The following is a 288358-nucleotide window of genomic DNA, read 5'->3' on the forward strand; positions in this document are numbered from 1 at the left end:
AGAGCCAGGTTTTGGCCGGGCGCGGTAGCTCACGCTTGTAATCCTAGCATGTTGGAAGGCTGAGGTGAGTGGATCACCTGAGGTGAGGAGTTCGAGATCAGCCTGGCCAACATGGCGAAACCCTCGTCTCTACCCAAAATGCAAAAATTAGCCAGGCATGGCAGTGGGGCCTGTAATCCCAGCTACTCAGGAGGCTGAGGCAGGAGAACTGCTTAAACCCAGGAGGCAGAGGTTGCAGTGAACGGAGATTGCGCCATTGCACTCCAGCCTGGGTGACAAAGGGAGACTCTGTCTCTAAATAAATAAATAAATAAATAGCCAGATTGTATGCAGTGAGGTATGTGCTGTAACAGTGGTAAATACGAGGCACTGTAGAAATTCCAAGGAAGGCTATATTGGGTGTGTTTGTATTGTGCATGTGTGTGGTGATCAGGAAGGTTTTCCTGAAAGTGATGTCTGAGCTGAATCTGTAAAGATGCAGCGGGAGTTTAATGTCAGAGGTGTGAGAAAGCATGGTTGTTCTGGAAAATGGGTAATTCAATATGGCCAGAGAATGGAATCAAAAGTAAGGATTATTACAAGATGCTTGGCATGTCACTTTCTTTTTTTTTGTTGTTGTTTTTTTTTTATTATACTTTTAAGTTCTAGGGTACACGTGCATAACGTGCAGGTTTGTTACATATGTATACTTGTGCCATGTTGGTGTGCTGCACCCATCAACTCGTCAGCACCCATCAATTCATTATTTATATCATGTATAACTCCCAATGCAATCCCTCCCCCCTCCCCCCTCCCCATGATAGGCCCCAGTGTGTGATGTTCCCCTTCCCGAGTCCAAGTGATCTCATTGTTCAATTCCCACCTATGAGTGAGAACATGCGGTGTTTGGTTTTCAGTTCTTGTGATAGTTTGTTAAGAATGATGGTTTCCAGCTGCATCCATGTCCCTACAAAGGACGCAAACTCATCCTTTTTTATAGCTGCATAGTATTCCATGGTGTATATGTGCCACATTTTCTTAATCCAGTCTGTCACTGATGGACATTTGGGTTGATTCCAAGTCTTTGCTATTGTGAATAGTGCTGCAATAAACATACGTGTGCATGTGTCTTTGTAGTAGAATAATTTATAATCCTTTGGGTATATACCCAGTAGTGGGATGGCTGGGTCATATGGTACATCTAGTTCTAGATCCTTGAGGAATTGCCATACTGTTTTCCATAATGGTTGAACTAGTTTACAATGCCACCAACAGTGTAAAAGTGTTCCTATTTCTCCACATCCTCTCCAACAACTGTTGTTTCCTGACTTTTTAATGATTGCCATTCTAACTGGTGTGAGATGGTATCTCATTGTGGTTTTGATTTGCATTTTTCTGATGGCCAGTGATGATGAGCATTTTTTCATGTGTCTGTTGGCTGTATGAATGTCTTCTTTTGAGAAATGTCTGTTCATATCCTCTGCCCACTTTTTGATGGGGTTGTTTTTTTCTTGTATATTTGTTTGAGTTCTTTGTAGATTCTGGATAATAGCCCTTTGTCAGATGAGTACATTGCAAAAATTTTCTCCCATTCTATAGGTTGCCTGTTCACTCTGATGGTAGTTTCTTTAGCTGTGAAGAAGCTCTTTAGTTTAATTAGATCCCATTTGTCAATTTTGGCTTTTGCTGCCATTGCTTTTGGTGTTTTAGACATGAAGTCCTTGCCCATGCCTATGTCCTGAATGGTACTACCTAGATTTTCTTCTAGGGTTTTTATGGTATTAGGTCTAACATTTAAGTCTCTAATCCATCTTGAATTAATCTTCGTATAAGGGGTAAGGAAAGGATCCAGTTTCAGCTTTCTACTTATGGCTAGCCAATTTTCCCAGCACCATTTATTAAATAGGGAATCCTTTCCCCATTTCTTGTTTCTCTCAGGTTTGTCAAAGATCAGATGGCTGTAGATGTGTGGTATTATTTCTGAGGACTCTGTTCTGTTCCATTGGTCTATATCTCTGTTTTGGTACCAGTACCATGCTGTTTTGGTTACTGTAGCCTTGTAGTATAGTTTGAAGTCAGGTAGCGTGACGCCTCCAGCTTTGTCCTTTTGACTTAGGATTGTCTTGGCAATGCGGGCTCTTTTTTGGTTCCATATGAACTTTAAAGCAGTTTTTTCCAATTCTGTGAAGAAACTCATTGGTAGCTTGATGGGGATGGCATTGAATCTATAAATAACCTTGGACAGTATGGCCATTTTCACGATATTGATTCTTCCTATCCATGAGCATGGAATGTTCTTCCATTTGTTTGTGTCCTCTTGTATTTCACTGAGCACTGGTTTGTAGTTCTCCTTGAAGAGGTCCTTTACATCCCTTGTAAGTTGGATTCCTAGGTATTTTGTTCTCTTTGAAGCAATTGTGAATGGAAGTTCATTCCTGATTTGGCTCTCTGTTTGTCTGTTACTGGTGTATAAGAATGCTTGTGATTTTTGCACATCAATTTTGTATCCTGAGACTTTGCTGAAGTTGCTTATCAGCTTAAGGAGATTTTGGGCTGAGACAATGGGGTTTTCTAAATATACAATCATGTCATCTGCAAACAGCGACAATTTGACTTCTTCTTTTCCTAACTGGATACCCTTGATTTCTTTCTCTTGCCTGATTGCCCTAGCCAGAACTTCCAACACTATGTTGAATAGGAGTGGTGAGAGAGGGCATCCCTGTCTTGTGCCAGTTTTCAAAGGGAATTTTTCCAGTTTTTGCCCATTCAGTATGATATTAGCTGTGGGTTTGTCATAAAGAGCTCTTACTATTTTGAGGTACGTTCCATCAATACCGAATTTATTGAACGTTTTTAGCATGAAGGGCTGTTGAATTTTGTCAAAAGCCTTTTCTGCATCTATTGAGATAATCATGTGGTTCTTGCCTTTGGTTCTGTTTACATGCTGGATTACGTTTATTGATTTGCGAATGTTGAACCAGCCTTGCATCACAGGGATAAAGCCCACTTGATCATGGTGGATAAGCTTTTTGATGTGCTGCTGAATCTGCTTTGCCAGTATTTTATTGAGGATTTTTGCATCGATGTTCATCAGAGATATTGGTCTAAAATTCTCTTTTTTTGTTGTGTCTCTGCCAGGCTTTGGTATCAGGATGATGTTGGCCTCATAAAATGAGTTAGGGAGGATTCCCTCTTTTTCTATTGATTGGAATAGTTTCAGAAGGAATGGTACCAGCTCCTCCTTGTACCTCTGGTAGAATTCAGCTGTGAATCCATCTGGTCCTGGACTTTTTTTGGTGGGTAGGCTATTAATTGTTGCCTCAATTTCAGAGCCTGCTATTGGTCTATTCAGGGATTCAACTTCTTCCTGGTTTAGTCTTGGGAGAGTGTAAGTGTCCAGGAAATTATCCATTTCTTCTAGATTTTCTAGTTGATTTGCATAGAGGTGTTTATAGTATTCTCTGATGGTAGTTTGTATTTCTGCGGGGTTGGTGGTGATATCCCCTTTATCATTTTTTATTGCATCTATTTGATTCCTCTCTCTTTTCTTCTTTATTAGTCTTGCTAGCGGTCTGTCAATTTTGTTGATCTTTTCAAAAAACCAACTCCTGGATTCATTGATTTTTTGGAGGGTTTTTTGTGTCTCTATCTCCTTCAGTTCTGCTCTGATCTTAGTTATTTCTTGCCTTCTGCTAGCTTTTGATTGTGTTTGCTCTTGCCTCTCTAGTTCTTTTAATTGTGATGTTAGAGTGTCAATTTTAGATCTTTCCTGCTTTCTCTTGTGGGCATTTAGTGCTATAAATTTCCCTCTACACACTGCTTTAAATGTGTCCCAGAGATTCTGGTATGTTGTATCTTTGTTCTCATTGGTTTCAAAGAACATCTTTATTTCTGCCTTCATTTCGTTATGTACCCAGTAGTCATTCAGGAGCAGGTTGTTCAGTTTCCATGTAGTTGAGCAGTTTTGATTGAGTTTCTTAGTCCTGAGTTCTAGTTTGATTGCACTGTGGTCTGAGAGACAGTTTGTTATAATTTCTGTTCTCTTACATTTGCTGAGGAGTGCTTTACTTCCAATGATGTGGTCAATTTTGGAATAAGTGCGATGTGGTGCTGAGAAGAATGTATATTCTGTTGATTTGGGGTGGAGAGTTCTATAGATGTCTATTAGGTCCGCTTGGTGCAGAGATGAGTTCAATTCCTGGATATCCTTGTTAACTTTCTGTCTCGTTGATCTGTCTAATGTTGACAGTGGAGTGTTGAAGTCTCCCATTATTATTGTATGGGAGTCTAAGTCTCTTTGTAAGTCTCTAAGCACTTGCTTTATGAATCTGGGTGCTCCTGTATTGGGTGCATATATATTTAGGATAGTTAGCTCTTCCTGTTGAATTGATCCCTTTACCATTATGTAATGGCCTTCTTTGTCTCTTTTGATCTTTGATGGTTTAAAGTCTGTTTTATCAGAGACTAGGATTGCAACCCCTGCTTTTTTTTGTTCTCCATTTGCTTGGTAGATCTTCCTCCATCCCTTTATTTTGAGTATGTCTCTGCATGTGAGATGGGTCTCCTGAATAGAGCAGACTGATGGGTCTTGACTCTTTATCCAGTTTGCCAGTCTGTGTCTTTTAATTGGACCATTTAGTCCATTTACATTTAAGGTTAATATTGTTATGTGTGAACTTGATCCTGCCATTATAATATTAACTGGTTATTTTGCTCGTTAGTTGATGCAGTTTCTTCCTAGCCTCGATGGTCTTTACATTTTGGCATGTTTTTGCAATGGCTGGTACTGGTTGTTCCTTTCCATGTTTAGTGCTTCCTTCAGGGTCTCTTGTATGGCAGGCCTGGTGGTGACAAAATCTCTAAGCATTTGCTTATCTGTAAAGGATTTTATTTCTCCTTCACTTATGAAACTTAGTTTGGCTGGATATGAAATTCTGGGTTTAAAATTCTTTTCTTTAAGAACGTTGAATATTGGCCCCCACTCTCTTCTGGCTTGTAGAGTTTCTGCTGAGAGATCTGCTGTTAGTCTGATGGGCTTCCCTTTGTGGGTAACCCAACCTTTCTCTCTGGCTGCCCTTAAGATTTTTTCCTTCATTTCAACTTTGGTGAATCTGGCAATTATGTGTCTTGGAGCTGCTCTTCTCGAGGAGTATCTTTGTGGCATTCTCTGTATTTCCTGAATTTGAATGTTGGCCTGCCCTACTAGGTTGGGGAAGTTCTCCTGGATGATATCCTGAAGAGTGTTTTCCAACTTGGTTCCATTTTCCCCCTCACTTTCAGGCACCCCAATCAGACGTAGATTTGGTCTTTTTACATAATCCCATACTTCTTGCAGGCTTTGTTCACTTCTTTTTCTTATTTTTTCTTTTGGTTTCTCTTCTCGCTTCATTTCATTCATTTGATCCTCAATCGCTGATACTCTTTCTTCCAGTTGATCGAGTCAGTTACTGAAGCTTGTGCATTTGTCACGTATTTCTCGTTTCATGGTTTTCATCTCTGTCATTTCGTTTATGACCTTCTCTGCATTAATTAGTCTAGCTGTCAATTCTTCCACTCTTTTTTCAAGATTTTTAGTTTCTTTGCGCTGGGTACGTAATTCCTCCTTTAGCTCTGAGAAGTTTGATGGACTGAAGCCTTCTTCTCTCATCTCGTCAAAGTCATTCTCTGACCAGCTTTGATCCGTTGCTGGCGATGGGCTGCGCTCCTTTGCAGGGGGAGATGCACTCTTATTTTTTGAATTTCCAGCTTTTCTGCCCTGCTTTTTCCCCATCTTTGTGGTTTTATCTGTCTCTGGTCTTTGATGATGGTGACGTACTGATGGGGTTTTGGTATAGGTGTCCTTCCTGTTTGATAGTTTTCCTTCTGACAGTCAGGACCCTCAGCTGTAGGTCTGTTGGAGATTGCTTGAGGTCCACTCCAGACCCTGTTTGCCTGGGTATCAGCAGCAGAAGTTGCAGAAGATAGAATATTGCTGAGCAGCGAGTGTACCTGTCTGATTCTTACTTTGGAAGCTTCCTTTCAGGGGTGTACTCCACCCGTGAGGTGTGGGGTGTCAGACTGCCCCTAGTGGGGAATGTCTCCCAGTTAGGCTACTCAGGGGTCAGGGACCCGCTTGAGCAGGCAGTCTGTCCCTTCTCAGATCTCAACCTCCGTGTTGGGAGATCCACTGCTCTCTTCAAAGCTGTCAGAGTCGTTTGCGTCTGCAGAGGTTCTGCTGCTTTTTTGTTGTTGTTTTTTATCTGTGCCCTGTCCCCAGAGTTGGAGTCTACAGAGACAGGCAGGTTTCCTTGAGCTGCTGTGAGCTCCACCCAGTTCGAGCTTCCCAGCGGCTTTGTTTACCTACTTAAGCCTCAGCAATGGCGGGCGCCCCTCCCCCAGCCTCGCTGCTGCCGTTTCGGTTAGATCGCAGACTGCTGTGTTAGCAATGAGGGAGGCTCCGTGGGCGTGGGACCCTCCCGGCCAGGTGTGGGATATATTCTCCTGGTGTGCCCCTTTGCTTAAAGCGCAGTATTGGGGTGGGAGTTACCCGATTTTCCAGGTGTTGCGTGTCTCAGTTCCCCTGGCTAGGAAAAGGGATTCCCTTCCCCCTTGCGCTTCCCAGGTGAGGCGATGCCTCGCCCTGCTTCAGCTCTCGTTGGTCGGGCTGTAGCAGCTGACCAGCACTGATTGTCCGGCACTCCCTAGTGAGATGACCCCAGTACCTCAGTTGAAAATGCAGAAATCACCAGTCTTCTGTGTCGCTCGCGCTGGGAGTTGGAGACTGGAGCTGTTCTTATTCGGCCATCTTGCTCCGCCCCCCGGCATGTCACTTTCAACTGGTAAAAATGGTCCACTTCACCTTCCTACTGAGCAAACAGAAGTTTAGGGAGATTAAGCCATTCTCCCAAGAGTGCCAAAGATATCAAGCACCAAACCAGGATTAGTTCAGATCTTCATTTTTCAAATGCCTTTTATACTATAAACTCCGAAGAAAATATTTAAAGAAAATTATCTCCAGGACTTCCTCAACTTAGAGAAGAAGCAGTACTTTGGAACCAAAGTCCCATTTTCTTATGGAAACCATGGCATATATGTTGGTTGAGGATCCAGGTTTGTCCTGCACAAAGCTACTCAGTCCATGAAATACCTATAATACTTTACAAAAATAATTAGTAACTGGCTGTCAAATATAACCAAGTTTGTATGAGAAAATGTGCTTCAATTTGGAATGCTTGAAAAGTCTCACCCTCCCAAAATGGGAGATGGACACTTGCAGATCCTGATTGACAGGGCCCAGGAGGCCAGGCAGGATGAATGTGCATGAAGAACATGACCATGGGATCCTGAGGACCTGAAAAGTGTGGGGCCAAACATCTTTTCTAGGACAAATTCCCCAGGGACACCTTGCAGCCTGCAGTCTTTTGTCTTCTTATCCTTTCCTTTCTTCAGGAAACCCTTCCATGATGCCATCCAAGACGTGTGACTATGTTTTTCTCCTCTCTGATGTCCCACAGATCCTTCCTGCCTGCCTGACACAAGCACCAAAAAATCTGGAAGTTCCACTAAGTACTAGAAACTTCTGAAAAGTTAAGGAATAAAAAGATATCCGGCCAGGTGCAGTGGCTCACGACTGTAATCCCAACACTCTGGGAGGCGGATCACCTGAGGTCAGGAGTTTGAGACCAGCCTGGTCAACATGGTGAACCCCCATCTCTACTAAAAATACAAAAATTAGCCAGGCGTGGTAGTGGCACCTGTGGTCCCAGTTACTCACAAGTCTGAGGCAGGAGAATTGCTTGAACCCAGGAGGCGGAAAATGAAAAACGGTATGAGGGAAAGCTGGCGTGAAGGTGCTTTTCTGTGTCTGAATCCCTGAGGCCTCCTGTAACCACACTCCTGGGTACTCAGAAGCAGAAAAGGAGATCGTGGAGAGAAAATATAATTAAAAAACACATGGCAGACCCTGCTATTTCTGTCCTTTCACTAACTTTATCTTCCTGCTCTTACAATAACAACAAATACATATCTTGTTCTTTAGCATTTCCCCCCAAATGTTTAGCCACTTAAACATTTTAAAATACAATTCATTAAATGTGAATCATGGATTACTTCAGTGTAAATACTGGAAGGAATCTCAGAGGTGATTAGTGAAATCTTTTCATTTTACTCATGAGGTAACTGAGGCACACAGAGAGACCTGAACTTTTTTGGGGTTCACAAAGGGAGTGAGAGGCACATGCAGAACCAGAACTTTTCACTTGCCTGACCCCAGACAGCGGCACTCTGCTGCTCTGCGCTGCTATTGAAATTGACAGTCAACAGAGCATTTTCAAATTTATTATTCAAAAAACTCTGGGTTTGCCACAAATCAGATGGGTTAAAGTGATTTGCCTGAAGCCACACAGTTACTGAGCCAGCTGTAAACAGACCCCACTTTTCTTAGATTCCAAATCCAATGCCCATAAGACTGTTAAGACGGCCATGTGGAGTTTCCCACAAAAATGTTTGACCCATGGAATAAGTTGAGAACTTAAAAACAAATGATCATGGCAGACAGTTTCTCTTTTGGGTAATCCCAGATAGCGAAAACAAAATCCCCCTGAAAAATCAAAGTTTTAAATAGTACTCTTCACAGAATGAATGTTAAATGAATCCTCTTGTTTTCATTTTTTAAATAGGTGATAGTTTACATGGCCCATGGCGTAGCAACTCAGAACACTTTCAAATGTGTGCATTCTTTACTAACACACATGGCCTGTGAGTCAAGGATGGAGAATTATTCCCTCTGTTTTATACGTGAAACTGGTTTCATAATGTTTACTTTTTCATTTACTATTAATTTGGGGTCATACCACTAAAAATTAATTAATGTGGATTTCTATGTTTTTTTAACATAGAAATGAGTTAATGTACATGAGAATTTTATTAATTTTTTAATTAGAAAACACTCTCATGTACATTAACTCATTTGATGTTATCATTCCTTGAAATAAATTTGCTATTGTTATTATTATGATGATGATGATCTCTTTTCACATAAGAAACTGAAGTCCAAAACCTCAAAGTTAATAAACAATAGCAGAAATCTATGTTTTCCGATTCTAAATTTAATAGGTTAAACACTGATTCTGGCACATTTCTAACTTTTTTTGTTGTATCTGTTTCAATCTCAAGGATAAAAACATTTCACAACCACATTCCCACATAATACTTGTATATTTAATTACCTACTTGCTTCTAGGTAGCCCTGTAGCTTTCAGGCTGTTGGATCATTGTGTGTTGTATAATGATTGGTTTTGCTATAAACACTGCCACTGAAAAGGTTGTCAAAATGTATTCAGAAAGATTCAGCTGCCAAATACAGTAGTCGCCCCTTATGCATGGGAGATATATTTTAAGACCACCAGTGGATGATTGAACCATGGATAGTACCAAAGCTCACATATACTATGGATTTTTTTTTTTTAATCTGTTAACCCAGACAACTACTAAGTGACTGATGGGCAGCTAATGTAAACAGCATGGATACACTGGACAAAGGAATGATTCATATGCTGAGCAAGATGGAGCAAGATTTTATTATGCTTTTCGGAATGGTGCACAATTAAAAACTTATGGATTTCTGGAATATTCCATTTAATGCTTTTGGACTGTGGTTAACCACTAGTAACTGAAACTATGGAAAGTGAAGCCATGGATGAGAAGTAGGTACTAGTGAACAGGTTTCCAGTTAAATGTTCAAATTCAATCTTTTCCTCGGTTAAACATATGAATTATTTTTTAAATGTAAAACTTTGTATATATGCCTCTGGACAATGAAGATTAAACAGAAGAAAGATGGTAAAAAATAATTTTAAACTCATGGAGTACTTTAGTATCCATTTTTTATCTTTTTAAATAAATTTATTATTCTTTTATACTTGGTCAACGTAAAGTTTTGTTAAATCTGATTTGATTCAATTAGGTCCATACTTAACCTACTTTTAGTACAAAATAAGATTTTTTTCCAGGTTCCAAGCAAGTAGGTTTATTTTCAGTTGCTTGAGTAGATATATCTATGGCAAGTATATGTAATAGATAGAAGCTCAAAGTCAGAGAAGTTTCATTCTCCCGGGTCCATGTGATGTGTTTGATTCAACTGATTATAAAGTACCCTGAAAAAAATACCTTGTCAATGTTGTATGCTGTAGTTTATTTCAAAGTAAGATACACACAAACACTGGGACTGAGAGTTAGGCTGGGTTGTTTTGTCAAGGTCAACATTTAACTCTATTCTGGAACTGTTCTCAGAATTATGAAAACCAGAATTGCACTCAGAACTCTTTTTTTTTTTTTTTTTTTTTTGAGATGAAGTCTTGCTCTGTCCCTAGACTGGAGTACAGTGGCACCATCTAGGCTCCCTGCAACCTCCGCCTCCCAGGTTCAAGCAATTCTCCTGCCTCAACCTCCCAAGTAGCTGACACAACAGGCATGTGCCATCACGCCCAGCTAATATTTGTATTTTTAGTAGAGACGGGGTTTCACCATGTTGGTCAAGCTGGTCTTGAACTCCTGACCATGTGATCCGCCCGCCTTGGCCTCCCAAAGTGTTGGGATTACAGGCGTGAGCCACTGCACCTGGCCAGAACTCATTTTTAACCATCGACAAGCAGTAATTTAAAAACAAGTATGAATAAAATTTAACTTTTATATAAAACAAAATCAACATAAGGTTTTTACATCTTAAATTACAAAGGAAGATTGCATTTTGATCAAGAACTTTTCTAAACAAATTCTTTTTTCTTTTTAGGAAGCTTTCTTTTGCAAACAGTAAGCCCATCTAAATTGATTCACATAATAAGGGGATTCCTATCTCTATAAATCCTGAGGTCAGTTAATTCTAGGAAAATATAGCTGCCTATGGGGTTAAATTCATGATAATTTCATAGCATTGACAACACCACCATTAAAGAGAGAGCCAGAAAAGTAGTTAATGGAATATGCTCAAGAACATGGTTTATTATAGACAATTTAATATTTTCATGGTAAAATGTAACTGTGATAAGACATTAGCTATTTATATCTTTCCTAATGTACATGCCATAAAATATTTATGAAATGCCAGTAATGCATTAGACTTCTAAAATTAAACACTGGACTTAAGTTAAAAACACATAAGTCTAATTTCAATTATTCTAATACTGATATACTTATAGTCTTTCTTTCTATTAAGTGTATCCTATATGAAGTGCAACTAAAAAAAAAAAAAAAGAAAGTGATTATAATCTCAGCTTAAAGAGATAGAGAGTAAGAATAAATCAAAGGGTGAACTGAAGATGTATATCTACTTCCTTCTCACGTTTTACACATTTAGAAATCACTATAGGCCGGGTGTGGTGGTTCATGCCTGTAATCCTAGCACTTTGAGAGGCAGAGGCGGGCAGATTGCTTGAGGTCAATAGTTCGAGACCACCCTGGCCAACATGGTGAAACCCCGTCCCTATTAAAAATACAAAAAATTAGCCAGGAGGGGTGGCGCACACTTGTAGTTCTAGCTACTCAGGAGAATCTGAGCAGGAGAATCTCTTGAACCAGGAGGCGGAGGTTGCAGGGAGCCAAGATCGTGCCACTGCATTCCAGCCTGGGTGACCCAGCGAGATTCTGTCTCAAAAAAAAGAAATCGCTATATATCTGTATGCATGTATGTACACATATATGTAAAATTATAAGCATATGATATATAAGGTACTTATCTTTATTACATGTATAAAGTTTTAATCAATATGAATGAGTTACACTGCTGAAAAACAGGGAAACTTCACTTCTGTTGAGAAGTTAAAATAGATCATAATTGTAATATATACATATATTACAAAACAGGATTTGGTTATTGCGATCATAGCTCTATAATTATAAAAGGAAGCACAGTTGTAAAAGGAAGAAATGACTCTGTAGGTGTGTTTGCCAAGTTCAAATGTAAGACAGCCTTAAGCAGGGAAGTGTCCTAGGGCAACCTTTAGGGTAATTTGTAGAGAGATCTTCTCTCCACATGTCTTACTCTGTTGTCAGACAATGAACCGTCGGGTAAAACGGGCTTCTTTTCCAAGAAAAAAGCAGTAACTGACTGCTAAGTCCTGAGACACAGGGTGGGCTTTGGATAACTGGTTACATTTAAAAGGATAAAGAAACCCTCATATTTGCAATGCTATTAGGATAATCCGACATATATCACATTTCTTTCTCTTTTACAAATTTAAAGATACTCCGAGGAAGACAAAAATGATACTGTTCAAAAGGGTAATCATTCTTAAATACAGAGATAAAAAGACAAGTTGGATTCATCAAACACTTGAAGAAAACCAGTAACATGCAAGAGAGAGAGAGAATCACCAACTTCAATAAACATATGAACTATCATCCTAGGAACTAGAGTTCCTAATGTGAAAAGATACTTTGAAATGTATTAGTATCTTCAGAGTAATAAGAGAGTTTAACATATTCATGAATCAATAACTCGGTTGTAAAAATTATTACCAACTAGAGATCTTGAAAACGATTGCCAAAAGTAAAATCACAATAAATGAATGGGATAGTAGAATAGCTGCAGCTGAAGATGAATCTGATCAATTTTTCCAAAATGCAGGGGAAAGGTACAAAATAAAGTACATAAGAAAAATTAAAAGACAAAATCGATCCAAATTTTAATACTCATTTCAAAGGAAGAAAAATAATGTAATAGAGGCAATAACCCAATAATGATACTACTATTGCTACTACAACTAACAACATAAATACACAGAACTGATGATATCATTCTTTACATTGAAAAGTCTACCAATTATGGGCCAGGCACAATGGCTCACACCTGTAATCTCAGCACTTTCAGAGGCCAAAGCAGGCGAATTGCTTGAGCTTAGGAATTCAATACCATCCTGGGGAACACGGTGAAACTCCCTCTCTTCAAAACACAAAAAAAATCAGCCAGGCATGGTGGCACATGTCTACAGTTCCAGGTACACAGGAAGCTGAGGTGGGAGAATCGCTTAAACCTGGGAGGTCGAGGCTGCAGTGAGCCAGCCCTGTTTGTGCCACTGCACTGCAGTTTGGGTGACAAAGTAAGATTCTATCTCAAAAAAAAAAAAAAGAAAAAGAAAAAAGTCAACTGATTATCAAGCAAGATGGAGAAGGTAGTCTCCAATCTAAATGCATCAAAAGCCAGAGTAAGAGAAACAATCTTAAAATCTTTCAGAGAGAAGCAATGAGCAAAGATGCAGGAACAAGGAATATTGAGCACAGACAGCAATCAATTTAGAACCTAAGTAATTATGTATTATAGAAAGGATTAATACATATTTAAAAGTAAAACCTGAGATCTTTTCAATAAGAGATGTTAGGAAGTTGGGGGAAGAAAAAGTGGTAGGAAATTAAAGTTATTGACTAGTTCAAGGGGACAACAGAGATACTGATTAATTTCTTAATAGAAACAATAATATTGTTTCTATAATATTAATGGTGTTTTATTTTTATTATTACTCAGTAAAATAGAATAATAATAAAATAATTACCTTAGATCCTATGACATCACATCATGATCGAAGAAAATAACTTTAGAGGGCAGGTGCGGTGGCTCTTGCCTGTAATCCCAGCTCTTTGGGAGGCCTTGGGGGGCGGATCACGAGGTCAGGAGTTGGAGATCAGCCCTAGCCAACATGGTGAAACCCTGTCTCTACTAAAAAAAAAAAAAAAAAAATACAAAAATTAGCCAGGCATGGTGGCGGGCGCCTATAATCCCAGCTCCTTGGGAGGCTGAGGCAGGAGAATTGCTTGAACCTGAGAGGTGGAGGTTGCGGTGAGCCAAGATCACACCATTGCACTCCAGCCTGGGCAACAAGAGCAAGACTCTGTCTCAAAAAAAAAAAAAAAAAAAAAAGAAGGAAAAAAGAAAAAAAACTTCAGACATCATTTTACTTATATATCTTGACCAAAATAGAGAGCTAGAGGTATATAACACAGAGAAATAGAAGAGCATTTTTAAGAAAAAAAAATGTAGTTTATACCTCTGTATCTATTGATATATATAAATTATTTTAAGTAACAAACTGTACTTTAGCAGCAGCAACACAAAGTAAAATAAACCCAAAGTTGCTGATATTTTTAGAAAATGCTTCTTTGGTACAAAAAATATTTTCATAAAAGTTTCTGTGGGTGTAAAAATCAGTTATGAAGAAAAGTGGTGCACTTCCAGTTTCTTGTCCAGCATGTTAGGAGCTTAGCAGTCTTTACTCCATCCCAGCAAGTAAAAAGTTAAACAAACTGAAAAATTAATAACTCTTCTTAGAGTATGAGAAAAATGAAGTCACTGAATATGTCACTGCCCCCAAAACTGGAGACAGAGAATGGCAGAGAATCACAACTTTACCCAAACAGAAATCCAGGAACAGAAACTTCCATAGAAACCAGTAACACGGTAGGAAAACCTAAATTGTAATTGATGAATCACTGAAGGCTGATTATGGACAAGCCTGAGAGAGAAAAACTCCAGGGGAACTGAGCCATAGCGCAGGGCATGTAGCAGGGGACCTTTGTGAGTTTTACCACCAGAAATTCTACTGAGTTCTCACAGTGAATAATAGAGAAAATTTTTCTCATGCTCCCAGCAGGAGGAGGACAAACAGAATTATTTTGTAATACTCTAGAGCATTTTGTTCTAACAAGGCTTGTCTTCAGGAGAAATTATTTTACTAGAGCCTCACCTGCTAGGTTATATCCAGGTCTAATCTACCTGGGGGAAGGGAAATAGTCAACTCCAGCTCTCTCTAGACTCACCTGGGCAAATGGAAACATAATTTCAGCGCCCCCCAGTCGTTCTATCCCATCTGCTGGGGGAGAAACCAAAAACAAAATAAAACAGACTTACTTGTGACGTTCACAGTCCAGGATTGCAGGCTCACCAAAAGACTGAGGCTTGATCATAGAACTATAGAATATTTCTCCTCTTCCAACACTTAACCACTGCATTACTAAAGGCCTACTGACCACAGTTACTTTTACCCAGTCTATCATTGGCCTCCCCGCAAAAAATTACAAGACACACCAAAACACAAAAAGCATGGTTTGAAGAGACTGAACAAGCATCAGAACCAGAGTCAAATATGGCAGGAGTGTTGGAATTATCAGATAAGAAATTTAAAAATTAACTATAATTAATATGCTAACGGATTTATTGAAAAAGAAAGGAGACAATATTGTTAGAGTAGGTAGTTAGGCAGACACAAGCAGGACAGGTGAGGCCCCTCTCCAACCAGGAAGGTCAGGCAACCATTAGGTGATGGGCAGGTGGTTGTTAAACTGTCTCTCTAAAGCAGTAATTCGTTGCAGCCAGCACCAGGGAAGGGCAGTCTCCCAATAGATAGGAAACACCTGAAGCTGGGGTCAGCAACTTCCTGATAATATCTCAGGGGTTGGGCAAGTGGGCTAAAGCATGCACCCTAAGAGGCAAAATGACAAAGTTTAACTGGTATATGACCTTCCTCTAGGAACACTTGACAGGTAAGGGAAAAATGACTCAAATGAGCATGTGTGCAACTTCGTAAATACGCTGCCCCTTCCAAGTGCTGGCAGGCCACTGTGCATGCAGACAGCCCACCCCAAGGGAAGAATCAGGGGAGAAGAGATGCAAAACCCAGAAGCATGCTAACAAAACCCCAAGTCAAAAGTCAAACTGTGCACTTAGATGTCTCAAGTTACCCCCTCAGCCCTCTTCTAAGTAAATGTAAAATAACAACTTAACTTCCTTTTGTTCCTGCTCTAAAACTTTTTAATAAACTTTCACACCTGCTCTAAAATTTGCTTCAGTCTCTGCCTCTGCCTTGTGCTCCTCAGCCAAATTCATTTTTCTTAGGGGGCAAGTATTGAGGTTGTTGCAGACCCATTCAGATTCGCTGCTGCTAACAATATGAAATAACAGATGGATAATGTAAGCAGAAAGATGTAAATTCTTAGAAAGAATAAAAAGATGATTAAGATAAAAAAATTCTAAAACACATGAGGAATCCCATTGCTGGGCTCGTTAGTGGGATTAACATAGCTGGGGAAACAATCTCTGAGCTTGAGGATGTGACAATAGAAACATCTAAAACTGAAAAGAAGAATGAAAAACTAAAATACAAAACCAAAACACAACAGAATATCCAAGAACTGTGGGAAAACCACAAAAGATGTGACATACACAAACAAAAATACCAGGAGAGAAAACGGAGAAAGAAACAGAAGCAATACATATTTGCAGCAACAATGCCTGATAATTTTCATGAATTAATGTCAGACACCAAACCACAGATGCAGGAGATCAGAAAATTCCAAGCAAAATAAATGCCCAAAGAAAGCAAAACTACACCTAGGCATGTCATATTCAGATTTTAGAAAATCAGAGATAAAGAAAAAAATATTTAAAGAAGCCAGAGACCTTATCTATAGAGAAATGAGGACAAGAATTACATTAAACTTCTTCTCAGAAACTACGAAAACATAAAGTTGAGTTAAATATTTGAACAGTTGATATATTTGAAAAACAAAAACGCCAACCAGCCAACCAGAATTCTGTCTGTTAAATTATTCTTCAAAAGTGAAGGAGACATATACATTTTCTTAGCCAAAAATTGATGGGATTTGTTACCAGTGTATCTGCCTTGCAAGAAATGTTAAAAGACTTTTTTTTTAACATCGAGGAGAGGAAGAAGAAGAAAGGTTCCAAACTCAGATCTATAGAAAGAAAGGAAGAGCATTTAAGAATAACTAAGTGAAGGTAAAATTACAACTTTTATTTTTTAAATTCTTGATTGATTTAATAATAGTGTTCAAAATAATATCAACAATGTATTCAATTACATATACATATTTGTATATGTATATGCAGATGTATATAGTATTAGTCTGTTCTCACACTGGTAATAAAGACATACCCAAGACTGAGTAATTTATAAAGGGAAGAGGTTTAATTGACTCATGGTTCAGCATAGCTGGGGAGGCCTCAGGAAATTTACAATCATGGTGGAAGGGGAAGCAAACACATCTTTCTTCACAGAACAGCAGGATGGAGAAGTGTCAAGCAATAGGGGGTTATGAAACGGTCAGATCTTGTGAGAATTCGCTCACGATCACAAGAACAGCATGGAGGTAAGTACCCCCATGATTCAATTACCTCCCACTGGATTCCTCCCATGACATGTGGGGATTATGAGAAATACAATTCAAGGTGAGATTGGTTGGGACATAGCCAAACCATATCATATATGTGTATGCACATATATACATATGTATCATATAAGCATGAAATGAATGACACCAATGATATAAAGAACAGTAAGGAAGAATTAAAGATAGTTTTTTTTATTATAAGATTCTTGTACAACCACTTATAGTGGTATAGTGTTACTGAAAGTGTATGTAGATTACTTTTTAATGTATATTGCAAAATCCAAGGAAACCACTGAACACAGTAAAAAAAATTATAATTGATATTGTAAAAAAGAAAAATAGAATCATATAAACTGTTCAATTAAAACAATAACATGCAGACAAAGTATGTACAAAAAAGAAAAAACATAGAACAAAGGCAAGAAATAAAAACCAGTAACAAATATGGTGGATATTAATCCAACTATGTCAATAATCACCTTTAATTTTTGATCTAAGTACACAAATTAAAAGACAGATTTTGTTAGAGTGGATTATAAAACAAGATGTTGCCCACAAGAAACCCACTTTAAATTTAAAAACGTGTATAGATTAAAAGTGAAGAGATGTTTTGCTGTGAACCTAAAATTGCTCTTAAAATATAGTTTATTATTTATTTTAAAAGAATAAATGGATGGAGAAAGTATTATACATTCTAACAGTAACCTATTAAAAAGCACAAAATAAGACATTAGATCAGGAAACATTATTTGGGATACAAAATACTCTTACATAATGATAAAAGGTTCAATACTCCAAAGAGACATATTCTTTAATATATACACACCCAACAAGAGAACATGAAAATATGTGAGGGGCAAATTGATTTTATGCCTGTTGAATCTGTTCTTTCAAAATCAGTAAGGACATGGCCATACTCAACAGCATCATTGATGGACTAAATATTATCAACAGCTATAGCCCAGTTCATCTAATACCAGCAGAATACACGTTCTTCTCAAGTTTACCTAAAACATTCATAAAGATAGACCACACTTTGGGTCACCAAATACAGCATAACAAAATTAAAACAATACAAATTATTCAATGTCTGCTCTGACTACCGTGGAATTAAACTAGAAATTAATAACAAAAAATAGCTGGAAAATTCTAAAATACTTGGGGATTAAACAACACACTTCTAAGTAACACATGGGTGGAAAACAAAATTTAAAGAACATTTAGAAAATATTTAGAATTACATAAAAATTAAAAATACTTTATCAAAATTTGTGTGATATGGTAAGAGCAGTGCTGTGGAGAAAATTTATAGCATTGAATGCATATATTAGAAAGGAAGAAATTTACAAAATCAGTAATTCAAGCTTCTACACTAGGAAATTAGAAAAATAAGTGCAAGTTAAATCCAATGCAGGCAGAATAAAATGAATACTAAAAATTCGTGTAGAAATCAATACAATTGCAAACAGGGAATCAATAGAGGACATCAACAAAACCAAAAGCTAGTTCTTTGAAGAGATCAGTGAGGTGAATACATTTCTAGCAAAGCCAACAAAATAATAATAAATAAAAAGAGAGAGAGAAGACACAAAATACTAATGTCAGAAATGGTAGTAGGGACATCGCTACAGATTCCATGGACATTGAAATGAAAATAAATACTATGAATAATTGTATGACCACAAATTTGACAATCTAAATGAAATGGACCAAATTTCTTGAAAGACAGAATCTGCCAAAACTCACACCAGACAAAATAGATCATCTGAACTGGTTCATATCTATTAAAGAAACTGAATCAAAAATTAATAATTCTCAATCACTGAAACCATCAGTAATAGGTGAGTTCACTGGTGAATTCCACCAAACATTTAAAGAATAAATTATATAGATGATCTACAATCTCTTTCAGAAGACAGAATCAGAGAAACACTTCCTAACTCATTCCATGAGGCCAGTATTTCTCTAGAATCAAAACCAGACAAAATATACTGGAAGAAAATAAAACTACAAACCAGTATCTCTCAGGAACATAAACGCAAAAACCCTCAAAAATATTATCAAATCAAATTAGACAATGTATAAAAAGAATTCTATAACACAACCAAGTGGGATTTATCCCAGGTATGCAAGGCAAGTTTATTGTTTGAAAATCAGTAAATGTAATCAATTTCATCAACAAGCTAAAGAAGAAAAATCACGTTATAGCAATAGGTGCAGATAAATTATTTGGCAAAATCAAACACCAATTTATGATAAAAATTCTTTTCAAGCTAGGAGTAGAGTAGAACTTCCCCGATTTGATTTTTAAAAATCTACAAAATCCTATAGCTAACTTTGTATTTAATGGTGAGAAACTTTCTGTTAACATCAGGAATGAAGCAAGGGTGTTCTCTCTCACTATTGCTTTTCTTTCTTTCTTCTTTTCTTTAAGACAGAATCTCACTTTGTCACCCAGGCTAGAGTGCAGTGGTGTGATCTCAGCTCACTGCAACCTGCAACTTCCAGATCTCAGGTTCAAGTAATTCTTCTGCCTCAGCCTCCCAAGTATCTGGGATGACAGGCAGGTACCACCATGCTGTGCTAACTTTTCTATTTTTAGTAGAGACGAAGTTTCACTATGTTGGCCAAGCTGGTCTCGAACTCCTGACCTCAAGTGATCCACCCGCTTTGGCCTCCCAAAGTGCTGGGATTACAGACGTGAGCCACCATGCTCAGCCCTTCACCGCTGCTTTTCAACATCTTACTAGAAATGCATAATGCAATAAGACAAGATAAAGAAATAAAGAGTATATAAATTGGAAGAGATCAAATTTTCTTTATTCACAGATGACATAATTAGCTATGTAGAAAATCTGAAAAACCTGACAAAAAATTGCTTGCACAAATAAGTAATTCTATCAAGGCTACAGGATACAAAGCTAGAATACAAAAGTCAATCACTTTCTTATATACAAGCCATAAAAAAGTGGAATTTGAAATTAAAAACACATTACCGTTTACATTAGCACTTAAAAATGAAAAACTTAGGTATAAATCTAACAAGATGTATATAATATCTATATAAGGAAAATTACAAAACTCTGATAAAAGAAATCAAAGAAGAACGAAATAAACAAAGAAACAGTCCATGTTTATGTGTAGGAAAACTCAATATTGTCAAGACATCAGTTCTTCCCAACTTAATATATGGATTCAACACAAACTTAACCAAAATCCTAGCGAGTTATTTTGTGGATATAAAAAGCTGATTCTAAAACTGATTCTAAAGTTTATATGGAGAGGCAGAAACTCAGAAGAGCCAACTCAGTAATAAAAGAGAAGAAGAATACAGGATAGCTGACACTACCTAACTACAAGTCTTGCTATAGAACTACAGTAATCAAGATACTATGGTATTGGTGAAAGAACAAACAAATAGATCAATGGAACAGAATACAGAGCCCAGAAACAGACCCATATAAATGTAGTCAAACTGATCTTTGGCATACTAGCAATCTTTTCAACAAATGGGGCTGGAAAAATTGTCCATCCATATGCAAAAAAAGAAATAAAAGAATTTATATACAGACTTTATGCCCGTCACAAAAATTAACTCAAAATGGATCAGAAAACTAAATGTAAAACACAAAAACATAAAATTTACAGAACATAACATAAGGGAAAGCTTAGCTGACCTTGAGGGTGTCAATGACTTTTTGAAAACAACATCAAAAGCATGATCTGAGAATGACATAATCAATAAGACGTACTTCATTAAAATTAAAAACCTCTGCTCTGAGAAAGACAATGTCAAGAGAATGAGAAGACAAGTCATGGACAGAAGAAACATTTGCAAAAGACACATCAGATAAATAACTTTTATCCAAAGCACACAAATAACTCATGAAGCTAAGCAGTAAGAAAATGAAAAACCCAATGAAAAAATAAACCAAAAAAACTTAATAGACACCTCACAAAGAAGATAAGGAGATGGCAAGTAAGCATATAAAAATGTTCAGCATCATATGTCATTAGGGAATTTCAAATTAACACAATGAGATACCACTACATATTGTTTACAATGCTCACAATCCAAACCATGGATGATACCAAAAATTTGGCAGGATGTGGAGCAACAGGAACTCATTCGTTGCTGGTGGGAGTGCAAAATGGTACAGCCACTTTGGAAGACAGTGTGGCGGTTTTTTATAAAACTAAACATATTTCTATGATATGCAATCACATTCCTTGGTACTCACTAAAGGAACTGAAAACTTATGGCCACACACACACAATTGTGCACATGGATGTTTAAAGAAGGTTTATTCCTAATTGTCAAAACTTAGAAGCAACTAAGAGGTCCTTCAGGAGGTGAGTGCCTAAATAAACAGTGGTAAATCTAAACACAAAAATAAAATATTCAGTTCTAGAAAGAAATGAGCGATCAAGGCAAGTAAAGAACTTAAAAATATACCACTCTGTCATATTGATGATTTAAGTTAAAGCCACTTGAAAAACAGCAGGTGCAAAAAGATCACTCTGACTTTAGTGCTTTCTTTAAAGCAGAAGATGAAATTTTTATGTGGCAGATGTCCTCCCTATACTAGAGGAAAAGAAACATTCTTATCGTCACAGATGAGGAAATTGATGAGGAAGTCATAGGAATTCTGTACGAACAAGCCGTGTTAAACTAACTCTTACCTTCCTAGATACATCTCTACTCAATTAACTACCCTAGCCTAATCTCCTTTGCCTTATCATATTTCCACACTTTGCTATTCTTTGTCTAATTAAATAAATATGTATCTGACTCTAATGCTTCGTTGGATCTTCATTTTCTTATGCCATGTAAAACCTGTGTTAAATTAATCTGTATGTTTTTCTCCCATTAATCTACTAAATCCTATGTTTAAAAATCTACAAAATCCTATAGCTAACTTTGTATTTAATGATAAGAAACCTTCTGTTAACATCAGGAATTAAGCAAGGTTGTTCTGTCTCACTACATCACTACTGCTTTTCTTTCTACTAATCTACTAATTCTCAGACACAGCCAGGACCCTAAGATGGTGAAGGTAGAATTTTGCCTCCCCTATACATGAAAAGACATAGAGGAATCTTGAATCATATTACTAAGTGGAAAAAGCTGATCTTAAAAGGCTACATACTTATGATTTCGATGCTATAACATTTTGGAAAAGGCAAAACTCTCGAGATAGTAAACATATCAGTGGTTGCCAAGAGGTAGAAGAGAGAAAGGGATGAATAGATGGAGCAAAGAGGGTTTTTAGGACAGTGAAACTGTTCTGTATAACACTGCAATAGTGAATGCATGTCATTATACATTTGTCAAAACCCAAAGATTTTACACCAAAAATGAACCCTAATGTAAACCATGGACTTTTGGTGAAAATGTGTCAATGTAGGTTCATTAACTATAACAAATGTGCTCCTCTGGTGAGATACGTTGACAGTGGGAGATTATGTATGGAGGTAGTGGGTACATGGAAATTCAGTATTTTGTGCTTAATTTTGCTGTAAACTCAAACCTGCTCCAAAAAATGAAGTTTATAATAAAAAATGAGGTGAAATAATTGTTTTAACTACATTTTTTTGAATGTAGATAGAATTGTGAAACACTTGGCCGAAAAAGATGAATATATGACTACGCTAGCAATTACACATCACCCCTACTCCTAGCTTTTAGTTTTTATTCATTTTATGTTGATTACACTTATAAAATGTACATTTTGTTCTGTTATCATAATTAACAAAATTGTCTAATATTTGTTCTCTTCTTAAGTGAAGTTACCAGTTATCAGCCTTCTTTTGCTATGCTTTATTTTAATATTTCTTAATTCCTGAGTTCTCTATTTTGATTCATCCTTTAATTGGTTAGATTTTCTTGACAGAAAATGCTTTGCAAAGGGTCAGTGTGTGATATATTCCCCTACTTTTTCATGTGTGAGAATGTCTGCCTGATGCTGTCTTTATACGTGAATGGTATCTTGGCTTGTACGATATTCTTGAGTCACAGATTCTTTCCTTAGAAACCTAGAAAAGACACTTGTATTAGTCCAGTCTCACATCGCTATAAAGAAATACCTGAGACTGGGTAATTTATAAAGAAAAGAGGTTTAATTAGTTCACAATTCTGCAGGCTGTACAAGAAACATGGTAGGATGAGCTTCTAGGGAGGCCTCAGAGAACATACAACCATGATGGAAGGCAAAGTGGGGGCAGCACTTCACATAGCTGGGGCAGGAAGAAGAGAGGGCAGCGGAAGGTGCTACACACTTTCAAATGACCAGATCGCATGAGAACTCTATAATTAGAACAGCACCAAGGGGATGGTACTATACAATTAAGGAAGGATTTACCCCCACGATTCAATTACCTCCCACCAGGTCCTACCTATGACACTGGGGATTACAATAAAACATGAGATTTGGGTGGGGACACAGATCTAAGCCGTATCAATACTGGTCCATTATAATTCACAATTGAATGTTACTGAAGCAATGGCTGATACTGACCCTTGTAGGTTTGCTTTCTCTACCTGGATGCTGGGACAATTTCTATATTATTTTTCTTCAGTTTTTTTTGGTCTTTATTTTTTCAGGTGATAAAACATCACAGATATGATTCAAGCTACTTATGGCTTTCTTCCAAATTCTAATCTACCCCCTTCCTCCACAGAACCTCTACATTGACTTTTTATTCATCAATTTTCTACCAGCTGCCGTACTTTTAATTCACAAATTCCACATTCTATTTTTGAGATGAGTCCATATTTATATATGCAGCTTTTGTTTATAAGTATTAACTGTATATTCTTTTGGTAGCTATTAGTTTGTTTCCAACTTTACATTGATATGGTTTTGCAATGAACACTCCAGTACTTGTTTCTTAGGGCACAAATACAAAAGCATCTCTTGTTGAGGAACTGATGGTTCCAGGAATTTTATGTTCAGCTTTATTAGATATATCTAAAATGGTTATATAATATTATTTTTCTATCAGCAGTGTAAAAGAATTCTCATTTTGCAACTTACTCTTAAATATGTGACACACAACAAAGTGCCATACAAAATTAACTGTTATTGAAGTTGAGGTAATATCTACCTCATGAGTTAAGTGGTTTTCTTTAAATATACTAGTTAATATATTTATGACATACTCCTTAAAGTTTTAATAGAAATAAAAATAAAAACACCTGGATTCTATATATCCTAGAGGGTACATTGAATTATTAACTAAATTTTTATAATTGTTATTCATTTAATTCAAGGTTTTTATTAAAATTTATAATTCTCTCTGGGAAACAGTCATCTAATTCCTAGTATTTATTAATAACAGTATTACTTATTAAACATTTAATATTTATTATTAATATTTAGAACATTTTTCATGCCATTTCTTTTCTTGATTAGATAGTGTGTCTTTTATACAAGTTCTCTGCATTTTTTTAAAGAGTCAGTTTTTGATTTTACTGTTTAGCTCCTTGTTTTAAATTATTATTGGTGCCTGTATTTGTGTTTACTTCCTCCAGATTTCTTTGGTTTTGTGTAATTTTTTAATAATTTCTTGAGTTGAATGTGGTTTGCTTGTTAACTCATGGCTTATCTCAAAATATATTTTTTCATTTGCAAATATATATTATCTATCATTGAGTGAGGGGTGTACTTTTTCTTATGTAGATGATTTCTAAATTAATCCTACTTTGGTTCACAATTTCATGTTATTCATTATTTCCAAAACTTGGAATTGACAAAAGCATGTTCTATGTGATACTCATTTTTTGAAACTTAGTTCAACTTTTTTGTGACTAACTGCCTTCTTAGTTGCAAAAGGTAGATTAACCTAGTTAATTTTGTTTTCAAATCTTTTATATTTATAGCTAAATTTTGTCTGATAGATGATACATGTGTGTTAAAAATCTCCCACCGTGATTATAAATTTGTTCAATTCGCCTAGAGAATTGTTTATTTTCAGTCAATATTGTTTAGTAACTACAAGCTTACGATTGCAATCTGTCTTTGCTAGGTTATTGCACTTATCATTATAATTTTTATTATGGTATGCCTGTGTGTTTCTTAATTCCATTGAACTAAAATAATTGCTAATTGGCATTTTTATAGAGTATATATCTACAAAATTATCTAACATATTTTAGGTTGTATATTCATCTGCATTTTATGTATTCCCAAGGGTGTTAAGAAAATGTTTTATGTTGCTCAGCAATCTTGAATCCGTGAAAATGGTTAACTGAGAAAATTAATGAGATGTTGCATTGCATTCGTGGGAAAGCGACAGTGGTGTTGATGTGTGTAACCATGTGTGTGAGTGTAAATATAGGACTGTGTAAAGGGCTTGAGACTAGATAAACAATACTTGTTAGGCTAAAAGCTTTTGAAGTATGGTGAGAATATCATGCTATAAATCTTCATAATTTTAGAAAAACTTAATTGTGACAGTTGTGGAGGAAACCATGAAATAATTATTTTCATACTCAACAAAAATGTATTGGCACTAATAACCATACAAGTAACACTTATTCTTGAAACATCTCTTCTTATCAAAGCTAAACCTTTCTGTTACAATCCTGAATGCTTATTAATTTACTGAAATTCTTGTTTTTATACAGCGGGGCAAACTTCAGTGCTATCTTTATTGGAATTCTCATAATTTTTCATAGTTTTTCTTTTTCTGGCATCACTATACACAGTGACCATATAATTAATTAATTCCATAAATACAAATATGCTGTTTATTTGGAACAAGATCCTATCTAAATCTGTGGAAAGAGAGAGACCAAGGGGCAACATTTTGTGCATTCAAGAAGCTCACATTTTTAGTGGTGAAGACCAACAAATAATATTGATGTAATATTGAAAACGTTATGGGAGCACAGAAGAGAATTTAGTTCACTCTGTCAAAGGTTTCTGGAAGAGGGCTTGGTGTAAGAATACTGTACAAATGACATATCACAAGATCCAAATTTTAAAGCATAAAACAATTTTAATAAGAGGTTTAGTAAGGGAAGCTCATTTCATCAGAATGAACTATGTGAGCAGGAGTGGGAATGCACCTTGCTTAACTGGGAAGAACAGGTAGTCTAGTGTAGCTGGAATAGGGGCAGGGCAAAAACAGTGGCTGGTGCAAATAAGTTAATTAATGAACAAGAATAATTATTATTGTGATTATAATTATAGCCAACCCTTTCATGACGCTTATGATCTGCCAGGCACCATTCTGTGTCCGTCCGTCCTTCCTTCCTTCCTTCCTTCCTTCCTTCCTTCCTTCCTTCCTTCCTTCCTTCCTCCCTCCCTCCCTCCCTCCCTCTCTCTCTTTCTTTCTTCTCTTTTTCTTTCTGACAGAGTCTTGCTCTGTCACCCAGGCCAGAATGCAGTGGCACGATCTTGGCTCACTGCAACCTCCACCTCCCAGGTTCAAGCAATTTTTCTGCCTTGGCCTCCCAAGTAGCTGGGATTACAGGCACATACCACCACGCCTGGCTACTTTTTTGTATTCTTAGTAGAGATGGAGTTTTGCCACGTTGGCCAGGCTGATCTCGAACTCCTGACCTCAGGTGATCCACCTGCCTCGGCCTCCCAAAGTTCTAGGATTACAAGCATGAGAGCCATCGCACCGGCCCATTCTATGTTCTTTATACATGATAACTCATTTAAGCCTCAAAACATCTTTGTGAGATAACTAGTATTATTACCTCCATATTATAGACAAAGAAACTACAGTACAGAGAAGTTAAAAGTTTGCCAAAATCTCAGAAAGTAGTAGAACTGGAATTAAAATTTAGGTGTTGGATTCCAGAGCCAAAGCTCTTAAAAACTTACACAGTATTTCAAGTAACTACATACAGAAGAAATTTTTACAAGATCAGTTGCTCTCATGGAAAGGCATATACATTTCATCTGTTTTTCTATTTCCTTGGCGTAAATGATTCCCCCAGGAAAATAGTTATTTGTAAGTACCATCCCAACACAAAGGCAGAGGCAACACAGATGGAAACTGACAAAAGCCCTGAAACTTGATGAACTTGTTGTCCTTTTATTCTTTTTAGAATTGGTTATTGGTTTTCATTACAAGAAGCTGTAACTCACATGCTGTGAAAGTAAGACAATGTTAAACTAAGCCCTCTGTTGGGTGTTGCGGGGTGGGGAGAAACATAGTTGACAATGTCAGCTGCTCCTGTCACTGTGAAAATGCAAAATTGTGAATATTTCAGGCTTCTACACAACCATAAAGCTCTCAAGGGCAAATAGTTTTATTTAAAACTATTTAAACCACTTTAAGTTCAGTTACCAATGTATTTCTGAGCTCTGGCCTGAAGCCAGTATCTTCTGGTCCTAATTTAGTCCCTAGTAGAATACAAACTTTAAATTTAATGTTCTCAATTAAGCTAACCCCAACTTCATCTGCCTCCTTAGGGACTTAAAGAAAGTGCTTCTCCTATTTTTTTTTTTTTTTTTTACTTCACAGCTAGGTGTGCTGTACTGAGACGTGAACATGTGTCTTTCCAAACAGGGACGTAGCTAACCTTGCCAACCTAAAGCCTCTTCAAAACTCTGAAATTGAGTTTAACAGACTGTATTCACAACACTTTCATCGTTGCTTGTGTCCTTTAGCTACTTGCATAATTATTTAACTATTCCTTCTTGCCTGAGAAAGTCCAAACCTGAGGTCTAAATTTCTAGCCTTACCATGACTTTATGCACATCAGTCTAATGGAGGTTTCCCTCGAACACTATACATTATCTTTTTATCGGGTTTCATTTATGCTGTTCTTTTTATCTGTAATATCGTTCCTCATTTCTCCCACCGCAAGTTTGACAAAATTGTAAACAAATTGCAGGGCCCAGCTCAAATAACACTCTTCTCCCAGAAGGCTCTTTCTCTACTTTATACTCAAAGCATTTTTTTAAAAACCTGAAGAAAGCCCTCATCGAAGCCCAGTTGGAATTACATCACCTGGTACAATTAATTAGCATCGGCACTTCTTCCCTCTCAACTGTTACCCAGCCTCTGTGGTGACTCACGTTGCTTGTACAGAAGCTTTCTCTGTGCTCTGTATACAGCAGATGCTTCATAATGGTATTCGGTATTGAATAACAATAATAGATATATTGAAATCTACTGCTTTATATTTGAGGCCGGAAGGAATAAGGAAAAGATAACAGAACCCTAAGTCAAAAAACACTCAAGTTCAGAGCGTGGCTCTACCACTAATACCGTGTAATGTCAGACAAATACTATTGTCTCTGGGTCACAGGAGAATACACTAGGTAATCTTTAGGATTCCTCATGAATTTAGCATTTGTCATTTTAGGATTTCCCCAGCAATATCATGTACAGAGAGTACTGATTACTTCAATCCTCAGCTCCAAATCCAGCTTGAGAAAATTCCATTCTAGATGATGATCAATGAAGCCTCATATATGGGGTCAACTAGTACATCTACACAATATAGCCTGACATTTTCTGATACTCCTGGAACCACATATGTACACAAAAACTCATTCTACAAAAGAATTTGAGTGGAGATTGGGAATAAAACTTTATTTCACTGACAAAGAAACTGATGTCCAAAGAGTTCCATTATTTTCTCAAGTCATGCAAATAGCTACTAGCAGAATCCAGGCACTTACCCAGAGTTTTCATCTCCCAGGAAGAGCTTTTCTAAATGAACTCAGAATTTAAATATTTAACTGAGTTAAAAAGCTGAGATAAAGGTAATGAAGAGGAAAAATAAAGGGAGAAAGACTGTGTTTAGAGCTTTAGCTAGGATATTTAAATGTAGTGGAAGTAATCACTGGGTTTTTTGAGAGGCATTGTAATTGTGTAAGAATTGCAGTTCAAACACACAGGTGGGAAAACATTTTAAATTTTTGTATTTGTATATGATTCAACCTAATGTATATGTTGGAATCCCATTTCAGTAAGTAGTGGAAACTTAATCTTGATCACTTCAGGGTTCTTCTCCTTTCCCAGGATTTTTTGCAAGCTCCAAAGGCTTTATTTCGTGCCAAGACACCAGTGAGCATCTGAGTCTCTATTGCTATCTAATTATGCACCGAAATATCCACCACGACTTTGACTGATGACGGTAGGTTCATGCAAATCACTGCTCAGTCATCCCTTATTCTCATAGTCAGTGAGTCCTTTCTCTGCGTCTCCTTTGTTTCCTTCTGCATCTCCTGGCCCACACGGGGCCATAGGAGACTCTGAGCTAAGTCCTGATTTGCATAAACCACGCAGTTATTTCTGAACTGGGTTTTGCTTCCTGCTCAGGCTTTCCTGGAAAGCAAGGCACAGGCCTCTCAGCTCCCTCATTTTTAAATCTTATATGAGGATTTGATTGTCTTCCCCAAAATTTTGGTCTACAGTGGAGAAAGCATCAGAGAAACTTCTCCATTGCTCTGGGACTCAGTACTCTTCTCAACCCAGGAATTTTTTTAAAATTTTAACTATAGAAAATTTCAAACATGCACAAATATAGAGAAAGAATACTATAATAAACCCCGTGTACCGATCTCCCAGCTTCAGCAATCATCTACTCAACGCTAATCTTGTTTTAATTACACTCCCACCCATTCCCTGCCAATGTACTTTTGAAACAAATCTCAGACATTATTTCTTTCAATTTGAAAGCATTAAATAATCTATAAATGATAGGGTTTAAAAAAATTACACAGTACTGTTATCAGAAAAAACAACATTAATTCCTTAATATCATCAAATGGCTACTTAGTATTCACATATTTCACACTTCTTTGAGTGTCTAATAAATATTTTGCTTTTAAAACAATGTGTTTGCTTGAATTAGGATCCAAATAAGAATGATTTATTGCTATTAATTGATATATCTTTTAAGTCTGTTTTCAGTAGGTAAGGTTCTTATCAATCTTTGTGCTCCACCCTAACCCCTAAGATCTTTCCTTGAAGAGACCAGGTCATTTGTCTGGTAGATTTTCAGGAAATCCTCATCTGGACTGTGGACTCTTATATAAACATACCTGTCAGATATCCTCCCAGATTTTTCAAATTCCTTTTTGTTTGGGTGAGGGACAAAGGACAAGATGGAGGAAGGTGAACAAGAAAGCACAATCCATGTTGCTTCCGGCTTCTTCCTCACCAACTTTCCCGCAGGCCGGAAAATGCAGCCGGCGCCAGGGAAGATGCAGATCAACCGAGCATGCGCCAGGTGACGTCAATCCGAAGCGCTCGAAACTTACCCGGCCACGCCTATGGAGACGCCCCTATCATGCCCTTATCCCGCCCACTGCCCTCCCCCTTCCAGTACCAATGCATAAAAGTCCGCTGCAGGCAGGAGCCGGCGTGACTTCTTCCGACCCTGCGTTCGTGGACCGGAGAACATCACCGGAGCGCAGGCGGGACTTCCCTGCCCCCCTCCCCCCCACCCCCCCACACCTGAGGACCAGAGAACCTCCCGGGAGAGTGTATGCATATTTGCAATAAAAGAATGCTGCTTTCTTATGTACTTTGGCATCATGTTTAATTACTTAGCTCTCCTAAATTAAGTTACATTAAATTAAATTAAGACACTTTTCATTGTCATCTATGATAGTGTGTGACACAAAACCTCAACTCGGACTGTCTTAACGCAATAGAAACATATTTCTTCACAGGAAAGTTTAAAACCAGTGTTACGGATCCTCTGAACAGTGACTGCCCTCCATACAATGATCCAGGGACCCAGGATCTTTACCTTTGTTGATTCCCCTGTGTCTAATATATGCCTTTTAGTGATTACCTAGCAGGTCCTCTCATTCCAGTCAGCCAGCAGGGGAAGAGAAAGGATAATTCATAATTATCCCATGTGGGAGGTGTTTATTTTCTTTAATACACAAGAGCTGGATAGGGATCTGAATAGGGAGGGAGCATATCACTTCTACACATATTCCTGGGCCACACTCCACTGCAAAGGAACCTGGAAAGTAACATTTAGCTGTGTGCCAAGAGGAGGAAGAAATGGGGTTCGTGTAAAATCGGCCAGTCTCTGACCCTCTCCAAGGGTTACGTTTTTGAAACTCAAAAGCCAAAAATAAAAAGTAGAAAGTTAAAACTCATCCTGCTCTATTACGTCTTTTCTTAATTAATAAATCTACGTTTACCTAATTTGTCAGGGCAACATAGTAGGTTTAAAAAAGAAAAATGTCAGTTACAATTTCAATTGTTTTTTTCTGCCATGTAATGTAGTAGTTTATAAAACAGGCCTATAGTTAAGTGGATTGAGTTTGGATCATTCATCTACCACTGTCTAGTTGTATAAACTAGGTTAATACGTTTCTCTGAACTTTGCATCCTACATTTATATGACACTAATAATCTCTTACTCCAAAATGTTACAGTAAGGATTAAATGAAATAATATCACAATGCCTTATAAAATGCAGAGTCTCAATAAGTGTTAAGTAATAATATCAAGCACATATGACTTCTCTAACTGCTAAGTCATTTGCCATTACTTTAATCCTGGTGTTACATACCAAGCCTCTACACAGAATTAGCTCATTTTCTTAATGTAGTTGTCGAAATCTATCTGCAAAGTTTTGGATACCTGTCTCCTCATCCTGAATCTTGAAAAACTAATATATTCAGAAGCAGTTAAGAAAACTATAGAAAGATATAAAATGTGTGTCACTGAAAATAGTACAGAATACTGTGTGTATTATTCACACTTTTAAATGGATTATTTCCTTTAAAAAAATTAGGTTGAAATACTTTTTATTATTGTTTTGATTCTTGTTTTCTGTTTTGTTCTGCTTTGAACTTGTCAGCCTTTTGCCTTAAGCAATATGTACAGTTGATCTCCAGATGCCTGGAAATGAGAATCTGTCAAGGTAACTCTCGCCTTCATTGCCAAGCTGAGGGATCCAGCTGGAAGTAAGAGCAGCTGCTCTTGGTGCCCTAGTTTGGGTCACTTCAAACACAGCTTTAACTTTATCCTGTTTTAAATGCAGACATTTCAAGATCCCATGGAATGGAACACGACCCATCTATTTTATATTTGGATGCTACTTTTACTGAGGATACACTGCAGGGGTGGGGGTGGGAGGAAGGGAAAGATAGGATAAGAGCCTATTGGTGCCAGGTCAATGATATCTATATTTTTAGAGTACCTTTCCACATCCAAGAATGTGTCTGCTATATCTCAGTATTCTTAGTCATAGAAGGCCCTCAAAAGTTAGGTGGCTTAAAAAAAAAAAAAAGTTGGATGGTGCTTCCCTTGTGTTGAAAAAAGGTGAGCCTGGTTGGGAATTGGACCCGTCCACCTTACCGAAAAAAAAACCTTTCTTCCTAGGGTGGAAGAGAGCCACCATTTCTCTGCTCTGCTTACAGCCTATTTTTACATTCAGGAAGTAGAGTTATTGCAGAATCATGAGAATTGGAGATGGAAAGAATTTACAAAGCAATTCATTCCAACTAGATGCCACTTGAGAATTTTTAGTCTGCTCTCCAGTGGTGGTTTGGGCCACTACATTCCTCTCATTGTGTGCTGATTTCACCCAAAGCTAAAATTCTATCAATTTCATAAACAAAACCAAATAGGTATTTAAGAGTCTATTCACAGTTAGATTTAAATGAATTACTTCCCATGAATTAAACTACATTTCTACAGTTATTTTCTTTTACAGGACAAAAACGTTTTGGTAAACAAGGTCCAAAACCACTATATATTGATAAGGCTATATAAACGTTCAAAATTAAAACAAAAATTTGATATGAAGTGAATAATAAATAATGAGACAAATCAAAATTTCTGTCACACAGATTACTCACCCTTTAAGACAATGGGATTCATCTTGTCATTATCATTCTGAATATCTGTAAAATAACCAAATTTGAGTCATGCTGTCTCAAAGTCAGAAAAAAAAATGAAATCTCGAAAAAGGTCTCATAATTTTACTAATGATAAAATAAAGATCCAGAGAAATTAAGGGACTTGCTTAAGGACTGCCAGAAAATTATTGGTAAAAGTTTATTCCTCACTGACTCCTAAACCAAAGCTCTCTGCACTTGAGGATACTATTGTCAATGAATTGCTTAGGAACTCGACAAATATCTGATTAAAATTTTGAAGCATTATTGTTACCAAGTTGCTTCAGTAGGATTTGGTACAATATCTGGTGAATTATAAGTCTCTAAAGAATCTATGATTGAGTTGTTTATGGTGAAATAGTTGAGATCAAGAAAATTACATGCTTGAAAATACCATTGACCTTACATGAGTTACAGCGAGATAGCGTCTGAAGGTAGAAACCAGCACTGTAATGTTTTAGTGCAATCCTCTGACTGAATTGTTGGGTGAATTACGGTCATTACTGGACTTCTCTAAGATAAAGAAATTCAATTAAATCATTTCTAAGGTCCCTCCGAGAGCTCCACTAGTTTACCTAGCATAGCTATTGTTGCTCAAGAAGCACTTACTGAAGGAATTTTGCACATATGTTCACTGAAAGATTTTTTCATATTAAATTTAGAGCACATCTTTTATTGGAAGAAATTAATGAGGAAATGGTAACCAGGCATATTGATTTATTTTACAAATGACTATTTTCTATATAACTTTTGTGAGGTTGTGTCCTCATGCTCTAGAATAATAAATGCACATATTTAGCTTTAAATAAGAGTTGAAGACTTGAAAAAGAATATAACAAATAAGTAAATTCTCTGCATTTGCTACAGTTCTCATGTGAAACAGAACCAAGAGGATATGTGTGCATGTGTGTGTGTGTGTGTGTGTTTGTGTGTATAAATAATAAAGAAATGTATTATAAGAAATTTGCCCACACAATTGTAGAAGCTAGCAAGTCAAAGGACCTGCAGGGTAAGTCAGCAAGCTGGAGACCAGGAGCGTCAGTGGTGTAGTTTCAATTCAAAAGTTGGCAGACTCAAACCCAGAAGAGCTAATGTTTCCGTTTTAGTCTGAAGACAGAAAAAAAAGCCAAAAGCCAATATCCCAGTTCCAGGGCCCCCAGGTAGAAAGAATTCTGTCTCACCTGGGAGGGGTGGCGGGGGGGTCAGCCTTTATGTTCTATGCAGACCTTCAATTGATTGGACGAGGCCCACCCACGTTAGAGAAGGCAGTTTGCTTTATTCACTCTACCAATTTAAATGTTAATCTCATCCAAAAACGTCCTCACAGAAACACCCAATGTTTGACTAAATATCTGGGCTCCCCATGACCGAGGCTTCTGACTCCCCAAAAACGTAAGTAATAATGAAGCCTTATTGATAACACAATAAACACATATTTTGTCTGTTATGTGTATTATTTACCGTATTCTTAAAATAAGCTAGATAAAAGAAAATGTTCTTAAGAAAATAGATCTACTATTCATTAAGTGGAAGTGAATTATCATAAAGTTTGTCATGTAGAGTAGGCTGAGGAGGAGGCGGAAGAGAAGGGCTCCATCTTGCTGTCTCGGGGGCAGAGATGGAACAGGTAGAGGAGATGGAAGAGGAAGCAGAAGAGGAAGGCACACTTTGTGTAAGTTTTATTGAAAAACATCCACATGTAAGTGGTCCTGTGCAGTTCAAGCCTGTGTTGTTCAATGACCAACTGTAATTAATAAAAATTAAAATCTGTGTTTTGGTGACATTACCACACAGTATCTGTGTGAGCTTAGCAAATAACTTAGCAAACTTCATATTTTCATATGAAGAATGGAAATAACAATGATTACTTGGCCACCTCATAGAGTTATTGTTTTAAACAAATGAAATGACATAAATTAGGCTTACGGTTGTGGAGTAAATAAATAAAAACAGAGTATTTTGATCCTGATGGCGGGGTGAGGGGGCAGTGGGGTGAGAGATTAGGGACAAGAAGAGAGAGAGAGGCAGACAAATGAAATAAAGGGTATGACTATGTATTATAAACTGTAATTGGCTCTAAAAAGTGAATTGTTATCTAATGCAATTTTTTATCTTTTTTTTTCTTTTGGTAGTTACCACTTGGTAAGAGAAGATATTAGGGCTCTACAAAGAAAAAATAAATTAGGCTTACAGGAGTGCACTTCAGGCATTAAGAAGGAATTTTTCTTTAACAAAATATGACACTAACCACTTCCCAGAAAGATTATCTAGTAATGTGAGAAATCAGTATGATTGAATGGAAACTTTCACCAAGCAGTTCATTAATTTCACACATTCTGTCATTTCCCCACTACTGTCTGCATGACTCTGCTATTTATACTGAAGGTTGATTTTGCTCAGAACATGGATATGAAGGAAAGAAGACAGCATAGGGTCTAGTTGCTTTCATTCTGTTTCACATTAATTCTTCTTTCATACTGATTCTCTTTCCTGTACCAGTTCCCAGTTGAGTGTCTTTTCCACCGCTGGTGAAATTAATTCTGTTTCAGGCTGCCTCCCTCAAATCTCCTTTAGACATGTTCCCTGCTGAATACATCCTCATTGGTTGATGTATTAATGTATATTGCTTTCATTATCCTAGTTTCTGACTCAAAATCCTACACTTCCTGTTTTTACAGTTATTGCAGTGAAAACTCCCTAGAACCCAACCTGAGATCACCATGTGTATGTGAAACTACCATATAGGAATCAAACATTCAATGACATTTTCACATATCTATAACTTAGATCCACTGAAAATAGGACATTGGGAATCATCAAGTCTACTATTTTCAATTTAAAGATAAGTGAGAAAGGAGAAAGAGAGTGAGTGAGAAGAGAGAGAGAAGGGAAAAGACAAGGATAAATATTGAGAGAAAGGATGTTCTTCAAGGTCATTCAGCTTATTAGTGGCAATGCTGAAATTAGAACTTCAGTTTCTTGACTCTGAATTTAGAGTTCTTTCCACTGAACTATTCTGTCTCCTTTGCTAGTGCTAACGTTTTAAATACTCAGAATTGTTCAATACCTTTAAATGGCTTGGTGCAAATTCCGAGGACCATTAGGCTTCTTCATTCCTCCTGGGGTCACCCTGACACACAGCCCTAAGCCGCCCATTTTCAGACAAACCCAGGGACCAAGGAAGGTGTCTGTGTTATTGACTATGTGTCCATTGGTTACTACAAGTATCTGAGTTTTAAGGACTCACCATGGATCGCATTTCCCTGCAAGCTGCACTGCAGTAACCCAGACACAACACTGACAGCTGTAGAGTAAATAAATAAAAACAGAGTATTTTGATCCTAATGGAGGGGTTGGTGGGGGCAGTGGGGTGAGAGGTTGGGGACAAGAAGAGAGAGAGGCAGACAGAATGAAACAGCCACAGCTGTGAAAAGAACAGATGCCAGCCAGAAGAGAGGCAAAGAGTGAGAAGGGGAGGGGAGAAAAGATCAGGGTTCCACCAATGTCAGAAATGTTGAAGCTCTTGGAAAGGGATACACATACTTGGGACAGGTGGGAAGTGTTTACATTAAAACCAGAATATCAAATGCCTTCCTAAATGCTGGCCAGATCATTCAAGACCTAAGTTGACCCAAAGGAAAAAGCTGAATTCCTTGCCCAGAAAGCCCATTACAGAGAGAGCTTCCAGAATTCTTTATATTCCATTCAAATTACTGGATATCAGCTGTGTGTTGCTGGCTATCAGCTGTGTGCATCAACACATCATGCTGTATTCCAGTGGCTCTTAAAGTGCAATCGCCTGACCAGTAGTGTCAGCATCATCAAGGAAATTTTGACAGAAATGCAAATTTTCACGCCCCATTCAGATGTACCGAACCAGAAACCCTGAGGGTGGGACCTGAATTCTGTTTTAACAAACCTTTCAGGAGCCTCTGATGCATGTTTAAGATGGAGGCCCTCAGCTTTCTGTGCATGATACTGCTTAGGTTCCTCAGGATTCTCCATAAACCTGTCACCCCCAGTCCAACAGGCCTCCATTTGACTTTATACCTTGGTCTGCCAGGGTTCTGTGGTATCCATTCCCTGATATTACTAAGCATCAGTCTCCAAACAGGGGCAACAGAGGCAAGAGAGACTGTGCAGTGTCTCCAATAGCTGGGGCAACAGAGCAGCTGAGCCTACAGTACAAAAGTCCATGAGCCCAACACATAACGCTGACCAAAGATTGACCTCATGTAAGGGTAATGGCCTCAGTCTCAAGGCCATTTAAAATAGCCTTCTGCAGTGCCTTTTATTTAAGGAATGCAAAACACTTTCCAAACCATTAAGTTACTGAACTCGAGCACATCAGTGTCTAGAGAAGATTTGGAAAATTTGGCTTGAAGGAAATTCAGTTTAATGTGAAGAAACACTTATTCTCTCTCCCTTGACGTTATTTTTAGGCATTGGTCATACAAGAGCTAGGCATCCGGAGACCCAGCTTCCAATCACACCTCTTCTACTGATCCTTGGCTCCTGGATAGTTACTTTTACTGTCTCATATCTTCATAAAATGAAGAACTTGATTAGAGAGGATACTTAAGGTCCTTTTTTTTTTTTTTTTTTCTTAGCTCTAACAGATAATATCTTTGTAGGGGAGCTGGCTTGTTAGTAGAGCCAATTTGAGCAATGAATTGCATGAGAGTGCTAAATTCAATTCTCTGTGTGGTCTGCAGAGCTTTGTTCAGTAGTCTCCTTTTACAAACATGCACGCTGGTTTCCGGAGGGCTCTGGTGGCTCACTCTGCACGACATGGCACCAACATATCAATCACCACCTTGAGGAAAAACTACTCAGTCCTTACTGCTTTGTACCCAATAGTGTTATGACTCCAACTGCAAAAAAAAAGTCACAACATTATTATTAAGGAAGTTGTTTTAGAGGTCGACTAGAAAAGAGTTTCCAAGTTCAGTAAACCATCTTTTGATTTCCTGGTACTTTTCCCACTAGATTCTGCCCTTATGTTAAATATCTCAACACATCTAAATCAAGTCTTACTTTGCCAACGGATGCAACTCTTAAATTACAGAACATCATATGGGAGAAAGAGAATAATTATTTAGTTAGTAATAACTCTGTGCCAGAATCTGTATTAGATGCTTTACTATGACTATTATTTTATTTCAGTTTTTTACATTGAGGAAATCTAGTCATGCTCCTCTCATTTCATCAATGGAAAACCAGAATTCTCAGGAAAGAGACCTAAGGTGACAGATTACGTCTTGAGTTCAGAGCATATGTAGGACCAGACATCCAGTCTAGTGATCTTTCCAATCTGCTTTTCTCCTTTTCCTGATATATGTTTATTCTCTTAAAGCCTCATTATACTCCCTGAAAAGTTTAAAGATAATGCATAAATAGGAAAACATTTGAAAGGAAAAAAGTTCTTTGGATTTTTTTATTTCTACTGCCCACTATAAAAATAACTGCATTTTAAACCTTGGGAACAATGAAATTCCCCAAGATAATTAAGATGTAGCTCAGAAAATTACCAAAGCAATTACTCCACTGTAAGGAATTCCTGCTTGAACTTCCAGAAAGGCCATGCTGTTTCAGACTTTCAGAATCACAGCGGCCAGTTGGTAGATACAGAGTAATAGCATGAGTAAAATGTGTCCATTGCTTACTGCATCTCAGCCACTGTGACATTGCTTAATTTAACCCCCAAAATAATCCACTGTGAGAAGGTGGGAACTATTATTATTGCCATTGAAGAATAAAGAAACTGAGACATAGCAAGGTCACACAACACACCTGAATTCAAACAGCTTATAAGTGGAAAACGTAGCCTCAGTAGAGTAAGCTTAGTTTAATTGTGGATCTTGAGTTTCTAATCTTCGTTCTTTACTCCCTCTGGGAACAGAAGGTGATAATTAATACCTACACTGTCCTTCAGAGTTTGTCAATCTTAGTGCCCGCTATCTTATTTAATCCTCATAAAAATGTGAGAAGGTGTCATGGTAAGAACTGTTACACCCCATGTGAGGGATGAAAAAAGTGAGGCCACGTGAGGCTAGGGAACTGGTCTGGATCTTACAGGTGGAAAGTACAGAAACAGAACTCAGTTATAGTACGTTGCATTTTGGGTTACAGCACAATAACAGACCATAGCTACTAGGTTGGGCATAGAGATGTGTCATAAAGCCTCAGTCCATGTCATGGAACAGGAGGCTATGGGAGATTTTTCAGCTTGCTCTGGGAAAGATGAAAAGGGGATGGGACAGTTCCTCAGGTCATAGCAGTAGTATAATACTCATGCACTCTCCTCTTACCCCTGAGTCCTAGGTGGATCGGAACAAGTAGTGGGACCCCAGTCACTCTTCCAAATAAGGGAGGAGGGGAGAACAAAACACAGAAGACAGTAGTTTATCCTGGTATCTGAAATTCTTTTTTCTTCTTTGGCTCCTTTTTTTCCTGTTTATAAGTGGACCACGGAATCGCTAAGCACTGACTGCTGCTCATTCCACTGGCCCTGGGCAGTCCATTTTAAAGGAGGAGTCACGGCTCTCCCCTTCACCTTTATTACAGCCTCCTCAGTGACAGGGGCCATCGCTGCCTTCCCTACTCATTCCGTACCACCAAGTGCCATACCATCCTTCTAGCTGTCTATACTAACTAAGTTCTCATCACGTTCTTCTGTCAAAGTATAACTCATGGTCTCATAAGTACACACCACTTTTTTCTCATGGTCTAATGAGTCCACATCGCTTTCTTTTTCTTTTTTGAGACAGGGTCTTACTCTGTTGCCCAAGCTGGAGTGCAGTGGCACGATCGCTACTCACCGTAATCTCAACTTCCCTGGGTCAGGTGATTCTTCCACCTCAACCACCCAGGTAGCTGGGACTACAGGCACATGCCACCATGGCAGGATAATTTTTTGTATTTTTGTGGACACAGGGTTTAGCCATGTTGCATAGGCTGATCTTGAACTCTTGGGCTCAAGTGATCCACCTGCCTCAGCCTTCCAAAATGCTAGGATTACATCCATGTCACCTTTTAAAATACATTTCAAAAATACAATATAAATAACTATGTTAAATTTAACCCTTAATGGACACTGATTTTTCCATAATGACAAAAGTCCTCTTTTTATAAGCAAATTTTACAAATGCTGGGACTTCATATTCTTAATAATGAAACAAACAAAACATTTTTAAATAGTCAAAAGAGAAAGGAAGAATTTATAGTAACACAGTTCTTGAATTATTCAAATGCTAGTTGAATTGAAAAGTTTGCATTGATTTTCAATAGAAAGCAAAATTATTTTGCAATTATTCCACTGGTGCCTTAAGATGTCAAAGATCCATTATTTTCCTTTTTTTCATATGTCCATATTTATTGGCCATCAAAACTCTATATTTCATGTGTTTATACACATGCACACACAGACACACATGCCCTTGGACATGCATGCTATCATAAAATGCCAAGATACAAATGCACAAGCACTAATCAAAAGCTAAAAATGCAGGAGCTGATTATCAACTTCTCTTTTCTATTTATATAACTTTGGGCTTTTAACTTTTAACTCTTAACACATCTGGTGCTTGGTTTCCATGCCAATACAATGGATACAATAATCTCAACCCTGCTTCCTTTACTACATCACAGAATTTTTGAAAAGATGAAAAGGCATCATTTATATTGAATAGCTTTGAAAACTATATGGCATTTTACATCAGCGTTTTTATTACGGTTATGGTTATTTCTCTTTTTGATATTTTCCTGTTTCATATAATGTGAATCTGCCATCGTATTAGAGATGTTGCTCTCTTTAACTGTTTTTATGACTAATAAATCTATGACTATTTAACTTCAATGAATACAAAAAATTTTGTTATTATTATTTATTTTCTCAGTTTCTTGTACTTTGTTACTTATGTGTCATTGTTTCAACAATTAAGCATGCCAAGCAATAATCTTGTTAAGAAGATTCAGTTACAATTGTCTATTAATTTATTAATGATTTAAAAAGTCCATTTTTCTTTTTGTTCATTTTTCTATTATGCTGTGAATTTTTGTTTTTCATTGAAAACATTATATCCAATATTTTAATCTGTATTTTTTTGTTCCAGTTATCCCATGCTGCAGCTTTCAGCACCTGATAGTAAACGTAACACAGATACACACACACACACACACACACACACATATATATATATATGTATATATAGAGAGAGAGAGTAAAGGAAGCAGGAACCACTAGGGGCCATCTTAGATGTCAGCCTGACACTCATCTTAACCCACTAAATTAGTAATCAGACATATACACATACAGAGGGTGAACTAATACCCAATGCCAAAAAAAATTAAAATTGTTTACTTATACAGCGGTAGCAACTGGGGAAGTCATTTCATCTCTCTGAGCCTCAGTTTCTTCTTAAAATGAGATTCATCTTATCATTTATATATGTAAAATATCATTTATCTTATTAAAATAGCTCCTTTGTATGCCTTACAGGTTGCTGTGGGGAATGATTATGACAGAAACTATGAATGCAATTGACAAACTGTAAAAAATGAGAGAATTTGTTTCATGAATTTGTTGGCCCTGATGGTGTTCACAGGTAGACCTAAGCCAGGGACTGGGGCTGGCATTCACAGTCCATGAATCATCATTCAAACCCTCAGCCATAAAGCAAAAGACAAGCCTGAGCTACTCTTTGATTTGTTGTGGTTTTGTGCTCTTTAAAGCCACACCCACCACATAAAGAAGCCAACAACTTACGAGAAATTTATTTAAAATGCTTGTTCTATTGAGTATAGCAACCTTAGGTCCAACCCTTTGATGATTAGCCCAGGTTGATTTTGTTAACAGCTTGCCTTGGGTTTGCAAAATTGCCCTTACATGACCCCAGTGAGTCTTAATTCAGCCTCAAACTTTAATGAAGACAGAAACCTTACACATTAGGGCAAAGAGCCCTTGTTCTCACCACCTCCAATCAGCACAGCTTGGGCTTCCAAAGCTACACAAAAGATGTTAGTGTTTCATCAGTTTAACAACCAGGCAGAGGCACCCAGATCTCACCCTGGATTCATTACCATAACCCAGCTTAAGAGCACAGAGACCACAAAGCTAATGCTGTGTGTGCTGCAGCAGGTACTGCAGTAATCCTCAGCTCCTGGATCACTGTAGGGCCAGGGAAATGTTAAAAAGCACAAGGCCTTGGGTAGCTCTAGGGGAACTGCTGGAATGTTGTTTATCTTCAGAGGGCAACAACTGGTCCAGTATTTCACAACAGGAAGGTCTGTCCTGGAGCTCAGACATTGAAGGCTTAGAGAAGCAAGGCCTGAAATAACCCCCCTTCCCCTCTAACTTCTATCTCCCCACCCTGCTGAACCCCCTCTCCTCCCAACACTTCAGATTTAAAAAAATAAAAGGTACAGCCAAGGCTACAACCTTGAAATAGATGTAGCTTTCTGAGTAGCTTGCAGTTAACTTAGTACTCTAGCTGAGATGGGAGACTGCCTGATGCAGCAGGACTTTAGGTGATAGGAAAGCCAGAAACGATGGCCTTCTTTTGTTAACTTAACCCCTGGCTTCATAAAAATTATCCATTCTTATTCCTCTGTGTTTTTAGTTCCAAAATTTTCTCTCTGAGCTCTTGTATGAAAGAAGGAACTGATTATGATTTAAATTCTAAAATAAGAGGCAATGCCTAGTAGCTTTAATTTAGCTCCATGTGATTTGAGGGCATTCATTCTACAAAGTCCTAATAAATAGCCCTATGATCTTGCACAATCAATTTACCTCCCCAAGACTCTCTGCAAACAGTCAGAGAAATGACAATAGCCTATATTTGGGCCCATAAAATGAGGCAGTTCTATGATCTCTGGGGATCCTCTCAATCTCCTTGGCAGAGAGCACAGAACAGGGAAAAATCTCAATAGTTGTATTCCTTAATGTGGTGGAATAAAATTGTTGTTGAGAAAGAAATATTTTATACCAGACTATGGGGACATTTCTGGGCTTCTGGGAGGTTATAATAGGGAAACAGGCTGGGCTCACGCCTATAATCTCAGCAGTTTGGAAGGCAGAAGTGGGAGGATTACTTAAGACCAGCCTGGACAACACAGGGAGACCCCATCTCTACAAAAAATAAAAAATTAGCCAGGTGTGGTACCACGCACCTATAGTCCCAGCTACTCAGGAGGCTGAGGTGGAAGGATCACTTGAGTCCAGGAGGTTGAGGCTGCAGTGAGCTATGATTCTGCCACGGCACTCCAACATGGGTCACAGAGTGAGACCCTGTCTCAAAAAAAAGAAATAGGTAAACATTGGTCTATAACATTTATGATCAGTTCTCGTCATCTCAACTGCTTTTGTGCAACCGCCCTCAAGCTGGCTCTTTTTTCCTATAAAGAAGGGAGAAGGAAGAAAACTGGAACCAATGAAAAATTTCTTTTTTCAGGACATGTCAGGATGAGAAAGCAGTTTACCTGAAGATAATGATTCTTCAAGAAAAATGTAACTCCTTCATTCCAGACTCTGTCTTGGAAATATTTAACCCTTAGTGAGCACTCTAGCAGGTCATAGTATACCTACTTCTGCACAAACTGACAAATGAGGTTATTCACTTACTCAGCAAGCAACTACCATGCCCTGTATTCATAAGAGATGAACAATACTCAGTTTGCACTCAGAAAGGCACAGAAGAATAAATGTGTAAAAAGTCAACTCTAATATTTGGCAAAATAAACTGTGGCTACAAGTAACTGGTGATACTGATCGAATGCAGAGAAAAAACAAACAATTCTGACTGTAGGTTTCAAGAAGAATTTCATGAAATCAACACCATTTGACCTCCACTTTAATGGACAAGTAGAATTTGATAAGGAGACTACAGATGTGAACTCATTTCAGCTAAAGTTGACGCAGCAAAAGCAGAAAAGTGTGAAAGAATTTGTGATACATGTGGAAAACAATGAGTAATCATTTGAGACCACACTGGATTGCTGGCAACACCCTTACCGAAGCCTCTAGAAAGACTTCTACTTTCAAACTGCCCAGCACACCTATGAAATTCCAACATTCTTTTCAGGAACAGCAGAGTGGGAAGGTTAAAAACCTTGGTCCTTGGGTCCATTTGTCTGGGTTTAAATCCTAGCTCTGCCTCTTACTGGTTGTGTTACTTTGAGCAAGTTGACTAACTTCTCTAGATCTCAGGTTTCTCTTCTATAAAATAGTGAGAATCATATTACCTGCTGTGCGGATTAAATCATAAAAGTAATATGAAATACTTGGCATGATTCCCAATACATAATAAGGATTCAGTATTACCGTTGTTATTACTCGCCTATTTTATTTCTCTTATTAGACAGGTGATTCCTAAAGGTCAAAGAATGATCCATTCCTATTTTACCCTTATGGCCCAGAATCTAGAAGTCCTTTTGCATAAAAGTAGAACTTATAAACACATGAATGAATGTATGTATGTATGAATGAATGAATAAGTAGAATACCGAATTTCAGATCTAAACTTCCCTAATGGTAGGGTTTGGCTTTGATTCATCTCATTGAGCTGGGCATCTGCCTTAAAGCTTTTGTGTTTTATAGGTTCAGCCAACATTGTGATTCTGGCCACGTGAGCTCCAGTGGACATCTGGAGAGTGTAAACACCAATACATAGACAGAGCACCCTTGGACCCAGTGCTCTGCTATTGCTTAGCCTTTCTCTGTGAAGGATATTTGCTTGGCCTATGACTAAATTCCATCAAATATGAAACAAAAATGACTTCAATGACCACTTAATTGTCATTAATAGTGAACTCATTAGATGTCTCCAAAACCCTTTCTGAGAGGGCATTTGGCTAAAGCCCTGCTTGACAATGAGGTGTCCAGGATGCCCAAGAGAATTGCAAGAAACAATGGCATTTTAAATGAGTCATCAAGTGATTTCTTACATTCTGTTCAAGCTCAGAATTATAAATGGAAAAGAAAGGCCGAAGGTAGCAACTCTGAACTAATCAAAACATTCAGATAAATTCAAATACATATATAAATAACTGGTTTTTTTGGATAATAAATGGGGATTATTCAATTTATTATATTGAAAACATGCACTCCTTCCTAAATTTTCATACAAGACAGCTAATAAAGTCTATCACCAGAAAAGAATAAAAGATAAGGACACAGAAGATCAACCCTGTATAGAATAAACGAAACTTTTCAGAGGAAAAATACAGATAATTATAAAAATATGTTGACGCAAATACATTTGTACCAATGGCCTTACGTACTTGTTGGAATATTTCGTATGATAGATTCTAAAGGGTAGAATAACTAAGTAAAGAGAGAATAGGTCGGGCACGGTGGCTCACACCTGTAATCCCAGCACTTTGGGAGGTCAAGGTGGGAGGATCACGAAGTCAAGAGGTAGAGACCATCCTGGCCTACATGGTGAAACCCCTTCTCTACTAAAAATACAAACATTAGCCGGGCATGGTAGCATGTGCCTGTAGTCCCAGCTACTCGGGATTCAAGTCAGGAGACTCACTTGAACCCGGGAGGCAGAGGTTGTAGTGAGCTAAGATCACGCTACTGCACTCCAGCCTGGCAACAGAGTGAGACTCCATCTCAAAAAAAAAAAAAAAAAAAAAAAAAAAGAGCGAGAGAGAGAGAGAGAGAGAATAAACATTTTAAAGATTTAATAGGAATTGCCAAATTGTCCTTCAAAAGTGCAGTAAGTTACACTTACTACTTTGTGTATAAGGGACCTGACACTCAACTCAACAGAGTCTACTAGATTTTAAAGAATTCCCTTAAAATAATAAAGAATGTGACACAAATTGGAAATAATCTACCTTCATCAGCAGGTTATGGATCAACAAATTTCAGTATAACTGTGTGATGGACTATCACTCCTCAATATAACAGAAAAAAACGCTGATACACAAAACAATATGGATACACCTCAAAAAAATATACAGAGCAAAAGAATCCAGACAAAAAGATAATATATGCTATATGATTCCATTCATAGGAAATTCTGGAAGAGACAAAACTATTCATGGTGACAGAAATCTTGGGCTGGAAATGAGTACAGACTGTCTACAAAGGATTATGGGGAAATGTTTTACAGGGATAAAAATGTTCTAGATCTTGACTGGGGAGGTGGTTACATGAACAAATGTGTTTTTTTCAAAACTCCAATTGTATCTACATAAAGTCAGCTGGAGCAAAGTGGAACAAAACGAGAGAGGGGAGGACACAATCACCAGGATTCAAATGTGGTTTGGATTGTAGCTGACCCTGGATTCTAGTGTTTTGTTTTGTTTTGTTTCTCATTGCAGCAATTTCTTCTAGATTATTTTTATTTCTCACTTTTCTAAAAGCTGAAGTCTGTGTGATCACTTCCATACTTTAAAATATTTTAATATCTCTCCCAACTTTCAGGATAGAATTCTATCTCTTGGGTTAGCACACAAGATTTCTTGTGCCCTGACTCAATCCTACCTATCTAGCCCCATCTATAACCCCTGACCCCCTAGATCCAACCAATCTTTCCCCCAGCCAGCCTGAAACACTAACTCTTCCTACTATTTCATGTTTTAGACCTTAATACGTGTGTCTTTTTCTGCCAGACACAGTCTTCCAGCTTTACTTCTTTGTCTAATACCTCATTGCCTCTGAAATTTGGCCTATGTCAACTCTCTGAAATCTACCGTTACCAGCATATCCTATCACACATCTATTCTAGCATGTAACATACAACATCCTTATTGTTGGAGTCTTAGACTTTCCCTCCTACTAGGAGCTCCTTGAAAATAGGACACTGTCCTCATTAACTTATTATCCCATAGTGACTAATATAGCACCTGATATATAGTGAAGAGTAAAAAAGCATTTGCTACGTGAATGGGTATGAAATATTAAATTTCTGGGAGAAAAAAAATGACTGTGCAAATTGTAAACTCTGAGCTGCAAACTCAAAAGAGGACGATATGCAACCAAGGTAAGATCCTGTTTCTAAGTCCCGTATAGACCTTCATGGCATGACTGTAGTTTTTTAGTTTGTCCAAAAGTGTCTGAGGCCAACTTAAGGGCACAGAGACTGTAATTGTGCTGTGTGGATCTCAGCTGAAATCCCGATACATTTGCATGAGACAGTAATCACCGCACTGTCTTGCTGGTAAGAGCACTGATATTTTGGTCCTTCCAGACAGACTCAGCAATGTGATTAGGAGCCATTTGAAAAATGACACCCCACAGTAAAATGAAGCTTTGTGGCCTCTTCTTTAATCCCAGCTTCTGATCCTTTAAAACTTCCTTTAAGAACATTTATTTTCTTCCCTTTAGTATGTTTATAAAAAGTAAGAATAAGAACTCTCTTCTGAAACTACCCCTAGCTGCCAAATTATTCATTATTTATTTAGGCAATATTCAAGTCCCTGCATCTAGAAAAAAAATAAAAAATCTTTCGATCAAGTCAGCCAATGAAAGTCTATACTAAGTGATGTGGGCAGTCATTATTCTTCTTTGCCAAATGCAGAAAATGACTTCATAGTTTTGTCTTCATTTTTGGTCTTCGCCATTTCCTATGGAGCCTTTATACGTGGCATTTGTCTCAATCAGTGTTTTCAGTCTGCCATTTTTGCCTAATAGAATCCCAGGTTTGGGCAGGAGCCAGACACCGAACCCTTTTTATATAGTTCCCTGCCAAATGGCTATGGGATTTCTGTTTCAACACTCCCTTGACAGAGAGCTCACTAACTCCGAGGGGCAGCTCATCCTATCTTTGAACCATGCTGGCTATTTCACCTTGTGAAATCATTTTTACTAGAGCTTCCGTAACACTGGTCTGAATCTATCCTTTAGGACCACAGAACAGAAGTAGAACCTCTCCTCCATGCCAGGTCTTCAGTTATATACAGATGATAAAGATATGCTCCAAGATACTACCTTATAGAGTATCTCTATAAGGTTAATTGAGTATGCTCCAAGATACTCCCTTATGGAAAGTGGTTTGGGCCTTGGTTCTCTGCAGATTTCTTTGATCATCAATATCACTCAAAAGTCTGGTCCCTGGATGCAAGAGTTGCTATCCAGATGCATTCTGATGCAACAAAAAAGGGCAGGATCATTATATACCTCCCCTCTCCATTGAAATGAGCTCCATATCTCTTTCTTTTATCTCACATTTTCCATTCTGCTTTCAAATTTATCTTTCCGTATATTCTTTCATTAAACTCATACACTCATTTTACTGTCTTTCCATTACTCATACCATTAAAAAGTATACCACATATGATATTTCCAGTACACGACACACAGATATAAAAAGAAAATCGTAATATATTTGCATATAATATTTATTTAAGCCTCATTCTGTGTGTAGGCAGAAAAATAACTTAATTTTTGCATTTCTTGGTAAACTTAGTCATTTTAAAATTTAAGTCTGCCAGTTTATGATTTCCCTTCTGTCTTCTTTGCAAGAGCACATGTAAGCTCTGAGAGACTTACGTTACATTGCAGGGAAAACATCTGGGCCCTAGCTGCATCAATACAAGCTGATACTCACCAATGTGTTTGCCTTTCTACTTACCAAAATCAATGCCCATGTGCTCCATTGCCTTCTTTCCTCTCCAGTGCCTTCAGTTATATATAAGATCCCACCTCCTCTTGAAAATAAAATAGACATCCAACTCTCAACATGTCTCAGATCAATTCCTGATATCCCATAACACCAAACCTTCACCTTTCTTAGTCTTCCAAACTTTGTAAACGGCAACTCTATTCTTCCAGTTGCTCAGGCCTAGATTGTCAAGTTATCTTTGATTTTTCTCTTTTTTGTCATAACCTTTATTTATTCTCTCATAAAGTGATGTTCATTCTAGCTTCCAAAATCATCCAGAGTCCAAGCATGTATATTAACCTACACTGTAGCACACTGATCCAAGCCACCATTGTATCTCACCTGGATTATTGCAATAGCCTCTTGACTACTGTCTCTGCTTCTCCCTTGACTCCTACATGCTATTTTACTCAGAGTGTTTAAAATGACCCTGCTGAAAAATAAGTCAGACTGTGTTACTCTTCTGTTCAAAATAGTTAAAGGCTTCCCATCTCATTGTAACAAGAGCCAAAGCCTGCAATGACTGGCATGTCTCTGCATGGTCTAGATGCATATGACCTGTCTGACTTCAACTGCCTCTACTCACTCCTAATTCACCACATTGCAGCTATACTAGCCTCTTTGGTTTATCCAACACTTTAAGCACACACCTGCCTCAGGGTCTTTGCACTGGTTGTTCCCAGGGATTCCCATGGTTCTTTCTTTCACTCTCTTCAGTCTTTGCTCAGTGAGACCTTCCCTGATTACCATATTTAAAATTGACCACCTTCCTCCAGCAGTCTCCTCCCAATCTCTGTTTTTTCCATGCCACTTATCAGCTTCTTGAGTACTCCTTGATTGTGTATATTTTTCATTCCTCTCCCTCCACTCTCCATCAGCAAAATGCTTCATGAAGGCAGATTTTTTAATCTCTTTTCTTCCCATTACTGTATCTCATATGACTAGAATTGTGACTGACTAGTGTCATGTATCTGGCACATAGTCAGCACTAAATATTTTTTGTTCTTTGAAATCCCACGAGTCTTTTGTCATATGTTCCACATCATTTTCTGCCTTGACATTGCCTTTTCCTGACTGCGAGACTTTTCCTGGCTCACAAACTGCCATCTCTGAGCCTTCTAAAGAGATTCATAGACAATTTCTGGACACCTTCCATGCTACTCTGGGGCTGCAGTCACTTCTGAGACAAGTCTTTGGTCTTCTTGGCCCAGACATGATGCAGCAGCATTTGTTGTTCAGTGCTGTTCCCCTGTGACATGGGGTACCTTAGGACCCTAGCGGAATCCACTCAAGATTCTGGGACCAGCTCAGCGATAGTCTCAGACCACCTATGGTAGGGATATGTAATTAGGATTGGATTTACTTCTTTCTCATTACAGTAAAACAACACCTCGCTCTCTAGAAACTGTACACTTTGACCCACAATGTCATCATTTGAAGGTGTAACAATCATAACGACGATAATAACAGCCAGCAGTGTTGTGTTAACATGTTACTGGCACTATGTTAAGCACCATGCCTAGATTGTATCATCAAATCCTTAATGCTATCCTTAACCACTCACCCCATCACTCCTGTAAATCAGTCACTGAGTGAGAAGAGCCACTTTCTCTAAAGTCTTCAGCAGCTCTTCACAAGCTCATCCGCCCTTGTTTCCCAACTCCATATTTTTACCTAGTCATGGTCAATATGAAAATCATTCTATGTCTATCCCTTCTATGCCAAATTCAATCTATGTCAGACAGATGCACAGAACTATTTCTACAGTATTAATTTTATATCTTAATAAATAGAATTCTGTATTATTAATCTCCTGTGCAGGTGAAATCACAGGACTCATTATTCCAGTATGACTTATTGCCTAAGATAATCGTGTGTAAGTTATAAGAACTCCTTTATGCCCCTAGGATCTCACACAGTGGCTAGTTGCCACTTGGGAAACATGAGGGAGGTCTCAGGAGCTAAGGATTCGAGATCAGAATGGGAAAGACAATATCATGTGCATACGAGAGGGTTCAATGATGCAACTGGTGACAAGGAAAATTCCCAGGGTCTGGAAGAGACAAGAGGCATCAAGGAGAAAACTTTAACCTGATGTGTTTCTCTTATTGCATTTCCAGCACATCTCTGCGTCCCAATTCTACCATAATCCACTGTGAGCTCAGGTAATGCAAACTCATTTCCATATCAGCAAAAGGGATTAGGAAGGTAAATCTTCAGAGGAAAAAAATTATCCATGCTGTATTTTAAAGCTGAATGCAGGATAAATGATTTTTTATCCTCTCTTTTGTATTATTCATGCCTCAACTCTCTGCCATGGCCATGAATAAATAAAATTTAACAAATGTTGTTTGGTCCATGGTGGCCTAGAGTCACCCTAGAAGCTGAAGGTGAGCTGCAGGGTATTCCGGGGGCTGGTAAAGTATAAATGTGACGACCTTGGAGATAATAATAATTTTAAAAATTCCTAAATGTTTTAAAATTCCTTTTGATAAACAAAAAATCACATGCCCAATTTAAATTGCATTTGAAATTCAAAGTGAATTAACTATTGTGACCAGATGGAAAAGCAGATCAATGGAGCAAAGCGTGTTGCTCCAAGGTCTATAGACCTTCCTTTGAGAACCACTGTGTAGATTAGGGATTGGCAAAATAGGGCATGCCACCTATTTTTTGATGGCTCGGGAGCTAAGAATGGTTTTTATGTGTTTAAATAGTTGGAAAAAAATCCAAAGAAGACATGACATGTAAAACCTACATGAAATTTTAAATTTGTGTCCATAAATAAAGTTTCATTAAAACACAGCCATGCTTACCCATACTATCTGGGGTTGCTTTTGTGCTATAGCAGCAGAACAAAGTAAGTGTGGCAAATAGCATTTTGCTGGCAAAGCCTGAAATATTTACTATTTGACTCTTTACAGGAAAAAAAAATCATCAATACCTGTTGAAAATTAATGCCCTCTTTAAAGATGAGCAAATTAAAATCCAAGAAGTAATAGCTCAAGATCTCACAGGCAGTATGCATCAGAGACAGCTCTAGAACCCAGTCATCATGATTCTATGTAGGGTCTTTTCTCATTGTGCTATATCACCTGAGGGTCCCAGGGATTGTAGACAGGGTGGGAGGCAGTTACTAAGCACTGACTCTGGCTGTAAGAACCAGAGCCACTGTTCAAAGGGCATCAGGAATATCAATAAATAATGCATTTTATTTCCTAAGGAGAGATGAGTTTAAAAAAAAAAAAAAAAAAAAGAAAGGCCGGGCGCGGTGGCTCAAGCCTGTAATCCCAGCACTTTGGGAGGCCGAGACGGGCGGATCACGAGGTCAGGAGATCGAGACCATCCTGGCTAATACGGTGAAACCCCGTCTCTACTAAAAAATACAAAAAACTAGCCGGGCGAGGTGGCAGGCGCCTGTAGTCCCAGCTACACGGAGGCTGAGGCAGGAGAATGGCGTAAACCCGGGAGGCGGAGCTTGCAGTGAGCTGAGATCTGGCCACTGCACTCCAGCCTGGGCGACAGCAAGACTCCGTCTCAAAAAAAAAAAAAAAAAAAAAAAAAAAAAAACAAAAACAAAAACCACTGAAACTAATTATGAAGTTGTGTCTGGCAAATTCATTTCATCCTAGCACACGCCCTACTGTGTGATGGGATGCTGTACTCTTCTGGTCTGAACTGAAGGCTGCACACATTTTGATAAGGGTGCTCATCTGCCGTTTGTACTTCTTATTTTGCCACTGCAATTTTTGAAAGCCCACAGAAACAGGAATGTGGAACATTTTATGTGATCAAGGGCATTAGGAAAAATAAAATAAAAAATAAAAATAAGAAAACAGAAAAAGGGAATCTGAGGGTGCAGGAGGTAGTTTAGCTCCATTTTCTGCTAGAGGCTACATTTTTATTTTTGTTTTTTTTTTTCCACTGGCACGCGTCTCCTTTGTTTTGAATAATGGAGATAATTATACATTCAAGGGATCATACTCTAAACCCTCTGAACAATTAAGAAATCTTATTGCAGGCAATCATGAGAAAATGTAAGGGAGGATTATCCAGTGAGACAATGGAAATCATACTTCTGCAAGTCCCTTGCTGAGTATAGAGACCTAATCACCATTCTCCTCTCTTTCCCATGGTTTAATTGCTGATTTTCCAAGCCTCTTTCAGGGCAACGCAATGTATTCTCCTAAATCCTGATCATGTGAAGTCAGATGTTTGGATGTGTCCCTCTTGGGAAATTGCTGCTTCAGTGATTTTGACACCGACCTGTAGGTGCAGCTCTGGGTGTAGAGGCTCCCATTTACCAGCAATTAGGAGTGGGAAAAAAAAAAAGCAAAAAAAAAAACAAACTTTTACTCTCTTAGGAGTAAAAGAGTGGGAAGAGTCACTTTCTCAGAAGTCTTCAGCAGCTTCTCACAAGCTTATCAAGATTCCTTCTATAGGGAGAAAGTTACTCCATGGATCATTCGCTCAATTCACCAAATATTTGTTTAGCAGCTACCACGCGGCAATCATTATTCCAGAACTAGAAATAGAGCAGTGAACAGAATATAGGCCCTGACTTTAAAGGTGTATGTCTAGTCAAGCCAGGAAATACACAAGAAAATACGAAACTCAAATTTGTGTCTTATGGGACGTTGAAAAAGTAAGTACAGATTTTCAGGCGACTGCATAGGCAGAGCTATGTGACTTAAAGAATAAGTGGAATTAACCAGAAGAAGAGGTTAGAGAAGGCATTTGTCAGGCAGAGGGAATGCATATGAAGCCTTAGAGGCAAGGAAGAACATGGGTTGTTCAGAAAACTAAGATGAGGCTAATCAAACCTTGGAGAGGGTAGTAGCAGGCAGGTAAGTCAGAAGGGAAAATGACAAAGAATGAGGCTAGAAATGTCTGTTAGCACCAATCAAGGAGCATCTTTTAAGCCATATCCTGAAGACAAGGAATGTAGTCTTAATCTGAGTGCAATGCACAACCTCAAAAGGTTCTCAATCATGACAGTGTGTGATAGGATTGAATTTATTTCTTGCTTACTACTCTAAAACAATATGCCCCTCTCTAGAAACTGTACATTTTGACCTATGATGCTATAATTTCCAAGGCGTAATGACAATAATAGCCAGCAGTATTGTGTTAACATGTTACTGGCACTATGTTAAGCATTATGCCTATATTATATCACTGAATCTTTAACACTACCCTATTAAGTAGATATTAGCATCTCTGACAGATGAGGAAACTGAGGTACAGAGGTTAAGTAGCATGCCCAAGAATGTACAAGCCTTACAAAGAAGAGCTAAAATTTAAATCCACTGTAGATTGAATCTGAAGGTCAAACTGAGCATGAGCTTTGTGGAAAAATCAAATTTAGCTTCCAAATCTGATTCTCAATGAATGGGTGATCATGGGCTTTCACAGGCTCAATTTTTCCTTGTATTTAAACAATACAGATGGGCTACATAATTCCCTTTATCAAGAAATAAAATACAACGTATTTTATTTCTCAAAGATGTCAACAGAAATATAGTTCATTTTATTCATTTAACGCATAGTATTTGAAAGGCAAGAGATAGAGTTACATGAAATCAAGCCTTATAGAAGATGTGATCTCTTTCAGAGACCATTCCAAATGTCTCCTCTTCTCTCCTTACCATCTCAATCTTCTTTTCCAAGACTTGAGATGGAAATCCAGCAATAGAAGATGATTTCCATAAACACGTATTGACTGTCAATGGATCAGAAAATACACTATCACTGGAACCTCTCTCCCACATATTGCTGTCATCGGTTTTTTCTTCTTTATGGTCCATCTACAGTGACAATAATCCAGGCTCTGTTTTCTCCCCATCAATTATACTTTAAGCTGATCAGGCTGAGATGTTTTATTAAAGAAAAACAAACAAATCTAAAAAGATAGCTGCTTAAAGCTAACAAAAAGATTCAATGTGGAAAGTGGCTAAATTGCATTTGCTAGATTTCAAGTAGCCAAAAGGTGCCTTTTTGTGTATTTTACACCACTATCCATAAGAAAGAATGAAAGTCATTACACAAAACAGCTAAAGAAGGGTAGAGAGCCATCACATTTTACTCCCTTCAGGTTGGCTTTTGATACTGGAAACATCATTCAGTGGTCTCAGCTTCAGAATTTTTAGACTTCCTGGAACCACAGGTTTAAAGACTTGGCAAGCTCGAGTCGTGGCTTCAGTCTGTGTCTCCTTAGAGAGAAAAATATGAAGACCAAGTGATTTATGGTATGTTCTTCTCAAAAAAACTCCCCAACCCCTGACCACTAAATGGACTTGGAAATATGCCCACGGGGTTTCTTTACGGAAGGACAATCTCTGAGTGCTTCTTATTCACTTTACTAGTATGGAATCTCTTTAATCATTGTCTCTATATTTGCTTTAATCTAGAAACTGTCAATTTATTAGTCCATAATGTGCCTAAAGCTTCTCACCATATTACCGGGAGAAAAGCTAGTATAAATTTAGAGGATGAGGCTGGATGAGTTAAATTGGTGTGGGATGGGAATATGAAGAGACAAAGAAGATAATCATAATTCAGAATTAAAGTTTATTTATAAAAATAGGCATTTCATATTTTGCTTTTAGTGTAACCTAAGACTTAATTCCAGCCCATAATAACAATTGGTGAGTGAGTAAAAGGGTTACTTATTATAAACCTGAAGTTATCTAGTCCCGCTTTCCTCTTAATGTGGAAATGCTGTAGGTGATTCTCAAATACTAAATTTTAAAATTAGCATTTGGAAACTATGTATCTATGTGGAATTACTAGAAATTGGGAGAAAGACAAAACCAACACACTTATTTTGAAGAGGGTCTCAACGCAATCTTCCAGCCTGCTGACTTACAATAATAGATCCTGCCTTCCCTGTCAACCAACCATTCCTGTTTTTATTTTCTTACCAGAAATAGAATTCGGGAATTCAAAGAAACTTAGATGTAATCTATACCTACCTTCTTATGAATGAGAAAGCTGAGGTTCAAAAACGGTATCTTACAAAATCATAAAATATCAGAATTTGAAGGGGCAATGAACGTTTAGTCAACTTTATTATAAATTAAGAGGAAGAGAAGTACAAAAAGTACTTAACTGTTATCACACCTATTTCCCACCACCCATAACTGAAAAGCTGTTTACATTTTGTCATATTTACTTCCATACATTTTTATATAAGAAATTAAATTATGCAGATACAATTGAACTTCTTTCAATCTCTAGCCTCCCTTATCAACCCAGGGACAGTCACTATTACATATTTTCTGAATCTTTGCAGTCCATTTTGTATCATTTCATATATACACATATATATCGATGGATAATAAATGTTCTTTACTAGTTCCAGTCGTTAGGGACCCTTCAACCAACAGTATTCTGATTTTGTGTGATTGTATATTACTTTTCCTAGAAAGATGCAGTACAAAACCAGTGGAAGACAACACAATGGTAAACAATTTCAATATAACACACTCATTTAACAGATGGATCAGAGAAGTTAAGTGACCCCCCTGAGTGACATGTTGTCACCACCTGGTGATAACTCAGATATCTTGCCCCAAATCCATCCTCACATTACTTTTTCACTGGAAAACCCCACCTGATTATCTTGTTCCTCCTATTTTAAGTGCTGACCTGTTTAAGAACTGAGATTTTAAGTGGATGTTTTCCTACTTCATTTTTAGAAAGGCTCCTTTTTTCCTCCCCCACACCTTCATTCAGAAAAGAAACAATTCTGGGGTTGAGAAATTTCATACCAGAAACAATATACTCTTTAACTTCACACTTTGTTCTGAACAGCAGGGCCAGCCAGGCAGACACCAAGCCTTACACACCATTATGAATCTGTCAGCAATTACAATTCTAAACCCTATTCGGTTTTTACTTGCTTCAATCAACTTGTCACTGCAGTGAGGATTATCTACTTTCTCAACATAAACATCAACACAAGTGAGTGCAATGGCTTGCGTCCTTCGCGAAGGCACTGCCAGGGACAATGTTAAATAGCACATTCTGCAGACAGGAGGGATCTGAGGCCTTAATGGGCCGTAATTAGAGGGAGCGGAGCCTAAACAACCCTTTGTGTGATACTTCAGAATTCTCGTTAGGATTGTAAAAAAATTTGGGGAGATGTAAGGAGACTGCTTCTGCTTCTCTCTTCTGCATTTCTTGAGCTAGAGAGAAACACGAAAATGTGTCTGGTGCGATGTTTCCACCCAGAATCAAAGGGCCATGGGGTATCTTGTTGCACAACCCCCACATTTTAAAGGATTAGGAAACTGAGATCCAGAGACAGAGAGGCCATGGCCAAGGTCAATGAGACAGAGCTGTGTCCTCTCAGTCCATGCTCTTCCTACACTGCCCCCTGCAGGAGGGGTGGAAAGGACTTGAGTAAGAAACCACATTTCCCTCCACGTTCTCACACAGGTTTCCACCACACCCAATGGTGCAAAGATCAGGCAGCACACAGAATTTGAGGACAGGGAAAGCCCAGGGTTCCAGGGGCACTCGAAGGAGAGTTTCATTCCACCTCAAGTCCCTTGTAAAGATAAGAGAATGTGTAAGCACACAGGTAGAAATTAATTTAATTCCTTCTAATAAGTTATTTTTTAAATAATTGGCTAAGGAAGTAGTGGTAGGTGAGTGAAGACAAAGCTTGGAATCTTGTACTGCTACTGACAGCTAACATTACATATATTACTTTATGTAATCCTCATATAACTTTACAAGGTTGGCACTATTATTATCATCTTTATTTTTTGGAAGAAGGAACTGAGGCACAGGGTGTTAGGTAACTTGCTCAAGGTTATACCCATGGTAATGGCAAAACTCAGATCTGAACCTGGATGGTCTGGCTGTAGAGGCTCCACTCTTAACCACATAAGCAGGCTGACAATCATCCTGGGTCCCTGGGACTGTCCCAGTTTTCATAATGAAAGTCTCAAATCCCAGGAAAGCCTTCAGTCCTAGAAATACCGGGACAATTGATTACCCTCACATAGCCATACTGACTCTTATTTGCCAACAATTAAACCCAAGCCTCAAGAAGTGATCCGGCTAATGAAGTCGACGTGCCTTTTTTCATGCCTTTGGAAGACAGTAGCTGTGGGGAATAACTTAAATATTTACAGGTGCCAAGTGCTGTAACTGAGAAATTTTCATGCTTTACATCATTTTGATTTTCACATGCACCTTAGATGAGCTGTATAGACACAAAAAGGGAGGCTTGGAGAGGATCAGGTCAGTTGTCTAACGTCCCAGAGTTATCAAGTGGCAAAGCCAGGATTTAAAACTCAACAAGCAGAAAGATCTTCAGATTTCTTGATAGGGATATGGCTAAAGTGAGGAAGTCTCTGATTTTGAAGATCTTACCTGTTTGGTGTGTTTGCCTCTATTATGGAAATTCATATCTGGAAATGCAGGTATAACTCTTTGAGAGTGTCCTCTGAGTAGAGTTTTATGCTCTGAGTAGAGTTTTATGCTTTCACCATCACACTCTCAATGCCCCCCTCATCTTCAGGCTATTTCACACTGATCTCTCTGTGTAGATTATTACTCTCCTGCCTTGTGTACATATAAAATTCCTTCCCATTCTTTAAGACTAGTTCAAATGCTATCTCCCCTTAAAGACGTCCCTATACATCCCAGTTTAAATTAACCATTCTCTCTTCTTCCTTCCCTCTACAAGCTTATACCTTTTTAAAACAGGTATTCTAATCTGCCTTATCTTAGAGTTATAGCATGCAGAGGTGGGGAGGGGGCTTGCTTGACCCTCTCAGTATGCTGGGAACCCCATCTGGGCAGAGTATTTGTCATATTTTTTTTCTTGGTACTCCTCTGTGCCAGAGATTGCACCTGCACAAGTGTGTATGTGTCGATGTATTTAGATATGGACTTTGATGTTTGTACATGGATATTTGGGTTATAAAAACAAATGTATAAGATATTTGAGTATATCAGGGAATAATTTCTTTGGCACTTCTAGCCAGGCTGTACTCTAAAATGAAAGCAAAAGATAAGGTCAATAAGCTAGATGACTGTATTAGATGCCTATTTCTACAAATCTTAAGTATACTCACAAAGCTATTTGATGTTAGAATAATAATTTTTAAATAACTTAGTAGAAATAAAAACAGGGGAGAAAATCAGTTTCTATTTTTTTGGCTATGAGCCAGCTCACCATATAACCTTTGGTCCTCTTTTTACCCAAACTGTAGGATGATGGTGGTAAAACTACATGATTTTTAGTAACCTATCCAGTTCTACATGCCTATAATTCAGTAATTCTAATAATCAGAGCAATTCTTCCCTCCATAGGAACATTCTGTTCCCCACTGGTAAAGTCATGGCATTTAGAAAATTTTGGATAAATACTAATATCAATAAGAAATTGGTAAAGAACCAATTAAGCCACCTGAGGAAGAAAAGAGTATTCTATTTGAATGAAGGAAGCCAGAAATTCTGGAAGGATGTGATGTGTGAAATGCAGGCTGGGGGTTTAATGAGTTTGAGGCGTGAAAAACCCAAGCTTCAGGGCTGCATTCCCTGGCAGCCTTGAGCACGGCATGTTTCCATGCCCTCTGCGGCTGAGTTCTATTTTAGAATGTACTCCATGCCTGAATCCTCTAACACAGCTGTGACTGTCTGTTAACTTTTAGGCACAGCCCTCCATTCAAGCAAATGGCTCTTGTTTTTATATTGACAAGCCTGGAGAAAAGGCAACATGAGAACAGACCCAGAAACAGACAGACAATTGATTGGCGGCAGAGACGCGGCAGTTATTGAGATTGAGGTATAGTAAACTTAGCCCAAGGGGCCAGCGAAGATAAAAGATTACTCTATAAAGATCAGAAGCAAATGGCATTGGGAAGTCTCACTGGACAGCCCTATCCACTAAGAAATAGTTCATTCAGTATCCAAGAGCTCTTCAAGACTCCTTTGCTATCAAGGTTCCTTTCTAGCTGGGGCATAGTGTTTGAGACTTTAACCTGTGGAAAAAAATGAGAGCATAGATGAGTGGTTTCACCATGCTCCCACCCTTCTTTCTTCTGGAATCCTATCCATGGCCCAGAGTTCAGAGCTGTCAAGTCCTGCCCTTGAATGCTTTGGTTAAGTGGATGCCCAGCCCAACTGAGGAAGCTGTGTCAGGGTTGGGTTAAGCTCTCCAGCTGCTAGATAGGACAGAAGTGGTCACTATGGAAACAAGCCCCCCATCAATCATTTAGTGACTCACAAAATCACTGGGAAGCAAAGGGGACTAAAGTCCCTAGAAAGACTACACCTTTTTCTTTAAAAAAAAAAAAAAAAAAAAAAAAAAAAAAAAAAAAGCTGTCTGACTGCATTCTTGAAAGACAAGGCAGCTGCTTCCAAAACGGAGTGGAAATGGCTAGGGTTGCCTCTATCTCCTGAATTTAGGCCTAGAAGCTCTGTCCTGAGCCTATGAAGGTGGGGAGGCCCCCATCTGTGCGTATTTTGCTATTGCAGCCAGTTCTGTCTGCTATGACAATGTCAGAGACAGAAGAGATTTTTTTTCCAGGAGGTGGGGTGTGGGTGTTATCTATTCAAAACTCTCATTTGTAAAAGAATAAGTGAGGGCTAGGGTGTGAATAACTTGCCCAACGTCCACAAGGGTAATCCGTGGAAGAGCCAAAACTAGATTCAAGGTCCTACACCACAAATTTGTTGCTCCTTCCACAATCCTAGAGTCCGAGTGGATTTTATTCTGAAGTTAATGATTCATACAATAAAGGATTAATATCCAGAATATACATGGAACTCAAACATCTCAACAGCAAAAAATAAAAAATAAAATGAAATAAACGATCGATGAGAAAATGGGCAACTGATCTGAACAGATATTTTTTGAAAGAAGACATACAAATGGCCAACAAATATATTCCAAAATTCTCATCATCACTAATGATCAGAAAAATGCAAATCAAAAGGACAAAGAGATATCATCTTCACCCCAGTTAGGATAGCTGTTATCAAAAAGACAAAAAACATCAAATGCTAGTGAAGATATAAAGGAAAGGGAACACACTGTTGCTGAGAATGTAAACTAGTACAGCCATGATGGAAACCAGTATGGAGATTTCTGGAAAAAAACAAAAAACAACAACAACAAAAAACACATAAAATTAGACGTGCCATATGATCCAGCAATCCCATTACCGGGCTTTTATCCAAAGGAAAGAAAGTCAGTGTAAAGAAAAGACATCTGCACTCCCTGTTTATTGCAGCATTATTTACAATAACCAAGATACAGAACGAACCCAGGTGTCCAACAATAGACAATTAGATAAAGAAAATGTGGTATATACACCCAATAGAATACTATTTGACCATAAAGAATGAAATCCTGTCATCTACGGCAATATGGATGAAACTGGAAGACATTATGTTCAGTGAAATAAGCCAGGAACAGAAAGTTGAACCCTGTATGTGCTCACTCATATGAGGGAGCTAGAAAAAAGTTGACTCATCAAAGTAAAACATACAACAGAGGATACACTACAGACTGAGAAGGGCAGGGGGAAGGAAGGGCTGGGGAGAGATTCATTAAAGGAAATGGAATTACAGTTAGGTAGGAAGAATAGTGTTCTATAGCACTGCAGGATGACTACAATTAACAATAATGTATTACATAGCTTCAAACAGCTAGAAGGAGGATATTGCATGTTCCCAACATAAATAATAAATATTTGAGATGATAGATATGCTAATTACCCTGATCTGATCACTTACATTACATATATGACCATATCATGATGAACCCTGCAGATATGTATAACTGTTTTGTGTCCATTTAAAACATTTTTAAAGTTTTCAGAATATCTCTGTTTGACTGTCCCTTCTAAGGTCCTGGGAAAAGCCTTAGCAATGTGTTTCCATGGCCATTTTTCTTTCTGTTTTTTTTTTTTTTTGGTTTTTTTTTTCCAGTTTTTAAAAAGTAATTATTTTAACTGCAATCAGTTAAGAATCCTGTTTCTTTCCATTCTGTTTTCCCTTCCATGACTGTTCCTCTCCTGTTGGGCATTAAAATGGACATCGGCATTTGTGAGATCGGATTTAGAAGCAGCTAAGGTTGGTTTACGTTCAGTTGGGGTTTAGTAGGGTGTACTTCTGTGGTTTACAGTCACTTTCATGATGAATTAAATTATTGCTTACACTATGTAAGACTGGCCTCTAAGAATACTACAACCAGCTAATACCATGATTCAAAGGAGGGGCAGGGCCAAAGTTCAGCTCCTGTGGAAACAATGAATGCGCCCCAAGGTAGACAGCACAGGAAGCATGAAGGTAACAAAATAAAATGAGATTAAAAATATACAAACCAGGAGGTAGTCTGTGAAAATTTTTCCAAATCTCAAATCTCATGTGTGAAAGAAACTTCATAAATATTTTCCTAAATTTGAAAAGCATGTTTAAAATGTATAAAATCATTATCAGTTATGAAGCTGAATAAAACTTTTCTAAACTATCAATAATTTTATAAAAATACATTTCAATCAACTGAAATAACATGAAATTATCTTTCTATTCCTTTTACAGAAAAAGAAAATTTTAAAACTCTATTTTTATATGAAGAGGTGACCCAGCAATATGTAGCCAAGAATGAGTATGAATAATGAATTACAGAGATTCGTTCATTAATAAAGGTATCAAGGTTTTTAGATGTTTGATTTTTTTTAAATATCTATCAGGTTTGTAATGTCTATAATAAGTTGAGATTTATTTTTCTTTCAAAATACGCATTTTTGTGTCTGATTTTGATTTTGTATTTATAATGTTGTATTCTTTTTTCTTTAAAAAAAAAAAAAAAAAAAAAAAGAGTGTACTCTCAGCCAGGCCCAGTGGCTCACGCCTGTAATCCCAACCCTTTGGAACACTGAGGCAGGAGGAATGCTTGAGCCCAGGAGTTCAAGACCAGCCTAGGCAACATAGTGAGACCTTGCCTCAACAAAAAATAGATAAACATTAGCTGGGTATGGTGGTATGCACCTGTAGTCCTAGGTGCTCAGGAGGCTGAGGTGGAAGGATCACCTGAACCCAGGAGTTCTGGGCTTCAGTGAGCTATGATTGTGCCACTACATTCCAGACAGGGCAACAGAACAAGAGTTGAGAGTCTTTTCTTTCAAGGAATTTTAGAATTGCATCTTTAAATACACACACACACACACACACACACACACACACACACAGCCCCCTTCAAATTAATAAAAGCTTCAGTTTCTGTGAAATTATAATCTGTCCTTTGCCTGGAATACCTCTTTAGTGGTTTTATATTAATCACAGGATTACTGAGAATAACAGGAAGCTTCCTAGTTGTTTTTGGTGGCCAGGAACCATCCTTGTTGTATAGTCACTCCAGCACCATCTTCACTGGAATTTAGAAATTTACAAGAGTGTTTGGAGTCTTTCGCTTTGTATCCAGAAACCGTTCCCTAATGCCAATCCCTTTGGGTCAATTGCATTACGGGTAACAAGAACAAAGCCCTATAATACTTCACTATTACTCATCAGTGTTATGTTTGTATACTGCTTATCTCCCAAGCAACCAAACCACTTAGTCTCATTTAATTTTATCAAATTCAATTTGTCTTTTGAAAATCTGAGGCACAGATTATTCTACCACATTTTAAAGATGGAGAGGACTAAATATACAGTGCTAAATTATTGAAATTCAAACTTTTCAATTACACCTCTATTTACTTACAGAGGTTGCTGCAGGAATTAAATAAGATAATGTATATGAAATATCCTAGCTTAGATGCCAACACCTAAGTGCTTGGTAAATGTTAGTTTAATGTTAGATGATTCTTTACCCATAGGTAAGCGTTTGTCGACTTGGGCTCATGAAGCACCTGGATGCCTGGAGACATTTCTAGAGTTCCTTGAAAGAAAATTTGGTCACAGCACACAAGCTTCAAATGTCTTTGCTCCAGCCTGCACTATGGATTGCAAATCTAAATAAAAAATCCCAACCCATAATTTTTTTGCAAACTATTCGTTAGGAAATGTTAGTGAGAACAGATTTGTGAGGTGATGTGTCATCAGAACTGATCTCAACTTTCCAACCCCGAGTAATATGGCCTTAGTCAAGTCATTCTATTTCTCTGTGTTTTGACTGGAAGCAGAGAGAACTAGAATGATTTGACTAAGTCACTGGAAAACCAAAGATATTAATAATGTGTAGGCTTGAAAGAGAATCTCAAAAAAGTATGATAGATCTTTGAAACTGAAGACATATAGACCATGAGTTATGCTTTTGCACCAGTAAAATAGGATGGGGAACTAAAGCTACCTGGTAGCTAATTGATACTTCATCTGCCTCCTTCCAGCAGCCCACCACCAACTCCCTCAGAACCACTAGATATAGACAAGCATGAATCATTTAATATGGTCACAGAACAAAATGTAAAAGCTTACACCCTGAACCATGCAGAAGTAAATGCATATTTGAAAGAAGGCAAAAAATAAAATTTGCTGGAAAAAAAAGCTTGGGTTATCTCACTAATATTTTTATTTTCATAGAGGAAAGGTGAGATAGAAACTAAAGGTGATAAAGAAACAGAAGTAAACCATATTATTTAAGTAACAAGTGTACTCAGTGGTGAAAATAATAAGTGTTTAAGGAAAAAGGGGAAGAAGATGTGGAATATAGTGTACATAAACTAAGTCTGTCACCAAACATAAGGGGCTCACTGCCGTATATGCTAGAAGCCAATTCTATAACACGGGGTTTGGAGAAAAGAAAAGTTTTTTTTTTTTTTTTTTTTTTTTGAGACATAGTTTGGCTCTGTTACCCAGCCTGGAGTGCAGTGGCATGATCTCGGCTCACTGCAACCTCTGCCTCCTGGGTTCAAGTGATTCTCCTGCCTCAGCCTCTTGAGTAGCTGAGATTACAGGCACCCGCTATCATGCACAGCTAATTTTTGTGTTTTTATTAGAGATGGGTTTCACCTGTTGTCTAAGCTGGTCTTGAACTCCTGACCTCGTGATCTGCCCACCTCAGCCTCCCAAAGTTCTGGGATTACAAGCATGAGCCACTGCACCCGGCCAAGAGAAGCTTTTTATTGCTAGTCGACGAACAAGGACACCGGAGTCCAGCTCAAATCTGTCTCCCTGAGCTGGCTTTAAGACAGTAATTTTATTAGAAAAGTTCTAGGGGTGGATTCTGAGATGAGTAGGTGATTGATGGAAAGAAAGGGGAGGTCTGGAAGTTCCTAGGGCATGTGCAGTTATCTTTTCATGCTACTTCATTGATTGCATGTGCAAATTATTGGGGAACTGGTATGAAACATTAGGTGGACATTCAAGCTGTAACGTCAGCAGGCTTCTGCACAAACTCCAGTCAGCCATATTGGTTCTAGCTGATTTCAGTCAGTTTAGTTATCTTACAAGGGGAGTTTCAGCTCTTAAGAAGTTTTGGCCGGACGCAGTGGCTCAGGTCTGTAATCCCAGCACTTTGGGAGGCCGAGGCGGGTGGATCACCTGAGGTCAGGCGTTCGAGATCAGCCTGGCCAACATGGCAAAACCCCATCTCTACTAAAAATACAAAAATTAGCCGGGGGTGGTGGTGGGTGCCTATAATCCCAGCTACTCGGGAGGCTGAGGCAGGGAGAATCGCTTGAACCTGGGAGGCGGAGGTTGCAGTGAGCCGAGATCGCGCCATTGCACTCCAGCGAGACTCTGCCTCAAAAAAAAAAAAAAAAAGAAAAAGTTGTTTAATTTTTTATCTACCCTCCTGCAAACTCAAGAATTTCGGTTAGTCATTGGTATCTTTAACAATTTGGGGCATGGTTTCGAGTTTTGTTCTTTCATAGATGGAAATTAATAGATAATATTTGAAGTTGATTAATTAATACATAGAAATATGAACTTTTTAAAAGAGTTTTGGATTTATAGCAGCAGAACTAGAAAGAAAGGTCCTCAGAATGAATTATTACTAAGTTGGAAGTAGGAAGAGGTGGGTTGGGAAGCTGCTGGTTTTCAACATAAGCTCATCTATATAATTTTAATGTATTTACCATTTGATTAAACATAAAAGAAAATAAACCACTCATAAGGCATGTGTTATTTCCTATCTTTGGTAGCATCAAAATAACATCAGATATGCGATATTGCTATTATTAAGGATTTTATTCTCAGTCATCTCTGTTCTTCATTCTACACCTGTGCGGTCCAATAGGATAGCCTCTAGATACACGCAGCAATACACATTTAATTAATTAATTTCAGTTCCTAATATTCACCTCTCTTATTTCATGGCTAGTGGTTACTGTGCCAGATAGTATAGAATGAATTATGATTCTATAACGAATTATGGAATTTTCCATTATTGCAGAAAGTTTTTGAATAGTTATACTTTCACACTGAGCAATTTCATCCAGTCTTACAGTTTTAACTACCACTCATTCTTGGATGAATCCCTGACCTTTATATCCAAGCAAAGACCCTGTCTCCTGAGCAACTTGCCTTCATATGGACCTGCTAATTGTTTTCACTTGATCTCCCCTACCCTTTCAAACTCAACTTATCCAAATCTGAACACATTATATTTTCCATGAAAGTCATTATTTTTTCTTTTTACGTTCCCCACTTCTATTGTTGATGCGTCATCTTAAAAATCTCTAGAGTCAGATGCCTGGTCTCTACTGCTTGCAGTTCACTCTTCTTCAAGCTGTTAGCAGGCCAGGAGAGCCTCGACTTATTACTTCTTCCTGATCTTCCTACTCTTCTTGCCAGAGTATCTATCAGGTCATCATATGCTGCTTACTTTAGGTGTGGCCAATGGTTCTGCTAACTGAGCTCTGCTCTGAAACTGACAGGCTTATGCCAGGCACTCTGTATATCACTCAGCTCGTTGTCTACATGTTTTTCCCCCATAGTAAAATGTCATTCCACACTTTCTTTAGCTATGCACATTCTGATTGTTGCTAGGTGCTGTTGATGTAACCACAACAAAGTATTTGAGGAATAAAAAGGCGTTTGGTAAAAACAAAAAAAAAAATTTCTTTCTAAAGTTAGGGAGAAGTCCTAACCTGGGCTGCTGCTCTGTAAAACCAGACCACAAAACAGGCAGTGGTTTCACAGAAGTTTAAGCATGTGCTACCGAAATGGGTTGAAACCAAAACATCTGGGGGCATCCACATCATAAGACCCATTTATTGATTGCCTAATATAAGTACAAGGCTGTGCTAGAGAACAAACTGAGATATCTTCAAGGGGCTCACAGTCAATCAGGGGAGAAAGAGTTTAATAATTATCTTTAATATAAGTCAGCTTGTGAATCTAGTGGAATGGAATGACAAGCTCAATCTGTTCCAACCTGATTCTAGCAGGTCTTCCGTACTACAGAGGTCAGAAAGCTAAATATTAAAACTTTCAGATTCCTTTGTAGCTAGGCTCTGGATAGGAGTAAGTTCTAATTTAACGCAGATCTTCTTCCAAGGAGTACACAACGCTTGCCAGGTTTCTTAGCCTCTTCTTACTTCACTTTCCTCATCTCAAAATTGAAGTGGTGATATTAATATTATATCCTTGAGAAAGTTATTTGAAAATTCATTGGTGTAATTAATGTAAAGATCATAGCACGCTGTCTGGGACACATTAAACACTCAATAATATTTTTGCAATTATTATTAAAAGATAGAAATGAAATGCTCTCCCCAGGTGCTGCTTCAGGATACATAAGGAGGAAGGGGGCAGAATGTGTCACATCCATTTTGCTGGGGCAAATCTAGCAGACACAATGTGGTTCTGAAACCAGCAGTTATTAGATTGTATCTAAGGTGATGAGATCTTGCTGTTAGAATAGCAGGTTCTGGCTGGGTCCTTCTTCCTGATCTTCCTACTATTCTGGCCAGAGAATCTATCAGGTCATCAAATTCTGCTTACTTTAGATGTGGCCTATGATTCTGCTAACTGAGCTCTGTGCTGAAACTGACAAGCTTATGCCAGGCACTCTGTACATCACTCAGCTCTTTGTCTACATGTTTTTTCCCCCATAGTAAAATGTCATTCCACATTTCTTTAGCAGCTGAAAGTGTGCTGTGGCTCATGCCTATAATCCCAACACTTTGGGAGGCCATGGCAGGAGGATCAACTGAGATCAGGAGTTCAAGACCAGCCTGGTGAAACCCCATCTCTACAAAAAATACAAAACTTAGCTGGGCATGGTGGCGTGCGCCTATAACCCCAGCTACTAGGATGGCTGAGACAGGAAACAAGCTTGAACCCAGGAGGTGGAGGTTGCAGTGAGCCAAGATTGTGCCCCTGAACTCCAGCCTGGGCAACAGAGCAAGACTCCATAATAAATAAATAAATAAATAAATAAATAAATAAATAAATAAGAATAGCAGTTTCCTGGTTGTGTAGCTTTCTGTATATGGCAGAGAAAACCAATAGCTTGGTAAGTCAAATTTTCTGTGTTGTTCTGGAGTCACTTCTGGAATCCCAGCCCTAGAGCTTGTGTCTCCAGCTTTTCTAATGATATTGTAAGTACTTTATTCCATACTTTAAAGGATTTTCTGTTTAAAATAGTGAAATTGTTTATGTTACGTGAAACTGAATCCAGTTTGAAATAGGCAAAATGGAAGAAGCAGTATCATGTCTCTGCCACTAGCAAGCTGTGGTGGCTTTCTTGGGTATGTCTGACAATAACTGGGTCACATTATTATTTCAGAACTCTGTTTCTTCACTTATAAAATGGAAGGCAGTCCCGAGGCAGAACATGGAAATGGTAGCTAATTTATTTGGTCCACTAAGAGAAATTTCTCTCACTACTGTCTTCTGGGATCACCATGGAGTACAATACTGTAGATGTTCATTTTCAGATGATATAGCAGAAGTATCTGTAAATCAAGTTCATTTTGTTTTCCTCAGTCCATTGGTCACAAGGAGCTTCCCAGAAAGCCGTAAGTGTGGATTAGGTGGGAGAAGAATCAGCTTAACAATAACTCACAACACTCACATGCATGTTTATTGCAGCACTATTTACAATAGCAAAGACATGGAACCAACCCAAATGCCCATCAATGATAGACCGTATGAAGGAAATGTGGTACATATACACCATGGAATACTATGCAGCCATAAAAAGGAATGAGATCATGTCCTTTGCAGGAACATGGATGAAGCTGAAAACCATCATCCTCGTCTAACTAACACAGGAACAGAAAACCAAATACCACATGTTCTCACTCATAGTGGGAGTTGAACATTGAGAACACATGGACACAGAGAGGGGAACAACACACATCATGGCCTATTGTGGGGTGAGGGGTGAGGGGAGGGAACTTACAGGAGGGGTCAATAGGTGCAGCAAACCATCATGGCACACGCATACCTATTTAACAAACCTGCACATTCTGCACATGTATTCCATTTGGTTTTCAGAAGAAATAAAGAGAAAAAAAATAGAAAAAAAGTGAGAAGAAAATTTAGTAGGAACAGGCGTTACGGTCCTCTGGGACACTTGCTCATGCAACTTATTTGTGCCTTCAGGACCTGCTTAAGCCTTACCTTGTCTGTATCATCTCTAATATAATATAATGCCATTGTGCATGCCCAGCTTTATGGTTTGATGGGTCAGACAACACCTAGTACATTCTTAGGCTGCATGGCAACTTGACAGTGTATGGCCAAATGGCCAACTATTAAGTTTCTTGCTTTCTTTCCTTTTTTTTTTTTTTTTGATACAGAGTCTTGCTCTGTCGTCCAGGTTGGAGTACAGTGGTGTGATCTAGGTTCACCACAACCTCTGCCTCCCAGATTCAAGCAATTATCTTGTCTCAACCTGCCTAGTAGCTGGGATTACAGATGCCCACCACTACACTCAGATAATTTTTGTATTTTTAGTAGAGACGGGGTTTGGCCACGTTGTCTAGGCTGGTCTCGAACTCCTGACTTCAGGTGATCCACCTGCCTCAGCCTCCCAAAGAGTCTTAAGTTTCTAATGGAGCTCAGTCACAGGCCAACAGCTGTTTCTCAAAAAAAAAAAAAAAAAAAAAAAATTATCTGGGAGGATGGCATATCTGTGCTTAAAATTCTGAGGTCTACCCAGTGATTCACCCAGAGGGACTGAACAAAGGATCCATACATCATCTGTATCTGCCGCAGATACTTTGAGCCCCTTTAGATCTGCTGGGGTATACAGCCCAAGTGGTAAGGCAGATTGCATGGTAGCCTGGACCTGTTTCAGATTCTTCTCTTATTCGGTGCCCCACTCAAAACTGGCAACTTTTTGGATTACTTGGTCAATATATTCAAGTAGCAGACCCAAATGAGGCATATGTTACCTTCACATCTAAAGAACCCCATTAAGTATTGAGGGGTTAACTAAGAAATTTAGTCACATGGGGCAGCAATTTACCATTTACCTTACGATGCATATATTGACATGCCCCAGACCACTGATCCTTTACAAAGGTTACTGATGTGACTTTTTGGTGACAAAGAAAAGAATTTTGAGGTGATACGTTTTCATGCATATGTTTTATATATGTGTTAGAACAGTTACTACTTCCTGCTTTCCTGGTTTAATCAACATGATATCATCAATGAAATGGACCAGCATGATGTCTGGTAGAACAGAGAGGTGATCAAGATCCCTGTTGACTAGAATATGACATAAGGTGAGAAGGTTGATATAATAACCCTGAGTATATTGCTGGCTCTACCAGCTGAAAGCAAACTACTTTTCATAATCTTAATAATAGATTAGAAAAGAAAAGAAAAAGAAAAAGAAATCCCAGATCAATAACTGCATACCAGGTGCCAAGGAATGTATTGTTTGGCTCAAGCAACAAAACTACATCTAGATCAATAGCTGTAGTTGGAGTCAGCATCTGATTAAATGTATGATAATTCATTCTCATTCTGCATTGTTTCTAAACCTATAAACAGATATGACTCCTAAAAAGTAAGTGAACAAGTGTAATTCATGAGACAGTAAAATAAATTCCAAAATAATTGTAAGGTTTTGCCAACTTATATCTATAGAGGGAGAACATGTATGGGCACTGATTCCAAGGTTATCAGATCCGAAGCATAATGTTGGAACATGAAGAATTTATGGATTAGAGTAGACCAGGCCAAGATTCTTGATCCAATGTATTTGAGACACTAAGAGTGGCTCTAATAGTTTGCTTTGTTAACTAAACCATCAACCTAAAGAAAGTATACATTAATGAACTTGAAATGCCAGAGGAAGGCATCTAAAGGTTTGGGGAGCTTGGGATGTGAAAGCGGTTTTATTATGTACAATCTTTTCACTTAGCCTCTATGTCCCCTAAGAAGTTCCAAAGATACTTTCAACCCCAAAGCCAGAAATACATTTCTGAGGGAAATCCTACCATTCTTGAATAGTTGCATGGTGGCCATTCTCTGTGGGCAAGCATGACAGTGGAAACTGCTGCCATTTAATTGGGATCCTTGAATTCAGTCAGGATGGTGGTATCCTGGAGTGGCAGCTGCTGATTCAAGTCAGACTTCAAATCACTTCTGTTTCCACAGGTTAAATAAGACTTAAGTAGGCTGTCCATCTATTTTTGTTCTAGGGACACCATGATCAACTAACTAATTCCAGAGAACTCTGTGGATCAAAACATCTGTTTACTGCTTTGACTCTGCTGTCCATCACAATAATCATGCCCACCTTGTCCTCTAGACTGAAGACAGAAAAAAACTCATTTAAAAACAATGGTGGTTGCCAGATGCTAGACAGGAGTAAGTTTAACAGTGACTTAGGCAAAATTTATAGGATAAAGTGTTAAACAAATAATTTAGAAAATAAATTAAAAAGTTAGAAAACAGTAATTACTCAGAACTAACACAATTTCAGTAAAAGTAATCTATGCTAAAGTGGTCTCATTTGTGCCTTCAATGAATTTACCCAATCAGGAAAATAGTTATATATTATATTATAGTATGAAGTTATTCATACATTTCATGTGAACAAACAGCGTGATAGAAGAAACCTGGATTTTATTAATAACAGTATAGTGGCAAATAAAGAACAACTCCATTCTAATTTGCACTGATTAATCTATACATGAACTGCCAAGACAAGTGTTGAATATAATATTTTAAAAGAAGTGTTAACCAAACAGAATAGTCTACAAGCAAAAGACAAGCTCGATAAGGACTCTGGATAATGCATCATATTTAAAAATGATTGTGGTCACTGGAGTTTTGTCTCTAAATACAAAATAATGCAAAAATAAAACTACCACCTTTTAGGAGAACACCTGCCTTTATTTGAAGTGTGAATATGTGAACTAGAAAATTAATTTATTTGGGATTCCTTGAAAGGAAGATCTAGCACCAAATCCATAAATTTCTAAGGAGAGAGGTTTCGGTGCAATGTCCAGAAAAACCTTCTACTTGCTGTTGCTCAGTGGTAGAATTAACTGCTTTAGAAAGCAAGGAGTTCTGGGCTCTTGGAATGTTCACACAGAAGCTGATTTTCCATCTGCTGTGCATGTTTTGGTTGAGGGCATTCCTGCTACCTCAACCAAAGGAGGCTAAACTACATGACCTTTAAGATCCTTTCTAATCTCAGATTCCATGAAGAGTGAGCAGAGAATATTAAAGAAAGGAAAAGGAATTTCTGAGATGCATGGGGTAAGCATTGTGGGCAGGACACCACAGACAAGTTGGTGGTTCAGAAAAGTTGATCTCAACGCATCCATAATATATCATGATCTGTCATATCTACCATAAAAACATAGGAGTTAATTAAACTGGGCTTGCAAATTCCATTTGGCTTCACTGAAAAGGGGACTGAGATGTTTACTAAGAATTTTTTAAAATTGAGTGTAAAATAGCGCACGAGATATGAGATCTAGGTTGAGACGCAGTCTCATAACTTTATTCCTCATATTTCACATTGGCTGCAGGCCTGCAATGAAATATGGCTCTCTTTTTTTGGTTTTGGGCTTTGAGGCTAAAGAGAGAGTTTAGCAGAGGATATCATAATTCCTTTTTGTGGATACAGAATTATCCTAAGCAGTTGCCAAAATCAGGTAGAATAAGGCAAGTATTGGTCAACTCTCAGTAACTCCAAGGCCTCAAACAGAGTTTTTCCTTAGCTTCTGGGGAACTGGTATCTACAAGGAAATCAAGAGGCCTAGTCCCCTAACTGCTTTCGGAGCACGTTGTGGGAGGTGCAGACCAAAGGTGAGTTTACACATCAGTGACTAAAGTTTCCTGCCACTAAGCATAAGAAGTCACTCATGAGCAGCGTCCCTAAACCACAGCTACAGGATGTGGGCACAAGCCCTTGTATAATTGTTGGCCAAGAGCCAATGAGCATTCATCCCTGTGCAAATACCTTGGCTTCTTTATGCTGTTGTTAACCTTTGAAAACCACAGGCATTAGTCTCTCTCTTTCTTCCCCTTGGCACAAGTCATCTTCTTTTCTCCAACTTGGTCTCTTGTGTGTAAAGAATTTCTGAGGAGCTTTTAAGCCTAAATTTAATACTTTTGCCCTCCCCCTCTCCTGCCCCACAAAATGCCAGCAGAGGTGAAGCTGCCTTACAAAATATCTGCTGGCTCTGCCAGCTTCCGCAGCTTTGTTTGGGCTTTTTTTTTTTTTTTTTTTTTTTTTTTATCAGACAGGAAACCAGAGAGCTCTGTGAGTGTCCTTAGCCTTTAAGAAAATGATGGCAATTTCTGGAAATTTGTCCCTAACGACTGTGCCCTGTTGTTTTCTCCCTTCAAAATTATCTCCACAACTACAACACATCAATTCAGATGGCAAGTCTTTCCCAGGGAATACAGATATTATATTAGAAAGAGCAGTGGGCTAGGGATAGAAATTGGAAGATGTAGTCTAATCTCAGTATTTCCAAAAATTCACCATCTTCTTTTTGAGAAATAACTTTCTAGTTTCTAGGCCTTTGCTTCATGTTCTGTGAAATAAAAGCACTGAATTTACATGGTTTTTCTGTCTTATCACCAGAACTCTATAAATTGGCTTCCTCAGGATGTTTCAACAAAGGCTCAATAAAAAATGGACCTCAAGGCAAATGATTCAAAAGTAGCCAACCTATAAGTGAGCTTCTCTTTTCTGCCTTAGATGACCGTAAGATGACCAAAGGTCAGGCCTGCAAAGAGGCCAAATTGACCACCAAGGAGTGAGTCCTGGTGATTGTTTAAAACTCCTCCTGTTGTGTTAAAATATCTATCTCCTTTGAACTTTCTCACCCTCAGACCTGCCCGCGATATATCAGAAGACAGTGAGGCATTTGTCAACGGAGCTGTTCAAGCAGTTTCTGAAATAAAGCTTATCAGAGGTTTTTCTAGTGGAAATTCCTGAATGAGATAAAGATCAAATAATGAAGACCTCCACCATGACATTTTGGTTATGAAATGCTTTGTACTGTACTTAACATATCTTGTGTCTACTCCTATTATCAATCAAATTCATGATGCCATTTGCTAAACTGTAGTGGTAAGTTCAAATGATAGTCTGATAAAAACTCCAAGTGTACATATAGGTCCCCTGGGTTGTGGCTCCCTGTTGAGCTTAAAGACAAAGAGCCCAAGTAAGAACACCAAGTGCAAAATGAGAAAACCATGATCAGTAGGTCCATGGTAATGAAGAAACAATTTCTGGAGGAAATTTAGTTCCCTTAGATGTTTTCCCACCTTCTCCTGCAAAAGTCACATCACTGTCTAGGCAAATACTCAAAATTTTCTGTTTAATAAAAGAATTTAACCTCATTTCACTGAATCCTCATGAAATAAGCAAAAGTAATATATTTGTCTCCATTTTGCAGAAGAAGACATTAAACCTGAGGAAAGTTAAGGAAATTTTTCAGGGTCTCCCATGATTGATCCAACTCTTTCCTAAGAAAAAAAATGGGTCTAATTAACTAAGTACTAGCAACAATTATTTGGAAAATGATAGGGTCACTGGCCTTAAAAGATTATGTCAATCATTTCTCCAAATGGTATCACACAGCACTTCCTCTCACAATATCTACTTTATCTAGTCTTTCCTTGAACATACCAAGTGATGGTGGGCTCACTGTATAAAGCAACCCATTCCATCATTGAAAAGGTATAACTGTAAGAAGTCCTTTCTTATATTGAACTGCTATCCAAATTCCTAAATCTTCTCACCCTCTGGTCATAATACTGATTTCTAGATCCCCTTTTTCCATTAATGGGATATCCTATATATGACAGTTTTTACAAAATGTGAAGGGAATTCATAAAGACCCTTATGTCATCTCTCAGTTCACTCCTTATGCAAAACAGCTTTGATTCCATTAAATGCTTATCCCATTGTTACAGACTGGCTCTCAGAACTAAGAAACATCTCCCTCCTGTCATCCTTTCTGAACTGTTTCCATTGATGATGGTGCACTGTGTCCTTTAGAAGGTCATTTGGGAACAGTCTGGCTTAGGTTACAAAGGGGACAAATGTGCAAAGAGAAGTCGATTGTCAGGCTGATCCTTAAATGGTAACTCAAAAGAATGTGTTGGACATTTCAGAGGCTTCTGCCAATAAATGCCACTATCTTGAGGCAAATGGGGAATTTCGGGCAGCAGTATTATAATAATTTGCCAATTACGCCTGCTTCAGAACCAGTGCCAAAACAATCCAACGACTTTTCATTCCACTACTGTTGACAGGACAGCTATGGATTTCAACATTTCCTTTTACAGTCTGAATAGAAGTTCCCTGCCTTGGGGACTATAACAATATTTGCCATCATGGGGGGAAGAAAAAGTGGGTGCTGTAAAGGCGGAAGAGAGGGAAATAAAAAAATATTAATGGAAGTAAACGAAGACAAAATAAAATGAGAGTTATTCAAGGTTTGGGGTTGAATGCCTGCATTAAATTGATGTTTATAAATATATCAGAGGACAAATCTTCTTTGAAAAGCAAGCTTTTCAACTTCACATAAAAGTCAAAAAAAAAGTTGGCTGGAATTTTCTACTTAAATATAAACCAAGATGTGTCAATTTTGAGTCTTGGGAAAGGCAAAAAGCTTATTGTAGTAATGTCTATGTAGTCAACATTCAAAGCTTTTTTTTCTAAATAAATTTAGATAAAATAAGATTCTGAAATAAAAAAGAAAAGAAACTTGAGAGATGCAAACATATGAGATAATTTCCTGGGTTGTTGAAAATTAGATCTAAGTTGGGAAGGGACAAAGAGGAAATAAGAGGGAAAAGAGCAATGAGAATAGAGTGTTAGGACAGTGTTTTTGGAAACATGGTCTTCAAAACCGATCCATGGACATTCCATATGGAGCACCTCTGAGGCCTACAAAGAAAGATGCCTGTGGCATTCTCATCTTCATTCCAACCACAGTGATCCTACTTTTATCTGCTTTGTATATACTGCTTCTACAAAAGATTTCATTAGAAGAAAAAGGTCTGCTATTAAGAAAATATATTTGAACAAAAGATGGCAAAAGTAAATGAGCTAGAAACCAAATGTAGGATAGATTGAAACAGTTAGCCTTGGAGTAGGGATTTCATTTAACAGGCTGTGGTAATAATTTGTTGAGCAGAATTAAAAACCTGATCTAATAATACAGCTATAAGCATGGAAAGGAGGAATAGATGAACAATTTTGATAAAAGAATGAGCTTCCAGTTTGACATCTGGGCATCGGAATACAATGCAGCCATATAGAGATGGGATCGTATATAGGATGTCATTGGCAAGGAATCTAGAGAAATCAAAATTGACGGACTTCAGGAATGGATAACTGGGACCATATAAATACCACAGAGAAATCCAGGATTTTGATGATGCTCAATGTAAGAGGCCACTGGGACACTGATATTTAGATGATTAGCAGACAGAAATGCAAAACTGAATCTTGGAATAAATATTGGGAATGGGAATATACATTTGGAAGTCATCCGTATAAAGTGGTAGCTAAAATACTAGAGACAGTGAGACCCCAATGAGAGAATAAATCAGGATAAGAGGGCTAAAGACCAAGACCTCAAAAAAACAAAAAATGCCTACATTTAGAGAGCTGAAGCAACAGGACTTAAAGAGTCTTCTTTCCTAAGCTGATGATCAGGCACTCATTTGATAACAGTACTTGATAGGCTCAGCAGAATTTATTTTCTAGTTTTAAGAAAATTTGGTTATTCTGTATGAGGTCTAAAGTGTGTATCTATCAGTCCAATCAAGCTTTTAAATTTTCGGAAATACTAAATATTCAAAATCATAAAGTATTACTTAAAAAAATTGGTTCAGTCTAAAAATAGGGTGGGTCAAAATGAAATTTTCAAGTGGCATATCTTTGGATGATATACTGATGGTACCAAAAAGACTCTCAAAAACCTATACTCCCACGGGCGAGGGAATAGCCAAGTTTGTTGCGGTTTCCAATGAATGACATCAGCCCTGTGTAGGTCTCAATCAAAATGGGTTCGGTTAACACCATCAGTTTCTTTCTGCTTCCAGATCCAGTTGAATTCTTGTGGGCATTCTGGATAGCGGGAACAAGCTTAGACATGAACCCAGACAACTGAAGAAGAAAAAAAGAAGGCACAAAGTTAGTTACTGTAGATTAAGTTGAGAGATACTCACCTCCCCAGTCAGTCTTCACAGAAGTTGACTCCTGTCCTGGGGCTGCAGTTATTCTTACTTCTCAAACAGAAATGGTTAAACGTATCTCTATTAAGTTAATACAGTCAATAACTGTGCTTAACTCTATGAAGACTAACTTTCCTCAGGCCCAATTTTACTTCTTAATGTCAGAAATAATATGTGATTTTTCAGTTTGTTTATCATCCATGTAAGTCTACCAAGTACCATGTTAGTTTTAGCTGATTTAAGATTTTGTTAGTATACAAATAATTTGCGTCGGTATTAGTACTGTAAACTAACTCTCTTTGTCATTGATATATGAAAGGGCATCTGAAATTACTTAAGAAATATCAATGAAGCGCCTACAACACGTTCCAGAGACATTTTAAGTTGAACAGACAGGCAAAAAACACTCACTGTCATGGAGCTCACATTCTCGTGATTGCAGACAAAAAATATTAATAAAAATTTGGAGGGTGATACATTCTAGAAGGAAAATAGAATGTGGCAAAGGGATAAAAAGTAAGGAAAGTTAGAGTTACTTCACCTACTGTATTCAGGGCAAGTCTTTCTGGGAAGGTAAAACTTCAACTGAGACCCACATAATGAAAAAGAGCTAGCTATGGGAAGAAGAAATTCCAAGCAGAAAACACAGCACCTGCAAAAGCTGTAAGGGAGGCATGAATTTAGCTTCTTCAAGGGACACAGAAAAGACCTGTTAGACAGAAGTCTAGGGATCAAAGTAAAGAGATTGCAGCACTAGGGCATGAAGAGTCTTCAGGACCACATTAAGGGCTTTGGATTGATGTGATTTTAAGAAGGAGTTCAATGTTGTATAATGTTACTTTAAAAATAATAATAATTCCAGCTACTATGTGGAGTCAAAAATAGAATGCTGTTAGGGCTAAGAATGGAAGCAGGAAGGCAAGATGAGTTTGGAATTCACTTTGGGAGTCCAGACAAGATATGATGGTGGCTTGGACAGTGTAGCAGTGGAGACCATCAGAACTGGTTAAATTAGGGATTTCGGGGGCAGTGGGGTCGAGCCAAAGAATTTGTTGGTGTGACTGAATTTAGGGATGAAGAGAAGAGAAGGATAAAAAACGACACCCAGATTTTTGACCTGATCAACTGGGTAGATGGTGATATTATTACTGAGTTGAGAAAGCCTAGGAGAGGTACAGATTGGAAATAGTAAGATACAGGGATGGAGGATTTTGTTGCAGACATGTGGTTTGAGTTATCTTACCAGAAATCCTCTTAGAGACTTTCAATAGGCAACTGGATGTAGAATCTGGGACCATGAAGAAAAATCAGATAAAAAGGTCCATGCATGTAAATTTTTCATAGTAATCATCGCAGACCCAGAAGTCAAGAATGATATTCATAAAGTGAAGCTAATAGCCTAAATGCGTTAGGTTATGGGACAGAGAGTAGGAATTAAATTCAGGAAATTCTTACTGGATAAGATACTAGGCATTGTGGGCAAAGTAGAGGGGATCTGGTAGGTAAACTGAGGATCTAAATGTTACAGGGATCTGCCCAGTACCAAATAACTAGTAAATGATTGAGCAAGGGCTTGGACTCAGGTTGTTCTCTGGGGGGTAGGGGTGGGGGTCACAAGGTGCTCAGTAGGGGAGCTTTTGAGCCAGGATGAGCCAGGAAAAGGAATCTCACAAGGTAATGTCATCAGTTAAGGCAGGAACAGACCATTTTCACTTCTTTTGTGGTGGAATGTCATCAGTTAAGGCAGGAACTGGACATCTGGATGTGTACGTGCAGGTCACAGGGGATACAATGGCTTAGCTTTGGCTCAGAGGCCTGACACAGGTTTCCTGACTTAACTCCTGAAGTCCTGTCTTTATAACATTGCTGTTATGAGCAGGATTATAAAATTCTAATTTTTAGAAAATTTAGTTTTAAAATTCTGATATTTAGGGAAGAATTCTTGTTCCTCACTTGCAAAATGGAGATAATATTACATTCATTAATTTTTAAACCATGTTCTTTAGAACACTAGATCTCCTCATAGATTGGGTGACTACATATAATTTATCATCCAGATCTAAATTCTTTTGAAAAGAAAGGAAGTGCTATTGTGAATAATGTTGGGACAACAGGTACCTGAGGGTTTGGGGAGAGGATGTCAACAAAAAGTCAAAAGTCAACCAGGTAACTTGTTTTAGTCTCTTCAATCACATCAGAGCTGCTCTATTTTTATCATCAGTTTTATATATTTGAGTTCCAAGTAAGATTTTATTTCCAAAAGGCTTCTTTTTAAATGAAAATCACTTGCCTAGGAAACTTTTGCTCTGGCAATCAATGATTTAATTCAAAAAGATCTATAGTGCCCACTCTCCAACACGTCTCTCAAAACCAGGCTTAAATCCTGTATCTTCCACAATGTCTTCCCACAGACTCAAGGGAAAAGTCAACCTTTTTTTTCTCTTATGTTTTTCCTTTACCTATACCTTCATTCAAATATCTCACCTGGTTTTCTATGAAGTAGAGTCACACATGTGGCTGTCTGTACAGCTAAAACAAAGTTTCTTCACCTTGGGACTATTGCTATTTTAGGCCAGACAATTTTTTGCTATGGGAGAGAATGTCTTCTGCATGTTAGGATGTTAATCAGCCTCCCTATCCTTCACCCCCCAGATACTAGACAGGCTTCCACCCCAGACGTGACAACCAGTAATATCTCACTGGGACACTGGGACATTGTTAAATGTCCCCCATGGGCAAAATCACCCTCTCTTGAAAACCACTGAGCTAAAGGAAGTATAGGATCAGGCCGAGCTGGTCTTAAGTTGGAACTATGGCACTCGCATAGCTGTGTGACTTCAGGCAAGTTATTCAACTTTGCTGAATTTTATAGTTCCTTTGCCATAAAATAAGAATATTAATAGCATCAAATTTATCAGGTAGTTGAAAAGATTAAGCGAAATAAAGGGTTTGTATACATGCTGTGAATAGAGGTGTGCACACACATGCACTTGTGTGCTCATATATTATATAAAGGATTAGGAAAGCAGAATGAGATGAGCCTGAAATTTGGAGTTATATTGCAAAGGCCATAAAGGAAGCTTGTTGCCAGGAATCAATAAATAATAACTGCTTAATCATCACTGACATCATCCTCATCATCCTTATCAAACCATGATCTCTTAAAAATCAAAGTATAATTCATCTCAACAATTCTATTGCAACACTCTGGATTATCAGGATCCCTTTTCATAGATCAGTAAATCTTGTCCAGTTGGATTATTGAATGCTTCCTCAGGCTTCATCATAAACTTCATTTCTTGAGAATCCTCTGTGGAACTCAAAATCAAAGTGCTAGAAAGTAAAAGTTGGCACTATTTCATGCTCAGTGGATCTGGCATTTCATTGGAGTCAGATGGACTTCATTTCCAGTCATTTCTAGTATCCCCTTCAAAGCCAGGGGAGGACATGGTTACAGAGAGACAAGCAGGGTGACAAGCAGTGCACTGAAGGAGGGGCAGACAAAAGGCCAAGTCCCCGAGCTGGCTCTTGAGCATTTCAAGCACCTGAACTAAATCTATGTGACAGGAACGCTGTGTCATCTGATATGAATACCACCAGCCACATACTTTTCCCTAAAAGCTTTTATGCACCCACCTCTGGCTCTCTCTTTTATTTAAGTCCCAAATACAGAGGCTCAGATTTTAATAACTCCAGTTACACAGGGGTTGTGTGTTGGTTAGGATAAAGTATAGCAGTTATAGCAGTGTGCGTGGTGGGGGCAGGGGGAACGCGGTATTATTCTTGACTTTCCACCAATTATTTACCAGCTGAGCGCCTGGTCCACAGGTTTGCTTTAGGTGCTGCCTGCCAACAGTTCATTGCCTAGAGTCTCAGTTTTCCTTATGACAACCATCACTTGCTTCCTGTTTACACTGGGTAAAGAGACCAGGTTTCATGCCTGTAGGCCCACATTCCTCAGTTGAGCTGGTTTTCCGAGCCTGCAGGCTACAGGTTTCAGCCTCCCTGTGTGTGGAAGGAAGTCTCCTGTCATAGAGGGCACACCCGTCCAATACCCAGTACTTGAAATCACTTGAGAAGTCACACTGCTGGACAGACTGTATATATCATCCTTGCACATTTTTTTCTGGAATTATCCTTACAGAGACCCTGTGACTATAAATTCAAGTGTGTAGAGAGAAATAAGAAGAGGCAGTAGCTTCTTTTTTCTTACACAGGAGAGGTTTTACTCATCGTAATTTCCATTCTCATCCTATCCCATCCCCCAACCCTCCTCTCTGAACACATGCACATATGTGCACACACACAAGTGCACTTTAAACTTAGCTAAACTGAATTAGTCTTTATTGGAGAACATTTTGTATACGTTTGTAATTTGCAGCTTTTAAACATGTTTCCTCTACTTAAAATGTCTTTTCCCACCTTCTTTGATGTTTAAATCACCCATACCTTGAGTTTCATATCAAATGTCATCAGACTTGTAACTTTTGGACTTACCTGTTCCCACTTTTGGGCTCCTATAACACCCTGTGAATCCCCCTATTTACAATCTTAGCACTTTAAATTATAATTTGTGAAAGTCTTTCCTGCCTCCTCCCACTATGCCATAAGTATCTGTAGGGCAAAATCAGTTTTAGTCTTCTTGGTAATCCAGAATATTTCTCATCATGTGATAGTCACTGCCAGGTAGGTACTCAATGAATATTTGTTGAATTGATGTAAAAGGCAAACAAAGGGCTAAGAATATAAAGTTAAATTTGATTGGTAAAACATTGGTTCATTTGCATGATCCCCTTGAAAAGATGGATAGAAATACAAGAAAAGAGTACAAAGGGTTGGTCTGTAGATCATTAGGGTTACAGAGTACTCATAATGCGTTCACTGCTATTCATCAGTTCTGGGTTCAGTACTAGTCCTTCCCAGGAGTACTCTCTGCATACTCCAGGAACCCAGCAAAACGATGGTTAAAAAAGAAAAGATAAGGCTACAAGTTACAAATACAAAGTAGATGAAATAATTGAGGATAATTGAGCCAGGTTATGAGATATAATATTATACCATATCACATCAATTAATACAAATGTACACACAATCTCTCTCCTTCTCTCTCACTCACTTTCTCTCTCTCTCTCTCTCTCTCATGCACACACACACACACACACACACACACACACACACACAATTCTTTCAGGCTTATACCCATTTCCCTGAATATTAGGAAACCGGGTATGACATAGAACTATTACTATATGACCTCAGTCACTTAATCCCTCTGAATAAGTATCCTCATTTTCTTTAAAGAGACAAAATCTTGCTCTATCATCCAGGTTGGAGTGCAGTGGTATAATCATAGTTCACTGCAGACTCGAACTCCTGGGCTTAAGCAATCCTCTTGCCTCAGCCTTCCAAGTAGCTGGGATTATAGGTAACCAGAATGGGAACACAGGTACATGCCACCATGTCTCATTAATTTATTTTATTAAATTTTTTTAAAGACATGGTCTTACTATGTTGCCTAGGCTGGTCTTGAACTTCTGACCTCAAGCAATCCTCCCACCTTAGCCTCCTGAGTCACTGGGATTACTGGCATAGGCCACCACCACACATGGCTCAAGTGTTCTCATTTTTAAAACAAAGACGCCTATCCTTATCTTACAGGGGTTTTATTGGTTGAATTACATGAAAATATTATTCCAACTGTAATCAATAGATATAAAGTACAATTATGTAATAGTGCACTAGATACTTTTTATATCTCATATTAAAAGCAGTGCCAAAAGCTATTTTATTTTATATTTTCACAATTGTTTTATATGAGTAACACAAAGTATGTACATGAACAGATTGGAAACATTTGGTGAAGCAGGGAGATAAGCAAGACTGTCTGGGAAGAGGCCACTTGACCACCATATTTGCCAGATGTGGAAGTGGTATAGAGTTAGTGAGATGGGAATAGTATATTTTGACATAGCATTGTATAAACTTTACAGCAATTTAATCAATAAATGCTAACAGACTTAGACATAGAGTAAATTTGAATTTGAACGTCATTATGTCCATTAATGCTCTTTCTTTGGGTACCTTCCCGAACCACCAGCCCCATGACTACTCAGCTTTGGCCCAATGTTGTGTAATCTCAAACCTATATCACCAGTGCAGCTTTCTCTACTAAGCTTCAGACCTAAATTTCTAACTGCCTGACAACCAACCTGACGCCAAGTTCTATAGAAATGCAACATGTTTCAAACTCCACATGTCATAAGCTGAGTCCCCAAACCTACTTTTTCCAGTTTTCTGCAATCAAATTAATGGAATCACCATCTACCCAATCCTGAAATCTTGTCATCTTTGACTTCTTCATTGTCTTCAATATCCTGTCAGTTACTTCTTGAATAACTCAAAATCTCCTCATCTTCTCTCCCTTCCTACTGCTCCTAACTTAGTTTAGGCTCTTATAACTGTTAGCTAAGCCATTATAACTATAGTGGGGACTACGTAACATTAAACTCCAGTTAAACCAAATTACTCTTGATCTAAGAACCTTCTGTATACTTTTACATACCTCCTTTCCTTGTTGCTTGATCCAAACTTCAGTTTCAGTTAATTAGAACTCTTAAAAATATTTGCATTTTCATCTGCCTCCTCTGTTAAGCACCGCCTTCCCCAAAGGCAGGAACCTTGTCTCATTTCTGTTTGTATCCTCAACAACAGTCATAATACCTGCACTTTGTTGGTGTTAGAAAAATCTCTTGAATAAAGAGATTCTAGATACAGTAGAAGAAATGACACTGTATAAGAATAAGTTTGAATATTTTCATGTATTTTAAAATAATAATTTGTTCCATTAGATTGTAAATAATTTGAAAGTTTTGATTGTATAACTCAGCTCTACAGTATTCCCTCCCCGTGAGAACAATAGTTTTCTTAAACTGAATTAAATTGCTTCAGGTATTTGATTTAGTTATGCATTTTCCCCATATTCTACTTTTTAATTCATTCATCAGAGAGATGGAAAAACCAGTTTATTAAACCCTTTTAAAATCTCATGTTTTTGCCAAAATATTCACATAAAAAAATTCTAGATCCCCCAAATTATCTTTCCTCTTATTTATTCTTTTACATTAATATGACTGGGTCTTAATCAAAGCCAGTCTTGGAAAATGTCCTAAACAGAAATAATTTTGTGACATAAAAACCAACAACAAAAGAGAAACTAAGACACAAAAACCTGGATCAAAGTACTCATCCTCTTACATTCCAGATGGAAATCATTTGTTTTCCTAGAGAGCTGGGACTTTGGGTGGCCTTTGAATAAGAAATGGCTTGGCAAATGAAAGTGCCAGACTATTGCTAAAGGAAAAAAAAAAAAGATTAAAAACTTTAGAATAATAATTTAAGGAGAAAAACCTTAAAGAAAATACACTTAACAGATCCACGAAGTAGTTTGATTGGTTAAAAGTCAACCAACCAACTGTCTATCAAGTTCATGTGTGTGTGCACGTGCGTCCCACCTGCTATTCTTACTTCCATCCAGCAAGAGCTACATGAACATCAATTTCCTATTCAGCCTTTGCCACTGGGAAGGCTGGGGCAAAACCCAATGCTCTAGTCTACTAATTCCATTCATGGGTATTTGGAAAATAATATTCCATACCCTCTTTGATATTTTACTTTTCATCTTTCTTTTTGCACTATTTGATTGTATTTATATATAGCAGAATAAGATAAAGCACAAACAGATGTTAGAATGTGACAGTGTTATTTATCTGCAGTTTATAGAACTTGCTCTTTAATTCCTTACGCTGAACTTCTTCCCACAAAGGGCATTCAGGGAATAACCATCTAATGTACCAGGTATGGGGAATAAGAGAAGACTTGGCCCAGGAAATGATGGATGTACCAACTAAGGCAGTTAGTATTGATTTTGATTTACAATAAAGTACAATTACTATTCATTCAAAAATACATATTATTTTAATGGTCGGAACCAGATGACCTTTAAAGCAGGAAAATGTCTTTGGGAAAATAGGTTATTAAGCTCTTTATCTTGGATTAACAGATGTTTTTAAAAAGAAACATAAAGTGTTCTGCATTGTTAATAATAATTTTTGAAACAGACTTTGAAGATTATGGAACAATGTATTAATGTGTTATTATTAATAAGAACTAGAAACAGAGAAGTCTGATATTGCATTTGAAGTTCGGGGCAAGAGCAGGATGAAAATTCCCACTCTACCTCCCTGAAGCCCTCGATGAGTCTATTCTCATATTCTTGCCTTCAAGTAGGTGTTAGGTTGTTCTTATTGATTGTTTTTTTTTTTTTTTTTTTTTTTTTTTTTTTTGAGACGGAGTCTCGCTCTGCCGCCTGGGCTGGAGTGCAGTGGCCGGATCTCAGCTCACTGCAAGCTCCGCATCCCGGGTTTACGCCATTCTCCTGCCTCAGCCTCCCAAGTAGCTGGGACTACAGGCGCCGCCACCTCGCCCGGCTAGTTTTTTGTATTTTTTTTGGTAGAGACAGGGTTTCACCAGGATAGCCAGGATGGTCTCGATCTCCTGACCTCGTGATCCACCCATCTCGGCCTCCCAAAGTGCTGGGATTACAGGCTTGAGCTACCGCGCCCGGCCTGATTGTTTGGTTTTTTGGCTTTCGGTGGTAAAGAGTCAGGCTAGGGGCTGATGTTGATGCTTGGGTTGAGAAACTGTGACATAGGAGCGCTCCACAGAGTGGCAACATGATCCATATGCCAAGCTGGTTTAGTGTCAATAACAGCTTGAAGCCTGAGGGAAACCAGGACATTATAAATCCCTGAGGACATCTGCATAATTCTTGAGAGGAACATTGACTTTCCATGGGAGAATAATGTGATTCAAGGTCATTTCATCTATGAATTAGGGGGGAATGAAGACTCCATCTAGACTGTAATCAAATATACGTTGCCTCAAATTCTTTTTAAAATCCCCAGGACCTATCAATTTAAAATATTTTCACACACATACATATATATTTACACTTGCATGAATAGGTATGTTTAATGCAAGAAACATAATATATGCCATCAACCACAGAAAGTCTTTAGATGCAGATTGCCAAGTTTTGAATTCATAGCAAATAAAGAATTGGCATATTCTGAAATGAAAGATATAATATAAAAGCAAACACAAAAAGGACAGAGAAGGTAGGAATTTCTAGGTCTATAAGTGCACTCATGTGTATATTTGGTTTTATTGAAAATACAAAGCTTGATCTTTCACTACATTTTCAGCTCCAACTGTTTTACTTCTTGACTACCTAGAATGCCTCAGTACTGCTTAAGATACCCAGGGGAGGTGAGAGAATAATAGAAAACTGTTCCCTTTAGAAATGAGTCTAAAATCTGCTTGATGAGATGAAATTTAAAGACAAAGAAATTCTGAATAGCTTTACACTTCATGGAGTATTTATACACACATCATTCTATTTAACCTTATAGTGGTCCAGTGAGGTTGGGAGGAAAGGCAGTGCTCATTATCCTCATTTTAGAGGTGAGACTACCAAGGCTCAGAAAGAGAAGTGACTTAATCAAGCATGACCACACATTGAACCACATCGAACTATGCTTTATACTATTCCACACTTCCCTGAATAAAATCATTAGAATGTGATTCTATGCGGGAAAGTATATATACCCTGCAGGTAATGCATGCAATTAGCAAGGGGAAAGCAGCATGTTATATATAAATATATATTTATATTTACATATAAAAACAGACTGACTCTTTACTAAAAACATCTATAAACCTATTACTGTTTTTGTCTATATAAATTGCTGGTTTTATTTTATGTTTTGTTTAGGAGTACATGTCTCTAGAAGCACATAACTCCAGCGACAAAGCTAATCTAAGAGTAATACCCAAGATGCCTCCTACCTTGCAAATTTCAAGGAATTTCTCACTGGTGTATTTCATAGGATGCTCAGTGAAAGTAGCATAAGGAACTTCAGTAGACCATGGGTTCCAGCGGGACAGTAGGGACTGCTCCTCTGGACTCCCCCAGTAGATCCTAAGGCCTTCTCCTTGTCTCCTACAAGAAAGGGGTTTTCCATTAGATTAGTCATTTCCATTTCCAAAAAAAAAAAGATAAAAAATAGAATGTAATACATCAGTCAGCCTTCATATTGCTGCTAAGTGCCTTAACTCCCAGCTAGTTAAACTGTTCAAAGGATTTTAGGGGGTGAGAAGAAAAAGGTGAATTTGGTTTTAAACATAGGAAATTCCAGGTGTTTGGAGGAATTCTATGTGGGAAACACCTACTTGGAAATGTGAGTCTGATACTCAGAACAGTGGCCAGAGCTGGAAATATGGATATTGACGTCATGCCAAGATTCTGATGGTAAGAATTAAAAGAGAAAGAGAGGAGGTATCAAAGAGGTGAACAGTAACAGAACAGTTCAGATGGGAGACGGTTTCCAGAAGAAAGGAGATGCCATGACAATAACAGTTTCCACAAAAGCAAGAACTGACTAAGAAAAGACATGGGACTTCTCGAATGGTAGAACATACATGATTTTTGAGGGGGATGATGACCAACTCAAAATGTTCTGCGACTTCAGATTCTGAATCGCATTGTCCTCTATTCTCTGCACACATTCCATTCAGTGAAATTACAGCAACAAACATGTCAAAGCTTGTAGAAAGACTGTGCCTGCCCCTTCCTGTTAAGTTCACAGTCTTAATCCACAAGATGTGGAAGGAAGTCACTCTGCCATAACCCAGGCCTGGTCATTTAGTGAACCTAAGTGCAGAGCAAGAGAAAGTAAGCTTGAGACAACAGGGAGAGAACTCATGGCAGAGGAGTTGCGGCCACACTGAATAACAAAACCATGTTTCTGAGGCCTCTGTCACACGTGTCCATCAGAATTTATGATTTGTGGTTTTAGATATCTCTGAATGCAAAGAGATGCCCGGAGGTTAAGCCAAACTCAGGTACCTTAAGCCAAACTCAGGTACCTTGCATTCGACAAGCGTGGAAACTAAGTTGCCTGTAATTCTAAACAGCCCTATGGAACATCACAGATGTCTCATTTTGTCTAAAAATTAAATCCTGGGATTTCTGGAATGAAAAACAGAGCTTAATTGCGGTGCCTTCACAAAACTGCCACTTCCTGTATTAAGGAAGGATTCCTTCGGGAATGCTGCTATGGTTTCTGAATGTTTATCCATGTGGAGCTTGTATAAGCACAATTTCATACAAATGCATATAACACTCCACTCCCCAATTGGTTAATACCTGAACTTTTCTCACAAAAGGAAAGTAAGAAAAGTCCCTGAAACGTTCTGCTGGCCAGTTCTCAGATTTTTGATGATTATATTTGAAAACTGACACCCTCCTTTCTTTTTGTACTTAATCCTTTGCCCAAGAAGAAAAAAAAAAAAAAAAGAAAGAAACCAAACAAACAAACAAAAAAAGAATGTAGGGGAAAAAAAACAGAGGAAATAAAAATATTGAGAAGAATAGAAAAATAGAAGATAAATATACCTCTAAAATTTTCTTTCTCCCTCTCCTTCTCAGCTGGCATGTTGGCATTTATTATCCCCCAGCACTGATTTTTCTGGCCTGACAATAAACTCTAAACTCAATGAATATTCTATGTGTGCCGCTTAATGGAGCATTCTGGATTGAGTCCATTAAAACAATTTGCACAATGGAATTATTTACTGCTTCATATGTCAATTTATGTGCTGAGTGCAATTTTGCTTTTATCCAAAGGGGATGAAAATCTGCCAAGAGAGCTTGCCTAATAAGTACACATTATATTCTTCTACCTTAGGGAAACCTCAGATGAAGTTTGAGCATGAAATTCACGAGTGACCCTATTTCTAAATAACCAGTCAATCTGAGTATAACAAGGACCTTTCTCAGAGATGTTGTATACTTCCAAATATACAAGTTCAGCCAACCTTCTTTCCTGAGCTCCAGAGGTGAAAACTAGGAAGATTAATCTAAAGCTAAGTTATCTCTCCAAGGGTGGGGTTTATCAGGCCATCCAGCAGAGCCGTTAGTATCAGAGTGCTATGAAAGACTATCATCTTCTCTTTTTTCAAATACCATTAGAACAGTCATGGAGACTGCAGATGCCTTTATGACTAGAAATACTTTTTTTAAATAGTAACTTGTACTCACATGAAAGAAATCCTTGGAGGTAACAGAGTGGAGTAAAAGTGAGGTGAGCTGGATGTCCAGGAGTCCTGTGATACAGTCTCGATTTTGACACTTAACGTTACACAACTATGGGAAAGCTTATTTCTCTTTCTGAATTTATTTCTGAATCTGAATCATTTCTCTTTCTGAATCTTCTGAATATGTCTTCCCATATTTAGAAAAAATATGACTTCCTCATCTGTTTTATAGAGTGTCTCTATATTGAGACATTCCATGACCTCAGTCACTGTGTGAAGAGTGGAGGCAACTATGGTCATGATGCCAGTAACAATCATCTGGCTGGGTACATACAACATCCATAAGCAGTCTTGGGGTATGAATTCTCCAGTTTAGAGGCATCTAATTAGCTCCACTGAGCAGAACAAGTCGTCTACTGCAAAGGCCACACCAAGTACTATCCTATCATTCCAAGGGGCTTTCAGGACCTACCACAACATTCTACAAACATGGAAAAGTTATTTCTTGGTGGAATTGCAGATAAGGTGTCAGAGCTAGAAGGGCTCTTGGAAGCTATAGCCTAGTGCTTCCTTTCTGTAGATGGAAAAAACTGAGACTCAGAAAGTACCAGAACTTTCCCAAAGCATCACTACAGGACAGGGATGAGCTGGCAAGAGTCCTGGTTTCTGGAGACCTCATTCAGGGGTCTTTTCACCATTCTGGGCTAAGGTACGAAATATATTCAAAGCTAAAGCCCTGCTATTGCATAACATCGTCTTATTTCCAATAGACACAAAGTTAAAAGAATTGCTCTGAGGAGGCTGCCATCATTCATGGGTGGTAAAAGCCTGCCTAGGGATCCGGTCAGTTATCAGAAGAAAACCTCTGTCTCAAAGCCAACTATGCATTCTTAAATATACTCAATATGAGCAATTTTGAGACTATAGGAAAATAAGGAAGCACTGGATGTGAAGGAGACAATTACAAACAAGTTAAGTTGTCAGGGTAAGAAGACTGGGTCTTTGGCCAGGTTCGGTGGCTCACGCCTGTAATCCCAGCACTTTGGGAGACTGAGGCGGGTGGATCACCTGAGGTCAGGAGTTTGAGACCAGCCTGGTCAACTTGGTGAAACCCCTGTCTCTACTAAAAATACATAAATTAGCTGGGTGTGGTGGCAGGAGCCTGTAATCCTAGCTACTTGGGAGGCCAAGGCAGGAGAATCACTTGAACCCAGGAGGCAGTGGTTGCAGTGAGCCGAGATCATGCCACTGCACTTCAGCCCGGGCAACAGAGCGAGACTCTGTCGCAAAAAAAAAAGAAAAGAAAAAAGAGGAAGACTGGGTCTTTCTCACTGAGCTGCTATGATGGGTTAATTAAAGTCCTAAGTAGATTGCCAACACCAAATAATCAAGAAAATAAATATTTGGAAGTTGTCTTTCTGTAATCATACTCGGTATAAATCATGACTTTCACTAGCTCTGTGTCTTTGGGCATTTCACACCACTTTTCTGATCTTTAGGTCACAATAATTTTGTGAAAAACAAGAGGATAATGGATGATAAAAAGTTTTGTTTCTATAAGGCACTGTTCCACTAGCATATATTGAGTGTCTACTGTGTACCATACTACCCACTCTGTACTGTTAGAGATCTTATATTTTTTATTTTATTTAACCCATATAGTAATTTTGAGCTACTTTTGAAGACATAGATGTAGTTACGGGAAATAAGTTAAAGAATATGACCAGATTTAATCAGATCATCAAGTCAAGAACCACTAGTGAAATGTAATTTTAAAAAGGGGGCAGGGAGAGGAAAAACACCGGAATCACTGGACATAAACAAAACTAGAGAAGCAAGTCTCTAGCACAGAGGAAGTGTTGGGATGTTTTATGCTTGTCTTCACCTATTGATCCCTCTTCTTCTACCTGTGTCTGGGTCCAAGGATGCTTCTTATGTGTTCAGCTTCTGCCTTCCATCAGTGTTTTCATGTGTAAGATTTCTGCTTGAATTTAAATCCATCAGAAATACTTCCATTCAGATAGCTTAAACAAGCTCTTCAATTCTCTTTTCTTCAGTCCGAATAAGCCTAACTTCTTAATTATATTTTCTGATGGGTTAAAAATAATCTTTTAAATCACCTCAGAGCTGATTCTCTAAAACATTCCAAAGTTCTCTATTTTCATTTCCATCATTTCCTTAGCACAGTCTCTATGCAGGGTATAGAGAAATGAATAAGACTCAGTGCCTGAACTCTCCAAGTCCATGATCTGACAATCCATGAGCCGATTTTACTATCAATTTGTTCCCAGACTTCAAAAAGCACAAATAGAAACTTGCAAGTCTCATTACAGAAATAGAGGATCACTTATTACAATTTTTCCCACTTTCTATCCTCAAGGAAACCAACTGGATCTGGCCTCCATTCCCACAGTAGTGGAAGTAAGAAGGGCAATGTACTCTTTACTTCTAGTAAGTTCCAAAGCCTCCCAGAAAGAGGCAGAGGCAGGGGAAGGGTCCTATATGGACTTGGCAGAAGAAGGTTTGTAATAGTCATGGATTTTTAGGATTCTAAGCTCTCTGAGTTGGAAGGCCTTTTGGAGAGGTCAGATTCTAATTATTTTATTTTATAGATATGTAACTGAGACTAGAATTTTCAAAGATCGCAGTTCTTACTTTAGTCATGTTAATTACAAGTTTCACTCAGTGACTCACATTCAGAATTCTACTCAAACACCATTGTTGGCAGGATAGAAGACCAGAGCAATTACTACTTTAAATCATCATAGCAGACCAATAGAAGTTTTACTTTCTACACACAAAAAAGCAAAGACATGCCGAAGGGGTGAGCTTTACACAGTAGAAACTGCTCGTACTAGTGGCAAAGCACACAGTCGTGAAAAACAAATAGGGCTAACAACACAAAAGTGGCTGCAGGTTGGAAGAAGGAAAAACATTCTTTGATAACCAACTTTGTAAGAGAATAAATTATTTTTGACAGGAAGGACTCCTCTCCTCTAAGTCGTTTTTAACTGAACTAGAAAATATGCCAGTCAGTACTCAGTCTGAGTTAACATGCTCATTCCGTGCATTCTTCTTTCTTCAGGGAGAAGCCACATGTCCTCTTGCATAGGGCAACATAGCTGGCTTCCTCTCCCTGGACTCCTCACTCTCCTTCTACCTTGGCCTCCAAAGAGTCTCTGTTAAGGGACTAACCTACCTGTTAGCAGAACTGAATGAGGACGCCTAGCTCCCTAGAAGGAGAGATGGCAGCTTTCATTATTACCTCCATCAGCCGCCCCTCCTTTCTACTCATCTCAAATCTCAAAGCTCCACCACAGAATTAAAAACATAGCTCGAGGCACCAAACCGAGATTTATGAGGAAGCACAGACATTAACTCCTGCTCTAAACGCAGGGTGTGTGCTTGTAAGTATGGGTGAGCAAACAGAGGGAGGCTGTGAGTGGGAGGAGGCGGGCATGCAAGGGGAGAGAGCAATTCAGAACAACATGATCTATTTTCTTAATGTCTCCTTTTCCCCTACCTTAGAGCATGTATTGTTGAAAGGCAACCTTCTAGGCCCATGAAATGTTAGTCTCTTGCTTATTTAATCTGGACAAAAGCAGGGACAGAGTTGGCACCCTGGAGGGTATTCAGTGCTCCTTTGCTCATTGAATGACCTCAGAGGAAATATTTTCCATGACAAGAACCCAAAAGACGCTGGCACAGAGTCAGACAATAAGATTTGCAGAATGTGTTTACATTCTCTCCATGTCCCCAGGCTGTTCCAAACCCATGGGCAGGTGCTGCCTTTATCTGCTCTCTTTGTTCACCTGGCTCCCTCCCAGAAGTTTCCAGGGCCTTTAGCTCAGTGAGATTAACCACTTACTGGCAAGGGTAACCACGAAATTCTATGGGTTATATTACTTGAGGCAGAGGTAAGGAATAAATAAAGCAGATCGGCAGTGTTCATAAAGAAAAGATTCAGGAGCATTGTGGCGCCATTGTAAAAACCTTGAGTGAGAATTAGAAGGTCTGGGTTCAAAAGATGGATCTTCCACTATTCAACTGGGTAATTTGAACCTTTTACTTCTCCGGGCTCCAGGGATCCATCTGTAATATCAGGTAGTTAAAACTGGATCATTTATAAGGTCCTTTTCTACCCCCAATATATTAAGATCTATGCTGAAAGACCAGAATAATTTATGTTATGCTGGTTAAACAAAAAAACCAAGAGATAACCCAAGGGATAACTTAATGAATATGAGAAATTCTCAGAAGACTACTAAGACCTGACCATTCTTCTCCTAAAAGGTGAAAAAAAGTAATCTTAACCTGCAGAAGAAAAGACTTGAGGTTAAATCAAAAGCAGAATTTAGATCAAGTGAGAGTGAATAATTATAAAAAGGGTTATCAAAACAGGTCATGGAATCTCCCAAGCTGAAAGTCCTTAAAAGAGATGTTTACTTGCTTGGGGAAGTTTAAATGTGCTTGTCCTAGAGGTGGTCATGTTCATGGCTGAAGAGAGGAAGACAAAGCTTCCAAACCAAAGGTCCAATTTAAGATTTCTTGACTCACAATGTTGGAATATATATGTGTTTGTGCAGTAAATATTTATGCTAAAATAAACATGGCTGCTTACAATGCCAGGTACATAGAAACCACTTAATGAATTTTTGTTTAATGAAGGTGAATGAATGAGTTTACAGACTAAGATAGGATGCTTGTCAATTTGAACGTCATATTACTCCATTTTTAGAATGTTACATGTTATGGTAAGATCTCTGGGCTGGTAGTCAAAAAAATTGTGGTTCAAATCCTTGCATTTATAGTCACTTTCTTTGTGGTTTAGACTGGGCACTTTTCTGGATGTGCCAATCCCCTCCTTATAAAATAAAGAAGGCACTGCATTAGTGTCTAGAGGACACTCCAACTCTACACAAATCTAACGTGTTTGACCCATCAGAGCGGAGGATTACCAACATTTGGGTTTCACTTAAATAACACAGAGAAATATTTTTTTCTCCAGTGAATTAATTTGGATGAAAGTCATTCTCAAACTTACATACTTATTCTCTTAAACAGACTATACTAAAAATAGCTATTTTAAATTAATAAAAGTTATCAAAAAAACACCAGATTTTAAGACCTAGAAAGGATTTATTATTCATCATTTATGTCCTGTGTCCTTGACCCCTTAAATTTGCCAAATATAGACAGAAATCTAAATGTTACCCAAATTAATACTCAAAACCATTATAATGCATTCCTATATTGCTTCCCTTTAGGAAAGCCAGCTGTTGTATATGAAGAGTCAGACTATTTGCCTAAAGCTCCAAAAGATTCTTGACTGCTAAGTTTATTGGTTCTTATGTCAGCTGTCTCTTCCATCACCATCAGGCTGCCATTTCTTACTGCTATCAACATTCCTGACTTTAGCTGCTCTTTTCCTAATTTCTTTTTTTTAAACTTCTATTGACAGGAAAACCAGGAACATATTATTATTGGGATCATGGGCAAATGATAAAAATATCCTCTTTATCAGGCCATTTATTCTCAGGGAAATGCAACAAGTTATTAGAAAAAGCTGTGTTTTCTCAGATGCCATTTAAATGGAAAGCTAATCCAATGAAGTTGACAACAAATAACTTTTGAATAAAGGAAAAGAAACCGGATGCTACTTTAAGTTGTGAGCATCTAAATGGTCTATTTGAAGTCCATGTCTGTCAGAAGGAAACAAATGTCATCCTAGGATTAAAAGCGATAACTTTCTTTCCACTGATGAGGATGACATGAAATGTTGTCATTGCTAGAGTCATACTCTAGCAGACACTGGCATTGTCATATTGTGTACAGAGCCTCATACCCTGATCTATCCTTCAAACGTTTTAGGGTGTAACTCCCTCAAAATTGAACAGTTACTTTAAGTGGGAACATTTTAAGTAAATCCCTGATAGAAATCCTCCATAATGTTCAGAGAAATTGCTCTGGATACAATTGTGATCACGATTCAGAGGAAGGAACAATCTCTCACAAAAGGTATCAAAAAAGGCTTCATTCATTCAAAACATCTTTACTGATCTTCAACTCTGTACCAAGTGCATGCAAGGACCTCGAAAGAGATATAACAAGCCTTCAAGAAACTCAGAGCAGTCTAATGATTTTATAAAGTCGGGGGCCTTTTAGCTGGGGTTTGATGGATATAAGACTTTTGATAAGAAAATAGCATTAAGTACACTGAAGACAGGAAATCATAAGAACAAAGATCCACATAAGAAAAATGTTATATGTGCTATGTGCCACAATTTGTGTGTTTGTGGTAATTGTAATTATGTCCAGTTCAGCTACATGTGAGTAAGCAGGGTGAAGTCAGACAGCCCAGAAGAAATCTACAGAAATTGGTAGAGGTTGCAGGGGAGGGTGCTGTGATTCAATAGAAAAGTGCATGGTCCGGAGCAGCCTAATTCTAACATGGAAGCTAGTGAAGAGTCACTGAGGAGTCAGTAGGGTGTGGTTTAATTAACTGAAAAAATTTGTCTCTAACTGCCAGATGCAAAACTAGAGAACGAAGAGGCATGGTGTGTTCAGAGATGAATGGAACCCGTGGCTAAGCTGGATGCCTTCCTTGGTCTCCAGGCCAAGAGTGGGGCTGGGCCTTGCTATCTGTCAGCCTCCTGCTGGGTGTCACTAAGAAGACTAGAGGCAAACACAAAAGAGGATAAAATCAAAGATGGGGTGGTAATGGTTATAATGGCAGAAGAAAGAAAAGGGAAGAAAACATTACATGAAATATAACCTTTATCTTCAACAGATTCAATGATGGTTGCCATCATTGCAGCAAGATTAGCAGGTTTACCAATCTTGCTGCACCTTAATTTTCTATTAAGTGGAATTAGTTGCATTTTTCTCAAAAACATACTATAAAATGTTAAATATAATTTCAAATGTGAAGCCTCCAACAGTGCCTACTAGGCATTCAATATTTGCTAGCTGGAAAGTCTTTCAGTACAGAAACTTTTGGGTTTTTTGTTTGTTTGTTTGTTTGTTTGTTTGTTTGTTTTGAGATGGAGTCTCACTCTGTCACCTAGGCTGGAGGGCAGTGGCACAACCTCAGCTCACTGCAACCTCTCCCTCTCAGGTTCAAGTGATTCTCCTGCCTCAGCCTCCCAAATAGCTGGGATTACAGGCGTGAGCCACCGTGCCCAGCACACAAACATTTTATCATCCATTATCTCCTTGTTCTTCATAAATTATTGATACCTGGAAACTAGAAAGGAATTATGAAAATTCTAAAGGCACAGAGCTAGTGAAAGCCAGGATTTGAAACCAGATATTTCTGACCCAAAGATAGAACTCTGACCTGGATTTCCGGTCAAGAGCCACGAGCTCTACTGGTAAAGTAGGAATGTTGAGGATATCTGAGGGCTGGTTAACAAAGGGGACATTAATTGGCATTGCTGGCAAAAGTTGCCTACTCCCAGCAATGCTCAGATTCTAGGTCTGGACCAGGAATATATCTTCAGTGATGAAAGTGAAAAGCCAGATGCAGGGATCTGGAGCTTATCTGGTCTAGCTCTGGTTCTTCTTCCTACAAACAGCAAAGCAAATCTGGCAAGAGGAAGAGTAAAATCTTTAGAAGGATAACATTAAGACTGCTTTCTTTCCAGTTCATTACCCTGGCACTAAACCTGAGTGGGAAGCATATAACAGGATTGAAAAAGACCCAATAGAACTTTAACACTATTGACACAACTCTTTTTCTTCTTTTAAAAAGTCTTACTTTCCATAACGAGCACCTATTATTTTTACATGGAAATGATAACCTGCATATTTAAGATGCATCATCTGTCTTAAGAGCGAGGACTAAATGTTCCAGGCAATGCGTTAAGACATCTACGTACATTATGTCTAGTTCTTACCACAAGCTCACAAGATAGTTTCAGAATCCCTATTTTACAGATGAGGAAAGTGAGGTCTAAAGACATTAAGTAGTAGGTGCTAGATCAGGCACTAGATTTTAGGTCTCTTGATTCCACATCCCCTGATAATCCCACGGTATCCTATGGCTATACAGGACAATGAAGAAAAGAAGCATTTATAGTAACCAATTGTTTGTTTTCCCAGTGAGCATACATGAAGCTAATCATTATAGAGCTCACTTTTTTATGTGTGGTCTCTCTTCACCTAAACTAATCTACTCTCTACCTTGCTCCATAGTGCCGCTCCAACCAGCTCAAAAAACTAAAGTGGCTTCCAGTTGCCTACCAAATTCAGAAACACTTTCTCAGCCAGATACACAAGGCCTTTTGAGTAGAATTTCTAGCATGCATTTCCAAAGTATTCTATATACTTATGTTATATCATCAAATGAACTGCGAGCTGATCAAGAACAGGATCGATGTCTAAATCATGTTCGTGGCCCCCATGATATCCATTTTGCAGTTCATAGTCAAACAGGTTGGACATGAGTAGACCCATGGTCTTTACTGTAAAAAAAAAACACACACACACACACAAAACTCAAAATAAAACAAAAATACCCATTCCTCAGAGCAGAGTGATCTGGCTCCAGCTGCTTTTGTTTTTCATTAGTCTATAGTTCTGAGTTGTATTGTTTAAAAACAAGATTTTAAAGTGTTTCCTGTTTGTTTGATGGAGAAAAGAGATATCCTTCATCAATTTTGAGGGGTACATAAGAGATATTTCGAGCAATGCCCAGGATAGAAAGGGTTGTACGTTTGCATGTGTATAGTATGTGGTTTGCTTTGAAAGTGTTTTGCTGCAGATGCTGGCATGTCACATCTATATTGAAGGCTTTCTGTGCCAAGAGGTTGCCAGGTAGACAGAGGAAAGAGCTTCTCTTACAAAGTTACCAAGAAAAATGCTACACAATAAAGGAAACATTTTGAGGCAACTCCCTTCATTATAATAAATTGGTACATTTGGCAAATCACTGGCCTCAGGTTTGTGTAAATTTTTGTCTCCCCTCTTAAAAGGAAGTACTTTTGAGCACCCTAAAAACCAAGTTTCAACACGCACAGAGTAACTAAGTAAAAACAAAAAAAAATTCTCAGAATCTCCTGTTTCCATTTCCTCTTAAGAGAGGTTGGGAGTAGATGGTCTGAAATATATACACGGGCAGTTAGACCAGTTAACACAAACTTCTGGCTCAGTTGTCATGGCCCTTGAGGAAACCACAGGTCTGCCCAGGAAAATGGTGGGTACCGAAGGCTCTGCTTTCCCCACTTTTGGAGGAATTTGAAATGGAACGAATTTCAAGAGAAGATACGTGATACACTCATTTGTTTTCTCTTTCAGCTCATGACATTTCCTGAGGAAGTTTATTTATGGTATTTCATACAGTAAGTTATGTGACAAAGCAAACTTCCACGCACACACACTCTAGGTTATGGCCTTCATGAATCATTTAAACTGCTTTGCAAGAGTTCAGTGGCCCCTTCCCTGCCAAAGTGAGTATAATCTACCGACCACAGTGAAACTCAGACCACAAAAATCCCGTGCTACTGATGAAGTACTTTGATGTAATAAAAGAAGTCTTAGAGGTCAGAGGATGCAGATCTGAGTTCAATTCTCAGCACCAGCATTACTATGTGACCTTGGAGAAGTCACTTGAATACTCAGTATGTTTCCTCCTCTGAAAAATACAGATAGGAGACATACTTAGCTGAACCAGTGCAAGACTGTACGTAAAGGCTGTGTCTCATCACTGGTTTAAAGCACTTCTTTAGTAGAACCCTGCAAAGTAAATCACAAGAATATAATTTTCTGAGTTATTTTACATTCCTGCTAGCTGTTTTGGCTCCCATCACAACCTGTCAAATCAGAAATTTAGGCGGGCAAAGAAGGAAAATGGTGTAAAATACTAAGCTATACACAAAGTCGAGAAATTTCAGTGCTTCCTGAAATAGAGCTGATTCACCTACATTCCACAGTGTATATTTGCTCTGGGGTAAGTGAGTTAAGTTTTACTTGAAGTTTTTGATTTATCTTTATGTTGCAATAATATTGCTTTGCATACATATGAGTTTGGGGTTTTATGATTTTGTTTTTATTTAAGATTTACTTCTACCACAGAGCTTTGTATTTCCACCCAGGCCCAGAGCGATAGTTCAGACAGAGACCTGGGATCCTCCCTTCATTTCTCCCAATCCTAGAGTTCTGTCCCTTAGTGTGTCAGGCTTTGCCTACATGAGTGAGAACAACCAGCCCATGTTCCCAAGTTCCATACACGAGTCCTCTTCCCAAATGGTAACCGCTTGGTCATCCTTCTGCCCTATGTATATGTCCATTGGCAGCACGATATGCTCTTTAAGGACAGCCCCATTTGAAAAACTCACACAAGCCCTGCAAGCAGATGTAGGGCCATCAGGTAAGAAGTTTTAGGTTTTCAGACACTCAGAGCATGGTTTAGAACAATGCTTGAGAAACTCTAATGAGCATCTGAATCACCTGGGGTTTTCTAAAAATCCAGAATCTGATCCAGCTGGCCTGGAGTGGGCCTGAAATTCTGGACTCTACATCTAATGAGCTCCCAGGTGATCGTAACCCCACCTAAGAACAAGTGGTCAGAGGGAGTGGGAGGAGCAGTATGGCATCTGGATTGGCAAATATCCTTGGCCTTGAGGGCTCCTCAGGCTGCGGGGATGGGCACGGCTAGATAGGATCAAAAGAAGGGTCATCTAAAGTATTCACCTAGGGCATGGGTATTGAAGAAAAGTGAAAGGCATGGTCGTTTTTTACCTGATTGCAAGACAGGAATCTAAGCAGAAGACGGTTTATCAGTGGCCAGGCATGGTGGCTCATGGCTGTAATCCCAGCACTTTGGGATGCTGAAGCAGGCAGATCACTTGAGGTCAGGAGTTCAAGACCAGCCTGGCCAACATAGTGAAACCCTGTCTCTACTAAAAATACAAAAATTAGCCGGGCGTGGTGGCGCACACCTGTAGCCCCAGCTACTCAGGAGGCTGAGGTGGGAGAATCACTTGAACCCAAGAGGCAGAGGTTGCAGTGAGCTAAGATGACACCACTGCACTTCTGTCTGGGTCATGGGAGTGAAATCCTGCCTCAGGAAAAAAAAAAAAAAAAAAAAGAGGGTTTATAAGTGAATTGTGATGAAGGGCAAAATCCAAAGGCTGTAATTCAGACACTGTTTCTATCATTTAGTGGAGTTATAAAACTTAAGTCTTCAAAAAATATTTTTATTAAGAAAACAGACTAGTATAAGGTTTGTTTGAAGATTATTCAAATGTTTACAGTGACACAACATTTTTATCATAGAATCTCCCTGTCACACTGTATTTATTTATTCTAAAAAGCAACAGCAACTACAACAGACACCTAGTTCTTCAACCACTCCTCTTTTGACAAGGTCAAAATTGCTTCACCAGGCAAGTTCCCTTCTTCTGAACATGTTCTAGTTTTCCAGTGTCCTTATTAAAGCATGTGGCCATAAAAGGGAAACAATATTTCAACAGTGATCCAATTCCTATGGAATATGCCATGAAAATCCCATCCTTCTGTTCATCCATATACAGATCTCTATATAATTATATATATCTGTGTATAATTGTATATATATATTTATATAATTGTAATTGGCTGTATTTCTGCAATTTAGCTAACAGCAACATTAGCTGTGTTGGTGATTTACCACATTGCTGACTCACCTGAAATTCACCATCAAATATAATTTCTAATTTCTAAGCTTTTTCATACCTGCTTCTGCTAAACTACATTGTGAAGAGTTGGTTTTTCAAATTGACTTTTGAAGAAATTAGGCATGGAAAATACAGCTCACAGTTAAGTTCCATTTTTGGCACCTGATCTTTCACAAAGAAGATTTTGATCAGAAACTGTAAGGCAGAGAACAAACTCTCCTGATGACTTATTTAGGCTAAATGCTCAAGGCAAAAGCAAAAGAAATTGAGTTTGTTCTATCCTGGTAAGACCAACATTGACTTACCAACTCATCGTGAAATGTACCTCCATTTTATAAATACTTCTTGAATTAAGGGAGATAAAGCCCCAAAACAGGTAAACAAACCAAGAAACAAAAACACGAACTCCTATCCTCGTCAAAGCTTAAGAAATAGTCTAAATGTTTTTGTTTTTTTTAAAGCATCATTTTAAAATGAAACTAAGTAAATCATCTTTCCCCACAACATAATTAGTATGTGGCAAAACTTTTCACTATGTGGCTAATTAATGCTATTTGCATTGTAAGCATTATCCAAAATACTGTAAGAGCCAGAAAGACAAAGTTTGAGCACGGTCTTCAATTAACCCTGCATTATGTCTAGCACAACATCACACACCCTTGGGAACTTCCAATCATTTAAATTAAAATTTGCACGTACATACGATCCCCTAAAGATGCCTGGGATACAAATGAAGCCTTCAACTACCACATCCCCACACATTTCTACAGAGAGCAGAGAGGAAATGAGTCTCTGAATATTAAAGCGACTCCTTCATAATAATTTAAGGGTCAAAGAGACCAAGGCCTTTTTTTTTTTTTTTTGCAATCTGAATAGTACCCAATAGAGTTGATGTTAACAAATGACTACTAAACAAAATGAATCGAATTTAAAGCCACAGAGACAATGTAGTTTAAAAGATGTAAAGTGGCTGGGCGCGGTGGCTGAAGCCTGTAATCCCAGCACTTTGGGAGGCCCAGACAGGCGGATCGCGAGGTCAGGAGATCGAGACCATCCTGGCTAACACTGTGAAACCCCGTCTCTACTAAAAAATACAAAAAATTAGCCGGGCGAGGTGGTGGGCACCTGTAGTCCCAGCTACTCCGGAGGCTGCGGCAGGAGAACGGCGGGAACTCGGGAGGCGGAGCTTGCAGTGAGCTGAGATCGGGTCACTGCACTCCAGCCCGGGAGACAGGGCGAGACTCCGTCTCAAAAAAAAAAAAAAAAAAAAAAAAAAAAAAAAAGGAAAAGATGTAAAGTACTGAACTCCAACTTAGCAACAATATTATTCATTCAACAAATGTGTACTGAGCTGAACTGTGTTCAGAACACAGCCTTGGCATTGTTCATCAGAGACGAACAAGGACACGCCTCTGCATTCCGGTTGCTCACAGTCTACTAGGAAAGATAGGGGTTCTAAGGAAGACAGGAGAAAACTGAGGGGAGAAGCTCCCGTTACAGAGGGCAGATTCCACATCTGATTTGAGGACGAGTCAATTTTGAAAGAAGTGGCGATTTAACTAGGGCATGAAAAAGTATCATAAGAAACGGTCATTCATTGGAGAAAGATTATTCCACATGAATGTGGGAAGGTGTGGGAGTTTTTCTACTTCTCACCCTAGGTGAGGTAAATAACGAGTATTGTCCTAAAGCTTAAAATTTTTAACCAGTTTGTGTGTGTGTGTGTGTATGTGTGTGTGTGACTGTAAGTGTTGCGTAATTAAAAGTGACACAGAAAAGGGAACATTGTCTACACATCTTCATATTCATTGTCTTCAAATATTATAGAAATCTTATAGATAGTGTTTGCTATATTTATGAGGAAATTAATGTTAAAAGAACCTATTTCAAATTGCTATTGGTCTGTTTGAATCAAGACCTGTGTACTTCCCCCTGTGATACATACCCCACTTACCATCTCTCTAAAGGGGACACAGTGGAGCTGGTAGCATTTTTTTACAGGTAAGTCTCCCACAGAAATCTTGTAGACTAATGAGTGTTTCAGTAACCTTAATTGACCATTTCAGTTCAACCTTTGCTCATTTTCTTTCACTCAAGAAGCAAATGGGCCCCAAGCACAAATTATACCATTATATATGATTTATATGGCAACATTATGCCATAAATCTGGTTATTATGTAATTTGGAATTAGTTTCAAGAAAGAGCTGGCTTTTTCTCCCCCACTTCCCCATAGGATCTTCCATATCACTGCAGAGGTGATATGGTATCTAAGTACTTGATTCCTAATGTCTTCCCTTTTATCGTTCTCCAGAAATTTAAACTTTGATTTTCAAAAATCACCATTCAGTTTCCTACGGGCATAACCATCTGGTGAGAAAAGTAAACTAATGAGACATTCACATGTTTTATATCCAACTATGCTTTTATCTTAGCCCTTCATATAGTTTACACAGAAGAATAGGTGCGTGTTGAATGTTCCAGTGTGGCTCAAACTTAGTGTTCACAGGGAAACAGGCCAAAAGGTTGGACAGAGAGATTGCAGACAGGTAGTAGAAGATACTGGAAACGAGACTCAGGAGTTTATCTTTATCTTGCAAACAATTGCAGACTGAGGCAAGCTTTTAATAAGGGAAGAGTCATGAACGGGGCCATGCCTTTGACGTGCGATGATTAAATGGTCAGAACTTGACAGACAAGATGGATTTTGGAGAGTAAAAGTAAGGGAGAACAGTTAGGAGCCTCTGTGTGGAGGAACTGTGAGCACCTGAAACAGGGAAGTGACAAAGAGAATAAAAAGGAGGAGATAGACTTGTGAGTCAAAGACAACAGAATCTTAATCTTTAGATGGAAATATCTTTGAAAAATTACACCATGTACCTTTCTATTTTGTGGTCCTGAGGTTTCCATCCTTAATGGGTGAGAAGACACTGCTGCCCTTAACCAGAACAGTCAGTGCAAGTTTGGGAGGGGAAATGAGTTTATTCCTGAGCCTGCTGAGCTTAAGGAATCTGTGGGGTAGCAAACCTATCCTTGGCACTTTTTGCTCCCTTTCCTGCCACACCTTTCCCCATCTTCCCTCTGGCAATCCCTCTTCAAGGGTGAGACAGCCTTTAGCTATTCAGGTCCCAGATCAGGAAGTCCTCAGTTTTCAATGCAGGAGGAAAGAAGAAAGTGGCTAGCCCAGCAGGCACATTGCACCAGCACAGTTCCTGGTGTGTGACAGTGGAAGTGGGAGGGGAGAGCCTCCAGTCCAAACAAAGCAGGACTCTAACAATGTTGAAATTGGGAGCCAAGCTAAGGACACTGCCAGAGGAGCCTCCACATCATCTCATTTATAACCTGGGGAACAACAAAACAGACATGGGTGGTACGGAATCTCTCCCCACAATCTGGCATCAAGTTGCCAACTTTAAAGAAAAGAAATGCCTAATGAATGACATAAACCAATTAGAGAGCTGTCTAAACTGAGCCCAGGCTCTGAAACAGACGTTGCAGGCTCCTATTAAGCAGAGTGATCCGAACAAGGGCCAAAACAAGCACGTGTGGGACCCCAGAACGCCTGAATTTTGGCCTGTCTCAGAAAGCAGCCCAATACACCCTGCAGAAGCCCCTCTCATCCTTCCCCTCACTTCCAAGCACACCTTTTTAAACAATGCTTCCTAGCTTTCCTCGTAGGATAATCTGGCCAGCCTCCTCTGCTCGTTGCCAGGTAGCATTTAATAACAAAATTTTGTAAGAGCCAGTCACTAAGGGATGTGTGGGAAAGAATTGAGATTTACAATAACTTGTCACCTTAAAGCTTTTGCTCAGTTGTTGTCTGCAAATGTGTATGGTTTATTCCATAAAGAAGTTAAAGCCAGCACTGAAATTGTTTTCTAGACCCAAATTACTATCAGTTTGAAGGGTAGGGAAGAAGAGGTAAGAGTGGTGGTAGCCATATATTAACTGAGCACCTATCACATGCCAGGATCCTTCTGTTATTTCTGTCAATCTCCCCACAGCCCTGTTAGCTGTGTGTTATTATTATTATTATTCCATTTCATAGACAGGGAAACTGAAAATCAGAGAGGCAAAGCAGTTGTTCAAGGTCACCAAAATAGTATGTGAAAAATACATTCACTAGCTCCAAAGTGTGGTACTGTTGATAACCTAATGTAACTACTATTTTTAAATAAAATTTAATGGGAGGGAAAAAACAGGTAAAAAGTACAGATAAGCAAAAAAAAAAAAAAAAGCAGAAACTTCAGAAAATTACATTTAATCCCACCACCCAGAGATAATCACTGTTACTATTCTGTGTCAATTCTGCAACTGCAGAAGTTTTAACTGCCTTTTTTAGAGTTCCTACACTGATGCTGCAAAAAAGTTTTAAAACAGATTACATCTTATTCCTATATTTAGAATCATCAAGAAATAACACAGAAGATGTTTTCAAATTGTTTGAAAAGTGAATTCAAAAAGTAGTTATCAAATCCTACTATGTGCTTGAATGCTGCTTGGCATCTGGAGAATGAGAAGGCATTTGTGTTTTAGTACCTGTCCTTCCAGAGCTCTCCTGAAACGTCAGCATTGGTAAGTAGAAGCCTAGCCAGAGCTCTGGGATGTCTCTGCAGTAGCAGCCAGAGGAACCCACTGTAACCATCATCAACTTTCTATGTGACTCCAGCCCAAACACAATGCCCCCAGCTTCAGTTTGTTCATCTCCCAGTTGGTTTATCAGTATTTCCCTGCTTAATATTAAGGGTTGTTTTCAGGAGCTAAAGAGATAAATATTTGTCAAAGCTCTTTGCAATAAACAAAGCACTATGCAAATAAAACATAATTGGCAAGATCACTAAAACAAAAACTTGGCTTCTCAGATTAACAATTGTCATAGGGTAAGCATATAAAAGCATGTACTAAATGCTTTTAATTTTTTATAGTAATTTATATTACTATATTTATATTTTTTATAATAATTTTTAAAGTAGCATAAAATACTACCTTTTTAGTCCCTTAAATCATATATTAGTGTCAAAACGAAAACCAAAATGCTATCATAATAATATCATATCCACTCATTGGTGTGGCACATAAATAGTAACAGTGATGATAATAATGACGGCTAATACTTACTCCCTTTGGCACTATAGTTTCAAACACCTCGTAGATGCATTGCACGACTTTCTCATTTAATCCTCAGAATCGCCCTATGAAGAGATAGATTATTATCTCCATTTCAGAGATAAAAGAAACTACATTAAAATATACCAAGTATTTTTACATACAAACAGATCACCTCATTTAGTCCTCATATCCCCATTGTTATTTCTGTTTGGTTGGATGGATGAAACTATGATTCAGAAAGACAATTTCCCTAAATTCCCGTAATTTGTTGAAGCCAGACCTAGGTTTAGAAACGGGTCTACCTAAAGATTTTTCAACTAAACTACAACTGTCTCAGCATTCAGTCACACAATCTTAGAAAACTTTCCCATCCTGTCAACTTTTCAAATAACTCTCCACCAACAGCACCTGTACTATTATGAGAGGGTCTCAACCTGCGTCATTCAAAAGACATCAGCAAAGCTTTTTCAAAATGGCCTCCTCCTAAACCTCTTCTATACCTGCAGTAGTCCACAGTAAAATATAGCCAAACTTCTCTGCCCTGGAAACATTCAGAGACTTTTTCCTTCATAAAATGTTATTCCTTTCAAAGAAAACCAGTAGCCCCTTAATAAAAGCTGCCATTGCTGATTTCATCAATGGAAAATGTATCTGTTTGTTCTATTTATTCCTAACAGGGGTTAAGACAAAGCTTTGTATGTTAATGTGCTCAACGAAAGATATCATCAAGTCATCTTCCATATTTCTCTTTACTTTATCACCCTCTATCGATTCATCACTGAAACGTGGGCTTTAGGACATGGAGGAATGTAGACATGAGTGTGTGAGTGTTGGGAGGAGGTGTTAAGTGGTTTAGAACAGGTAAAAAAGAACAGGTGTTAAGTGGTTTAGAACAGGTTTAGAACCATGTAAGTTAATTAACGGGCAGAGGAAGGATGGGACATATATGGGAAAAATCAACGTGTCTGATTTGGCAAGGTTATGATTTATATAAGTGAAATCTAGAAACAGATAGAATAGGAAAGTAGGTTAGGAGCATAATGCAAGGTCTTAAAGTCAGGCTATGAAGCTGTGCATTATTGCTTCTCATATTTTGCAAGTAGAACACTCCCACTGCCATAGAGCTATGACCACTTGCCATAAACACAAAATTTATTTGCAATTGTTTTATCATTAAAACCATATAATTATGTTTACTATTGCATTTCATTTACATTGATTAATTTTAACATAAAAACAATATCTGAAAATCTACACCATTTAATTGATTAAATTTAGGCTTCAGGTAGATATGGCATGTTTATCCTGTGGCTTCTTATAGTAACTATCACAACTTTGTTACCTGAGATTTTCTGTAATCCCATTTATAAAGCATAAGTAGATAATAGGGCATCATGGGCAAAAATCTGAGCAAAGATACAGGTTGATCAGCATGGTATTTTAATAAGGTAAACTGACAGATTTAAGTTGAATAGATTGAAAGACTGGTAAGACTGAAAGTAGGGTGATACAATAATTTCATAGTACTTAATATTTATTTAGTGCTGCTGTATCGGGCACATTAAAGAAGTAGGCTCAATTAATTCTCACAATTTTCTGCAGTAAAAACTATCATCATCCCCATTTTACAGGTGAAGAAACCAAAAGAAAGATAATTTAAATGACATTTCAAAGACTATGTAGTCGGCAAGTGATTCAACCTGAACTTAAGCAGGGGCAGCAGGTCTCCAGAATCTCAGCTCTTAACCATTGCATAGAATCACAGTCAGGAAAACATCAAAGTCACTGAAGTAAGAGGAAAAAATGAAAATAAAACCCAAAGTAAGATCATGACAGTAGGAACAGAAAAAGTTAGGTTTGAGAAATGTGGCAAAGATTGACTTGATTGAATTTGACAACCTCATTAGATTTGGGGTCGGTGGGGAGAAAGAAGTCAAAAATGACTGATTTTTTAAGCCTGCATAATTGGAAAGATAATGAGGCCATCCTCATAAATAAAGACATAAGAAGAGAAGCAAGCTGTTAAGGAAGCAAGATATCGGGGAAAGATGATGAGCCTGAGATGCCTGTGGGGTATACAGGTGGAGATAGCCATGGGGAAGAAGAGCAGGTGCAGTGTGTTTCCCATCACTCAGCAACCAGACAAGCTAAAGGTCCAATCAGCTTTTTTCAGCCCAGGTTTTTACTGTCTTAGACTTACCCTCTAATACACAGTACATCAGTGAGTGACACATGATAAAATTTTCCATAAATGCTTTCAGGGAGGAAAGGCTCACGTACAGATACAGGCACCCATAAACTCAGTCACCTCATAAGCTGGAATCTTGCAAAACCATCTAAAGCGGATCATTTTCAAAACTCACATTATTAGGCACAAATCAGTGGCTTGGGATAGATGCAGTAACAGCTGAGTAATTTCTTTCTTCCTTGCAGCAAGCTGCCCTTACAAAGGTTAATTTGCTTCTGCATGATAATGAAGTCTATTTCAAGTTTTGGGCCGGGCGCGGTGGCTCAAGCCTGTAATCCCAGCACTTTGGGAGGCCGAGACGGGCGGATCACGAGGTCAGGAGATCGAGACCATCCTGGCTAATACGGTGAAACCCCGTCTCTACTAAAAAAATACAAAAAACTAGCCGGGCGAGGTGGCGGGCGCCTGTAGTCCCAGCTACTCGGAGGCTGAGGCAGGAGAATGGCGTAAACCCGGGAGGCGGAGCTTGCCGTGAGCTGAGATCCGGCCACTGCACTCCAGCCTGGGCAACAGAGTGAGACTCCGTCTCAAAAAAAAAAAAAAAAGAAAAAAAAAAAGAAAAAAAGAAATTGCAACTTAGCTCAAAATGATACTGTTTGCCCAGAGTTAGGCTTAGAGGACCTTTGACCGGGCTGACGTGGGAAGAGAAAAGAAAGGCAAAAGGGGACATTGGAAAGAGGAGTTAAAGGTTGGCTGGAGTTAAGAAGAGATACAATGTAAAAGCCCCAAGGTCCTATCCAAAGCTGAATATGCTTCAGTTACTGGTTTATGATCAGGATATTGATCGGGTTTACACCTTTAAAAAATAACATATCATCCCAAAATTAGATGGTGAATAGTACATATATATAGCTTTTCTTAGTCATCCAATGTACTATAATATTCATTCCTCTTCTCCTGCAATGTACATTGACCTGTGAAGTTTTGTTTTTACTTCTCACAGCAATCTCACTACACATTGCAGAAAAAAATCCTAAACAGTATATATAGACTTGGCTATAATAGTTTATCACAAATAGCAACATCTTTTTACATACAATGTTACGCATTTTTAAAAAGTGAAGCAACTACATTATTGATCTGAATCTAAACATTTTGAAAACTAGTTTTATTATTTAGCTAAATTTTGGTTGTGTATGCACACACAACCATACATACACAACCATATACACATGTATATTTTCTCTCCTTTTTCCTCTCTCTCTTTTCTTCCTCACTGTCTCAGACATAAACTTTCTGTTAAAAATTTAAATGTTTTAAATTTTAAAATTATTAATTTAAATTTCTTTTTAATTTCACAATTTTAAAGTTGGGTGATAAAGTCATTTCATCATTACAAACTCAATTCTCAATGTTTTCCCAAATTCCCACCTAAAACGTTCTTTCACTAAAAATCACACCTTAAAATTGGGGGAAAATAGGCAAAAAATAAACACATTTGAGTTTTGTTGAAAGAGTGGTCTTTTTATTGAAAATGCTGGTTTTTAAGCATCATTAGAAAAATCCAGTGATTCTTCTCGGCAATACTAACTCGGCGTTTTTAAAGAAACAGTTACTGTGTGTGCCACCTTTTTTCTTTAGCCATCCACATATAGAAATCTATAAAACCAAAATACTTGATTCCTCTGCCTAGAAATGACCATGCAACATTGTCTGAACAATGAGACGGGTAGAATTCCCCAAGGAAGACCTTTTCTCCAATTGAAAAGGCAAAGCCTCACTGGGAGAGAGCTCTTTGCCTCCTCTCCTTTTCCTTTCTTCCTGTCTGAAAGGCAGAAGTGAGGCTACAAGGTGCAGTGCTATCTTGCAACCATGCAGTGACAAGCATGATGAACGTCAGGGTCTTCAGGCAAAAGACAGCAAAATGGAAAGACAAAAGGAGGGTGAGGCCCTGCTACCCTCCGTGAGCCATCAGTCCTGAAATTCATCATCAACAAGTGTTTAAGCCACTGTTAATCTCAACAGCTCTATATAATCCTTACCATTAAATCACCCAAGCTGACGCAAGTGAAAAAGAGGAGTTCATTAGAAGGATACAGGAGTGTCTTCCAACACCTGACAGAGAAATGTAGCCTGGCCTCATAACAGGTAAAGAAAAGAAGGTAGAAAGCTACCCAGGAAGCCTGCTGCCATTTCATCTCTCTCTGCCTCAGGTCATATGGTTTCCTATGTCTGAACTTTTCTGTGTGCAACTAACTGTACCGTATTCTCTCTTTGACAAGAGATCAGAGACATTCCTCTGTTTCCACATGCACGTGGCTGGCCTACAAATCTGAGGTTATGTGTTTTCCATCCTTCTCCCAATCCCAATTCTCAAATACTGACTAGTATCTCTCAGCCCCAATTCCAAATACTTAGGCAGGAGAATCTGATTGATCCTGCTTGAGAGAGATGTCTGCCCCTATGTCCTGGTAGTGGGAAGTAATATGAAATAAACATGCATTCTCTTAATTGCCTTCAACAACTATTTATTGAACTCCTACTCTCGGTTGGCATTGTTCTAGACACAGAGGATGCAACAGTGAACAAACCCAAATCTCAGTTCTCATACAGCTCACCTTCTGGCATGGAGACAGGAAGGAAGTGAACAAATATACAGTATGTGGCAGAAGGATATGACATAAAGAAAAATAAAACAGAGTAAAGCAATAAGACCAACGCAATGGGAAAGTTACTGTTTTTCATAGGGTGGCCAGTGTTCTGGTAAGGTGACATTTGATCTGAGAGCTAAAAAAAATGAGGGCGTGATCATGTGGTATCTGGGAAATAGTATTCTAAGCAGAGAGGACAGCAAATGTAAAGGCTGAAACCAGAAGCATTTTTTTTGGCATTTTAAAAGAAGCACCAAGGAAGCCAGCATGTTTGTAGCAGGGTGAGCCTGAAGGTAAATTGTACAAATTAAGTCAAGAGAAGGGTCAGAGCAAGACTTCTGAAGCTCCATCTTTGAGACCAGGGACCCCACTCAGGCAAGACTAATATGTCAGGGACAACATCCCTCAAAAGTGTCTACTACAAACCGATGTAAGTGAAATATTGAACTCAGAAAAAAAATAAATGAGCATGTGTGGAAAGCAAGAGAAGTCTCTATGGAGAAAGTACAAGGCAGAATTGTCCAAGGGGGAGGTCACAGGCTTTGGAGTCAGGATGACTTGAGTTTGAATATAACTGGACAATTCGAGTTGTAGGACCTTGAGCAAGTGAATCAGCCTTTTTGACTCTCAGATAAAGCAGAGTTAGCACCCACCTTAAAGAATTACTCTGAGAAAGAAAGAAATTATATATGATGTTGGTAATATTGATGTGAAAAAGGCTCTATGAAGAAAGTGCTCTGTGATCAAAAATGTTAGGAAACACTTGGCTCTTTCAGACATTCACGATGGACATTAGTCTAACAATCTGGAGAGGTATCAGTAAGGAATCTACTTAGTGTATGCAGTCTGGTATTCCTTCATTTACTTGGAGCACTGAACAGCTTGTTTTATGTGTGTGATTCTATGGAACAAGTCAGAAAACTCTCCTCAAAGAGCCCTTCCGTCTCTAAAACACACAGGACAGGTGCAGTGTTGTCACTGAGGGGAGCTCCATAGCAGCCTACGCCCGCCTTCTCTCACCTAGGCCTGGCAGGAAAGACTCACAAGTGAAATGTCATGAAGCACTTCCCCAAACTTCTAATAACACCCTTATTTTCCAACAGTGTGTTAACTAGTATTGCAGAATAATAATAAAGTTCATTTTTAAGAAAAAGTGAGGAATTCAAAAGGGAAAAGAAAAATGTGGGGAGGGATGCAAGCAGAAAATGTCCTTCCCAACGTTAATGGAGAAACATTTATCCAAACCTGGGAAACGTGGGTGAGACTACAGAGGATACCTGTCCTTGTAACATCGGTGCATTCGTTTTTGTTAAATATCATTGCCCTGTCCCTGATTTTCATACAATCTGGTCATAGGCCAAGGGAAAAGTCTCCAGTCATCTTATCTGTTCAAGAACATAAAAATGGCAAAGTAAATTTAAAGTGTTAATGCCTGTATCCAGATCTTGGATTTATTTAACACAAGATTCAGGTTTGGACTCTAGCTCTGCTAGTTACTAGCTCTGTGATCAAGTAACTAACTTAATCTCCTCATGTCTCACGTTTTTCTGATTTTAAAGGAAGAAAATAAATTTTTACCTTCAGGATGATCGTAAAGATCAAATAAAATGATACGGTGATAATCCCTTGCCTCATGTAGCTTTAACAAATGTTTATGAAATCAATAACTGACCAGTCACTGTTGATCATTCCCCAACAGAAAACCTTCTCTCTGGGCTTTCACGAGCCACCCAATATTATTTTTAAGGGAACCTCTATAAATGTTAATTTCATAGTAAATAAATCCTAAATGTATTCAGATACTCTCTATGAAAACACATTTATTAAAATTAAAGCACTCTGATATCACAGAATCAAAAATTTCCAACAAATCATATTTGAGAAAATCTTATTTGTTTCTTAATTTCTATTACTGATATAAGAGAAATGACACATTGCCTCTTTGAAAGAAAGACTGCAATAAAACGTGAGAGTCACATAGGAGGCATTTCCAGTCCTCAACTCTGGTGGAAGCTGAACGTCATTTTAATGGACCTGAAAACCATTACCAGTCTATCAGATCTGAGATGTCCCATTGCTTTAAAAAACTGGCACAAATAGGAAACACAAATAATTGAGGTTTTATGTAAACATGAAAATGAGTGGTCAAGAAACTCCAAAGCCTTTAATACTTAATACATAAACTCTCTGATAATTTAAATTATGGGCTACATAACTTAGACCCAATATATTATTTCACCTTGAGAGTGCGTTGATTTTAAGTTTCCTTTTTAGATATGAATGGTTTACTTGGTAATGATGATAAAAAAAGAACCACAAAATTCCACATATACAGCATCACTTCGTCTAAACCAGCCCCAGCATGCAAGGTTGCAGAGCGCTTAAACCCACACACTAAGAGTTTAACTGGAGCTTGGCTGGGGACTTGGATGAGACGTTCACTAATCAGACACAGAAAATATTAATTATCATCAAATCTGTCATTATCTTCCCATCCCCCCTTCCACATCCTCATCTCACCTATCTGCTCCTTTCTCCCTCCAGCCAGCAAAGTGAAAAGCAGTGATTTGCTTAGTGGATTGTGGTTTTACACAAAAAGAAAAGGGGCCAGCTGTGTATACTTGTTCAGAGTAATCAAAACAGTGAGATGGGAAAGGTATTTCTTGAAATGCCCAAGGCAATTGTGTAGAAAACACAGAAAATATCATTTTATTAAAGCAGTTATGAAAGAAAGGCAGAGTAAGGGAGAGAAGAAGACAGAGAGAGAAGAGAGAGAGAAAAGGGGGAGAGAGGAAGAGAGAATTAACAAAAAGGAGAGAGATGGAAGAGGAAATGGGACAAAAAATGAGGCACAAAATACACGTTTAATACCCTCTCCCCCACTCTCTGTCTTTTGAACTGCATGTTCAGGCAAATACAGATGTTAGAAGAGTATGTAGAAGCAGCAACCAGAGCTGGCCTGGCTTGCTGAAAGAACAAACGCCTACAAGATATGACTTAAGGAGCACCTGGCTGACCCACTGCCCAAAATAACACCACGTTATTCACTGATGCCTAAGATTCCACTATTTATGCTGCTGCTTTTTTTTTTTTTTTTTTGGAAAGGACTATTATGCCTTCTGACATTGCCCTGGGTTAAGAAACCTTTTCGGTCTATTTGCAACTATTTAAAAACCTCAGCCATGGTGGGCAGATTGCCTGAGCTCATGAGTTCGAGACCACCCTGGGCAACATGGTAAAACCTTGCCTTTACCAAAATACAAAAAATTAGCTAGGCGTGGTGGTGGGCGCCTGTAGTCCTAGCTACTCAGGAGGCTGAGGCAGGAGAATTGCTTGAGCCTGGGAGGCAGAGGTTGCAGTGAGCTGAGATCATGCCACTGCACTCCAGCCTGGGCGACAGAACAAGACTCTGTCTCCAAAAAAATAAAAAATAAAAATAAAATCCTCTTGTGGGTGTCTTTCAAGGTCTTTTCTGGGAGCTGGTTTAGACCTTGGAGTAAAAGAAGAAATTATGCAGTCAGTAGGTGCCTTGAGATGGAAAACGTGTCAAACCAGAAAGGTAAAGTCATTAAGGACAAATTTACTTACTCAACTAGTGCTCAATCTTTGTGAAAACAAGCTTACCATAGCTTTAACTTGTATTTATAAATTAAGAAAGATGAGAAAACTCTTCTTACGTTGTGATTTTATATTTACAAAATTATATGTCATATAATTAGGATAAAAAATGTCTCCATATCTCCTATACACACTCACATGCACTCACACACATATGCATCCACAATAACACAGTTCAATGGGTGATTAGCTCAGGATATAAATGACATTTTTAAACAAAAAATATTTTCATCTTTCTGTTGTGCTGTCCTCTACTTTTCACTTTAGTTCTTCTCAGGGTAGTAACATGGCTGAAGGTGTACCAGGTTTCACATACAGACCCAACAATGTAGGACTTCTTCCCATGTTTTTAATCAATAAAGAACATGTTTTCCTTAAGTTTACTAGGATATTTTCACATGGGTGGGAAGCGATATTGCTTAGTGGTTAGGAGCCCATAGTCTGGGATCAGACTCCTAGGTGTGCACATTGCTTTACCATTTATTAGCTGTGTTTTCTTGAAGCAGTTCCTTAACCTCTATTCATTGATTTTCTCGTTTGTGAAATGAATAATAGTAGCTACCTTATAGTGCGTTAAATTAGTTAATGTATGTACGGACATTTTAACAGCGTTTGGTTCACAGCAAGTCCTATAACATGTCAGTTATTGGACCTGAATTGGGTCATACAGTCATGGCTAAGACACTAACTGACACGTAGGAGAGCTGGCCATCATTCTTCTCTTGGGACTGCAGACCACCTTCCCTTAATCACATGCGTCTCCCAAAGGAGAATAGATATGTAGCTAAAACTAGTTCTGCTTAGGATGGGGGCATAAGTGATTGCTGGGTAGGCAATCAAAACTGTCTGCTACACGTATTATATCCCTTAATCTTGAATACAACCCTATGATGCAGATAGTATCATTCACATATTACAAAGCAAATCCAAGACTCAGAGAGGTGAATTAATTTGCCTCAGGTAATAGAAATAGCAGTGGTAGGGTTACAGCTTTAACCCAGGCTATCTGTCTTCAAGTCCTCTGTTCTTTCTATTATGGCAATCAACTTCCCTTTAGCGGAAGACCCAAGCTTCTCGCTGGTCTCCATGTGCATAGGTTTCCTTTGGTCCTGTTTAGGTGCATGTAGAGAGGTTTTAGATATGGGTCTTAATGCTGCAGCTAAGAGGAGTGGAAAGACACAAGATAAAGTAGGGAAGAGGGGCATAAAAAAGCTATAAGTTTTTCTATTCCTATTATTAATACACATGTTATATGAACTGAGTCTCCTCTCATTCATGACACTCATACTTAAAAAACATTTTATCCTATATGGAAAGAACTCGATGTTCAGTAAGTCCCAGTTCATCATCTAAAATGTCTTCCATTTATTTATATATGTTATTCCATTCATTTATATATATCCACAGGTGCATTCATTCATTTATATATTGCCTATGGTTGCTTTCACTCTTCACAAACCACTATGGTGCTAGTCCTGCTGTTTACAACAGGACTAAACAACAGGTGCTGATATGAGATATATGTTAACAGAAAAGTCCCTGAGCTACAAAAGAGATAGTTTAATATCACTAATCCCTCTCATTTTCCACAACAGGAATTCTATCCAACCATACCACAATGGGAAGTAGCCACCAATCCAGTTCAGAGGTTTTCTAGATAAAGACCTGTGATTTACCAAATATTCTAACTTTTCCTTTAATTCTTCTGCCTATCTGAAGGATGACATTCAGTTTTCCCATTCATTCATACACCCCTATAACTTTTCATAAACATCTTATTAGAGAAGGAATTACCTTCTTATACTGTTTCATCCAAAGTCACAATCTATAGGTTGATAATGAGTGTCTAGAAACAACCTGAATTAGTACTCAGGGTATTCTGCCACTTCCTGATAAATTAGTTTATGCCACTTCTCCTCCTAACTGGGTGATTTCCTTTGTTTCTGTTCTTAATTCAGTGAGGTTTTTTATACTACCTTTCACTGAGGCCTTACTATGTTCAGGCATTGTACTAAATATATACATCATCTAATTTAATCCTCACAACAATCCTTGAGACAGGTAAAATTATGTCCATTTACAGATGAGAAAAAATAAGGTTTAGAGAGATTGAGTAATTTACACAAATTAGTTTCTCCAAATAGATCATCATAGAGCTACAATCTGAATGAAGGTCCACCTAACTCCAAAGACAATAATCCTACACACTAGGCCATACCTGCCTCTTTCTGCATCCTAATTATGTTATAACATATATTAGAGAACATTCTTGGTTTCCTGGAATTTGCAGATTTACCAGTAGTGATCTCTGCCTTCAACTGAATCACGCATAGAAAGTTGAACAGGATAGAACAGGGCCTTACTATAAATCACCAAGAATTGTTCTCCATTCTTCTAACTCTCCACTTTCTGGGGAAAAGTTTGGCAAACTAGGGTCTGCTGACCAAATCAAGCCCATTGCCTGTTACTGTAAATAAAACTTTATTGGAACACAGGTGCATTCATTCATTTATATATTGCCTGTAGGTAGCTTTCACTCTACAACATCAGTTAGTAGTTGAAGCAGACACTGTGTCATTCATAAAATCTACTATATTTACCATCTAGTCCTTCAGAGCAAAAGTTTGCCTTCCTCCACCACTAGAACATCTCTGATGTCAAACACATTTTAATGAGTTTCATTTACGGAGTTTCGCTCTTATATGCAATATATACACTTCTTAGGAATATAAGCATAAGTACTTGGGACTGGAAATGGCATATGATATATGGGTATATGTGAGTTCTAGTCTCTCTGCCTCATTTTAGTAAGGGGGTGATGGAAGAGAAAAGAAGAGCACAGATTTCAAAGACAGGCAGACCTGGTTTCAAATTCCAGGACATGGCTATCAAGTGGTGATGATGACACCTAGATTACAGTGCTTTGAATGTGAGAAACAAAGTTGATAGAGCTCTGGCACAATACTTGACACACAGAAGCATAGGAGGTGTTTTCAGATGGGAGAAACTGAGGCTATGTTAGATCTTGACACTTGCCAGAACAAGAATTTAGGTTTCCTAAGTCCTAGGTACCTTTTTACCTCCATGATGCCACAATTAACCTTATTTAATAAGCACATGGACTATAGAGATAGATAGAAATTGGCATTGTTTATAGCATCATTTAGCCCATTACTGACAAGGGACATTATAGGTCTGGTTACACAATCTGCTCACAGTAGGTAAAGCAACCTGCTTTCCAGCACCAGCTTCCAGCACTTGGAACTGGGCTAGAAGACACAGGCCTGTGAGAATCCAGACTCCTGACCTGTAGACCCCTGCTGCTCTCTCTCCCACCCAGGGGACTTGAGCAACCACTGACCAAAGGCTCACCTTGAGAAGATTTACCCGATGACCCAGGCAATAGGTTACCCAGGCCCTTCACTGCTCCTGAGACTTGGGGTCAAAGCATCATTTTAACTCTACAAAGGCAGGATATTGTGGAAAGAAAAGCCACCAAGCCTAATCAAGCAACCAATGGTATGTGGAAGGAGCATGGTGGCAGAGGCTTTAACATCCTGAATAGGAGTGGATGTCCTCTGGAAAGAGGGTTGATCAGCCTGCAGACACAAAGCCTGAGAAAGGAAATGATGTAATGCTCACAAATCTGAAATGTGCTTATGGATACAAAGAAATAGGCTTCGATGTGGCTTCAGAGGCAAAAGAAGCACTGATGAATCAGATTTGTAAAAACAGAAGTTGGTAACAGCTATAATCTTATTTAAAAACGGAATAGGCTGGCTGAGGAGGTAATGAGTTCCCCATTTTTGAGTATGTTGAAGCAGACACCAGTTTCCACCTAACCAGCTAACACAATAGTGATTCTAACAACTCGGGATTGGACTCATGAAACTGTAAAATATATTTGAATTCATGGATTGATGCTTCTCATGCTCCTTAAGATATTAGTTTTCTTTTTTGGATTGAAGTTGCCCATACATAATTCCAACAATTATCTTTCTAATTAATTAATTGGCTTTCAGCACTTCCAGACGCTAAACTTTGATTTGGTCTTCTCTATTCTGTATACTGTCCAAACATGTGTTCACTGCAAACATCTGATGAGTGACACATTTTGATTTGGTGAGACTTGAATCAAAAATGAAAAAACACATTTAAAAATATGAAGCTTTTTTCTAATAGCGTAGAGATGTATTTATTCTGATTCTTAATCCTATTGACTGCATTTTTTTCCCACCAAACTGTCAGACCACCCAAATCAATTCCTCTCTTTATTTTGAATTTACTTTTTTTTTGAAATATGTATGTGGTTTTGAAATTCCCCTGGGATCTTATGGTATGAGGTGTTGTGTGTGTATGTGTGTGTTTAAGGTGTCTCCTTTATAGCTTGATAATTATGTTTGGAGTGAGTGCAGCATACTGACTTACCCCCGTCGCACACTCAATGCTTTAAAAGCCCTTGGAAGGCTGGGAATTGTAGGGAAAGCTGCCTTGGTTGGGCAGAAAGCCACATAGCTGCACATTTCACACAGACCTCCTGTTCCATGTTACTTCCTCTCTATCTTTCTGTTGCCAAACCACCACAGTTCAGCTAATTCCTCCTCGAGCAGCGTCTCACCCAGTGCTGCAATTACAGTGGAGACAGAAATGGAGTTAGAAACGAAGCAACAAGGAGGAAAAGAGAGGAGGCTACTAGGATTCATCCCGAAAGCATGTGGAGTCATTAAAAAGTATATACATTGTCCAGTAATCACTCATTTTACCCACTAACTAAAAAAAAAGAAAGGAGGAAGAAATGAAAATTAGGTGTTTTGAAAAACCCTGCCTCTCTTGGTCTCTTCCCAAGGAAGCAGCTTGCTTAAGGGGGCATGTATATGTTCCAAGCGGAATGCCAAACCTGTCATCATAAATAATCCCAAGGTATTATTTAGAACAGCCATGAGCCAAGCCAAGGAAGAGACTAGGAATTGTTAACAATGTCTTGTTTTTACACTTTATGATTAATACACATGATCTATTACACTTTTCCTAAAATGAAAACCCTTGGACATCAGTACTTTAAAGTATGCTTGAGGCAATATTTGGGCACTTGTCTTATGACTTGGAATTTTCCAGGAGAAAAAAGGAGGAAAACCATGACATCAGAGCCCAAGAGTTTTTGCTCACAACTCAATTTTATGGGAATTTGCCTATTCTGCTTTCTAGTAGTCACTCAACACTACATTTCACACAATTCCTTTGAAACCAGCTTCTCCTGACTGCCACATTCCTACGAATGGCATCCTTCCTCCCCCTTCAGAATTCTAATCTTATCCATTTAAACTTTTTTAAAATGCTCTTCCACTTCTGCAATTCCAACCATAAACCCCTACTTCCAGCACCAAATCAAGATCTGCTGTTGTGCCACATCCATGGGGGCCACCACCTCTTCATCCTCACAGCCATTTCCATTGCTCAGCCTTTCATTCTCTCTCACCAATTCTACCATGGCCTCCCTTCACACCCTCCTTACCTTGCCTTCCGCTCTCAGTGTTCCTTGTGTTATCATCACATATACTGTTTCAAGAGTCTTATTGGAGTAGCACTTCTCATTTTTTTTCCATCTAGAAAGCCCTTAACCAACCAATACTTGAGGTTCACTTCCTTTAAGAAGCTTTCTATGATTCCCCTAGGTGTCTGAACAAGATATTCCTACAATACTTATGAAAATTATTGTATTTGCCTCTTCCCCACTGAAGACTTTGAGGTATGAGATTGTCTATTTTCTTTGAATCCTCAACAGTTTACATAGTGATGGACCTATAGAGGGCATGACAAAATGTGTGTGTGTGTGTGTGTGTGTGTGTGTGTGTGTGTGTGAAATAACAATTGGATGCACTTCCTCGTTTAAAATGGATGCCCTTCCCTATTTAAAATATAGCAATAGCTTTATTGCCACCAAGAAAATACAAACATTTTACACTGGCATTCAAAGCCTCTCTTATTTGCTCCCATTTCTAGCTTTATCACATCCACTATACATTTACCATACTCAAGCAAAACCACATTTGCTGACTGTTCTCTGAATTTCTTTCCTGACCATGTGGCTTTATTCCTGCTACACCTTCTCCCTGGAATAGCCTTTCCCTCTAACCATTTCTTCACATCCCAATTTCCCACCTGGTACTATCTTCCAAAGGTCTTGTCTTGTACTATTTCCTTTGTGTTGCCCAGATGCAGTCACAACTGTATGAATTATCTTTATTGTCAACTCTTCTCCACTGGCATATCCTTATTGCACCTTATAATATAGCTGTCTATATACCTGACTTATCCTTGCTACTAGAGCATGTAGTATTTATAGCAGGAACTGCATTGCTTGACTCTATATCTAAAACATCTAAAACAGGGATGTGCACATATTCATGCTCGATGCATGCTTATTCTATTAAGACTGTTTGGATCTGTATTGAAATAACAATTTATGTATGCCATTTGTTGTTTGAGTCAAGTTGTCAAGTAGAAGATTAATTTGAAGTTCAGCTAAAAAGAAAAAGGCCTCAGACTTCACTACAGGTAATTCCCTTCTACTTAGAGCAGTCAGAAGACATAAACACATGCGGTGCCTTAACCTCAATAAATATTTGATGAAGGAATGGTTTTGTGGATTACAATTGTTAGTCAATAATGACTTCATATATATACACACACATACACACGCATTCATTAAATTCTCAATAAATGCCCTTGGGAAAACTTAGTGATTCTTGTTTATTTATTTATTTATTTTTATAAGGAAAAAAAGCACAGGTCAAACTTAAATTTAAGTTAGGCATTAACTGTTTGTATGCTTTTAAATGTTAACAAAATTAATCGACTCTCTTCAAATGTTTTTAAATTGGTAAGAAATACCTATTGCCAAGTTGGGGGACAAGCCTCACCTTTTTTAGTCTAGGGAAAAGACAGAAGGTAGCAAATCCTGGAGATTCTTTTGCAAAAATTTGAATCAGTGGTCAAAGTTTACTGAAAGTATATTAGAAACTCTATGCTCTGATATCAGAGTCATAGAGAAGTCTAAATGCTACTACCTGGGCCCTTCCTCAATTACCACTCACCCTACTGTACACCCAAGTCATTCAAATCCCGAAAATCAGGGAAGTCACCATCCCTTTTAGTCTAAGTTCTTATTTAAGTTCTGTACAATACAAAAACTCCCAAGAAAGAGTGGCTTTGCCTGTAAAATTTTATCCAAACAGGCTGAACAAATGGCAATTACATTTTTCCCAATCCAAGAAAAGAAAATTTATGTAACTGGACTTAGAGACTAGATTGCATATCCCATCATTAAGAGATTTCCCTCCAATGATACTGAGATATCCCACTCAGCCAAAATTTTCGTTTCATTTTGGCTCTAAGAAAATTATCAGAGCTTGGCTGAAGTAGGTGGGAGTAATGCCTATCCCATTTCTCACAGGCTCATCAGACTCTGAGGTCAGGGTCATTAGCCTTTTTCTAAAAATCACTCCATGGATCAGTGAAAAAAAAAAATCTGGGGTCTGAGAAGTTAGAAAATAAAGAATTTGAGGTATTAAGGCATTTGGGGTACAAAATAGCCTGTCATGAAGCCATTTCAACATACATATTTTTCACTGGCTTCCAGACAAATACAACATTATTTCCACATAGGAGTGGGCAGACAGTGCCTTAGTCATCTTTGTTGTGCTGGTCAACGGAAACATACCTGGGGGCAACTTCCAATGTGCCTGTGTATGTTCAAAATTTCTGTGGGTTTCTGTAAGCGTGCTTTTCATCTAATGGTTGTTGAGAACATTTCAGGCACAAGCTAAGGGACAGACCAATATGGGCCCATGGCTTGGAAGAGGGGGCAGAGTGAGACATGATAAAGCCCAGACACAGGGAGAGTACTGATTTTCAACTCCAGGTCAACCAGGGATGAGTAGAAATAAAGGAAGAAATACTGGGCCAGACCTATCAAATGAGTGCATTCACGCTTTTTTGGAAATTCCAAAGACTAAATAACACGAAAGGATGCTATTTGCATTTTCTACTATGGGTAATAAATTGAACTTGTCCAATGTTACATAGGGACAATATCAGCAAAGCTGGGATTAGAACTCAAGTTTTCTGAGTCTACAACTTCCTGTCACACTGCCTGTCACATCCTCTAAGCACAGTTAGCCTAGTGAGGATGGAAATGAAGGACATAAAAACTTTTGATTTTCAAACTCTTTGCAGTATCTTCCCTGCCTCCTCATCTGAGTGAGGTGCATTTCTCTGCGTCTCCACAGTTTACCATGCTTAACTCCAGCAGCACTTGCCACAACATACTGGGACTGAGATTTTATTTTTCTACCTCTCCAGTCATACAGTAAGCCGTTAAAAAGAAAAATGTTAGCTCTGGAGTGTTTGACATGTAATAGAAAGTAAATAGTAGTTGAATTAATAAGTTGACTCTTGATTCTGTATAGCTACAGAATAAGATACTAGGACCAACAAGTGACAGCTTCAAGAGGAGCTGATTTTCCCTCAACACAGGAAAGATCATTCTAACTAGATTCTACCAGAGTCAGAGAGGCCGAGCAGGAAGCAGTGCATTAGCATTTACCAGAAGGCTTCAGAGGCTGGATAACCACTTGTCAGGATCACCGGAGAGAAAATGCCTGCTTTGGGTGGTCTCCTTTTTTGTAATCTATGGCTATTCCATTACAGACCCTAGACCCCATCAGAAATCAAAGAAAAGAGTCTCTAGCACCACCTTTCTGTAGCTTGGAGTACTTTATAAATGTCTATCTGTTATCCTTGTTTGAGCTGACTAGTGGACCTACTGATCCTATTTAGTATTGAGCCTTTGTAGACAAGGAGGGAATGAGGGAAGGAAGGAAGGAAGGAAGGAAGGAAGGAAGGAAGGAAGGAAGGAAGGAAGGAAGGAAGGAAGGAAGGAAGGAGGGAGGGAGGGAGGGAGGGAAGGGAGGGAGGGAGGGAGGGAGGGAAAAAAAAGAAAAAAGAGGAAAGAAAGAAAGAGAGAAAGAAAGAAAGAAAAAAGAAAGAGAGAAAGAAAGAAAAAAGAAAGAGAAAGAAAGAAAGAAAGAAAGAAAGAAAGAAAGAAAGAAAGAAAGAAAGAAAGAAAGAAAGAAGAAAGAAAAGAAAGAAAGACAGACTTGGCAGAAGAGGTCTGTGGTTGGGAAGTCAGCTTAATCTTCTACTTCTGAGCTGATCTGAAGAACGAGACTTGCCCAGATTTCCTGAGAAGCACTTTACAGACACAGTAAACAAGAGTCCCAACATATACTAGTAGGGAAAAAAAATACAGGCAAATTAAATCTGAAAGCTGACCAGAACCTTATAGCTCACCTGAACTATCATACTGAGGCCTCTAAAGGAAACTCAACTAGAATCACACAGCCAGTCCCGGCAGAGTTGGCACAAAATTCTGCTGATTACAAGGCCAGAATTCTTTTCATTACCCAATGCTGTGAAGCCCACTATAATATAACACTTAATTATACAGGTTCAGGAATACAAGTCAAAGCAAATCCCAAATATAATAATAGATGCTTGCATTACATATGGGAAAAGCGTGCTATAACATGGTTAAACTATGACGTGAATAAATTATAAAGGGATTGATTGCACTGTGTTTTTCCCATCAAGAACTGAGTTGTACTCCTATATCATGTGAGACATCTGTGCTGTAAACTGTAAAACACATGATTTCATTAGGATCCAAACCAAATGGATTGGGGCATCAGTGCATATAGGAAAGGCAAAGTGCACAAGCACCACATTAGGCTTTTCGATATACCCACTCTTTTAGACTGACCAGATACCATACCAAGTAGTTGCTTTTTATCTCTATTTTTACAGATGAGATTGGACTTAGAGCTATGGAGAAGTTAACATGTCATCATACCACAAGTAAATGAGAATCAGAATTCAAATCCACATTTGTTTGGTTCCCAAGCACATGCTTTTTCCCAAAAGATCAGGATACCTCAGTCGTCCCTGCCTCTGTAAATATGTTTAACTTTACCTAAGTCACTTTCCCTCTTTGGGTCTTAGAAACTCTCTAAGGTCTTTTCTAGTTCTAGAAGTTCCTCTGATGCAAATATTCAAGACTTGAGAAGAAGTTCTTGTGTAAATTCTATCCAAAAATAAACAATGTAAAACTTACGCATGCACAATACTCAAAATATCTAGATTACTTTCTTTTCTATTTTCTGCTACGGCACATGTATCAAGATTTGTCTGAATGTTGGCACCCACTGAGGGCCTTCAGCAAAGAAGCAACATTTTCACAGTTTCTTTATGTGCATGTGGGCAAGCTTACGTTAGACATCTATATGCAAGACTCTGCGAACAGCTGCCCATGAGACAGGCATCATCATAAACACAGGCAGAAGTCAACTCGTGCTGATAGACAAAGGCCATCATGTGAATAGAGACCATCTCAACTCTGCACTAAGGTGGGCTGTTTCTCTACCTTTGAGCCAACAGATTTTAGAAGATTGCCCATGTATTCATCTAAAGCAACCCATCCCATCAAGGCACTGTGGTATAGTAGAAAACGCCCTACCTCACCTAGGGATCAAGAAACTCAGCTCTACCATCATTTCCCAAGGACTTTAGTAAAGTGACTTCACATTCTAGTGGGCCTTAGTTTCTTCCTTTTTAAAATTAAAAGTCAACCACTCTCCTGCCTTCACTATGAAAGTGTGTGTGTGTTTGGGTGTGTATCCGTGTGTGTATCCAATCAAATAATGAGCAAGCAAAGGCCTTGCAGATTCCAGGATGCTAATGTATTATGAGCATTAAAATAGAAATGAGATTTAGATTTTTGCTGCTGGCTTTACTATTATTACTATTGTCATTATTATTATTATTATCATTATTTTGAGTAGCCTCACAGTACCTGTGTTTCATCTCAGGTAAAGCACTGGCTAGCTTTGTGGCCTTCAGGATGTTTGTTAATCTTTCTCTGCTTCAGTTTCCTTAGCTGTAAATGGACATAATGGCACCCGATAGTGGTGATATTTGAAGTCACAGTGACATATCTAAAGAGCCTAATACAGTGTCTCATCCACAGTGACTATTTAATACATTGTAGTGGCTACTGTATTATTAACCACTTTTTTCACATGGCCAGTGACAAACAGTGGGAAAGGAAGGATCTCCCTGCCTGCCGACCCTAGCCCTCCCAGCCATTCCAGCTGCATGCCTCGCTTGTGTGGGGACCCGGGCTCCACATTCAGCGCTGACCGAGCCTGGGAACACTGCAGCCTCCAGCGCTGCCATTCTGATGTTCCACAGGCTACCACTGGAGCACTTCTGCTGCCACCCAGCAACTGCCCAGGGGAACTGCATGGATTTCAGACAAGTAGAATTTATTTGAAAAGTCTAAGAAGCAATGAAAGGAAATCGTTTATGAAAGCCTCTTCCTCATCCACAACAATTTACAAAGACACATGGAGTTCAATGCCGGGATGAGATCTAATTCAAAACTCCTGACACGGATATCCAGGCATGTTCCCTCCAATATGGTATAATTTCTGTAAAACTACCCGGACTTTTTTTTCTCTTCAGCATGTTATTATTATTTTTCTTAAAAGTAGTCAGGAAGCAATTTTAAATTATCAAATTTTATTTCTGAAGGAGATCAGACCTTGAACAACATAGCTAGTCTGTGCTCTCGTTACTCTACAGACAAAAAAAAAAAAAAAGAAGATCCAGAGAAAAGATAGCCAACGTTAGGGAGCCTGTTTATGAAAAGTCAAAACTCTATATCTACTCAACCAATGCTCCATTTCCTCCATGTTTCCACAGAGCAGGTTCCCTTTTTCCTGATGACATAAAAAGAACACAACCAAAAAGTGCTAGAACTTGTAGATTTAGGTCAATGAACAAACTCCTTAGTTGTTGACCCATCTTTAAGTCTTACTCTCAGCTTTGCCATTGGAGTTCTTGACCACAGTCCCCTAAGACCACTGTAAAATGAGGGAGATTAAAGCAAACACTCAAAAATTCCTTGTGGCTCCAAAAGCTTATGTTTCTTCTCACCTACTTTTATTTCTTGAATTATATTTATAGCACCTTGGAAGGATCTAAACACATCATAATTAACAGGTTTTTTTTTTTTTTTCTGCAATAAATCAGAAGAAACAAATAATCCTCTGCCAAGTATCCCCAGCACACATGCCATTCCTCCAGATGAGTTCTCCGGAAATACACCCTGCACAGCTCCAGGACTCAATACAATTTCTTGAACATGCCTCTTCTCACTTGTATTTAAACTGGCGCACCTGAGTAAGGTCTCCCCTCTATGAAGTGATCTACATCAGCAAATATTATTATAACCCCTAACGCAAAAGGATTCAAAAAGTGAGAAACAAAAACAAAATAATATATGGCTGGTGATTAAAAGAAGATTTAGAAAATCATGCAGACAGAGAGTCACTGTTTATGACCTTGAGACCACACATTGTTATGGAAAATGTACGTTTAGGATGGATTTTTACAGGAGTACCAAAAACATTGAACTTTTACCAAGAAAGGTAGTGATAGTCTTTTTTGCTTATGTTTTGCCTTGTGCCTTCTTTTTTTCTGCGTGCTTTAACTCTTGTTTTGTTCTTTCTTTTTAAAAAAGAAGAAGAAGAAAAAAAAGAAACCTCAGGATGTTAACTCGTGTATTTCTAAAGATAGATGATCCCCAAAGAGTTACAAATTTAATTGTTGAGTCTTAATATCCCATTTACTGGAGGAAAATATATAAAATAAGAGGGTTCTCCTCATAGAGAAAATACAAACTCTAAATTGACAAGGCTTGAAAAGCCAACATTCAATGTTCACAAGTAGCGAGAACAAAGAGCACCCTAATGCCTGAAAGATCTAAATTATCTAGCTTCCTAGATTCTGTACTCTGTTCTTCAGATTCCAGAAAAGATCCAGCTCTTTTTTAGAGAACTGATTCCTTCCTTTCTTGAAAGCCAAATCTCTGACATACATTCCATCTGTTTCAGGTTCTTGTCATTAGGACACTAAAGACCAGGAGTCCTTCCCCAGAAGAAATGCAACGTCTCCAGCATTGATGAGCTTACTTGTCATTCAGAGATATTATAGAGCCTCAAAGTGGGTGCCATCACTGTAAGTGTGTCATAGTGAGTACAGGATAAATTTTGGCGCCTTTCTCAGGCATTCCCCAGCAGGGATAGGATCCTGCCCTCTGCAGGAATTCTTAGGCAACGACTTCCTAAGGAGGTATTTTTCATTTAAATATAACCTCCTGGCAACCAAATATTTATCTGGAAGAAATGGGGCGTGGCCCTGTCCAATCAGGCACCTGGGTTCAGTCCATTACTCAAAAATAACAGGATTGTGGTATTTGGGGAACGCCTCCCCACAGAGATTTGCCAAGAAATAGCTCGGCAATCCCCCGCAAGCCACCCGTCCTTGTCAACATGCCTCCCTGGGCATTAGCGTGAGTGGACCAACACCGCACCCAAAAATCAAACCCCGGGCATTCTTGGCACAGATCCCCAAAGGCGAAGTCAAGAGTGTACATGACAAAATCCTTGCCTGCTGCCCTGTTCATCACAGCCTGTGATGTAACTTGATCCGTGCTAAGGATGGTAAGTCCATAAGCTCCAAAGCAATTCTCTTTTCAGAATTTATCTCCATCTTCGTGACTTCCCTCCATTGAATTCTGAGACCATTAATCAACATTGTCCACAAGAGGGTGATATTCAAAATCTTATATGTAACCTCTCATTTTCACAAACCAAGATCAGGCATCCAACACCTTTTACCAGGACCGACTCCAAGACCTGATCACACTCTTCTCAGTGCTCCAATTCATCCCACATACCACTCGCTGTTCTAAGCATTCACTCACCATTCATTAAGCATACAGCAATGTGCCTGCCACACACTAATGTTGTGCTACAGGCTATAAGGACACAAAGATAAGCCTTCATGCTCTAAAATCTTTATGATGTCAGTTGGTCAATCAAAATAAATAAAACCTCCTGTCTTACCATTCAACACTGTCCATGAACATGTTCTCCTCTCTTCCACTACTGTCTCTATTTTCCAGCCACCCAGGAGACTAGTCATGATTACTTAAACAACTTTTCACACTTTTGTATCATTCTTTTTGTCATACTCTTCCTCCAGTTTATGAGCCACTTTATAACTCTCTACAAAAATTCTTCAGTCTGTTGTCTCTTTAACAGCAATTCCCACCCCTAAAAATGATCGCCTTGTCTATGCTCTCACAATATGTTGCTTACGTCTTTATTTCAGGCTTTGTCAGATTATGCTTTATATGAAAATTAGTTTTCTATATATTTACTCTCCTAGTTCCCAATTAGATCTCAAGCTATTTGAGGGCAAGGCCAATATATAAAGTCATGCATCACTTAACAAAAGAAATACATCTTAGAAATATGTCATTAGGCTATTTTGTCAAGGCTACTTTTGGATACCTTATACAAGGCTAGATGGTGTAGCCTACTACACACCTAGGCTATATTGTATAGAGTATATTGCTCCTATGCTATAAACATGTACAGCATGTTACTGTACTGAATATTGAAGTCAATTATAACACAGTGGTAAGTATTTGTATATCTAAATATATCTAAACATAGGGTACAGTAAAATATGGTATTATAATTTTATGGGACCACCATCACATATGTGGTCTGTGATCAAAACTTTGTGTGGCACATAACTGTATTTTATCTCTCTTTCCTTATAGAGACAACTAGACCATTGTACTTCATTTGTTGAATCACCAAATTAAAACTATCTCAACTTAACCCTTCCAAGATCTGGGTGCAGCAATATCCAAGTTACCATTAAGGGGGAAGAAAAAGCACAAGGAAAATGCATAACGACGGTAAGTATATGAAATAGCTGAAACAACTTTTTAACTAGAAAGATCAAAGAATATCAATTACCTAATATTCTTAGTTATAAGTTATGCTTTGTTCTAAAACCAGCCTCCGCTGGTCAATAATAATACAAATTATAACCAGAATGTTTTAGGGAGCCATTTATTGGGTTTAAAGTCACTGTTTTGTATGCCTATAGAGTCATGCCATCTTACACATGCCTTCAGCTTGGCCTGAATTGCGAGATACCCTCTTGTTCCTATGAGCATTTTTACATGTGCTTTCTTGATCACAAAAACGGATCTCCTATCTCCCATTATTAAGACTTTGGCTCTCTTACACCAACTTGTCATGTCCCTACTCCCATCAGAAGACTGGCTCCAGCTCTCCGTCAGTTTGTCACTGAGTAACAGGTCTTGAGTTGAGAGAATGATGAGCACTCCTTTTCTGTTGAACTTGCAGCACAGACTGTAGTTCTGACTGCCCCACTCTGACTCACTAGCTTCTCAGGATATAGCTACCTATTAACATTTTGTAATACCTTAAATAATACACATAGAGCAACTGACATCTTCCTAATAAAAGCAAAGTAAAGCAAATTGGGAAGTAAAAGGGAGCTAATAGATTTGGAACACCTATGGCAGTCACCAGTTTGGCACTTCACATGTGTTCTCATTTAATCCCACAACTCCGTGGAGTAGATATTAATTCTATTTTATAAATTAGTATATGAGCCTCAAAATAATTACATAGCAAAGTCATTAAGTGACAAGTCTGGGGTTGGAACCATGGCCTGTGGAATTCTAAACAATGTGAACGTTACACCGAATGAAACTGCAACTCTTATCATTCTCAGTCTTTGGGAGTTGGCAGGAACCCTTCTCCTATACAATGGATGTACTAGTTAGGACTCGGTTTGGCTGCAAATAAAACAAACATCCCATCTAATGATGAACTGCACATCTCTTCTCTTAGGAGAAGAAGACCAAATGTGAACAGTACAGGAGTGGAAGGCAGCTCCACAAAGTCACTAGAAAGCTGCACTCCTTCCCACTCCCCACTCTGCCATCCCTGGTTTTGGTCCTCAGATCCACAGTTCACGATGGTGGCTGGAGTATTACATCCACATGACAGACAGAAGGAGGGGGAGTAGAAAGGAACAGAGGAAAGTCCTTCCTTGCCTTTTAAGGAGTCTTTTGAGGAGTCTCATTTATTCTGCTTGCCTTTAATTTGCCAGAACTTAGTCAAATGGACAGACTTAGATTCAAGGTGGCCTGAGCTATTTAGTGTTTCAGTTAGGTGTGTGGCTTCCCCCAATAACTAAGGGATCCCGTTAGAAGGAGAGATGGGAGAATGTTACTGGGAGCCAACACCATGCCATTAGAATTTAGCAGACTCTTCTCCTAGTTTGAGGACAAAATTTAAGTTGTAGAGACAGAACTTACAGGATTCTCATGTAGAAGGGGAAAGGTAGAGAAAGAAAATTGAGTATTTTAAATTCACGCCTGTAAACACTCCACAGAGAAGGTCCAGGTTGATGCTTCTTGCCTAAGTGGAAGGAGAAGACAGGCCTATCATGTGATGACTCTAGCTCAATGCCACTCTTCAGAAGAGGGGACTCCCTTTACTACCAGATCCACAACTCACATTGACAACCATACTAAGATACTGTGACCCTGAACACTAAAAATTATGGCCTGCCTCCTTATTCATATACAAATCAAAATACTAACCACACCAAACCACAAAGCAGAACATTTTCATGAACATTAACATTTCAATAGCTTCTTTCTAGATTCATACATTTCAAATTTTTGAATAAGTACTTTAAGATTAAACTTTTGTCACTATTTGGTGGCCACGTTTTGCTGTTGTCTTACCCCCGTGCTTATCTTCATGCTGGGTGATCTAGTACTGTTTACAATTTTCCTTGGATTTCAGTTGCATCCAGGGATTCTTATGCTGAATGCTATGAATTGCAGAAATATTTCTAAAAATAATGATTCATTTGAAGAAGAAAAATACTGTGGTATTTCATATTATTTACTGACAGAATATTTGGGGAAGGAAGGGATAATAAATCAGAGAGTTACCGTTTAGGAAGACAACAACCTAGGCCCTTGTTCAGTAACTTCTCACCTTACCTTCTATCTAATAAAAATCGCTGTGCTTTGTGTTTTCTTAAAAAATCTTTTTGGTGAAATAAACACTTCATTGGAAAAAAACTCTAGTAGTCAGACACACCTAAATGAAGAATAATTTAACCTACTTCCTACCATGCTGAATCTTTTTAATAAAGTGTGAAAAGAGGAATGATATTTTAAAAAAGAAATATGAACTGTATAGGTGGGTCAAGGAAATCTGAACTAAGGAAAAGAGTAGGAGGAGAACAAAAAGGAGAAAGAAAAAGAATATGTCAGCTGAACCTGGAAAAATAGATCAAACACCAACTTTGGTCTATCTTCCCACATCCCATTTCATCCTTCCCTTGGGTCTATAAAACACATGTACAAATAGTAAACTTTCCCAAAGCAAAAACTCATTGTACTTCTTGCCTGCTGACAAGGGCTTCTTATTTTTCTTGTTTCATGGAGCAAAGTTAGAAAGAAGGTTATAACATCTTGGTTAATCATTGACCCAAGAAAGGGCAGAGACTTAAAAGGCATCGAATGTAACCCATTTCATGTTACAGAGGAGATACTGAGGCTCTGAGAAAAGAAACAACTTTCACAAGAAGACACAGCAAATTGGAGGGAGAATTGGGATGAGAATTCAAATTTTCTTATTTCCAGTTGTGGTGGAGACTTCATGTTGCATTTCTAAATAGTTGCCCTCACTTAACTAGAATTAAAAGGGTAGAAGCTATTCTTGATCGGAGCTAATGAGCTAAAAAAAAAGAGCACTTCCCAGCCCCTACCCTGCCTCTCCACACCTGTACCTGAGCAAACTACCTCCCAATAACCCTGCTGCATCCATTTCTTAAACTGAAATACTTTTCAAGAAGTCGTACAACCTTCACAGGTCTCTTAGTTTGGAGTGAAATGCCATAGCGTCAAAATGCACTTCTGATTTTAATCCTTTAAATATTTCCAGCATCACTGATAAAGCCTTGTGTTTATATAATACCATTCCCCAGGAAACCCAGGGTGATTTATGGATATTATCTCATTACACAATAAATAATTATCCTGAGAGATAAGTGGGCAATTTTATTTGCTTTATACACTGAATCAAACCCATTTCTCAGCAATTCCAGAGATGTCCCCACAGTTTATAGTAAGCACTTTCAAACTAGTTTTAACTGTGAACACCTTTACACTATAGTGAATGCCAGTGCAAGCAACAGATAAAAGCAGAATTATCCCAACTCCTCCAAAATGGCCATAGTTCATCAACACCTAAATACAAAACTAATCCCCACTTTGGTATCCTTCAGGTTCTTGGGATCTAGCAGGTCCAAGTCGTGATGGCCTATTTACAGTTCCTTGGAGGCACCAAGCTCTCTCTCTGTTCTTCCCTCTCCCTGAAACACTCATCCCATTACCCCCTTCATCTTCTTAACTCCTACTCATCGTTCTGATCACAATACCAACATTTCTTCCTTAGAAAAGTCTTTCCTGATCTTTCCCCCTGGAATTTGGGTCAAAATTCTGTCATAAAAGCTGAAATCCTGAAAGTGGCAGGCTTGCCCTAAGGCAGGCTCTAATAACGCCTCCATTCCAGTCTTCATGCCCTTCTGGAAGAGCCTCCCCAGGAGTGTGGGCTGGATTTAATGACTTGCATCTATGACACAGAATGTGGCAGAAGTGCAGGGATGCCATTCCTGGGATTAGGTTACCAAAATCTGTGGCTTCTATTTTGCTCAACGTCTCATTCTCTCTTGCTCTCTCTTGCCGCCTCTGAGGGAAGTCCACAGCCATGTTGTCAGCAGCCTCATGGAAAGGCCCACATGGCAAGGAACTGATTCCTCTGGCCAGATGCCAGCAAGGCCCTGGGCCTGCCACCAGCTGTGTGTGTGAGTTTGAAAGTGATCTTCCCCCAGATAACCCCACCCACACCTTGATTGAAGCTCTGTGGCAGGACCCAGCTAGGCCATGTCCATATTCCTGACCCCCAAACTGAAGAGTAGTAAATGTTAGTTATTTTACACTACTAAATGTTCAGGTAAGTTGAAACATAGCAATAGATAATTCACACACCCCATATAACTCTCCTTCAAAGCACTTTCCACTCTTGTAATTTTAAACTTATCAGACATGATTCTTTCACGACTGTCTGCTTGCCCTATGACTGTCAGCTCCATGAGAGCAGAAAATCTGACTCTCTGAGCACAATGGGATCACACCGCCCAGCCCAGCACCTGGCACATAAGCAAGTGCTCAATAGATGACACTTGAGAGAACAGTTTGTCTCAGCCGGCCTCTCTTCCCATAGCCTCTCAGGCACCCGCAATAATGAGCATGAAGTGCATCCTCCACCGGTAGACTTACCATCTGTCCCTCTTCACTTCCTCTCCCACACCAGAAAGACCCCATCCAGTCATCTCAAAGACGCTACTTCTACCAAGTCTTCTCATACCCATGCCCTCCTTTTCCCAACCACTGGCCCAGTTCAAGTCCTTCGAATTTCCGAACTCTACTATCACAGAATTTCTCCCCTAGCTGGCCCTTTTGTCCAGTTTCTCTTTTCTCCAAACTATCTCTTATATTGTCACCATCCTTAGCTTTCTGAGGCAAAATGTCAATCATTTCAGGCTTCTCGCCAAAAACCTTCAACAGTCTCATACGCTAATATGACTAAAACCCAAACTCCTCATACCATCATTCAAAACCGTTTAGAAACTTTCACCATATTTTCCCAACAGTTGGGGCCCCGACACCTGGGAGGCTTCATGTGAGCACATTAGTTGGGCATTAGCTTATGCTTGCCCTGTCCTGCTTTCCCTATTTCTCTGTCCAAGTTTGGCTCATCCCATAATAAACTGCTCAGATTCTACCTTCTTCCTAAGACCTTCCCATATCGCCCAGTAGCAATTCTTTCTCCCTCTCCTATCCCCATGACACTGTTGGTTTTCTGCTGGAGCCCTAACCAAAGCCTGCTTTGGGCTAAAGCATGTGTGTGCATATGTTTGCATCCCTGTGAGACTGTGAACATCTTGGTGGCAGAGGCTATGTCTTGCTGCTGTGTCATACACAATGGCTGCCACATGGCCAAGCCTAGGAAGGACTCTCTGAATGTAATCACATTACTGCTTAGAAAGAATATACATTTAAGAGAGCTGCCTTCTGTTTGCAAAATGCTGCTGGGAGGGCAGATTATTAAGTCAATGGCTTTTTTCTTTTTCTTTTTATTTCTTTTTTTTTAAGCAAAGACCACAAACCACCTCTGAAGCCAAGAAAAAGACGTGATTAGAGGGAAATGCATCAGTACCTTTAATCCTCCACTGACTTTGGAAAAACAACAAAATGCCAGTTTCCACCAGATCATTTCTTCTTAATTAAAAGTTAGCCAGATTCTTTTGGAGCACTCAATTTTCTGGTCAGGTCAACAAAAAAGTAATGAACACCACTCACACCTCCCTCCCCTGTCTTCCTAGCCCCATTCCTGGAGTTATGCAACCCTCGGGGGCGGCATACGCTTCAGCTATTTGCTCTATGCTCGTAATTAGATTGTCTAGACAGGAGATGTTGCTGGAGCAATAGGAAAATATTTTACAAGATGTTCCGCAGAACCACACTTATAACAGTGATTAGGACGTACTGACAGACGCGAAGCCAGCAGAATTGGCCCGGTTTCACCCAGAGCAGAAGCCCTTTCAAGCTCTCATTTCAGGAAGAGGTGCCAAATTAGAGCTCTGAGGGCATGGAGCAGCAACTTCTTGGCCTTTGGATCTGAGAAAGCAAGGCTGAGATAATAGAATGATGTCTGGGATGCCCTCCTTCCTCCTTCCACCTGCTGACACTAAGTCAACAGGAGGCAGATGGTAGTTGCTGCTTTCACCAGCATCTCTCCAAAAGGATGTATAAAGGCCAAAGAAAGCGGTTTCCTGGACCTGGCTTCTGCAGCATGGCCTGTCCCTTCTATTTTGCAGAATGCAAATTTAAATAGCATGGAGAGATACATGTGTGATGCCTTCTATTGCAGGGAGATATTTCTTGGCCTGACCTCCCTGCTCAGCTTTTGTTGGCATATCAATGTGACAGCAACAGTATTTTCCAGCAGAAAACCTCTTTAGAGATATTTTTCATGGGAGGAATTGATTAGGTAAAATCATTTAGCCCTCTAAGATGAATGGCTTTTGGAAAATTGCTACACCAATAAAGTACCACAAGGGTATAGGATTCAATACAAAGAAAAATTAGAGATTTTAGAAATTTAACAAGAGGAGATTCAGCAAGGGGAGGGGACTTATATCAGGAAAATGTATCAGGACCCAGATCCCTGAATCCTAAACCAAGGTCTTTCTACCAAAACTATTATATATGCTTGCTTCATTCAAATGCTTACTATATACCAAATATTCTTCTAAGCATTTTGCCCATATTATCTCATTGAACCCTCAACACAGACCAGTAAGAGAGATATCATTATCCAGGCCTCCCCTCCTCCTCCCAGTTTACAAATGGGAAGACCGAGGCATGGATTGTTAAGTAACTTGCTCCAGGTCACCCAGACGCAAATCTGGATTGTCTCCCTGTCAGCCCGACTTCAGAACAGGGTCTTTAGAGATAGACGTAAACTGTCTATGTTTTACCTCCTCATTCGAGTTCAGATGAGAATATGGGTAAAGAAATGGGGCCGAGTGACCATCAAAAATTACAACGCATTTGAGAACAAGTAAGAATTAGGCACATGACCGAGGCAGAGGAGGAGGTGAAATCAGAGAATTTCGTGTTTCAGATCCTACCATCATCTGTTCCCACAATTACATACAAGTCACTCAACCACTCAGAATATCAGTGCCTTCACTGTTGTTTCTATGGGCATAAAAAACAAACGGGCCAGACATGGTGGTTCACACCTGTAATCCCAGAAGTTTGGGAGGCCCAGGCGGTGGATCGCCTGAGGTCAGGAGTTCGAGACCAGCCTGGCCAATATGGTGAAACCCTGTCTCTACTAAAAATACAAAACATTAGCAGGGTGTGGTGCAGGCACCTGTAATCCCAGCTACTTGGGAGGCTGAGGCAGGAGAGTCACTTGAACCCAGGAGGTAGGGGTTGCAGTGAGCCAAGATCACACTACTGCACTCCAGTCTGGGCAACAGAGCAAGACTTCATCTAAAAAAAAAAAAAAAAAAAAAAAAAAAAGCGGGGGTAATTCCAGGGCAAGATGGCCGAATAGGAATAGCTCCAGTCTGCAGCTCCTAGCAAGATCAACACAGAAGGTGGGTGATTTCTACATTTCCAACTGAGGTACCCAGTTCATCTCATTGGGACTGATTAGACAGTGGGTGCAGCCCATAGAGGGCAAGCAGAAGTAGGGTGGGGTGTCATCTCACCTGAAAAGCCCAAGGGGTCGGGGAACTCCCACCCCTAGCCAAGGGAAGCCATGAAGGACTGTGCCACGAGAGATGGTACATTCCGGCCTAGACACTACACTTTTCCCACGATCTTTGCAACCCACAGACCAGGAGATTCCCTCAGGTGCCTACACCACCAGAGCCCCGGTGTTAAGCACAATACCGGGTGGCCATCTGGGCAGACACCAAGCTAGCTGCAGGATTTTTTTTCATAACCCAGTGGTCCCTGGATTGCAGCAAGACAGAACTGTTCACTCCTCTACAAAGACGACTGAAGCCAGGGAGCCAAGTGGTCTTGCTCATTGGATCCCACCCACATGGAGCCCAGCAAACTAAGATCCAGTGGCTTCAAATTCTCGCTGTCAGCACAGCAGTCTGAAGTCAACCTGGGACACTGAGCTTCGTTGGGGGAGAGGCGTCCACCATTGCTAAGACTTGAGGTAGGCAGTTTCCCCTCACACTGTAAACGAAGCCACTGGGAAGTATAGACTGGGTGGAGTCCACTACAGCACTGCAAAACTGCTGTAGCCAGACGGCCTCGCTAGATTCCTCCTCTCTGGGCAGGGCATCTCTGAAAGAAAGGCAGCAGCCCCAGTCAGGGGCTTATAGATAAATCTTCCATCTCCTTGGGACAGAGAACCTGGGGGAAGGGGCAGCTGTGGGCACAGCTTCAGCAGACTCAAACGTTCCTGCCTGCCAGCTCTGAAGAGAGCAGCAGATCTCCCAGCACAGTGCTTGAGCTCTGCCAAGGGACAGATTGCCTCCTCAAGTGGGTCCCTGACCCCCATGCCTCCTGATGGGGAGATACCACCCAGCAAGGGTCAACAGACACCTCCAACACGAGAGCTCTGGCTGGCATCTGGTGGGTGCCCCTCTGGGACGAAACTTCCAGAGGAAGGAGCAGGGAGCAGTCTTTGCTGTTCTGTACCCTCTGCTGGTGATACCCAGGCAAACAGTGTCTGGAGTGGACCCCCAGCAAACTCCAGGAGACCTGCAGAAGAGGGGCCAGACTCAGAAGGAAAACTAACAAACAGAAAAGAATAACATCAACATCAGGAAAAAAAAAAAAAGGATGACTACGCAAAAACTCCTTCTGAAGGTCACCAACAGCAAAGACCAAAGATAAATCCACAAAGATGAGGAAAAACCAGTGCAAAAAGGCTGAAAATTCCAAAAACCAGAATGCCTCTTCTCCTCCAAAGGATCACAACTTCTCACCAGTGAGGGAACAAAACTGAACTGAGAATGAGTTCTGAACTGACAGAAGTAGACTTCAGAAGGTGGACAATAACAAATTCCTCCAAGCTAAAGGAGCATGTTCTAACCCAATGCAAAGAAGCTAAGAACCTTGATAAAAGGCTACAAGAACTGCTAACTAGAATAACCACTTTATAGAACATAAGTGACCTGATGGAGCTGAGAAACACAGCACGAGAACCTTGTGAAGCATATAGAAGTATCAATAGCCGAATCAATCGAGCGGAAGAAAGGATATCAGAGATTGAAGATCAACGTAATGAAATCAAGTGTGAAGACAAGATTAGAGAAAAAAGGATGAAAAGAAATGAACAAAGCCTCTAAGAAATATGGGACTATGTGAAAAGACCAAATCTATGTTTGATTGTTGTACCTGAAAGTGTACATTTCAGGAATAATGAAACTAAGTTGGAAAACATACCTCAGGATATTATCCTGAAGAACTTCCCCAACCTAGCAAGACAGGCCAACAGTCAAATTCAGGAAATACAGAGAACACCACAAAGATACTCCTCGAGAAGAGCAACCCCAAGACACATAATCATCAGATTCACCAAGGTTGAAATGAAGGAAAAAATGTTAAGGGCAGACAGAGAGAAAGGTCAGGTTACCCACAAAGTGAAACCAATCAGACTAACAGCAGATCTCTGTGCAGAGACCCTACAAGCCAGAAGAGAGTGTGGACAAAAATTCAACATTCTTAAAGAAAAGAATTTTCAACCCAGAATTTCATATCCAGTCAAACAAAGCTTGAAAAGTAAAGGAGAAATAAAATCTTCTCAGGCAAGCAAATGCTGAGAGATTTTGTCACCACCAGAACTGCTTTACAAGAGCTCCTGAAGGAAGCACTAAATATGGAAAGGAAAAACTGGTAACAGCCACTGCAAAAACAAACCAAAATGTAAAGACCATTGACACTATGAAGAAACTACAGCAACTAATGGGCAAAATAACCAGCTAGCATTATAATGACAGGATCAAATTCACACATAACAATATTCACCTTAAATTTAAACAATCTAAATAGTCTAAATGCCCCAATTAAAAGGCACAGACTGGCAAATTAGATAAAGATTCAAGACCCATCAGTAGTATGCTGTATTCAGGAGACGCATCTCACTTGCAAAGACACACATAGGCTCAAAATAAAGGGATGGAGGAAGATGTACCAAGCAAATGGAAAGCAAAGAAAGCAGGGGTTGCAATCCTAGTCTCTGATAAAACAGACTTTAAACCAACAAAGATCAAAAAAGACAAAGAAGGGCATTACATAATGGTAAAGGGATCAACGCAACAAGAAGAGCTGACTATCCTAAATGTATATGCACCCAATACAGGAGCACCCAGATTCGTAAAGCAAGTTCTTAGAGACCTACCAAGAGACTTAGACTCCCACACAATAATAGTGGGAGACTTTAATGCTCCACTGTCAATATTAGACAGCTCAATGAAACAGAAAATTAACGAGAATATTCAGGACTTGAACTCAGCTCTGGACCAAGGAGACCTAATAGACATTTACAGAACTCTCCACCCCAAATCAACAGAATATACATTCTTCTCAGCACCACTTAGCATTTATTCTAAAATCAACCACATAGTTGGAAGTACAACACTCCTCAGCAAATGCAAAAGAACGGAAATCATGACAGTCTCTCAGACCACAGTGCAATCAAATTAGAACTCAGGATTAATAAACTCACTCAAAACTGCACAACTACATGGAAACTGAATGATCTGCTCCTGAATGACTACTGGGTAAATAATGAAATTAAGGCAGAAATAAATAAGTTCTTTGAAACCGATGACAACAAAGACACAACATACCAAAATCTCTGGGACACAGCTAAAGCAGTATGTAGAAGGAAATTTATAGCACTAAATGCCCACAGGAGGAAGCGGGAAAGATCTAAAATCAACACCCTAACATCACAATTAGAAGACCTAGAGAATCAAGAGCAAACAAATTCAAAAGCTAGCAGAAGACAAGAAATAACTAAGATCAGAGCATAACTGAAGGAGATAGAGACATGAAAAACCCTTTAAAACATCAATGAATCCAGGAGCTGGTTTTTTTGAAAAGATTAACATAACAGACCACTAGCCACACTAATAAAGAATGATAAATAAATAAATAAAAATGAAAAAAGGGAGATCACCACTGATCCCACAGAAATACAAACTACCATCAGAGAATACTATTAACACCTCTATGCAAATAAACTAGAAAATCTAGAAGAAATGGATAAATTCCTGGACGCATACACCCTCCCAAGACTAAACTAGGAAGTAATAGAATTCCTGAATAGACCAACAACAAGTTCTGAAATTGAGGCAGTAATTAATAATCTACCGACCAAAAAAAGCCCAGGACCAGACGGATTCACAGCCGAATTCTACCAAAGATACAAAGAGGAGCTGGTACCATTCCTTCTGAAACTATTCCAAACAACAGAAAAAGAGAGACTTCTCCCTAACTCATTTTATGAGGCCAGCATCATCCTGTTACCAAAGCCTGGCAGAGACACAACAAAAAAAGAAAATTTTGGGCCAATATCCCTGATGAACATCGATGTGAAAATCCTCAATAAAATACTGGCAAACCGAATCAAACAGCACATCAAAAAGCTTATCCACCGTGATCAAGGTGGCTTCATCCCTGGGATGCAAGTCTGGTTCAACATATGCAAATCAATAAACATAATCCATCACATAAACACAACCAGTGACAAAAACCACATGATTATCTCAATAAATGCAGAAAAGGCCTTCGATAAAATTCAACACCACTTCATGCTAAAAACACTCAATAAACTAGGTATTGATGGAACATATTTCAAAATAGTAAGAGCTATTTATGACAAACTCACAGCCAATATCACACTGAATGGGCAAAAGCTGGAAGCATTCCCTTTGAAACCCAGCACAAGACAAGGATGCCCTCTCTCACCATTCCTATTCAACATAGTATTGCAATTTCTGGCCAGGACAATCAGGAAAGAGAAATAAATAAAGGGTATTCAAATAGGAAGAGAGGAAGTCAAATTATCTCTGTTTGCAAATGACATGATTGTATATTTAGAAAACCCCATCATCTCAGCCCCAAAACTCCTTAAACTGATAAGCAACTTTAGCAAAGTCTCAGGATATAAAATCTAAGTACAAAAATTACAAGCATTCCTATACATCAATAATAGACACACAGAGAGCCAAATTCATGAGCAAACTCCAATTCACAATTGCTACAAAGAGAATAAAATACCTAGGAATACAACTTACAAAGGATGTGAAGGACCTCTTCAAGGAGAACTACAAACCACTGCTCAGGGAAATAAGAGAGGACACAAACAAGTGGAAAAACATTCCATGCTCATGGATAGGAAGAATCAATATCGTGAAAATGACCGTACTGGCCAAAGTAATTTATGGATTCAATGCTACCCTCATCAAGCTACCACTGACTTTCTTCAGAGAATTAGAAAAAAATACTTTAAGTTTCATATGGAACCAAAAACGAGCCCATATAAGCAAGAAATCCTAAGCAAAAAGAACAAAGCTTGAGGCATCACGCTACCTGACTTCAAACTATACTACAAGGCTACAGTAACCAAAATAGCATGGTACTGGTACCAAAACAGAGATACAGACCTATGGAACAGAACAGAGACCTCAGAAATAATACCACACATCCACAACCATCTAATTTTTGACAAACTTAACAAAAACAAGCAATGGGGACAGGATTCCCTATTTAATAAATGGTGTTGGGAAAAATGGCTAGCCATATGCAGAAAATTGAAACCGGATCCCTTCCTTACACTTTATACAAAAATTAACTGAAGATGGATTAAAGAATTAAACATAAGACCTAAAACCATAAAAACCCTAAAAGAAAACCTAGGCAATACCATTCAGGACATAGGCATGGGCAAAGACTTCATGACTAAAACACCAAAAGCAATCGCAACAAAAGCCAAAATGGACAAATGGGATCTAATTAAACTAAAGAGCTTCTGCACAGCAAAAGAAACTATCACCAGAGTGAACAGGCAACCTACAGAATAGGAAAACATTTTTGCAATCTATCCATCTGACAAAGAGCTAATATCCAGAATCTACAAAGAACTTAAACAAATTTACAAGAAAAAAACAACCCCACCAAAAGTGGGTGAAGGATATAAACAGACACTTTTCAAAAGAAGACATTTATGTGGCCAACAAACATATGAAAAAAAGCTCATTATCACTGGTCATTAGAGAAATGCAGATCAAAACTACAAGGAGATACCATCTTGTGCCAGTTAGAATTACGATCATTAAAAAGTCAGGAAACAACAGATGCTGGAGAGGATGTGGAGAAATAGGAATGCTTTTACACTGCTGGTGGGAGTGTAAATTAGTTCAAACATTGTGGAAGACAGTGTGGCAATTCCTCAAGGATCTAGAACTAGAAATAGCATTTGACCCAGAAATCCCATTACTGGGTATATACCCAAAGGAATATCAATCATTTGACTATAAAGACACATGCACACGTATGTTTATTGCAGCACTATTTACCATAGCAACGACTTGGAACCAACCCCAATGCCCATCAATGATAGACTGGATAAAGAAAATGTGACACACATACACCATGGAATACTATGCAGTCATAAAAAAGGAGTTCATGTCCTTTGCAGGGACATAGATGAAGCTGGAAACCATCATTCTCAGCAAACTAACACAGGAACAGAAAATCAAACACCACATGTTCTCACTCATAAGTGGGAGCTGAATAATGAGAACATATGGGTACAGGGAGGGGAACATCACACACTTGGGGGATGAGGGGCCTGAGGAGGGATAGCATTAGGAGAAATACCTAATGCAGATGATGGGTTGATGGGTGCAGCAAACAACCATGGTACATGTATACTTACGTAACAAACTTGCATGCTCTGCACATGTACCCCAGAACTTAAAGTATAATTTAAAAAAAAGAAAAAAATATATAGGTAGAGATGATAAATAATATCAAAAACTGGGATTTACTGAGATGTACCTGTCAAATCACTCTGTATTGTTTTCCAATATGTAAATGAAACTAAAAATAGTCTCCAGTTTTTAATTAAAACATGAAATATCCACACATTTTGCTTTGAGAATAAATATGTTTTGAAAATAAAAAAATGGGAGAGTTGACAAGTAAATATAGATTTTTAAAACTCTTTAAATGAAAACTTTATTTTACCACTTTAAAAATTAAAAAGCACTGTCACATCCATCATTTGAATCTAAAATGACCCTATGAGTTAGGCCTCGCAAGGATTTATATTATTGACATTTTATAGATTGAAAATTGAGAAACCCCCAAATTAAAGTAAATTGTCCAAATTCAAATAGCGGGAAAATGGTGTGGTTAAGATTAGTCATAGCTTTAAACCTGTGGTTAATTGTCACGGAACCATAGTCTTCCCCTCCTTCCTCTACTTTTCTGGGAGGTTATAAACACGATAGGATTATGGAAATTGGTTCTTAATTAAAATCTTGGAATAAATCCAGTTATGATAGAAGTAAGATTTCAGATAAGCAACAATAACAAAAGATACGTATGAGCAACTAGTTACCCTGGAGGAAGAACCAGGCCTTTTACTATTTCCTGGTTCTGTCTCTGGTGAATATTCTCATTCAAAGAGAATCTGCCTTCATTTCACACAAATCATCCACAGCCTTTAGTTGTCTCTTGCCATCACCCCTTTCCTTCATATTAAGCCAAAGGCAAACTGCATAAAACAAAAGTCTGTTTTATTAAGTACCAGTACATGGATATGCTGGCACTTGTCTGCTAAGTTCTGATAGTGCTCTTCTTGGTCTCTTAAGCAGAAGTTACAATAACAGTAAGGAGCACATGGAGAGGAAGGGAGAAGAGAAAGGACAGAAAAACCCAAAACAACCGTAGGTAAGGAAAAAGAGAAAGAGGAAGAGGGAGGGAAGAGAAGAGGGGACGAGAGGCAAGTAAAGGAGAGAGAGGAGGATAAAATATTATCTATCCAAAGAAAAAAACACTGGACAGAGAGTCAGAAGAACAGATTTTAAGGCCCGTGATCAATAGCTGATGATGCATGAATCCCTGAACACCTTTAAGTCTCACATTTCTCACCTGGAAGATGTATTCAATCAGCTCTGCCTTTTCCTGGGTGTTGAAGGTCAAATAGCACAAGAGAGGTAAAGATATTTGAAAACAGCATCGACATTACCACCTACAGCGAGTGGATACTAAGATTAAATCATCGCTTTTTTTTTTTTTTTTTTTTTAACAAGGGAATTTGCTCAGACTCTGTCCAGGCTTTCCTTTGGAGTCAGCTTGCCATTATTTAGCAGCTGATTTTCCTTGCCTCCTACTCTTTTCTCTGCCTGCTGCTGCCTTACCTTTGACCTTATAATGGTGACTTAATGCCTGAGAAGGGCCAAGTAAGTTAGAAGTAAAGATAACAATCGAATTAGTCTACTTAGTTCCATGTTAACAAAAGCTTTAATCTGGGGGAAAAAAAATCAGAACTTGTTAACACCTCAAATCTATGAGGCATATTACAAAGTGCTTTCAAGTTATGTCATTAGAACCTAACAATAAGACTGTTAATGAAGCAGAATGATGATTAATGTCACCTTTTAATAGATGAACAAATAAAGTAACAGTTGTAAAACTGGGACTAGAACCCAGGATTCCTCTGCCAGTACTCTAATATGGATGTTTGCTGAGAAACCCTGAGCAGTACATAAACAACCATCACTTCCCCAGCTGCTGGTACAGGCTTCCCCACTCTAACCACAGGATGCAAATGTGGATAAGCTGCACAGGTTAATTAGGAAGGCTGGAATTACATCAGCCCCCAGTGGTAACAATTGGGTGCCTCATGGGAAATATAATATTCCATGAAAAATTGAAGTTTCTTTGGTAAAACTAATGAAAGAAGGGAGATTAAGGGTGAGATTTTATGGGAATCATACAAATATGCAAATTTTTCATCTTTTGGAATGGAGGTTTAATGAATGCTAAGATGACACATAAACCGGAAGCATATTATCTAAATAAATAACCATTAAAGTAACTAATAATGATCATTATAAGCAACTTGAAAGAATGATGTAGAAGTAGAAAAATAAGATGAAGGAATTGGGATGTTCTTGTAAATGTGAAGTTTACATCAGGGAGACTCCCTGTTTATATCAGGGAGTCAATGGATAATATTCAAAAAAGGTAAGACTAAGACTACTAAGTTACACTTACAATCACTAGTAGAAAGAGAAACCTATGATTACTCTGTTAGAAGAAAACGCACTCAATGAAAAGCAAAGGAAATATAGACAACATGGTAATATATTTTAAAAAATTAATAATACAAAAATCAAAATGTTATAATTTAGACCATAACTGTCATATTAATATATGTAAATAGGTTAAGCTTACCTATTAAAAGAAAAAGGCCCCAAGTGGATCACAAAGTAAAATTCAATTATATGATGTATGCAAGTGCACATCAAAAACAAAGAGACTCAAAATGCTCAAAGTAAAATAGGCAAAGATATACCAAGAAATTCAAATAAAAAGAACGTAAGGGTTGCAATATTCATCAGGAAAGGTATTAAAGTAATTAAACTCTATAATGAAAAATATTACATCTACAGTAAAGATTCAACATCTATGAATATTTCTACAACAAAAAATACAATATCAACATTCATATAAAGTCACAAGAGTAAAATAAATCCACCACAGTAATAAAAAAATTTATCCTATCTCAATGTATGACAAATCAAGTAGCCATATATAAACATTACATATATATAACTAAATGTAGCAATATATATAATATTTATTACTAAATAGACAAAGATAGAGTATACCTAAATAACATAATGATAGTAGATCTTAGTACCACTTATGAAACTTTACATGTATAACTCTCTATATATGATATACTAATCTCACTACCACTTACTAACTCTATGTGTAGAACTCTGTATGTATGATATACTAATTCCAAAAAGAGAGAAAGTAGTATAATAGTGATATGCTAATTCCAAGGAGAGAGAAAGTAGAAAGCAGAGAGAGCACATTTAAGTATTTAAGAAATTGATTAAAAAATTGGTGATTTAAAGGTATACATATTTAGTAATTTCCAGAGAGTAGAAATAGTAAGAGAAGACATTCGCTGAACACAATGTAATAAAACTATAAGTTAATAACAAACTCTTAAAGCATAAAAATTCAACTTTAAATAAAGTTACTTCAATCTATTTTCAGGTCAAAGAGGAAATGAACAAACAGTAATATTAGGATATGAAATATAATAATAAAAACTATTATGTATCTGAAAAAACCACACTAAAGAAAATTTAATAGTCAGAAAGCTCACACATCTAACAAAAATAGCCATAAATGAATTAAAATTTCAAGTGAAGTTATTTACAAAATGCAAAATATATATACAAATATAGAATTAATATATAATACAGATAAATGTAGAAAATAATGAATGAGAACAAAAAGAATTCTATTATGAACAAGTAAACCCAAAAGAAATGGTACTTTAAAATCTATCAACCAACCATTAGCTAATAGAATCCGCACACTTGGAAGAAAGTAATTCTCTGCAAAATAAACTTTTACTATTTCTTTAATTACTTATTTTAGGCTTTCTCAATTGAGTGAATGTTTACAAACCTCTACAAAACTAAGTCATGTAATAATAAGACATAAATGACTGAAAGTTATCATAAAAGAAAAAAATTAAACATGTCAGTGCTATAGAGAAAATTGAGAAAGTTGTAGTGTTTATCTTCCTTTAAAAGCACCAGGTTCAGGCATTTTCATAGGTGAAACACACCAAACTTCTATGTAACAAATAAAGCCATTTGTTTATCTAATACAGTCAATAGAGAATAAAGAGAAAGTAGTTTTTAAGAAAATTATCTAACATTGAAACCAAACTTACAAGGACAGCCTGATTTAAAAAAACTATATGTCAATTAAACTTATGAATATTAATGCAAAAACCTATTAATACTTGCAATTAATATTTAATCACATATTAATATTCAATAGCACATTAATAATTATATACTAATTCCAGGTAGTATTCATACCTTGAACCTGCCAAAATGTTTCAATAATAAAAATGTGTGACCATTTTTAATTAAACCTAAGGAGAAAAGTAAATATATGATCATCTTCAAAGATGCAGCAATAACATTTGATAAAATTCAGTAACTAGGCATAGATTCCCCAGCAGACTGCTTTTCCTGAAAATAATAACTAGAAATTCTGCAGACACAACTGATAAGTGAATAAAACCCATTCTTCCACTCCCTACTTTGCCAAAAAAAACAAACAAACAATAAAACTACCTGAAGACTTTGGAGTGCAAGCAGTCTCCACAATTTTAAGGAGGAATAAATCCCCTAGTATTTTATATACCAGAAAAAAACAAGAAAATATGAACCACTCTCAAGAAAAGAGACAGTCAACAGAAGCAATCCTGAGATGACCAAGAGGTTGAAATTATCAGAAAGAACTTTAAAGCAATTATTTTAATTATGCTAACTTAGGTAAAAGAAACTATGCTCATAAACAATAAAAATATAAAATTTCTTAAGAAAATAAAACCTATACTAAAGAACTACATGGACATTTTAAAACAAAAAGGTATAACATTTGAAATAAAAAATACTGGATAGATTTAATAGGAGAATTAAATGACAAAGAAAAATTTCAGTGAACATGGAGACAGAGAAAAGAAAATTATCCAATTTGAAGATAAGTCAGAGAAAATAATGGGAAAAGACAGAGCTTCAGAGACTTGTGGGACAGTATCAGAAAGTTTAACATACATGTAATTTAAGTACCAGGAAAATAAATTGAAAGAAAAAAATAAATAAAAAGTAATAGTCCCAAACCTCCGAAACTTGTTGAAAGATAAATTTACAGATGTAAGAAGCTTAGATAATCTCAAACAAGATAAATACAAAAAGAAGCACATGTAGCACATGAAAGTCAAATTTCTAAAACTAAAGATAAGGATAGAATGTGAAAGCAGTCAGAGAATATAAAGAGGAATAGCAGTTCAAATCCTTGTGGACCTCTCATCAGAGATGGAAGCCAAAAACAGTGGAACAACATCTTGAAAGTGCTGAAAGAAAAAAGAAGTAAAAGACTAAGAATTAAGACTATTTTTCAGAAAGAAAAACTAAGAGAATGTATCACTGCTAGATTATAATGCTAAAATGTAATTTTTCATGTATAGGAAAAATGACTTTAAAGGGAAACGAATCTTACGGAAGAAATGAAGAATATCATACATGTTAACATCTAAGTAAATACAAAAGACTATTTTATCTAAATTTCTTTGAAATACTTATGATTTATTAAAGCACAAGTTATAACATTATCTTGAAGGTCCTGGATTAAAAGCATGAGCCAACTGTTTGATTTCTACAACAAACACACTTTAAATACAAAGACATAAATAGGTAGAAAGTAAATGGATAAAAAAAAGCTATGTGTATTACTCCCTTTTTATACTGCTATGAAGAAATACCCAAGACTAGGTAATTTATAAAGAAAAAAGTTTAATGGACTCATGGTTCTAAGTGGCTGGGGAGGTCTTACAATCATAGCGGAAGGTGAAGGAGGAGCAAAGGGACATCTTACATGGTGGCAAGCAAGAGAGCATGTGCAGAGGAACTGCCCTTTATAAAACCATCAGATAGATTGAGATTTATTCACTATCATGGGAACAATATGGGAAAAATCTACCCCCATGATTCTATTACCTCTCATTGGGTCCCTCCCACAACATGGGGATTATGGGAGCTACAATTCAAGATGAGATTTGGGTGAGGACACGGCCAAATCATATCACTATGCAAACTGTAAGTATAAAAATGACACAGTGATTATAATAAGATCAGATTTTAAAATAAACTTTATAGCATAAAATTTTGCCAGAGATAAAGAAGAATACTTCATAATGAAAAAAAGGCTCAATTCACCAGAAAGACACTAATCACAAATGTGCATGCACCTAATAACAGACTCAAAATATGTGAGGCAAAAGTTAACAAAATTGAAAAGAAAACTAGAAAATTCCACAGTGATAGATTTTTGTACTCCATTCAGTAACTCTTAAACAACTACACAAAAAATCAGTAAAAATATATATAATCCAAACAGCATTATCAAACACAGTATTCCAATTGATATTTAGAAAACTATAAATAAAATTCAAGTGCACATGACAAATTCACAAAGATATATCATAATGCACTTCATAAAACAAATCTCAAAGTATCAGTAAGGAATGAAATTAAAGACAGTATGCTCTCTAAATTAGAATTAAGTAGAATTAAGATATCTATAAAAACCTGAAGTATTTGGAAATTAGCCAAAACAACATATAATGTATCCATGGATCAAGAGAAAAATCACAAGAAAAATTTAAAAATATCTCTAAATGATAATAGAAGCACAACATATCAAAAGCTCTGGGATGCAGCAAAAGTAGTACTTAAAAGGAAATTTATAGCTGTAAATGTTCATATTAGGAAAGTTTAAAATCAATAACCTTGGGTTGCAATTTAAGCAGTTAAAAAAAGAAAAAGAAAAGTAAACCCAAAGTATTGGAAAGGAAATAACAAAGAAAAGAGTAGAAATGGGCCGGGTGCAGTGGCTCACACCTATACTTCCAGCACTTTGGGAGGCCGAGGTGGGCGGATCACCTGAGGTTGAGAGTTTGAGACCAGCCTGACCAACATGAAGAAACCCCGTCTCTACTAAAAATACAAAAAATTAGCTGGATGTGGTGGTGCATGCCTGTAATCCCAGCTACTTGGGAGGCTGAGGCAGGAGAATCGTTTGAACTCGGGAGGTGGAGGTTGCAGTGAGCCGAGATCACGCCACTGCACTCCAGCTTGGGCAACAAGAGTGAAACTCTGCCTCAAAAAAAGTAAAAAATAAAAGAGCAGAAATCAACTAATTAGTAATTACCAAAACAATAGTAAAAATTAACCAAGCGAAAAGTATGTTCTTGTTAAAAACCAACAGAATTGGTATGATCATCAATAGAAAAGAAAAAAGAGGGAAGACACAGATCACTGATATGGTTTGGATCTGTGTCCCCACCAATTCTCATCTTGAATTGTAATCCCCAATAGGAAGACGACTGGATCATGGGGGCATATTTCTCAGGAATGGTTTAATGCCATCCTCTTAGTACTCTCCTCATGATAGTGAGTGAGTTCTTGTAAGATCTGGTCATTCAAAAGTGTGTAGCATCTCCCCACTTTCTCTGTCACTCCTGCTCCTACCATGTGAGATGCCTTGTTCCCCTTTTCTTTACGCCATGACAGGAAGTTTCCTGAGGCCTCTCCAGAAACAGAAGCTTCTGTATAGCCTGCAGAACCCTGAGCCAATTAAACTCTTTTTTTCCTTCTTCTTTTCTTTGAGATAGAGTCTCATCTCTGTCACCCAGGCTGGAGTGCAGTGGCTCAATCTCAGCTCACTGCAACCTCCGCCTCCCATGTTCAAGCAATTTCTCCTGTCTCGGCCTCCCGAGTAGCTGGGATTACAGGCATGCGCCACCATGCCTGCCTAATTTTTTTTATTTTTAGTAGAAATGGGATTTCACCATGTTGGCTAGGCTAGTCTCGAACTCCTGACCACAAGTGATCCACCCACCTTGGCCTCCCAGAGTGCTGGGATTACAGGCGGGTGCCACTGCACACGCAAATCTCTTTTTTAAATAAATTACCCAGTCTCAGATATTTCTTTATAGCAATGAGGGAACAGAATAATACAGAAAATTGGTAGCAGGAACAGGGCATTACTATAAAGATACCTAAAAATATGGAAGCAACTTTGAAACTGGGTAACAGGCAGAGGTTGAAAGAGTTTAGAGGGTTCAGAAGAAGACAGGAGGATGAGGAAAAGTTTGTAACTTTCTAGAGATTGGCTGAATGGTTATCACCAAAATGCTGATAGTGATATGGACAGTGAAAGCCAGGCTGATGAAGTCTCAAATGTAAATAAGAAACTTGTGTGGAACTGGAGCAAAGGTCACTTTCGTTATGTCTTAGCAAAGAAGTTGGCTGCACTGTGCCTCTGCCCTAGGTATCTGTGGAACTTTCAACTTGAGAGTGATGATTTAGGATTATCTAGTGGAAGAAATTTCTAAGCATCAACACATTCAAGATGTGGCCTGGCTGCTTCTAAGAACCTATTCTCATACACATGAGTGAAGAAATGACTTAAAATTGGACTCATATTTAAAGAGGAAACAGCATGAAAGTTGGAAAATTTGAAGCCTGGCCATATGGTAGAAAGGAAAAAAAAAGAAAGTACATTTTCAGGGGAAGAATTCAGGTAGGCTGCAGAAGTTTGCATACGTAAAAAGGAGCAAGTGCTCATAGCCAGGACAATGGGGAAAACACCTCACAGACATTTTAGAGGCCTCCCTGGGAGGCCCTCCCATCACAGGTCCTGAGGCCTAGGAGGACTAAATCCCCAGTGTTAGAAATGGGGCCTAATGGGAGGTGATTGGATTATGGGGGCAGATTTAGCAGGAATGGGTACCATCCTCTTTGTACTGTCCTCACTATAGTGAGATCTGGTTGCTTGAAAGTATGTAGCACCTTCCCCTTTCTCTTGCTCCTGCTCCCACTATGCAAGATGCCTCACTCCCCCTTTGTCTTCTGCCATGATTGGAAATTTCCTGAGGCCTCCACAGAAGCAGAAGCCACTATGCTTCCTGTATAGCCTGCAGAACTATAAGCCAATTAAACTTATTTTCTTTATAAATCACCTGGTCTTAAAGAGTTCTTTATAGCAATGAGAGAACAGACAAATAAAATCACCAATATCAGGAAAGGAGGAAGATATCACTAAATATCTTATGGACATTAAAGGGATTATAAGGAAATAATATAACAACTTTATGCCTTCAGATGCAACAACTTAAATAAACAACAAATTCCTTTAAAAATATAATTTATCAAAATTAATCTGAAATAAAAAATTTAGTCCTCCTAGGCCTCAGGACCAGTGGTGGGAGGGCCTCCCAAGGAGAAAAAATTATGAGAAATACAATATTTATAAAACAAATTGACTTTATTATAAGAATTTCCCACCAAGAAATGATCAAACCAAGATTTCCCTTATTAACTCTATCAGACAGTCAATGAAAAGATAACTCCACTTATATACAAACTATTTTAGAAAATAAAAGAGGAGGGAACATTTTCCAACTTGTTTTATGATGGCAGCATAGCCAAAATATGAAAACCTAGCAAAAACATTTTAAAAAATGAAAATAACAGACTAATACTCCTCATGAACACAGGCACAAAAATTATCCATAAAATATTAGCAAACTAAATCCAGCAATGCATAAAAAGAATAACATGTCACAACCAAATGTGTTTATCTTAGGAATGAAAAGCTGACTGAATATTTGAAAATCTTAATAAAAATAAGACTTTCAAAAATTAGGCAAGCTGATGAAAAAATATGCATAAATAAATATGCAAATTCTAAAAAGCAAGATTAATAAATGGGGAGTAACTCAACCAGATATTGATACATAATATAAGGTTATAATTATTAAAACCATTTTGAGCTTTAAGAAACACAAATGGAATTGAATAGAGAATCCAGGTATAGAAACTCACAGAGAAAAGTACTACATTATAAAATAATAAATATAAAATATTAAATATATGATATTGAGAAATCTAGCCTGTCATCTGGATAAAAATTAAAGTTGATTGCATACTTCCTTCTTTACTCAAGGCAAATTTTAGATGAAATGTAAGTCCATTGTTAAAAGTAAAATAAAATTACTAGACAAAAACTTGGAAATTTACTTTATAATTATAGTATGGAGAAAGCTTTTCTCAAAAAGACATAAATTTAGAAGCCTTGAAAGAATGAGAAATTTGATACCTGTATTAGTTTGCTTCACACTGCTGATAAAGACATACCCCAAACTGGGAACAAAAAGAGGTTTAACTGGACTTACAGTTTCACATGGCTAGGGAGGTCTCAGAATCATGGCAGGAGGTGAAAGGCACTTCTTACATGTTAGTGGCAAGAGAAAATGAGCAAGAAGCAAAAGCAGAAACCCCTGATAAACTCATCACACCCCCATGTTACTGAGCTTACAGGAATGATCCCAAGAGACATTTTATAAGAAGAGCGACTACCCATTTTGGTTCTATCCACTGAGCTTTACAGAATAATTTCAATTTCCAGAGGCATTCCACTTTTTAGCTACCTCTTTGGAATGTTCTTCCCCTTTGGTTCTCCTTCTTTGGCTAACTCCTACCCAATATTAAATATTGGCTCAAGTGTTTCTTCTGAAAGTTTTCTCTGATTATCTGACACACAAATTAGGTCAAGTGCATTTTCCCCATGTGCCCACAGCTCTTTCTTACTTACATTTAGCCATTTATTTGTCACGTCCTCATACTAAAATACAAATTTACTGATATGGTTTGGCTGTGTCCCCACCAAAACATCAGCTTGAATTGTATCTCCCAGAATTCACATGTGTTGTGGGAGGGAACCAGGGGGAGGTAATTGAATCATGGGGTCGGTTTTTCCCATGCCAGTCTTGTGATAGTGAATAAGTCTCATGAGACTTGATGAGTTTAACAGAGGTTTCCGCTTTTCCTTCTTCTTCATTTTCTCTTGCCGTGGCCATATAAGAAGAGCCTTTGCCCTCCCGCCATGATTTTGAGGCCTCCCCAGGCATGTGGAACTGTCAGTTCAATTAAACCTTTTTTTGTTCCCAGTTTGGGGTATGTCTTTATTGGCAGCGTGAAAACGAACTAATATATTTACTTAAAGTTGTATCCCTGGAGGCTGACATAGAGTAGGAACTCTAGTTTGATGATTTCAACTTTCATGATTTCACTATCCTCCCTTGGGTTCTCCCAGCTTACAGTGCCAAACTGAATTTTCAGGTTGTTTTCCCTGCATGTCCATCCCTGCTGCACCATTTCTTCAAGTCCAAGATATATACTCACTTGTCCAGGGACATCCCAGGGAAGGTAAAGTTGCCCAGGCAGATGCGATAGACAGCACTCAGAGGAATCCGCTGCAGCTGCACACAACTGAGCATGATGAAGTCGTATTTGCAGATCAAGAGAGTCTTGTCCGTGACCAGCAGAATTCTCTCCTGCTCATTGTTCCAGTGGTCTATCCTATGGGAATCGCCACAGCAAATAAAAATTGACGACATAGCCTGAGTGAAAAACAATGATATTCATATCTCTCCTAGCACAGAAAACAGTGATGTTTGATCAACTCAGAAGAGAGAGGGACTGAGAAATACCTAATACCACACCACTACCCCATTCGGTCTGGTCCCACGACTAATGAAGGAGGAAATGTGGAAGATGATGGAGAACTATTTTATCATCCCAGAGCTCAAAGATGGTTGATTATCCACGATGGAATCCATTAGGGGAATACCCAGTGTGTGCACAACTGACTCATCCTTCCCCACATCTTCCCAGGTCTCTAGGAAACTTCATGGAGGACATCTTCCCTCATGGACACCAAAAATACCTCTCTGTTCTAGCTGAATCCATACCACAAATTTACTCACCATGAACTAGCCTACGCTAATTTCCAAAGGTTGCATTGCTGACTGGAAGTATGTTGGAGACTTGAACACAGGTCCGCTGTCTTCCAAGTTATCTCATTCCTATTTGCAGCTCACCCTACCATATCCTTGTGGTAGAAATGTGAAACAAGTGAAGTGAGATTTTTATGAATCAGAGTAAAGTAGATAAGGAGATAAACTTGATAAGTGTTTACGGAATTAATTGGCCTCATATGTGAGAGCCTTCCAGGACACACATGGAACATTCTGACTGAGAGTTCAGAATTTCTCCAACAGAGAGAACAGAAAGAAAAAATCAAGAGCTTCTTGTTAAAAGAGAGTGAACATGGTTCGTAATTCCCGCAGACCGACAGCACTTTTGCTGGCTGCTTACTATAGCCTTTAGGATACAGCACTTCGAGACTTATACTAGAATTGTTTTAGTACATGTTTTGTTTTTCCCTAAAAAACTGAAAAGGTTGATTGATGACCAATTCTTGTCTGAATCCTCACCACACAGAATCAATCTAATATGTAAAGGTATGGGCACCCCTTTTCCACCATTCTCCACACAGTAACCACAGTGCAATTCTTAACATACAAACTGAATGATGTCACTCCTTGTTCACTTTATTAAGTAGCATCCCCTTGAGTTTAGGTTCATAGCATGGACTACACGCCTGTATAATCCGGCCCCTACTCAGGGTCATCTCAGAGTAGGCTGAAAACACTCATTGTTCAAGTCATAGTTCAAATGTCTCATTCAAAGAGGATTTCCTAAACTCTATAAATTTGGCCTCATTGTATTTCCTCAAAGCAGACATCTTTTCCTCCTTGTGGCATTTATCACAGTTTGTAAGAAGAAATGAAGTATAAAATGTTTAGCAATGGGTACCATGTGGACACTGACCAATCAGAATATACACCACAATACTGAAAATAAGGAAATGCTAATAAGTACAGGCTGAGTAGGCTATCAACCCTGTGTGTGTGTATGCATGTGTGTGTGTGTGTGTGTGTGTGTGTGTGTGTTCCATGAAGGCAGAGACTGTGTCTGTTGGGCTATTCACTCCATCTCCATCGGTCAAATAGCCTGCACTAAATACATACCTATTGAGTGGATAAATAAGTTCCAGTTATCATCATTTTGGAAGCCTTTTGGTAGTGTGAGGATGGAGGTGGAAATCTGCAGCTTTATCACCTACTAACTCTGACAATTGGACTTTTAACCTTTCTATGGCTCAGGTTCCATGTCTGTGAAATGAAGACAATACTAGTACTCACATCATCCATTTGGGGAGAAGATTAAAAGAAATGATTCTCTGTTAGGGCTTTATAAATTAGCTGTTACTATTGCTGGAAGGCACCTGTGTCACTAAGTGACTTGGGTAACCCAATTATGTGCCACTTCACAGTGTAGTCTAATGACACACAGGTAAGATGAAGTTAGGAGTTGAATCAATAGGAGGACATACAGGAGAAGATACAAAGGACACAAAAAGGGAGACAGAAGTGAAAGAAAGAAGGAGAAGCAGAAAAAGGAAGAAAAGAAGAATGAGGTCATTAACTGAGGTCCTAGTATATGCCTGCCATTATATATTGATAAGTATTAGTTCTATATCTTACCACAACCCTTTGAAGAAGGTTATGACCAAAAACACTGAGCTAGATTACCACAGTAAAGTTAGTGGGATTGTGAGAGGAGATGGCATGAAGTTTAAGAGAGCTGGTTTAAGTCTTGGTTCTACAGTTTCCATCCAGTGGATACTCACCTCCTCCTCCTCCGCTTTGAGAGAAAGAGGAAATTCTTGAGAGTCTGCTTGACATTCTCAGTCTTAGTCAGAAAGAGATGAAGACTAAAATTTCTTATCAGATATCTACATAAACTTCCCTAAATAGATTGCATCTACTTAGCAGTAAGTTATAAGCTGCTGCCTAATAAACCAGACTTGTTTTAGTCTAAAAAAACTTCAGCTTTTGGTTGAATGGTTTTACTGAAAATGTCAGCACTCCATAATGAGATGTATTTTAAAAGGTAAAGGATTCAGAAAAAAAGGAGGATTCTTTTTAGGAATACAGAGTGCTCTGCTCTGACACAAACTCTGCATAATTTACATGTCAGAAATATCTAAATTCAAGTAAACACACAGGCTTATAAATAGTTTGGGGCTACCATCTCAAGTTCCTGGATTGTATGTTTGTTTATTTATTTAGACATCAATCACAATTTTTCCCCTAAGAACTCATGGAGAAACATTAAATTGCATATTCCAAATATTAATAGCATTGAGCTTTAAGTGGCAATAACAACAAATATAGGAATAGGAATAAAAATATACTGTGTTTGTACAGCTTAGAGAGGTTTACAAGGTCCTTGAATATCAACATTGTCTTTTAATCTTCACAAGAACCCTTTGGTCTAAATGTTATTACCCTTTTTTTGAAGACAAAGATACTAAGGTCTACAGACCCTTAAAATGACTTTTCAATGCTTTGCACCCACCAAACGGTGGTGCAGGGAACTGACACAGGTACTGAGACAGCATATCCAAGCATAGTGTTTGCCTTCTCCTCAGTACTACCTACATTTAAAAAGTGGACCCTTCAGTGTGGTGTGGAAACATGGTAAAACCAATCTCCTCAAGACATACCATTCCTGGAAGTGTTCCTTTTTAGCAAACTTCTTCAAAACAACAATCAAGACTGTCTTTTTCCACCCTTATCCTCCTTCAGTGTTCCTAGCTTGGGGAAGAACCCTTCCTCCATCCAGTTCTTCCAGCTAGAGACCTGGGAGTCATTCGGATTCACCACATTTCCTCACATTCCATGCCAAGTCCTACAAATTTTACTCCTAAGGTAAAGATGTCAACGCCACCCACCTCTCTCCATCTTCCGCTTCACCATTCTAATTCAGTCTTTCATCATCTCCCGCCTAGATGATTGCAATCACTCTCACACTAGGCTTGGGTTACTAGTCATCCAAACCTGATTCCCTTACATATACTCCTGCTCCCTTCCAATCCCTTCACTCTACTGCAGTGAGGGGATTCTTTGGAATAAAAAAGCAAATCTCAATCTCATCTTTACTGCCCTACCCTGGTTTAAAACACTTCAACAGTTCTTGCTCTTCTGAGAAATGATGGAAACCCTTAACCTGGTCTAAAAGTTTCTGCAGGGCCAAGCTCTAACTACTTCTTCAATTCCCTCTCAGGCCAAGTCTCTCCACTCCATTTCCTTTATCTTCTTTCAGATCCTTGTATTCACCATGCCCCCTCCAACTTAAAGGCCTTCGTACATGCTGTTCCCTCTGCAGGCAATGTTGCTCATGATCTCCACCTAGTTAACTCTGATAGAGCTGAGCTCCATTACCCTTTACTCCAGCAAACCTTCTCAAACCTCTGTGGCTACTTCTCTTCTTTCCGATATACACTTTCAGACCACACATATGTCCCCCCTATGGTACTTATCTTGGATGCTATTTTATAGTTATTTCTATGATTACAGAATTCATGTCTGTCTCCTCTCCTATACTGTAAACTCTAAAAATACAAAGTCAGTTCTTAGCCTTGTGTCTCCAAGGTTGTGCTATCCAAAACATATTTCTGAAATGAATTACTAAAAAAACAAGCTATCCTTGCACTGCACAACCTATATGCCTTGGTTCATTCTGTTTGGGGAACCCGACTTTCAGGTTTATACATTGAAATAGTACCCCACGAAATGACGTATTTTCTGTCAATAAACAATCAGTAACATTGGGGAAATGTTCATGCCAAAATAGTGAGAAAGAGCAGGATATAGAACGTTACCTGTGGTATCCTTCCAATTTTGTATCAACAACAAAATCATCCACATAACAAAATGGTAACAGTGATTATTTGTGAGTGGTGGAATTTCAGGTGACTTTTATTACTTTTTATGCTTTTATTTGCCAGAGTTTAGTTTTTCTGACCACACACAAATTAAATGTTTCGATATGAGAGGAGAGGTATTTTGTAAATAAATTACCCATCCTTAGGTTTTCAGCTTAAATGCTATCTATTCCGTGGAGCCTTACCCTTACCTCCACTACCCGCAAGTGACTAATATCTTTCCTCCCTTTAAATATGCACAAGGCCAGGTGTGGTGGCTCAGGCCTATAATCTCAACACTTTGGGAGGTAGAGGTGGGAGGCTCACTTGAGCCCAGGAGTCTGAGCCCAGCCTAGGTAACATAGGGAGACCTTGTCTCTACTAAAAATAAAATAAATAAAAAGGTTAGCTGGGTGTGTTGGTCCGCGGCTGTAGTCCCAGCTACCCAGGAGGCCGAGGTGGGAGGATCACTTCAGTCCTGGAGTTCGAGGTTGCAGCAAGCTATTATAGCACCACTGCACTCCAGCCTGGGGTGCAAAATGAGACGCTGTCTCAATCAATCAGTCGATCGATCAATCAATCAATCTGCACATGCCTCTATCAGTGCTTCAGTTGTAGCCCTAATCACAGTTTTCTTTATATTACAGTGCTTTCTGTCCTACCCATTTCTCCCCCCACGCATATTAAATGGATGCCCCTCTAGTGAAGAATCAGTGCTTTATTTTTATCTGTGTCTCCTCACTGTGCTCAGCAAAGAGTCCAAGAGAGAGCAGGGGCTCAACAAATGAGCAGGTCACAGAACGAAAAATATAGAACCAGGAGATCCATTCCCTCTGTCGTGAGAGCCCGTCTTCCCTGGTGAAGGAGTCTGTGCATCTCATCTAGTTGCCACTTTTCCTCAGCACCATTATCACTTCCCCAGTTGAGGAGAAGGTGCCTAGGTTCTCCCCCAGATAAAAAAGGCACCTGAGAGCTCCGTGAGTCTTCGGTTTCCTGGAATGACAACAGTTTCACCAGCAGAGGGCAACAGTGAACTAGGAATCACAGGCTGGACCCATCCGGAGAGCTTCCAGTGTCCACACCCAGTTACTCAAATCATCACAGATGCCCTCCCAGTGGCCCCAGCCCCACACCCAGCAATACTTTCAGTCGCTCTTTTAAGGCTGTGTCAAATTATTTTGTGGTTTGGAAATAATTTCCTTTCAAGAAAGATTTTCTTTTAATATTATTCTCTCTTTCTCTCTCCCTCTCTCTTGCACACACACACACATACAGACACACACACACACAGACACACACACACACACACACATACAGACACACATACACACACACACACATACACACACACATACAGACACACACACATATACAGACACACACACACATACAGACACACATACACACACACACACAGACACACACATACAGACACACACACACACATACAGACACACACACACACACATACACACACACACACACTCTCAGTAGAGGCATCTTCCTTGATATTAAATAGTTACTATTGCTGATTTACAAATCAACCTTCATGCACCTTCAAACCTCTTAGCCCAGCCCTTAAAAAGATAGTATCTTGGCTAACCAAAAACTGAATCATTCAATCATTCATTCCACACATATTCCCTGATCACCCACTGGGTTTCAGGCCCTGAAGAGGATCCAATTTTGTTTTGTTCTTCAAAAACACACAGATGAAAAATGCATGGCATTAAAGCAAAGCAATTTCTCTCCCTCTGAGTTAAATGGAGTCTTGGAAAACCTTTAGCTAAATAATTCACATATTCACATATTTTTCTTTCAGTCATTCGGTTACTCTTTCCCTGGGTCTTTCCAATTTGCTTAAAATAGAGGGCTCTCAAAGTAAACACAGGACACTAATAGAAACCCAATTGTCACCAACCTTCCTTGTTCCCAGGTTTCCTGACTTGTCTCCCTGGAGTTCACTTTTTCCCCGACTATCCCATGCAGCCAGTCACATACTAGGCTCTGTACTAATTACCAGGAACAGAGAGAATATCATACCACTATTAAGGAATATGCAATCCTCGGAGATGTGAAGGGTAAATATGTAAGGAAGAGTAGTGTGGTGTAATGAGGCTTGACAACGGCAACTCAAGCCCACAGCAGCTGAACCCAGGTCTCCAGATTCCCAGCCTCTTGCCCATAGGGTTTGCTGCTCCAAGCATCTATTCAATGCCCTTGCAGAAGGTTCTCTTATCAACACTTCATTTCCTGCTGTTTGGTCAAAATCTCAGGGTTGGAGAAGCACAAGTAGCAAAGTACGAATGATTCTTTGAAATGTTCACAAGGAAAGGAGTCAGGAGTATTTATTAATTTTGTTAACACTTCTTTAAGTTGCACTTAATATAAGACAGATAGAGTGTCCCCATAAAAAACAGGTAGGAAAGACCTGGAAACACCCATTTATGTGTCCCCTAAAAGCTACTTTTTCTCTTTAGTAAGGAAAATCCTACCATGAGTTCCATCATATTGTTGCAGTTGATCACTGAAAAAAAAAAAAAAAAAAAAAAAAAAGTGGCCATTTTTTTCTTTACAAAACAAAGGGCTTTGTAAGTTCTAAAAATTCAATAAAAATCGCAAACATTAAGTTTTAGTTGTAAAAGATACACACCCAAACACACACACACACACACCAGGTTTGACGCTTCTGAAATTTGCATGTACTGAGGAATAATTCTGTCATGAATTTTTCTTAGAGTAGAACAACAGACGCCTCCATCTATTGAGGGTCTTCTATGGATCAGGTATTGTGCTAGTAGCTCTGTACATATCATCTCTTTTAATCTTCACCAACAATCCTGATAAATACAGATGAGCGCAAGATTCCTGAGCAGTGACGGGCTTTCTATCACACAGGTTTGGGGTCGGAAATGCAGCTCTGCCACTTACTAGCTGTACAATCTTGTAAAAGTTACTTATCCATTCTAAGATTTGGCTTTCACATCTCCAACATGAAGATAAAAATAGTATATTCCTCGTAGGACTGTTGTTAGGATAAAAGAGATATGACATACGGAGAATTTAATGCAATACAAAGCACACAAAAATATTCAAATATTGTTGGTTATTAATATGATGGTGATGATGATGAAGATTCTTCTACATCCCTTAAATACTTTGTATATTTATTGAATAACAAATGAGTTAATGAGGGGATGAGTGAAGTAAATCTACTTAAAGAGAAGTCCTCAAGCCTATAATAGTTTTCAGACACACAAAACATTTTCATTTTAATTTCCTAAAAAAATTAAAAGAGAAGTCATTAATTCCATGTGTGTGCCTATATATATATATATGTTTTATAGGTGTGTGTGTGTGTGTGTGTATGAGAGAGAGAGAAAGAAAAAGAGAAAGGTTTCTGTCTGTTGCTTTTTCTGGTATAACTAGCCATATTTTTGTTATACTGCAAGTTACTGCAAGTTATACTTAACTTACTCTGACTTGAAATATAGACCATGCATTATATGTAAAGTTCCCTTTGCAGGCAGCTGTTGTGGAACACCTTGTAAGTCAGAACCTGGAACAGTTGGAAAAGAGATCCAAATGGAAACTCATGAGACTACCAGTTGAAGGAGTTATGCTACATTCATTTAGATACCCTGGCCAGAGAAGCCAATGAAGGAGGCAAATATGAGCCTCCATCAGAAGACACAGGGCAGCAGCTCAGGATTATATTAATAGCTGAAAAGCGAAGTTACTGATTTGCGATTGAACTTCTCACTGTGTGGCATAAAGAAGGCATTTCTTTAGAAAACCAATACCAAGTAATCAGGCCAGAAGTAATCCCTCTACTGATCCAATAAATATTAATTAATCCACTGTTGCACTCCAGGCACCAATGGTAAAATGGTGAACAAAACAATACCCTCTGGTGCTTACATTCTAGGAGGGGACACAGACAAAAGGAAACAGACAAGTCAATACAGAGACCTCGAGAAAAAGGAAATAGGAGAATACCCGGGAGAGTAGTATTCTAGGTAAAGTGAAATACTACTGCAAAGTCCTTGAGATGGGATCCATGGAGGTCCATGAGACAGCAAGGAAGCCAGCATGACTGAAGCAAGAGAGCAAAGAGAATGGAGGGAGACTGGAGCAGCAGCCAGATCACATGCATGGACACAACACATTTTTCTGCAATTTATGACTATTTTTCATATGAAATGATTATGACCCCCCATTTACAGATGGAACAACCAAGCCTGAATAAAGTGACATGGATGAAGTGACAGAGCCAAGGCCAGAATCCAGCTGACTCTCATCCCAGGCTACATACGTTCCATCAAGACGCTTTTCCCACTTGTTTTCTTTACAGGACCAGGCAATTTTGCTCTCTCTACTGCACTACCATCAGTAAGAGGATATTTTAAATGCTACACAAAAGAAAGGAATCTGGACACATGCCCATCCTTCTCTCTTTCCCACAAAACCGCTGAATAGCTCAGGTACTCTACAGCACACCAGGAGCTAGCAAGAGGCCCCCCCGACCAGCCTTCTCCTCCTCCGAATTCACTTGAGGGGATTCACTTGATCAGAAGCCAAGGAAGCTGGCAGGAGAACAAGACCTCATTCTAAGGAGGCTGCAAGGAGGGAAGAACAGAGGGACAAGATAGAACAAATGTACACACCTTGCCACCTCCATTGCTTTATTATTTTAAGCAGGAGAGAGATCTGCCTACTGTAGTATGTTCGTTACAGCTTGTATGGTAGAGGGGACACAGCCCAGATCAGGCAAACCCAAGATGAGGCAATATGCTATAAAAATACTCAGAGGAATCCCATGGAAGCCCAGCCACTGCACAGCTGGGCTTCCTGGCACCCGGAAAGGCACAAGGAGCAAAAGCTACTCTCTCAAGAGTCGTCTCTGTCATGCTTCCTGTGTCTCTCTGTACACCTCATGTTTCTCTTGACTGGTGTATGCCTTCTACTACCATAAATATTCATTCCTCTTTACTTCCTTCTTGCCTGTGGCCTTTGTTTCCTTAGTCCTGACTGTATGTGAATTTTCAGATCTGCTCTCAAAACTAACTGTGGTATCTCTGTATCTCTCAGTTCAGATTCCCAAGATAGATAATTTTGTTCATCCAGATCATTTCTTTAAGCTCTCGCTTTGGGTCACAGGCTGTCTAATGACTTAACCTCTCTTTGTCCAGTCAGCTATGGCCAAAGGCTGAAGTTCCACCACAGAAAATAGGAACTGCCTTCCAGTTAAGAGCAGTTTATTCTTTTTAAGAATTGTTTTAGCTATTCTTTTTTTGGTCCTTCCACACACATTTTAAAATAAATGTGTCTATACCTACAAAAATATCTTGCTTAGATTTTGATAGGAATTGCGTTTGATTTGTATTTCAAATTCGAAGATAACTGACATCTTTACTATGTTGAGTCTTCCAATCTACAAACCCAGTATGCCTCTTCATTTATTTGGATCTTCTGTGATTTCTTTTATCAGCATTCTGTAGTTTTCAGTATACAAGTCCCATACATATTTGTGTGATTTGTACTTAAGTAATTCTTCTTTATTTTGCATGATTACAAATGTTATTGCATTTTTAATTTCAGCTTTGACTTCTTTATAGCTAGTATATAAAAATATAACTGACTTACGGTGCTGATCTTATATTCTGAAAATTTGCTGAAATAATTTATTAGTTCTGGAAGGTTTTTTTGGTAGACTCCTTATTTTCTAAGTAGATTATCATGTCATATACAAATAGAGATAGTTAATATTTTTCCTTTCTGATTTGTATGCATTTTATTTTATTTTATTTTATTTTTGCCTTATTGTGCTGGCAAATACTTCTAGTATTACATTGAATTACTACAGTATTCAATGTAGTGAGAATGAATACCCTTTCTTTGTTCCAAATCTTAGGGGGGAACCATTAGACATTTCCCAACAGCATGATGTTACCTACAGATTTTATGCAAATTTTTCTATTAAATAGAGGAAAGTTTTCCTCTTTTTTGGTTTTATCATGAGTGGGTGCTGAGTTTTGTCAAATACTTTCTCTGCTTCCTTTGATATGATGATATGATTTACCTGCTTTGACCTGTTAATATGGTTGATTATATTGATTGATTTTCCAAATTGAACCTGCCTTGCATGCATAGAATATACTCACTTTTCACACCAATTTTTTTTTTTAAAAAACCCCTTAGAGAGAAGACAATGCACTGTTTGTAAATCAAGCAGCATGTTTACTCCTAACAGGCTATAAAAGTTGTTTGTATAACTGCTGCTAAAATGTTCTAAAAGTGTTGATAGGCCTCAGTATTAAGACTGAGGTCTTGTTTGCTTTAAGGAAACACACTGGCAGGCTCCTAAATAATGAAGACTATGTTTAAATTATTGAGCAATTATTTCTAGAGCCTAATGCATTTCTAACAATGTCAACACCCTATTTGATATCCTTCAGTAACTTAAGACAGAATGCCTATAGTGGCCATGAAGGCAACATAAGAGCAATGGTGTGCTGTAAATATTAAACAAGTTCAAAAATAATCATAATAATAATGTCTAGACTTTATTACCTTGGTATAAATAACTGTCATAACTGATTTCAAGACACCAAGGTGAGGTTCCTGAACAAGAAGTTGGAAGAGACACCCATAGATGGCTCTCATGAAGGGGTGAGAGCTGGTTCCCACGCACCGCTGCACACTGCGTTAGAGAATAAAGAGGGGCTGGTGTAAGGCAATGGGCAGTGGCAATGTGTTGGCAAGCTGGGAGCTCACAGCCTTTCTGAAGACATTCAAAATTAGATTTAAAAAAAACATGGAGCAGAGTGGAAATGGCCTGTGGATCCCCAGTTTGTGACTCCAGAAGAGAATATGATCCAAACTCCTTAGACTAGCATTCAGAATTTTTTTACACTCTCATTCTTTCCTAATTTTCTAGCTTGTTTCTAGTTCTCTCACTCTTGCTCACTATAATCCGGTCACATTGAACGGTTTGTGATTCCCTGAGCCCCTCTCTGTTACTCTGCGCGTATTCTTCTCTCTTCGGGAATATTTTTGTTGTTCTTGTTGTTGTTCGAGACGGAGTCTCGGAGTCTTGCTCTGTCACCAGGCTGAAGAGCAGAGGCGCGATCTCCACTCAGTGCAACCTCCACCTCCCCAGTTCAAGCGATTCTCCTGCCTCAGCCTCCTGAGTAGCTGGAACTACAGGCCGCGTCACCATGCCTGGCTAATTTTTGTATTTTTAGTAGAGACAGGGTTTCACCATGTTGGCCAGGATTGTCTCAATCTCTTGACCTCATGATCCGCCCACCTTGGCCTCCCAAAATGCTGGGATTACAGGTGTGAGCCACCGCGTCTGGCCTTCCAGGAATGTTTTATACCATCACTTCTTTTGGAAATCCCTTCTCCTTTTAAAATCTTGATGTCTTCTTTACCTAATGTAACAATACACAGTGAGTTTTATGTTCCCATGGAATCATTTGTAGGGCCATATATCAGCATGTATCATATTCTGTTGTGACTTTGTTTACGTGTCTTTCTTTCTCACAAGACTGAGAGCTCCTTGAGGATAGAAAATGTGTCTTATTTATCACTGTACGTTCATCATTTAGGGCAGAGTTGGGTTTACAGAGATACATAAATAAATGTATGAATGAAGGAATATAATTAAATACTGCTACTAATAATAGTAATAAAAAGCCAACTCTTACAAGACATAACATATGGCAAAAAAAAAAAAAACCTGTTGTCAGTATTGTACATTATTAAGTAATGCAAGCATTGAAATAACCCTCTTAACATCCCCATTTTATAGATCATAAAACTGAGCCCCAGAGGACATAAGAGATTTGTACAACCATGGCCAAATAGCTAACTGATGGAGCTAGGCATTTCGCTGCATCAGACTCCTTTCACCTCTTGACTTTTTCTGAGTCCTCCCTAATTGGTAGTAGTCATGAGAAAATAAACACTTCCAAGTACATTTGTGACTGTAGCAACTAAGTGCCCTCACTGTCTTATAATGCAGGTCACTCAGAGACCATTAGCCATCAGGATAAGGTTGCTGCCATGGTGAATTTATAGAGAAAAGCAATGTGTTTAATTAAGTGGTTGTCAAAAACACCCACCCAGTATAAATGGATTCTGGCAAGAGAGATGCTTTTGTTGCTGCCAGAGTCCTGCCACAGGTCATTAACATCTTGATAGATTTGAGGCACTTTCTAGCCTGAATGCTTTCACCCGAAGACAGAGGCAAGGTCTTACTGGGCTTTGAGTTGCTTGGAGGCCCATGGACACGGAGGCAGGACACAACAGATGGACCCTGCTAGTATCAGCCAAGGGCTTCATACAGTGGATTACTTGATCAGAACTAAATCTGAGCCAAGTGTGTGGTAAGTTCTGAGCCCAGCCATATGCCACACACTGTACTAATCACTGGGAACTAGGCTGAGATATGCTGAATATAAGTGAATCAGAACCAGGCCCTGCCTGAAGGAGTGCCTTCTTCACAATGTGCACAAGGAACTACACTGTGTCGTATCATGTGAGCGCAAAGAAGGGAGATAAGGTTATTCCGGTTGAATCAATATGGAAAGGTTCTGTGGAGTTGTTATCCCTGAATGACAGGAGAAGCCTGGGTCAGCAGAAAGAAGGGAGAGGCATACAAAACAGAGGAAACAGGGTGAGTGCGATCATGAGGCCAAGGGATAGCACCGGAAATTTGGGGAAACAGCAGGCAGTTCAATTTGACTGATAGAATTTGTAAAGGCTCATAATAGTAAGTAAGGCTGGAGAGAGAAACTCAGTCATGACATACAAGGGCTTGCGGATGCAACAGACATATACGGAAGCAGTGAGAGCCCACTGAAATTCTTATGCGTGAACATGAGAGTGATCTGGACCAGCATACTTCTCAAATTTTAATGTGCATAGGAATCAGTTGGGGATCCTGTGAAAATGCAGATTTTTGTTCAGTAGGCCTGGCTGGGGTGGGGACCAAGGGTCAGCATTGCTAAAAAGCTCCCAGGCAATGATGGTGCTGCTGAATTCAGGACCACACTTTAAGTAGCAGGGGTCTAGACTAGATGAGCATGTACAAAAATCCATGGTGCTGAGTAGAAGATGCAATTCAGAAATGGTAATTTCCATAGTACTTTTATCATTCGGTTCCTTATGATTTAATAAGGATTAGAAATCCCTGATTTCCAGGGTTTTTTTTTTATCATTTTGCTTTTTAATTATTGGTAGTAGTGTTTTTATTATATAATTAGTTTAGCAATCCTGATAACATAATGAGACTGTGACAAGGTAAAAGTGTGATTGGCTTTAGTCCATCAGCATTGCCCACCATCCCTTACAGGCATTTAACTTTTTTGTTTTTCCTGGTCAAAGACTAAATAAAGTCAAATGAACAGCAAAAATCAGAGAAAGATCTGGAGAAGAAAAGGTCTCTGAACCTGCCCAATGAACCCCTGATCCTCTTCCCTGCAAAAAAAAAAAAAAAAAAGACAGTCAACAAAGAAAACAGACACAGGAACAAAGATTATTTAACCAATTTGAACTGAAGTGATCACTGTATTGGGAGATGAAAAAAAAATCACAAAGGCAGCAAGAACAGTGTAATGAGAAGACAACTAGCCTGGGAGAGAGGTGTCATGAAGTCAAGCCCTCCTGTGACCCTTAATAAGTGGTTGCCCTTCGACAGGTCATTTAATCTCTGGGTTTCTTCATCCGTAAAATAAAGCCAGTAGTTCCTCCCTGCCTGCTCCCATCCATGGGTCTGTTTGAGAATTGCATAGGATCGTAGGTGTGAAAGTGATCATACACAGTGTCGCTTTGGGGACCAGGATACTTAAAAGAGGCAGCCCTGTGCCTGGAAAACAGTCCCTGATCACCTATTCTTCAATATTCCTTTGTCTCCCAGGCTGCCCTTCTTTTTATTTAAAGATCTAATAGGGCCCTTTCTTCCGCAGAATCTTTCTAAATTAAGCACAGATACCCTTCACACTTCCACTTACTGCACCAAATCCAATAAAAAACATTCTCTGTTTTTCAAATAAGTTTTTGCAGGGGAGATCCAGCCAGTATGCTCTTCAGGGAATACCAAATATGAAAGAGGCAGCCCTTGTCCATCGAAGATTACAATATAATACCGAGGCACAATATAATACCACTTTGCACAACAGTGGAAAGGCTATTATGGCAAAAGTGAAGGCAACATACCAGGTTGGAACCTTATTCCTGCAACTTTAGAGCTGTGTTACTCTTCTGAGCCTAGATTCTCTCATTTATAAACTGAAGGTAATGTTTCCTACCTCAGACTATTACTGTAAAGATTAATAGAAATGAAGAGACTTTTTAAACCAGAAAGTGCTATAGAAATATTATTATTGTAGAAATAGCCAAAAATAAATGGGGATGCTTCATATAGCTTCATTTATCTTTCCAATCGTAAAGTCTTACTCTGCCCCACTGATAGATATTTCCTACTTGGAGATTCAGTTTTGAAAGAATAATAATAAACCCTTACATTTGTGTGTCATTGACAGTTTGGACAGTAATTGTCTGATAATAGATGAACGATTGAGTAAACTTTATAAAAACTACATGGTAATCAGTAAAAATATAAAGAAAAAACTAAGAGAAGTTCCATTTAGAGAAGATCATAAAAATTATATACATTTGCACTTTTCACAATAACAAAGAGATAGAATCAACCTAAATGTCCATTAATAATAGACTGGATAAAGAAAATGTGGTACACATATACCATGGAATACTATGCAGCCATAAAAAAGAATGAGATCATGTCCTTTGCAGGGACATAGATGGAGTTGGATTTGGAGGTCATTATCCTTAGCACACTAACACAGGAACAGAAAACCAAATACCCCATGTTCTCACTTGTAAGTGGGAGCTACATGATGAGAACACATGGACACATAGGGGAACAACACACACTGGGGCCACCAGAAGGTAGAAGGTGGGGGAAGGGAAAGGATCAGGAAAAATGACTAATGAGTACTGGACTTAATACCTGGGTGATGAAATAATCTGTACAACAAACCCCCATGACACAAGTTTACCTATGTAACAAACCTGCACTTGTACCCCTGAACTTAAAATAAAATTAAAAATAATTATATGCATTTGTTCTCATAATAGCAAATGCATGGACATCAAAACATTTGGTGCATTTTAAGTGCTCAATAAATGTCATTATTAATATGTAACAATTTTTGGCAAGAATGCATAAATATAAGCTGGAATAATATATATATATCTCAAAAATTAAAAGTGGATGTGCTTCTTTCAAGAATAGTAAATATCTAATGAACTAAAGGAACTATTACATGGGGAATCTTTGCACAACAGAGGAAAAACTACTAAAACAAGGACATATGAAATCGAACATTAAAGCAAAAAAGGACATATTAAAACAAATTCACCAATTAAAAATACTAAAAAGACAAACTCTATCCAAGTTCACCCAGCTTGACTGATAGTAAGTAGTAGATCCAGGATTCAAAGCCAAACCTTCTAATTCCGAATTCAGTGCTTTCTCTATGACACCTGGCTGACTCTTCAACTTCACTGTGATTCTACTGTCTATATGTTACGCATAGACAGTCCGATTTCACATATTAATTACACTGAAGCCCTGGGATAGACACCAGGTGGACTTGGGGGAATAATGAAACATATTTTCAGTATCTTTTACAAAGATGAAGAGCAAGAATTACCGGTTCTTAGATACCTTAGGTAACTACTCTCAACGAGGAATAAGAAGAATCAGAACAACAATCCGACACGACCACTTCACACTAACGTGTGTGGAGGAAGGCGCTGTCTCCTCCTGTCTCTTTAACCATTGTAGACAAAGACACCTCAAACACATTCTGCTGAAGAGCCACTTTATTGCCATCATATCATACTTTTTGAGATGCCGTAGAGTGTCAAGACGCTCTTCTTGGTGCCGGCTTAATGGATCAGTTCTAAACGCATACACGTAATTTTTAAAATAATCGTTCTGTTTCAGAAGGGGCCAATAAAAGGGTAATAGGAAACTGCAAGGTGGAAACAAATACTATCCTGCCTTTGTAGCTGTATATAACACTCCTGGATGAGCTGGGCTGGAGGCCTGAATCCCAACTGGAGATTCATCAGAATTCTCTTAATGATGTCAGCTAAACTGGCATCTAGCTGAAGTTTAGGGCTACATCTTTCCAGGGCCCTTCTTGGACTCTCTGTTTATTCTCTTTGTGTTCTCTTCCCAAGTGCCTGCAAACTTGTTTTTCTGATTTTATTGAATAATGTGTCCATGTCGATTTAGAGAATCACAAAGCAGCTTACCTGAATTAATTTGAGTACCACTTCTTGGAAAATGACTTTACGAACTTAATGTTAGTAAAATAAACAACATATGCATTGTTTTATTCTTCTAAACTCTGAAAAATTCTCATTTCTGATTCACATCTAGTCCCAACAATTTTAGATGAAAGGTTGAGGGCCGATAATGATCTTTATAAAACGGAAATTGATTGTACTTTCTCAACCCTTCAGTGCCTCCCCGTCACATATGGGATAGAATCTAAGTTCTTTAACATGATGCAAAGGACTTTAGGCTCTTTTCCAGTCTCTTCTCTTGACAATTCCCACCTTGCCCTCCTACATCAAACTATTTCTGATCAAAGGAGTCTGATCAAACATGACTAAAGATTGAGCTGAGTTCATCAATCAACTCACCCCTGCATCTTTGGAAATAATTAGAACCCAATCAGCCTCAAGGCCAATGCAGGGGTGCAGTCTATTTCCTTGCTCTATCACTTAGACATTCCTCATTTGGGTACTTCATGTTCTCCAGCCCACATTCCTCATTTATAAAATGGGAATCACAAAATCAACAAAGTTGTTGTGAAGCTAACATAAGTTCACAGATGTGAAAATAATTTATAATGTGCTATACACAGTAAAAGGGCTTTTACTCTCATCATTCTGAAATGGGAATCCTGTTCCAAAGCCAGACACGCGAGACAGGCAGCCAGGTTGCTAGACAAGCAGCCAGGTGGGTCCCATCTCCATGGAATGAGCTAAAAGTTAATGTGCATGAAGCTCAGTCATTTTTGTCATACATAAAAGAGAATCTTGTGTGGTTGGTGAGGCTAGGGCAGTTGGTCCACATTACAGCTCCTATAATTCATAAGAACTAAATAAATGGGTCTCATTCCATTATAAAAAGGAGCCAGGAGTAATTGCAAGCTCTCACCTTTCTGGGCCTGCATGTTCGTTTATTTTGTTTAGTTTTTTTGTTTTGTGGTTGCTGTTGGGGGAGTTGGGATTTTTGTTTATGTGTTCTCATTGTTGTTGTTTTTGCTTTTCCCTACCTTGGTGTGCTAGAATTTTCAAACACACAAACAAAAAGGCTTAAATATGAAAGGCCATTTAAATCCTCCATGAATGCTCCTCTTTTTGACAATTATTTTTTCTCATTTTTCTGCTTGAAAAGTAACAGTGGCTAGACTAGGAACCTTATTTATTTGGACCAGATGCCTGAACCATCGTCTTTACAACTAGCAGCTCTTTCCATTGCATAACGCATCTCAGAACCCACGAAGCAAAGAAAATAAACTGTCAAATTCTCACTATGGCAGAAATGACTGAAATCAGAACTTTTCCAGAAAGTAGGTTTTAATAGGGAAGCAGAGGTAAAGGATTTTGGCAGAGAGAAGACCAAAAAGAACACCAAGGGAACTACGATTTAAAGGAGATGGATAGGTTGGTTCCAAAGTGCAAAGGAAGAAAGTCTGCAAGCAAACAAGCAAATATGATAGTAAGAAGTTGCATGTGTGCAGGACTCATCCCTCATTGTTGTAGTTAATTTAAATACCTACCACAAAACAAAAGAGAAATGTAAAATAAGTTTCTAGATAGGCCTTACCAACTTTTGAGCTTCCTATTAGGTTCAAGCTGGGTTCAAAGTTTGGGTCTTTGGGGGACAGCTGTTCATATTTTTCTGAAAACTACTGGTGTTACCAATCATTGTAGTTGATGTTAAATCAAGCATGCAGAATTGTAGTGCTAAGCTTCAATACAGTTCATACAGTCTGACTTAGCTTTGGACAATTTACACCGACACATCTTTATAATCACTGAATAAAAATTATCAAGCAAATAAAAAAGCATATTTCTATATAAACAAAACTAATTAAAATGTGCAATATTAAAGAAATTACCAGTTTTATTATCTGAGAACTCAACAATAGCCCTGACTAGATTTAGAAATACCGCATTTATGTATTCTTTCTTGTAAGGGAGTTGCAGTCTAGAAACAAATTAGTTAAGTGTTTATTACTGATTGGATCTCCAAAATCTATGTTGACACCTACTCTAATCAAGGCTGACTATTCATTTGCAGAAGTCAAATTTCACTCTGGATGGAAAGTGGGGAGTGGGAAATGAAATGAGTGTTGGTAAAAGTGAATTAGGAAAAAGCCTGAATTACAGAGTTTTCTTTTCATTAGTGGTAACCCAGAAATGACAGAGATGGATAGGATAGAAATAAAGGCGAACACTACGAAAAAGAGTCTCTTACTAATAGTTATTACTTGTGAACTAAGAGAGACACTAACTGCTATTGAAAGTCCATGTGCTGGGCATTTTGCTAATTTACCAATGTTATCTCACTTGGTCCTCTCAAGAATTCTTCAGATACATACTATTATCTCTATTTTATGCGTGAAGAAACAAAAACCCAAAACTGACAGATAGGTTGGTGTCTAAGACTTCATTTGTATTTAATGCCTGGAACGCATTTGGAACAATAGTATAAAATGGTGATCAGTCAGATGAACTCACAGGTGATAATGGTGCTACTTCCCACTGATTGAAAAATTTGTTCTGCTGGCCTGGATGGTAAAACATTCAAGTGTTGCCCTCCTGAAACTTAGCCTAACAAGACATCCTGCCCAGGAGTTAAAGATTAATGATTATTTGCTCAAGGCATAGGAATCACTGAGCTTCTCTGCCGAACCCTTTTGTAATCAAGTTACCAAGCCAGGGCTGGGCCTGTAATCTCAGCACTTTGGGAGGCTGAGGCAGGTGGATCACGAGGTCAGAAGATCGAGACCATCCTGGCTAACATGGTGAAACCCCCGTCTCTACTAAAAATACAAAAAATCAGCCGGGCACGGTGGCGGGCGCCTGTAGTCCCAGCTACTTGGGAGGCTGAGGCAGGAGAATGGCGTGAACCCGGGAGGCGGAGCTTGCAGTGAGCAGAGATCACACCACTGCACTCCAGCCTGGGCGACAGAGCAAGACTCCATCTCAAACAAACAAAAAAAGTTACCAAGCCAGAAAACAGAACTTACTAAATTAATCAAGTTTCTGAACTGGGTGGTCTAATCAAATTATCTGTTTAATATTAAGTCTTCTGTAGTAAAAAATAATTGCCTTTTTCTCTTATTATGGGGGTATTTTACTTACTATTATAAAGACCACAGTATTACTAATATTTACTTGGCGGGTAAAGAGATGGTCACACAAACAATATAATTTCTGGGAAGGCTAGAAATATAACCATCTTTGTGGTGGTACCTGCAATCAAAGCTCTTACAGGTAAGGTAATCTTTGGGGGAATGCAGGCAGTTATTGAAGCAATAAGGGCTTGAATGTTAGACTCGGTTTTTATTCTAACTCTGGAAACGCACCTGTCTTAGCTAGCTTCATGATTTCCCTGGTTTTCCTGTTCATATGATTGTATGTAAGATCAAATTCAAAGTGTCTATGTTGATTTTATCTATCTTCTTTCCCAGACTTACTTTCTGTGACACCTAAAATGAGATGAGTAGTAGTTCAATGTGTTTATGGGGGGAGTGATTTTAAATAAGAGAGATTAGAATGAGAGAATTAGGAAGCCAATATAACAGTCTTTGAGAGTGGTGATACATGCCTGACCTAAGGTAGATGTAGTGATGGTTGAGTGAGGGGACCAACTCAGAAAACAGTTACAGGAGTCATATCATCTGGTCATACATAGGAGTCATATCTGGTCATACCATCCCCATGGAATGCCAGAAAATGTGACTAACCTGATAATCATTTATCTTATGTAGCAACCAGACAAATTCTACCACAGGTTCATCTCCTATTTTGTTACAGTGATGTCAAGGAAAACGCTGTATTTCCACGGCCCTTCACTCGGCTGTAACTACTCACTTTGTCAAGAGCCAGAAGCCTTGAATGGTCTCTCCAGAAGTCTCAGCTACGTGACCTTTCAAGTCTTCCATGGCAGTCTCAATGGCCCCCGGCTAGATGGAAAGAAGAAAATACCTAGTTTAGAGCAGACTTAGCCTACTTTGCTCTTACGATTAGTTAGTATACTCCAACAGCTTCTCGGGAAAGCTGGTCACAAAGGATATAGTTTATTCAGTTGCCTGTATGCTCGTATGCCTAACTGCCTTCCAGAGAACTTAGTCTTGAACTCTAGCAAGCTTTTCTCCCTGGGTGGAGAAAAAGTGGTCTAGGCCCCATCTTCTAAAATCTTACTCAGATTTTATTATATAAATGAAGACAGCCACTTTCAGAGGAACAGTTTTCCCAAACAAGCATTATAAAGTTCAAAGCCTTTAGGAATCTGTACATTTTTAAATTAAACCTTTTTTCTCTTCCTAGAGCACATGTCAATAAAACACAAAATAACCTTCCAACGCTCTGACAATAAATTTTAGCTGACTCAGGGAGATAAACTCGGTCTGTCTCCTCACCTCATTTTCTGCATCCTTCCCCGAACAGGTGTTACTACTTGTAGGCCCAGCCTTAGCTTAAAGATTGATTGCCATCTGTTCTAGCAAGTTCATAGACTCTCTAGCTCAATGACGCTTACATTTCAATGCCCATCAGAATCACCTAAAGTATGTGTTAAAACATAGATTTCTGGGACTATACCCAGAGATTTTTATTCTGCTGGACCAGGGTGGGACCTGAGAATTTGTATTTCTAACAAGTCCTTGGGAGCCACTCATGGTGTGGAGGCTGCACTAAAAGAACCACTGCTCAAAGGTACTTCGACAGAGAAGGTTGTGCCAACATCAGTCACCTCCAGTGACCCCACTGGCAGGGCTAGATGACTCTGGAGGGGAGTTGCCTATGACTCTATGACAATTTTCCCTACACTCAACCTCTGCTCCCTGTGATGCAGTCTGACTCTTCCAGTCCCACTTGTCCTCTCAAAGATAATACTTCCTTTGATGACTCAACATGGGTATTTTTTGGGGTCTCTCTTCCTGTATTCACATAATTTTGGTCTCAACAAATATAACTTAGTAGTGAGACTAATATTTTTCAGAAGAAAAAATTGTTAAGTAGAGTTAAAGAGTAATGAAATAATCCTAAAATAAGCATTTTATTGAATGCTTTTATGCCAGGCACTCTGCCAAAGATATGTGAAGATGAATATAATCATGTAGAATTTTTAAAACCTTATTTGCCTCGCTTATGGAAAATAATTGGCAAAGCCTATCAAAATGGAAAATGATCTATCCTTTGATCCAGATTTTCACTTCTGTGAAATTATACTAAAGAAATTTTTGCATATATACAAAATGACATATCTATAAAGTGTTCTTTGCAGCCTTGTTTTTGGATAGCAAAAATTTCTGGAAGAAAACCCACAAACATCTCTCAATAAAGAACTATGGATATATATTATAGGATACATTCATACAATGCAATATGATGAAGTTATTAAAGGTGTGAAGAAAATTGTGTTCATATGGAAAGATTTTTAAATGTATTATCAAATGAAAGAAAAAAATGATCAGAAGAGATGGTAAAATATGCCATTTTCTGTATAAAAAGGAGGAGAGGGAATAAAAACAAATATTTGTATTTGCTTCTCTATGCCTAAAGTAACTCTTGAAGGATATATAGAAACTATTAACATTGATTCCCTATGGTTCGCAAAAAATGTGATGAAGATAGAAGATGAAGGTGATGTTTTGCTGTATACCTTTTCAAAAGTTAGACACAAAAAATAAAGCATGTTCTTTACAGAATGAATTGGTAGCCTCTGCAGTTCTATCAATCTTCTCACTGTGCAGTTCTTATCTTTAGTAAAAATGTAGGTCGAGCCCTTATAGAACACAGAAGGAAAATATACCCAGATACAGAATTGTACTCTCCCCCATCTTACTATTATAGTTACTATAATAAGTTAACTTTAGTCATTCAGTGCCAAATATAAAAGTGTAAATACATTGACTTGTGTCTGGGACATTAAAGTTTAAATCTCAGCCTTTCTTATGAGGATCCACTATACACCAGTTTGTCATTCTACACATCAGGTTGCTCATTTATTACATGGATAAGATAATAACTGTAACTGAGTCATGCTACAAAACACTATATATATTACATTATTATATATAAAATGATAAATACTGATTGATAAAAATCTTTATCATCATTCCCATTATGGCTGACATTATATAGAAGGAAAATAGTTATACCAGAATTTGGGGATCAAATGTTTACTGTAATTGAATAATCAGCTCTGAGACATCATTCGGCCTAAGACAAACAGGGAAATATGGTGGAATAATATGTACACATCATCCGACACAACATAACAGGCAATATTGTCTTTTATAGTCTAGCACTGAATAGTTTTAGTTAAAGCAAACCTACTGGGGGAATTCTGAAAACATATGTGTTTGTTTCCTTACATTTCCTTGAGCTAGACTAGCCTGAGGCCAGTTGTCACACAAACGATGTTCATGTCTGTGCTAATTTTTCTCCATGTAATGAGCTCCTTAGCTAAACAGAAGTGGTATAGAAAAGAATGTCTGTGTAGACTCAGACACTTGGGTCTCTCTTGTCATGTCCAGACTGGAGTCACTTTGCAATGAACACACAAAGTAAGAAAATCAGCTTTAAATCAGATGTGATTTTTAAAGTCAAAGCAAATTTGTCTTTACCCTGAAAATGAAGGGAATGTATCGTATCTCATTGTGGTTAGTCCTCTGCTCTCATAAAGAAAAAAAAAATTATGTTTTAATAATCTTCACAGGATTTCAGGATTGGAGGGAGTCAAGAAACCTTTTGCCCAGTGAGGTGACTATTTTCTACACCAGAAAGAAGCCCGCACTGGCAACAACACAACCAATATATTTATTTGTTCCCAATGTGAGAGCAAGACACAGGGAACCCTATAGCAAGAGAAGAGGGAAAGAGAGTATGAAAGCCAAATTAGTGTCATGGAATCTATGACATCTTGCTACACAATGGGAAGTCCTGAACCTGCTTATTAAAGTCTCGTTGCTCACAATAGAACACAGACTATAAAAACGCCACGGGGAACCGTTAATTAAATATTAAAAGATCAAATAGTTTCAGTCCCATTAGTTTGTATGTAATTTACATTCTCGAGTATAAATTTAGAGATAATTCCCTATCCCAAATCGCTTTCAACTTTCTGATAAGGTATCTGCAAATATAGAGGCCTACAGAGAGTTTAAAAATATCTTTCCCCATGTGGACTAAGTATTGTTCCTTTCATAAGAAGTTGCTTTTGAATATCAGTCTCCACAACCAAGAAGATTATCATAATATACCTTTAGTTATTAGCCTTGAGGGGTACTTTTGTTCAGAGAAGCCACTGGGCTTTTTTTAGATATGTCTAAGCAATAATAGCAGATGAACTAAAACCAAAGGAAAAGGTTATCCAAGCAGACTGATGGCAAGTGGTTTGGATCTTTGTTTCTGTGACCTTTCATTCATTTTCCAAAGTCAGAGGCAGTGGGCTGTGGTAGAAAGCATCGAGAGTTCTGGGTTCCAGGCCTGTCTTCTGGTTCTTGCATGGCCCAGAGGTTGCTGGTTGACCTTGGCACCAAGTCATACCTCATTTGTGTGCATCAAAGTTTGGATTCAATATTCCTCAAGACCCTTCTAGTGGGAGCTCCTAAGCTAAGTCAGAGGCACACAGTTTCAGAAAATAGATAATAGGTTGGAAGCCTGAGGAAAGGAAGTAACATCCCAGAGTGACCCATAAAGGACACAGGAGGTTTAAGGGGCCAGATATACTTGTTTTTATGATCCAGTATTGAGAGATGTGTTCTCATATATGAGGTTATGATGCTAAAATTGACTTGTTGGTCAATAGTTAATTTATGTGTCAGTCACCTCTTTGTAAATCTAATTTGTAATTCATATAATTGAGCTTCTTTCTGATTATGGCATTGGCTGTTTACTCCTAGCACTGGAGAAATTGAGCACTATCCTGCCACAGGGAGCCAGTGAGTAACTTTCTTTTCTAGCTTAAAAAATTTAGACAGGAAGAAACCTATATATACAACAAAAGTTAAATAAATTGTAGTACATTCCCATAGTTGGATATTATGAAACTATTAAAAATTGTATTATGGTAGTATGTTATTGAAATGGGAAATAATAGTTGGCATACAATCCCATTTTTACACAAGAAATTGTGTATATATAAGTGAAAGAAAAAAAGAACATGCACCTAAATATATAAGAGCAGATTTAATACATTTTGGTTAAATTTGGGCAATGATAATCTTTATTTTACTTTGCTTATTTACATTTTCTAATTTTTCTTCAATAAACCACCTCCTGTGCAATAATTTTAAAACATTTTAATAATATAAAATACCTGACCACGTAATTCCTTTACTCAATGACTACCCTTCTGAATGTACAACATACATACTTTAAATTCTTACTCCATGAGAAGTTGATTTCTTTTTAATTGAATCTAATTATAAATTGGGAAACTAGTTCGAGCCCTAGCTTTGCCACTTGCTACCCTCTTGGGCAAGTCAGTGGTCACTAACTACTGTGACATTGAGCAAGCAACTCCCCCTTCTCTGGGCCTTATTTTCCTTTGAGAACAAGTGTGTTGATTAGCTCACTGGTGCTCAAAATGTGGTCTCAGGACAGAGAGCATCAGTATCACCAAAGACTTTGTGGTAATCCAGAATATAATGTTTTGCATGGTAAAGATTGAGAAGCATATGACTATATCATCTGTAGATCTCATTTCAGCTTTAAGAAGTCATATTTTATCATGACTCTTTCATAGATTTGAATCTTTGAGACTCTTGATCTTATTGAATTATCCCTTGAGAAAATGAATTAGCTTCCTTTTTACTGCTACAGACCCTATATGTCTACATTTATATCTTACCCTGAAGATCAGGAAGAGGTCATGGGTATCTTAATGTTGTTTCCTATGACCAATTACAGAAAAGTGGATATAAAGTCAAGAAAAAAGAGAAAGCATTTATAACAACAATGAGATGCCATTTATAAAATATTGATAGATGTGTTATGCACTCTACTAAGAACTTTTACAAAGTTAGCTTATTTAAATTTCTATATAAAACTGGTGTTTTATCTATACTTTGTAGATGAGGAAATACATGCATATACATACAATACCCTGCCCCCCCAACCACACACACACACACTTCTCTCCAGTTTTTTTCAACTACCACCCATCAGCAGACTTGTGGTTTATAAGCTAGTAAAGCTGGATCTTTTTTTTAAGTTTATCGTTATAAATTTCAGTTAAGCCAACAGTTGTATTTCCATTGTTCTCCCTTGTGTGAATGCACATTTATTTTACTCACATGGCAATAAGAGCTCTTCATATTATGTGTGTTGGTCTGAAGGAGGGCAAATGCTGAGTACCTTGGAAAATCTCCCTATTGGTCCCCAGAGTCTTCAAGTTTACTTTAGATTCACTAATAATTAGAAGATTTTCCCTCTCAAGCTTTTGAGAACTTAAGATTGTTTTTGATACACCTAATAGATATTCTTCGAATTGATTGGAATGAGTCATTGAAAACACTTGTAAAGGAGCCATAAATTCTATTGTACATGGTTAGGAGAGTGTTGGACTTGGAGAAAGAAGATCCAGAATCAAGACCCGGAATCTAGCTGCAGCTCTTCCACAAACATTATATGACTTGGACAGGTCACTTCATTTTTCTCAAATTTCAATATGTTCATCTTTAAAACAAGGATGGTAAGCCCTCTCCTGCCTGCCTCCCAGTGTTGCTCTGGGGAATCAAACAGATAAAGGATGTGCGTTTGCTGTATAAGCTACATGGTGCAACACCAATACAATCATCATGTGTAGTGGATTTGGACTCTGTCAGTTTAGCTAAGCTGAAGCTACATTTTCTAGAATTGCTTTTTTGGGTGTGTTTCCAAATTAGGACTGCCAACAATAGACACCTGTGTAATATTCAAAAGGCAGAACTGAAGCATAAGTTGTTTTCCCTGTTGAAGATCAGTGCAGGTCACCATGGACTGTGACAACTCATGTTCATGGCAACTGATATCCTAGTTTACCTGATGGCAAGGGGTAGCCCCTGTACCTGCATCTCCTTCCATCACAGTCAGGCTTTCTTTCTAAGATTTTCCTCTTCCTGGGCTGGCTAAATGTGTAGCTCAGTAATGAAAGCACTAGCTTCTAAAAGTGACCTCACATCATCAAGGTTAAACTTGGTGGCAGACAGACATAGGTTCCAGTATTTCCTCAGAAGTTAAACATTGTCACCAGAAATTCCAGTTTGTCCATGCAATTTTTTTCTTATTCCTTTTTCCCTATTTCCTCTTCACAACTGCCAACTGGTTGGCCTATTCTAACTTCAGGCCCAACACCAGATTCAGAGAAAACAATTTTCCATAGACTCAGCCAGCTCTCATAATAAATCAGTTCCCAATAATAAATCTCTTATTCTATATCACAGTGTGTTCTTCTATCATCAAACCCTGACATCATCAATATCAAAGATAGCACAACTCCAAGAGATGCTTTGATTTCTTTTGCAGCTATATCACACAGCTTAACTTTGCATATTGAATAAAGTTCACATACTTTGGAAAACAAACCATATGCTCTACATATGCAGAAACACTCACACAAACACACATATAGTATAGCACCTACTGAAGCATCTTGCACATAAGAGTATATGCAATGTTTAAACACAGACTCACACAGGCACACACACACACACACACACACTCATTAAGTTGCTTTAGTTAAAACTTTACCTAAACCAAAGATATATTTTGAAAGCAACCAAATCAGGATTTATTAATTAAAGCTTTGGAAAAGTCACAAAACCCTGCCCCCAATTTTTTATGAGAATGAGTTGAAATACATTTTTTTCCAAAAAGAGATCTCCCACAGTCACATGAAAATGAGATGTTCTCTGTTGCTGTAGTGTAAACTCCCTGATTTTGCCCCCAATTGATCGTAGCCCCTAAGCTAACCATGACTGTGCTAATAAGAATGTTGAAGGATTGGAAAGAGGATCTGGAAGTAGGAGGAAGAGCTCAAGAGGGAAAGGTACTAGAAACCTATGAAGCACTCTCCACTGGATCCAAATGCTAAAAGTTAAAAATATTGTTTTTTAATATCTAGATATACGAGCTCCCACCTGCTTACTTACCCATCCATCTACTTTCCCAGCTCCATTGCGCAGTTAAGAGAGCTCAGCTCCAGATGGTAGCTGTAGGTTTGAGATTTAAATTTACCTGCCCCCAAGTCGTAATATGAGCACCCCATTGTAAACCTTAGAGAGTCAGTGCATTCTTAGCAACCCTCTCTACTCCATTATCCATATCTTTTCCACACAAACAATGAATACCCTCACTGGGTTAACAGCTTTGTATTCTAGCTACTATGGTGCTCTCCTTACAGAATATTAGTTCTTTGAGATCAGGTTTAGCATAAACACAAACTGAGGAACCAAAGTAGGAAGCTGGGGGACATACTTCTTAATACTATCTCTGGAATCTAAAATAGATCTTTAAATTCTCTAGAGTTCAGATCCTTCATCTTTAAATAGGGATAAGGATACCTACTTCATGATTATTATGACGATTACATGAAACAAATGTGAAGACGCTCGGTAAATATGTGATACGCAGAAGGATTTTAAGATGTTTTATGGTGAGTTTTTATGTAGTATTTAAGAGAACCAATAAATTTACCCGTGTAGCGAAGTACTTCCGTGAGATATAAGGCTGATGATAAGGATTGGGGTAAAGAGTAGATTTAATCACACTTGACTGCCTTGAAATCTGTCTTGACATCGGGTCCTTGCCTGGGTCCTCTTCTTCCATCGATAGGTGGTCAGTCTCAGAGGGCTGGTCATCTCTCTCTTGCTTCAGGGACACAGCCTGGAACCCTTCAAAACTCCCAGTTGTTGACATTTCTTCAGCCTAAAACAAGGGCAGAAAAATCTCATTGGAAAAAATGTTACCTGTGTACCTGTGTCCTAGCTATGGCAAAACAGAATATGATGAGCAAATGGCATTCCTGAAACCTAAGAACACCCCTCGTGTTAACTAAACAGAGGCATTGGTGGATACAGCTTCATAACACAGATTTCTAAATACGATCCATAATCCTACAAGGTCATTTACCAGGAGAGTGAAGGAGAGAGTCTCCGGACAGAGAAAAGGAGTTTGCAAGTAGTTTCATTTTCTCATCTTTAATCCCAGGAGACAGGAACCTGATCAAGAGAAGAGCTGTATAAAATAATTACCAGACAATTTCTCTTCAAAATTGCATAGCATTTTTGGTTGAAAATTCACCAGACTGAAAGCTTAAGAGTTAAAAGCAATGATAATGTGTTTTCTTTTGTGCTTCTTGGGTAATAATAGAGCATAAGAGCACTTAGAACTGAACGTGTTTTTAAACTGAAAAATTCGAATTCTAAAAATTTATTCTAAGGAAATAATTTAGATGAATACCCAAAGACTCACACGCATGCACCTGCACACACAAACACAAACACACATACACACACAGTTGTTCAGCTGGGCATGGTGGCTCATGCCTGTAATCCCAGCACTCTAAGAGGCTGAGACTGGTAGATCCCTTGTGCTCAGGAGTTTGAGACCAGCCTGGGCAACATGGTGAAACCTAGTGTCTACAAAAAATACAAAAAATTAGCCAGACATGGTGTCATGTGCCCATAGTCCCAGCTGCTCAGTAGGATGAGGTGGGAGGATCACCTGAGCACAGGAAGTGGAAGTTGCAGTGAGCCAAGATTATTCCACTGCACTCCAGGCTAGGCAACAGAGCAAGACCCCGCCTCAAAAGAAAAAAACAACAACAAAGTTTGGTCATTACAACATCACATCTAATAGAAAAATATACCACGTTATATGTAAAAGAAAAACACACCAACCAATTTATATCTCATCAAAGAACACTGTGTATAAAAATAACATTAGACATTCATGCAACATTGTGTCTAACACTAAAAAATAAAAATAAAAAAGTATCCATCAGTAAGCAGTTGACTAAATAAAATATGTTGTACCATACTATAAAACACAAGTGTGAGTGTATATTTTCATCACCAAAAAATATCCAAATATATTATAAATGGAAAAAAGTAAGTTACAAAATATTATAAATAATATTATTCCAATTTGTTAAAATAATTTAGAAAGAAAGAGAAGAAAGATAAAGGGGAAAGGAAAGGAAAGGAAAGGAAAGGAAAGGAAAGGAAAGGAAAGGAAGAAGGAAAAAGGAGAAAGAAGAAACAAAGAAAGAGAAAGAAAGAAAGAAAGAAAGAAGAAAGAAAGAAAGAAAGAAAGAAAGAAGGAAGGAAGGAAGGAAGGAAGGAAGGAAGGAAGGAAGGAAGGAAGGAAGGACGGGAAGGAAGGGAAGGGAAGGGAAGGGAAGGGAAGTGAAGGGAAGGGAAGGGAAGGGAAGGGAAGGGAAGGGAAGGGAAGGGAGGAAGGGAGGAAGGGAGGGAGGGAGGGAGGGAGGGAGGAAAGGAAGGAAGGAAGGAAGGAAGGAAGGAAGGAAGGAAGGAAGGAAGGAAGAAGGAAGAAGGAAGGAAGGAAGGAAGGAAGGAAGGAAGGAAAGGAAGGAAGGAAGGAAGGAAGGAAGGAAGGAAAGGAAGGAAGGAAGGAAGGAAGGAAGGAAGGAAGGAAGGAAGGAAGGAAGGAAGGAAGGAAGGGAAGGGAAGGAAGGAAGGAAGGAAGGAAAGGGAAGAAAAGAAAGGAAAAGAAAAGAAAAGAAGGAAGGAAGGAAGGAAGGCAATGTACCTGCATATGTATATACAGGCATACATGTATGATATAACGGATTTAAAAACATCTAAAAAGAGGACCTGGAAGTAAAATAAAATATTAACAATAATTATCTCTAGATGACAGTGTTAGAGGTGATTTTTATTTTTGTTTCCATGTCTGTGGGTGCTAGTAATGATCGCACATGGTTTAAAATAAATAAAAATAATATATTGGTTTCTATTTTGTACATACCAAGCAAAGCAAAATAAAATAGAAGGCACATGGTAGCTTGGCAAAATGTGCACTCAGACCATTTCAAGCTGACAGTGAGCATGTTATCCACGCTGCCTAGAAAGTTTCATGTCCATTTTCACCATGAAAGTAGGAATGCCATATTATTCTCAGAGTCACCTCCTTGGTCTTAAACAAAAGTGATTTTTAATCAATTTCCTTGGTTCTTGTAAAACAAAGGAAGGTGAGAAAAAGCCCCTAACCCCAGCAAGCTTCCACTTTTGAAACTGAGATTAACCAGGGTATTCACAAGAGGTAAAAATAGTAAGATCCTATAATTTATTAGCTAATTTTGGATGTTTTGGCATGAAAAGGGTGCTATTGGCAATTATGTCAGGATGATAGGAGTGAACTGGACTCTCTCAGGCAAATGTGGATCTATATACATGTTCGCCCTGAGGATTTGAATGTAGGAGAAAACACAGCTAAAGTAACTAACAAGTGGAAAGCCTTACACAGCTTGCTTTATATGTTTTCTTAAGATTTGTATGTTTTCTTATCCAATCTTTCCAGCAATCCTAGAAGAGCTACTTACTCTTTCCCCATCTTTCTGAGGAACACAGAGTAGATGGGAATCACCCAGGGTCATACTTTGATAGTCATAGTAGCAACTGGCCTCCCATCCATGCCCCCAGTATAGCACACCCAACGTCTGTCGGTCTGTCATAAGGCACCATATCATGCTGCCTTACGACAGAAAAGATGTCTCTGAGCTTTTAGGTAATTTTTTAAAGTTAGGTGTGCAAAAGGTAGAAATTGGTCTCTGGGAAAATGAGGAATGAAGAAGCAGGAGAAAGTGTGTGTGTGTGTGTGTGTGTGTGTGTGTGTGTGTGTGTGTGTGTGTGTGAGAGAGAGAGAGAGAGAGAGACAGAGAGAGACAGAGAGAGACAGAGAGAGACAGAGAAAGAAAGGAGACAGAGAGGAGGCACTCTGGCTTCCCTGTCCCTAGCAGCTACATGCTCTACGTATGTAGGTCTGTCACCCTTATCACAGTGGGTGTTGGAAGGAAACACATTTCTAAAGTTCTCTATAACCTATGAAGGAACGTTTGTGCCATTGGGGAAGGAAAGCCTGCTTCTGTATTTGCGCACTCTGTGAACACACGCCTAACAACAGACATCTGCGAAAGGCTCCTGTGCCTGGAAAACAGAGGGAGGATTTAATTAGCACCACTTCCTCTCCCTCAGGCTGTCTTCTCTGGAAACACTTGGGGAAGCTCTGCGCTCTGAGACCAAGCTGTTTGAGATCCAGGAAAGAAGGAAACTCTCAGCTCGGTTTAAATTCTCACAGCCATAAATAGTGGGGAAGTTGAGCCCAGCTATCCCAATCCAGAGTAATTCCAGCTCTATTCGAGTCACAGGAACATATTAGAAGAACAATAAATAGAACTTCCTCAACTTCCCCAGTATGAGAAGCATGCTGCCCATCTACACATTCCACTCTATTTCTCATGGCCTCTGGCCCCGTTCATTCCCAATTCAATAATAGGTGTTCTTCTATCCCTGCATAGGCTATATTCTATGAAATGCTAAAGGTACATTAATACCAGTAGCAGATCCAGTCAAAATCAAATGTTCCATTGCTTTCACATAGATCAATCATCCCCTGCAACAAACTCATTGGGAACCTGTTAGAACTGAAAAGATTTACTGTTCTGTAATATTCCCCAGTAAATTTATCTTCATTTACAGAGTAAAGGCAGCACAATTTCATAGGCAAACAAAGGGTCAAAACTTAGAAATAAACAAATGATGTTCACACTTTTTTTTTTTCGAGACAGAGGCTCGTTCTGTCTCCAGGCTGGAGTGCAGTGGCGCAATCTCAGCTCACTGCATTCTCTGCCTCCCAGGTTCAAGCGATTCTCCTGCCTCAGCCTCCCGAGTAACTGGGACTACACGCCATGCCACCATGCCCAGTTAATTTTTTGTATTTTTAGTAGAGATGGAGTTTCACCATGTTGGCCAGGATGGTCTTGATCTCTTGACCTCGTGATCCGCCCACCTCGGTCTCCCAAAGTCCTGGGATTATAGGCGTGAGCCCTCTTGCCCAGCCGATGTTCATACTTTTTAATGGAATCTTCTCATTCCGGGGAATTCATGTAATAAAAACTATCTTAAAGAAGCAAAACACTATAATATTAATTGCTTATTCTGAGTAGGAATGAAAAATTGAAAACCAACTAAACACCTAATGTTCAAGGAATGGCTAAGTATATCCAATTGGTATTGTACAGGCATTTAAAATAACACACAAACATTGCAGTAGCACGAGAATAAAGGTTGTATCTTCTTGAGTGAAATAAAGCAGGAGACGAAAATATTTTATCTTGCAATGTTCCATTGAATAATTTCACATTGGTAAAGACTAGAAAGAAAATATCTGTATTTATTGAAGTAGTGGATTGTGCATCAATTTTTGCTTTTTTAAAAAAATTAAATGGCAGTAGCCTTAATAAAGCCTTAAAGAAGTACTACCTTGTCTTTGGTCAGACAATAGAAATACTATATTGCTCAGCTGCCAGAAAATTGACAAGTAAATTTAATACAGTATTATAGTAAATAACTTATTTCCAGATCCTGGTCTAAGTATAACTGTTTCCATTTATAAGTAACTGCATCTATCTCTGTGAGACTTTTTCTAATAATATTATAGAAGCATGTAGGGCAGAAATTATAGCTTAAAAGTTATTGTCTAATTCAATTTTTTTATTTGGCAAATATTGAAACAGACCCCCTGAGATGAAGGTTGTCCATGGCCACACAATTCCATAGAATCAAAACATGCTACCAGACCTCTAGTTTTCTGAACTCCAGTTCACTCCTCCTTCCTACTCTTCAAGTTGCCGCATTTGGAAGAAAAGCAAAGAAACAGCCATTAGACTTATGCACTGGCAAATTGGAGACACTTTTGCCAAATGTCTGAGGCCAGTCCGTTCTGGGCTCAGAGATACAGCTTCCATGAAACAGGACCAATCCCCAGCTTCCCATGCATCAGCAGTGCCACAGCGAGTGCTGCAGGCTGAATGGAGCCTTTCTCTTTCCCCCAGAACCAGGCTGACAAATCCTTTAGGTGCAAGAAGCACAGTGCCTGAGGCTCACAAAACTTTTAGAAGTCCTTGAAATATTTTACTTTCTTTTAAAATGAGAAGGAAAAAAATAGCTTTTAGGGTCACATAAAATGTTTTAAATTTTTCTCACATCGCACAAAAAAAGTAAAATTTGTAAGGCACCCCAAACCTATTATATTTTGCCTAAAAGAGAAAAAACACATAATATTGGACAATTTACAGTTATAGAGACAGAAGTTTTAATATTGATGTTGTTATTATAGTGGAAAGACAAAAAGGTTTGGGGCATAGAGATCAGAATGTGGTCCTGGCTCAAATCCACATGCTTTCTACTCCCATTTGCCATTGAATTTCTCATTCTGGTGCCCCATCCTAGACTGTCAGAGCTAGAAACCTACCACCAGTCCAGAGCTTTCCAGTCTTTTCGTCATTGAAGATTCTGCTCCACGCCATACTGAAAGATTTCTGTCCTACAGAAAAACTGCACAATCTTGAGACGATTCTTTTTGCTTTTTCTAAAAGCGCAGACAGATCCACCATAGTTGGCCCCCAGTAAATGTTTGTGTCTCAGAGAAGTGAATGAATAACTACCCTGAGAACTCTTTAATCAGTGTGAATGGCACCCTGAAAACTCCTAATCAGCTCAAAAGGCATAGCTGGCCACACTTAGTTGCCAGAACTTGAGTCAGAGGCAAAGAAAAGGCATATTTGGGGATTTTGTTTCCCTCTCACAACAGTTCAATAAAGGCCAATTTGAGGCTGGGAGCTGTGGCTCACGCCTGTAATCCCAACACTTTGGGAGGCCAAGGTGGGCGGATCACGTGAAGTCAGGAGTTCAAGACCAGCCTGGCCAACATGGTGAAACACCATCTCTACTAAAAATAGAGAAATTAGCCAGGCGTGGTGGCAGGTCCTGTAAATCCCAGCTACTTGGGAGGCAGAGGCAGGAAAATTGCTTGAACCTGGGAGGCGGAGGTTGCAGTGAGCTGAGATCGCACTACTGCACTCCAGCCTGGGTGACAGAGCGAGACTCTGTTTAAAAAAAATAAATAAGTAAGTTTGAGTACAGTTTGAGTATAACAAAAAGTATCATACTTCAGATTTAGAAAACAGTACTGGCATTAAAGATGCTTGTCTTCTCTCAGTGAACCTCTTCACAAGAGCCATGTCATTCTCCATTTCTTCAGCATTACCTGCCCCCTTTTTAAATTTAGTTTTCAGAAAGTCCTTCTGGGCTGCTGGCCCTCTCTGCCTGCCGGACCAGCTCCAACACCAGCCACTCCCTTGCTTTTTTCACTTGTTCTGTCTGTCTCCTGATACCTCCAGAAGTCACATGGGGTTTTTAGAACTCTTATTGCGGTTATCTATAATATCCACAAAGCTTTTGAAATATCAATAGCTACTTGATGATCCCCATTGCTATCTCTGTGAATCCTTGGGAAGAAAAGCTGGTTGTTTAGCACTCATCTATTCCAATCTTCACTGTCTTAGTCCATTGCAGCTGCTATAACCAAAGACATGGAGCTGAATAATTTATAAACCACAGAAATGTATTTCTCACAATTCTGGAGTCTGATTAATCCAAGATCAAGGCACCAGCAGATTGGTGTCTAGTGCGGGTCTCTGCTTTCAAGATGGTGCCTTTAACATTGTACCTTCCGAAGGGGACAAATGCTGTGTCCTCACATGATGGGAGAGATGAAAAGGGTCAAAAGGGCCTAGCTAGTTTCCTCCAGGGTTTTTATAAGGCACTAATCCCATTCATGAGAACAGAGCCCTTATAGCCTAATCACCTCCTACAGGCCTCACCTCTTAATGTTGCTGTTTAGGGGATTATGTTTCAGTATAAATCTTGAAGAAGACACAGACTTTCAAACCATAGCATGCACCTTTTACAAGTAAGGAAACTGAGGAATGGTTATGTGTCTCTTCTGAACTCTTAGTTGTTTACGATTAAGTTAAATAAAGAAGGAAATTACAGTAACCACAGAATTTAAAAATCTTGTATGTAGAGAAATATTTGTGCACAGACAGGGAACTTAGAAAAGTCTATGGCTTGTTAACAAGAACGATGACTGTTGCAGATGAGGTAGCCATGGCAATAGGAAGGAAGAACGGGAATTAGTCCCTGTGGCCTGTGTGTAGTCAAAGATGTCAACTGCATTTTCTCATGCGGACACTTCTACCCCCATGAAGGGGTTAACAGTCTCAAGGCATTTACTCAAAATAAAAATCTACTTTTAATTTTGACATTTTGTAAAGGTAATTTATGTGAATTTATGTGTGCAGCCTTCCCTGAGTCTCTCTGTGAGAACAGCCGAGGGATGTGCAGTGGATAAACAACAATACTCTAACACCTCATAACTCTCCAACAAGCCTGCTTCTGTGCCAGTTGAGATAAGAAAATTGGCAAACAATTCCTTACAATTTCACATTTTGTATATTAGTGATAACATGCCAGCAGGGCTGCTCTGTGTCTTGGGGAAAAGTTGAGTTAACGGAAGCTTTCTCCCCTCCCAGCTCCACCTGGGCCAGGCAGAGCCCTCTGCTATAAAGTGCTTTGACTCAGCAGCAGATGGAAAGAGGGCTGTGGGGAAGAACACAGGGCTAGGCTGAGAAATGTGGGTCCTCATTCCTTTGCTGTCCCCTCAGAGTGACCCTGGGTAGGTCACTTTCTTGCTTCCCTTCTCTGCACTGCAGGCTCTTCTCTGCAAAATAAAGGTGAGACTTGATTGTTTGCAGGTTGTGCTCCTGGATACTATTCCTTGTTTGTTGTTGTTGTTGTTTGTTTGTTTTTTGAGATGGAGTCCCACACTGTTGCCCGGGCTGCAGTGCAGTGGTGCGATCTCAACTCACTGCAATCTCTGCCTCCAGGGTTCCAGCGATTCTCCTGCCTCAGCATCCTGAGTAGCTGGGATTACAGATGCCCACCACCACACCCAGCTAATTTTTTTGTATTTTTAGTAGAGACGGGGTCTCACCATTTTGACCAGACTGGTCTCAAACTCCTGACTTCACGATTCACCCCCCTCAGCCTCCTAAAGTACTGGGATTACAGGTGTGAGCCATCGTGCCCGGTCCTGGATACTGCTCTTGAGGTTACCTGAGGGGTTCATGGGTGGGTTTTCCGGGCATCAAACTTATTTCAGTCAAAAAAGGTCCGTTTATCACTTACTGGATTTCTTCTGAAGCTTTTATTTGGGGGAAAAATGTTCAAATCTGAAAACTGTTGGACTAAATTATTTGTAAGTTTCCAGCTCAATGAGTCTACAAGATTTAATTAATTTTTCTTCAGTGTCCAGAATGTTTTAGATGGAAGCCTGTAGAGATTGTTCATAGATGGTTTTCCCCATCTCATCTTCATCATGGGACTCCAAATGAGCAAATTAGTTCTCTTGTGATTCAAAAGCTGTAGGGTCAGAGGAATAAGATTGTGAAAACGGTCATGAATTTGGGTGCCTATTGTGGAGATTATAGGGTGTTGTTTTATGACTTCCCTCTGACTCAAATAAAAATCCCAGAGCTGCTTGGGACATGCATAGTGGAGAGCTGGGCATCTCACTCAGTCTAGGGCCAGAGACATGCTCGAGCCTCAGTAACTATTCTTGTACTTAAGAAGGAAATAATTTAAAGTTCTGCTGAGCTTCTCACACCATGTATTGATTTTTAGAGAGATTTTCTCAAAAATACATAAAGGAGAAAATGATAAAGACAAAGATACTGACGAGAGAATTTTTTGGGATTACAGATCCCTTGAGATGAATTTTCTTAGACATTTGAGGGCATGCATCCACCACTCATCCAGTCTGGATTATGATAGCACTTGAGTTCTTGACTCCTGTGGCATTGATCCTACTATTCTATAATCACCATTTACTTTCCTGTCTTCAGTAGTGGGCCATGAGGAATTCCAGAGCAGGAACTGTGCTGCACTAATCTTCGCAGTCCAGCACTTAGTATGGGCATTCTATAGAGCAGGCATTAAGTTTAAATATCTTGGATGGATGAATGGATACCCTGCCTGTTTCTCAGCAGTGCTTGAGATTGGAAGGACAAGGCTTATATTTATTTTATCTTTGCACATTACCTCATACACAGCGAGTGCTCTGTAAATGTTTGTGAACCGAGTAATGAAGTTCTGTGCTAAAGCACGAACAAAAGCATCTTCTCTCACAGACACACAGAGGAACTCATACCACAGTCTTTAATCTACAGAAGCTGATAGTCTAGTGGAGGTGACAGAAACATGAGTAGATAATGGCAGCCTTTTGTGATAGAGCCGTGATAAGAGTGTGTGCACGAAACACCATAGAGACAGAAGATGGTGAGTGGGAAGAGGGGAATGCGAGTGTGGGAAGTTAGAGGTGTGGAGTAAGGCACCTCAGAGCTGACTGCACACTAGAGGGTAGGTGGAGTACGTTCCAGGCAAATGTGTGAGGTGTGAGAGGAGTGTGTTCCAAAAGTGGCAGGTAATATGGTATGTGCAACTGAGATGTCAGCTGCCCACCCCCAAATCCAATCCCTTGAAGATCTGGTTACACTTGGTGAAAACTAACATTTCACAATGGGAGGAGAATCTGAAATTCTTCTCCCACTTTCTCGTATTCCCTTCTCTCTGCCATTCCCTCCACACCTGCTGAGAATTTTCTCACAGTCAGCCCACTTACACATTCTGGCCTTGGCACTGTAAAAATTCCACTTGCCTTAAGAATTTCATGGGGTTAACAACTTTATCAAAGATATAGAGAGGCCATGGAGAGGAGTGTCACATTGTGTATTGTCCAGTATTGTATCATTCATCTATTTCTCACTTCTTTCTTCTCAGAATAACAAATTATTTCTTGTTTATGTGTTTGGTTTTGGTTTGAAACATATCTACTTAATCTACATATCCAGATCTCTCGGGTTCTCCCCTTCACAGCCCCTGTCCAATACTGAAATTCCCCTACAGAGATAAACTCTATGGCTAGCTATTAATATAAACCTATATAAGGATTTGTGAATTAGAAGAGAGTTGGCAGGAGAAGCAGCTGAAAAAGTAAAACAAAAGCACTCTGTAAGTCAAATATTGAATTGAGTGACTAAAGTGTCCTACTTTGCAACTGGCCTGACCCTGAAGACTGGGACAGAAAGGGGGTAGAAAAGTGGTGGCATTCTGAGGAGTATAAATAAGACTAAATCACCAGCCCCCTGGCCCCAACAACACACACATACAAAACAGAGAGAAAAATATAGAAAGAGAGGAAAGAGCAACACGCAAGGTTAAAGATGTTGGTCCTGATAATGTACTCAGAGAGCCTGTAAGGACCCAGATATTTTCTACGTATATAGATGAACAATAAAGGAGCAGAGAGATCAGAAAAAGCAACCAACGCCAACAGTTGAGACCTGCAGTAGCCTTTGTTATTTTCTCTATAAACTAAACAGAATCCCTGATTTGGAATCTGCTGATTCAGAAGCATGGTGGTGTCAATGCCTAGGCATTAAAACAAGCCTCTGTCCCGGTTATTGAGACATCCCAGGGGAGTGTGTAGATTAATGCCTACCAGAGATTACTACCTTCCCAGCATTAATCCTCGTGCCAGGTAGTGAGAACAAACATTCCACAACCAGATGTTCCTGCCTGGGAGTTTTGTTTAAGGAAGTCACCCCAAAACCTCGGTTTCTTGTTAGGCTAATTGTGACTTTTTGCACATACATTTTATAAAATTCATGGAAAGTATTCATCTAAGTTCTAAAAATAGTATTTTTCCCTCAAAATAAAAGCTCCAGCCTCTATTATTCTAGTGAAGCTTTTATTAATTAAAATTTTGTTGAACTATGACATGCACTCAGAAAACCATAAATATGCAGAACAATGAATTATCGTAAAATAAGAATACTGGTGTGATATAGTTTGGCTGTGTCCCCACCCAAATCTCATCTTGAATTGTAGCTCCCATAATTCCCACAGTGTCATGGGAGGGACCCAGTGGGAGGTAACTGAGTCATGGGGGCCGGTCTTTCCCATGCTCTTCTCATGATAGTGAATAAGTGTCTCGAGATCTGATGGATTTATAAGGAGGAGTTTCCCTGCACATGCCCCCTCTTGCCTGCTGCCATGTAAGACATGTCTTGCTTCCCCTTCACCTTCTGCCGTGATTTTGAAGCCTCCTCAGCCATGTGGAACTGTGAGTCAATTAAACCTCTTTCATTTATAAATTACCTAGTCTCTGGTATGTCTTTATTAGTACCATGATAACAGATATTAATACACCATGTAATCATCACCGAGGTCAAGAAATAGCATGCTACCAGCACTGTGACAGGATTATTTTTCTCAAAGTGGCTCTTTAGTTAGTCTTACATGATGAAATCCAACAAGACTGCCAAACATTTTAGATATTATCTAACTCAACATCTTCATTTTACAAATAAGAAATTAGATCCTCAGATGGGAGTAAGGAAGTGACTTACCTAAGGTCACAAAGTAAATTAGTGAAAGCAGTAGGGTTTCAGGATCCTCTTTTCTGCTTAAACTGCCTTGAATCCCTGAGAAGGCTTTGTTGGCCTATGAAGCAAGAGAAACCTGCTCTCTGAGAGAGATGATGTCAGCAAGATGGCCGGCTAGAACCCCCCTAGCACTCTACTCTTTACAAAGACAGTCAGAACAACAAATAAACAACTGCATTTTAATGAAACTAACCAAGGAAGAGCATCAAAGTGCATCAGGGGAGTAACAGAAACCCTGGTGAACACAGAAACTTGGGATTGTTACGTAGAGATGGGAAGGAAATGTCAGGCCTCTACCACTCCATCCCTTAATGAGAATCAGCTAGCAACTAGGAGGAACTTCTGTCTACAATGAGGAAGTAAGCAAGAGGATCCTAGGAATCCCCATCAACACCTTGGACACCAACAGATCTCAACCCTGGGATCCCCTGCAGTCCTCACAGGCACTAAGCCCAGCTGTGGGAGCTGACTGGAGTCTACAAAGCTGTGCTCCCTCCAGAGGAGAAGTTGACACTGTGCCCTGCCCCCTGTGGCCCACAGGGCTACTGCATTACACGGTCTTGAATTAGAACTATGGCTGCATGTGTCTTGCTCTAGCAGTAAGTAGTCATGGCTCTCCCTTATCCTTGAGGCTAAGCTACGGCCAAACCACCCCAGACCAGTGCCCAGATATCCTCAAGCCAAGCCACAATCAGCTGTTACAGCTTTCTCTGTTGGGTCAAGCAGAGGTGAAGCCACTTCACCCACCACTCCCTCTGCCTTTTCAGCTTGAGCTGAAGCAGGACTCTGCCTCTTGGGAAATAGTACTTTAGCCACTAAGAGAAGCCATACCTCCCCAGTGTCTACATTGAAGCAGTTCCCTTCATCCCAGGAAACAGGGCCTTGACCACCAAGAATGGTCATGCACCCCAGTACCTAAGCAGCAGCAGCACCCTGCATCCCAGAAAAATGGTGCCTGGGCAGCCCAGAACAGTCACCACACTCTCAGGAGTGAGACGATACAACACATCACCCCCCCAGGGAATCAGTGCCCTGGTGAAGCTGAGTAGCTTTGCATCTCAGGGTTAGGCTGACATAGTACGCCATGCTTCAAGGAAACAGAGCAGTGGCTGAGCTGAGATACCTCACCCTATAAGCCAAGTAAGTCTAGTACCCTTGGAGCTGGACTAGCCCCCTAGAGAGGTGTCTTAGCTGCTGAGACACCCCTCTTCCTGGGGAGTGAAGTCATCACTGTACTGTCCCCTGCCCAGTACCAGGGCTCAAGTAACAGCCGTGCTCCACCATTCTAGGGTACTGTTGCCACTGCACCTGGCCTCACAGAGTCTGAGATACTGCTGAGCCCTGAAATCCCAGGGTCTATAGTTACTACTACACTGTATCTCATTCCCTGGGACTCAGGCTGCCACTGAGCCCTGTTAGCACAGGTTTCCAAATTGCAACCATACTCTGCTCTGCAGGTCCAAACCTCTACAACATTCCTTTTTCCCCACAGATGTGCCAGTACTCTGAGCTCCCACCCATGGGTAGAATCACAACCATGACCCAGACCCCTGAGCCCGAGCTGCTAGGAGATGCTGCAAAGTCACAGATCCTGGCTCTGTAGGCGACTTATATTCAACCAGCCAAAGAGAGAAAACTTGCAGCCAAAGACCTAGGTGGCACAATAGGTCCATGTAACACTAAGCCCAGGACCTTCGCACCACAGCTGCTATGATTACCTGTACCTAGAACCCAGCACCACTGCAGCTACTTGTAGGCTGTGTCAGACCTGGTACCAAAAGGGATCTCCTTGGCTAAGGCTCTCCATTGTAGGAAAAATAAGGAAAGGAGAACCCCAAAGCCCTTGACACCTAAAACATTAACAACCTATGCTGTCACGGCCACAGGCTTCTACAGCCTAGGCCACTGAGGTGCCCACACTTACTACTGACATTGAATACAGCTAAAGAAGCTGCACAGAGATCATACCATTGCACTTATGCAGAAAATCAGTTGCCACACCCTTCCCAACGAGCAGGCAAAAAAACAACAGCAGGTGAAAAACTTTCTTTATGAAAGCTATTCTAGAAAGTTTGGAAGAGATGATTGACCAGATGCACAGACCGCAACACATGAATAAGAAACATGAAAAAGCAGGAAAATATGAGGCCACCAACAAGTCATAATAATTATCTAGTAACAGACCTCAATAAATAGAAAAATAAATGAATTGCCAGAAAAAGGAATTCAAAATAATCCTCTTAAGGAACAAGAAACAAACAAACAAAAAAATACAGAAAGACAATTCAACAAAATCAGGAAACCAACTCATGGTATGAATGAGAAATTGCACAGAGACAGTAGACATACATAAAGCATCAAATAGAAATCCTGCAGTATTCTGAATAAGTTGATTAATAAAATAGAGAGCTTCAACAACAGACTTGATCAAGCAGAAGAATCTCTGAATTTGAAGATAGGTAATTTGAAATTACTCAGTCAGAGAAAAAAAAAGAAGTAAGAATGAAAAGGAGTGAGGAAAGCTTACAAGACTTATAGACACTATTAAGTGAACAAATATTTGTATCATGGAAGTTCCAGAAAGAAAAGAGAAGGGAAAGTGTATGGAAAACCTATCTAATAAAACAATAGCTGAAAGCTTCCCAAGTCTGGGGAGAGGTATGCATATTTAAGTCTGAGAAGCAAAAAAGTACCCAAATAGATTAAACCCAACAGGTTCTTTGTGAAGCACAGTGTAGTTAAACTGTCAAAAGTCAAAGAGAATCTGGGCAACACAACAGGGCTCCAATTCCACATGATATTAAAAATTAGTTGGTCATGGTATCATGCACCTATAGTCCTGGCTACTCAGGAGGCTGAAGTGGAAGAATTGCCTGAGCCCAGAAGTTCAAGTTTGCAGAGAAATGGAATCCTGCCACTGCACTCCAATCTGCATGACAAAGCAAGATCCCATCTCAAAAAAAAAAAAAAAAAAAAAGTAAAAGTCAGAAACAAAGAGAGAACTATAAAAACAGCAAGATAAAAACATCAAGTCACATATAAGAGAACCCCTGTAAGACTAAACAGCAGATTTCTCTGCAGAAACCCTACAGGCAGGGAGAAAAGAAGATGATATAATCAAAGTGCTAAAAGGAAATTATTGACAACCAGGAATACTATACCCAGCAAAATTATCATTCAGAAATGAAGTGAAAATAAAGTATTTCCCAGACAAACTAAAACTGGGGGAGTTCATCACCACTAGATTGGCCTTATGAGAAATGCTCAAGGGAGTCCTGCAACCGGAGGCAAAAAGTTAATATTCACTATTAGGAAAACATCAAAAGTATAAAATTCACTGGTAGAACAGATACTCAAAGGAGAAAGAAAAAAAAGAAGCAAACCTTATAATGACAAAAGACCATCAAACCACAATGATAGACAATAAAAGAGAAAGAAAGAAACAAAGGATACACAAAACAACCAGAAAGCAATTCACAGAATGACAGAAGTAAATTCTCATCTATCAATAACTGTAAATTATTTGATCTCTTGAGGATCATTATAAATACCTTCTAATTCATGTCCTTAAGTTTTACTCTTTTCAATTTTTGCCTACTGAGTACTAATCACATTGTATTACAACTACCTGTTAACTTGCCTTAACTTTCACATCCTCTTCACTAGTACATGAGCTCCTTGATGATAGAGACCAGGTTTTATTTGCTATGGTATCCTCAGCACCAAGTAGAGCACTTGGAAAGCATTCATTATGTATTAGCTGAAAAATGAATCAGTAATAAATATCTTTACTACATGGAGCATCCATGACAGAAAATGCAAAGGGAATTTAGCTAAGAGAGTCTCTCTCTTCAGGTATTATGAAACTAGAACTGACAAGAGAAGATTTGAAATCCTTTCTTCTAAACCTGGCTTCAAACTTAACAGTTCTCAGAAATGTAACATGAATGGCAATTTAGAAATGCAAATTTTCCATGCTCTCAGGCATCATGATCTTCTGTCAACAAGTTCTTTAGTTATTGCTTGTGATTGGGCTCCATGAGTAAATTGTGAGCTTGGTGAGCTTCCTGTACCCCGATTTGTCCCTCCTGGACCCCTACAAAATCTGCAAGCCTTTGTGCAGCCCAGTGTGTTCAGTTATAATGTCTTTCACAGAAAATGTTTGCATCACTAGAGACAGACAGAAGAAGGAATCACTTGCTTCTGCCTAAAACCACCCTGAGGGGTAAGTGACGAATATCAGAGTCTTCCCTGAAAGAGGAGCTAGGTATAAAGGAACTAGAGAAGAGGCTTATCCTAAACCAATGGGCAATATTCAGGAGTAGGCATTCAAAAGGGGGTGGAACAAGACCAGGAAGGAGAGCCTAGGTCTTAAAAACAGAGGTGGCTAACTTCTTATCTTGTAGGGCACTGTAACTGAAGGATAATTTGTGTTTTAATGATGAAATATACATTAAGCTCCTAAAATGCTGAATGCCAAACAAGACACCAAATCCGAGAAAATAATTAAATGCAAGAAGGCATTCAAATAATATCATTCTAAGGTTACTTTGACCCATCTCCACTCCACCTAGGTTAGGATGTTATCAACTAGAATTCAGCCTGTTCTACAAGATGCCAGGAAGATTTAAATAGATCCAGAGAGCTCCACCCAGGGAGAGAGAAAAGGCAAGAGAACTAGAACAATAGGGGTAGCTCTCATTAAAGTAATAAAGGTCAGAACACAAGTGTGGAAAGAGGAAAATAGTTTTTAAAATGACATTCAGATTCATTCTAAGATGATTTAATAAAAGTGGACAGTTCAGAATGCTAAAGAATGAGAACTAAAAAATACTTTCATATTTTCTTGCTGAAGGCAGTTAGATAAAGACTGATGAAGAACAGTAACATCTATCACAAATAACCTTTTATTTTTCTATATTTCCATAAGAAAACAAAACAAAAAAGTGCATATATGAAAATATAATTGTATATGAACATATGTGCACAAATATGATCATAATATTTGAAAGTAAGAATGTATGTATATTTACGTGTGAATTGCTACAACTACTGAAAAAGCAATGACCAAAATTAGCCAGAATAGACAGTAAATGTCCTGAGAAAATTAAAAGACCTACCTGTGATACTCGCATTTCCTTGCTTCTGTGAATATTTACCTCAAAGCTGGCTCATTGCAAAGGGATGATGTTTGGTTTTGATCAGCCTTTCTGTAAATGCATGACTCAATCACAAAGCAGCTAAGAGGGGAGTAGGAATATGGATCAGGGAAAGATTAATCAAAGCACGTATTATGAGGAGTGGTTGGTAATGTCATCTTTATATATTAAATGTACATGTATGTTGTAATCATACCTCTCAACTTCTTTTTCTATAAAAATATGCACATTGATGCCAGGCCTGCTTACTCTACACAATTTTTGTGAAGATTAAATGAAAAAAGTTGTGAAAGTACTCTGTAGATGATGAAGTACCTTGATCCTGCATCTTTTGAAGAGCTATTAGCATTATTATCATAGAAGTAGGGGACAATAAAATAAAATAATATCTGTGCAGAGGCTGTTGGCAGTTCCTGAAGGATGCCACAGAGAAAGTGAGGCTGTCCAGTGATTTGAAGTAAAGCTTTTATCTATCTTGATGAAGTCAACATTATTGGCAAGAGGTGGGGGTGACAGGGAGGAGAGGGGATGTGTTTAGACCAGGGATGTGTCAGTAGAAGGCCAAGGAGACCAGGTAGAAAACGAAGCTCACGGGGCCAGAAGTTGAGGCTGCCCACATCACCTGTGAACATGCTTACTATGTCAATTCCTGCCTCTAGAGAATTTTTTCAGAACATAAAGGCAGTGAAAGAACATCTGTGACTTATATAATATGTCCTATTTGTGAATAAAGAAATCCAAGTGAATGGATAAGTCTGACTATTCCTTAGAGCTTCTGTTTTGATATAGGTTTCACCAGAAGTGGGTTAGTTCACAGCATTAGTGTTTGGCAGTATCTCTGTATCTAAGAACGTCATCGGTGAGATCACATAGTGCTTAAAGGGATCACCTAAATGACGTGACTCTAAAATATATTCCCTGTTAACTATGAGAGAAGCTCTATCTTCCCTTTTAAATGGTCTATAGCCAATTTATAATAATCAAAACTATTTCTACTTAATATTATTCCTTATTTCTTCTCCTGCATCCCACCTAAAATAGGTAATGTCAGGCTCCAAATGCCATTGGTGTTTTTTTTTTTCTTTTTTGAGACGGAGTCTCGCTCTGTTGCCCAGGCTGGAGTGCAGTGGCTGGATCTCAGCTCACTGCAAGCTCCGCCTCCCGGGTTTACCGCCATTCTCCTGCCTCAGCCTCCAAGTAGCTGGGACTACAGGCGCCCGCCACCTCGCCCGGCTAGTTTTTTGTATTTTTTAGTAGAGACGGGGTTTCACTGTGTTAGCCAGGATAGTCTCGATCTCCTGACCTCGTGATCCACCCGTCTCGGCCTCCCAAAGTGCTGGGATTACAGGCTTGAGCCACCGCGCCATTGGTGTTTGACTGTGACTCTGTAAATCTCCCACTAAAGCATAGTCAGTGGATATACTTATTCGAAAAAGCTATAGAGAGTAGCTAAAACTAACTCTCCATTTGGAAGTGACAGAATATAGAATCTTCAGTTTAGGAGAGGCCTCATGTGCTAGTTCAACACCCCTATCCGGGATAGGTATCTTGAAGCACGTTACACTGGATAACTAATGATGTTACCTAACTGTAGATTTATGTCCCATGACATAAATGGGGCAAGCCAGCATATTATCACAAGCTATTCTGGCATACTTGAACATGTGAAAAGAGAGGAATCATTTGAAATAAGTGACCTCTCCAACTAGATTTTTTTTACTCATCATCTCCTAGTGGCAAATCCAAGGATATCCCTTATTCCATTTTTTTTATAACAATTCTATTTTATTTATAATATCAGAAAATTGACAGCTATCTAAATGTAGTTTAGGTAGAATATTATATAACCATTATAATTAATGTTGTACAAATACAATAGAAAGATATCTATCGCATTTTTTTTAAAATCAAGCTATAAAAAGGACATAGCATGATCATAGTTTTTACAAAAATAAAATATAGATACATATAAAAGAACATTTACAAGGTTATCCACCAAAATGTTCACATTAGTTTTCTCTGGGTAATGGGATTACAGATTTTCTTAAAATTATATTTTCTAATTTTTTACAATGAAAATGTTATAAAAAGTAACAAATGAGAAAAAAAGGCATTTGTTCCACTAAAAATACTCAAAAATCTAAACGGTGCCTACATTTTCATTGCAGATTTCTCTTTCACCATCAAGGAAAAAAATACTCTATTTTGTAAAGGAAATGTATTAAAGTTTGGCTTTCAGAAAATCTTCAAAAGTAAAAGTCAGAACAAGATGAAAATTAATGTCCAAATAGAGACTATTTCCTGTACACAGATAATTGAGTTATTGGTCAATGACTTTTATCTGCCCACTGATATGCAAAGCCTGCATACAGGAAAAAATGTCGAAAGTATTTCTGAGGAATGGAGACAGACAGTGTCTCTTGGGCAAGGCTTATCTTACAAGAAGTTATGAAAGTGCTATGCAGGCCAAGAAGTTACAAACCTGTTATGTAAATTATATGAGGGAAAAGGGAGGGAGGAATGTTTGCTTAGAGATAAGCAGAGTGCACTTCCAATGAACAGATCTTCCGAGAACAAAGCCCTTAGTTGTAGGTGGACTGGACAGGGCTTGGCAGAAGTTCTACTCTTACAAAAGAAGACCACAACAAGTGATGTGGAGGAAGAAAAGGGAGAGATGGCAGTGACTGTTTTAAACATATGACTAGGAGACAGGATAGTAAAGGCAGGCTATCCAGACAAGCGATTCCACACCCATCGAACCTAGAGCTTGGACCCCAACACAAGCCAGGCTCAAAAACGCTGGTCGGAAACAAAACAGAATAAAATATTTTCCACCTTTCCTCCTTCATTGTGCCAAATGGGCTAGAAGTCATACATAACCCACCTTCCTCAGAGAAGAGGTCAAAAGAAAATGCCTGGCCAAAGGGAATCCATGTCCCAGCACACATCCGTAAAGTCCTCACATCTGTTAACTCTCGAATGAATTTTCTGATGTCAGTGTTTCTTGAAATGCATCTGTTCTCTAATAGAGGTAACATTACTTGTATTGCATTGAACAGGTTTTCTTTTTTTCTTTATCTTTTCTTTTTATTTCATTGATTTCTGCAGAAGTTCAATTCTTGCTTGTTTTCAGTTTTTGAGCTTTCACTCCATTTGGGAGTTCAGTCAATCAGTTGCTGAACCAGACAACTTATTATAACTTCCTCCACTGGAGCCTGAAATATGTCTTTACTTTTGATTTAAATACAACATTGTGGGTGATGTATCAAGATTACTCACACAACTCAAAGACACAAATGTTTGGAGAATTAATTAAGTCAACTCTTTCAAAAAGTAATGGATAAGGAGCAATTCAGATAAAAATTGATTCATTTCGTACAATCAATACCTTTATGAGAAAATAGACCATCATATTAGAGAAAGCTTTGGAGTCAGAAAGACTTGAGCATGAATCTGGACTCTGCAACTTACCTGCTACCTGAGTTTGGGTGGCAATTAAAACCCCTCAGCCTCAGTTTTCTCAAATGTCAAGTAGATCCACACATCTTACAGGACAGTATAAGAATTAGATGAGGCTGGGTGCTCACGGCTCACGCCTGTAATCCCAGCACTTTGGGAGGCCAAGGCAAGCGGATCACGAGGTCAGCAGTTTGAGACCAGCCTGACCAACATGGTGAAACCCCGTCTCTACAAAAAATACAAAAAAAAAAAAAATTAGCTGAGCATGGTGGTGGCGCCCGTAATCCCAGCTACTCAGGATGCTGAGGCAGGAGAATCACTTGAACCCAGGAGGCAGAGGTTTCAGTGAACTGAGATCACGCCACTGCACTCCAGCCTGGGCAACAGAGTGAAACTCCGTCTCAAAAAAAAAAAAAAAAAAACATTAGATGAACTTGGCTGGAGTGGCTCATGGCTATAATCCCAGGACTTTGGGAGGCTAAGATAGGAGGCTCGCTTGAGCCCAGCAGTTTGAGACCAGCCAGGGCAACATGGCAAAACCCTGTCTCTACAAAAAGTACAAAAAATTAGCCAAGTGTGGTCGTGCAAATCTGTGATCCCAGCTACTCGGGAGGGTGAGGTGGGAGGATCACTTGGGCCTGAGAGGCAACGGTTTCAGTGAGCCGAAATGTTTGCCACTGTGCTTGCTCCAGGCTGAGTGACAGTAAGACTCTATCTCAAAAAAAAAAAAAAAAAAAAAAAAAAAAAAAAATTAGATCAACAAATGGATCTAAAGGCCTAAAAATTATGGTAGGATTTCAAAACAGTTTAAAGTCTAATAATTGACTGAATCTATGCTAGAGGAATTGGAACAATTGTGAGCAGAATATATGAAATCTCGTGATAGTGGGGAATCCCTGGAGAAGTAGGCATCAGGAAACTCAGGTTCAGGTATAATCCATTTCTTCTCTGGTTGTCTTTTTTATTTTTTCAGATGTACTAGGAGAATATTGAACTACTTGCCCCCCACCTCAATTTTCTCTCTAATTATGCTGGTCTAGGACTCTACTCAGGTCTGGTGTGGAGCCCTCATTCTAATACAAGATGGAGCTCTTACAGGTCATTTATAAAATAGGTCAAATATCAAAAACAGTAAGACTAAAAGAACTGGAATATATTGATTTTTATAATCTTTATCCTACTGTAAGTCAAAAGTTGCTAGTTCATGGTTAAACATTTGCAGAAAACTGTGTCTTTAAGAGTACCAAGGGTAGGAAATCAGAAAGAACAAGTTACTAGTTTTTGTTTTGTTTTGTTTTAATTCAACAAGGAAAATAACATTAAATGGTAGGGACTTTCTGTCTGGTTTCATTAGCTGTTCCCTCCCAGCGATGAGATCAGCACTTCAGAGAGGACCAGCCTTCCTAACCTGGGCAAATTTCCAGTTAGACCTGGTCAATCCAAGAAAAATTCCCCTCTCACTCTCACCAATCACAACACTTTGGGTCATCATTGACTTTTCTCCAGTTTATGAAATAACCTAGTCATAACTTTCTGGATTTTTTTACATAGTGAAAATTTCCATTTAGTGTTTATCTCACATAAAACAAAGACTTTATCTTTGGCTATTCACTATGCAACTACAATTCAAAGATAATTTTTTAAAAAATAACTTGCTGCCTAAAGCTTAGAGCCTAGTAGAAGCATTAATGACTTAAGTATCAAATTTAAATTGGAAATATTTAAAATTAAAGGTTCTTATTGTATCACATGAGGTATGCGTATCTATCATGGAATATAATACAACTCTTGGAAATCGTATTTTTAAAGACAATTAAATGACAAATAAAAATCTACAGAATATTGCTATGTGAAAAAGTAGGGTCCTAAGCTATACATTCCATATGGCTTTTCAAATCCTGAAAAATACACAAATAAGCAAAGAAAAATGTTAGAAAGTGACATATTAAAATGTTAAAGGGGGTTTATCTCTGGAAGGAGGTTTAAAAGATGTAGAATAATTCATCCAATGCACATACGCATTGGAAACACATGCAGCAAAGTGTTACGAATACTCTCTCTGGCTCACTGGCTCCTGGATTATTCTTACTCTGTTTTTTATAACTTTCTAAATTTTCTAGTGTTCTTTGCTTTGGACATAGATAATCCTTAGGACTGACAGGAAAAAAAAAATGTCTGAAATATTGTTTCAAATAACTGAGCCAGGCTGGGTGTGGTGGCTTACATCAGTAATCCCAATGCTTTGGGAGGCCGAGGTTGGGGGATCACTTGAGCCCAGGTGTTTGAGAACAGCCTGGGCAACATGGCAAAACACCATCTCTACAAAAAATTTCAAAAACTTACCCAGCTGGAGTCGCATACTCCCATGGTCCCAGCTACTTGGGAGGCTGAGATGGGAGGATCGCTTGAGCCTGGGAGGTTAAAGCTGCAGTGAACCGTGACTGTGCTACTGCAGTCCTGCCAGCCAGCCTGGGTAACTGAGTGAGATCAGGTCTCAAAAAAAAAAAAAAAAAAAAAAAAAAAAAAAAAAAAAAAAAAAAATTACCCAAACTGGCACCTTCGAAAGTGACAGATAAGTAAATAATCATAGAAGGAAAACCCATCAAAGATAATAGTGACACAAAGTTCTTAGAAGGGCTACATCCAGGTCAGAGATCACTATATATGTAGGACATGAAAATGCATTGGTTTTTAAAGTACACCAAATAAGGATATTGAGCCAACTCATTCTACTTCCTTAGAAGGCTTTCCCCAACCAGCAAACCCACTGGGACAGACAGACTTCCACAACAAGATGAAACAATACACTCAGGCCAAGGGAAGTGCCTTTTATTCCCAAGGGAACTATAAGCTCCACTAGGTAAGATCCCATCCTCTCTGCTGTTGCAAATCTCACCCCCACTGCTAACACTGAGTGTTCTGAACCGAATAGATACTTAATAAATGTGTATGATGTACACCATGCAGGGGATGGCAGAAGGACAAGGGCAGAGGATAAGAAGAACATAGAGGTAATCAGTCTAACGTTGCCAACTGCAGGATACGTGGCCTTGATGATGACAGTATGGGAAGATTTTAGTGAGGACAACAGTGATAACATAGGCAGAGAGCTACTGCTTTGCTAAATGTTGCTTTAGAGAGATTGATCTTAATAATTATTTGGCCTCATTTAATTTTTCTTATTATCTTGTAGACCGTACAAATAAGAGCAAAAGAAGGAAAAAGAAATCTTCCCTTAAGCCTACTATGCAGGGAAAATGAAAGTAAATAATTTTTGTGTATACACTTGAAGACTTTTTCTATATTTATCTGTTCATAATATCATTTTTCTACTTAAACAAAGGAGTTATGCTGTCAGTGTTGTTTCACAAACTGCCTTTTACACTTGATACATGCAAGGATACCAATATCGACGATGGTGGCAATGCTTACAAAGCACTTACATGTGCCATGCACATAGTTTTATCTGCATTGTCTCATTTCAAACTCATCATAGCCCAATGGTACAGGTACTATAATTATCCTCATTTTACAGATTAAGAGACTAAAGCTCAGAAGATTAAGGAACTTGCCCAGGGTCACACAGTTAGTAACTGAAAGAGCTAAAAGTTCACCAAAAGTCACTCCGTTTCCAAGCCTGTTTTCCACTAGTAGTTGTAGTAGTTGCCACTCTACTTAGTTAATAATTTTCTTATACTTGAAAATTGCTAAAAGAATAGATCTTACATGTTCTCACCACACACAAAAAAATTATAACTAAGTAAGGTGAGGGGTATGTTAATTAGCTTGATTGCGGTAATCATTTGTAATGTATACATATGTCAACATATCACATTGAACACCATAAATATATATAATTATTATTTGTCAATTATACCTCAATAAAATCTGGAAATAAATAAATAAATTCCTATAATGACATAATAGTGGCTGTATAAGGTTCTATTATTTAATTTATATTGTTAATTATTCACATTGCTTCCTTTTTACTTGCTTTTATAATGATGACACACTGAGGGTTCTTGTAGGTAAAACTTTTTATAAGCCTTAATTTCTTTTTCAGTATAAATTTTCAAAAGTGGGAATGCTGGATCAAAGAGTATGTAGATTTATGAATCTTGGTATATATGGCCAAATTCCTCCCCCACCCTAATGTTATACCAATTTAAGTTTCAGTAGAATACCTGAAGGTCCATTTTCTCACAGGTTAGCAGAGGACTTTATAATTTAATCCTAAATAACTGTTTAAAACATGTTAGTCAGATATTTGTTTTAATGTGGACTCCTTTTTTTAAGTTGTGAGATTGGAAAGTTGGGGTGTGCATGTATAAGCAGACACTTATATTAGTTTCATCTTCGTCTTACTGCTCAGCAAGAGGTCTTCATTACAGATATTATTGAGGATTAATAGGTTAGAATAATGATACAAAATTTTCAAAATGGACACACTAATTATGCAACTTTTGAATTCCTAACTAAAGAGTAAAATAAACCATACTAGTTGGCTTCCAAAGTTGTTGACATGGTTTGACTGTGTCTCCACCCAAATCTCATCTTGAATTCCCATGTGTTGTGGGAGGAACCCAGTAGGAGGTAATTGAATCATGGGGGCAAGTATTTCTCACGATAGTGATTCTCAGGAGATCTGATGGTTTTAAAAAGAGGAGTTCCCCTGCACAAATTCTCTCTCTTTGTCTGCTGCCATCCATGTAAGACATGACTTGCTCCTCCTTGCCTTCTAACATGATTGTGAGGCTTACCTAGCCACATGGAACTCTAAGTCTATTAAAACTCTTTCTTTCGTAAATTGCCCAGTCTCAGGTGTGTCTTTATCAGCAGTGTGAAAATGGATGAATACAGTAAATTGGTACCAGTAGAGTGGGGTGCTGTTGAAACGATACCCAAACATGTGGAAGCAACTTCGGAACTGGGTAACAGGCAGAGATTGGAACAGTTTAGAAGGCTCAAAAGAAGACAGGAAAATGTGGGAAAGTTTGAGACTCCCTAGAGACTTGTTGAATGGTCATGACTAAAATGCTGATAATAATATGAACAATAAGGTCCAGGCTGAGGTGGTCTCAGATGGAGATGAGAAACTTGTGGGGAACTAGAGCAAAGGTGACTGTTGTTATGTTTTAGCAAAGAGACTGGTTGCATTTTGCCCCTGCCCTAGAGATTTGTGGAGCTTTGAACTTGAGAGAGATGATTTAGGGTATCTAGCAGAAGAAATTTCTAAGCAGCAAAGCCTTCAAGAGATGACTTGGGTGCTGTTAAAGGCATTCAGTTTTATAAGGGAAGCAGAGCATAAAAGTTTGGGAAATTTGCAGCCTGACTGCAATAGAAAAGAAAATCCCATTTTCTGAGGAGAAATTCAAGCTGGCTACAGAAATTTGGATAAGTAACAAGAAGTCACATGTTAATCCCCAAGAAAATGGGGAAAATGTCTCCAGGGTATGTCAGAGATCTTCACAGCAGCCCCTCCCATCACAGATTGGGAGGCCTAAGAGGAAACTGTGGTTCTGTGGGCCGGGCCCAGGGTCCCCATCCTGTGTGCAGCCTAGGGCCTTTGTGCCCTGTGTCTCAGCCACTCTGGCCATGGCTGAAAGGGGCCAACATAGAGCTCAGGCCATGGCTTCAGAGGGTGCAAGCCTCAAGCCTTGGCAGTTTCTACTTGGAGTTGAGGCTGCCAGTGCTCAGAAGTCAAGAACTGGGGTTTGGGAACCTCTGCCTAGATTTCAGAAGATGTATGGAAATGCCTACATGTCCAGGCAGAAGTCTGCTGCAGGGGTGGGGCTCTCATGGAGAAACTCTGCTAGGGCAGTGTGGAAGGGAAATGTGGGGTCAGAGTTCCCACACAGAGTCCCTGCTGGGGCACCGCCTAGTGGAGCTGTGAGAAGAGGGTCACTCCCCCAGACCCCAGAATGGTAGATGCACTGACAGTTTGCACTGTACACCTGGAAAAGTCATAGATACTCAATGTCAGTCTGTGAAAGCAGCTGGGAGAGAGGCATGAAGTCAAAGGAGATCATTTTGGAACTTTAAGAGTTGACTGCCCTGCCTGATTTTGGACATGCATGGGGCCTGTAGCCCTTTTGCTTTGGCCAATTTCTCCCATTTGGAATGGCTGTATTTACCTAATATCTGTACCCACATTGTAGCTAGGAAATAACTAACCTGCTTTTGATTTTACAGGCTCATAGGTGGGGAAGAGACTTGCCTTGTCTCAGATGAGACTTTGGACTGTGGACTTTTGAGTTTATACTGGAATTAGTTAAGACTTTGGGGGACTGTTGGGAAAGCATGATTGGTTTTGAAATGTGAGAACATGAGATTTGGGAGGGACCAGAGGTGGAATGATATGGTTTGGCTCTGTCCCCACCCAAATCTCATCTTGAATTCCCATGTGTTATGGGACGGACCCAGTGGGAAGTAACTGAATCATGGGGCAAGTCTTTCCCATGCTGTTCTCATTATAGCAAATAAGTCTCATGAGATCTGGCAGTTTTAAAAAGAGGAATTCCCCTGCAAAAGCTCTGTCTCTTTGCCTGTTGCCATCCATGTAAGATGTGACTTGCTCCTTCTGGCCTTTCATCATGATTGTGAGGCTTTCCCAGCCACGTGGAACTGTAAGTTCACTAAACCTCTTTCTTTTATAAACTGCCCAGTCTCATGTGTGTCTTTACCAGCAGTGTGATAAAGGACTAATACAGTTGTAGATTTGATTTGCATAATTAATTAATTCTGCATATAAGAATGTCTTGAACTTGGGTACTCCCCCTTTTTCCTGGGTGACATACATTAACCTCCCTAGTGCAACTCTAAATGGCATAAAAGAGTGCTCCATTTAATTGATTAATTCAAACACATTTTGGGGGAAACTTATCTGGGCCAAGTACTGTGCTGGGGAAAAGAAAGAGGCGAAGAGTAGAAAGCAACCTGCAAATACAATTTCTTCCCTTAAGGAGTAATTGTCTGTGAAAGAGTCAGATCTACAAATAGATTGCAAGATGTCTAGATAAAGCATTAGGCAATAATCTGTATAGCGTGCAGTAGGGGCACTCTCAGTGCAACTGCAGAAAGTCACACTGAGCTGTCTGGATACCTATGGATCTAGGAGCTCTTCCACAAGGCAAACCACCAGAGACACACCAAGTGTTCAGTACAATCTGTGGCTGAAAGACAAGGTTTATATGTCACTCTAGGAAGTTACCTTTTGGTGATCTCAGTGATGGGTGAGGAGAGCCACCACTGGGGAAGTGACAAATGGTGTGCAAAACTTTCCATTCTGGATCAAAATGATATGTGTATGCCTGCTTATAAAGAGTAGCAATGTCCCAATTGAGAACCAGGTAGAACTGGAGACCCAGAAATGTATGGTTGTAGCTCCATGTAAAAAGAAAGAATCTTAACTGTGCACAACCTTCAAGTCGACGGAAAGCATCAGACAGCATAAGGATATATCATAGATGTTGGTAAGTTGACACAAATGCACTACAAGAGGTGGACATTAATGTGAGAATCAGTCCATGAGTAAAGGTATTCAAAACTGTGTTCCCATCCTCCAGCCATGTAGATTGTTCAACTTGAAGTCTTATGTTGACACTACTTGGGAGAATCTTTCCAAATACTGCAAGTTTTTGTTGATGCAGACACTGAGATCTAATTCCTTTTTAGAGCTCCAAACATCCTCCATTTGATGTAAAATCATCATCAGTTTAGGAGACATTGCTCAGAAGTGTGAGTTTCCTGAGATTTATAAAATGTCCTTAAACCATGGCTAAGTAAAACTGTTATAGAAAGTTCTAAAGCTATAAGTTATCTCCAAAATTATGAGTAGAGTAAGGCAGTGAAGAGAACAATGAGTTCAACTTTTAGAAACCAAGTTTAAATCCCATCTGCTATTAATTTGCTGTTTGATTCTGGGCAGTTGACTTCAACCCCTGGAGCCTGAAAAAATGATAACTCCTACCAGAACTACTTTACAGGGTTGTAGAAAGATAAGATAAAATGTTCTGTCTACGTACATCAATCAAGTTACAACTCTACGAAGCATATTTCTTTTTTTTTTTTTTCTTTGAGATGGAGTCTTACTCTTTCGCCCAGGCTGGAGTGCAGTGGCACGATCTCAGATCACTGCAACTTCTGCCTCCCGGGTTCAAGTGATTCTAGTGTCTCAGCCTTGCGAATAGCTGGGACTACAGATGCCTGCCACCATGCCTGGCTAATTTTTGTATTTTTAGTAGAGACGGGGTTTTGTCATGTTGGCCAGTCTGGTCTGGAACTCCTGGCCTCAAGTGATCTCCCCGCCTTGGCCTCCAAAAGTGCTGGGATTACAAGGCATGAGCCAGTGTGCCTGGCCCATGAAAGCATATTTCTATTATCTTTCCTCCACCTCAATAGAAAACCCGTCTCTTTTCCTCACAGCTGGTGCCCATTTTCTCCGTTTTCTTTTATAAATAAGCTCCTTGAAAGGAACATCTATATTCACAATCTCCAATTCCTTTCTTCCCATTGTCTTGAGCCTGTGCCAGCACAGTGCTGCATGCTCAGTTCTCAGGCATCATCCAACTCCACTTTCAGCAGCATCTGATCACTTTCTCCTCCTTGGAAGACTGCTTTGCCTGACTCCCAGGACACACCACATTCACCTAGTGTCCACCCAGCATGCTGGCTGCTCCTCCTCCATCTCCTCTCTGGGTTCCAATAGAACCTGAGGGAAGTGGAGGAAAGAGGAAGTAATAAGAATATTCTGTTCTAACGTGTTGATAATAAAGGGGTGCATTGTCTACAGAACATGTAAATGAAAGGAATTATTCTCATTGTTACCCTGTGCTAGAGATTGTAAGCGATTTCAGTGATACAATACCCCTCTCTGCTGGCATGGGACCATTCTCACCACCCTCCTTCCCATTTGGCACACCACTGACTGGGTTCACTGCACCTCTCTAAACTCAAACATTCAGCATCTCAGAAGTCAGTCCATAAACCTCTTCTCTTTTCTATCTATACTAACTCCTTTGATTACCTCATTTGATTTCATTGCTGTGAATACCATATATATGTATATACATATATAAGTATATGCATATATAAACAGACATATATATGTATATGCATATATGTATATACATATATATGCATACACATACATACATATATGATTCCCATATTTTATCTTTGGCTCTGATATCCTCACTGAATACCAGATTTATACATTTACTCCCAGCTTAACCTTTCAAACTTAACCTGTCCATAAATAAGCTCCTAATACTCCTTCAAAAACTTGTTCATCTCACCATCTTCTCCATCTCGAATAAAGCCACTCTTTTCTACCTGTTGCTCAGGTGAAACTGTGGTATTATACTTGACTTATCTGTCTTATTATCCCTCGTTCTATATATCAGTCACTAGAGTCAAAACATTCTCATTCCTACACAACCAACTACATCCTCATCCAAGCTTCCACATCACTCATCTGGTTTAGAGCAATAACTCCCTAAGAATCTCTCTTCTTCTGCCACCTCTCTCCCCACTTCACCCTCATCTGTTCTCAACAGACAGAAGGATGCCTTTGAAACGTAAGTCAGACCATGTCATTCCTCTGCTCCAATCTGCAAATAGCTCCTATTTCAATCAGAGTGAAAGTCAAAGTCCTTATTGTGTCTTACAGGGTCCTGCATTATCACTTTTCCCTGTTCTCACTCCACCATCATCTAACTTCTAACTTCATCCCCTAAAATCCAAAGATCTTTCCACTCAGTTCATTCCACACCTTATTTTTCAAAGATGCCAGGCTGGCAAGCTCTTACTTCAAAGTCTTTGCGCTTCCTGTTCCAGCTGCCTGGAACATTCTTTCCCCAATTAGTGCCTCACTGACTCCTGCATATCCTTAAGTTCTTTACTCAAATAATGCCTCATTCCACCCTAAGCACCCTCTCCAAAATCTAGCTCTCCATAACTTTCTATTCTCTTTCTCTGTTCTATTGTTCTCCATATCTCATACATTATATATTTTACTGAATGGTTTTGTTTATTTTCTGTCTCACTATAAATGTAAGCTCCTTGAATAAAGAGATTATTATTTTTGTTCACTGCTGCTATTACCAGAACTACTTATGGGGTTGTAGAAAAGACACAATTTTATTTCCAAAACTTAGAACAGATATTCAATAGTTTTGAATGAATGAAACTTGATTAGATGTTTGAATTGAAGCATTGTTCAATAAATAGTTTAAAATGAACGAATCTTGTTCAAATATCTCATTTTACTCTGTGTCACATCACCTACACACCTCTCTTGAGGCACAGAACTCTGAGATGTAAGTACAACTCTAAGCCAATCCCGCACACAATCATACACATGAAAATGATAAAAGTTTGGTTATGTATAAAATGCCTTGGTGTTTGGAGTTGTGTACACATTAAATATTGCTCTGGTGACCAGTGTAGCCCTTTGCAAGACAAAAGCTTTCCCTTCACCCACCAGGAATGCTGTGAAACACAGTGGTGTAGGCATATATTTATGATTTTTTCAGTAACGTTTATTATGAAGGAATCCAGGGTCAGGACATCCAAGAACCTTCTATGCCTGTTCCTTATAGAGTGACAGCTTCCCAGACCAAAGGACAAGGGTTACATACTGAAAACCTCCCCACATCCCACAAGTTAAGAACTCAACTTGTGCATCATCATTTTTCTAACATTCAGATAACCCAGACGAATAGACTTTCTTGAGACAGAGAAATCTTTTCCGTATTTTTAAATGAATCTTATAGGTTGCTTAATGTATTTCTAAGATATTTTTATCCATCTTTCTAATTCCACTGTATAGCACCACCTTGCCTTACTCACTTTGCATGATACTGTCTATTGTATTCATATAAGTCTCTATCCCGTTCTTATTTTTTCTGTTACTTCTGAAAATCCTAATGTAGAGCTAAGGTGTGCCTACACAGACATTCTGTCACTGCCGACTCACAAACTTGGATAACAATGAGCTAATAACCATGAACTAATGTCTGGTCAATAACTGTAATGCCCATCAAAGACACCATGTTGTGCTTGATCTGAAGCCCTGAGCCTGCCACTCAGCACCCAGGTATCTGGTGAAGACTCCGATTTCCAGCTTCATTCCACTTCAGTTCCACTGGCCCTATATTGAGCCATAGTAAATGCTTTCTACCCTTCAAATATACTTCAGATAGTATTGACTTGGGAGTTTACTTAAAACTTTTGTTGAAAACTCTTCTCATGTCTATCAATCCAAAGCCCAGTTCAAGTGCCATTTCATCCTTACAATTATCTCTGATGGCAACCTACCTAGTTGCCATAAATCTCGTCTTCATGAGACCTCAACATCTGCTTTCTTCTTCATCTTGAAATATTTATCATATTCTGTCTTGTGTTGTAGTTATTAGTGTATACATTTTCAAAACTAGATGGTAAGCCCCTTTGAGAAAGGGTCTCTACTTTTTACCCCTAAATCCCTAAGCTTAGGGTTGTATACACCATAGGTGACCAAAAGGTGATTATTATATTAGTGAGTGAATAACAGAAAGCATATCATTAAGCTAGTTTCCAGGATTTCAGCAATTTGGATTCTTTGGAAACAGGGCATTATATTGCTATCCATGTGCTATCACACATAATAATTTCTTTTCTTGTTTTTATGCCATTGATCCATTGAGTAAAGAGGATTACCCTGCAAGTATCAACTGTCCTTCCTATTCTTTTGTAGGCACCTAAATATTATGCTGCAGCAGTGTCATCTTGCTTAATACTTCAGCATTCAAGTCACTGAGTTTTGATAGCTAGCTAAAGAAAATATCCTGGGTAGGTATCAGAGTCAACGGTATGTTCTACTGAAGTCATCATATATCCTTTACCTCTTACATAGTGAGAGGTTAGGGACAAATAATTAACTTCATCTCTTCCCTGGTGCCCTGGTAGCCTGGTCTGTCATTATGTAGAACTAGGTTTCCCTTGAAAGAGAATGATTGAAAGGAATCCTAATACCTAAGAGATGACAAGAGATCAGAAGTGGAAAATTCAAACACTTGGTAGCCTAAATCAGGTGCAATGGGAGCTGTGGAGGATGGGGGAAAATGTGTTCTATCTACAGGAAGAAGATGCTGCCCAGAGCCAGCACAGGTGTTATCCATGTGGGGATGTGGGTCCATCATTATCAGATCTCTTGATCTTCCTGAAAACAAGATATCTGGATTTTTTACAGGACATTAGATACCAAATACTTTGGAACTAGTTTTATCTTGTTTAACATGGCAGCACAAACAAAGCACATCTGCATGCTGGATTCACCTGTGGCTGCTGCTCTGCAACCTCTGGAGTAAACGAATTCTTGGACTGGACGCTGCCACTGGATGAAACAATGTTGAGTAAAACATCAACTATCACTTCAAGTTTTAAAAGTATTGAACTGAGTAACACTTGTTTAGAAAGATCCCAGAAAATATCAAAATCCAGACAGGCTGAAGAAAATGAAGATGCCACCACTTCTTGCCCATCTCCCCATCTTATACCTAAGAAGCAGCTCCAACATTTGGCTGAAACGAATATTCCAGAAGAACCAAGTCAATAAAGACAGAAGCTTCTCTGAGAAATTTCCCTACTCTAAAGGGCATGATACCATCTCCAGTAGATGCTAAGCAAAGGCCAAAGTACCCTAAAACTCTTAATTGGAAGAAATCTTAAAGGACATCTGGTTACAGTCTCCAAAATGACATGGCTGATGCTTCTGCTTGGGATACCCAGCACCATTCGCTACACATTGTGGGCAATGAAAGAGTAAGAGACCCATATGTGACTTACAGCTCCAATGATACTGGCTGTGTGACTCGTGCATATCACTTCATCTTTCTGGGCCTCAGTTTCTCTGTTTTGAATAAGGTAACCGATTAAATGATTTCTTCAGGATCCTTACAGCCAGAAAGACACTAAGAATATGTAGAAGTTCCAGCCTGACCAACATGGTAAAACCCCATCTCTACTAAAAATACAAGAATTAGCCAGACGTGGCGGCGCGTGCCTGTAATCCCAGCTACTCAGGAGGCTGAGGCAGGAGAATCACTTGAACTCGGGAGGTGGAGGCTGCAGTGAGCCAAGATCCCGCCACTACACCCCAGCCTGGGCGACAGAGCAAGGCTATGTCTCAAAAAAAAAATGAATATATAGAAGTCTGCCAAAGATTATGTAGCATTACAACCCACTGCATTTGTGGTGGTCCCAAGGGATGAATATTGGCACTGTCATAATAAACTCAAACAGACACACACACACACACACACACACATACACACACACATGCACACACAGAGGAAACATTTCCTTCCACAACTAAGAATGATATAACCTTTTGAGCATGAAAAGAAAAATGATAGCTAAAATTAGCATCTCAAAAAGTAAACTACATAATGACTGAAGATGAGATTTCCTTAAAACTGTAGAACAATGAGATATGATTATAGCTGTCACAAGAGAGGAAATTGCACGATTCAATTTGAAAGGATTTGGGGGTGTTTTCCCCCATCGAGATTTGCTTTTCTACAAACCACAGTGTGACTGAAAAGCTAAAACACTTCCCCAGGGCCTGTATGATCTGTGCCTCACTTCGCTGCCTCTGACATTTGGAGAGTGTCATTTAGCCCCAAATTAAAACCTGCTTATACAGAGATCTGGAGGATGTCTCAGGTGCCAAGTAGTCATCGCTGTCTCATTTACCTATCACCTTTCAGTTTACAACTCCCCTTTACATACATGCCCTCATTTGTTCTCTAAAAACAGCACTGTTTGATGGGACCTATAGATCATTATAAAATTTCCCTCAAATGAATTCAAAAATAACCCTCTCAAACTGCCTGCAAAGAAATAATCACCTTTTGTTTGCCATTTAACAGTTCAGAAAGGCTTTTCACTTCTTTTGGCTTTTGGGGGTAAGGTATGACCTGCTGGGTTCTATAATAGAGGAAGAGGGAAGAAGGAATCAAATCTAATCTTGGCCTTAGCCTGCTGATCCAATTGGAACAAATCACTTCAATTGACCAAGCCTCAGTTCACTAAGCCACCAAACGGAGAAAATTATACCCATCCTACTGCACTATAGGGCAGTTAAGATCAAAATCAATATATAGATAAGTATGTCAAGTGGCTTTACAGGCTAAAAAATGCTAGTCTACAAACCTCATCAACCCTGGACAGTAAGGAAGAATAGGGGAATTTCACATGGTAAATGCAAAACTACAAACCTAAACCAAACTGCCAGTCAGTGGGGGAGGTGACCAGAAACTCAGCTTAGGGGACAGGAGCGACTGGTTCATAGAGAAACAACCCCTCTCTGCAGAACCAGTGACAAGCCACTTGATCTTACCTGACTAGGCCGGTCCTCGAGGCTCTTCTTTCTCTTCCTGGACAAAGGGGGCTAGACCACAGATAGTGGCTAGGAGAGGTGTGACTGGCTCAGATAAAACCAGGCAAGGCAGCACCCTGTGCTGTGACCCCACTCAGTCTGAATCTCACTTCACCAAGTAGGCTGAGAGTTACATTCTCACCCTCAAAGAGTCAAATGAAAGGACTAAGGATGTTTACAGGGTGGAACTCAACCTGTCAGAGGCAGACAATTGGGTTTGTGGGTGGGGCCTTTCTTGTTCTACAATGACACACCTTTACCTCCTGTCCTCTCCCTCAAGAAGTCCTGCATTTTTCTGCCAACTCCCTCTAATACACATCCAGCCAAGGGAGCAGGAGCAGGAGCAGCCTACCATCCATTTCTCGATGGCTTCTGTATGCCTCCAAGTAGCTATAATAAAGCTTCAGCCTGAGGCCTACACTCCTATCATTAATATTCTTTATGATGGCTTGATTATTGGATATTTGTGATTTTTCAGCATCACTACCACTCTTGTCAAAAATGTAGAAGACATGGAGAGCAGTATATCTCTGAAAACAAACACATGTACACACAGAATCTCTGGTCAGCATTCCTATTAGGAAATGTACCACATGATATTGTCTCTATGTAAGTGTGTATCCCCCTCCCTAGACGGGGAGCCCCTTGAGGCCAATGCTACATCTTATTCTCTCATACTCCTCACAATACCCAGCAGACAGTAAGTAATAAATAAATACACATTGAATTAATGATGATCTATTAATTTCTATTTAGTGAATCCTGATCTGTCATTTAATGGCTTTGCAGCCTATGGCAAGTCATAATTTATCTTTCTAAGGTTTTTTAATTTTGGTTATCTGTAAGTTGAGAGTATCATTTCTCCTTCAGAAATGCAGATAGAATTTGAAAGGAAGCATATGAGAATAAACCTAGGATAAGATTTGACATAGCAACGGTGCTAAAAAAAATGAAATAGAATCTTAATGAACACATTCTGAAACCTAAGCAAGTGTGTTCTACATACAGAGTTGGTATAAAATAAAGTATGAACTGCACAAGTAGGTGGATTGCTGGAAGAAGGGAGAGCACAGAAAACAAAATGCTGTTATGTGTATAATTGAATTTCAATTTTCTATCCTAAATTCTCTACTTCATTCAGCAGACTCTGGCCAAATAAGATTGTATCTGTTTGACAGCTGGAGGAACGGAGGTGCACTGACAAACTAGATTGGTTGAATTCCATTCTTTTAAAAGAAAAATAACTCATATTCACCCTTCAAAAAATGCTGTTCAAAGTTCCAGGAATACTGAGGTCATGAAAAGATTCCACAGGAAATGAAGTGCAAACTGGCAACTTACCACTCAGGAGAGGTCACAGTGACCAAACTCACCCCCCAGGGGAGGTCACAATGAATAAACAGTCCTTTTACCTGCTTCCACCCTGTCGAGGACATCATGTATACTAACTCAACAGTAGTGAACTGAGCAACTACCTTGGGCTTTCTCAGTTATCCATGTAGACAGGGATATGAAAATGAACCAAACACAGTCTCTGACATAAGGAGCTCAGGAAGATAAAATGTGTAAGTGAATTAGCATTGTGCAGTGTAGAAGATGATGAGCACCACAGACAAGATCATAACAAGTACTATGGTCATCCAGAGGAGTGAGCAACTCCAGGAAGGCTGCACAGCGGAGGAGGCAGCATTAGATCTGGACTGTTAAGAAGAGCTAGGATTTCAACAAGCACAGATGGTAGAATTGGTTATAAATGTTATTGGTGAGACGGACTCAGCCACAGTTACCTGATCAAACTGATTTATGTCCCCTCCCTAATGCAGACCCCAGGCTGAAAAGAGAGTTTTACAGAACTGGTATCTAGGTCACATCACTTAGATGCCGCAAAACTACAGGGCAATTAGAAATAATTGCGAGGGAAATACTGTTCCCACTCAGCTCCAAATGTCTTTATGATGGCTCAGGGTGGGGGTACAAAAGGCGGGAGGAGTGGAGACATGCTGGATCCCAGCCTGGTCTCTTAAGAGAAAGACTAAGCAATGCACTGCTGTTTGAAGTATGCTATTTTAAAGGGCAAGAAACTCTGTGAAAAGACATCAGTTGTTCACATGGCATCCATCTGATAATCGTTAGGTTTCCAGTGGCCACTGAACACTCCTCCCAGCTCATGCTGAGCTCCACCATACTGTGGCCGGCAGTCACTGGGGCAGGAAACATAATACATCCAGGAGGGGCACAAGCAGTAGAAGTAATGCCACACGGAGAACCTCAGCTCTGGTCCCTGTTCAGCTGCTCACTGGGATCAGAGACAAGTAGCTGAGTTTTCCCCCAAGCCTTGGTTGCCTCTTCTGTGCAGTGGGAATTACAGTACAGATCCCACCAACCTCGCTGGGCTGTTGAGGTTGATGAGGTCCTGGAGGTGATAAGAGCTTTGTAAAATTCTAAGTATTGGTATGAATGTGAAGCAATACTATTACAGAACATATGGCTATATGTAAGAATTCATTCCATGTCTATATTTCCAGGCATAGCAAAGGCTATGTACAGATCTCCCAGTGGACGACATGCTCAACAGCCAAGGAGCAGGGAAGCACAGAATAATTTTACCAGATTGGCCCTCAGAGATCATTTCTCTCTGTGTCCTGTCTCTTCTGTCTCTTCTATAATAGCCTTTACAGGCTGGGCCTGGTGACTCACGCCTGTAATCCCAGCACTTTGGGAGGTTGAGGTGAGCAGATCATCTGAGGTCAGGAGTTCAAGACCAGCCTGGCCAACATGGTGCAACCTGTCTCTACTGAAAATACAAAAATTAGCCGGGTGCAGTGGTGGGCACCTGTAATCCCAGCTACATGGGAGGCTGAGGCAGGAGAATCGCGTGAACTCAGGAGGTGGAGATTGCAGTGAGCCAAGATTGCTCCACTGCACTCCAGCCTGGGCAACAGAGTGAGACTCCATCTCAAATAAAATAGCTTTTACAAATTACTCTTCTTCCTCTTCTCATTCAGCTCCACTGTCTATGAGAAATAATGTATATTGTTACTTATTTAGGTTAGGAAACACTGGTAGGTTAGAACCCCTCTTCTGCCATTTTTCAGATGGGAATGGATGAACACACAAGCCAGCCTCCTCCCTGAACTCGGCAGGGCTGTTCTCTTACACACTGCCTGGGGGCAGCAGATGGGCAGGAGGAAGCACGGGTGGCGTGGATCCTGGTCAGGTATGAACCAGAATCACCTCATGTCCAGGTCTCCCTCACAGTGGATCACGCAGATAAAAATGGGTACATAAACATGCATCACCGGGAGTAAATAGGTACTGTTTACAAGAATCCCACACCCCTTGTCCCAGGAGTCTTTTGGGAAAGAGGAGTTCAATGACAATGAACAGATACTGGCAGCAGTCTTTGAAGTGAACAGGTACTAAGCAGTATGAATTTCCCCTTCTCTTGAGTTCCAATAGTACACAGCACACGTCACTAGTACTGCCCTCTTATAGTTTTCTTCCCCGATATGCATCTGTCTACCCTCTTTAAAGATAAGGGCCATGTCTTAAACAAGACATTCTTTTTAGGACCTAGTACACTACAATGCCAATAGTAGGTACTCAAAAGATACCTACTTTGATGGATGGGTGGATGAGTAAATGAATGAATGTATAAACTACTCTGTTTTCCTTCACAGCCCTACAAGGCCTCGCAGCTAGAGAGGTGACATTTCAGAGAGGGAGAAACAAAAAGCCCCCTTCTGCTTTTGACAAGGGACTAAATTCAGCCCAAAGCATCTTTTTTTCTCTCTCTATTTACTCTGGACAATCTGTCCCTTATCAGATGAGCTCAAGGCTGGTTGGAAATATGCATATTTTATTTGAAAATATCTGCTTCCTCCAGTTTTGTTTTGCCACATAGACATTTGTCTGCTTTGCTGTATGTTGTGTATCAGATAGGACTCAGACAAACTGCTTTGGCTTCCTAAACTGTTTTGTTTTCTCCATTCATTTATCATTGATCTCACTTCCTTCCCTGCATCTCACTCTTATTTCCAAGTTCCAATTTTATCCGCAATGAAAGAGAACAATTTCATTGTTGCACAGGTTCACTGAGGGCTAAAAAGGGCACTGGCATGGAAGTTAGAAAGCCTAGGATTTAGTTCCCATTCCACCACTAACAAGCAAGGTGACCTTCAGAGGATCGCCTCTTCCATCTTGGCCTCTATTTCTCCTTTGCAAAATAAAGTCTGCTCTTGACAGCCACAGAATCTAAGTGCAATACTTCGAGACTCTCTGGATAACAACCTGCTAATGTTGCACCATTTTTCACGTTCGTTACAGATGGGGAAGAATTCTCGTACGTTTTTGGCTTTGGTTTGAGACCCAGTGAGGGTCCTCCACTCCAGATCCTCACCTGACTTTCTGATCCACGCCCGCCGAGAATAGCTTCACAGGCATGCAACCCGTGCAGTTACTCAGGCCTGCAGGTAGAAGGGCCTTGTGATTGGTTTTGTTCTGCTGTTGTCATGTTGAAATTCTTAATAGTTCTTGAACAAGGAGCCTGGATTTTCACTTTGCACATGGCCTCACAAACCAGTCCTGCCCCTACTCTTATACTTGCACTCCCCCAAAACAAGAGAGAACTAAGAAAGAACCAGGAAAAGGAAAACAAGGGTGTACTTTGCCAGCCATTCATGGCAGGGAGAAGGACTCTCCACAAGGCAGAGCTTCACTTTGAAACTCCCTTCCTTACAAATACAAAGCAAAGAAAAGACAAGGTGGGAGAAGGTGAAACTTGCCACAGTCTCCACCCCATCACCCTTCCCCGTCTTGCTGCTTTGGGAGGTCTGACTCATGCCTGGGGTGTGGCTCACCATTCCTGCTAAGCACCTGGGCTCCTCCCGGTTCACAGGGCTCAGGAGGAAGTGTGGGTTACCCTGGAGTGGATGGGGAAACCATCCAGTCACCTCTCAATGTCACAGAGCTAGATGGAATCTTAGAGCAGACTCAGGCAACCATCACAGCCCACCTTCATTAGAGAAAAACACCGCTTCTGACTGGAGATGGACTGACGCCAGTTCACACCGTGAGCAGCTCCCCGCTCTTCTTGGCATTAATTTTGGATTTTCTCCCCCTTTCTGCATCTTTGGGGTCCACAGGGGAGGAAGTTACTCCTCTGTCACACAAAGAATAGTCCCACCCCCAGTTCAGTCACCAGCAGACTCGGATGCCCAGTATATGGTCGAATTAAATTGAAAATGACCCTGATATTTTAAAACTTCAGTAAGATGAAACTATTACCATTGAATTATTTTCTTTTCTTCCTACCTAAAATTCTTCTCCTAACAGCTTGAGTCATTTTACATGTCTCATCAGGGAAGAAATTAAAGAAGGAAGAAGAACCTTGACAAAATTTAAACACGTAAATGAAGAGCTAGTGATAAATTATAATGCAAATAAGATAGGCTTTTGAAACCCTGAGACATCAAAGAAAGTATGCGGGACACTAGTTAGGATAAAAGGTATTATGTATTTCTGTGTAGGCACGGAGAGTTACCTCCCTAGTTCACTAACTCCCTGGGTGTGCTCGGCAAGTGTACCTTCAGGCAAGTTTCCCTTGGGATCTTTTGGCTTCCTTGTCAACAAATCAAAGCAGTTTGGACTTGCTCAAAGTGAGGTCTCTTCTAGGGTTGTCATTCTATGCTACTGAGTATCAAACTGTTATCACCTTCCTGTCAGTGTCCCAGCTTAAGGAGTGATTTTTAAAGTAAGATTGCACTCTAGAACCTAAGTTGGCATGGCAACGTAATGAAAACAACGGAACAGCTCAATTCACAAACTTGAGTTCTGACCACAGGAGTTGAACCAGAGAGGAGGTTCCTATGGCACTCACCCATCAATACAGTCCCTTGAATTCCCATTTGAAGACATTGAGTGCTCTGTTCTCTTGGAATGTGAAGTTTAAAGGGAAACAGTGGATTCTAAGGCCAAGGCCATATTATGGAGGGTCTGGAATGCTTAGCTAAGAAGTTTATGTTTAATTTTCATCTGTATTATGTTGTTGGGGACTCTACTCAGTGATTGTCTTGACATTTGATGATTTCTTTTGAACTGGACTGCTCTCTGGGTTTCCAGAGAGCCCAGATCACCTGGGGAGAGGGAGGGAATCTTCCATTTGTCTGTCTTAGTCCCTGACCAGTTACAGCCCTGCTTCTGTTCCTGTAGCCTAAGGGATTTTCCATATGGGTAACACTCAGTGGCCACCTGAATCACACTGTGAGCTGTTTCCAACTCTGGGCAGTAATTCTGGATTATTTTCCCCTTTCTGTATCTTTGGGGTCCACAGGGGAAAAACTTACTCCACTGTCAAGTAATAGTCGCACCCGCAGTGCAGTGACCAGCCTGAATCAAAGACAGGCCCAGAGTCCAGGGCTTATGACTCCAGTATCAGCGTGGATCTTTATGCCAGGGCATCCTTTAGTGTCCAGAAAGAGCCTCTCACACGGAAGACAGCATTTGATGCGCAGGTCCCTGGACACCTGCCTGAGAACCTCATATTAAAAAATGTACATGCCCAGGCCCCTTGATTTACTGGATTAGAATCTCTGGGGGGTAGGCCTAGGAATCTCCAAGTCAACAAGCCTTGCCAGATGGCTGTTATGCACATAAAAGTTTGAGAACCAGAGTGTTACAGTTTCTCCATCTACCGTGACAGTCATTTAGAAAACTCCCACCCAGAATAGACTGTACAAAAGCTCAGGGGCAAGAACCCGTAGGATGAATCCATCTTGCTGTAAGGAAACGGCAGTAAAACCTGTGTGTCTGGAACATTGGGCGGCAGGCAAAGTGGAGGGTATGGTAAGGTTAGAAGGCAAGTAATTTGTCCACGAATGACCCGCGATTCTTTCATTTTTACATTGCTCCTCACTGTGTGATATAAACGTTCCTGGGTAAACGCTAAGTTTCAATACCCTCCATCCCAAATTCTCAGAGCTGGATATCTGTACTCTGCTGACTTACTACAGGTAAAAGAGCTTCTTGCTTAACAACAGTAATAAGGGTAAAATGCACAGAGATGGGGGCTGGAGCTAGCTACATTGTACAAAGGCCCAGAAAAGAGAAATCCTGAAGGCTTTTGTGAAGGAAAGGAGTTCAGCAAAGCCCGTGCCCATTTCCAGGGACACTCTGCCACAGGAAGGGTGAGGACAAGCTCCAGTTCCTCAGAGTTTTCTTAAAGCACGTTTGGGAGCCCAGGGGACATGGGAGCTGTGGAGGGAGCCTGCCACACAGCATGCCATACCCGTTTTCAGAGAGTGTCAACACCCTCCTTCCCACACCTGCTGTTCCCAAATATCACAACCTGATTTTTTTCTCCAACCTCCTGTCTTGATGATGATGATTAAATATTCATGGAATGTTGCGATGCCAGCATACTTTGTGAAATTTCAGATACCTTTTTTTTTTTTAAAAAAGGGAAGCTTTTATATTTTTTTTAGCTTATTTCAATTTTGAAAAGAGGTAAAAAGAATAACAAATGCAATGACTAGAAAAGTAGATAATGAACAAAGAAGCTAGTATCCTAGGTTTTCACAATTGTGTTTTAAGCCAAAAAGTGTCCCACTCTAAGAAAAAAAGTAGGGTCCAGGCTTGGTGGCTCACGCCTGTAACCCAGCACTTTGGGAGACCGAGGTGGGTAGATCACCTGAGATCAGGAGTTCAAGACTACCCTGGCCAACATGGTGAAACCCCATCTCTACAAAAATATGAAAATTAGCCAGGCATGGTGGTGGGTGCCTGTAATCCCAGCTACTCAGGAGGCTGAGGCAGGAGAATCGCTTGAATCTGGAAGGTGGAGGTTATGATGAGTGGAGATCGTGTCACTGCGCTCTAGCCTGAGCGACAGAGAGATACTCTGCCTAAAAAAGAAAAATAAAAGAAAGAGAAAAGAAAAAGAGCAAAACTCAGAATTTATGAAACAAAGACATGAAGGAACAATTGTTCACCATATAAAAAAACTTCTCTTTTACCATGAGTTCCATGTAAGTAGCAAAGTTCCCAAATTCATGCAAAATACAAGTAAATGCATGTAGATATCTATGTCTTATTTATTTGTTTATTATGCAAAAAGTTGACCTTATTTGAAAAAAATGCATGTTTTTTGAGAACCAAAGACGATTAGCTAAAAGTATCATCTTATCCACTGGTTTTCAGAATGAGTCTCAGTGGGGGTCCCACCAATGTGCATCAGGGACTGCCCTGCTAGACAAGCAGGGCCAAGAGGGTAGAGCCGAAGGGTGCTCACTGCAGCCCAACCCCGGCAACTCCACTGCTATTCAGGAATGTATTGGAGGTACCTGTAAAGTCGTGGAGAAGCCCTAATGGCACACATAGAATCCTAATTCCTTAACTTTACATTCTGGGAAACTAAGGCACAGAGGAACGTGACTGCTGCAAAGTCATATCTTGAATTTTAACTTCAGTCTGGTATTTCCTTTTCACTGGAAGTTGTTGCCCCATAAAAGTCATCATTTTATTAAAGAAGCAGGTGTATCGCCTATGAATGTTAGGGTTTTAAGCCTAAAACTGGTAAATCATCACAATAACCAAAACAATTGGCTATAACAAACTTGACATTTTTAAAGGTCTTCAGATTAGCTGGCCTGTGTCAGAGTTGATCACAGTTCTGTCTTGAATCATAACACAGATAATTTGAGCGAACATGTACCAAAATTTTACTTAAAATACCAACTAAAGCAAGGTGTTATCAAGATGAATCAATGCCTCAGACAGAAATAGTCAGAGAAAAAATTAAGAACCCCATGTTTTTTGTTTTGTTTCGTTTTTTGAGACGGAGTTTCTCTCTTGTTACCCAGGCTGCAGTGCAATGGCACCATCTTGGCTCACTGCAACTTCCACCTCCTGGGTTCAAGCGATTCTCCTGCCTCAGCCTGCCTAGTAGCTGAGATTACAGGCACCCGCCACCATGTCTGGCTAATTTTTTGTATTTTTAGTAGAGATGGGGTTTCACCATGTTGGCCAGGCTTGTCTCGAACTCCTGACCTCAGGTCATCCACTCGCCTGGGCCTCCCAAAATGCTGGGATTACAGGCGTGAGCCACCACGCCCGGCCTAAGAACCCCATGTTAAATCAACTTGCATCTTAAATTTATTTCTAATTATTTAGCAAATACTTATGCAGTGCTTATCATGTGCCAGAAACTGCCGTAAACCCCTTATAAATATTAATCACTTAAGTTTCTACAACAACCCTCTAATGAAGGTACTATATATTACTGAAATTTTATAGGTGGGAAAATTGGGCACAGGGAGAGATCTGGTTCTCTCTCTGAATTTCCCCACTTGTATCTTATGTCTAGAGCAACCTGGATTAATCTGTTTTTGAATGATCCCCTAGGGGTTTCTACCTCTGTCTTTAGCTTTACTGTCCTTTTAATCTGGAACATGAAATGCTGTTTTTCTCTCTCTTCCATACCAGCCATCAAAGACCCACATGTTATTATCTGGCTGTTACTAGAGCCAGATGTAAACCCCACCACTTCCAAATTCTGATAGCAACTCATTGTATCTTCGTTGTCATATTACTTACCCTCCTGCTCAAAAAAAGCTTTCAATGTTTCCTTATTGCAAATCAAACTGAGTACAAAATTATTATCCTGTCGTTAAAGACTTGTAACAATAATGTTTCATCCTTATTCCCCATTGTTTCTTTTTGCATATCATATTCTCCAGCCAAACTAAACTGTTAGCATTTCCCAAATATGTCTCACAAGCTGCTACACCCCTGCTTTTCTTAGAATGGTCCTTCTTTGGCCAGGTGCGATGGCTCATGCCTGTAATCCCAGCACTTTGGGAGTCTGAGGCGGGTGGATCACGAGGCCAGGAGTTCAAGACCAACCTGGCCAAGATGATGAACTCCTCTCCGTACTAAAAACTACAAAAAACTTAGCCAGGCATGGTGGCAGGTGCCTGTGATCCCAGCTACTCGAGAGCCTGGGGCAGGAGAATAACTTGAACCCAGGCAGCAGAGGTTGCAATGAGCCAAGATCACGCCACTGCACTCCAGCCTGGGTGGATAGAGTGAGACTCTGTCTCAAAAAAGAAAGAAAGAAAGAAAGAGGAGAGAGAGAGAGAGAGAGAGAGAGAGAGAGAAAGAAAATTGCCTCTTCCTAGAGTCCTTCCCCATCACCTCCACAAACAGAAAGTTTTCACAGCCTCAAAGATTCTGTTCTAAAGTTACCTCCTCCATGAAGCTCTCTCCATTTCTCTTCACACCTCCACTATTCAGAAGCTACCTGCCTTCACCTTGACCCTCCATATCCTTTTACCTTTTTCACAGCACATGCAGTATCTGCCTTACAATATAATTATTTCTAGACTATTGTCATTCCCTGATTAATCTGAGAGCTCTTTGACAGTAAGAGCTGTCACATTAGTCACTGAAAGTACCATTATTGCTGGCATATAATAGATATTTAATAAACATTTCATAGAATGATATAAAATGAAGTGGATAAAGAGTGAAAAAATGGATAAAGGTGTAGGCACAATTATTTTCTTTAGAACCTACTGCCAGGCTTTTGGGCCTGGGGGATGGTATATTTTGTACAGTTTTTGCACCCAGAAAAGGTAGTTGCTGAGAATGGTAAGGCAATGTGGACGAGAAGAACAAAACAGAAGAATCTACTACTTACTAATCTAGGAGGCAATAAGCACTCTAATACGCGTGTAATATATTAGAATCTTTTGGTTTTTACAATATTTCTCCATTTATGGCAGAAGAAACTGAGGAGAAACAAGTGAATAACTTGCCCCAAGGCCACAGAGATAGTCCAATTCTGAAGCTCCTTCCCATGACATACTGCTTCCATAACAAAAGAAAAATGAGAGCAGCCATGCCTGTTCCCTCCAGCCCTCACCCTCATGATAATTCTATACTTGATTACCTCTGCAGTTGTGTGTAATAAAAGACAATAAACAATGTATGCTAACACTTCCTAAATGCCTATCACATAGCAGTGAATTAACAGGTACTTCACATCATCCTAAATTCTCCTGATCATCCCAGGAGGTGGCCATTACCAATCTTATTACAAGGAAGGAATACAATGAAGTTCTGTGTCCAGGCCATGCCACAAGGCAAAGCCAAAAATCCAATCCAGTGTTCCTATTTCTCCACATCCTCTCCAGCACCTGTTGTTTCCTGACTTTTTAATGATTGCCATTCTAACTGGTGTGAGATGGTATCTCATTGTGGTTTTGATTTGCATTTCTCTGATGGCCAGTGATGATGAGCATTTTTTCATGTGTCTGTTGGCTGTATGAATGTCTTCTTTTGAGAAATGTCTGTTCATATCCTTTGCCCACTTTTTGATGGGGTTGTTTGTTTTTTTCTTGTAAATTTGTTTGAGTTCTTTGTAGGTTCTGGATATTAGCCCTTTGTCAGATGAGTAGATTGCAAAAATTTTCTCCCATTCTGTAGGTTGCCTGTTCACTCTGATGGTAGTTTCTTTTGCTGTGAAGAAGCTCTTTAGTTTAATTAGATCCCATTGGTCAATTTTGGCTTTTGTTGCTGTTGCTTTTGGTGTTTTAGACATGAAGTCCTTGCCCATGCCTATGTCCTGAATGGTATTACCTAGGTTTTCTTCTATGGTTTTTATGGTATTAGGTCTAACATTTAAGTCTCTAATCCATCTTGAATAAATTTTCATATAAGGAGTAAGGAAAGGATCCAGTTTCAGCTTTCTACTTATGGTTAACCAATTTTCCCAGCACCATTTATTAAATAGGGAATCCTTTCCCCATTTCTTGTTTTTCTCAGGTTTATCAAAGATCAGATGGCTGTAGATGTGTGGTATTATTTCTGAGGACTCTGTTCTGTTCCATTGGTCTATATCTCTGTTTTGCTACCAGTACCATGCTGTTTTGGTTACTGTAGCCTTGTAGTATAGTTTGAAGTCAGGTATCGTGATGCCTCCAGCTTTGTTCTTTTGACTTAGGATTGTCTTGAAAATGCAGGCTCTTTTTTGGTTTGGTGGAATTGTAAACTAGTTCAACCATTATGGAAAACAGTATGGCGATTCCTCAAGGATCTAGAACTAGAAGTACCATATGACCCAGCCATCCCATTACTGGGTATATACCCAAAGGATTACAAATCATGCTGCTATAAAGACACATGCACACGTATGTTTATTGTGGCACTATTCACAATAGCAAAGACTTGGAATCAACCCAAATGTCCATCAGTGACAGACTGGGTTAAGAAAATGTGGCACATATACACCATGGAATACTATGCAGCCATAAAAAAGGATGAGTTTGAATCCTTTGTAGGGACAGGGATGCAGCTGGAAACCATCATTCTCAGCAAACTATCGCAAGAACAGAAAACCAAACACCGCATGTTCTCACTCATAGGTGGGAACTGAACAATGAGTTCACTTGGACTCGGGAAGGGGAACATCACACACCGGGGCCTATCACGGGGAGGGGGAAGGGGGGAGGGATTGCATTGGGAGTTATACCTGATGTAAATGATGAGTTGATGGGTGCTGACGAGTTGATGGGTGCAGCACACCAACATGGCACAAGTATACATATGTAACAAACCTGCACGTTATGCACATGTACCCTAGAATTTAAAGTATAATAAAAAAAAGAAAGAAAGAAAGAAAAAGAAAAAGAAAAATCCAATCCAGGCCATTATGAGGCACCCTTTCAATTTTGCCTCATTGCCTCTTCTCCACAGATCCTAGCCATAAGTGGCATATAAGAGATTCTCAACAGCAACAACAACGACAAAAAAATAAATAAAGAAAGAAAGAAGGAATTCATTACTACCTTGAATATGAAGAACACGCTAAGTATTTTCCGTGTGATGATCTAAATTTTCATCCCCCAGAGAAGAGTATCCTTGGAAACAGGTCTGGCAGGTAAACAGGGCGGGGCAAGCCCAGCATTCCAACACTTCCCTCTGAGCTTTTGCCTTTCCCTGGAGTGCTTTGATTTTGATTCCTGTTGCCACCACCAAGCCTAGTCCCTATCTCCCTGGGTTGGGGAGTTGGGTTGGGGAGGATGAGAGAGAAACACTATCTCTCCTTTCTTCTGCGCTCAAGGTAAACATAATCTTTTTCCTTGTTTTCCTTTGCCCAACTGAGACAGGCTGACACATTCAAAATGAAATTTACTAAATGCTGAGAAAAACCTAAATGGAAGTAAAGAAAATTACAACAGCACAAAATAGATGACTGATCCCGAGACTTCTAATTAAAGTGGAGGAGGGATTTACTGAGCACCAAATTTTATCACATCTTTCCCCAGCCAAAAATTATCTTAAATCATCTAAATCACTTGCACAGGGTTCTTCCCTCCTCACTGCCATGTGAGATCATCTTCCCACTGTGAAGAAGAAATCACCCAATCAAATCTCTAGTCAACCCGACAATTGACTGGGATCTTTTCATTCATTCCACGTTTCTCCTTCAGAAGAGTCAACTCAGGACCCTTCCTCCCAGAGGTGCTGACATCCTTAAGCTTCGAGGAGGGCTGCAGCCCATCTCAGCTCAGGCTAACAGCTCTGCCCACTTCCTCTTTAGCATTCAGTTGATGCCCCCCCAACCACCCACACACCATCCACCATACAGGCCTTCCTTTGGAATTTGAATTTTAGGATTTATTATGAGATTAATCACAGAGTGACAATCTCTGACCCCCTCACACACACACTTCTTTGAAATGCTCGTGAAAACTGATGACAGTGGGTCTTTGCAGCACACACACACACACACACACACACACACACACACACACACACATACTCCATCAAAGCATCATCTATCATCTACCTCAAAAACCTTCACCCCAGGACTGTGCATATGAATCTGCAGTGCCTGAAATAGGAAACAGGTGCCCAACTTCTCATTTGCCATTCCACACTGCACTCCTAATACCAAGAACAACATGCCAGAGAATTAAACCACGCCAGCCACTGAAATCAGATCATTCCAGTTTGGGACTCATGGCTGACTTCAGATTGCTAGTAATAACAGGAACACAAAATTAACAACATCAGTATGAACAAACATTGCTGCTTTAGATAGTGCTGTACTCTATAGTTTATGTGGGAGTTGTACGAGATCATAAGGACAGGGGATGTGACTGTCCTTCCCTCTTCCCAACCAACTCCTCCAGAATCATCTCTCACTTTCGCCTCAATTATCCGTCTCTATTATCTTTACATAACACGCTAGTTTACGCATCTTTGCCATTACCTATCTTATTCCCTGTACCTGACATGCCACCTCCACTTGATAGGATATGTCACACACCTGACACCTCTTCCTTGTGAAACCTGTCATAATTCCCAGAGTTGGGTCTGCTCTTGCATTTCTCTTCATTTTAAAACCTGAAAAAAATAACATTTTTTTATGTGTATGGCTCAAATGAATTATAATGTTAAACTTTTTACAAGTTTATTATGATTTCGCATTGAAACAAAAAGTTGTGAAAACAAAATGGCACAAACCCAGGGCAGCAGGGTGTACATGTGGTGTGAGAGGAACACACCTTCATGATCATAGGAACAACTGCCTGCTACTCCAAAGAAAATCCCAGAGACAGCAAATGTCACTTTTTCAACAGCTTTCAAAATAATTCTTCTTAAGAGGAAAATTGCCTTTGTCTGGGGCAAAAGGACAAAAAAAAAAAAAAAAAAAAAAAAAAAAATTGATGAGCTCTTTGGATAGAAAAGTAGAAAGGTACTTTTGAGGACAGCTTCAGACAAGTGGGCAAAACAACAGTGGTAAAATGAGAGCAATTTCATTTTAGACCTCGGATGAGGGAGTGCAAAAGGAAAACAGCAGAGCTACGAAGTGAAGGAAGGAGACAGAACCTAAGATGCAGACAAACTGAACAAGATGGGCTGGGGATGGTGAAACTCCACAGTCATGGACAGGCTGAAGGGCATTTCAAGAACAGTGATGTCTGTTCTTCCCATTGCCATTTTTTTTTTTTTTTTTTTTTTAGATGGAGTCTTTCTTTGTCGCCCGGGCTGGAGTGCAGTGGTGCGATCTCAGCTCACTGCAGCCTCAGCCTCCTGGGTTCCAGCGATTCTCCTGCCTCAACCTCCTGGGTAGCTGGAATTACAGGCACACACCACTATGCCTGGGCAATTTCTGTATGTTTAGTAGAGACGGGGTTTCGCCATGTTGGCCAGGCTAGACTCGAACTCCTGATCTCAGGTGATCTGCCTGCCTTGGCCTCCCAAAATGCTGGTATTACAGGTGTGAGCCACTGCACCCGGCCCCATTGCAAGTTTTTAAAATGCTTTAGATCCCTCAACCTTCAGTTCCCCCAGCTGCATAAGGAGATTAATAGTGAAACCTAGTCCATAGGACTGTGTGGGGCACTAAGCAAGTGAAGCAGGGTAAGAGCAGTTCAAAGGCCAGGAAATAATGATGGTTTCTATTTCCTGTCATAATTGGTTTCAGGGGTCCTCCAATGGTAAGTGACTATAATGTTGACATTCAGTATCTTTTTGACTATAAAAGATTTGGCCAGGATCTTTGTTTGATAAATGTGCCCCCCTGAGAAGCAAAAGAATGATGCAACATATATAAAGTCCCACAGTAAATAACATCCTAACAGGACGCACTTGCTAAATGCACCTGCTTATTTATTTAAGCCTTCGTTTGTCTCTACAACATACATTGTATAATACTCAATACCAGTCATTCAGTCTTGTGCTATTAGACAGGCCAGATTTGCTACAGCCAGAAGGAAAAGGAATGGGAGTCATAATAACTCCTGTCACATGGATCCTGCAGGTCCCAACTCATCAGCGTGGCCTAGGAAGGAGGACAGGGAGGGCATTCACACCACAAATTTGCCATCCTCCTGGGAGGCAACAGCATGGTGTTCTGTTTTGTGTTTTATTTTCATGGAAACTTCCTTCAAGAGGGTCAAGGATGCTTGCTACGCTCCCTTAACAGATTAATCGCTTCCTTCTTTGCTTTTGCTGTTCTTCCTTGTCTTTCGCCAAAAGCATCATTAGGCAAACCAGAACAGAAGGTGGCCGGAACCTGGCCTGTGTGTCTGCCTCACAGAGCTCCAAGTCAGAAGGAGAGCGCCCCTCACTGAGTTCCTGGCATTTGATGTTCAGTCTGGAAAGGAAGCGTGACCATCTGCCTTGGACTCTGTCGAATGGAGCCTGTCCTCACTGCTTAGTCCCATGGACATGTGAGTCACTGGCCACTTGGAATAGAAGTAAGGTCTCTAACTGCATCCTGAGCAATGACAGGTCTGGGGTCAGAATAAAGACCAATAGGACAGCAGGGAAAAGAAGGCGGAAGAAGTAGGTCAGTGCCTGCTCAAGACCTGAGACAGAACAGTGCTGAGACCTAGATGGCTTAATGCTCGATCAAGCTTCTCTCTAAGATGCATAACAAATAGCAAGGAGAAGCAGCCCCAGGAGGACTCTTTGAAAACATTGGCTCTAGCACACTCAATTTACAGATAGGGAAGCTGAGGCTCAAAAAGAGAGAGTGACAGCAGGTGAACAGCAAAGCCAGTCAAAATCAGGTGCTCCAACTCCCTGGCATAGCTTCTTTGACTACAATAGTATGACTTTTGTCACTGGCTGAGGATAACCAAAGCAATACTATGGTCTCTGGTGACTGTTTCAGTGATTATCAGGTTAAGGAATCAATTCCTCAGCCTGAGGACCCCAGCGACAGACTATTAACAAGCCTCCAGATAATACAGCTTACATCAAAACAACTTTTATTTCCTAGACATTTTCTCAGCTGTGCCTTAAAATAAGAAATATATGTCTAATTTCATCGAGCTCTGTGCTGCCTACTACCATCAAAGAACAACGAGGAAATACTGATAGATAGAGGCTGCAAAGAGGGTGTAAAATTAGGGGAAGAATGATGACAGTGGACGTACCCATCTGACCAGCCAAGTGGGTGCATCTCCCGTGAATTTTGTCCTGGTTTAGCCTCTTAGCATAGCCAGAGCACAAAGGGTATCGCCAGGGGCTTGGACTTAAAGCCACCCCAAACAGATCTTCACCAGTAAAAGGCACCCTGTCCTTCCAGCTGCTCTTCATAAACTTGTAACGTTATCCCTGACTCTCTGCATCTCATCCATGGGTAAACATCACTGACCCTAACTCCAAAACCCACGTGTTTGTTTTCTTTTGCTGCTGGAACAAATCACTCCAAACACATGGGTTTAACACAACGTAATTTTTTTTATCTCAGAGTTCTGGAGGTCAGACATCTGTAGGGCTGTGTTCCTTCTAGAGGGTCTAAGAAAAAAACCTTTTCTTTGATTTTTTCAGCTTCTAGAAGCTGACTACATTCTTTGGCTCCTGGCTCATTCTTCAGTCATCAAAGTCAGAAGCAAGCATAGCACCTTTTCTGTCTCTGTTTCTTCCATCTTCACATCACCTTCTCTCTTTTTTTTTCCCTTTCCAGCTTTGTTGAGTTACAATTGATAAACAAACATTGTATGTATTTAAGGTGTACAGTGTGATGTTTTCATATAGGTATGCTATGTGAAATGATTACCACAATAAAGCTAATTAACGTATCATCACTTCTCATAGTTACTTTTCGTTTTGTGGTAAGACTATTTAACATCTACTCTCTTAGCTAATTTCAAGTATACAATACAGTATTATTAACTATAGTCACCATGCAGTACATGAGACCTCCAAATTTATTCATCCTGCATAACTAAAACTTTGTACTCTGACCAACATCTCCCCATTTCCCTCACCCCCTAATCCCTGCTAACCAAATTCTACACTCTGCTTTTTCGAGTTCAATTTTATTAAGACTTTACACATAAATGAGATCAGGCACTATTTGTCTTTCTGTGCAAGGCTTATTCCACTTAGCATAATGTCCTCTGTGTTCATCTATGTTGTTACAAATGACAGGATTTTATTCTTTTTTAAGACTCAATAACTTTCCATTTTCTCTATCCATTTATCTATCAATGAACACTTTCGCTGTGGCCATATCCTTCACCCTTGCCACTTCCATACCTGGCTTCTATGAATAATCACCTTCTCTGTTTCTAACTCTGCTTGTTTTTTTCTTATAAGGACCCTTATGATTATGTTGGGACCACATGGATAACCCAGAACAATCTCCTCATCTCAAGACCTCTAACCACATCTGCAAAGTCTCTGCCTTATCAAGTTTCAGGAATTAGGACACAGACATGTTAGGGGGCCATTCTTCAGCCTGTAACATAGCAACAATACTATTTTTCAGTACCTCCACCACTGCCATCCTAATCCCAGACTCTATTATCACTTAATTTATTGCAGAAACTTCCTAACCAGTTTTTCTGCTTCTGTCCATCCTTCTACCCTTTGAAGTGTAATTCCAATAATGTCAATCCCCTCCTCAAAACATTTTATGGGCTCCAAGACCCCCATGATCCAGCCCCAGCCACCTCCTGGTTTTTCCTCCTGCTGCTCCCCCTGGCTCCCTCTCCGCCAACCGTATTAGCCTCCACGTGGGTCCTTGAGCTTGCCAGTTGCATGCAGGCCTCAGGGCATCTTGCACCTGCTGTTCACTCTGCCTAGGACATTTTCACAGATAGTCACATAGCTCATTCCCTTACTTCCTTCAGGTCTTTGCTCAAATGTCACTGTTTTAGCAGAAACTACTTTGACTGCCCTACTTAAAATGGAAACATCTCCATAATATAGTCACCACACCCCAACCCACTCACCTTCCCTGATTTATTTTTTCTTTCTAACATTTGTCACCATCTGATATACTATGTGTTTTATTTACCTATTATTTTTTGTCTCAACACCCTCTCACCCTACACACACCACATAGAAATGTACACTGCAGGCCAGGCATGGTGGCTCACGCTTGTAATCCCAGCACTTTGGGAGGCCGAGGTGGGTGGATCACCTGAGGTCAGGAGTTTGAGACCAGCCTGGCCAACATAGTGAAACCCCGTCTCTACTGAAAACACAACAAATTAGCCAGGCATTGTGGTGGAAACCTGTAATCCCAGCTACTTGGGAAGCTGAGGCAGGAGAATTGCTTGAACCTGGGAGGTGGAGGTTGCAGTGAGCCAAGATCACGCCATTGCACTCCAGTCTGGGCGACAGTGAGAGACTCTATGTCAAAAAAAAAAAAAAAAAAAAATGTACACTGCATGAGGCCATGGATTTTTGCCTATTTTGCTCAGTGCTGAATCCCTAGCACCTAGAATAAGGCTTAGCCCATAGCAGACACTCTACAAATAATTGGCAAATGAATGAACTTAATCTCTCTGAATCAATGAATAAAATTACTTCTCTGAGCCTCAGTTTTTATAATCGTAAAACAAGGGTAGTCATCTTCATTTTGCCAGCTTTTCAGGAGATATGCTGGCTTTTCTCAGGTTTTGTTCTTCAGCATCAAACTCCTTTTCCAATTGCGGAAGAATATCGCATGATGTGAGTTATTGGTGAGCTGCAACGCCTTCCTTCCTTCCAAGAAACAAGCAGCTGCCTCATCCTCTCTCCACTTCGAAGCATGCTAGTGATAAATGTGTGCTCTACGTTTGGCCAATCAGGTGTTTCTACCCAAAGGACTGGCTTTGGAGAGATGATGAGAATTCATTTAGAGTGGCTGTGATGACGTCCAGTGGCATCCAGTCATAATGCGGTCCTGGCCAGGCAATCATTGCTTAAAACTCCTCACTGTATTGGCAGTCTTCTGAGACTCGGTCCTCTTAGTCCTCTAAGATTGCCTTGTCTTCTGCCCATGGTCCAGATGTGGTCCTTTTGTCTCTCAGATCAGTCAACCCTCTATTCCTTCCAATCAGTTCTGCTTTTTGCCTACACTAGCCAGAGTTTCTGTCTTGTAACAGACTCTGTAGCAGACTCAAGGAAGCCTGCAGCAGATGCTGCTGATACTCCACCCAGATCCCATTTGCCAGCTGGATACCCATCTCTCGGCCATGGCAGGTGCTGCAGCTAACAGTTTGCACACTTGATCTAGGAAGAATTACCTGAGGCTGATGCGAGCTGCCTCACCCGAGACACTTGGGGAGTGACACTGCCCCTCACCCCAAACATCCAATGACTGAATGATGCAGGGGCCAAAAAGCCCAGATGCCTTGCCTCAGATTGGAACAATACTCCAGTGCAAATTTTACATAATTCCTCTGAATCAGAACAAGACAGCATTTTACCTGCGATTACATTCCTGCTCAGCTCTTCTCTGTTCTGTTTTCCTCATTCTTTGGAGATGTTTCTGAAGAGTGTAAACTCAATAAACCACGTGCACCCAAATCCCTTCTCAGGTTCTACTTCTAGGGAAGGTGAATTAAGACAGGTTATGACTAATAGCTAGGTTATTAAAAATAAAATCTTTATTTAAAAAAAATACTAGCCAGTATCTGCACCCTGCAACAGCGCTCAATACAAAGGGATGATGACATTTGTAAAAGCCTGGCAATGGCAAGCGCACTCTCTGGCATCATCTCCAACTCCACTTATGTTGTACTCTGTCAGCGGAATATTACATTTAAGTCAAAACTTTTTCCCATTTATTTCAGGTCTCTTTGTCTGATATCTTCCTTCTAAAGGGCTCTAAGACACACGTGAAACTACTTTCATAAGGTAGCTGTGCAAATAATGGTGGGTAGCAATCCTACTTTTTAATAATAATGGCGGGTAACAATCCTACTTTTTAATAATAATGGCGGGTAACAATCCTACTTTTTAATAATAATGGCGGGTAACAATCCTACTTTTTAATAATAATGGCGGGTAACAATCCTACTTTTTAATAATAATGGAGGGTAACAATCCAACTTTTTAATAATAATGGTGGGTAGCAATCCTACTTTTTCTTAGGTTTTCTCTCTGCCAAATGAAACATTCCTACTGCAGCAGACATGTCTGTCCCACCATCACACATCCCTTTCTAAAGGAAACTGTCCACACGTCCCCTTCACTTGGAGCTAGGAGTTCCCTCTAATTTGGAGATAATCATGTCTATATGGTCGAACCTGCTTCTGGCCAAAGCTGATTGGACTAGGAAGTGCCCATGGCCCAAGAGTTGCCAAAAAATAGGATAATCAGCAACGACGGTGTGACTTGAAGGAAAACTCCTCAATGGACTATGATAATTAAACATAGCCTCAGACCATTTCTCTCCAGATTTTGTAAAATGAAGTAAATAGTTCACCTTGTAAACATAAAAAGAACAGATTCTAAGGGAAGCAGAAACTGACAGAGTAGTTGAGTCACATGGAAAGTGAAGCACAAAAACAAGAGCCTTGTGCTCTGGCTCCTGCAGTCCCTAGAGCAGATCAAGCCAAGCACATCTGCTCAATCCAGACCACATTCCCATTCCAGGTTCTGTAAGACCTGATGGTTAAGGTTTGCCTGGCTCCCAGTAAAGACAGAGAGGCCTATTTCACAAGTATATCCTTAAAGTAAATCCTCCGTTACTTGATATATACTGGAGGATCAAGTAATCTTTTTTTTTTTTTTTTTTTTTTTTAAGATGGAGTCATGCTCTGTCACCCAGGCTGGAGTCCAGAGGCGTGATCTCAGCTCACTGCAACCTCCGCCTCTCAGGTTCAAGCAGTTCTCCTGTCTCAGCCTCCTGAGTAGCTGGGACTACAGGGGCATGCCACCACGCCTGGCTAATTTTTGTATTTTTAGTAGAGACAGGGTTTCACCATATTGGTCAGGCTGGTCTCAAACTCTTGACCTTAGGTGATCCACCTGCCTCGGCCTCGCAAAGTTCTGGGATTACAGGCATGAGCCACCGTACCCGGCCAGGTTTCTCTTTCTGCAAAGGGCTTTGGTGTAAGGTATTACTTTGTGCTTAATTACTGAGGCCGTTAAACTCCTTTGGTTGTGAGAAAGAGAAACCTAAGGAGTTTAACAGCCTCAATAATTAAGCACAAAGTAATACCTTACACCAAAGCCCTTTGCAAGAGCATGGTTTTAGCTATATTTAGGGTCAAATTTGTGTCTCCAAAATACGTCTCTGATATACTTAGATTATGAAGTAAGAAGACTGTTGCTGGGATATCAGCTCTATCTCCCAACCCACATCAGCTTTTTCTATATTGGTGAGTTTCTAATAATACAGTATCTTATATCTACAAAACTCACTTGCTTTTCTGAATGACTGAGCTTATTGAAACCTCAAGGACAAGTGGTGCTAAGGGACTCACTTTGGAGGTGTGCTTGTCATCTGAATTGTTATGCACAGATCTTTGCACAAACATCTTTGGAAGAATATGAGAGCCAGCGCTGAACTTTTATTGATTGAAAATTACTCAGCAGTTTTAATCACTTATCCAAAGATGGAGGCTTTTGGGGAGTACGTGTGACAAAACCAATGAAATCCAAAGCATTGTCAGAAATGGAAGATCCTGGGGGATCAATTCCTTCATTGCACAGATGGGAACACCGATGTCGTGCACTGAGTCTTACTCAGGTCACACAGGCAGGAGTTGGGGGATTCGGGGCTGTAGGAGAAATGTTGTAACATCATCCCACCTGGCTTTCTCCATTCACATCCGCTCATCTCTGCCTCAGGGAGCCATGGAGCTGGCTGAACAATACCAGACAGTACGCAGAGAGCTTTGCATTGTGTTCACCACCTCACTCGTTTTTATTCAAAATGATTCCAGAAAATCAGTGTGACCATCTGGTCTTGGAGAAACTTCCCTGAGGTCCCAAATGTCTTCAGTACCCAGATGAATCCTTATAACTCTATTGAAAATACATTTAAAAAGTAGTTATTGATCATGTACTGTGATCCTGGTCCCAAGCCCCGCACTGTCATTTCCTTCCTTCAAGGAGTTAACGGTTTTATGAAGGGAAACGGCCGTGAAAATGAGCAGTCTCCGCTGAAGCAGGTAAATAAACAGTAGAAATTCATACAAAGGTCTGGGCGCGGTGGCTCATACCTGTAATCCCAGCACTTTGGGAGGCCGAGGCGAGTGGATCACGAGGTCAGGAGTTCAAGACTAGCCTGACCAACGTGGTAAAACCCCGCCTCTACTAAAAATACAAAAATTTGCCCGGTGTGGTAGTGTGTGCCTGTAATCCCAGCTACTCAGGAAGCTGAGGCTTGAGAATTGCTTGAACCTAGGAGGTGGAGGTTGCAGTGAGCCAAGATCGTGCCACTGCACTCCAGGCTGGGCGACAGAGCAAGACTCTGTCTCAAAAAAAGAAATCCATACAAAGCCTGCAAGTTCACAAAGTCACATCCACTTTGCTGCTCTTCATCAAAGGCGGTAAGTGGAATTGCATTTCCATTTGCTCTAATAAAACATAGAACAGCCCCAACTCATTAGTTATAAAGCATAATATTCTGAGCTGTTGTTTATCAAATTTGGCACTGGGTACATCAAAGGACACTGGTCAGTGTGCCATCAGGAAAAGAACAATTAACCTAAGTCATGCAGGCAAGAGTCGATGCTAAAGTAGTTATTTCAACCATGTGGAAAACACTGTACATAATCATGTACTGGGAAAAGTCATGCAATGTAAGTTAACATCTTTTTTTTTTTAAGGCCTCCAAGAAAAGATGGGGGCTCTGGTTGGAAAGATGTGGCAGATGTCAGCTACCAGATGGCAAGAAGGAGGCAGTTCCGGACACAGGCTCGAAACAGAGAAGTTAGTGTGGGAAAGTGAGAGCAAACTGACCCCACCATGCAGAGAGAGTGGGCAAGGCGTGAGTAAAGACAAGGAACAAGAGAAAGAATGAGAGGAAATGCTGTTTGGTGGGTGGAATTTGTGTTTTGCATCTAAAAGTGTTGTTCTGAAGAGGGCAGAAGATAACCACGCTGGGTGGAACAAGACAGTCTTTGCCCATCAGGGGACCAGTCACTCTTCATCAATTCTTAGATCGACATCTCTCCTCTTGTGGCAAATAGCATCTAGAAGCTCCATGTCTTCACAGAACAGAAAGTCCTAGATATCTTGATAATTCAGCCACTCATCAGAGGTTCTTGAATGCTTTCTCAGAGTGCTGTTCTTGGAATGAAAGCAACAACTTTTGTGCCCTGAGTAAGACCAAACAACTTCTCATAACTCCATCATAGAGTATCCGTGCTACACATATGCCGTAGATACTTAACATGAAATAATACCTTAGGCAGCATACAGTGACGATTAACAGACACTGCGAGATGGCTCCTTTCTATCCACCTCCCTGCATATGTCCATTAGCAATATAAAGCTAGGGGCCAGAGACCAGGTAACATAGATTGTTTGGAAAAGTTAATTTATTAATAAGATAGAGATGACCATAAATGGAATCTTGAGAACAGCGCTGACATAGAAAAAGATCTAGAACCTCCTTTATGGACACCTATGGCATAGGAGGGACAGGACGAAGCAGTTGCTAACACCAGAGCAGAGACAGTCACATTAGTGAAGCAATCGCCCACAGCAGCGGTGTCAAGCAAGATTCTGCTGAGCCTTAGGCGCTACCCAAAGGCATCCGCATGCGGCAGGAATGGGAGAAACGAGATGGTAGAAGTTCTTCAGGCTCTGAATCCCCACTTCTGCTTTGACCAGAAGAACGACGGTTTTACCTATTTCACATAATGGGTTTCCACAGGTGATTTCAAGTAATGAGAGAATTCCAAATGTTTGAAAAGCATGTGTACAGACAATTGTTTTTCATATTGCGTTACCACCCAGATCTGATTCCTTTATATTCTGGCTACATAACCTAGAGCTGATTGATTCATTGCCTAAGTCAGGCATTCAAGGCCCTTCATGGTCTGGTTTAAACTTTTCCCAGCCTTTTGTCTATACCTTCTTTCCATGCTCCTTACGTACCAGCCAGGCTGAACTAAAAACTCACACCATGCAATGACCCATAATGTTCCCTGTGTTTAAAATAAACTTTGTCCTCCTTTTCTCCAGTGCGAGGCATGCTTCCAGACTCAGCTCAAAGGTGCTTTTCCCTAAACTCCCAGAGAGAGGTCCTCTGCTTTGATAACACTCAGCACCTTTTCTTAAAATAGCGCTTATTCAGTTATAACGACACGTTGGGGAGGTCTGTTTCTTCCATTAGACTGCGAGCCCTTCGCAGTCAGGAACTGGGTTTTATACGTTGCTGTTTTGCTGAAGACCGGTAGACTGTGAGCCCTTCGCAGCCAGGAACTGTGTTTTATACGTTGCTGTTTTGCTCAAAACTAGTCATTAGTTGCCTGGCCCCTTCTAAGTTTAGAGTAAACTTCAAACTTTCTCATTAAAACGACAGTGACCAGTAGTGCCCACCAGATGGCAGTGTGTGGACATTTTTGCTTACCAGTCAGGAGGGAGCGGAAAGGTTTTATAGCAACTTGCCTTTCATCTTTGTCCTTGCAAACAAATCCTACAAACACCAAGACTTATTGACGGGGCAGAATTTACATCTGTGAATCAGAACCTTAGGCAGCCTTGTATTCCCTATATGCTGCTACTTTTTGAAAACATTCCTCTCGAAGATTGAGAAAGGGTTATGCTGTTCTGTGTTCCAAGACAGAAAAACTTGGGTTTGAATTTTATCTTCACAAGTGCAAGGTGACCCTTTTTTCAGCACTTAGGAAGAATGGCCACCCACATCCACAGACTGCTGGCGTCTGCTGAAGTTCCTTAACCTCCTGCCCACCCCCATCTGCCAGACTCAAGCAACAAGCAAAAGTCAGCCACTCATTCCATGCTTGCTTTTAAAGTCAATATCTTCCCTGGGTTCCACTGGACAGCACTGTGCTTTTCAGTCCGGGAGACCTGCAGGTCACTTTTCCCTCTCTTCCAGGATATAACTAAGAGGTACGTCCTAGCCTCCTTACCTGTGGACCTGGGCTGGCCTCCAGAACTTCTTAGAAGCAAAGGGGCTTCCAAATGGAAGACATCCCAGTCGAAAGGAAAAACAAAAAGAAACATCCCAGTGAGTCTCCCAGACTATACAAAACATTCAAAGGCAAGAAGAGTCTCCATTTCCACTTCTTTTCTGCCTCCGCCATGACTATTTTGTAATTTCCTCTGCTCTCTAACCAAGTGTTGCATCTGCTGGTGTAGTAGTGCTACATGCAGAGAGCAGGGAGGGGTGGCTGCCATATCCACCTGCATCCATGATGCTCCAGCTCCTCTAAACTCATCCTACTCCTATAGATTTTCTCTGTCTCCACTGCTAGAGCAGAGGTTATATTAGAATGTGGGGCTGGAAGATTCTGGAGAGTTCAGCTTCTTTTAACCAAGCAAGTCTCTTTTAATTCGAAGGGAATCTCAAGGGTCTAACCTGGAGACAGGATCACTAGATAACTCTTCCCTCCTCCTCCTCCTTCTGTGGACAGTGTAGTGGTTAAGACTCAAGCCCTGGAGTCAAACAGACCTGGGCTCAAGTCCCAGCTGTGTCACTCCCTGACTCTATGACCTTGGGTGAGTTACTTAGCCTCTCCAAATCTTAAATTATTTATCAATAAATGGAGAAAATACAAGTGGACCTAAGAGGGACGCTGTGCAGATTAAATGATAAGGCAGGAAAAGTGTTTGGTGCAGTACCTGTGTACAGTGAACTAAATAATAGCATTAGCATTTGCAGAAGTACTCTGGAGAAGGCACAGCTCTCTAGAAATGATTCTTGGTGTTACATTCAGCGCAGCTTCAGAAACCTCTAAGAACCAAACACCTCTTCATAAATCATGCCAAAACTCGCCTTTCAAATGAGATGCATATTGCCTTCATCTAACTACTTTTTTATTCATTAGGATTTGTTTAGTATGTAAACTGTGGATAGCTCAGGGCAAGCAGTGAAGATACAAGAATATATAAACCATGGTCTCTGCCCTCAAGGAACTTACAGTGTGTTGAGGAGATGCACCCACAGCAACTACTATATGGTGGGATCAGTGCTCTAACATGGATATGTACAAGATACAACAGATAGAGTGGGAAGGCGTCTGAGTCCCTGACACTCTGTACAAGGCATTGCAGGTCCTCGCCCACCTGGAAAAGTCTACTTCCAGCAACATTTGTCTTTTTGAGAATCCATTATGATGTCTCACACCTCTAACCTTGACACTGGCTACTCTCTTTCAGTGGAATATCTACCTGGAAAATTCCTACTCATTGTCTAAGTCTTCTGCAGATCCCTCAAAGAGACTTAGGGTATCTTCTCTTCTTAACTGTGACCTAACGGAAGGTGGAGGTTACATCTTTATCCTTTGGCCACCAGCATTTAACACACTGCCCAATACAAAACTGATATTTAGTACTGGCAATGCATAAACAAAGTTTTAATACATTCATCATGCAGCCAACACTGCCTGGTTTTTCAGTACAAGGAAAACCAGCTGATGTGATGAACGGTCTCCTGTTCCACAAGCCACACAGATCCATGACAGCAAAGCTCTGACTACTACAGAAAAATTTTTTAATATTATCCAAATTTTCTCTGCTTTTAACTACCACCCATTTTAGCTTGGCTTTCTGTTAGGAGAATGCAAATAAAGATATCCATATTCTCTTCAATATGGCAGCCATTCATATATATGAATATATCAGACTCATATAATATCAATATAAGATTCTCCTTTGTGATTTCTCAAACACACACAGATAATCAAGTCATCATTAACATACATTCTTTAGTGTCTGACATGTGTTAAGCAATTCTTAGCAGCCTGAGTGTCATAAATGTGGCCCTGATTCCTCCAATATCATCTCCACACATATCTCTTAAGTTCAGATTTGCTTCATCGTATTAATTTCAGTCCTGTGTTCTAGAAGTTCTAGATCATTTTAGATATTAATTTGCTGTTATTATTGTTATTGCTATTAATTTATTGAAAATGTGTGCCAAGCATGATACTAGGTGTTGACACACTTCTTTTTCAATTCTCATATTGATCAGAATCACAAACAATCCTATCCCTACCTTATAGGTGATGGAACTGAATTCTTGAAACAGTAAGCCTCTGTTCAATGTTACTTCACTGTCAGGAGGTCAGAGACAAGTGGCAAGGTCTCTCCAATGCCAGAACTCTTTCTCCTTACTATATTATGCCATCTCTTTGTGTTAGTCTACGGTATTTGATTTTTGTTTTAGTTTGGTGTCTGTTTTTTTTTTTTTTTTTTTTTTTTTTTTTTTTTTTTTTTTTTTTTTTATGGAGTCTCCCTCTGTTGCCAGGCTGGAGTGCAGTGGTGTGATAGCTCACCGTAACCTCCGCCTTCCAGGTTCAAGCGATTCTCCTGCCTCAGCCTCCCAAGTAGCTGGCACTACAGGCGCCTGCCACCACGCCTGGCTAATTTTTGTATTTTTAGTAGAGACGGGGTTTCACCATGTTGGCCAGGATGGTCTCAATCTCTTGACCTCATGATCCGCCCACCTCGGCATCCCAAAGTGCTGGGATTACAGGCGTGAGCCATCATGCCTGGCCGGTGTCATTTTTATACCTGGGCATTCCCTCTTCCAGATAATCTTTCAAGTAATTAACAACAAATATTGAACAGAATAAAAGGCTTCTAGTCCTCACCAAAAACCTCCTTCTAGCTTACATGGAACAGTTAGCATGCTCAAGAGTCATTTTTATTCACCCGCTCATGAAACCAGTGTGTAAGACATGACCCTGCCCATATTTCACCTGCTTATATGCAATCACATCACAAGAGGTCGTGTTAAGTCCACTGCTAAAACTTCCTCATCCTGCAGATTTACCCATGGCGTGGCATGATAAGAAAAGGCAATGGGGTGTGTCTAACACAACCTGTTTATGGTAAACTTCTATTAACTTCTAGTGATCGGTGCCTTTTCTCCAAAATGCCCATGAATCAGTTCTGTAATGATCTGTTCCAAAATTTCAACAAAAACCAGTAGGAAACTTGTACTATTTCCTGGCTTCACTGTTTAGTCCTGTAATAAGATGCAAGTAATCCCCTTTATTAAAAGAGAAAATCCTGTGAACCTACCAAAATATTGGCTGTTTCCAGGGCTATTGAGAAACTCCCACACCTACACCCCCAGTTACATTTTAATGCTCAGTTTGACAGCAGAACCACCTGTCTCTTTGTTTCAAAATGTGAAGTCACATCACTATTTTATGTACTGTTTCCTCTTCATTGCCTATATGTCACCTGGAGGAGTATTTGGCTAAATATTCCTAAACCCACAATTAAAGGTTAAAAATACCCTGAAATTGCAGGAACAAATGGTTGCCTGTAAGTTATGTGGATCTCTGAAGCCCACTTATAGGAAATAAAGCTTTCTTGCCACAACCATATTAAATCCAGGAGGATGTAGGTGATGTCTGATTGTTCATCTTTGTACTCCCAGGGTCAAGAGCATAGCAAGGGCTCAAGAAGTATTTGTTATAGTGAGCAGGAGAAGACAATAATGAGAATAAGTATACTCTTAACAGAGAGAACTCAAAGTTTTAAAATCATAGTAAAACATGTATGACTGACATAAGAATGTTTTCAGAAAGCAGGTCTGGTCAATAGACTGTGGGAAGAGTTCCTGAAGATCCTAAAGTAGGAAGCTACACAGAGAGGAAAGGGAAGAGGAAAGTAAAGTGTTTGGGGGAGTTTCACTGGAAATGATAGAATAAGTCATGCTGTTGGAGAGAGAGGGCCAAGCTTCAAGTCCCCAGTATGCCACCATTAGCTGTTTCCTACTGGAAAACCCTGCATCTTAACAGAGTCCCATTTTCTAGTAGATTTGACAGAGACCAGAATTCAGATCTCACAGGAGTGCTGTGGGGATCAATTGAGGTAAAAGATATGAAAGTATGGTATGAAATCAGTATCACCTACACCTAAGTCTGGGTTGGGGTCAGCTTGAGTAAAACACCAAGGGATTACAAAGAGGTATCTAGGATGAATTAAGAAACTACTTCCTAACTGTAGGCTCTCAGGCTACCTGGAAAAGATTCTGACTCAAGAAAAATGTTGGCCTCCTCCAGGTTGAGAGACCACACTTACACAGTATTGGAGCAGCTTTTGTATGACAGAGCCATACAAATATGCATCCAGCTTCCAGCTCTCTAGTCAGCTGCAATTTAGCACATCCTACTCTGAATTTGTCACTTTTCTCAGACAACCATCTTCTCCTCCTAACATCCCTATTTATCATCGACAGGCAGTATCTCAAGCCACTTGGGCCTGAAATTTGTGTCCTCATTGTCAACCTTGAAGCATAGAGCTGTCATTTGAAGAAATCCTTCAACTACGCTCAGCCCAGACTTCCTCATCTGGAGAATGGAGATATTATCAGCGGCTCCTACTTTGTTTCAGTGTTTTGTGGGAATCATCTGATGGATGGAAAAGCTTTTGGAAAATGTAAAATTCTATATAAAAAATGATGATCCTGGCCGGGTGCGGTGGCTCAAGCCTGTAATCCCAGCACTTTGGGAGGCCAAGACGGGTGGACCACGAAGTCAGGAGATTGAGACCATCCTGGCTAACCCGGTGAAACTCCGTCTCTACTAAAATATACAAAAAAAACTAGCCGGGCGAGGTGGCGGGCGCCTGTAGTCCCAGCTACTCGGGAGGCTGAGGCAGGAGAATGGTGGGAACCAGGGAGGCGGAGCTTGCAGTGAGCTGAGATCCGGCCACTGCACTCCAGCCTTGGCGACAGAGCGAGACTCCGTCTCAAAAAAAAAAAAAAAAAAAAAAAAGATGATCCTAAAAATTGCAATATTATAGGATTAAACCAGAACAACAACCTTCATCTAGGTTATACATGAAAATCGAGTTTAAAAATCTCATATTTAGTAATAACCAAAAGATATTGGTTCAAAGAATCATGACTATCACTTGTGTAATTTTTCTACTTGTTCTCTACCTAAATACCTTAAATCTGTGGAGTTCTAATACTGAAAGAATTAAGAAAATCATTGCCACATTAAAGGTGAAAGTTTTTAAAAATATATTAATGAGGTGGTGGGAAGTAGGCTGCTGACATTAAAGTAGGTTTGGAAGTGTTTGGTTTCTCTAATTAAGTAGAGCTAATGAGTTTCTCCACTGAGCCTGAGCGCTGGGCTCAACAGTCTCACAAGCCTCTGAGTTCTGTGATCTCAATAAGGGATGGCCAACTGGCAGCCGAAAATAATCTGCATCATGGGGTGATTCATCCTTCACACCTTTGGGTGAAACCTTCCTGTCAGAATGCAGGAGCAGGTTGCAAGCACCATGCAGGATTGAGTTAGAGTCTCCGCGGTCTTCAGGAGCTGCTGATCCCTCACTCATATCAAGAGACCATAGCACAATGTCACTACAACAAGAATCAGAGAATGGCAAAATGAAAGCTTCCACAGATCACAAATCAGAGCTGGGAACAAAGTGGCAAGGAGGGATAGAATTTAACTTAATCACCCATAATTGAAAATGGGGGCAGGAGGTAGGATCTAGAGATACAGAAGGCATTCCTCTGCCCTCTTCTTACTCACAAGCATGGGATACAGGCTTTAAAAAAATAAAATGAAGATAATCTAGCATATCTTCAGTGTTTTTGTGGGGTCTGCAGGTATAATCAATCCCTTGATGTAGTCTTTAAAGCCATTTATGATCTGGCCCAGCTTTCCTCTCCATTTCTGCACATTCCCTGAACATCTCACCACCACCTCCCATCACCACAAAGATGGAAGGAGCTTCTCCCAGACCTGGATATGTCCTCTGTATGTGCTGCCCGTCCTGCCTGAAATGACCTGTCTTTCCTCTGCACATGCTAAGTCTTCCTTAGTGGGGCCACCTGTTCAGCAAAGACATTCCTGACCACCCCCTTTCTGTCACCCTGTTTCCCCTAGTTCCTCAAACTCTTTAAACTTGGTCCCTCTTTCAGGTCTTTGCACAGGTGCTTCTCTCCATCTTTCTCATCCTGATTGCAATTTATCTCGCAGGTCTCCATTTAAATACCACTTGGAGGAGAAATCCTTGATATCCCATTGACTTCTCCAATCAGGGCCCCATCTAATTGTCTACTAGAATCCTGTTCTCTTCCTTCATTACACTCATTACACTTATCACAGCTTTTTAAAGTAATAAATCAATAAAAAATATAGTGTATGTACTTGATTTAAGACCACACACACAAATACTTGAGACTGTAATGTTGGTAAATTTCAAGGAGTGTGTTTTGCTCTTCATTGTAGATCCAGTAACACTGGATGCTCAATAAAATATTTGATGAACAAATTCTCTTCTCAAAGTGCTCAGAGCACTTTGTACAGTCTTTAAATATAACACTTATTCCATAGTAATGTAATTATTTTCCTTCATGTTTATCCCCGTTCCTGGATTTTGAGCTACTCAAGATTAGGTGAGATGGCCCCACAACACCCTGCACTTGGCATATCTTAATTGGCTTTAACCTGCCTTCTAGCTTCTTGGTGGCAAGAGCAGCTTGTTAGAAACACGCCTGGTGCCTAACACTGTGTCTGGCACACAAATAGTTTTGAAACAAATGAATGAATGAATGAATGAATGAATGGCTAGAATGTCTTCCCCTCCATTTTCCCTTGACCTCCCAAAGTGCCCTTTAAATGTTGGAGGATATTGCATCCTATCTCTTTGGTGAGATACAGTGCACCTTCTGTGTGTGTTTCTTACTTAAAACACATTCAATAAAACCTACAGAACTTTAGATTTACAGAATAGATGTTTAAGGCGGGCGATTACTTCCTTGAAAAAAGGATTTTTTCCTGCAACATGATACAGAGACCTGTAGGCATGCAGCTCTTCCCTCCATTGAATTTAAAGTATGGTTTGTTGAAAACTGCTATTTGTTAATTTTTCAAGGAGAGTCTATTTTATAAAGCTTGATGTACTTGTGTGCAAATAGGTCCACGTTTGAGCTGTGTTAAAGGAATCAGGCAAATCCTTACTCATCACCAGGTAGGACCAGGCTGGTGACACAGGAGCTGCAAACACGGTGCTTGGCCTGGGCTGCAGAAATCAAGATTGGCATGGACGTATACCCAGGCGAGTTAGAGAGGAGGGGCCTGCCTAGGAAGGGGATGCAAAACTACATAATCCAAAGGAGAAATGAAAGGTGCCAAATGAAACTGCAGAATACTTACAGAGCGCATGATTACTCTCTTGAAATACCTGAAGGACTGCCACCGAATTAGGCTTTTTCTGTATGTCCCAAAAGAAAGGCTCAAGGTGGAAAAAAACCATTTAACTGAATTGTACGGAAAAGAATGGGCTGCCTTAGAAGAGGCTGACATTCTGGACATCAGCAGGGTGCAAGACAAGAGAAGGAGAATAATAGTGGTGATGTTGTGGGAGGCATTTAAGCATCAGATTTGGGAATAGGGATGGTAAGGAAGAGGTAATTAATACTAAGTAATAGCAATGATTTGTTGACGTAAGTGCTGTGTGTAGGCATTTAATCCCCTATAATGCTGTAACCTGTCAGGGTACCCTTCGTCCACTCCATTTTACAGATAAAGTAACTGAGGCACACAAAGCTTCGGAATGTGCCCACAGTCACCAAGCTAGGGAGGGCTGGGGTCAGGATTCAAGCTTAAGTCCATCCACGTCAGGAGCCTATGCTTCTAGCCACAAAGACAACTTATGTCCCGTCCAACTCTAATTTTCTGGGCCTTAAATATTGAGATACCAAGAAAAAACCTACACAGGAGTCTCAAGTGTATCTGGTGAAGCTGAGTCCTTCACCTTCTCCTTTCCTTTGTCCTCCAGCGTAATTCCTGTGCTTACGACTACAGAGCATGAAGCCAGTTTTCAAGTTTACTGCGTGTCTCTGTGTGTGTGCATAGATCTGACAGGGCTAGTTCATTTCAAGTAACCAAGTATGTCTTTGGACAGCTCTTGTCAAGATCCAATAGAAGAGCCAATTCCAAAAATATGTTCCTTTAGTGGTTTTTTAGGGTTCTCTGCTCTGCACGGATTGACAATGTGGTAACAAGAGACATTCTGGAGACTGGATTTAATGCAACCATATGCTAGACAGAATGAGAACCCATATTGCAGCAGACCAGCCGGTACATTTCCATGTTAACAGAAGCTTGATTGCAAATTACATTTAGTCTCAACAGCTCAGTTCACTGCACACAGATGCCATGGGGGACTGTAAAGTTAGCGAGATGTGGGGGAGTACGACTAACATTTTTTTTTTTGAAAAAAAAAAAAAAATCCTTCAGCTGATAGAATGCCAAGGAGCATCAGCGCTGATGCTGAAAAGAAAACGCCGCTATATTTGTTTTGCCAGAAAAGGAAAAATAATCATTGTCGCGAGTTGTTAGTCAAATTATGAATACGAGCTCGGCTGGTAATTGTCTGATAATACAAACAGTGATATTAGGGTTGTCAGATGCGGCACGTGCTGTTTGACAGCTAACATGTACGTGCTCTCTGGATGAGGAGCTGGTTCACTGATTCCAGAAGTCAGGCAAACAGAGGGCTGGCTGAGGGAGGAGAGCTTCCCGAAGATCCTGGCCTCCAGTCCAGGGCTGGATCTGGGTCAGCTTGCTAAAGTGTGGTCAGTATCTCTGCTACACAAAGGAGGGTCGGTGAAACTGTGGAAAGAACACAATGTGGGTTTCAGGGGCAGATGCAGCTCTTACTTACTGTGCAACCCTTGGCAACTTATTTAACATCTCTGAGCATACATTTTTCCACTTCTAAAACAGGGATAATTTTCAACCAGGTCCTCCTCCTTTGTGAGGATCAGCTGAGAACCTTGTGTGTGAGCATACAGTAAACCACATGGTGCTTTCTAAATGTTGGGGCTGTAAGTTGTCTACTTGGCTGGGTTTCTTTTGCTCCCATTTTAAGAGCTGAGCTAGAGTGATTTTTTGTCCATTTTCTCATGGCTGGAGCAGATTTTCTTCTGTCTGAGTACAAACACCTTTCAGATAGAATCATTCATCTTCTTTTCCTCAAGGAGTGTGGCCACAGGGTACCTCTCACCTAGAGGCCTCCCTGACCCCTTTATTACATGCTTGTCCCCTAGGGAAGCTAGAACACGTTCATCAAGTTCTATCCTGTATGTATAAAGCCCTCATGCTCTCCATCCTTCCGTTCTCCAGACACAAAGCTGTGATAGACACTGTTCTGCTTAACAATGTGTTCTCCCCTTAGCCTCTAACTCCCTGGACCCCTTGCAGTTGAGTGTGACTGGGTGGCTAAGTTCTAGCCAAAGGCATAAATATGGACAGGAGTGATGTACACAACTTCCAGACATTACCTTTAAACTTGCTCTGCATGCCTGATCCTCATTCTCTTTCCCCCACCTCCAGATGAGTGGCAAAGACTTGAGGAACTAAGGGGAGGACAGAACCAGAAGATGGAAGGCACCTGGGTCTCCGAATGACTGCCTGGATCCTAACTCCCCTACCAACCTGTATTGTGCTGGGAAGTGAGTGAGAAATGAAAGTCTATTCTCTTAATCCACTGGTATTTGTTGGTTGGTTGTTAATGTAGTTAGCCCTGCCATAAAACCCAAGCAATCATTGACTTTGTCTCATTACACAAAGTGTGTTGTTACCAGAAAAACCACCAGTATCTCCTCAAATACTCCCTGAATACACCATGTTCTTTCACACCTCCAAGCCTTTGCTTACATGACGTTTTTTCCCTTTTCTCTTCTTCTCTCCTCAACTCCAATTACACTTTAGTATTGAGTAAACTCCTACTTTCAGGACCCAGCTCTAACACACCCACCCAGAGGATTGTCACTTCCTTCCCTGGGCTTTCACAAAACTTGTACATGCCCATTATTATGTGATAATGGAACGATGGTTTACACATATGTGTCCCTCCTCTTGAGGCAGAGACTATGTCTTATTCAAGGCTTTAATGAAAGTCTAAGACAGATCTCTTTTTTCCTTTCTGTTTTTGTCTACTATCTATGGAATTAGGGACCCTAAGGCTACATCTTCCAGCTTTAAAATAGAGAGGCACAGAGACAAATGGAATTGTCCATTTGATTCACCTTTAGAAGATCTCATCATAGTGCAGGGAATGAAGATCACATTTTTCTTTCTACCCATCCAACAACCAACTCGCTACATAGAGAGACATGAGAAGGGGAAAAGGTGCTTACTTGAGAGAAGCAGGCATAATGTCCTGTAGGCATAGGCGACTTTCCTATCAAACTAGGCCCCTGCCTCTCTCTCCCTGCTCACTGCATTCCCACTTGGCACCCAACTGGGACCCCCAAGAAAGATTATCCTTCTAATGGCCAGAGGCAAAGCTGTAGCCTGCTCACATTTGAGTCCAGCAAAGCCAGTCAATAAGGGCTGTGTGGAAGACAGGAATGTAGAGCTCTGTTCACAGCAGGGCCTGGATGCTCACATCAAACACTGCTCTGTACAACTTAAGAACACCCTGCTGTGTTTCAGATTCGAGGGGAAAAAAGTCTTTTTCTTGTTTTTGTTTTTTTGTTTTCAAGTGGCTATTGCTACTGTTACTTGTTTGGGTTTGAGAGCTCACTTCACCCAAATACACACACACGTATTTTGGGGTTTTCAGAAGCTGTTTATTTTGTTGCTTTCTTAATGTTGATACTTTGGGCTTTTTTATTTGCCACTTTGACATTTTCATTGACATTTTTTTTTCAGTTAATTCCTGGAAGATACACAGGGATTTCCCAATGATTGCAAAGCAAATGGTGGCAAAATCAGTCTTGGATCCAGAATGGGAAGCCCAGGTTTGGGTCCTAGCTCTACCACCTAACTGGGACAAATCATTCCACCTTAGTTTGTCCTAAAATAAGAGAAATATGAACTCTGTCTTTCCAGACTTTCAATTCCATAAGGACAGGGCTCATGTCCATTTTGTTTAAAATTGTCTCCATACACCTATCCTAGCACTTGGTATTTTGTAGCCCGCAGAAAAGATCATAGAGTGACTGAATTATGATTGTGGAGACCAAATAAGGTAACAGACATTAAAATGCTCTATAAATCCTGTAGTGGTCTCCATAGGGAAGTGTAATTATTGCCCAGACTGGGAATGTATGGATTTCCCCCAAACTGAAGAGTTATTTAGCTATTTTAGGATAGTGGAAGATACTTTGGAAATTGTATTTCAAATGTGCATAATAACCTTGATGAGGCTCAGCACTATAACGCAAGTGAGAGGCAGGGCAGAGACCTAGCTGTTTTCCTGCCCTTGAATTCTGAAATTTCTGCATTCTTAAAGTAAACTTCTCTCTGTTGTCCAGTTAGCAGAGCTATTTTTTGTTAATAGAAACCAGGAGCCTTTAGCAAGTCTATTAACTACAAGCTGCTTGAGGGTTCACATGTATTCACAGTTCCTAGCACAATACCCTGCAAAGAGAAAGTGCTCAGTAAATGTCAGACACTGATACTGAAGTTCAGGGATGTTCCTCTCCAGAAATGGCTCTCCTCCCTGAAAGTCCCCTTCCATAAGGATCTTGAATGACTTCTCCTCCCTGAAAGTCCCCTTCCATAAGGATCTTGAATGACTTCTCCTCCCTGAAAGTCCCCTTCCATAAGGATCTTGAATGACTTCTCCTCCCTGAAAGTCCCCTTCCATAAGGATCTTGAATGACTTCTCCTCCCTGAAAGTCCCCTTCCATAAGGATCTTGAATGACTTCTCCTCCCTGAAAGTCCCCTTCCATAAGGATCTTGAATGACTTCTCCTCCCTGAAAGTCCCCTTCCCTAAGGATCTTGAATGACTTCTCCTCCCTGAAAGTCCCCTTCCCTAAGGATCTTGAATGACTTCTCCTCCCTGAAAGTCCCCTTCCCTAAGGATCTTGAATGACTTCTCCTCCCCCAGAAGTCCCCTTCCCTAAGGATCTTGAATGACTTCTCCTCCCCCAGAAGTCCCCTTCCCTAAGGATCTTGAATGACTTCTCCTCCCCCAGAAGTCCCCTTCCCTAAGGATCTTGAATGACTTCTCCTCCCTGAAAGTCCCCTTCCCTAAGGATCTTGAATGACTTCTCCTCCCTGAAAGTCCCCTTCCCTAAGGATCTTGAATGACTTCTCCTCCCCCAGAAGTCCCCTTCCCTAAGGATCTTGAATGACTTCTCCTCCCCCAGAAGTCCCCTTCCCTAAGGATCTTGAATGACTTCTCCTCCCCCAGAAGTCCCCTTCCCTAAGGATCTTGAATGACTTCTCCTCCCCCAGAAGTCCCCTTCCCTAAGGATCTTGAATGACTTCTCCTCCCTGAAAGTCCCCTTCCATAAGGATCTTGAATGACTTCTCCTCCCTGAAAGTCCCCTTCCCTAAGGATCTTGAATGACTTCTCCTCCCTGAAAGTCCCCTTCCATAAGGATCTTGAATGACTTCTCCTCCCTGAAAGTCCCCTTCCCTAAGGATCTTGAATGACTTCTCCTCCCTGAAAGTCCCCTTCCCTAAGGATCAGTAATTACTACTGATATACTTGTCCCATCTTCCCTTCTGAACCAATGTTCTCTTGCCTCAGCAAACCCTCCACTGTGACACAGGGAGTCATGGTGGAAGTGAAGAGGCTAAACACTGTACTGGAATTGTAAGTTCACTTATTGCATGAGGTTTATTTGGCATCAACTATAAGTTGGTGAATGTTCGAAGAAGTGAAAGAAGGCAGTCAAATTTCTAGACTTGGTGACAGGTGAGTAACATATAGAGCTTAGAACTGTTGGGAGATAGACACAAACCCACACAGCTATAATATAATTTAAGTATTATAATACATTCAAGTACACAGCCCTCTGAGAGCTCAGAGGTTATGCCAATGTGCTGGGACTTGAGATCAAAGAAGGCTTCAGAGAGTAAGAGACATTTGTATTGGACTGTGAAATATGCGTAGGACTTCTCCAGATGGCAAGAGTCAGGAAAAAGGGCATTCTAAGCAGAGGAAATAACAAGTTCAGCCACAAAGAGGGGTGGACAGATGTGACAATGACAGGGACTCCATTGCATCTGGAAAGGCTAGACTAGCATTTTCCAGAAGATGCTCTGAGGAAAAAAAGATGTTCCATAGCCAATAAATTGGAGAAATATATCCTGTATTCTCATTTAGAAATGTAAAATGCAGACTTGCTTGTTAAAGACTCTGAGCAATCATTTGGGCAGCTACACAGATATTCCAGAGAAATATAGTAGGGGGACATGAAGGGGACAGTGAAAATGAATGCAACAGAGGATAGATGTAGACAGATTTCAGAGGGAGCATAATTAGAAGTTGCTAAATGTCGAAGAAGATTGGGTGTAAAAGGACTAGGTTTTAGCTTGTTGAACTAAATAGATAGCAATGCCATCTGAGAAGAAAAGTATTTAGAAAAGGTAACACGGGTTTTGAAACTTGTCATGTTGAATGTGAGCTGACCATGAGGCAAGCCTGTGAAGATGCTGAGACAATTGACAGTACATGTCCAGGACCCACAAGTGATGTTGTAGCTCAAGAAGATGCTGGACAACCATTAGAACTGCAAGAGAAGAGATCAAGCCCCGGACAGGGCATTGGATTGGATGAGGCCATTTTGGCCCAGGGACTCTACTATTTTTAGAGTCAGAGGGACCCACACTGAAGAACATAGATGGTCAAGTCTCTGGCTACTGATTGCCTCCAAGTTCATAACCACCTGCCGCTGATCATAGAAGTACTGACCACAAAGAAGAGCTCAACATCTACACACATCCCACTGAAAGGAAGTAGATTAAAAGATAAGCATTTAAGCAGTAAAACTTTTCAGAAGCCCCATAAAACCACTATCTTTCTGTTGGGCTATCCTAACTCAGAAGAAACAATAAAAACACAGCATATTCAAGCACAATCATAGGAAACTGCATACATTCCTTGTCATGTACTTTACTGATCAATACAGCCTGGTAGAGTGGAGAGAGCACTGGGCTAGAAGTCAGGTGGTCAAGGTTCTAGTCATGACTAGATCAGATCAGCAAATCATTGTAAGTCCTAGTGAAAATTATCTACTTTCTATGTGACTCTATTAACATATGAGTAAAATGTATTTAAAATAATTATACCATCCAGGTGCAGTGGGGCTCATGCCTGTAATTCCAGTGCTTTGGGAGGCTGAGGAAAGATGATTGCTTGAGGCCAGAAGTTTGAGACCAGCCTATACCACAATGGGAGACCTCAACTCTACAAAAAAATTTAAAAATTAGTCAGGTATGGTGGCATGCCCCTATATACAATCCCACCTACTTGAGGAGGCTGAGGTGGGAGGATCACTTGAGCCAGGGAAGTCAAGGCTACAGTGAGCTATGATCATGCCACTGTGTTCCATCCTGGATAACAAAGAGAGGCTCTATCTCAAAAAAACAAAACAAAACAAAACAAAACAAAAAACACACACCCACATTGCTTATTCCTAGGGCTGTCAGGAGGGTTCAATGAGATTGGTTCATTTTGTGAAAGACAAAGTTAGTAATGGATACTACTTGTACTGAATACACAACCTAAACTGTTGAAACTTTGAAGAGCCCTGAATACCGAGGAACATAACATGTTCATTTTGCAGATGAGGAAACTAGGCCCCAGAGATGGCAGGTGATTTACCGAAGGTCAGACACGCAGCAGGGACAGAGCCACCAGATAAGGTGGAAGTTCTTCCTTCCTGGTGTCACTGCTTTCTAAAGACCAAGGACTGGAACCTTGTTTGAAAACAAATCATACACTGGAAAGAAATTATGGGTTGAATAGCTAACATGTGTATTCAAAATTCCAAGCAGCAAATAAAGCCTGTAGTATGAGTAGTCCAGGTAACACTATTTGCCTCCACACTTCTAGGAAGTGAGTAACTTTCCTTTGTTGTGTCAACTCGAGTTGGCCACAGTCTTCAGAGTCTCACACACCTCCACTCAATGACTTTAACATACACTAATCCATTCTGTGATGGTGAATACTTTCATTTATATTGATATCCTCATAGACTAGGTTAGAAATTCAGATGCATTAACACAGCCTCTCCTGTAGATCTTCTCCTCTCTAACTCTAGATGGAATGCTCTAGGTGAGGAGCCATTTATTAGTTTGTTCTCTCACACTGCTATAACAATACTGTCTGAGACTGGGTAATTTATAAAGGAAAAAGGCTTAATTGACTCACAGTTCCAAAGGGCTGAAGAGGCCTCAGGAAACTTACAAACATGGCAGAGGAGAAAGCAACGGCCTTCTGCACATGGTGGCAGGAGAGAGAAGTGCAAGCAGGGCTTATAAAACCATCAGATCTTGTGGGGATTGTCACAAGAAAAGCAAAGGGGAAACCACCCTCATAATCCAATCACTTCCCTCCCTCAACATGAGGGGATTACAATTCAAGATGACATTTGAATAGGGGCACAGAGCCAACCATATCAGGCCAAAATTAATTTCTTTCCTGAACTGTGGCAAGAGTCTTCTAACTGATCTTGCTCTTGCTCCTTTGCCTTTTCCTTTCTGGAGTTGGCATTATTATCTTCCCATAAGGTTACTACTTCTTCCTCCCTGTCTCCACAGCACACAGCATAAGACCTCAAATCTTCATCCTGGCATTCAGACTCTTTCCAGATCTGATCCCAGTCTCTCCAGTTTTATTTCTTCTACTTCCTTATTTGTATGTTAATTTCAACCTAAATTAGACTCATTGTTAAATCCTGAATACACATAGGCCTTTCTTTACACTAGTCTCTCATCTGGTAGACCATTGATCAAGACCCACCTCTGTTTTCCTTGCACCATCACAGTATCATGTTTTTCCTGTTTTCAGTACATATTTCCTTTCATAGTGTCATGATATGTGTACTGGTCCCACTTCCTCATTAAATGGTCCTCATGTTGATTTTATCTCCATCCCCCATAGAACTTAGCTCAGGGCCTGGAAACAAGTCTCTTCCAGAAAAAGCTGACTTACATTATTTGAGGAAAAATAGACATACTACACTAGAACTGAAGACCATCATACTAAAACTTTTTAAAATAAACATCTTCTGCTAAAGATGAAAGTATTTCTATGCAGCTTCAAATCAGATTTGAGTAGCTGATTCTCCAGACAAACTCTAGGAAAATTGTTTTACCTGTTTTCCCGCCTGACAGTTCAGTTGCCTAAGTTGCTTTGAAGTCTATAAAATGGCCAGTATCTCCAATCTGAGCAACGTTTCCTTTCCAGACAGGAAGACTGCTGCTAAGTACAGAAGCCACGCTTGTTTTTGCGGTCAGGCTGCAATGGTGACTCATCCAGTGAAGCCAGAGACTGTCTGTTTTGATGTTTCACTGTTCAGAGACTCTTTACAGTTGTAATTTGCTTTCTTTCTCTCTCTCCCTCATCACCTCTGGTGAGTTATCGGAAGGGTCACACACATTTAACAAACGGAACGTGTATAAGGAGAGAGATAGAGCACGCGATTAAACACGCTTTCAGCTAACGCCCAGAAATAGATGCTTGTGTTTACAACTCTGATGATAGGGTTCCAGTAATGACTTGGCCTTTTTCTCCTTGATTGAATATTCCCTTGGGCCTGCCAGTCCAGGCTCCTGTTATTTAATGAGGACATTGGAGCACAACATCAAGATGTCTGCAAAAATGACCTTTCTTTTGGGCTCACTCCAAATGCAAAGAAAAGAAGAGCCCAAGTTAGACAGAGTGGTTCTGGAATACAGCTTTGGAATGTGTCCTTTTCCCAGAAGCTCAGAATCATGGAGTCATGCACTATCAGAGCCGGAAAGAACCATGGAGATGATCTAGTTAAAAGTTTCATTTTTCACATGGAGAAACTAAGGACTAGAGAAGAAAAGCAAATTGCCATAAAATACAGAGCACAGTCACAACAAATCTTAGTATTCCTTTGAATAGCTTGAGACAGAAATTAACCATGGGCTAAATGTTGGCTTTAAATAAAAGAGAAGCTTTCCTTAGCTTCTCCTGTGTTATATTGTGGCACTATTATGCTCTCCTTTTCCTACTTAAGGAGATGAGAGACAAGCAGCACCAGCATAATAATATGCCTCTGGCTATAAGTTCAATGTCTCACTGTTAGCTTTGAAAGCCAATATAGGACAAGGATAAAGGTCAGTGCTAAAGGGTCTTAACGAAGACAATCTCAGAGATCCCAGATCTGCCTTATTTACTGTGTAGTTGCATTTTGGCTTCACCTGCGAAATGGGGGATTAGTTTACCAACTGAGCATTCTTAGGAAGTTGAAATGAGAAAATATGATCAGAAAATGCTCGGTAATATAAAGTTCTACTGCATTTGTTAGAAAAATTATTATTATGTTATCGACTCCTATATATATGGTCTTGTTTCCTTCAAGACACAGATTTTACATTCTCAAATTACTATAATTTTGCCTTTTTGTGAGTTTTTTTTCTAGTCAACTATATATATATATATACACACACACACACATAAACACATATACATATAGATACACCTATATACACATATACATATACACACAAGAATATTTATAATTCCAACATTAGAATGTATCATAACATATTTACATAATATCTTAAACGATATTACTTTTTTGTAATGTATAGAAGTAATTCATTAGGGATTTCTTTAGCACCAATTTAAACACTGAAGCCGAAGTTGGAGTCTCCCTGAGTCCTCCCATCAATGAAATTACTACATAATCTGTGCTCCAATTTAAAACATTTTTGAGAGTAAAAGGTAAGATTATTACTAATTATGCTGCCAAAAAGGATAAATCTGAACTGTTCTGGGTAAAGGGCGACATCCGATCACGTTACTTAGACTTGTACAGAATTTTAGGTATTTTACCTGCCAGAGGTAACATGGCATGGGGTAAAAAGCACATATCTCATAATCAGAAGTTTTGGATCCAAGCTCAAGATTCGCCATTGTTAGCAAAACTCACATGTGGCCCTGAACCTCACTTTCCTCTTCACTAAAACACAGGTCATTCCTTACATCTCAAACTCAGGTTATCACCTGCATTTGAGGAAGAATGTAAATGAAAGCCTGTTATAGCTGGAATATATACCTCTACTGTCGGATTTTTAAAATAGTACTTTCAAATGGATTTTTAAAAATGCACATTGGTACTCTTCATATCACATCATGGGTGTGTCCTAAGCAGTTCACATTCTACCAGAGTATAAAAAGGATTGCTTGATAGTAGATCCCTCACACTCACAGAGGAGAATCGACATTTGCCTCTAGTTTCATCCCATTACACTCCATGTCAAGGGACTATTGGCATTCTCTTTCAAGCTGTTGTTCAGTTTTATTAACTACTAGTTAAAATAATCTGCTACATTTTGACCATGCCAGGCCATTTTCCTCTGATAATATTTGAGTTACTGAGATTATACCTGTAAGATCCATTTTAGGCCAGTTAAGAAAGCACCAAGAATAGAAGTTTAATTTTTTCAGGTGCTACATGTAAGTTAATTTACCATTTCCTTAATGAGGAGCAATATTTGAATTCTCTGAAGCCTCATAATCTCTCCCAGGCAGAAAGGAATCATGGATCTTAAAGACCGTCAAAATGGTTATCTTCTGGTTGAGTTCTTCTTTCTATAAATTATGAGAAAGATCTCATGGTGCTTATAACCCTACATACTCGGTACTATGCATGTGCCTAGAACCCATGGCACATGATGCATGTGCCAAGACCTGTACATACAACATGGTCATCTGGTTGAGGATATTCTGTATTACTCAGAGCTGAGCTTGCCATGAGTGCTTGATAACTGCATTACAATTCACTTATCATTGCCATAGTCATCAACATAATCATTTATCAGTTCAACATTCAGCTGAGAAGTTTTATTATCCCTCTTATGAAGAATGCCTTCAGTACTATCTTTGATTTATCAGCCTCCATGAGATTTTTTTGTGCATTTCTCTTTCCTTCACAATGCCTAACACAAGGCCCTGTATAGAAGTAAATGTTTGATAAATGTTAGTAAAATAAGTAAAATTATTTTCATGCTCCTTCCACGGTGCACGTGAAACAACCATACCTTTACCATAGCTCAAAATCCTATGCTTTTTTCTTCATCTGTGCATTAGTGAAAAAAGCAATAGACTTGGACTTAAAATAACTGAGCTTAAATAAGGAGTGAAGCGACAACTCTTTCCAACAGACTAGTTTCAGTTAATAAATGTAGAGAAAATGAGGAAAATAGAAAATGACCATTACAACATCATAATAACAATGGCAACAAGCAAGATCCACCACAAGAGGCTAAAATTAGTTAATGAGGGAAAGTATAAACAGCATATTTTTATAGTCTCAAGTGTCACTTCTCAAAATATTTAGTAATAACAAAGGGGGAAACAGCAAATTTCTGGTGGAAAATTCAGCAGATGCCATCTTAACCAAGTGATCAGGGTTAATGTCACCAATAATATGTATCAACATAATATACCACGGCCTGAGAAGAATGTATCCCTGCTGTGGCATCTTTCCCAATACCTTCAGTATAGTCCGGAGAAAAAATCAGAAAAACCAAAATTGAAGGGCATTCTACAAAATAACTCATCAGTACTCTTCAAAATCCTCACAATCATGAAAGAAAAGGAAAAACTGTGAGAAATTGTCACAGATGGCAGGAGACCTGACAACTAAAAGCAACGTGGAACTCTGAATTGGATCCTAGGAATAAGAAAGCACATTTGTGAAAAAATTGATGAAATATGTATAAAGTCTATACTTTAGTGAATAGTACTAAAGTTAATTTCTTAGTTTTTGTCATTGTTCCATGGGTAGATAAGATGTTAATATTAGGAGAAGTTGTTGTTGCTGTTGTTGGTTTCCTAAGTCTAAAATTATCTCAAAATAAGAAGTTTAAAAGATAACTGAATTGAGCCAGGTGCGGCGGCTCACGCCTGTAATCTCAGCACTTTGGGAGGCTGAGGTGGGCAGATTACCTGAGGTCGGGAGTTTGAGACCAGCCTAACCAACATGATGAAACCCTGTCTCTACTAAAAATACAAAAAATGAGCCGGGCATGGTGGCAGGCACCTGTAATCCCAGCTACTCGGGAGGCTGAGGTGGGAGAATCACTTGAACCCAGGAAGTGGAGGTTGCAGTAAGCCAAGATCGCCCCATTGCACTCCAGCCTGGGCAACAAGAGCAAAACTCTGCCTCAAAAATAATACTAATAATAAAATAACTGAGTTGAAGTGCCAACACTGCCACCTACCAGTGGCATGTCCTTAGGAAAGTCACCTAAGCTCTCTCAGCCTAATCTTTCATTATCACTAAAATTAGAGAAATAGTACCAACCTTTTGTCGATATGAGGTCAAAATGAGATAAGGAACACGAGGGCACTTCGAAAACTATAAACTCTTACAAAAATATCGTTATTACTTCTTAACTCTTTGACCTTTGTGTCTCATTCAACTACAGTTGCCAGATAAAATACAAGACTCCAGTTAAATTTGAATTTCAGATAAACAACTTTTTTAGTATAAATATGTTCCATGTTATGGTTGAGACATACTTAAAACAATTTTTTTCTTTAGATATCCTATATTTTTATTTCCTAAGTCTAATAAACCTACTTCGACCTGACTTCCAATACTCTGTCCCCTTCTTTAAGATGTCATTTTCCCCTCCTCCAGGCCATCTTTGCACAATACTGCAGCTCTGGTACAATGATTCCATGCAAATGCCATGGTGGCCCATGCTCTAGGAGAGAGCTGCACAAAGGTTCATCTATCACAAGAGTCTAGCAAAATGAATTAAGAGTCCCTTTCTGACTCATCTTGCAATTGTGTAAAATTTGTCTTAAAAATTTTAAGTTATTTTTACTTCTTACTCCCCACAAAAGCCCAATGATAAAAATACTGTGAAGATTTTTTTAAATTATGAGGAAAGATCAAAATCAGCAACAACCTATAAGGTGGTCCTGGTAGACTAAAGTATGAGCCCACCTCTTGGAACCTGTAGTGAGGTTTTGGGGAAAGAAGTAAAGAGAAGAAGAGGAAGGATTTGAGCACAACATTTTTACAAATACCAGCTAGACATATAGGGAATTATGCTTAACTTCACTTTCCTGGTGAGAAACTGAGTCTGAGGGAAGACAACTTAGACTCTACCTCATGAAGGCCATTGATTTCGTACTTCTTTCTCTTCCATAACATCTGGACCTACAGGTTCCACCCACAGGACACCTCTTTTGTGAGTTTTCCTCCTTTATTCTCCAAATCAAGTATGCTTTGTTTTTCTCTGAATCTTCACATTGCTTTAAAAAGACCTAAGACCTTTACCTGGGAGTCCAGCCACATGTATTCACATTGTATTAATATCTCTTATTTTGGCCTTAAGGACAAAGATCGTGTCATGTTCATGTCAAGATAACCTACAGTATCTCCAAAGCAAAGGTGACTTTCAAAATCGAAAGGTGAGAGGCCCAAGTACTGGTTCAGGTTGACCACTAACTTGGCACATTGGTTACAATATACATTGTGGCAGGTGCAATTTTAACTTGTGTCAATAGTTTCCATTTGTTAACATATGCCAGCACTTACATGATCTCTAAAATCCTTCCAGTTCTGACATCCTGCCTCTTAGGATCCCAGTTTTTGAAGGAGCAGACACCTAAGTAATGGTTTTATGGTCCCAGTGCTATTCTGGCTACTGAAATCAAATTCCTATGGGTATCATAATTTTCCATTTTGGTTGCCACTCCCATAGTTCCTTCTACTCACCTTGGAGGTATATCAGAAATATTATCAAGGATCTTCTGTAAGGGATGATCCAGACTCTGAGGCCTGACTCAATGGAGTGAATAGTAACAGGCTTTCTGTGAATCAACAGCATGAAATCTCTGGGTGCTTTTACCCAGGTCATCTTCATAAACCACCCTGTCTCAAAGGAAAGATGCAGATTTGTAATTACTGACAGCTTAGAGGTCAGAAGCTCTAAGTTTATATGTTGTTTTACAGGATATTCCTGCTGGATTTAAGTCTAGAAACTGGATTCAAACCCTAGATCATCATCACAGAAATAACTTTCTGCATTTCTGGTTAGCAATTATTTCACAACGAAATCATGTGAATAAGAGCTGTCTTTCCTTCCCTACAGGGTTTGATAGGAATCAAAGAAGATACAGCTAACAATAATTTATAGAATGCATAGCGAACACCAGGTACCAAGGTAAACACTTCACTTGTATCATTTAATCCTTCTGATGTCCCCATAAATTTGGAGGTCCAATTTCCATTTGAATGATGAGTAGATCTAAGCTCAGCAAGCTTAAGCGAATTATACAAGGTCATAGAGGTAGGAAATAATGGAAATGGAATTCAGACACATTTTGCTGCCCCCAAAAAAACCATACTCTTAATCACATGCACCCATTTCCCATATAAAAATGCTTTAAAATCAGAAAGCATCATACACATGAAGGAATTCTCATTTAACCCTCACAACATACCAGGGGATAATAAGGCAGGTATTTTTTCCCAATTTATAAATAACCAGTGGCCAGTCTTAGTGACATCGAGCTAATAAGTGGCAAAACTAGGAGTTAAGCCTATTTATTATCTTGTTCTCTGACCAGATTCCTCAACTAAGGAAAGAAGAATAACCTTCAAGTTCTGTCTGAAAGCAGAGTGGTATTTTTTTTTTAATACTAGAAGAAGGTCATGCCACCTTATGAGAATATAACTCTACCCTCCATGTATCTTCTGAGCCAAATTGACTTATTTTATGTGGAACAAAGAGTTTTCCTGGTGTCAGCACCTGATTGCCCCAAATGGACTTTTCTCTGTCTCATGCATCATCCCCCAAACCAAAATTGTCAGTAAAGTCCTGCTTCCAGAATTTTTATTATCTATAATGATGCTGTGAACTCAGGAAAAGAGCTCAGCTCTCTTCCAGGCATCGGCAGTGCTTATAGTGCTGGCAGGGAGAAATCCACTTTGTACTTTGTCAGGAAAGTTAATCTGATATGAGACAATAAAGATGGAGTGCCCTCAGGGTGATGTTCTTACAGAAGCATTTTTTCCTGATCATTAAAGACATTTAAAAAATAAAACAAAATATACCAAAACAAACAAACAAACAAAAAAAAAAACCCTGCAGTTCCGTTTTCTGAATAGGCAATGGAATCTCTCAATGAGAAAAATAAATCTGATGTAAAAAATTCTGCAAAGGAGGAGGATGGTCTTTTCTGAGGTCTGGGGTCCCTGAGCTGGCAGAATCCTAACATGGGCTTGAAGGTGATGCTTCATTTGTGCCTTATGATTAAGAAGACATGTGAATAGAGAGACCAAAGAAGGATTAATTGGGGGAGGAGTTGTTTACATGAAAGCTGTAGCTTTTTATTTCTTTGCCAATCTCCTATCTTTTTGGACCTCAAAAGGGGTGGGGTAGAGAGAGAAAGGAATGAATCAACTATAAACAAACAACCCTGGAAGAAGATCATACAGTCTGACAGGCCCAGGGCTCAGTGAATAATAAGCACCTTCATTTATGTAGCACTTTATAGTTCACCGTATAATTTCTAGTATATCATTTCTTTTGATCCTCAAAAACAATAAGGGAGGTTAGCTGGGATTAGTATCCCCATTTTACACCTGAGAATACTGAAGCCAAGAGAAGAAAAGAAACTTGCCCAAGGTTATAGATCTTGTTTGTAGAACAAGGATTTGACTGGCTCTGACTCCATAATACAGGGTTTCCTTCCAATGCTACATTATTATCTTAAAGTTAACATTAAAAACAATAAGAAAACTTTTTGTCTGAGTATAAGCAGACTTTGTTTATGTAGTTGCCTAGAAAATAATTAAATAAATTACCCAATATTGGAAAACAAGAAGTAAAAGCAAACATTCAGAGTGGACAGAGACCTACAAGATTACCTACTGAAAGGAAGGTAGAAGAGATTCAGGTAAATCACTTAGGATCTCATTGCGAGATCTAATATTACTCTGGTCAAAAGTTGATTTAACTTTCAAGCTAATAAATTAAAAGTTAGGATTTATTTAACATGGGTTATTGTATACAAAGATAGGTCTAGACTCTGCCATCACTTACCCATTGAATAATTTCTTATCTTGCTCCATGCCAGTAGCAGACCTTCCCAAATTGAATGTGAAAATATGTGTGTATATATCACACACATACTTTGTTCTCAAAAAAATGTCATCATATGTACACGTGAAACAAAAGAGAAAGCCCTGCTCCTGCGAGGATCTGGCAGAAGAATCATCGAAACTCTCTTATTAATCTGTCTTTCACCTTCCCCATCTCCCAGGGTTGTCACAGTGCAGTTTGAAAGCCGTTGGTTTAAATCATCATACAGCAGGGAGCTTTTGTCACCCTTTCTGAGCTCCCCTGGCACTTTACCTATGCTTCTTTTCTAAGCCACTGTTTTATTGTCACAAGGAATTTCTCTGCCTGCTTCCTCCGCTAGACTGAGGCCCCTCAAAGACAAGCACCATGTCCTATTCTGTGTACCGACTCCAGAGCCTTCCCAAAGCTGTCTCTGGCACACTGGAGCTCATTAATGAATGTGCTCTGAATAAACATGTGAATTAGTGAGTCCATGAATAATAAGTAACTTTAAGAAGGTAATATTCTTAAAATATTACCTGAAAAAGCTGAATAATCAGAACAAATACAATGAAGTAAAGACAATACTCTGTTGCATTACTCTAATGCATTTCAAATCCTACACAATCATAGAGCAGTACCATCTCTAATTGGCAAATAGGTGAGATGCCAGCCTTGATGGGCCCGCCACGGCTGGCTGGCCAGGGTCTGAGCGAGAGAGACTCAAGAGCACATTTCCCGGGCACATTTCCAGTCCCAGGGAGAACCGTTCCTGTCAAGTTTATCAGCCAAATCCTCCTGATTACCAGAGGTCAAGAGCACATGCAGCAAAGCATTTCTCTACTCGCTTAGTCCAAGGAGAAACTTGATAGAGTGCCAGCAAGAACAATGAATGTTTTACCTTATAAATGCTGAGGAGACAACATGTTCCTTTTAGCATTAATTGCTTCATTCAGAAGAAGCCATTTAAAATCCGAGTCTGGTCTTTTTCCTTGATGAGCAATTTCAGGCTGCCTACCAAAGCTTTTGTTTGTTGGGAGGAGAGAGGAAGAGAAAGCATTTTGTTAAGGCATTTTAATTTTCATATTTAATGAAACAGATTGGGTAGCAGGTTCCTTTGATTTTATTTTTCTGTTCCCTGAATACCTTCTTGTATATTACATATTCTGCCGGAGCTTCCTGCAAGAACTTTTCTACATTTCACAAGTTAAGGCTGTCAAATGTTACCCACTGAATCAAATATATTTCTTGCGCCAATATTCAGTTATTATTATTGTAACAGACCAATCATAAATCTCAAAGCTGGAGAGAAAGGGAACATGTACTGATGTTTCTCCATATTCTCTTGAGCACATAAAATTATATAACTCTCTAAAGCCCTCTTTTTATTGCTGCATCTAAAATGCTTTGCATTCTTTACAGGATAAATTAAAGGGGCTATTTCTCTTCAGTAAAGAAGAATTAATCAATCCACCAGAAATGTTATTTGTTTTAATTAATTAGCAGAGATGTAGAGAAAAACACCACGGAACTGAAGTCAGAAGGCAAGCTCACTCATTTCAGCTATTATTTATTAGAGCGTTTTCTCTCTCATTCTCCCTGATGCAAGGAGTACAAAGCATTTGCTGCTTTTAGGACAAAACTAGAATAGCGCCTGGCACATAAGAGCTCAATCAATATTTGTGTATAAATGAGTAAGATAATCTAACTATTTGACTTAGTTCTTCTGGGCCTCAATTTTTTCATTTGTTAAGAAACCAAAAGGACTGATAATCTCTGTATTTCTTATCTCACATAGTTACGGTAGGAACAAATGAGATAAGTGATGGCTTTGTGAAACTGACAACTTTTGCCCATAAATAAGGGAGCAGCATCATTGGTAATAGCAGCAGGTCTAAGCCTAACCTTGTGAACTTGGCCAAGACATTTCAATTCTCTGGGCTTTTGTTTCACAACGATAAAAGGACAGGGTTGGACTAGATGATCTGTAAGTTTCTTTCTAGTTCAAATTAACTAAGATTTTTAAACCAGTCAACAAAGACTCCTTTAATACCCATGCTATGCAAAACACTCTTCTAGGAAAAAAACGCCCAGGAACAATCCAAGAGATTTCAAAGATAAATTAAAACCAATACCTTTTCGAAAATACTTGTCCTGGTTATATTTTGAAATTGAAAAGCAGGCCATTGGGGAAAAGCATAGGGAGATGTGAAAACCAGATTTCACAAGACAAGTCATTTGGGAAAATCAAAAATTGAGTTCGCTTCTGGTATGCATCTTGTGGAGATCATTCTGACCTTCCAAACTGCTTGTGTAACAAACTTGGATTTAACATTGGTGTTCGTTTTTACAATCTACCTAATGAGAAATATCTTTTAAAAGAGTAAGAACATGCTGACTAAAAACATTCAGAAAAGATGTCGGAGAGACAGTGAGGGAAAGAAGGAATATAAATATACTATTGTGATTTAAACAAGCAACTTGTACTTCATGTGAGTGTATAGACAACTCAAAGCAATTCTAGGCATGTGTGCATACACACACACACACACACACACACACACACACACACACACACACACAGCTATGGGAACCAACCGATCAACAAATTCTTTTGTCCAAAAGAGGGCATGGGAAGACCTCTAGAAGGAAGAGTGCATTTGTCAGGACAGATCAGGCTCTGCTTCAAGAACAAGTAATTCCAGAAATACCAGTAGTTTAGCACAACAAGCATTTACTTCTTGTTCAATTACAGTCTGATATAGATTGGTTCTGCTCAGTGGTTCTTCTAGGCTATGAATCAAAGATTCAAGTTGCTTCTGCTTTTTAGCTACATAATAGACAATCTTGTCTTCCAAATTCAACATAAAAAGAGAAGGAGGGGTACAGAATATGTGAGAAGTTTTTTAGAGCTCAAGCTTAGAAGCAGTTTACACACGTCTTTTTACTCACATTCCATTGGCCAAAATTCCATCACATAAAACTCAGTCCTAACCTAACCTCAAGGAGGCTGAGAAATCTTGTCTTCTGGAGTATCCAGGAAGAGGAAATGATGTAGTAAAACAGGGCCTTCTCTCTGCCACAAGGACTGTTACCTAAATTAGATTATTTACCCTAAAGAGATTTTTCAGGCTCTAACATCGACAAACTCTCAGATTTCTCAGATTTATCTACCTCATTGACAAAATCCTTTCATAATTAAACTCTTTCTATAATTTTTTTGGTTTTATCCTCTAAGAAAATAAAAATTTATAGATCTGTATCTTTATTGTCACCTACCACATTCTGAGACAAAAGATTTTTGTTTAATGTAGTTCTGTGTCATCTAATAATTTACCTTTAGCTTTCCCACACATGTCCTTAATTTTAATTGAATAAAATGCTTTATTATTTATCTAAATTTTCCCACTTCCTGCACATTCCTCTGAAACTGCAGAGATACTAACAAGACCAGGTCTCAGATGGGGTGTGTGACCATGAGGAGAATTTAGAAGATTTTCAAAACACCAAACTTACTGACCCATATCAAGGTTTACCAGGTTTGCCTTTCAGCTATAACTGAGACGAAATTTCCTGAGCCCTCTTAATAGTTTGGCTGTTCAGCCTTATTTAGTCAACTAACCCTCATTCATCTTTTAGGATTAATCCTAGACATTACTTTTCTTTGGACAACTTTCCTGGCCTTCAAAGTCTGGTTGGATGTTTCTTTTATGTGAATTCAAAATACACTGTATCACATACCTTTCTCATAGCACTTAACACAGAGTATAAGCATTTTTTTAATGTCAGTATTCTTCAATGAACCACTGACCCAAAGATTCACATCTTTTTTACTTTCCAGTATGCCAGCCTCTTTGTCCAGAATCTACATCTTGGAACTTAGTGAGAATGAAATATATTATCATTAGATTAATTGAAACAAAGACATTTACCATAATTGCAGGTGGGGAGGATTCACTTGGGCATATTCTCAACTTCTCTTCTTCTAAAAGCAATTTTCTTGCCTTTTCTTAAAGTTTAGAAAACTCAGTGGTGGCAGTTCCAGTCATCATGTCATTTGTTTTCTTTCATCCAGCATATTACAGCTCTAAAAATTCCCAACTCTATTCTGAACCAGTTGAGCACTGGATTGCAAACAACACAGCCTCCCCACCCTAATTTTAAAATGCATTCCTAGCATAGTGGTCATTGCCACTGTCTCTGACAGATATTGATATTTGGAGTTTGTTTGTTTAGTATGTTTTAGTTTGGGGCACAGTTAAAAACGCCCTCCTCAGGTCTAATAGGTTACTACCTGTCTCCCAAACACTTGATAACTTGCTCATGGAGCGCTCTAGATGCCACTGCCATCCCCAAAACCTCCTTACCTGCTAGCATGGCCTCCAATGTGTCTGCCGTGGCTGGAGCCAGATGCACTCCAGTGGACAGACTCCATTGTCAGAACCTGCATGTATTAGTCTGTTCTCACACTGCTATTAAAGACATAACCAAGACTGAGTTATTTATAAAGGAAAGAGGTTTAATTGACTCATAGTTCAGCATGGCTGGGGAGGCCTCAGGAAACTTCCAATCATGGCAGAAGGGGAAGCAAAACATGTCCTTCTTCACATGGCAGCAGGAGAGAGAAGTGCTGAGCAAAGGGGGAAACTCTCCTTATAAACCATCAGATCTCATGAGAACTCATTTACTATCACAAGAACAGCATAGGGGTAACTGCTCTGTGATTTAATTACCTCCCATTGAGTACCTCCCATGACATGTGGAGATTATTACAATCCAAGGTGAGATTTGGGTGGGGACACAGAGCCAAACCATATAAATTTGCCCCTGACCCCTGCCAAATCTCATGTCCTCACATTTCAGAACACAATCATGCCCCTCCAACAGTCCCCCAAAGTCTTAGGTCATTCCAGCATTAATCCAAAAGTCCAAGTCCAAAGTCTCTTCTGAGACAAGGTAAATCCCTTCTACCTATGAGCCTGTAAAATCAAAAGTAGGTTAGTTACTTCCTAGATACAATGGGGGTACAGGCATTGGGTAAATACACCCATTCTACATGGGAGAAATTGACCAAAACAAGGGGGCTAGAGGCTCCACGCAAGTCTGAAATCCCACAGGGCAATCATTAAACCTTAAAGTTCCCAAATGATCTCTTTTGACTTCATGACTCACATCCAGGTCACACTGATGCAAAAGGCGATCTCCCACAACGTGGCCTTGGGCAGCTCTGCCCTGTGGCTTTGCAAAGTACAACCCCCTTAACAGCTGATTTCATGGGCTGCCATTGAGTGCCTGTGGCTTTTCCAGGCACACAGTGCAAGCTGTATATGGACTTCCTATTCTGGGGTCTGTGGGATGGTGGCCCTCTTCTCACAGCTCCACTAGGCAGTGCCCCAGTGAGAACTCTGTGTGGGGGCTCTGACCCCACATTTTCCTTCCACACTTAGCAGAAGTTCTCCATGAGGACCTTGCCTCTGTGCAGACTTCTGACTGGACATCCAGGCATTTCCATACATCCTCTGAAATCTAGACAGAGGTTTCCAAACCTCAGTTCTTGACTTCTGTATACCCAAAGGACCAACACCACATGGAAGCTGCCAAGGCTTGGGGCTTGGGGCTTGCACTCTCTGAAGCAATGTCCTGAGCTGTATGTTGGCCCCTTTTAGCCACAGTTGGAGCTGAAGCAGCTGGGATGCAGAGCACCGTGTTTCAAGGCTGCAGGGGGCCCCTGGGCCCAGGCTAAACAACCATTTTTCCTTCTTAGGCCTCCAGGACTGTGATGGGTAGGGCTGCTGTGAAGATCTCTGACAAGCCCTAAAGACATTTTCCCCCATTGTCTTGGTGATGGACATTTGACTCCTTGATACTTATACAACTTTCTGCAGGTGGCTTGAAATTCTCCCCAGAAAATGGGGTTTTCTTTTCCATCACATTGTCAGGCTGCAAAGTTTCCAAACTTTTATGCTCTGCTTTCTATTGAATGCTCTGGTGCTTAGAAATTTCTTCTGCCAGATTCCCTAAATCATCTCTCTCAAGTTCAAAGTTCCACAGATCTCTAGGGCAGGGGCAGAATGCGGCCAGTCTCTTTGCATAGCAAAAGTGACCTGTAATCCAGTTCCCAACAAGTTCCTCATCTCCATCTGAGGTCACCTCAGCCTAGACTTCATTGTCCACATCACTATCAGCATGTTGGTCTAAACCATTCAACAAGTCTCTAGGAAGTTCCAAACTTTCCCACACCTCCCTGTCTTCTTCTAGCCCTCCAAAGTGTTCCAATCTCTGCCTGTTACCCAGTTCCAAAGTCACTTCCACATTTTTGGTTGTGAATTTTCCACATTTTTGGTTGTGAATCTTTACAGCAGCACCCCACTAGCCAGTACCGATTTACTGTAATAGTCCGTTCTCACACTGCTATGAAGAAATACCTGAGACTGGGTAATTTAAAAAAAGGTTTAATTGACTCACAGTTCACATGGCTGGGGAGGCCTCAGGAAACCTACAAAACATGGCAGAAGGCAAAGGAGAAGCAAGCACTTTCTTCGCATGGTGGCAGGATGGAGTGAGTACAAGCAGGGTAAATGCCAGATGCTTAAAAAATCATCAGATCCTGTGAGACTCACTCATTATCACAAGAACAGCACTCCCATGATCCAATTACCTCCCATGGGGTCCCTCCCATGACACAGAATTGTGATGATTACAACTCAAGATGAGATTTGGTGAGGACACAGCCAAACCATGTCACTGCTTGAATCCACAAAAGTGCTGGTTTCCTCTATCACTTTTATATTCGGTTAAAGTGCTAAACCACAGGGCATGGAGTCCAGCTTCCCCAGGGACTGTCTCTTTTGAGGGACTAGGTGATATAAACTGGAAGTGTGAGGGAATAAACTCCCTACAATAAGAATTTTAACTACTGAGTAACAGGTGGTGGAAAGGTGCTGGCAAAGAAATCTGTCTTCCCACATCCTTCCAATTATGTCCCACATGGTTGAGCAACCACTCATGATTTGTTATGAACACATGGCCAACTCAGTAACGTGCCACCTTATATACGCTTACCTTCTTTTCCTCTTCACCCTCTTTTCCTCATTGCCCTCTGTTTCCTCACTCTGCCTGCCCTGAGATTATATGTCCCAATAAAGTATTTGCATGACAGTTTGCCTCAGGTAAAAGAAGTAAGACTGCTTAAACTGGAGAAAGAGTCTTCCTTAAAGCAGAGATTTTGGAGGACAGGCAAACTGGTATGAAAAGTAGAGGGGATATAGCCAAGTCTAACTTCTCTTTGAGAAAGATGTTTTTAGTATTTTTTATTATTTGTATTTTAGTTGTGGTAACATATTCGTAACATAAAATGTACCATCTTTACCACTTTTAAGTGTAGACTTCAGTATTGTTAAGTACATTCACATTGTTCTACAACCAGTCTCCAAAACTCTTTTTATCTTGAAAACTAAAACTCTACACCCATTAAACAACTCCTCATTCATCCCTTTCCTGAGGCCCTGTCCACCACCATTCTACTTTCTACCTCTATGAATATGACTACCTCATGTATCTCATGTAAGTAGAATCATATAGTATTTGTCTTTTTGTGACTGGCTTATTTCACTTAGCATGTCACCAGTGTTCAAGCAAGTCATAGCAAATGTCAGAATTTCTTTCTTTTTTAAGGCTGAATACTATTCTGTTGTACATGCATACTACATATTGTTTATCTGTCAGTGAACACTAGATTGCTTCTACCTTTTGGCTATTGTGAATAACACTGCTATGAACATGGGTGTAAAAATATCTCCTCGAGCTGGGCATGGTGGCTCACGTCTGTAATCCCAGCACTTTGGGAGGCCGAGGCAGGTGGATCACGATGTCAGGAGTTCAATACCAACCTGGCCAAGATGGTGAAACCCAGTCTCTAGTAAAAATACAAAAAAAATTAGTTGAGCATGGTGGTGGCACCGGCAATCCCAGCTATTCAGGAGGCTGAGGCAGAGAATTGCTTGAACCCAAGAGGCAGAGCTTGCAGTGAACCAAGATCATGCCACTGCACTCGAGCCTGGGCGACAGAGTGAGACTCCATCTAAAAAAAAACTATATATATATCTTCGAGACCTTGCTTTCAATACTTTGGAGCATATATCCAGAAGTAGAATTGCTGGATCATATGGTAATACTATTTTGAATTTTTTGAGAAACCACCATACTGTTGCCCATACTGGCTATACCATTTTACATTTCCACCAACAGCATGCAACAGTTCCAGTTTCTCCACATCCTTGCCAACAGTGGTTATGTTCTGTTTTTTTTTTTCATAGTAGCCATTCTATTGGGTGTGGTGTGGTATCTCATTGTGGTTTTGATTTGCATTTCCCTAACAAACATTTGTAAAAGGAATTTTTTAAAATTATTAGTAGATTAAAAGAGGTAACCCGCCCAAGAAGTCTCACAGAGAAAAAGAGAGATGGTAAGGTTTAGACCTTCGTATTTCTCTCCTTGACCTCCTCCACACTGAATGCAATTCCAAACAAGATAAAGAGTAACAGAATTTTGGCAGGTGGACCTTATGCTAACTGCTAATACCTAATAGAATTTAGAGACCATGTCTCATTCACTGTAATGTGGAACACAGTCTTAGTTTTTGTAGTTTAAAGCCCAGGCCTATCATCCTGGCAGGAGACATTGTGTAAGAGAGCCATTAGACAACCACTAATACTTTAAAAGTCTGCATAATAAAGCACAACTCCACAAGACAAATCTATACCTTCTTTGGACCAGTGAAAATCCAGTTACAAAAGCAAAACGTAAACCCTTCCCAATCACTAAGGTCAAATACCCAAGAGACCTTGGCCTACAAAATTATCAAAGCTTATACCTGTTGCCCTAGCTACTGTGGAAGGCTCAACTTCTCCTAGATTTCAGCCTGCAAAAATCAGCACTTGGGACTATTTCTTAAGGTTCCCAGTCCATGCGCCAATATGTTTATAGTGGAAGGCAATAAATAACACTCCTCTCTTCTCTCAAATTCTGATCCATTTGAGAAATAATTCCAGAATCGACAAAAATTTAAAAAGCTGTTTTACTACATAGAAAATGCCTTCTTCTTCCTTCTCAGTTTTTGTGCTCCACTCCCTGAATTGAACACATACACTCTGCCTTAAGCAAAGCCGCACAACACAACCACAAGCAGCTACCTGTCAGAGTACTTGTGTGTCCTGTGATCAAGTCTCCTCAACAGGGGGTGAAATAAAACAAGGATAAGTGCCCTCTTCCCTTTACTTCTGTAAAAACAGAAATTCCTACTTTATATTCTAAAATAGATACAGTAGGAGTAGAGTTCTTTCTGTCTTCTTACAGCCACAGCTATAGCTTACAGTCCTGTTGTAGTTGAGATTTTCTGAGTCTTGCCATCCCTCAGGGCTATAACTGACTAAGCCAGTTTTACCAATCTATTTAACTCTTAAATACCACTACTTTATATAGCATTTCTATTACCCATGTTTCTGGACCAAGTGATAGGAATCAAATATTAGGCAATGTAGAAATGGGATACTGGGCTCCATCTCAATGACACAGGCCAAGCCTGCATCTAGCATTATCATCGCTAGTCCTCTTCTTCCCTGTGGCTGGGCAAATTCTTATTTGGGAGGAATTTGGGGGCATGGCGGGTGGACTCTCACCCTATATGTCATTCATGAAATAAAACCAATAATACCCTATAATCCCAGCACTTTGGGAGACCGAGGAGGGCAGATAATCTGAGGTCAGGAATTCGAGACCAGCCTGGGCAACATGGTGAAACCCTGTCTCTACTAAACATACAAAAATTAGCCAAGCATAGTGGCATGTGCCTGTTAATCCCAGCTACTTGGGAGGCTGAGGCAGGAGAATGGCTTGAACCAAGGAGCAGAGGTTGCAGTGAGCTGAGATCGCATCACTGCACTCCAGCTTGGGTGACAAAAGGGAGACTCCATCTCAAAACAAACAAACACACAAACAACATCTAGGTGCCTGGCGCAACATCTGTGCCCAACATGTTGGTTTCCTTCCATCTAACATCAACAGAGATTGCTCCAGAGCTGGAGACACTAGAGCTGCATTCACTAGTTATCCTCAAAACACCCTGCAGTAAAATTATCTTCACAGAAGCTCCCTCATGTATTAAGGGGTTCTGGTATTTCAGCTGACTGAATAGTAAAGTAAAAATTTTAATATGATTAAATATTTGGCTTTTCTTTTCATCATAAAACAATTCTTGACCAAGAAATAATACCAATTCTACACAAATTCTCCAATAATATAGACGGGAACACTTTTCAAAGAATTTTATGAAGCTAGCATTACCTCCATGCCAAAACCATGCCAAGAAAGAGAGAAAATTATAGACGAATATCTCTCACAAACATAGACGCAAACATTTTTACAAAGTACTAGCAAATAAAATCCAATAGCATATAAAAAGCATAGCACATCATGACCAGGCAGAGTTGGTCCCCAAAATGCTAAGCAGGTTCAATATTCAAATATCAGTTAGTGTAATTCATCAGATCAACAGAATATCAAGGAAAAGAACAAATGATCATCTCAATAGACACAGAGAAAGCCTTTGATACAATCTGACATTCATTTATGATCAAAAACTCCCAGAAAACTAGGAATAAAAGAACGTTTCCACAACCATATAAAGGGCACCATCAGAAAAGTTATGATAATATCAAATGATGAAAAACTGAATGCTTTTTGCCAAGACCAGAATCAAGGCAAAGATGTTCACACTATTTCTATTCAACAATATACTGAAAGTCCAAGCCAGTGCAACAAGGCAAGCAAAAAAAGAATACAGATGGGAAAAGGAGAAATAAAATAGTCTTGATTCATAGGTAACATGATTGCCAAAAGAGAAAATCTCAAAAACATACTTTAGAAAGCTACTAGGACTAATAAGTGATTCTAGCAAAGGTAGAGGATACATGGGCAATCATATTACTGTATACAAATGTTTCTCAACTTATGATGAAGTTACATTCTGAAATGTCTATTTTAAGTAAAAAAAAAAAAAAAACATAAGTTGAAAATTCATTTAATGCTGGCAACATAGCAGATGGTCCCTGGCTAACAATTATTAGACAAGATTTTTTTACATTATGATGGTGTGAAAGCAATGTGCATTCAGTGGAAACTATAACCTTATCATAAATAAGAAGCTCCTCAATTTATGATGAGGCTAAATCTTAATAAACCCATCATAAAGTTGAAAAATTGTAAGTTGGACCATTATAAGTAGGGGACCACCTATACTAGCAATGAACACTTGAAAATTAAAATTTTAAAAGCATTATTTACAATAGCAATAAAAAGCCTGAAATAGTTATGTACAAATCTTACAAAATATCTCTAAGACCCTTATACTAAGAACTACAAAATACTGATAAAAGAAATCAAAGAAGACCTAAATAAAAGGAGATATATACTATGTTCATGGATCAGATGACTCAACATTATTAATATGTTAATTTCCCCCAAATTAACCTACAGATTCAATGCAATTCCAGTAGGGTTTTTTTTTTTTTTTTTTTTTTTAGAAATTGCCAAGCTGATTCTAAAATTTCCAAGGAAAGGCAAAGAAAAAAGAATAGTTGAATATTTTTGAAAGCAAAAACAAAGTTGGAAGACTCACACTACTTAATTTCCAGGCTTACTTAAAGATATAATAGTCAAATCAGTTGGTATTAGAGAAAGGTTTCATAAACCTATTATATAATATATATAAACACAGTGGAGACTCCAAAAGCAGATCCACACATGGGAAACCAAGTTTCAATAAAGGTACAAAAGCAATTCAATAAAGAATGGGTAGTCTTTTCAACAAATATTTCTGTAACAACGAATGCCCATTTGAACAAAGCAAAACAAAATACCTAGATACAGACTTTGTACCTTATAAAAACTTAACTGAAATGGATCACAAACCTAGAATTATCCAACTTCTGTGTAAAAACTAGAAAACTTTCAGAAGAAAAAGCAGAATAAAAAAATTACCAAAAAACTTTGTAACTGTGGAATAAGCAAAGAGTTCTTAGATAGGACTACAAAAGTCTAAGCCAAATTTTGTTTTACATATTTTACCTAAGCAAATATACAAACTTTTGCTCTTCAAAAGATACCGGTAAGAAGATAATACAAAGCACACACTGGGAGAAAGTTTTCCCAAATGATATGTCTGATATGGACTTGTAACCAGAATAGAAAAAGAAGTCTAAAAACCCAACATTTACAAAGCAATTTAAAAGTGGACAAAATATTTGAACAGATAACATATCATAAATATAAAAATGGCAAATAAGCCATGAAAATTAAAGCCATAATGAGATACTGTTATACACTTAACATAACAAATTTATTTAAACTGGCAATACAAAGTGGAGTAACTAGAACTCTTCATACATTGTTGATGAGAATGCAAACTTATAGCCCCGTTGGAAATCTATCTGGCAGAATCTTATCGAGTTAAACATATACTACACAATGCAACAATCCCACTTGTAGTTTCTACCCAAGTTAAATGAAAACCTGTATTCACACAAAATCCTGTATGCTAATATTTATAGCAGCTTTATTTGCAACCACCAAAAGCTGGAAACAACTGTGGTACATACATACAGTTAAATACTGCTCAGGAACGAAAAGGAGCAAACTGCTGATACATACAACATGAATGAATTACAAATGCATTATTCAAAGAAAAATAAGATTCAAAGGGCTTAATAGTTTATGATTCAATTTCTGACATTCTTGCAAAAAGGGCAAAAACAAATCAATTTTTGCCAGGAGAAGGGGGGTTAACTACCAAGGAGCACTGGAGAATTTAGGGGAGAGAAATGTTCTACATGTTGATTGTGGTGGTTGTTACAAGACTGGATGTTTGCAGAAACTCATAGAATTGTGTACTGAAAGGGAATGTATGTAAATTTTATCTTAATTTTTTTAAGTGGGGAAAAAAAGAAAAATAGTTCTTGATTGTAAGCAAATGTGCCTCTCAGTAAACACACTGAAATGTATTATACATTCATTTTCTAAAATTCATTGTAATATCTTTTCCTGAGTTTCTACTCTGCTGGACTGGTGGATGAACTTATCTTCAGTTCTTCCTGAGAATTATCTTTTATCTCTGCTTCTCCAAACTTTATACCATTAACTATGCAGTAGCAAGGAAGGAGCAGAGGTTGCCAGGAGTCAGTACTCAGGTTCACACACATTGCTGCATCCATTGTCCCAGGACATATGGGCCATTACATCTGGTAACTCCAGGTGACTCCCATTGTTTCCATGTCACTCTTACAAGGCCACTGTTTATCAGTTAACACTGCACTACATGCACTAGACAGTCATTTCCTCTTTAGTATCTTGCTGATGTTCCATCAGCACTGATGTAAAGCAGAGGCAGAATCCTTCCTCCGGACCACAGAAATCTTTCATTGATCCGTTTCATTCATCCCTTCCACCTCTTCTCCTTCCCTCTCTCTCTGTTCTGTCTCCCACACAGCCCAGAGGAATACTCTGCTCTCTCCTCTGTTTGTTTCTGACCAAAATACTTTGTCTATACCCTCAAATACCAACTTTTACCTTCTCTGCAAAACTCTCTAAGTTCCCCTAAGGGCTTAGGCTTCTTCGTGACAAATGTCAGAAAGACAAGCAGGCTATTTCTGAGTTCAGCCATTTTCCTACCTCCCCTCAGGCAATCAAGCACAGAGTTAACTACAGGGGTGCAGGGAGAGCAAAGCAAGATAGAAACACTGCTGGGGAAAACAGATTGGTGTCTTCAAATGCAGCTCCACCTCACCTGATTAAAAGTTTTTAAAGGCGCTACCTTTACTGCACTCTCTTTTACAGGAAGATAGAAATACTTGAGCAAACTATCCTATTTCATAAGTACTATAAATGTTGGTCATTGAGTTGATATTGTTGAAATTATTGTATGTTATAAAATTATGCTATTCTTCAGAAAGCAGAAACAGAAAGAATTTTTAGTATATGCAATAATGTGTGAACTAAGTGAAAAAGAATGCACATTAAAAATCTTACTAAGAAAAGTTGTGGGTCTATCAGAATTCTGTACAGTTGTTCTGATGTGAAAAAAAAAACACCACATTCTAAAAAATAAAATTATGGAAACTGTGCTGCCAAATGTTAAGTAAAAAATAATCAGGGAAAAAGAGTAATTAATTCACATACTACACATTTTCCTTTTTTCATCCTCCATCATGGCAATTATGTACTTTTTAGTGGGACATCTGGAAACCTAAGTTCACTTAAAAGATTTTCTTTCTAGCAAGCAGCTAGCCAGGAATCTCCATGTTCTATAAGTTGCTGTCAGCTTGCCCCTGCTTCCAGCTCCAAATGAAGTCAGCCTGCCTTGCTTCCAGACAGTCTAAACAATTGCAGATTGGCTCCAATTGCAGGGCACACTCTCCAGATGTCCAGGATTCAAGGAAGCTTGGGCATACTGTTCAGATATAAATAAAGCCCCATATTTGTTGGTGGGCTGAAGGAACCATACATAATTGGACAGGCAAGCAACCTGGTTTATCCCTGATGGCAAATAGTTCAAGTGAAGTGGTAACCTCCCCATTATACAAAGTATCCAAGTAGCAAATAGATGACCTTGGATGGCATATGCACAGGGAATTCAAAGAGAGTTGGTTTAACTGGCCTATAAAATCTCTTGTTACCATACGACCTGATGATTCTATGCAACTTTTTTTTTCAAGGAAGTGAGAAAAAAATACTACACTATAAGAAATTTCTCTTCCATAATGAATCAAAGCTTGGATGATTCCATAGAGAGATAAAAATAAATGATAACATATTTAAGAATTCTATACCCTGAGAGACAAATCAGAGAGATAGGCTACAAGGTAAATCACGCTTTTAAAATTATGTATCAATGTAGTAAAAAACTTACAGGGATATACACATTTTTTTTTTCATTCAAAGCAGGCTTGTGCTAATGTGACTGTAACAGCATCTTACGATTTTCTGAATGCAGGTGAATGAACAACAGACACAATTTGAAATAATATAAAAAGATTCATATGATTCAATAGGAAAACAAAAAGGCTAAGGGGTGAAATTTCTGTAAGGGAATAATGCTGCATTGCTTTTTTGTCCATATGTTATTGTAAAGGTTTGATAACTAGTAAAATGAGGTAAATAAATAGGAAAAAAGACAATTTGTGTGAGACATGTATGAAGCAAAAGGTATTTTAGAAAGAATTTTTACTTTAAGCCACTCTTTTGACAAAAACTAATATTTTAATTTTGATTCCTTTCTCTCACAAGAAAATATATGAACGTGTTCAGATGCAAAAAAAATTGTTTTCTGCCTTTAGCAAGATATGTATCCACAGAGGCTGCCTGAGGTCCTGAAGGCACCCCCAAAAATGGGATTAAATGAGATCTCCCCTTCACATTCCCCTATATAATAGTTCACCTAAAGAAAACAAGTCATAAGTCAGAGGATTGTAGGAGGTAAATGGGAAATCTCTGTACCTTCAGCTCAATTTTGCTGTGAACCTAAAACAGCTCTAAAAAGTAAAATTTTGTTTAAAAAGTCAGGGCATTGTATTTTAACCAGAACCTTTCAAAAAAAAAAAGCTATTTTTTCCAAGATTAAAAAGAAATCACATTATGTGCACTTAAATTATCTTTTAAGAGACTCTAATTTTATTTTTTAAATGACTAATGGAAAGAGCACTAGTCTAAGACTAAACATGTAGTCTCAGCTCTGACTGCAGCTTCACACATCACTAGGCATGTGAGTTTGTGTTAGTCTTTCCATTTCTCTGGGCCTGAGTACATCAGATGGAAATTGGGACAATAATAATTAGTCTTATCTACCTAAAACTACAGAAACATGAAAATTCTTTGAAAAACACAAGGTCATATACAAATGTAAGCAAAGAAGAAGAAAAACAGAATGTGATAATCATTTATTACATGTATGAAAAATGTAATACCCATTTATTCATTCATCCAATCATCCAGGAAACATTATGTGAATAACCAACACAAACCAGCCTCTCTGCCAGGCACTAGGGATTCCACAGTGAACAAAGCAGACAGAATTGCTTCCCGAAATTAATAGTCTAATGGAAAAGACAGGCACTAAATAACCATATCACTAAATACACCATTGAAATACTGTATTTGCCATGAGAAAAATTTAAGGGTGGGTTACAAAATTATGATGGGCAACCCAATTTAGATTAGGACTGGGGTTGAGGGCAGCAAGAAAACTAAGAAAAAGCTTTTCAGAGATTTGAAGTATGAAAAGTTGGCAGACAAAAATTTGGAGGGATGGGGTTGCAGACAGTACTCCCAGGGTGGGGGAAGGGGGAAAGCACATTCAAAGGCCTTGAAGTGAAAAAATTTGACATCTTCAAGGTACTAGAAGGCCAGGATGACTCTTGCTATTTTTCATTCGTGTGATCATCATGATGATCTCATACTGCTTTTAAGAATAGACCAAAACAATTGTGAATATTGACACACTAGTTTTTTGTCTTGTTTTGTTTTGTTTCTGGTAGCACGGTATCTTTGTTTTTCAGTGTTTTTGTTGTTGTTGTTGTTGTTGTTCAATTTTCGGTTCCTGGGTACATGTGCAGGATGTGCAGGTTTGTTACACAGGTAAACATGTGCTGTGGTTGTTTGCTGCACCTATAAACCCATCGCCTAGGTATTAACCCCAGCATGCATTAGCTACTTTTCCTGATTCTTTCCCTCCCCAACTCCAACATGCCCCAGTGGACACACCAGGTTTTACTTAGGCTAAATATCCTGTCTCCAAAAAATGTTTCCAATTTAGAAAGTCTCTATATCCAAAGTAAGCTTCTAATCTCTATGTACTTAGTAATTATTATGTCAGAAGGACATTTTTGACATCCTCTATTCTGTAGGCTTCAAAGAGAAAATCAGCTTGCTAAATTTAAGAATTTAAAAGTAAAACTGGTAGACCAAAATATGTCCTGAGAAAAAGCAAAGTAGACTCAAAATCAGCAGTTGAAGTTCCTAAGGTTGTTGGGGATAGAAAAGGGAAGATGAGGGAGATGCTCTCTTGACTCCACATACCCACCACATACCTACTCAAACTCATATGTAGAAAAGGAACTTAGACTCTTTCTAGCAGATATCAGAGAGGCTCATTGTGGCAAGTTAGCAGGGGGGCAAAATGTGCCTCAATGCATGAAAAAGAACTAATAGTGGGAGATGTCTAATACGGCAGGGTGAAGAAATGGATATTCCTCTGGAAGTTAATAAGAAGTCATAAATTTCAGTACAGATTACATTCCGTCTGAGGGCCATATGGAGAAGACTCAGGTGCTTTTCAGGACCAACATAATGAGTAAGCTTTAAAATTTCTTCTAGCACTGAGACATACCATTGAAAAAAGCCTCCTTAACAGAAAGATTTAGGACACTATTCTCAGTAAAAGTCAAGTTTCATCTCCCTAAATTATTGACCAATTAGAAATTCTGATCAGGAGTGGGATGTCCTTAATAACACCAACATCCAGAGAGTTGTAGAGAGCTTTGTAAACTATAAATGGTTTCTACAAACCACTGAGTCATGAGGAGAAATCTTATTGGAAATCCTTAGCCTTTCTCAGTGTGAATTTAGAAGAAAGAGTTTGGTTAGGGAATTAGGGTAGAAGTACCCAGGCACCTGGCTTGTGCCAAAGTGTTCTGTATCAGGTCTTGGAAAAATTTGAATTATGATTTTCCAAAGTGATGTGGATAGATCAGTAAAGTTATAGAGCCAGAGTAGACACTGAAGGTTGAGGAGTTATGCAGGTGAAGGCAACAGGGCAGAGGAAGGCATTTTAAATATGGGACAAAGAGCAAGAGTGTCCAAAGGAAGGAGGCACATCCAAGAAAATGCACAAATTAATAGTTCAGGTGGGTATATGTTGTGTGAGCTAGTCTGGTTAACAGAGAAGCTAGAGCTTAACTCATGAAACAGCAGATATTAATCTAGTAGGCCAGGGGTTCTTCTGTTTCTGCTCATCTTCTGAATAAATAAATATAGTCTCTCATAGGTGCAAACTGGGGCTTTGTTCTGATGCCCTACAGTTTCCCTTAGGGAATGTACCAACTCACACTGAGCCAAATGAGAATCCTGGGCTAATATCTATGTTGACTTAAGTATGATTTGAAGACAAGATGACATCGAGTTTGATTAAAATGTTATTGGATAATCATGCTGATCAAATTTTAAAAGATAATCTGCTATAATGAATTCATTTATTGAGTCAACATGTATCAGTTAAGCACCTCCTAAGTGCTACTGTGGGGGGCATCTACCAGGAGCTACCATGGGACACCTACTGCCTTGTCTATGTAGCTCTCCCTTATTCTGGGAACAGTACCTCTTTCCTTCTCGGCTCGTCCTCTATCTTTAGTCTATCCATAAGTATCACTAACATTTCTATTTTCTCACCCAACCCCTCTTCCTTGACCACATCAATGGTAAACTGACGTAGTATTTTGGAATATGGGACTAACAGAAAGTCAGGAGAAAGGCTCATCAATGACTAAAAACTATAAAATGAAAAACTCAGGAACTGTGATGGGCCATGATTTTTGCCAGCTAGAGGAAGTCCATGGTGAAAGGGAAGAATGAAGCTAACATGACGAGAAACAGCAGAAAAACAAAACAGAGGCTGGATCCTGATAACAACCATTACTCCGCACCACTGCTGTGTCTTTTCAAGAACTGGGTGTTCACCTCTTTCTTAGATCCCCTGATTATATCCCAGTATCCTTCAAAAAATTATTCCTGTGTGAGCTTGGCTTTTGGGGGTTGTTTTTTGTCTTGTTTTTACTTCTAATAGCCTGTCACCATGTTAGGCACATAAGCCAAAAGATTAAAAAACACACAGTCTCTGTCTCATGATATGTAAGAAATGCTTCATAAGGACACATGGAATGATTGTCAGTGGTGCAGGGAAGGAACATGATCCCCTAGCGTATGTATCTGAATTATCCAACTCTCCTTTTCACTTGACACTCCTCTTCTGCAAGATCTTGATCCACTTTCTCCCTCAGGGCCTGGCATCTCTGGCTAAGAATTTTGTAATAGTGATGCACAGTAATAGATGAAAGGGGACTGCAAACATTTTCTGCAAAAGGTCAAATAGTAAATATTTTAGCTTTGGGTAAAATATTTTTTTACCCAAATACATATTTGGTGCCCTCGACTCTTGTCACAACAGTGACTCTGTCGACAACAGTTAAACTTTGCTCTTTTTATCCAAAATCAGCCACAGAGAACACTGAATGGACATGCTTGTGTTCCAATAAAACTTTATTTACAAAAACAAGTGGCAGGATGACTTTGGTCACTGGGCTGCTGTTTGCCACCCTGGCTTTAGGTATTTGGAGGCAAAGTAAAGTTGAGAACCATGACGTGGAGAGTTAACTGATTGGCAGAAATGTGTACCAGGTGCTCTGGAATTACAGACAAAGCATCAAAACAAACCACAGGCATCAGAAAAAATATATTTCTACAAAAGATGACACCTGAACTGAGACAAGCTTAAGAGGAAGTTAGCCAGAGCAAGGAGAGATGAACAGAAAAATCAGCATTTACAAGTGCATTGAACTTTGGGAGACCCTGGCATTTGAGGATCTACCAGAAGCTCCCCATGATTGGGCAAAATAAGTATTAGGAAAAATGGCAAGAAATATTAATACAATGAAGCACAAAAGCAAGATAAAATTTTTTAAAAATTAATAAAGAAATTTGAACTTTATCCTAAAAGTTTTGGGGAGCCATGGAAGAATTTAAAGCAAACAGAATGAACATCATCTGATTCCTTTTTTAAAAAAAAAAAAAAAACAATTATCTCTCAAAGCTATAAAAAGTAGGAGCAGGGATTCCAGGTAGGAAATCATGGCAGGTATTCAGATGTGAAGGGATGAGGGCCTGAATTTAGGCAATAGAGTCAATTTACATACTAGAACTGACAGAACACAACTTAGAGACAGGTAACATGTAGTGCTAACAGAGAAGAAAAAAACTATTCATAGGGAAAGTGGATGGATAAGAGAGAAAAGCCACCAATATTGGAACATGTGAGGCATGGTGAACGCAGCTTGGTACATGTTGTGTGTGAGACGCCCGTGGGCCATTCGAGTGGAAATGTAGATAGTGAATAAGAAGCTGGCTCTGGAGGTAGATAAAAAATCAGCTGTTTATATACATGTGCTTACTACGTACAGCCCTAGGAGGTAGGTGCTATCATTACTCTCATTTCACAGATGAGGAAACTGAGGCCAAAGAGAGGCCAGGGGGAGTGTTTTCTACAATAACACTAAAATTACAGAATTGGGTGTTAACTGAACATAGGAGCGCATGAGCAGGACATTTGGAAAGAGTGTGTGGAATGAAAAGGATGACCAAGGTTAAAACCCCCAACCCAAAGACTTTTAAGAGAGAGAGGAGAGACATGGTAGTAATATTCCCTCTAGAGCCAGAATATCTGAGCTCATATCCTGACTCCGGTGCTTATTAGTAGCTGCTTGATTTAAACAAGACTTTTAGATACCTCTATTTCTTAGTTTTCTCATCTGCAAAAAAAAAAAAAATAATAAAATATTAGCAGTACCTAACTCATAAGGTTGTATATAGCAACTAAAAAGATGTATATAAAAATCTGAT

The 288358-nt window shown here is 39.2% G+C and overlaps 1 protein-coding gene across 2 annotated transcripts; it reads right to left on the bottom strand.

Annotated features, from left to right (window-relative positions):
* Positions 1–73200: 73200 nt before the first annotated feature.
* TPRG1 (tumor protein p63 regulated 1) lies at positions 73201–217824 on the bottom strand. Of its 2 annotated transcripts, none has more exons than XM_010370542.2 (6): positions 217651–217824; positions 182757–182987; positions 174945–175036; positions 154298–154474; positions 87098–87251; positions 73201–77123 (listed from the first exon to the last, which is right to left on the bottom strand). In XM_010370542.2, the coding sequence occupies exons 2-6, from the start codon at positions 182976–182978 to the stop codon at positions 76929–76931; spliced, it is 840 nt and encodes a 279-aa protein (XP_010368844.2). In that variant the 5' UTR covers positions 182979–182987; positions 217651–217824; the 3' UTR covers positions 73201–76928. The 2 variants fall into 2 exon arrangements, with proteins under 2 accessions (XP_010368844.2, XP_030788202.1); XM_030932342.1 differs by lacking the exon at positions 217651–217824 and adding an exon at positions 199770–199785 and having other exon boundaries at positions 76692–77123.
* Between the last annotated feature and the right edge of the window lie 70534 nt (positions 217825–288358).

This window comes from Rhinopithecus roxellana, chromosome 1, assembly GCF_007565055.1.
Source record: "Rhinopithecus roxellana isolate Shanxi Qingling chromosome 1, ASM756505v1, whole genome shotgun sequence".
In the NCBI taxonomy this organism is placed as follows: Eukaryota; Metazoa; Chordata; class Mammalia; order Primates; family Cercopithecidae; genus Rhinopithecus; species Rhinopithecus roxellana.

Bases quoted from the DNA above. Each gene is read 5' to 3' on its own strand.
- TPRG1 (XM_030932342.1), bottom strand. The intron at 87,252-154,297 runs GTGAGTATATAT...CCTTTCTTGTAG, and splicing joins CCTGGGATGTCCCTGGACAA to GAGACAAGGAGAAGGCCTTA. The intron at 77,124-87,097 runs GTAGGAGGCATC...TTTCTTCTTCAG, and splicing joins AATTCCTTGAAATTTGCAAG to TTGTCTGGGTTCATGTCTAA.